The sequence below is a fragment of the Pongo abelii genome, chromosome 1 (genome assembly GCF_028885655.2).
Source record: "Pongo abelii isolate AG06213 chromosome 1, NHGRI_mPonAbe1-v2.0_pri, whole genome shotgun sequence".
NCBI lineage: Eukaryota > Metazoa > Chordata > Mammalia > Primates > Hominidae > Pongo > Pongo abelii.
In genome coordinates, this window is record NC_071985.2 from 141,094,407 (window position 1) to 141,382,764 (window position 288,358).

A 288,358-nucleotide genomic window follows, 5' to 3' on the forward strand; every position below is an offset into this window, starting at 1 on the left:
CCTTTGCCACATAAATACCCAAATGCTGCTTGATACCCCTGCAGGCTACGTTTGACAGTACAATACCTGCAAAGGCAGCGGAGCTGCAGAGTGCTGTTGAAAAGACCATTAGAATCTCCTCTGAAAGAGTCTCAAACTGAAATGCCAGTTAGTAAAACATATAGGAAGGAGAAAAACAACCAGGCAAGTATGTAAGTGTACTCAGCAGCACTCAAAATTCCAGCTGAGTTGAACCTGGAGGTATTTAAAAAAAGTTGAATGTCTGGAGAACTAGTTTGGGAAACTTAGTCTTTTTTAATTAAAAAAAAAGTTAAAAAAGATATATACACTTCACTCCCTAAAAAAGAAAAAAAGAAAAGAAAAAGTGAGTAGGAAGTAGGGGATGTGTACATTAATGAGGGCTTCCTTCCTTTTTCTCACTTGGGGAGTAGTCAAAGACCCTTTAAGACTTGTTTCCTTTTTCTTCTCTAGAAGGAGATAGCCAGCGTGTTCCAGCAATGATAATAGCAGTATGGACATCATTTTAAAAAACTCTAGCAGTATACTATTATAAGACCAAAATAAGAGCAATATGGTAAAGCATTATACATTATTTCTACTCCTGTATCTGACTCTTTCTCTTTCAGCTAGCTTTAGTCAGCAGGCTTATTTGCTCCAGCCTAGGGGGTTTGATTTATTTACTCTATGTGAACAGGTCTGACTATGGAAACCCCTTCCTCATTTCAGAACCTTTGGCTTCCAGGTGGAGATTCATTCACACCGTTTACACCACATACTTGCTCCCTGCCTGGACAAATTGGTCCCAGTTCCCTCGGGTCAGATGTATTCTGATGACTCCCAAGTCCTGAGCTGCATAACACTCAAAGCCTTTGCATCAGTCTCTCGTTGAGCCCTAGAGGTGCATCTCTCTTCATGGTTGTTGCAAACATTACTAATTGCCTCAACCTCTTAACTGTGGGTACCCATCTCTAGAATGAAACCATCCCTTAATTTGATGTTTATTGAACACCTGTTAGATGCTGCCATTCTGCTAGGAGCTAGGAGTATAGTGCTGATTAAGATAGCCATGGCCTCTGCCTTCATGGTGCTTATAGTGTACTGTGGAGCTTACACAGGGAGCCTGCTTTAAGGAAGGATCAGGTTTCTTCACTAATGAGACCTGTACATAGATGGTACTGAATGAGTGTGTGTGTATATGTTTGTTAGTGGGTGGGAAGCAAGACAGGAAGCAAGGAAACCAGAACTATCAACATTGTTTAGGTTAGAGGTGATGGTATTTTGACCAGGGTTGTAGCAGCAATGGAAATAGTGAGAAGTGATCATTTGAGGGTAAACAGGACTGACTGGCAGACTGGTTGTGGGGTTATAGAGACAGAGATAAATCAATGATGACCCATATGTGTTTGACCTGAGCTACTGGGTGAACAGCAGGGCTATTTACAGAGATGAGGATAGAGAGAATGTGTGTGCAAGAATCAGGAGTTGAGTTTTTTTCATTGTTACATTTGATTTTCCAGTTGAAAAATCAAGTGGTGATATTGAGAAGTCACAAATACATGACTTTGAAGTTCAAGGTTAGAGATAAAATTTTGAGATCATCAATGTGTAATCCATTTAAAGAAATGGGTCTTGTATTAGTCCATTCTGGACTGGCCAGGTGTGGTGGCTCACACTTTAATCCCATTACTTTGGGAGGCCAAGATGGGAGGATTCACTCAAGGCCAGGAGTTTGAGACTAGCCTGGTCAATGTAGTGAGACCCCATCTCTCTAAAAAAATAAAGAAATATGTGATACTGAGTGATTTATAAGAAAAGAGGTTTAATTGGCTCATGGTTCTATAGGCCGTATAGGAAGCATAAAGCTAGCATCTACTTCTCAGGGAGGCCTCAGGAAGCTGCCAGTCATGGCAGAAGGTGAAGGAGGAGCAGGTGTTTCACATGGTGGAAGCAGGAGCAAGAGAGTGAGTGGAGAGATGCTGCACACTTTTAGATGATTAGATCTCACAAGAACTCACTATCTTGAGGACAATACCAAGGGTGTGATACTAAACCATTCATGAGAAATTCGCGCTCATGATCCAATCACCTCCCACTAGGCTCCACTTCCAACATTGGGGATTACAATTGAACATGAGATTTGGATGAGGACGCAGATTCAAGCTAGATCAGTCTGGATGATAACACCTTCAGAGAGAACGTCTCAGCTGGGCGTGGTGGCTCACGCCTGTAATTCCAGCACTGTGGGAGGCTGAGGTGGGCAGATCACAAGGTCAGGAGATCGAGACCATTCTGGCTAACATGGTGAAACCCTTTCTCTACTAAAAAAACAAAAAATTAGCCAGGTGTGGTGGTACACGCCTGTAGTCCCAGCTACTCAGGAGGCTGAGGCAGGAGAATCTCTTAAACCCAGGAGGCGGAAGTTGCAGTGAGCCGAGATTGTGCCACTGCACTCCAGCCTGGGCGACAGAACGAGACTCCGTCTCAAAAAAAAAAAAAAAAAAAAAAAAGAGAGTGTCTCAACAGAGAAGAGGACCAAGGACACTGCCTTGGGACAAGCCAACATTTAGATCCTGGGAGCAGAAAGAAAAGCCAGCAGAGGTGACTTAGAAGGAACAGCCAGTGTGATGGGAGGGAAATCATTAGTACATGTTATCCCTGCAGCCAAATGCAGTGTCTCAAAGAGGATGAAGTAATCTCTTGCGTAAACTAAGAGCAGTTAGGTAAGATGAAAACTGAGTATCAGTCACTGGTCTTGCCACAAGGTGACCTTGACAAGTGATCTGATTGGATCTGATTGAGGAGGAGCTGTGGGTGAAGAAGTGTGGGCAACAAAGGAAGACATCTCTTTTGAGGAGTTTTAGTGCAAAGGGAGTAGAGAAATAGGGGTTAGGTGGATAGATGGGGTCAAGTAAGATTTTTAAAGACAAGAAATATTCTAGTATGTTTGTAAGCTGATGAGAATGATCCAGGAAAGAAAGAAATCTGAGGCTGCAATTGCAAGAAGGAATTACTACAGGATGAAAGTCCTTGAGTCATTGAAGGAATGACTCCAGGGCACAGATGGAGGAAGCAAGGCCAGTTCATCCAGGGTAACAAGAGAGAAAGCAGAGCAGAGAAGAGGCATAGATAAACTCGGCAGATGTGGTGGGAAGACAAAGATACTTTCTTCTGAGGGCTCTGATATTCTCAGTAAAATAAGAAACAAGGTCATCTGCTGAGTTCAAAGAGGGAGAAGAAGGTATTGAAGACTTGAGAAGAGAATAAATAAAATCAACCTCTTGTAGAGTGGCAGAGTGAGCTAATAAGGAAAATTTAGGATTGCTGAGCAGCACTGAGGGCCCACTGAGGATTATGGTCATCAACTTAAAGTGAGATTTAAAGTGTAAATGGTGAAAAAGTGGTAAGGTCAATGGATCGGAGATCCTAGTGGGTCAAATTACTCTTGGAACCAAGATACTAGAGGCAATGAGTTGGAAAGATCAAGATTGGTGGTGAGAGAGAAATGCTCGTAATGGAGATTGTGGAGGTGGAACAGTTATTACTGATGAAAGTGATCTGGACATGGTTGTGGTACCAAGAGGTGACAAGGTGGAGGCACTGAGAGATCAGGGTTTTCCAGAGGTGGAAGATACAAGAGATTTTACTGATGTTTTGCCATAAATTCCAGAGGGCAAACTGGAAGCATTTGGAAGGTTGAGGAGAGAAGAAGATTGAATCAAGTTAGGCATATGGTGATAAGATATGGTGGCAAGAATCCAGGTGACTAATATGACTTAGAAGGCTTGGATTTCTATTTTATTTATTTTTTTGAGACCAAGTCTTGCTCTGTCACCTAGGCTGGAGTGCAATGGTGTGGTCTTGGCTCACTGCAACCTCCGCTTCCCAGGTTCAAGTGATTCTCCTGCCTCAGCCTCCTGAGTAGCTGGGACTACAGGCATGTGCCACCACACCCAGCTAATTTTTGTATTTTTAGTAGAGATGGGGTTTCACCATGTTGGCCAGGCTGGTCTCAAGCTCCTGACCTCGTGATCCGCCCGCCTTGGCCTCCCAAAGTGCTGAGATTACAGGTGTGAGTCATTGCGCCCGGCCGGAAGGCTTGGATTTCTTATGGAGACTGACGTAAACAGGATTGTGATGGCCTTGTGATCTCATAGGGGGAGGTGAAGAATTCATTCTATTCTAGCTTCCTTCTTAGGACTAGTCTCTCAGACACTCCTACTGTAGAGACACAACATCCCTTGGAGGTTGTTCAGAATATTCTTTTCATTCTCTGCATCCCCTGAATCCTAAGCTCACTTCTTACCCTGCTCTGATCCTTTCAAGCCAAGGCACATCTCAATTCCTCTAGCATTTATAGTCTCATTCAACAGATGAGACTATTTAACAAATAATGCTTTCCTGTTCCTTAGATATCTTTTTTATTATATTTCCTGTTACACAGTTTTGCTCTGCACCCAGGCTGGAGTGCAGTTGCAGGATCTCGGCTCACTGCAATCTCCACCTCCTGGGTTCAAGCAATTCTTTTGCCTCAGCCTCCTGAGTAGCAGGGATTACAGGTGCCTGCCATCATGCCCAGCTAATTTTTTTTGTATTTTTTGTAGAGACGGGGTTTCACCATGTTGGCCAGGCTGGTCTTGAACTCCTGACCTCAAGTGTTCCACCCACCTCAGCCTCCCAAAGTGCTGGGATTACAGGCATGAGCAAACATGTCCAGCCCTTATATGTACTTTCACTTCTTAATATGGCTTAGCACATTTCAGTGAATATTGGTTGGTTTTGAGAACATGGAAGAAACTAACATCTTCCAGAAAGCAGCACAAATTATATGAGTAAACGGGAAATTTTAAAAGAAGTTTTTTTATTTTGGAGACGGAGTCTCGCTCTGCCACCTAGGCTGGAGTGCAGTGGTGCGATCTTGGCTCACTGTAACCTCTGCCTCCCGGGTGCAACGATTCTCCTGCCTCAGCCTCCCAAGTAGCTGGGATTACAGGAACATGCCACCACTCCGGCTAATTTTTGTAGTTTTAGTAGAGATGGGGCTTCACCATGTTGGCCAGGCTGGTTTCGAACTCCTGACCTCAGGTGATCCACCCACTTCGGCCTCCCAAAGTGCTGGGATTACAGGTGTGAACCACCGCGCCTGGCCAAAGGAAGTTTTAATTAAAAATTTTATATCATTTTCCTCAAATGTTAACAATGTACTGTAAACCAGAAATAAAATTTTAAATCCTCCAACTGACTGAACCCTTTTTGAAGAGAAACATTCTTAGAAACCTTCGGGAAAACATTTCCTACTTTGAAAAACATGGACTATAAGCAAATAATGTCTTTTATTATGAGAAAGTCTTTTGGTTTTTAATTATCCTTGTCGAAAAAAAAAACAGGATAAAAGATTGCTTTTTAAGATTATCACTAAAATAAAAAATACAAAATAAAAACAAATTTCTATTTAACTCATTCCTGAATCTTAAAGAATGTGTTACAAGTTGGGCCGGGCACAGTGGCTCACACCTGTAATCCCAGCACTTTGAGGCCGAGATGGGCAGATCACTTGAGGTCAGGAGTTCAAGACCAGCCTGGCCAACATGGTGAAACCCTGCTCTACAGAAAATACAACAATTAACCGGGCATGGTGGTACATGCCTATAATCTCAGCTACTTGAGAGCTGAGGCACAAGAATTGCTTGAACCCAGGAGGTGGAGGTTGTAGTGAGCTGAGATCATGCCACTGCACTGTAGCCTAGTGACAGAGCAAGACTCCGTCTCAAAAAAAAAAAAAAAAAAAAAAAAAATGTTACAAGTTAAGAAAATCTTCCTTCTCCTTAGACAACATGTTAAAAGAAACTCAAGAAATGTTACAGCAGGTAATTTTATGACAAATATGTGGATATGCCCATTTTCAAAATATGTTAGAAAATACATTTTATAAACCCAAACTTACAACACGGCCTTCCACAAAGTAAGTGCTCAATAAAGGGTAATAATAACAGAGCCAATAATAACAGCAATAATTTTTAAATTTAGATATTTTTAGAAGTAGACTTTCAGCATTTCTTCTACTTGTTGAAATGAAGTCAATGAGGTTGTTTTCTTTAGTGTGTTAACTGAGTATCAAGGGGCTCTAGGAAGGAAATGATTGATCAGTTGGCTTTAGGAATAAAGCATTTCCCTGAAGCTACCTTGGTTAATATTTGCAAGTATTGTGAACTTTTTGGATGAAATACCACACAGATGCAACTCAAAACGAATAGTAATGCACATATATAGTTCTTTCAGCTCTAAACTGGTATTACTTTCAAGTAAACTCTGAAATCTTGGGAATAACCATCTCATGGCTCTTGGTAAAAATGATACATGTTCATTATGAAACAATCAAGCACAGATAAGATGATGATCCGAGGATGAGATGGTGCCCTCACTCATTTCTATTCAATGTTCAAGATATAACCCTGAACAGAGAGGGTTCAGGGAGACCCTCAGTTGACTAAGGGACTCACAATGCAACTTCAGTTCAGTTTTAAAAAATAAGAAAGTTATGTTTCTGGCACATTTTAGTTTTGGGCTGAGATTCAAAACATTTACAGACATTGATATATGTCCCAGGTGCCCCTTGTCTTTTTTTGTCCCCCTGAGCACAAAATAACATTACATAATTTATGATTCTTTTTTTCTCTTCTCTAGACCAAAACCCAGTAAAAAGAAAACAGATAAACAAAAGAGGTGGGGCTAGTTCTCTGCAGAGTGTTGTGGAGGTGGGGCTGAGGATGGAGTTTTCCTTCTGGAATCCCAGCCCTGCTGTTGGGAGAGCAAGGTCCTGCCACATCCCCTAAGGAGCTAAGACCACAGGGATCTCAGAGGGTTTTGCTGTCACTTTGAAATGGTGTGAGGTTTCCTGCTTCGTCAGAATCCCTGCTGAGGGGGAAATTGAAGGTGTATTGTGGAAACCTCCATTGGGGGCTTCTGCACAGTCACAGGAAATGGTGAGTTTGCAGGAACTTGCGGTTACTGTGAGAAAATTTGCTTTGGATTTTTATGTCCAAAATCTCTGTGGAATTCCCCAGGTCTGAAGCCAGTGCCTGCTTTGGACTCTGCTCTGCATACAGGTTCATCTGATTGTATTTTTTCTCATTAATTGAAATTTGCCAGCTGCAATTTTATCAGCGAAAACCAAATTCTAATCTCGTAGATAGATATAGAAAATGTGGCTTTAAATTATGGCCTTAGGTTATGATGAAATAAAACACCAACGAGTATGAACTGGGTCTTTATGAGCGAATTTGAAAAATAAAGTAGTAAATCTGTCTATGATAATAGGTTAACAGAGCAGAAAATAAGGGCAGATGCTGTAGTTTGTAGATCAGCATCCTGTCACAACGATTTTGGAACATTTGGTTCATGTTCTGTCACACATTCTTAAGAGTAGTTATGCAATTGCCTCCAAGCTGTTGGCTGTATTAGACAAACTTTAAATTAGTGAAAGGAATCTATTTTTATGTGGTGGTGGTGGGGTAATAGTTCTTCTAAACAAACTTTCATTTTCATCTTTTGAAAGTTTTTAAAGAATCGAGTTTTTTTTTTTTTTTCCTTTGAGACAGATCTCGGTTCTGTTGCCCAGGCTGGAGTACAGTGGCACGATCACGGCTCATTGCAGCCTCAACCTACCGGGCTCAAGTGATCCTCCCACCTCAGCCTCCCAAGTAGCTGGGACTACAGGCACATACCACCATGCCTGGCTACTTTTTGTATTTTTTGTAGAGACTGGGTTTCACCACATTGCCTAGGCTGGTCTCGAAATCCTGGGCTCAAGTGATTTACCTCGGCCTCCCAGGTACTGGGATTACAGGCATGAGCCACTGTACTTGGCCTTTGAAGTAAACTTAAAAAAAAAAAAGAGAGACCAGGCTCAGTGACTCACACCTGTAATCCCAGCACTTTGGGAGGCTGAGGCAGGTGGATCACAGAGCTTGAGACCAGCCTGGCCAACATGGTGAAACCCCATCTCTACTAAAAATACAAAAATTAGCCAGGCGTGGTGGTAGGCACCTGTAATCCCAGCTACTCGGGAGGTGAAGGCAGGAGAATCGCTTGAACTCAGGAGGCAGAGATTGCAGTGAACCAAGACTGCACCACTGCACTCTAGCCTGGGTGACAGTGCAAGACTCCGTTTCAAAAAAAAAAAGAAATATGAGACTCTCTTTTTATGAGTGGAAGGTGTCTTTCACCTGTAGCACAAAGTGGAAGTTCAGAGCCTGAACGGATTCTGTAGCCAGGCCACCTGACTCTGCCTCTTGCTGGTTGTGTGACCTTGGGCAAGTTACATAACCTCTCTGTGCAGCATTTCGTAATCTGTAAAATGAGGATACTAGCCGGGCACAGTAGCTCACGCCTGTAATCCCAGCACCTTGGGAGGCTGAGGCAGGTGGATCACGAGGTCAGGAGTTTGAGACCAGACTGGCCAATATGGTGAAACCCCATCTCTACTAAAAATACAAAAATTAGCAGGGTGTGGTGGCGTGTGCCTTTAGTCCCAGCTACTCGGGAAGCTGAGGCAGAAGAATCGCTTGAACCTAGGAGGTGGAGGTTGAAGTGAGCCAAGATTATGCCACTGCACTCCAGCCTGGGCGACAAGAGGGAAACTCTGTCTCAAAAAAAAAAAAAAAAAAAAAAAAAAGATTATAGATAAACAATCAAATGATTTTTCTAATGATAAAATCTTTTAGAAAGTTGAGGTGTTTGCTTCCATAAGGAACCTGGATAAATATAATGTATGGCATTAGTGACATAAGCAGGTTACTGTGAACTGCTAATCAACAGAATCTGGAAACATGCCACTAAATCTGAGTCACTGTCAACATGTGAGTCCACACCTACAGGAGGGGTGGTTCCTTGTATGAAAAACAGCCTCAGTAAATCACTGAAACTCTGCTGGCAAACATTTTTAATGCAAGTAATGCACCTCAATTTCACCCCCCTGCTTACAATCCTGTTTGAAACAATTCCAAACAAATGACCAAGACACCACTTTGGACCAAAAGAAAGCTGGTATCTTACAGTAACAAATACTGTAGCTTGAACGCAGTTCTCCATGAGAAATTAGTGAAAGGGAGCATCCATTCCCTTAGAAATCAATTAATATTACCATTAATAAGAGGTTGGGCAACTGGGCACGGCGGCTCACGCCTGTAATCCCAACACTTTGGGAGGCCAAGGTGGGTGGATCACTTGAGGTCAGGAGTTATGGCAAAACCCTGTCTCTACTGAAAATACAAATATCAACCAGGCATGGTGGTGGGTGCTGGTAATCCCAGCTACTTGAGAGGCTGAGGCACGAGAATCACTTCAACCTGGGAGGTGGGGGTGGGGGTTGCAGTGAGCTGAGATCACGGTGCTGCACTCTAGTCTGGGCAACAAGAAGTAACCTCTGTCTCAAAAAAAAAAAAAAAAAAAAAAAAAAGAAAGAAAGAAAGAAAAGAGGTAGGGGAACCCTTTTTTATAGAGTTTTGCTCAGGAACCAAAAATTCAAGTTTATTTTAAACCTTTTGTCTATGCTTGAGGTATCTGGATTTCTGCTTTTAATATCACATTGTAAAGATTTAAAGAGAAAACATCTGTGTAGACATTGTTAATTTCGTAAATACTGATGTAATTTCTTGTGTTTTTCCATATCATCTACTGAAACTAAATAGCTCAGAATTAAAAGAAAAAGAGCCCTTTTATTTTGCCAGTCTATAAAGCTTCTGATGACAGGTAGAAGAACCTGTTGGTTAAGGACTTAGGTTTTGAGGTCGGTGGATGTGGGATTGAATTGTGGACAAGATCTCAGTTTGTATAGAGGCGTGTATATCGGCCTCATTTATACATATTCTTAGAGGGCTGTGAGAAGTAAATGTGTTTATATGTATAGAATTTAGTACCCATGGCCAGGCGCAGTGGCTCACGCCTGTAATCTCAGCAGTTTGGGAGGCCAAGGCAGGTGGATCACTTGAGGTCAGGAGTTTGAGAGCAGCCTGGCCAACATGGTATGAAACCCCGTCTCTACTAAAAATACAAAAATTAGCCAGGCATGGTGGTGCGTGCTTGTCATCCCAGCTACTCAGGAGGCTGAGGCAGAAGAATCGCTTGAGCCCAGGAGGCAGAGGTTGCAGTGAGCTGAGATCGCGCCACTGCACTGCAGCCTGGGCAGCAGAGCAAGACTCTGTCTCAAAACAAAAACAAACAAACAAAAAAGAATTTAGTACCCACGCTGGCTCAGATGTTGATGGCTACTGTTGTGAATCTGGCTCTACGGGGACCAGTCGCTTCGTCACTCTTTAAAGACAAGACACTCCTAAATTATCTACCATGCCATTTTATTTAGAAAGCCTTAACATGATTGATACATTTAATTTAATTTTATTTTTTTGAGACAGAGTGTTGCTCTTGTCCAGGCTGGAGTGCAATGGCACCATCTCAGCTCACTGCAACCTCTGCCTCCTGGGTTCAAATGATTCTCTTGCCTCAGCCTCTCAAGTAGCTGGGATTACAGGTGCCCGCCACCATGCCCAGCTAATTTTTGTATTTTAGTTGAGATGGGGTTTCACCATGTTGGTCAGGCTGGTCTAGAACTCCTGACCTCAAGTGATCCACCCACCTCGGCTTCCCAAATTGCTGAGATTATAGGCATGAGCCACCTCACCTGGCCGATGCATTTAAATGTGGGATTAAATATTCACACCTAGTTCAAGTGTTCACATCTGTACTTGAAACTAAAACTTGGTAACAAGGCATAAAATCTGTATTAGTCTGTTTTCATGCTGCTGATAAAGACATACCCGAGACTGGGCAATTTACAAAAGAAAGGTTTATTGGACTTACAGTTCCACATGGCTGGGGAGGCCTTACAATCATGGCAGAAGGTAAGGAGGAGCAAGTCACATATCACGTGGATGGCAGCAGGCAGAGAGAGCTGGTACTCGGAGACTCCTGTTTTTAAAGCCATCAGATCTCGTGAGGCTTATTCACTATCATGAGAACAGCACAGGAAAAACTCATCCCCATGATTCAATTACCTCCCATCGGGTTCCTCCTAGGACACATGGGGATTGTAGGACTTACAATTCAAGATGAGATTTGGGTGGGGACACAGCCAAACCATATCAAATACTGTTTAATTTGAGTCTAGGAGAAATCTTAAGGCCTTAAACTTAGAGAGACTTTATAAAAGCAGAGGCTAGCTCCATCTGTACTGTTTATTCCTTCAGAATATTATGCCTACTTGTATTCCCAATGCCTGACTCAGGGCTCTCCCATAGTCAGTCCTCAATGAATATTGGTAAGGAAAAAAATGGTTCATTGAGGAGATTTTTGCAGTAATTCAGGTGACTGATGACATTTGACCTTTGTGAATGAATCTCCAATTCTGCAATTGGGTGGATTCTCTACCTATAGGTACAAGAGGAAGAGGACGAGAAATATTTCCTGTTCTCTCAATAACTTTCCAAATAACATGTCATAAGAAGCCTCCTCATTCTACTCTCCAACATATTAAAAGCCTAGGATTGAGCCAGGTGCAGCATCTAACGCCTCTAATCCCAGCACTGTGGGAGGCCAAGGCAGGCAAATCTCTTGAGCTCAGGGGTTTGAGACCAGCCTGGGCAACAAAGTGAGACCCCCCGCCCTGCAAACCCCCTCTACAAAAAATACAAAAAATTAGCTGGGCGTGGTGGCATTTGTCAGTAATCTCAGCTGCTCAGGAGGCTGAGGTGGGAGAATCGCTTGAGCCTGGGAGGCGGAGGTTGTAGTGAGCTGAGATTGAGATTGTGCCACTGCACTCCAGCCTGGGCAACAGAGCGAGACTCCATCTCAAAAAAAAAAAAAAAAAAGGCATAGGTCCATAGCCCTTTAGAACTGGAAGAAGCCTTCTAGGCCAAGCCCTTCATTTGAACTAAGCCTTGACGAGTATTAGCCGTTAGCCATTTGTGGAAGGTCGCACAGTACTCATGACTGGAAGTCTTATCTTTGAAACCTCTCAGTCCACGGTCATTTCACCTGCCTGTTTGTAAAACAATGTCCTGTTACTTAAGTATACTTTTTAATGGAAAAAAGTATACTTTTTAATAGGAAAAACAAGAGTATCAAAGTGGTGTTCTGGTGCCTGCGTTCAACTTCTGCAGCGTGTACTTCACAGGCACAGGTACTTAGGACGTTGCCCCGCCGAGACTGTCGTTCATATCGCGCCCACCTCCGGGTAACGTCGGTAATGCTGACCTAGCTCCATTATTTGTATTAATTTATTTAGCTAGCAGGGGGAACGGCTGAGTAATGCAGTCTCAGCTGCTAGATAGGAAGACGCAAGACTCCGCCGGCGCCCACCATCAGAGCGTGACAACAAGCAGGACCGGAGGTTGGGGAAAAACACAGGGACAGAATGAATGTGTGCATGGGGGAGCTCTGCTGGGGAGAGGGCAAGAGGCTGTGATCAGATTATCTGAGGTTTCAGAACTTTTATATAAAGACCAAGGAACCAAATGAAAACCCAATTCTTCCAGGGAGCCCTGGAAAGTTCAAAGGACCTCGTTTGAGGGAGCGAGTCCCCGCAGCTCGCGCCCGCGTCTCCCTCGCGCTTCCCCCAGGACAGGGGCCGCCCCAACCCGGGCGCGCTGAGCCCGGCTGCGACCCTAGCCCCTTCTCTCTCTGCCTCCTCGGCCCGAAGGGAAGCACAGGCTCGAGCAGCATTCGGGGCTCATCCATCAACCGCAGAGGCAAAGGGGGAGGAGAGAGGAGAGAGGAGAGAGGAGGCGGGAGGCGGGAGGCGGGAGGAGGAGTTTCTGGGCGGCCGAGAGCCCCCGGTGGGGCCGGCGGAGGAGCGCCCTTCCCCCCGTGCGCTGATTGCTGTGGCGTCCTGCCCGTCCCCGCCCGCGTGTGTGCGAGGGAGGGCGAGTGCGCTGGGTCGGCCCGATGGGGGTAATCGAGGGTTTCGGGGACGCCAAGCGGCACTTTCCTCTTCCCAGCGAGTGAAGGAGGGCAGTCGGCGGCTCTCGCGCCCCGGCCACTTTCCCTGCGCGATTCCCGGAGCTCCCTGCAGGAGGTGAGAGTCCCCAGCGGGTCCGGATGGCGTAGTTGTGCCGCGGCGCAGCAGCTGCCGGAGCTCGCCGCCGCCGAGCGCTGGGCGGAGAAACTTTCCGCCGCTTTCCTCCAACTTGCTGCGGGTGGATCTTCGCTGGACACACCGCCTCCGAGGTACGTGCCGGCCCAGCCCCGCGGTGCTGCAGCCCGCCCGGGCTGTGGGCTCTGCAGGCTGCGCGGGTGCCCGTCGGCGCGGCGCGGGCTGCCAGTGCCTACTTACCGGCCAGGGTCGCTCCAGCCGCCGGGACCTCCGGGCTTGGAGGGGCGGCGCTGGTGGGGCGGTGTTTACGTTCCGGGGAGCAGGCACCGGTGGCCAGCGGTGCGTGGGCAGCGGCCGCACGGGGCAGGCAGTGCTTCAAGCGATGCGCAGTGCTGGGGAGGAATTCTCCACGCCCGCCCTCACTCTTCCTCTCCGCGGGTCCTTCTGACCCCTGCGGGGCGCGGCGGCCACTTCCCTCCGGGCGCGTGACAGCGTCGGTGGGAATGGTTTGTTGTGGGTTCGCAGTCAATTGCCGTGGCCCAGGCTGCGGCTCCCGGACTCGTGCACGGACGCGGTTTGCGTTCCCTGCTGGCCGCGCCCTCAGGGTGCCTTGCGGGCTGCGCCGCAAGCTGCAGCTCGGCCCCCTCCGCCCCGGTTTATTTTGAAGGCTCTCTTCGTGTATTCATTTGGTTAGGACAAACTTGGAAATCTTGGACTGTCGCTAGAAGAATCTGCTTGCAGACTTGATCTTATTAGGGCATTTGCCCCGCTTTGCAGAATTGCATAGTGTCAGGAGCGGACGTGTCAAGCGTGAATTACCTTGGCAAAGTAGAACTTAGTGGATTTGGTGTCCTCACGAAAAGCTGAAAGAAGAAAACCGTTCCATTTCCCTAGCTGTGAAGTGAGGATACTAGTACTTGCCCCGTAAAGTTGCTGTGAGCATCTAACGATTTAATGTGTGTGAGGTGCTGCAACAGTGCCTGGCACCGAGTAAGCACCGCACGGAGGTTAGCGCTGCTTGCCGCTAGCCCTGCGGTGGCAGGATAGGAGCGGCGAGGGCAGAGGATAGTAGGAGTGACAGGCTGTGCTGGGGAACCAGGCGTATTCTGAGTTTTATGGCCTTCCGAAGAAGTGAGCGGTTTGGGAGAAGTCTCCACAGGTAGTAAAAACACACGTCAAGACCGTTTCTTCTTCCTGAATGCAGAGTGCAAACAGTTACTTCAGTGTGAACTCAGTTGTTTCTTTTAGGTAATAATAACAGCTAACGTTTTCTAAGCCCATACTGTGTGCACTTAATCCTCACAGCATCTCTATGGGAAAAGCACTATTAATAACCCCATTTTACAGATAAGACACTAGAGGTTAAGTTACTTGTCCAAGATCATACACAACTTTCTGTTAGTTCTGACTCCAAAGCTAGCTTCCTCCCTCAGCGGAGAGCGGCAAGTGCAGGCCGATTTGTGTGTACATAGATTTGTGTGCATAGTCCATGCATCTTCTCCCATCTTTCAGCTTTCTATTTGAGCTGAATGCATATCTCTTGAAACACACATAAGGTATCTGTGATGAATTTAGGTGATTTTACATACTTAAGAGGGTGCCGAATTAAAGTTCCTCTGAAACTGGCCCCAAATAATTATAAATAGAACTCTGACTTATATTAATTAACATGGATTTTTTTTTTTTTTTTTTTTTTTTTTGGTGACAGAGTCTCGCTCTGTCCCCAGGCTGCAGTGCAGTGGTGCGATCTCGGCTCGCTGCAACCTCCACCTCCCGGGTTCAAGAGAGTCTCCTGACTCAGCCTCCCGAGTAGCTGGGACTACAGGCGCGCACTACCACGCCCTGCTAACTTTTGTATTTTTAGTAGAGACGGCGTTTCACCGTGTTGGCCAGGATGGTCTCTATTTCTTGACCTCGTGATCCACCTGCCTCGGCCTCCCAAAGTGCTGGGATTACAGGTGTGAGCCACCACACCCGGCCAACATGGATCTTTATTCTTAATTTCTTTTATTAATTCTCCAGACATTGTTGATCACCATTACTTGGCTTCCTTAGGAAACAGCTTGGGGTTGGCACAGGAGGCAGGGAAATAATTCTTACCCCCTTAAGGGCTATTAACATGAAATTGATTTCATGCCATTGTGTCAGTTAAAGGATGTTGCTCTATTTCTTGCTGTTCTTTGCTTTTGGCTTTATTTCTGCATTGTTTAGTGTTTCAAGGCTTGAGCATTTTTTTTTTTTTGGCCCTTCAGTTTGTCATTTGTCAACTTTAATTTTTCCTGTTTTGATGGAATCTGACCGTTACACGGCAGCTTTGTGTAACAACTGTTGATTCAGCTCATGTTTTTAAATATAAAAATCACCAACATACTTTTGAACCCCAGCACTTCAAAGGCAACCCCTGGGGAGTTCATTGTTATTTTGAATATTAGTCAATAGGGGGAGCATAACACACTGTTGATATCTATAAGGCGCATAAACCCGTTTTTAGAGTATTAAACATATAGTTTGAAAGGGGAGGGCAAAATATCTAGCAAAATAACCAAGTTGTTTTTGGAGTTTGTAGTGGAGGACTAGATTTAATTTGAACTGATTAAGAATGACCTTGAGGACAGGGCCTGTATGTTGAATATATGTCAAGAACTCCATGGTGGCTGGACAGATAATAGATAAACACACATATAGTTTTTTTTCAATTTGTTTCCTTAAGTGGTGTGTAGGCCAGGCACAGTGGCTCACATCTGTAATTCCAACACTTTGGGAGGCTGAGATAGGAGGATCACTTGAGCCAAGGAGTTCGAGACCAGCCTGGGTAATATAGTGAGACCCCATCTCTTTAAAAAGTGACGTTTGTATGTAAACTAATTTTGTGTGGTTTGAATAATATTTCAACTTATCTAGGAGAAATGGAAATCCAGAGGAATTTGTTGTGAATCCTTTTGTAATGATCCTCATTTGTCTTTTGTGGAAAACTGAATATAATGAATTTGTTCTCAGGGAGGTTGGTGTGTTCACAATCGTGTCATCATCTTTCATTAACACCTTCTAAGTGCAAGACAATAGGGGATCAGTAATCCTAAATAACAGCAGTTCTATTACTGTGCATTCCTCAGAGGCTTATGTTAATATTCAAGTATAGTACTAGTTCATATGTATCATATTTGATACTAGTATAGGTGTGATGTGTCTATGAATACTCATACTTGTAAATATAAACAATAATAAATATGCTTGAAAAAATCAAACTTGACTTTTTAAAATTAATTAATTAATTAATTAATTAATTTATTTTTTGAGATGGAGTCTCTCGCTCTGTCGCCCAGGCGGGAGTGCAGTGGCGCAATCTCAGCTCACTGCAAGCTCCGCCTCCCAGGTTCACGCCATTCTCCTGCCTCAGCCTCCCCAGCAGCTGGGACTACGGGCACCCGCCACCATGCCCGGCTAATTTTTTTGTATTTTTAGTAGAGACAGGGTTTCACCGTGTTAGCCAGGATGGTCTCGATCTCCTGACCTTGTGATCCGCCTGCCTCAGCCTCCCTAAGTGCTGGTATTACAGGCGTGAGCCACGGTGCCCGGCCAAACTTGACTTTTAAAAAAAGTTTTTGGCCAGGTGTGGTGGCTCACGCCTGTAATCCCAGCATGTTGGGAGGCCGAGGCAGGTGGATCACTTGAGGTCAGGAGTTCGAGACCAGCCTGGCCAACATGGCGAAACCTGATCTCTACAGAAAATACAACAATTTGCCGAGCGTGGTGGTACACACCTGTAATCCCAGCTACTCCAGAGGCTGAGGTGGGAGGATCCCTTGAGCCCAGGAGGTGGAGGTTTCAGTGAGCTGAGATCGTGCCACTGCACTCCAGCCTGGGAGACAGTGAGGCTGTGTCTCAAAAAAAAAAAAAAAAGGTTTTCAATTTTTGTCTGTAGTTTTGTAGGCCGGTTTCCTTTTTTGTTTCTTGCATATTATGTAGTTTTTTTTTAAATTAATTATTTATTTATTTATTTTTGAGACAAAGTTTCACTCTGTCACCCAGGCTGGAGTGCAGTGGAGCAATCATGGCTCACTGCAACATCTGCCTCCCGGGTTCAAGAGATTCTCCTGCCTCAGCCTCCCAAGTAGCTGGGACTACAGGCACGTGCCACCACGCCCAACTAATTTTTTGTATTTTTAGTAGAGACGGGGTTTCACTGTATTAGCCCGGATGGTCTTGATCTCCTGACCTCATGATCACCCGCCTCGGCCTCCCAAAGTGCTGGGATTATAGGCGTGAGCCGCTGCGCCCAGCCCCATATTATGTAGTATTGATTTACCTTTATTTCATTTACCACGTTAGGGTCCCATGGATTCTGTTTTAAAATAACTTTCAAAATTAGTCCAGTCCCTTCTTTTTAAATCTTAGCATTGCGCTTATACTACAGAGTAGCATATATTTAGGATCTCATTTAGTCTTCTATGCTTTGCTCTAGTTTACTCGCGTAATTCAACAAACACTTATAACCTCCTATTCCCTACTAGGCTATGGTTCCTGGTCTTGGAGCTTGGCAAATTAATTGTCCTTATTCAGTGCTCTCATGACTGGGGGCCAAAATGCCTTCAGGTTGCTTAGGGCTTTCTTACAGAAATCCTTTCGTTTGCTTGAAGGAAAGTGTTGTTCCATTCTTTTTAAGACTCAAAGGAATTAATTTTTCTCTCTTGCATGCAGACTTGGTTGTGACTTGTCAAAGTCAGGTGAGTGCTTGTTTTTCTGAGGGCAGAATCTGAGCCTAAGAGCCCAGGGAACTCAACTGTCCTTTGAGTTTTAAGAAGGTGATCATTGCAGCCTTCTTTAGTATATAAGTGAAGACCAGTTTCCTGGCTTCAAAAATCTGTAAAAGGTCCTGACTTTACATTTTAAGCTTAACAGACAGAACAGTTAGCGTTTAGACTGTGGCTGTGTAAGTAATAACTTTGCTGTAATATTTTGCCTGGATGATTCTGCTCTGTGGTCATTTTGAATCACCTCCGTTCTTGATAATTCATTTTGAAATGTCTTTTTGTGGTGCTTTCATTGCTGTTGGATAAAAACTGTAATTGTCAGATTTATTTTTTTATTTTTATTTATATACTTATTCATATAAAAAAGTAAATACATGTAAAATCTCACATATAATCTAAAAATATATATTGTATAATATATAATGTATATATATTTTGAGACAGAGTCTCACTATGTTGCCCAGGCTGGTCTCGAACTCCTGGGCTCAAGTGATCCTCATGCCTCATCTTCTCAAATTGTTAAGATTACAGGCATGAGCCACTGCTCCTGGCTGTCAGATTTATTAGCTACTAAAGGACAGTCTTCTTTTTCCGTCTTAACAGTTATTTAAAAGTGATTTTATTGCCATTTCCATCAGTCTGCTGGAGCATTTTTCTTACATTTTTATTTTTATGTTTTTTTTTTTTTTTTGAGACGGAGTCTTGCTCTGTCATCCAGGATGGAGTGCAGTGGCGCGATCTTGGCTCACTGCAAGCTCCGCCTCCCTGGTTCATGCCATTCTCCTGCCTCAGCCTCCCGAGTAGCTGGGACTACAGGTGCCCGCCACCACGCCCAGCTAATTTTTGTATTTTTAGTAGAGACGGGGTTTCACCATGTTAGTCAGGATGGTCTCAAATCTCCTGACCTCATGATCCGCCGTCTTGGCCTCCCAAAGTGGTGGGATTACAGGCATGAGCCACCGCACCTGGCCATATTTTAAAACTTATTTAAAACAATTGTAAATTGAAAAAATGTTAACTTTTTTGAAATTTGCATAACTTGAGTTAGATAAATGTTTTTAGGGGCCTTTAATGTAAAAGCAATCTTGTACTGCCACTAGGAATATAAACAATTTGGAATTTAAGAGTGAATCTAGGTTATATGAAAAGCTAACCTTTAACACATAATAGTGAGCCTTCAGCAGATTGAGTGAGGGCATTTCTGTAAGAAGAAAATTAAGTGTACCAAGAGCCATAGCAGTAATTTCTCTGGTTCTGCATCTTCAGAGTAACACTTGGAATGATAGCATTGTTTTTTTGCAGCATTTCATAAAACACAAGCTGTTGCTAATTTGTTCAGTTTCTAGTCAAGCTGAAATAAATCAACACAGCTTGGAAGGGCCTTACAAGAAGGATCTGGGTTCATTTCCTGGGCTCTGTCCATTTCTAGATTTCTTATTTTATATCTTTTGAAATAGCACATTTGTTTGTTAACTGACATTGAGCTTTATTTTCTCTGCTTGCAAAGTCCTTGCTTAAGAATCAGCACAAATTTCCAAGCATTCTTCCTCCCTACTTGAATAATGATTTTGATGTCTTGCTCTGTCAACCAAAATGTGTTTTTGAAACAACATTAATATAAATTCTGCATGAGGCTACTGTCATTTGGAACTTATTCTTCGTTTTTTATTCTTCAGTTTTTCAAGCCAAAGATGAAGACTTAATAGGCTGACAACTGCTTATGAGGGATAGAGACCATATTTAAAATGGCAGGTCTGGAACAAGAGCCCCAGAACCATGCCTTCAGGCCATCCTAATGTGCCCTGCTGAAGATAATTTTTTGGTGTGGGGGGGCAGGGCAGGGAGCTTAATGTCTGGTTTTTGTGGTGGTGTTTCTTTTATGTTGAAATCTTCTTCCAGCCTGGGAAGAGGATTCAGTTATATGTAGAGCCTAGCAAAGTTGATTTTTAGACTTAGATTTTAATGGTTTTTTTTTTTTTTTTTTTTTTTTTTTTGAGACAGAGTCTTGCTCTGTCGCTTAGGCTGGAGTGCAGAGGTGTGATCTTGGCTCACTGCAGCCTCTGTCTCCTGGGTTCAAGCGATTATTGTGCCTCAGCCTCCCAAGTAACTGGGATTACAGGCGGGGGCCACCACATCTGGCTAATTTTTGTATTTTTAGTAGAGACACGGTTTCGCCATGTTGTCCAGGCTGGTCTCGAACTTCTGGCCTCAAGTGATCTGTCCCCCTCGGCCTCCCAAAGTGCAGGGATTACAGGCGTGAGCCACCATGCCTACAAGCCCACTTTAATGTTAAACTGTTGCCAGGATAATAATTTAGAATTAAGTCTGAAATGTTAGCTCTATCTTTACTTAAAAAATGGTTATAAAGAAGCATATACTCTCTGGACATTGGACTCCTAGTGAAGGGGGCCTTTGGAGTTGGGTGTTGTTTGCAGGAGGGTGAAACACCTGCTTTTCTGTCCTTCCAGGCACATAATTCATTTCTCTGGTATATGCCGAAGGTCAGGTTTTTTGTGTGAAATTGATGATGGATCATTTGTAAAAACACATTTAAGTTGATTAGTCCTTGAAAAATGATCTTTAGAAAACAATCTTTACAGATACTAGTCCTTGAGCTTTCCTGTGGATCAGATTGCCTTGGGCGAAGGTCTGCAGTTTTCACGGGCATGACTCACTACCTTTTATAGGTGAGAACGTCAAATGGGCCAGGTGGAGGGTCTAGTAGAACTCTGGATTTCTTTTTAAATTTGTATCATACTATTTTGCTAATGGAAACTTGATGAATACTTAATTCCATCTGGCAAGTGAAAAGGGTCCCTTTTGGGAGTATTCGTTTTGTTAGCATTTTTAGTGATTTATTGTTTTGACAGGGTGATATTGGTCCTTGGATGCAAAAATACTCTGGAGACTATTTGGAAATTTCATTTTATAATTAACTAACTGTGTGATAATTGCTGCAGCAGAATGTGGCTTTTTTTTTCTTTTCATTCTGGAAGGTTATTTGAGGTGAAAAACTTAGATTCTAATCACAAAGGCTTGTGTTCATGTGGTACCCTGAGTACTTTTGTAAGATACTCACTGTGTTGCTGTGAGTTATCTCTTTTATGGTTTTTTCTTTAAAACAAAACTCTTCTGAGTCTCCATAAAGAATAAGTATCTCATTTTGTTATATTAGATTTTGTGCAGTTGGCTGGCAAATTAAATTTAACTTTGAGGGAAAGCACCATTGACTCATTACATACATTTTGCATCATTGCAGTGTAAGGTCTTCCCTATGTGCGTGGGAGAAGTTTCTGATCTAAATGGGCATGTTTCCTATTGCTGGTCTATCTTTTAGCCAAAGCATTTCTGAATAGACATTCCTATTCATTTTCTTATTTTCGAGACTTTAGAGAGATTGTTACTTGTTATGTATTCGTGATAAATCATCTGAATCCTGAAAAAAAATACTTATGCCAACAACCCATTTTGTAAAGACACTTGTCTTTGAGCTTTTAAGCTGTCATACTCATTATTTGTTACAATAGCTGTACAGCCATTGGATGTATCATGTTTTTGACACAGGAGCTAGGGGAAGGATGACCTACTTGTTGCATTTCACATTTTTCCATATTTATATCTTTTTTCAATTTGTGGCATCTTTATTTCATTGTTAGAGTGGTTGTTCTCTAAGACGTTCCAGGTTTTAATTTCATTCACTCTGTGGGCTAAATAAGGAGCTTTCCTGTAGAACCAATTCTACCAAATTCCTGAAAATGTCAGTTAAAAATTAGCCAGGCATGGTGGTGTGCGCCTGTAGTCCCAGCTTCTCAGGAGGCTGAGGCAGGAGGACGGCTTGAGCCAGGAGGTCGAGGCTGCAGTGAGTCATGTTCATACCACTGCACTCCAGCCTGGGTGACAGAGTGAGACCTTGTCCCCACCCCCACCACACACAAAAAAAGAAAATATGAAGAAAAAAGAAAATGCTTCCAAAAAGTATCCCATCTAGACACCATGCTGGTTAGGGCTTTTGCTCATGTTTGAATGGGAAATAGCTGAACACAGAGCAGGATTTCAATGGTTAGGGAGGCTAGGAAAAGGAGGGGAGTGTCTAATTTGTTGGGAGAAAATCCACTTTTGCATAATAATAGGGGATTTAAGTGTTTTCTTTGAAGTTAATATGTATTTCAAGTAGGTAGATAGGTAAGAGGTTTGCAAAAGAAATTTTGCTAAGGTTGAGGTTCTGTAGTTGGCAACTCTTATAACCCTGAAGATCCTGTTCTCTAAAGCCAGGAAAAAGCAGCCTGTTTCCAATTATGTATCACAAAAAATAGTGAAATTAAGCCAAGAAAAATGATCATTTGGGAGTTGGGTTGCTTTTTTTTGCAGAGGGTAAAGGAGAAAGGACTGTAGACACACATTTTAAAGAATCTGCTAGTTTTTCTGTTGGCTTTCAGATGTTTCTCAACTGCTCTGTATTGGAAATTAAGAATGATTTTAGGATTAAAGGCTTTTTCCTCCTTCGGCTTCTTTTTGTTTCTCAGAGAGCAAATAGAAGAGCATTTAGGCAGTTTTTGCTGACATGAAGGGGTTTGGGTCCAGTGTTCTGGGACCCAGCTTGTGTTTTTGGTAAAGCCTTTTCCTGCCTGAATGGTCCCAGGTTATGGGCTCACAGCATCATACCTGGTAGTGGTGCTATGGTTTTTGTTATATGAATTTTTTACCATGCTTTGAACTGAAATGTAGTCCCTGCTGCCTAGCATTATTCTGCCGGAGGAGAAAACTAGGGATGTTAGTGTGGGAAAGGTATGGAGGTGCGAAGCCTAGCCTAGCATTTGGATGATGTGTGGGTGAATATATTGTCCTCAGCACTTGTCAGAAGCAACTAGCCTTTCGGGATGCCTACTGCTAGTTTCAGGATTAGTGGTCCTGTGAGACCTAGGTGTTAACTAAGAAATCTCCTTTCCACTGCCAGAAGATCAGCCCTGGCAGGTCTTAGTTCCTGTTTCTCATACCTTACACCTCCACAGAGTGTTGAATAAGGCTTTCCTGATGCTGCATAATCTTTGATAACTCTTAGTCTTGTCACTGAGGCTAATGTGTTTTAGCTCTTGGTGCTTTTCTTCTCACCTCCCATTTACTCTCCTGCCTGCTGCTGGCTCCCACGCCCACCACACCTCCACCACACCCCCATGAGGTGCTAGAAGAGGTGCGAAGTACGGAGTGCAAAGTTGCATTTGCTGCTTTACTATCCTTTTTCCCCCATGTTTTTTTCTTGGTTTCCCTGAAACGAGTTCTCCTGGTTTTCCTCTTATGTTCTGGATGTCTCTTCAGTCTTCCATTTCGTTTCTTTTTTTTTTTTTTTTGAGACGGAGTCTCACTCTGTTGCCCAGGCTGGAGTGCATTGGCACGACGTTGGCTCACTGCAGTCTCTGCCTCCCAGGTTCAAGCAATTCTCCTGCCTCAGCTGCACACTCCCACCCCCCGAGTAGCTGGGGTTACAGGTGTGCGCCACCACGCCCAGCTAATTTTTGTATTTTTAGTAGGGACAAGCTTTTGCCATCTTGGCCAGGCTGGTCTTGAACTCCTGACCTCAGGTGATCTACCTGCCTCAGCCTCCCAAAATGCTGGGATTACAGACGTGAGCCACAGTGCCCAGCCCAGTCTTCCTTTTCAGTGCTTGATCCCTATGGGTTGACATTTTCCAAGGTTGCATTTTCCTTTCCTCCTCTCCCCTCCCCTCCTCTTTTCTTTTTCTTGTCTTTTCAGTCTACATTGAGTTGCTCATATTTCTGTGCTTCAATATCAGCAGCTCCCCGTTTTTTCACACCCATATTTCCAACAGCCTATCGGACAGTGCCATCTGGGTGTTCTGTAGATTTTTCTGTTACAGTCCAAAAGCCACCATATTACTTCTCTGTGGTCCACAGCCTCCACAGTGTCACCTTCTGTATTTCCCATGTCCCTCCTTCTCTGTGGGGGTTCCTGCTTACTCTTCCAGGCTCTCACTGCTGCCAGCTCCTCCAGTGAGGCTTCATGTGGCTCCTCCTGGCAGGTGCTTCTCTTGCTGACTCATGAGAATGTTTTTTTTTCCTTCGGCAGATTCCCCAGAGCAGGATTGAGTCTTACCATCTTGGTATCCTAGGTGTGTAGCATGGGCCTGGTTTATAGATATATTGTTAAATGGAATTCTTCATTTCAGCCCACTTCAGTTATGGCGTTGGGGAAAGATCAGGCTTACAGTTGATATAAATTATAGCTATAGAAAAGACACAGGAAATCACTCAGAATCGTAGAGTTTAGGGTTAGAGTGGGGCTTAGAATAATCTTCCTTAAGTTTCTCTAAAGATGAGAACAACCAGAGAACAGTGTTTCTCTCCTTGCCCCTCTGCAGCCTAGTTCCCACCCAATAGCCAGAATGATTGTGATAAAACCTAAGTCAGATTCCTTCACTTCCTTGCTTAAAACACTCTAGGCTGGGCGCGGTGGCTCACGCCTGTAATCCCAGCACTTTGGGAGGCTGAGGCAGGCGGATCACAAAGTCAGGAGTTTGAGACCAGCCTGGCCAGCATGGTGAAACCCCGTCTCTACTAAAAAAAAAATTAGCCTGGCATGGTGGTGGGCGCCTGTAATCCCAGCTATTCGGGAGGCTAAGGCAGGGCAGGAGAATCGCTTGAACCCAGGAGGTGGAGGTTGCAGTGAGCTGAGATTGCACCACTGCACTCCAGCCTGGTGACAGAGTGACCAAAAAACCAAAAAAATACTCTACTGTTTATTCTTGTCTTTCTCAGAATAAAAGCCAGATTCTTACAGTGATCTGTAAAGCCCTGCCCAACCAGCCCACCACTCTTATGCTGGTGAACCAGTTGACTTCCCTCTTGTGCTCTCTAGGCTGCTCACTCTGCTCCAGCTGCTGCACCTGACTGTTGGTTCCTGAGCACGCCAGATACGCTCTGTCTCAGGGCCTTTGCATGTGCTGTTTCCTTTGCTTGGAATGTTTTTCCCCAAATAGCTACAGAATTCGCTTCTGTTAGGTCCTTACTCAAAACAGACAAACCAAACCAAAACCCCACACACATACTTTGTCTCGCCCTTTTCTGCTTTGTTTTCTTAGCATTGGTCTCTATATAATATATAATTATGTATCTTGTTTATAGTCTGTCTCCTTTAGCTAGAATGAAAGCTTCATCAGGGCAGGGATTTTTATGTTTTCTTCTCTGTTGAATACCCACACCTGGAACAGTCCTGGCATGAAGCAGGCATTTGATAAACATTATTAAATGAATAAATGAATAAGAAGCATTTTATGGATTTCTTTTTTTTTTTTTTTTTTTTTTTGTGGCAGGGTCTCACTCTGTCACCCAGGCTGGAGTGCAGTGGCACAATCTTGGCTCACTGCAACCTCTGCCTCCCGGGTTCAAGCCATTCTCCTGCCTCAGCCTCCCAAGTAGCTGGGATTACAGGCACATGCCATCAGGCCCAGCCAATTTTTTTTGTATTTTTGGTAGAGACAGAGTTTCACCATGTTGGCCAGCCTGGTCTTGAATTTCTGATCTCAAGTGATCCACCCGCCTTGGCCTCCCAAAGTGCTGGGATTACAGGCATTAGCCACAGCGCTGAGCCCATTTTATGAATTTCTTGTAGCCCCAGTTATAGGTGCACTCAGGGCATTAAAAAGGGAAAATTGGGCCAGGCGTGGTGGCTCAGGCCTGTAATCCCAACACTTTTGGAGACCGAGGACAGGAGTCTCGAGGACTCCTGTCACTTGAGGACAGGAGTTCGAGACCAGCCTGGCCAACATGATAAAACTCCATCTTTACTAAAAAATATACAAAAATTAGCTGGGCGTGGTGGCAGGCACCTATAATCCCAGCTACTTGGGAGGCAGAGGCAGAAGAATTGCTTAAACCTTGGAGGCAGAGGTTGCAGTGATCTGAGATAGTGCCACTGTACTACAGCTGGGAAACAGAGTGAGACTCCATCTCAAAAAAAAAAAAAAAAAAAAAAAAGGGAAAATAGGCCAGGTGTGATGGCTTACCCCTATAATCCCAGTGCTTTAGGAGGCTGAGGCAGGAGGATTATATGAGGCTAAGAATTCAAGATTAGCCTGGATAACATAGCGAGACCCCATCTCCATAAAAAAATCTTAAAAAGTCAGCCGGGTGTGGTGGGGCACACCTCTAGTCCCTGCTTACAGGGACTGTGGTTGAGGTGGGAGAATAGCTTGAGCCAAGGAGTTCGAGGCTGCAGTGAGCTATGATCATGCCACTGCACACCAGCCTGAGTGACAGAGTGAAACCCTATCCCCCCCCCACCACCCCCTCAAAAAAAGGGAAAACCATCAATCCCGGGGAAGGAGAATCTGATTTTTAAAAAGCCTCATTTAAGACTCGTTGGACTAGAACACTGACCTCGTTTTCATGTCTGACTCGAAGCAGCACCTGTGGGTCCCCCCATCCTTACAAGTGGTTTGGGAAGACTCTCATTTTACCTCTAACAGGCATGGGCTTGCTGCAGTTTCTCTCTGCCTGTGGTTTGCCCTTTAACCCAGCAGGCTACAAGGACGAAAAGCAAACACAACGTTAAAGAAAAGAGCTAGGGAAGAGGGCAGGGGGAAGCAGGGCAGAATTTCCTTGCAGTCCTGACATCTTGCCTTGTTTCTGTGCCTATCCCCTTGTCTGGTTACACAGTCCCTTCCAGAGCTGCCTTGCTTGGGGGCTGTGCTCAGTCTTGAGACTTTTAGGCCAGATGACTCTTGAGTTTTGCTTTGATGTTGTAATTTCTTTGAAAAGAAATCTTAATTTTAGGCAAAAAGGACATTGGAGAACGGATTGTTTAAAATTAAATTACCATCTTTTGAAGTGAAGTTTTAACCCTTCTCAAGGTAAGGGGTTGTCACTGAAATTTCTGCTTGCTTCTGCTGATGATGCTAGTGGGAAGTCAGGATTGGCAGGACCCCGTCTTGTGAAACCAATACCTTAAATCCTCGGGGCAATAAATTCAGCTCTGAAGAAGTGTCAGACTCTTATGGGTAGGGATTATGTGGAATGAAGTACATAATTTGTATTAGTGTAATAGTAAAGTTAGAGGAATTTGCCTCCTGCTCTTATTGAGATAACATCAGCATGGTTCCTACAGGGATAGGAAGCCCAGCCAAGAAAGGCAAAGGCTTAGGAGGAAGCTGTTGGCCATGTACAAAGCCTGCAGTGTCATTCACCCTGGGATTCAAAGGTATCACATTGAAAATAAATTGTCTAGAATGGAGCTGAGTTATCAGTGAGTAGTTAAAAATAATCAAAGCTACCATTTCCTGAATTCTAACAACATATCAGGAAGTAATTGCTTTATTTATTAATTTAGTTAGTCATCATAACAATCCCATGAAGGAGATAGAATCATTATCTCTACTTTACAGATCAGGCATGGAGCTTTAAGTTGCCCAAAGTTATATTGCTTAGAAAAGGCAGGTGGGGGATTTGAACTCAGGTAGGCTATGGGGGCCCCACACTTGCTACTATGCTGTACTGTAGTCTGCTTCTAGGACAAACCAAGCATGCTCTTACCTCAGGACCTTTGCACTCACTATTCCTACTGCCTGGGAGGTTTTTTCCTTTAGATATTGTCATAGCTTTGTCTCTTACCTCTGTGCTTAAATGTTACCTTTTCTGGGAGGCCCTCTTTGACCACCCTGTCTAAAATAGCATCCCTCCTGTCATCACTCTCTCTCCTTAATCTGCTTTATTTTCCTTTCCTAGGTCTTATCATGCCTTGACATATTATTTATTTGTTGTCTTGTCTGTCCCCACCTTTAGAAGGTAAACTATGTGAAAACAGGAGTGTGTTTAATTTGCTGCTATGTGCCCACCTCCCTGAACAGTGCCCAGGACAGGATAGGTGCTAATAAATGTTTGTTGAGTGAATGAATGAAGTAAACTAAAACTGCTGATCAAGGCCTGCCACCCTGGTTTCAGAACAAAATAATTTGTCTCTTGTGCCAGATCTCATCAGACTACCCACCACCGGAAAGTGAGTGTCCATGCGCCTGGTTGATGTCTACAGTGGCTTAGTAATAGGCACAGTCCCTATCTTTTTTTTGAAAGTCAGCTATTTCTGGAGGATCCCCTGTTTGTAGTAGTTAAGAGCATTGGCGTGGAATTAGACAGACCTGGGCTTAAGTCCTGGTGCCAGGACTTATTTATAAGCTGGTGACTTGGGGTTGCTTAGCATCTTTTTTTTTTTTTTTTTTTTTTTGGTGACAGAGCGGAGTCTCACTCTGTTGCCCAGGCTGGAGTGCAGTGGTGCCATTGTAGCTCACTTGCAGCCTTGAACTTCTGGGCTCAAGTGATCCCCCTGCCTCAGCCTTCCAAGTAGCTAGGACTATTGGCATGCGCCACCATGCCTGGCTAATATTTGTGTTTGTATTTATTTAAATTTTTTTTTCAGAAACTCCTGATATTCAAATTATTTTTATTTTTTCTATGTTTCCCAGGCTGGTCATGAACTCCTGGCTTCAAGGGAGCCTTTGGCCTCTGCCTCCCAAAGTGCTGGGATTATAGGTGTGAGCCACTGTACCCAGCCTTACTTAGCATCTTGAAGCCTCACTTTTCTCACTACAAAATGGAGTAAAGGGCATCTGTCTCCTTGTATTGTTGAGAGGATTAAATGAGAAATTGTGATATACATGATAGGTGTTCAATAGATGATAACTGAGACATTTTGTGGGTTCAGAAGAAAGCAGAGATGTCAGCTTCTGACAGGAAGGGGAATAAGGTATAGACACTTGATCAACCACAGAATAATTACAAAGCAGTATGTGGACAAGTCTTGGCTTTGCAACTAAGTAGCTGTGTAAAGCTGGGCCAGTCGTTGAGCCTTTCTAATTTTTGGTTTGCTAATCTGTAAAGTTAAAGGGTCGGAGTGGATACTACCTGTTCTAGCATTCCAAGTTGGTTCTGACTAGAAGATAATGTGCAATGAATTATACACAAAATGTTAAGTGACAGAATGTTCACAGTAGGATGGGATTAATCAGAAGTCTCTTTTGGAATGAGGTGAGGACCATTGGTAGAGTTCTTGGACTTTGAGGAATAGCATAAAGATGGCAGATTGTGATAAAAATGGTTAGATCTGACAAAATTCAGGTTTTTTGTGTGCTTACATTGTTGGGAAGATACTGCATTTAAATAATTTTTGTTTACATAAGTTATATATTAAAATAGCTAATGTAGTATTAATAATCTATTTATTCTTATGTTGTCAAGTTGAATATTTTTCTTGGATAACACTTTCCCATTTTGTGAAGTTATTCCTGCTAGCCTTTACATAATTATGCATTTCAGATTTCCACAAGTGTGTTTGAAGTCTCATTTTCTAGAAGGGATTCAGGATTATTAGTCCATGTAATGACAATTATAGTATGATATAGAATAAAAGATTTTCTTGTTTAATTTCTTCATATTAGAAATGAAGGAAGTAGGACCCAGAAGGTCTGAGCTGGTAAAACATGCTGATGGTCGCACTCCTGCCTCCTTTTCCTTTGAGGATGCCTGAGGTTCTTATACAACTCTTATTTGTTATCGAGAAATGTTCTAAAAACTTAACATCCTGCTGTACTATTTTTTCTTTTTTCTTTTTTTTGAGATGGAGTCTCGCTGTGTTGCCCAGGCTGGAATGCAGTGGCGTGATCTCAGCTCACTGTAACCTCTGCCTGCCGAGTTCAAGCGGTTCTCCTGCCTTAGCCTCCCGAGTAGCTGAGATTACAGGCATGTGCCACTACACCTGGCTAATTCTGTATTTCTTGCAGAGATGTGATTTCACCATGTTGGCCAGGTTGGTCTGGAACTCCTGACCTCAAGTATCTGCCCACCTTGGCCTACCAAAGTGCTGGGATTACAGGTGTGAGCTACCACTCCCGGCCTGTACTATTTTTATTGTAGTATTTATACCTGTACTCCACTGTGGTACCTTCATTAGATGCCCACTGTCAGCCAAGTGTAGGTAGACTGTGATCCGCCTTGCTGGAATTAGGACAGTGGGAAAGCCATACTTGGAAGGAAATAATTACATAATAATTACAACCTGAAGGGTTGTACTGCGTTCTAGGTGTCCAAGTTTAAGTTGGTCCAAGGGAATCAGAGGAGGCTTTCTTCAAGAAGTAAGGCTTATGCTGAGACCTGAAGATGTTAGAAAGTGACCATCCTAGGGACCATGGAGGGATGTTGAGTTCCGATATAGTGAACATCACTTTTGGAAGGTGAGGACTTGGCCCTTTTGTGGGACTGAATTGACACTAGTGTGGCTGGAGTGTGCAGAAGATGAGCTTGGACTAACTAGACGGTGGTTGGTGGCCATGTGAAATTTTGCTGTTTATCTGGACAGCAGTGGGCAACCATTGAAGAGCTTTAATTCTTAGTGTTTCACGTGCCTGGGCTCTAAACCACCACACCCGGTGCACTTTTAAATTTTTTGTAGAGACAGCGTTTCACTATGTTGTCCAGGCTATCAAAAGCCAGGTGCTTGCTAGGGCCTGAGGGAGGATGACTGTTGTCCTGAGAATATTCTGATATGCTGAATTTTGCTCGAATAATTACAGCTTTATGATTTAAACCTTTTTGATGACAGCTGATTCCTCATTCTAGGTAGCTTGGTTGGTGTGGTGGCAGTGCCAGACCGAGTTCCACAGCCCCCAGCTAAACCCCTGCAGCTAATTGGGAATCATCAAATAGAATCGAGAAGGGCTCTGCAGCCAGATCCCTGTAACTTACACCAGAAATGTTGAGGCAATGGCTTCACCACCATTTGGACAGTTTTGCTACATTATGAGTATCTTTAGAACCCATACTTTGTATGGAATTTGGAATCATTATTTTTTTGTGATGGAGGGAATTTTTGAAATTCTAGATGATAAAGTCTAATTTCAAAAATAATACAAAATTTGCTATAAACAACTATTTCTGTTGCCTTGCTACTAGTCGTTTGCTTATTTTCTTTTTGAAAGTCTAGGTGTATTTTAACTATAAAAATACCAATGACTATTATTTATTTAAAATAGACAGTGTGGGGCCGAGCACAGTGGCTCACACCTGTAATCCCAGCACATTGTGAGGCTGAGGTGGGTTGATCACCTGAGGTCAGGAGTTTGAGACCAGCCGGGCCAACATGGCGAAACCCTGTCTCTACTAAAAATACAAAAATTAGCCAGGCGTGGTGGCACATGCCTGTAATCCTAGCTATTTGGGAGGCTGAGACAAGAGAATTGCTTGAACCCAAAGGCAGAGGTTGCAGTGAGCTGACATCGTGCCACTGCACTCCAGCCTCGGCGGCAGAGTGAGACTCCATCTCAAAAAAGAAAGAATAAAATAAAATAGACTGTGTGGGCCAGGTATTGTTTTAGGTACCATGCCTATATTCTGTCTCATATATTATAATCAAAATATTGCTACCATTTTACAGATGAGGGCGTGGTAGGGGCTAAATGACTTGTCCAATGTAACACAGCTGGGTAAGCCAGGTTTTGAACCCCCAAATACAGTTCCTTATTAATTCTAGCTTAAAAGTAGACATCCTTATAAATGAAAAGCTACAGAAACCTTTGGATGCAAAAATCTTAAATGTGAAAAGGTGGTTCTTAGATTATTGCAAGGGTGGGTGAAAAAGCCATCCTAGTTTGTGAGTTTGAATAAAACATGGTCTTTTCCAACTTTGTGAAATTTGTCAACACCCACCCTCCCTTTTTCCTGTATTTTGCTTGGGAGTGAGGTGTGTTGTGCTTGGGATAGATGGAAGGGCTTTTAAGGACAGACTGAAGTTCAACCCCAAGGAAACCAAGGCTGCTGGGGCCAGATTTGTTGATCATGCTCCCAACCAGGAATGAGGGTGGGCCTGCTCTGGAGGGACAGCCCACCTCGCCTCTGAAGGCAGCCGGCACAGAACAGGCAGAGTGGAGTCAGGCTTCTCTGCTCTCCTCGTACCCTCTGTGCGTACTGCTTCCCCCGTGCCTACCAGTACAGGCGGTTCCAGAGTAATCTTCCTCCTTTCTTTTCCTGCCACTGGCAGCCACAGAATGTTAGGACTAATTAATCTGACACCTCAGGATAATAAATCTCTTTGGTAGAAACAGCTTGCTAATGATAAATGATAGTTTTAATACTGTACATGCACAATCTCATTTGATTCTTGCAACAACCCTGTGATGTAGCTAAGTTTCGTCTGTTACATTCTTTACAAAGGAGGAAACTGAGGCTCCATTCTGATCTAAACCTCCATCCTTTCTTGTCTGACATGCTGTGAGAATCTCAACTGATTGTCCAGGCACTCTGGCCTCCCTTCAGTCTGTTCTCTATACAGTGTGAGGGAAATCTTTAGTAATCCCATCTGATCACGCTATTCCCTGTTTAAACCCCTCCTTGAACTTATTCCTCTTCTCTTTCCCTTTCAGCTCTGCAGCTCTCCTCCCTCCTGTAATGCTTCCTCTGCCTGCAGTGTCATTCGTCACCTGACTTTTTAAATCTTCGCTTATCCTCAGGTTGCATATACTTTTCCTTTAGAGTTCTGATTATATCATTACGTAATTACGTTTGTGTAATTACATTTGTGATTATTGTCTGTTTATCTCACCAGCTTTTAAGCCCACAAGGGCAAAAAACATGTCTCTTTGGCCACTGCTTAGCAGAGTAAGCAATAAAGATTTGTTGAAAGGAGAAACTCAGGAAATTAAATGTCTTGTGTGAAGTAGTAAATGAAATTTTTACTAGGATATAAGCTCCCTGAGGGCAGGATTTTTGGCGTCTTTTTTCATTGCTATATCCCTGGCATCTTGAACAGTGCCTGGCATATAGTAGTAATATTTATTGAATATCAATTGTGCTTGGATGTGATTCCAAATATTTCTTATCCAAATCTAGGACTTTTTCTCTCTTTGTGCCAAATCTAACTGAAGATGGGGATTAGTTTAGTTCTGATTCTGAATCAACTCATGGACGTAGCCAGGCCATGTTAGCCATCTAAGGGGAAGCTACTAATTTTTTCTTACTGGTTCTTAGCCTATTGCCAGACATCCATTTTGCCACAGTTTTTCTCTTAGATAGAGCAAGATTTCTCTCCTCACCTTAGGGAATATTGTACCCAACCAGATCCTTTTGAATATTGGTTTAGAACATGATGGTTTTAAGCACTCATTTGGATGGGATTTTTTCAGCTAATCTTGGTCTTTACCTGTGCACTCTGTTGGGTCATGAGGGCATGTGGGGCAGTATGCTCAGTTTAATGGACTCAGAAATAAACCCAGGGATCTCTGAAATTAGCAGAATTAGCAGCACATTTATTTGCTTTTTTTTTTTAAACCCATTAAGTTCTCAGAATTTTCTTGTGTTCCTTGATGAATACTAAGTGTTCATCAGTTCATCAAAGTTCACCTACCTTTTAAATGGAACATGTTGCTTTGAAATGTGGGCAAAATGACTATTATTCCAAATTGCTCTTTCATGATCTCAGAGTACCTTATTTATATTTCTACTTTTTTGTTAAAATACTTTAAGTTCTAGGGTACATGTGCACAAGTGCAGGTTTGTTACATAGGTATACATTAGGTATACATGTGCCATGTTGGTTTGCTGAACCCATTAACTCATCATTTACATTAGGTATTTCTATTTTTTTTTTTTTTAAGTGAAAGCAAGTTTATTAAGAAAGTAAAGGAATAAAGGAATGGCTACTCCATAGACAGAACCTATGTTTCTTTCTTTTTTTTTTTTTTTTTTTTGAGATGGAGTCTCACTCTGTTGCCCAGGCTGGAGTGCAGTGGCACGATCTCAGCTCATTGCAGTCTCCGTCTCCTGGGTTCAAGTGATTCTCCTGCCTCAGCCTCCCAATTAGCTGGGATTACAGGCACTTACCACCATGCCTGGCTAACTTTTGTATATTTAGTTGAGCTGGAGTTTCGCCAGGTTGGCCAGGCTGGTCTTGAACTCCTGACCTCAGGTGATCTGCCCAGTTTGGCCTCCCAAAGTGCTGGGATTACAGGCATGAGCCACTGCGCCCAGCCAGAACCCATATTTCTAAAGAAAGCATTTAGTTCATAAAGTCCAGAGATTCTTTGAGGTCAAAAAGTCAGGATTGGGAGTCCCCGATGTTTGCAGTCAGTGTGGTAGAACCTTACAGAAGAAAAAGGAGTTTGTATTTCGTTAGTTTTATCAAAGCTACAACTTTTCGGAAGCCTTCAGTCCATCCAGCATTCCAGGGAACTGATTCCTAAGTCAGGTGTTAAGGCACTGAGGTGTACAAGTTGTGGCCAAAACTGGAGTTCAGCTGAATGAGAATGACACACTTCCCTTTTGCTTCTCCTCTGCCTTGGGAGCCTTTCACCACACTGGGGAGATTAGACAAAAACCTTCTGCAGTTTATTTTCTTTTTGAACAAGTTACATTATGGAGAGACTTTTAAGCTAAAAGAAGAAAAGCTCCCTTTTTGTTACAAACAGCAGTGTGTAGTTTCAACTTGTCCAGGACTTCCTCAGAGATGTTTTAAGATCCGGTGTAAACTTGCTGTGGTTTGCCTTTGGGCATCAAACTGTTTAGCTTGGCTCTATTATATCTGTAATTGCTGCATTTTAATAATTGCCCAATATTCTTGTCAGCAATTTGCAGCCTATATTTTTAATGGAACCATTTGCCTTTCTTTTCCACAGGTTTGTTCAGACCTGGTTTAAGCCCCTGGATTAACGCAGCACAGACCCTCAGACCCACTGCAGCTGTGGGCAGGGTGATGCAAGCTCATTAAATATTCCCACAAGCCTCGTGCCGCTTACAGTTTATGTGCTTCATAAAATCCTCTGGGAAGTCATCTTCTTCTGAGATCTCCTTACAGAGATTTGCTTTATAAAAGTTGTCTTTAACATTTGCTGAAATAGCATATTCTTTCAGAGAGGTTTTTCCTTATCAAAATTATTATATAGGCAGGAGGCACTATAGTTCTTGTGAACCAATTCACTAATTTAGGGAATCTAATATTTTGAAGGGAAAAAAATAGAGACGGATACTCTTTGTGGTGGTTGAATTTTTAAGTTAACAGAGAAGATTTCCATATGATCAGAGTTGATGTGGAATTATGGTGACAGAAATGTTGGACTTTGAGGAATAATAAGTCAGTTTAATGGCTCCCAAATTATCTCTATAATTTAGTCAGCTTTTGAGACAAGACCGTTGTGTCATTGATGACTTATGCCTCAACTTGACTGGTAATTTTGTTCTTTTAGTGAGTCCACTCTTTAGCTTATCTCCTTTTGTCTGTTGTAATGTTTATTTTTCAGTAAACAAAAGACTGAACTGGATTTACAGTAGCTAAGAATTACATAAATAGCTATACCTTAATTTCTCCACTTTATTGGTATAAATACCTCAAAGAGAATGGACAAGTAGTGATACAGTACAGTAATTATAGCTAACATTTATTTGGTTGGTTGTTATGTGCTAGGGACTGTTCTAAGCATTGTGTATGTATATTAACTAACTGAATCCTCACAACAGCTTACCATACATTTCCTACCACAGGATATGTTCATTCATGAAGAGTAAGCTGCCTAACATTACCATTTGGTAAGGGGCAGAGTGGATTCACACCCAGGCAGATTTTTAATCTTTATCATAATCCATATGCTATTCATACTAGGATTTTAATCACTATCGTATATCAAGATTGAACCATAGTGCCTCCTGCCTATATAATAATTTGGTTTTAAGACATATCTAAGAAATTCTTTTTGAAATTGGAACTTTACTGTTATTATTTCTGGATAGGTAATACTTGCACATGGTATTAATACAAAACCCAGAAGGGAATTCAGTGAAAAGGCTTCTGCTCCCTCCCACCCCTGTCCTGCAGTCACCCTGTTTCCCCTGTTCTCATAGGCAATGTTACCATTGCAAAGAGCCATTTTAAGTATCTTTCTCTTTGACACTTGATGCAATAAATTAAGACCATTTAATTAAAAACTCATTTAAAATAATTTTTTTTGTACTGTATCTACAAGCGCCCACATTGGCTTTGTCTCTGAAGGTAGCTATGGGCAGCTCCTGTTGGGTGATATTTCCTGAGTGAGGATAACAAGGCCACAACCCCCAGGTGTGTGAGATGGCTCCTGGAAACTCCACCATTCTGCCTTTTCCAGGTCTTAGATCAGGGAGGGTCTTTGCACTTTTACCCATAACTTTTATTCTTGATGAGAAGGAACCATGCCTGGAGCATAGTAAATGCTCAGTACATGTTTGTTAATTGAACTTCTGTGAGTTGTGCCAGGCTCAGTGATAGAGGGCTGGAGAAATATACTTTGGAGTGTCTAAATCAGTAACCGTTAGGGCCATGTGAGGAATATTCAAGTTAGGCAAACCACCACAAAACTCTCATTCAAGACTCTGGATAGGAAAAGATTAGAAAGAACCTTCTAGATCCTCGAGTCCAGTAACCAGATAGTCTCAGATGGGCTGAGAGACAGGGAAGACTTTTTTCCTGTTAAAATGTTGGCAAACAGTTGAAATAAGAACGTTGCCTTTTTATGTTTCTTTATTTTTTTCAGATTGATTCCCAGCACAACTTAATTTGATCCTTGTGATAACCCTGTTATTATAACATTAGATTGAGTCTCTAATCAGAGCTGGTTTTGTTTTCTTGCTGGCACTAGGGTTACATGTATCAAGTGTCATTGATTACTTTGGTACCACAACTTAACTGGTGATGTTATATTTCAGGTGCACCTTGATTTTCTTCTGTAGTTCTGAAAATTCTCTATAAAACCAGATTTAAAATGTCAAAAACAGGGCCGGGCGCGGTGGCTTACGCCTGTAATCCCAGCACTTTGGGAGGCCGAGGCGGGCAGATCACGAGGTCAGTAGTTCAAGACCAGCCTGGCCAACATGGTGAAACCCCATCTCTACTAAAAATACAAAAATTAGCCAGGCGTAGTGGCGCATGTCTGTAATTCCAGCTACTTGGGAGGCTGAGGCAGGAGAATTGCTTGAACCCAGGAGGCGGAGGTTGCAGTGAGCCAAGACCGCGCCACTGCACTCCAGCTTGGCGACAGAGAGAGACTTTATCTCAAAAAAAAAAAAAGCCAATAACAAATATGTCATTTGCAAAAGTATTTGCTATAAAAATCTTTATTAGGTAGGCACTGCCCTCAGTCTAGTTTGCTTGAGTGCTATTTGGCATCTTTTAAGATAAATTTCTTATATTATGCTTTTCAGAAATTCTCCGTTTAACTTTAGTGTCTGTTTGTTTATGAAGTTTCTTCATTAAGTTTCCTTATTGAAATTTGTTTTACAGGCAGTTTGAAAATTGCAAGGAGGGACTTTAAGACTACTTCTGATTTGCAAAGATTGTCTGTGCTCTGAGCAGGCTGAAGTGACTGGATGAGACACAGTGTTGGAGAAATAAAAATGACTTCCCATTATGTGATTGCCATCTTTGCCCTGATGAGCTCCTGTTTAGCCACTGCAGGTAAGTTGCATAATATAAATTGCATGTTTGTTATATATTTTTGGATATATTTTGTCCCAGTCTCTTTAGTTGAGAAGAATTTAGGCCATGTGATGTTCATGCAGAACTTGAATATTCATGTTCTTTAGGGAAATAAAATATTTGACTACTATGTAGATACGTAATACATTGGTCTGTGCTATATTTTACTAGGCTGGTGCTGGCATTGTCACGTTAGTGACGCAGGTACCTAACTAACCTTGGTGGAGGAAGGTAGAGAACAAATACGCTAATGAATAATCCCACTTAATTTTGTTACATGCATAGATTGTTTATATATATATTTTGAGATGAAGTTTCACTCTGTTACCCAGGCTGGAGTGCAGAGGCATAATCATGGCTTACTGTAGGCTCTACCTCCTGGGCTTAAGCGATCCTCCCACCTCAGCCTCCTAACTAGTTGGGACTACAGGCGTGTGCCACCATGCCCAGCTAATGTTTTATTTTTTGTAGAGATAGGGTCTCCTATGTTGCTCAGGCTGGTTTCAAACTCCTGAGCTCAAGTGATCCTCTCTTCTTGGCCTTCTAGCATGCTGGTATTACAGGTATGTGCCACTGCGCCTGACCTGTATTTACATTTTTGTCCCTGAATAAGGATTTCAAGAAAGCATTTTTGTCCTTTTCTTTATTAGCAAATAAATAGATCTTCTAGACTGAGGTGACACTCTTGACATAGGCTGCTTGGGAGGTATTTAGTTTTGCCTATTTCACATATTTCAATATGTAACTTTTTTTTTTTATTTTTTTGAGACAGAGTCTTGCTCTGTCACCCAGGCTGGAGAGCAGTGGCCTGATCTCGGCTCACTGCAACCTCTTCCTCTTGGGTTCAAGCAATTCTCGTGCCTCAGCCTCCCAAGTAGCTGGGACTGCAGATGCCTGCCACTACATGCGGATAATATTTGTATTTTTAATAGAGACAGGGTTTCACCATTTTGGCCACGCTGGTCTCGAACTCCTGACCTCAGGTGATCCGCCTACCTTGGCCTCCCAAAATGCTGGGATTACTAACTTTTTAAAAAGTAGAGAAATACACTGAGCTTCCTGGAGGCCAAATGAGATTGGAGATGAAAAGATGCAAATGACTTGGAACATTGTTGCTTAACTAAGAGTATCGGATCTCCCACACCACCATCTTAGTGTGCTTACTGTGAGGGGTTACTCAGTAAATTTGGAAGCTTAATTTGCTCTATTTTATTATAATTTCCATTGTGTCTATTCTGTAATGAGCTACATAAAACTAATTTGTTGGACCAGTTCTGGAAACTGGCAGGTCTCAACAAGAAAAGCATTGACTCCAAAAGTGATTAGCTGCTTGGTTTTTGCTATTGAATTGCACACACAGATGAGAGTGATAGTAATGATCATCTATTGAGTGGGCACTATATCCAGGCACTGGGCTAAACAATTAAAGAATATAAAAATGAATACGGATATTCTTATTTAATGAGCTCGCTTAATCACAACTTGGAGGTAGAATTAATTTGGCATTTTATAGATGATGAAATGAGATATGGAGAGATTAGGTAGTGTCATGTAGCTGGAAAGTGGAAAAGCCAGATTTTACATTCAGATTTTACATCTATGCTCTTCACCTCTGTGTTATACTGAAGAAACCAGATCTCCCTTAAGACTCCAATAGACTCAGATCTGGGGTTGTGTGCAGACGTAGACTAAGTGAGAGTCAGCTGGCAGAAACTGGTTTATGCATTGGAAAGTAGAATGTTCCTCTCATTGCAAGTATCTTTTTTTTTTTTTGAGATGGAGTCTCCCTCTGTCGCCCAAGCTGGAGTGCACTGGCGTGATCTCGGCTCACTGCAACCTCTGTCTCCTGGGTTCAAGCAATTCTCCTGCCTCAGCCTTCCGAGTAGCTGGGACAACAGGCGTGTGCCACCATGCCTGGCTAATTTTTTGTATTTTTAGTAGAGATGAGGTTTCACCATGTTAGCCAGGCTGGTCTTGATCTCCTGGCCTCAGCCTCCCAAAGTACTGGGATTACAGGGGTGAGCCACCTCCCCTGGCTGTAAATATCTTGAAAGAAAGTTGCTAGGCCTTTTTTGTTGTTGTTTTTTGAATGCCAGTTTATGAATTTGAACTGCCCATTCTCTATTTTTGTCTATCAGCAGTTTCATTTTGTCTCATTATTGAAGTGCTGTTTGCCTTTTAGCCTGTGTATTAAAATGGAATTGACTTAAAATCTCATTGAAAAGTAGTAGAAATGCGCCCCCCCACCCCCACCTCCCAAAAAAAGAGAGAGAGAGAAAGAGGGAGAGAAGCGGCTTGATGGAAAATATGCTGTTTTGATGACAAGATGTCTAGTCTCACCTTGTGGGTTTGAGGCTGGGCTTTCTGCCTTCATTGATGCCTGGGTCAGACTGAAAAACACAACTGAAGAAGGCACTTTATGGGAAAGGAGTGGGTTCAATGGCCCTGTCCAGCCTTGATGAATTTGATAGTGAATCAGTTTTGCTTCAGATCTTACTTTCCTATTTGAAGCCTTTGGGAAAATATACACACAAGTATATATATATTTGAGTTGAATACACACTCAAAGCTTTGCTGAGGTGGAAGGGACAGTAGAGTTACAGATTTTTTTTTTTTTTTTTTTTTTTTTTTGATACAGAGTCTTGCTCTGTGTGTCACCCAGGCTGCAGTGCAGTGGTACCATCTCAGCTCACTGCAACCTCTGCCTCCTGGTTCAAGCGATTCTCCTGCCTCAGCCTCCTGAGTAGCTGGGATTACAGGCATGCACCACCACATCCAGCTGATTTTTGTATTTTTAGTAGAGATGGGGTTTTGTCATGTTGGCCAGGCTGGTCTCGAACTCCTGACCTCAAGTGATCCACCCCCTTCAGCCTCAGAAAATGCTGGGATTACAGGTGTGAGCCACCACCCCTGGATGAATTACAGATTTTATAATAGCATAGGCAACTGATAAATAGCACAGAGGTATGGATACCTTTTTGGTGTAGAAGTTTGTTGGTTGTTTCCCTTTTGCACAACATAATAGATCAAATGAATGAAGAAGAGGGAAAATTTTTTTTTTTTTTTTTGAGACAGAGTCTCACTCGCCCAGGCAATAGTGCAGTGGCACAATCTTGGCTCACTGTAACCTCCATCTCCTGGGTTCAAGCAATTCTCCTGCCTCAACCTCCCGAGTAGCTGGGACTACAGGCGCACGCCGCCACGCCCAGCTGGTTTTTTGTATTTTAGTAGAGATGAGGTTTCATCGTGTTGCCCAGGCTGGTCGTGAACTCCTGAGCTCAGGCAATCTGCCCGCCTCGGCCTCCCAAAGTGCTGGGATTACAGGCGTGAGCCACTGCGCCTGGCTGCAAAAAAATTTTTTTATATGCTAATGTCTGATATTTTTCTCTGTAGGCCCAGCATACTTTACAAAATGGTTTTTTGGGCGTTCTGGATGAGCTGAATTTAGCTCATCTGGGTAGTTATAGCAATGATGAATATTTCAAATAATTACCGTGTGTCAGGCCCCAAAGTTCTTTACATGTATTATCTCATTTCATCCTCATAAATACTCTAAGAAGTTTAGATACTTTGATAATCCATAGTGTATAAGTGAGGAAATGGAAGCACAAAGAGGTCAAATAACTTTCTTAAGGTCACACAGCTAATAAATGGCAGGTGGAACTATAAACCTACTTAGTCCAGGTCTGGAGATTGAGCCTTTAGGCCTCTATACTGTGAGGGAGGATTGATTTGAAGGGCGTTTGTTTGGAAAGAATGGTAATAGGTTTGTTTTGAGCCATTTATGTCCTCCTGAAACATTAAATCATTTATTCACTGATCCCTGCTAAGTACAAAGCACAGTAATAGTCACTTAGGGATATACATGCAAAGAAATGTAAGATTCATTCCCACCCTATTTTTTTTATTTTTGGAAAGATGGGATCTTGCTGTGTTGTCCAGGTTGACCTTGAACTCCTGACCTCAAGTGATCCTCCCACCTCAGCCTCTCAAAGCACTGGGATTAAAGGCGTGAGCCACTGTGCCCAGCCATATTCATCCCTTCTTTTGAGTTGCTCGTACTTTAGTTAGGCTTATAAAATATAACCATATAACCAAATAATGAATGTATAGTGAAAGCCAAGTAAAACCCAAAGACCTCAGAGGGGTCACGAGGGGAAGCCCTGTGGGTCAGCGTAGCCAGGGACGGCTTTGTGGAAGCTCTAGATCTTGAGCTCTGTCTTGAAGACTGGGCAGAATCTAGGAAGAAGAAGGCACTGAGTTGACCAGGTGGGAAAACCTGGCCTAGCACGGATGTGGCATTTAGGTGCTTATTTTTTTATTTTTATTTTTTAAATAAATGGATGACCTGGAGAGCTGGTGTGGAAATGTAGCAGGAGGTCTATTTGGAAAGAAGGATGGAGTAGATTATGAAAGATCTTAAATATCATAATGAGGCTTGTGGATTTTATTCTGCGGTTTGGATGCTCTCTTCTTCCATCCCTTGGAGCCAAAGGCATGCACTGTTTAATCTTGGAATTCAAACGGTGGCCTCAAACAGTGAGGCTGAGTATGTAGCCTCATTAGCTTCAGACCCAGCAGTGCTTGGCTCACAGGCTGTCATTTATCAAGGGCTTGATCTCTGCCAGCTAATTTATTTAAGACAACTCTATGAGATGGGTATTATTATTATCATCACCTCCATTTTACAAACAAGAAAATTGAGACTCAGTTTGGTTAATAATTTGTACAAAGTCCTGGAACTAATAAGTGGCAGAGTTGAGACTTGAACCTGGCAGTTTGGCTCTAGAATCCAGCCCATCAACCACTAGATCCTTCTCTAGGGAGGAGACCCTGTGTGTGGGATGAATAAACCTCTTCTTGATTGATTAAATACCAGGTGAGTAGCTACCAGTGTGACATCCTGGAACCAGATTAAACCCCTTTGGCCTCAGAAGAGACAGACATAGGTCATCAGAGCAGAAGCACCCTCAAGTAGTGGGCCTTCTTTATTTGTATTCTGACTTAACCAAAGTGGCCTTAAAGCTGTAAATCGGTGGGAAGGTGTGGGGGTCTGGCAGCAGAGGGGCGAAGGTTGTCAAAAGCCTCCTTTTGGTTATGTGGCCAGAAGAGGGGCAGAGCACAAGGGAGCACGTAAATTGAGCCCAAGTTAGAATAATAGGAGCCTGCTTGTTCCAGCTTCATGGGTTTGTCTGGGCCTTCAGTGAAAACCTTTCTTTCCTTCTCTGCCTATGGTAGAGAGTGAATGAAGGAGGTCGGGGCCGGGTGGGTCGGGGGATATCCATATCCAGGTGTTAGTGTTGTTCTGACAAAACTCATGCTTTCCGCTGGACGCGGTGACTCACACCTGTAATCCCAGCACTCTGGGAGGCCGAGGCGGGCAGATTACGAGGTCAGGAGATCCAGACCATCCTGGCTAACACGGTGAAACCCTGTCTCTACTAAAAGTACAAAAACAAAATTAGCTGCGCGTGGTGGCGGGCGCCTGTAGTCCCAGCTACTGGTGAGGCTGAGGCAGAAGAATGGCGTGAACCTGGGAGGCGGAGCTTGCAGCGAGCCGAGATCGCGCCACTGCACTCCAGCCTGGGCGACAGAGCCAAACTCCGCCTCAAAAAACAAAAAACTCGTGCTTTCCCTCCCCTCCCTTGTTCCTTCGTTATCATATAGCACTGTTGAGGGTGGAGGGTGGACTGTGCTCTTCGTGAACACGAGCTGTGTAAGGACCATAATGCCTCCTGATTAGAAATTAGCTTAGGTGATTTACTTGAGTTAAAAAATAAAAAAAGAGAATAAATACAAGAGATTTATTGGGGTTAAAAACAAAAAAGAAAAAAAAGAAATTATCTTAGGTTATTTATTGGCCTCTTAGATCCTGTAATCTACCTAATGTAAGAAAAGTGGGAAGTTTAAAAAATAAGTGCTTGATACTATGGGCTTAAGTCTAAGTTTTGCTTTAAAAACTCATCTATACTTGTGTTATAACATTAGTATTATTGAAAATATCTGCTTTCCAGGCTGAAGTGATTCATTTATTATTCTAGTTCTGCTTTTCTCCTTTGTAATTTGTGATAATTGTGCTTTTCTTTTTAATACAAAAAATGGATAAAAATAAAAACTTGAAAAGGCAAAAAAAAACAAAAAACAAAAAACAAAAAAACCTCCAAACTGTTCTACACATCTTTAAAAGATATTAGCTGCTGCCTCTGAGGCTTGCCAACATTAGGCAGGGCTATGTTTCCAGGAGTTTTAGTAATGAGAAAAAGAGGCACGCATGGAGAATTCAGGGAAATCAGTTTTATTGGAAGGGCTGGAGTTATCACTGGCCCCTTGTGCCAGGTCAGAGGGGTGCTGCTGAGGTGAGCTCTGGAGCAGTGCTGCTGGCGTTGATGCCAGTGGGCTATTGGTGGAACGGGCTAACTTCTTCATTCCACTGTCTCAATTCAGTACCCAGATGTATCCTTTTGGAAACTTGCCTGCAACCTGTGCACAGATTTCTATTGAGAAACACATTTCTTTTCCTCTCTACTGGATGTACCTGGAATTCCAGGTAGAGTCCACAGGAAAATCGAGATGCTTTTAGTCTGAGCTATTTTCCTGCTAAGAAAGCTCTGAACTCTTTGTGTCTATGGGAGAGCAAGCTGAGATACCAGCTGGTTAATACTTGGTCTGGAATGGGACAAGCTGGCAGGCTTGGGTAGAGTCTAATAATATCATATTGTATTTGTAATCTTAAAAATGTTTTTATAACAAGTATTTCATTTGATCCTCACAGCAGCCTCTGGGGGTAGGCAGGCACTATTTTCTTCATTTCTAGAATGAGAATAATGGGGCTTAGAGAAAGTAAGTGATTTAGAAAGGCAATTCAAGTCTTGGTTGGACCAGAACTTAAACATGCTTTTGCAGACAAACTGCACCAACAAATCCTATGGTCTTTTTGGTATAGTGCACCCTTAGCACCTCTTGACAAATAAAAATTGTATATATTTATGGTGTACACCATGATGTTTTTATACATGTCTACATTGTGGTGAGTAAATCAAGCTTTTTAACATATGCATAACCTCACATACTTATCGTTTTTTGTGGTGAGAACACTTAAAATATACTCTAACAATTTTCATGTGTAAAATATATTATTTTTTTCACATTTTTATAGGGGGCTGTAGGGAGGGGGCCTCCTCACTGTGAAGTGAGGTGATCACAGTTTCTTTGGCAGCTCCAAGCTGGGCACTGGGGGTCCTGGAGGTGGCTCTGCATGTTGGCATGTTCCTACCACCTTAGAGGAGCACTAGATGGTTTCAGGGCATCACCTGGTTGGTCATGATGTTGTACTTGGTAGGGGCTGAGTATTGGCCCCTATGGTGAAGGACATGACTGGCACCAGCTCCATGGCCCAGGCATTTTTGAGGAAGGCATGAGTCCTAGAGGGGTAGGTGGGGGGGGGGTCACCTCTGCAGGGGTCATGGCCATCTTAGGCTCAGTGGTGGCAGTGGCTACTATAATAACTTGTTATTAACTGTAGTCACCGTGATATACAGTCAATCTCTTGAACTTATTCCTCCTGTCTAATTGAAATTTTGTATATTTGACCAACATCTCCTCAGTCCTTCCACCCCTACTCCCCAGCCTCTGGTAACCACCATTTTACTGTTTCTGTGAGTTTGACTTTTTTTTTTGGGCGGGGGCGGTGGGATGGAGTCTCGCTGTGTCACCCAGGCTGGAGTGCAGTGGCGTGATCTCAGCTCACTGCAACCTCCGCCTCCCGGGTTCGAGTGATTCTCCTGCCTTGGCCTCCTGACTGGGACTGCAGGCACGCGCTGCCACTCCTGGCTAATTTTTGTATTTTTAGTAGAGATGGGGTTTCACCATATTGGCCACGCTGGTCTCGAACTCCTGACCTTGTGATCTGCCTACCTTGGCCTCCAAAAGTTCTGGGATTACAGGCCTGAGCCACCGCTCCCGGCCATGGGTTTGGCTTTTTGAGATTCCGCATATAAGTTTGATCATATATGATATTTGTTGTTCTGTGCCTGGCTTATTTCTCTGAGCATAGTGTCCTCCATGTTCATCTGTGTTGTTGCAAATGACAGGATTTCCTTCTTTTTTTGTTTTTGTTTTTGTTTTTGTTTTGTTTATCTTATTTTTATTTTATTATTATTTTTTGAGACAGGGTCTCACTCTGTTGCCTGGGCTGGAGTGCAGTGGCACGATCATGGCTCACTGCAGCCTCCACCTCCCAGGTTCAAGCCATTCTCCCTCCACAGCCCCCCAAGTAGCTGGGACTACGGGTGCAGGCCACCATGCCTGGCTAATTTTTGTGTTTTTTTTTCTGTAGAGATGGGGTTCCGCCATGTTGCCCAGGCTGGTTTGGAACTCTTGAGCTCAAGTGGTCCACCCATGTCGACCTCCCAAAGTGCTAGGATTACAGGTGTGAGCCACCATGCCTGGCCTTTAGCTAGTTATTTTAACCAGTTTTGTGTTTAATTCTGCTTTTTGATACACAAGGAAAGAACATTGTCAAATGTGATACCAGTTATCACCAGAGTGCCAAACTTTATTTTAAAGAGCAAATAACTGCTGTTAAAAGACCGAGAGTGGCATGGTGGCGGCTACCTGTAATCCCAGCTACTTGAGAGGCTGAGGCAGGAGAATCACTTGAACCTGGGAGGCGGAGGTTGCGGTGAGCCGAGATGGCACCACTGCACTCCAGCCTGGGCAACAAGAGTGCAACTAGGTCTCAAAAATAAAAAAAAGACCCAGAGTGGATAGGGTAGCCTGCATTTTAGAGTGTATTCCCTTTGAGGATATTGTGCACAGCCAAGTGTGATAAAGCACCTCCCCTCCTACCTTCTCCATTAGATTTTTCTACAGAAACAGCATGTGCGTGCATGTGTGTGCAAACACAACACACACACACACACACACACACACGGGAGTTGAGGCAGTAGTTGAGAGAAAGGTGAGTTCATTTCTCAAAGATTCCCTTGCCCTGTATGGACCTGTGTGTGTGGAGGTGGGGTGGATAGCCTAATGCAAGGCCTTTTACTTTTTTTTCTTCCTGAGACAGGGTCTCACTCTGTTGTCCAGGCTGGAGTGCAGTGGCACAATAGCTCACTGCAGCCTTGGCCTCCTGGGCTCAAACGATCCTCCCACCTCAGCCTCTTGAGTAGCTGGAACTACAGGCACATGCCACCACACCTGGCTAAGTTTTGTATTTTTTGTAGAGACGAGGTTTTGCCATGTTTTCCAGGCTGGTCTCAAACTCTTGAGCTAAGCAATCCACCTGCCTTGACCTCCCAAAGTGCTGGGATTACAGGTGTGAGCCACCGCACCTGGCCCTTTTTATCGTTTTCAAGGAGAGTTTACTAATAGCTAGCTGGGCAACTGAATGTGCATATAGTGGAGGGGAGGATGTTTACCAAGGATGAGTAAGATTATTGCTAGGTTTGATGTTAGCCAAGTCAAGAGAATCCAGGTTTCTCTTTGCTTTGCATCCTTATCGTAGGCTGTATAATTGCCACCCAGCTTTCTGGATTTCTGATTGATTTGGATTATTTTAGGACAGCAGTGATGGTGTGTTTTACAGTGATCAACACTTCCATCAAGACACAGCTTTATCTATATGTGCCTACACAGCTCTTTAATTGCTGAAAGCTTACCCTTGCACATGGTTGTGTATATAGGAAATTAGACTTTCTCAGCTTGTTTGCTTCGGTAATTAATCCAACTCTGGGGGTATCTTTATCACCCCATAGAGCTCCGAGCTCTGAGCACGCTGATTTTGGAAGTGATGTAGGAGCAGGGAGTGTTCTGGGAAGTGTTCCGGGAAGCGTGCCAGCAAGAGGCCTTCCTTTAGGACTGACCCTGCTCGGCACCGAGGCACATGATTGGCCCATCCCGCACCACATCCATGGGAGCCACTGACTTTCATTTTCTTTAAAACGATCTCTGCCAGAATGGCCTAAAAAACATTTATCCTGAATTTCAATCTAGTCATATTTTTGTTTTCTGAGAGGGCACTGTCAATCAGGTGGAATTCTAGAGGGCTGAAAAATGCCTTAGCTTTTGGAACGTTCCTTCCAAGGAGTAGGCAGCAGGTGCTCTGGGGACTGAAGCCCAGCTATTCCCCTGCCCTCCCTTGCCAGCTCTTAAACATCTTTAAAAAAATCTACAGTGTAATGTGGAAAATTTTACTACCTTCAAAGGGAAATGTTGATTTAAAAAATTATTTTAAAGTTACTCTGTTTGTTGGCAATGAGGGGAACCATATATGGCAAAAGGAAAAAGTCTTGATAAAATTGCTCTGTGTTCTTTGTTTTGCTTCCTTTTGTCCTCATATGCCTGAGTAACTGCGTCCTAGTCCAGAAGATTGACCAGGGCCATCTGAGTAACACCTCCCTTCCTTCCTACTCTCCTACTCCACCCACAAGGATACACAGGTAGCATAGGCCTCAAAGGAGGGCAGAGGTTCAGCCTCTGGAGGCAGCCCCTGCTCTTTTTTTTTTTTTTTTTTTTGAGACAGGGTCTTGCTCTGTCACCCAGGCTGGAGTGCAGTAGTGCAGTCTTGGCTCACTGCAGCCTCAACCTCCCAGGCTCAAGAGATCTTCCTGCCTCAGCCTCCTATGTAGGTGGGACTACAGGCACGTGGCACCACACCTGGCTAATTTTGTGATCTTTTATAGAGATAACATCTCACTGTGTTGCCTAGGCTGGTCTCAAACTCCTGGCCTCAAGTGATCTGCCCACCTTAGCCTCCCAAAGTGCCAGGATTACAGGCGTGAGCCACCGCGCCTGGCCTCCCTGCTGTGTTGTTTTCATCATTGACCCCACTGCACTGCTACAGCATTTTCCTGTGACGAACTTATCCAGTGGGATGCACCTGTGCATGACAATTATGTTGTTAAATTGCTGAAAGTTAAAGTTATAATACTACATGGTGAAGCAAAATGCTGTATAGCTCCTGCCTGCCCTTATCTTTTCCTTTTGAGTTAATTAGAGGACAGAACCACTTATTTTGCCTTTTCTTTAAACTTTTAAATAACTACTATGTTTTAGATGAAGACTTGTAGTCTGGTCAACTTTAAGTACCTCCTAATATTCAGGTACTTTGCTAGCTTCTGAGGCACAGAAAGGGGAGAGACTTTGGGGTTGGTGCAAATAATGAGTTTTTTCATTTTTTTCTTTTTCTTTTTTTTTTTTTTTTTGAGATGGAGTCTTGCTCTGTCGCCCAGGCTGGAGTGCGGTGACGTGATCTCGGCTCACTGCAAGCTCTGCCTGCCAGGTTCACGCCATTCTCCTGCCTCAGCCTCCCGAGTAGCTGGAACTACAGGCGCCCGCCACCACGCCCGGCTAACTTTTTCTATTTTTAGTAGAGACGGGGTTTCACCGTGTTAGCTAGGATGGTCTCAATCTCCTGACCTCGTGATCCGCCTGCCTTGGCCTCCCAAAGTGCTGGGATTACAGGCGTGAGCCACCGCGCCGGCCTTTTCATTTTTTTCTAATACAGTTAACTTTCCTAAAGTGTTGACTGATTGATTTAACAGGATTTATTGAGTACCTGTTGTATTTCAGACACTATTCCAAGTGTTGGAGAGATAGTAGTAAACAAAACAGATCAAAATCCTTGTCCTCATGAAGCATGTCTCTCGTGGAGAGAGACCAGAAACAAACAAAGTTCATATTTCAGCAGGTTCGTCGAATGAAAAGCAAAAGGGTTGGGGATTGTTAGCGGGGATTGCAATTTGAAGTAAGGTGATTAGGAAGGGCTTCACTAGGAACACTGAGCAAATGTTTGGAGGAGGTGAGCTAAGTGGATATCTGGGGAAAGAGCATTCCAGGCAGCAGGAAAAGCAAGTGCAGAGGCCCTGTGGTGGAAGTTTGCTTGCAGTGCTCAGGCAATAGCAGGTGGGCCAGGTGGCTGCTGGAATGGGAAGTCAGAGAGTTAACTGAGGGGTGGGAGAGGGTGCGGGTGTGTATAGCCCAAGGCATTGTAGGCCATCATAAGGTTCTCACTCTGAATGACACTGAGCCATTGGAGAGTTTGAGCAGAGGAATGATATGATCTGAAGGATGTCCTAATAGGACCACTCTGGCTGCTGGGTTGAGAATAGGCTGTTGGGCAAAGGTGGATTTAGAGATAGAGATACTGGCAAGAGATAATGGTGCCAGGACTCCTTATTAGAAGGAAGGACCCTTGGGAGTCATATGCTTAGGAAATTCAGAATGATGCTTTTGTAATTTTTTCCCCAGCCTATTCTTTTTGAGGAGGAAAGTGGATAAAGATGTATTTCTCACATCAGTGGAATACTGTGCCATAACCTAATATTAAAGATAATTACATCTATAGAACTGAAAAAGCCGAGTCTTAAAACACAAAACAACCCCCCCAAACCATCTAAAGAAAATCTCTTTGTGTTGTGAATGAATGTCCTTGAAAAATCATCGTCTTAATAGCCTAAACCCTCTTTTCCTTGCTTACTTACCCTCCTGATTTCCAAGTCTTGTTCTTTTCATTTCTCAGGGGGCCTGGTTTTCAGGATCATGAGTTTTGAGGGTCTCACCACCTTTTGCAGAAGTGCTTCTTACAGTGTTGTAAATTACAGTTTCGAAGAAATACAGTTGCATCCAGCTTTACATAGTAAATGTTTCTGAGTTGTATGTCAACCTATTTTTATAAGTTAAACTACGTATTAAATGTGAGCAAGGTGCATGATACAGCAGATTTTTTTCTATAAAGAAAATAATCACTTTTAAATATATTTTATAATAAGGATATTCATAGTGGTTTTGCCAGAGATGAGTGGTTTTGCCAGAGGTGGAATATACCATCTTGTTTAGGGAATAGGAAGTTTTGCTTTTGGAGTTTGAGGTTATAAACAAATACTAGGCTAGTGCTTTCTTATATGCATGAGAATCACCCAGGGATCTTGTTAAAATGCAGATTCTGTTTTAGTAGGCCTTGATGGGTCAAACACTGGAGTTTTTAACAGGCTCATAAGTTGCTGATGCCGCTAGTCTGAGGACCACATTTGACAGCATAGGTCCTCTGTTTTCTCAGTGCACAAATTGTAACACAGAAACTCAAACACCTAGACAATTTCTTAGCGCCATAAAAGGGAGCTTGATTTTAGCGTGCCTTTACAACAGCAACCTTGAACACCTTTGGTAAACTTGTTTGGGTCAGAGGGATCCATGTGCTGGAGAGGAAATTGGTTTGAGGCAGTGAGTTCCACAGATGCCTTTAGCTCTCTGGCTGTAAGTGTGGTGCACCTGCAGAAACCAGGTGCATCTTTATTAGCTGGGGCTACACCTTGACATAATCCTAACAGTTGTTAAAGACGGAATTCTTACCGCCCCGGCCATTTCTTCCCTTTATGTGCCTCTTTTGCCTTGTCACATTTCTTGCCTTGTGACTTAGTAGACCAAGGTAGGAGATTCGTGTTGGGCCACTGAGGGTGAGGACATTGGTCTAGGAAGCCGTGGCCAAGGGACTCTTCGGTAATGAGAGGTGATATGGGCTGAGTGGATAAAAGGGGGACTTTAGGTGGGTTAGCAAGGGTGGCTCTGGAGTTAGGGACTAAAAGTTAAAAGTTGGGTATACCTCATTTCTGCTAGAAGGGCTCTAATTTTCTAGCTCAGGTTTCCCCAATGACTTCCTACTTTATTCTTTTTTTTTTTTTTTTTTTTTTTTTGAGACAGACTTTCACTCTTGTTGCCCAGGCTGGAGTGCAATGGTGCAATCTCGGCTCACTGCAACCTCCGCCTACTGGGTTCAAGCGATTCTCCTGCCTCAGCCTCCCGAGTAGCTGGGATTACAGGCATGCACTACTATGCCTGGCTAATTTTGTATTTTTAGTAGGAATGGGGTTTCTCCATGTTGGTCAGGCTGCTCTCGAACTCCCAACCTCAGGTGATTTGCCCGCCTCAGCCTCCCAAAGTGCTGGGATTACAGGTGTGAGCCAACGCGCCCGGCCCTACTTTATTCTTATAATCAGACTCCAGGCTAGAGCTTTTAAAAAATTAACATTTTTTAGAAGGGAAAAATTTCTGTAAGTTGTAATCGATGTTTATTAAGCACCCTGACACCATATTTATTATAAGTGGGGATAAGACTGAGAATATTTAAGCTCTGTGCCTGAAAAGTTGTGTTTTAAAATAACTTTTGTTTACATTGCCATTGAGTAGTTTATAAGTTTTTCTGACTTACTTTCTCTGGCCTCATCACTGTTTTTGGAGAGGCAGCGTACAACCTACGTACAGCTCTGGAGCTCGCCGCAAGCCTCAGGTGGTGGTCATTCTGCTTTTGAAATTGAACCAGAAAAATCCTGAGGAATGTAACAATATTTTTTCTTTTTGCCCCCCTGCTAGCTTTTTTCTAGCCCTCCCAAAAATGTGTTTATGTTGCTGTCCATGCATGTGGAGCAGTCTGGAATTCTGTGTGGCATTAGATAGTGAAAAAAATAGATTTCCCACGTGACTGAGGTTATGGGAGTGAGAAATCTTGGATTATGCAAGGACTCTTTGATTGGAAGAAGGACATTTTGAGATGAGATTTATTTTAAGATATAGTAAAAAAAAAACCTAGTATACAACTTTTTGTTTTTTTCTAAACCAGTCCTTTTTGGGGGTGACAGGATGGGGTGTGGATAGAAGCAATACCAAACTTTTAAGTATCAAATCTTCACTCAGAAGAAAAAAATGTCTTCAGGATGAAAGAATAGCTCGAATGCAAAAAGCCTGATATATAATTTGAGAGTAGGGTCTGGCGTATTATAGAGGACTCCGAGAGCCTGATCCAAGCAGCCTGCCATTTTCATCACCCCAGGATTATCTGTAAGGACAACTTTACTGTCTGTCACCTGCCAGGTCTCAGCCTGGCCCTTGTGAGTGCCAGGAAGTTTGTGTCCTCTGTTTTGCCAAGCTTAATTAGCTCTAGAAATACCCTATCAAAGGCTGTCTGGCAGTGTTCCATTAATGGTATGGGGTGAATTCAAAAGCACTAATTAATTGTTAGATTATTTGCAAAGCCCATACTGAAAAACCTAATGCCTGCAGGGGAAAGTTGGCAGAGAGACGGTACAGAGATTAGCTTGGACCTTACCCGGCTCAATTACCTTTTGGAGTTGAGCCAAGAGGGGAGTTGCTTTTCTTTTTTGGAGAAGTGCTTGTGGCTATATTGTTTTCTAAATTGCCAGTGTACTGCTCTAGGCTCTCCGTGAGGGAGCTCATATGGACACTTGCAGACCTAGAGAGCCCAGAGAGCATCTTCAAGAGGTTTTGTTTATTTTTGTTTTGTGAGAGAAACACAATTGTTTAACTTTCATTAACTAAATAAATTCTTCCCAAGGGCCTCTTCTTAAATAGAGGAAAAGGAGCTCTAGTTTGTTGTGTAACAATTCAGGTTTTAAGTGTTAAATATTCAAAGGAGCCAGGATCAGGGCTTTAAATAGTTTTTTCTTCTTAAGATAAAACAAGTCAGGTTCCTCATGTCCTCTGTTTAGGTGGCCCAGGTCAGCAAAAAGTGAATTTTCCAACTGCTACTGCAGTTGGAAGATGCTGTTTAAAAAAATCTTCATTTGAAATAAAGTGCATGCCAATTTAAGGTCAGGGTATACTACATGCAGGAAAGGAAGAAACAGGTAAACAGGTTTGCATTATTTTGCTACATTTGACATATAGAATGATAACACCTATAATTAACTCAGCTTGACAAATTGTAGACAAATAATAGAAGTCCCTGTCCCTTATAGATGAGAGAGATTTGAGGCTTTTGGAGCCAAGTGCCAGTTTCTGTTGACTCTGAAGGCAACGGAGACAGCTGAAGATGAAAGTATAGAAGGATATTTCAGACTTATCTAAAAGCCAATTGAGTATTATGTAAGGGAGCTGTGTGTAGCTCTGTTTGAAAACATCCATCCAGAAATCTTCCAGTTCCTGGGCCTGGCCCTGCCTCCTATTGACAGGCCTCAGCGTCTTTTTCTTGTCCTTTTGGGCTTGAGCAACATGTGAGTAAGTACTTACGTACAAATCCCAGACCAAATCTTACTTTATTAACATGATTCAGAAGAAAAGAATTCTAATGAAAAATTTCAGAGGACTGTGCCGAAACATTTCGTGATATTGTCAGATCTCCCTGAACTCAGGAAAGGCCCCCAAAAATCTATTATTTCTGTTTATTACTCAACTTGGAAAAAGCTTACAAGAATGCCTCAGGAGAGTATGCACTGGTTGAGGAATTTATTCCTGAGTGTACAGCATCCCCTACGTTTACTCTGTGTGAGGCAGGCTATCCTGAAACCCTGGGCAACCTGCCTCCTCCTCAGCCAGCAGGCCTAGAGTAGCAGCTTAGTATTTTTAACCCTTTCTGTCATATGACTCCCAGCCAACTTTGTGAGTTGATAGAAACACAGATCTGAGAGCTATGAGGAATTATGAAAGCCTTTGTACTGACAAAAGACTATGATTTTTCTTTGCTGCTTTATTATGGTTAAAAGGTCTCATTATGCTTTTATTTTGGAGAGGTAATTCTGTATAACAAGACCTACTTGTATATCCCAGTTGGGTTGTGAGATATCATGAATAATGTTACAACTAATAGTTAAATTGAAGACTTTAAATGATTTTCCTCAAAAAGATAAAACTAAATTCAAGGTTATTCTAAAATAATTATGGTTATTTGCATTTAAAAATATTTCAAAGGGAGAAAGAGGGGTTAGGATTACAAGTGATAGAATGAAAAGTGCTCATAATTTGTTACCTGTAGTATCTGTTTTGCTATTCATGAACATGGTACACCCATTCATTTGTTTAGGTTTTCCTTAATTTCTTTCAGCACTGCTTTTATAGTTTTCACTAATTTATTTTGAAGACTCTAGTGTGTCCAAATGTGAACAAGATTCATCATGTCTGTCTTATTAGAATTATGTTTGAGAACCTCTGTTTTAGAGCTGTAATTCTATCCTCTTCAATCTACTCTTCATTAATAATGATGAAAACTGATACTCCCTCTGACTTTCCTGGAGAGTGAGCTCAGGGATGTGTAACTAAGGCCACTTGCTAAAGTGAGTTATTGGCCTGGCTACCTTTGCTCTAAGTTGTAGGAACTCAAAGCTCAGTGTGTACTGTAAGAGATATGTTCTTTAAGGCTGAAGGCTAGTGTTGCTGAGCAAGAGATGTAGTAAAAAGAATATCCTTGTTCCTTTGGACTAAATGTCAGAGTTAGAGGCAGTCTTGGAACCCAAAGATTGGATGTTGTGCCTTTTCATCAGGCTGTTGGGCTTTCCCAGCAGAGTTTCGCTGGAACAGAGTCACTCCAGTGAACTTTCATTTTGGACTTGTAACAAAAGAATTTTGTAGAGATTTTACCCTCTGAATATGGGTAATACCTGAGGGCTTTATCAAGATGAATGGTAACTTTGTTGGGTTGCTGCACCTTTATTTAGGGAAAGTAATTCTCCACCACAATGTCAAGAGTGGTCTTGACAGAGACATATGAAAGGTCAGGGAGTCAGGATCGTGCAGTAGTTGTGATCTTGGGTTTTGGATTCAGGCACACAGGTTCAGGTCCAGATCATAGGCTGTGTGACCACAGGCTCAGTGTCCTCATTTGTAAAATTGAAGTATCAGTAGTTCCTATCTCAGTTGTGTTCTTGTGAGGATTATAAATGAGATAATGCATATAAACCAGAGGATCACGTTTATTCTAAATGAAACTATTGGAAATGGTATTCTTTGAAAATGTTACCATAGTACTTACCTAGTTTGGGCTGCTATAACAAAGTCACATATAAGTCACCCATAGATTCTGTGTCTTATAAACAACAGAAATGTATTTTTCTCACAGTGCTGGAGGCTGTAAGTCTGTGATCAAGAAGCCAGCATGGTTAGGTCCTCGTGAGGGCCTCTTCCAGATTGAAGACTGTTGACTTTTCATTGTATCCTCACACGGAAGTCTGAAAAAGACAAACTAGAGAGTTCTCTGGAGTCTCTTTTAAGACACTGATACCATTCATGAGAGCGCTGTCCTCATGATCTAATTGCTCCACCTGTTAGCATGCCCCATCTCCTAATACCATCACACTGGGGTAAGGATTTTAATATACAAATTTTAGGGGGATACACATTCAGTCCGTAACACATGGTGAACATATTTAATCAGTCTTTTAAGTTGCAGTTCTGTTATTCAGGCATATTTTTGGTACAAAAATTAGATCTGATCCTGAAATATAATGTTGCTATTAAACAGACTTTATTGATGCCCAGTTTCTTTATTTTCCATATGTTTTACTTAGAGCAGTATAGTGGGAATACCACAGTGGTACAATGGGAGTGATGAAGTTGGGAGAGGGTGTGAATAAGAAGTGCTCCCTCCCACCTTTTTTTGTTTTGTTTTGTTTTGAAGATTTGAGTCCCAGTTTTGTGGTTTGCAGAGCTTTTGTTGCCTTATCTATACAATACTGCTAATTATACCTATTCCTTTGATTTGATGAGGATAAAATACTTGGAAAGCAGCCAGAAGTTTATGGCACATAGTAGTAGGTCTTCAAAAAGTTAATCTTTATTTAGACAATATATATGTGTGGGAAAAGAGGGGAAGAGAGAGCTAGAACAACCTTATGATGGGCAGAATGCATTTGCTGTTTAGCTTTGTGCTCCCAATGGAGAAAAGGCAGGTTGGGGAATTTCCTTGGGAGATGGCTGAGGAGCTGTTGGCTGAGCCAGGTGGATTTGAACTGAGGACCTGGATGGAAAAGACCTTGTTTTCTTTTGAGGCAGTAACTTGGTCTTTAACTGGAAGTTATAGGGTAAAGATGAATCCTCAAGAACGGTGGCGGTGCCGAGGATCAGGACCAGTGGGGGACAGGAGAACCCAAGTGCAGTGGATTGAGGCTGTGTATTGGTAGTTTTCCTCATCTATATGGTACCTCTAGGCTCAGTCCCAATTTAACCACCCTATTTAAAATCGTAATCCCTCTCTAACCACAGAGACACCTATTCCTTCTTATCTTGCTCTGTTTTTCCTCGTAGCACTTCTCACCTCAAAAGCTGCTTGTAATTTACTTATGTTTATTATTTATCTTCCCCCACTAAAATGTCAGCTCCGTGACAGTCAAGTAGTTTTGCTTTTGCTCTGGTGCAGCTTTTTCTTTTTTCTTTTCTTTTCTTTTTTTTTTGACGGAGTCTTGCTCTGTCACCCAGGCTGGAAAGCAGGGGCACATTCTTGGCTCACTGCAACCTTTGGCTCCCAGTCTCAAGTGATCCTCTTACCTTAGCCTCTCAAGTAGCTCGGGCCATAGGTGCACGCCACCATGCTTGGCTAATTTTTTGTATTTTTTGGTAGAGATGGGGTTTTGCTCTGTTGCCCAGGCTGGTCTCGAACTCCTGAGCTCAAGCAATCCACCTGCCTCCCAAAGTGTTGTGATTACAGGTGTGAGCCACCCCACCTGGCCTAAAACTAATTTTTTTTTTTTTTTTGAGATGGAGTCTTGCTCTGTTGCCCAGGCTGGAGTGCAGTGGCGTGATCTCGGCTCACAGCAACTTTCGCCTCCCAGGTTCAAGTGATTCTCCTGTCTCAACTTCCTGAGTAGCTGGGATTACAGGCCCACACCACCATGCCTGCCTAATTTTTGTATTTTTAGTAGAGATGGGGTTTCACCATGTTGGTCAGGCTGGTCTCGAACTCCTGACCTCGTGATCCACCCACCTTGGCCTCCCAAAGTGCTGGGATTACAGGTGTGAGCCACTGCGCCTGGCCAACTATTTTTATAATAATTCCAAGATTGGGTTAACACTGCTCTAATTGTATAAAAGCAATATTGGATAAAACTGCTGGTGACTTAGCAGGAATCAAGGCAGTACTTCACTGGCACACACTTGCAGTAAAACATCTGCCAGTTTCCTTTAAGAGTGTTATTACCCTCAGATACATGTCTTTTCCTTATTCTGTATGGTAAAATGGGAGGTACATATGTTGCATTTCTACATTCCAAAGTACAATGATTTTCTTGAGGAAAAGCACTGTGCAGTTGTTTGAGTTGTGAGCTGATCTGGTCTGTTTTTCATGGAACACCATTTGATGTGAAAGAATGACTGACAGACAATTGATGGTTATCCAGACTTCAGTATTTGGCAGACAATTTTTGAAAATGAACAAAATGAGCCAGCCACGGGGGCTCACGCCTGTAATCCCAGCACTTTGGGAGGCCAAGGTGGGCAGATCACCTGAGGTCAGGAGTTCAAGACCAGCCTGGCCAACATGGTGAAACCCAGTCTCTACTAAAAATACAAAAATTAGCTGGGTGTGGTGGCACGTGCCTGTAGCCTCAGCTACTCGGGAGGCTGAGGCAGGAGAATTGCTTGAAACTGGGAGGTGGAGGTTGCAGTGAACTGAGATGGAGCCATTGCACTCCAGCCTGGGCAACAAGAGTGAAACTCCATTTCAAAAAAAAAAAAGAAAACAAAGTGAACTTGTTAGTTCAAGGAAAACAACAGTATTTGTTGCCAATAATAAAATTTTATTTTTTAAGTAAGTTAAAATTTTGGAAAACTTACATCCATCACCATGATTGTGACAGTTTCTCAATGGTTAAATACTTTTCTGATGAAATCAATGGAGATATTAACAAATGTGATTTTTAAAATATTATATAATGAAATATGTCTTATTTGGCAGTAAACCATTATTTTCCAGATGACCAATGCATGATATTACAAAATCATACATGATATTACAAAATCATGCATTGGTAAAATATTCCGCATCTTGAGAGTACAAGATGGAACAATTGATTTTTTTTTTTTTTTTGATGGAGTCTTGCTCTGTTGCCCAGGCTGGAATGCAGTGGCATGATCTCGGCTTACTGCAAACTCTGCCTCCTGGGCTCAAGTGATTCTCCTGCCTCAGGCTCCCAAGAAGCTGGGACTTCAGGTGCACGCTACCATACCCAGTTAATTTTTGTATTTTTTTTTTAAAGTAGAGATGGGGTTTCATCATGTTGGCCAGGCTGGTCTGGAACTCCTGATCTCAGGTGATCCACCCACCTGAGCCTCCCAAAGTGCTGGGATTACAGGCGTGAGCCACTGCGCCTGGCCAGAGCAAGTGATTTTTAAAAACTTTTTATTTTGAGATAATTTTTGACTGACAGAAGGGTTGCATAAGTAGTACAGCGTTTCTTTAGACTTATCACTCAGCTTTACCTTACGAGGACATCTTACATAACCAAAGTACAATGATCAAAACTAAGAAATTAATCTTGTTACAATATTATTAACTAAAGTATAATATTTATTAGGATTTCACCAATTTTTCTACTAATGTTCTTTTTCTGGTCCAGAATCCAACCCAGGATCTTGCATTGCATTTAGTTGCCTTGTCTCCTTAGCCTCCTCCAGGCTGACAGTTCCCTGGTCTTTCAATGACCTTGATACTTTGGAAACTCCTGGAGAATGTTCCTCAATTAATTTTTTTCCTGACATTCTCTCAGGATTACATTGAGGTTATGTGTCATTTGGAAGAATACCACAGAGGTGATGTCCTCTTTTCAGGGCATCAAATCGAGGATATATTTTGTTGATAGGAATTATTACTAGTGATGTTAATCTTGGTCACTTGGCTAGAGTGATGTCTGCCAGAATTCTCTGGTGTAAAGGTACTATTTTTCACTTTGAAATTACTCAGTATTTTGGGGAAAGCAATGGGTTTTAATGTTACGGAGCATGAAAAATTTATTATGTAATTTAGATGCTACATTGCAGCTAAACTTAAGAAATGATTATCTGTTGAGTTTAGGTGTAATAGCAAAGAAGAAATAACCACAAGTATATAAAAAGATATAAGATTTGGCCGGGTGTGGTGGCTCACACCTGTAAATTCCAGTACTTTCACAGGGTGAGGTGGGAAGACTGTTTGAGCCCAGGAGTTTGAGACCAGGCTGGTCAACACAGCGAGACCGTGTCTCTACGAAAAACTAAAAAATTAGCCAGGAATGATGGTGTGTGCCTGTGGTTCCAGCTGCTCAGGAGGCTGAGGCGGGAGGATCTCTTGAGACCGGGAGGTCAGGACTGCAGTGAGCCATGTTCATGCCACTGCACTCTAGCCTGGGTGACAGACTGAGACTGTGTCTCAAAAAAAAAAAAAAACAAAACCTTAAGATTTGAAACTTCCAACTGCATATACTGTATCTGTGCGAGGCCAGATTTCTTCATATCCTTCAACCAGAACAATGTATGGCAAAAAATTGAATGCAAAAGTAGATGGGAAAACCCAGTGGTCTTGTATTAAGCCAGACATTAAAGAGATTTGCTGTGTATGCGTCTTTGAAATTTAACAAGAAAAGAGATTTGCGGCCGGGCCTGGTGGCTCACGCCTGTAATCCCAGCACTTTGGGAGGCTGAGGTGGGTGGATCATGAGATCAGGAGATCAAGACCATCCTGGCTAACATAGTGAAACCCCGTCTCTACTAAAAAATACAAAAAAAAAAAAAAATTAGCCGGGCGTGATCACGGGCCCCTGTAGTCCCAGCTACTTGGGAGGCTGAGGCAGGAGAATGGCGTGAACCCGGGAAGAAGAGCTTGCAGTGAGCCGAGTTCGCACCACTGCACTCCAGCCTGGGTAACAGAGCGAGACTCCGTCTCAAAAAAAAAAAGAGATTTCCAAAAATGTAAAACAGTGCTGCTCATCTCACATTTTGTTTCAGAAAATAGTTGTTTTCCGTGAAAGATACTGTTTATGTTACAGTTTATTGTAGTTGGTTTTTAGTGAATTAATAAATATTTAAAAATTTCCTCAGTTTTAATTTCTATTGCAGAAAATGTTAATAGACTTATATTAACAAAATCTCTTTGGAGTCCTCAGTAATTTTAAAGCATAAAGGGATCCTAACACCAAAAAGTTTCAGAATTGCTTTTTTTCTGAATAATACAGAAGAGATATCTTAGTAGGGGAATCTTTTCTTCTGGACCAAATAAAGATTTAATGAAGGACTCCACCAAGGACTCTTGGCCCTTGCAGGGAAGTCACTCAATTATCAGTGTACTCAGCTGGCAGATGAGGGGGATTGCCTTGTACTATCTCCAAGTTTCTTTAAACCCCAAACTATATGATTTCAAATCACTATCATTGTCAGCATGGGCAGTATGCAGCAATCTCCCGAGTATGCTATTTGCTAGGTTAAAGATGAAGGTTATATGTAAGGATATAACGCAGTAGTATTTGTGAAGCAGGGACTCCAGGGACTTTTCTTTTTGGGCCTGTAAAATTATTTCTTTCACTGCTCCTTTAAAACAGGAGTTTTCGTGATTATTAGATTTTACTGTAAAGAGCAAGGGAAAGATTTTTAATTATTGCTGAAAATTTTTGTCAATTTATGTATATCACAAATTTAAAAATGCATGATTTCTGAGAATTTTTCTGCTCTAATGTATGTGTATAAACTTACGTGAATATTTGTAAGTATTTACATAAATCATTTAAATTTGTTAATGGGTTCTAAATATACCACTGATGTCTCTGTTGAAGTAGACTTGGGTTGCATATCCATTATATCCTTACTTACCAGCTGGGCATGGTGGCTCACACCTGTAATCCCAGCACTTTGGGAGGCTGAGGTGGATCATGAGGTCAGGAGTTTGAGACCAGCCTGGCCAACATGGTGAAACCCCGTCTCTACTGAAAATACAAAAATTAGCCAGGCGTGGTGGTGCATGCCTGTAATCCCAGCTACTCGGGAGGCTGAGGCAGGAGAATTGCTTGAACCCACGAGGTGGAGGCTGCGGTGAGCGGAGATCATGCCACTGCACTCCAGCCTGGGCGACAGACAGAGCAAGACTCTATCTTGGAAAATTAAATAAATAAATAAATAAATAATATCCTTACTTATAGTCTTCATGAAGTTAATTTGTTATTTTGGTTCTTTGGTTTTAAAAAAAATTATTAGGTCTGTATTTACAAATATAGACTTAAAAATGTACCAGCTAGAATCTATTAAGACTCCCCAACTTTGGAACTAACACTTTTCTTTTTTAGTTTAAATGAAAGGAGATTTGATGGCTTAGCTTTTTAAAATGGGGAAACAAAAGGGAGGGGAGGCCAGTAGTATCTTGTCGTGTTAAGTATCAGTTTAAATCAAATGTTAAACAGGATCCTGCATTCTTGTAAAGTGAATTTTGTAATGGAAACTGCCACAGTGGAGGGCCAGCTCTGTCATAATCACCACCTTGAGCATCTCTGATATTTAGCAGAAATATAAATATCTAATGCAGCGTGTGTGTGTTATACTGTCATAGCAAAATGTTGTAACTGATTTTGAGCCAGATTCTTCCAGTGTTTTGAAGCTACTGCTTGGAAATAAGATTTGGAAGCTGAAGTAACTTTGTGAGAGCTTCTACAATTTGGTAAACTATAGTAAAGTTAACTCAGCATGTATTATAAATACAATAGAAATATATAATTATATATAAAAAAGTTTCATCAAATTTCAAAGGTTTAAGTACTATTTTAGGATATTCATAGAACCCATTCTAAGAGGAAAATGCTCCTCACTGCCAGCAGGAGAGCTTAATGGAGCGCAGCATTTTAGAGCATAGACATGAGAGCCAGCTGCCTGGGTGCATGTCCCACGGCTGCCACTGAGTAGCTGTGTAACCTCTGTTTGCTTCAGTGTACTCCTGTAAAATGGAGATAATATCCATCTCCCTGGGTTGTTTTGAAGATCTAATGAGATACTATGCTTCAAGTGCTCTGTTGTTCCATTATTGTTTAGTTAGCAATTGTTAAGTTTTAGGTTATTTCTTCATGACATCTGAATTTTTTAAAATTTATTTTTATTTATTTTTCCTTGAGACGGAGTTTTGCTCTTGTTGCCCAGGCTGGAGTGCAATGGTGCAGTCTCGGCTCACCGCAACCTCTGCCTCCCAGGCTCAAACGATTCTCCAGCCTCAGCCTCCCGAGTAGCTGGGATTACAGGCATCTGCCACCACGCCTGGCTAATTTTGTATTTTTAGTAGAGATGGGGTTTCTCCAAGTTGGTCAGGCTGGTCTCGAACTCCCAACCTCAGGTGATCCACCCACCTCCGCCTCCCAAAGTGCTGGGATTACAGGCTTGAACCAAGGCCGACATCTGAATTTTTATCTCATTAACAACATTATCCTCAAGTAATGTTTTAGGGTAAGTTACATCTGGGAAGATTTGGTATTCATAGGATATGGTAGAGTTCTAGTGGTATGTTGGCTTTTTTTTTTTTTTTTGAGATGGAGTCTCGCTCTGTCACCCAGGCTGGAGTACAGTGGCACAGTCTTGGCTCACTGCAAGCTCCGCCTCCCGGGTTCATGCCATTCTCCTGCCTCAGCCTCCCGAGTAGCTGGGACTACAGGCACCCGCCACCACACCCGGCTAATTTTTTGTATTTTTAGGAGAGACGGGGTTTCACCGTGTTAGCCAGGATGGTCTCGATCTCCTGACCTCGTGATCTGTCCACCTCGGCCTCCCAAAGTGCTAGGATTACAGGCGTGAGCCACCATGCCCAGCCTATGTTGGCATTTTAAGAATCCTTGGAGATTATCTGGTCCAACTCAGCCTGATATGTAAATTACCTTTCTAATATCCTGTTGACCAAGCCCCCAACCTTTACTTGAATTTAAAACATCTCTGACTCTTGGGAAATTCTTCCTTATGTTGTGCTACAGTTCACCTGGCGGTAACCTCCTTTTCCAGCCCTTACTTCTTCCTTGTAGAGCTACATAGAATTTTTGTCTAATAAATAACCCATCTGAATGGTGACAGTGAAGCAAATGAATTCTGGACAATTTAAGTGTTGTATAAAAGTGGCCGAATGGTGTGTGTCAAAGTTGAGGGAGCTCAGAGGACTTTGCTCCCTGTTGGTAAAAGAAGCAAGGCTCAGATTTGTGGTTAGAGCTGTCCTGATCTAGTTGGGAACACTTTTGTCCCATTGAGCCTGTGATGGGGCTGTGAGCCAGACAGGGAATAGGCAGTGGCTGGGTCTCTGGGCCCCCCACTTGCATAAAGCACCCCCATGCATTGCTATACTTGTCCTTTCCTGGAGGACGAGCTTCTTTATGCCTTAAAAATTACAGGCTCTTGCCTGTAATCCTAGCACTTTGGGAGGCTGAGGCAGGTGGATCACCTGAGGTCAGGAGTTCGAGACCGGCCTGGCCAACATGGCAAAACCCTGACTCTACTAAAAATACAAAAAATTAGCTGGGTGTGGTGGTGGGTGCCTGTAATCTCAGCTACTCGGGAGGCTGACGCAGGAGAATGGCTTGAACCCAGGAGGCAGAGGCTGCAGTGAGCTGAGATCACGCCATTGCACTGCAGCCTGGGCAACAGAGCGAGGCTCTGTCTCAAAAACCGAACCGAACCGAACTCCATCTCACGTATTTGTTCATTGTCTATTTCTCCTCCTACATAGAATGGAAGCTCTATGAAAGCAGAGGAGAAACTGCTTATCTTGTTCGCTGCTATTTCTTGAGTAGCCACAAGAACTTGGCACTTTAGGTAGTAGGTGTTCAGTATTCAAATGATGGAATTAAAGATCAACTCTGAACTCTCAAAGGCAAATAGATTTTCACTTTAGTGCAAGAAAGTAAACACTCATATGTCATGCCTATTCCTCAGGCCTGAACCAAAGGGCAACCTGTCAGAGGATAGGAAATGAGATCTCAGAGCAGTGTCTGTTACTATTTGCAATTTTCAAATACATAAAGAGAAAAGTATCTTTTGTCTTTTTGATATGTGAAGATTTTCTAGAAAGGAAAGGTTTCAACGCTTATTGAAGGCGGGAGTATATACCATGCTATCAGAATTGGATTTTAAAATCAGCCCAGCTGGACAGTAGCTTCAAACTGCAGCCAGGGTGATGTGTTACATGAGTTTAGCTTTACTTTCAGTGTTAAAAGAACAAGTTTGCCAGAAACATGAATTGTTAAAAAACCATCAAAACATTACAATGTAGGAGAAAAATGTAGTGAAAATTCCATTATATAATGTCCAAATAGTTCCTTTTTCTGGAGGCTTTAAACATTTTCTTAGGTAATTTGCAAAGAATATTGGACAATGTAGAAAATATGTGTAGAGTTAAAATGATATTGAGAATTCTGAGCAGATGATTAAGGAAATCTGGACCTCCTTTTTTCTTTGTTTCTTTCTTTCTTTAATATGTTAGTACTTGAGTTTTCCATAGAATTAGGACATATATTTAGGTCAGATCTCGCTGGGATATTCCTTGGGATATCTTGATTCAGGGTTTTCTTCCTTTTTTTTTTTTTTTTTTGAGACGAAGTCTCACTCTGTCACCCAGGCTGGACTGTAGTGACACCATCTCAGCTCACTGCAACCTCCGCCTCCTGGGCTCAAGCAATTCTCCTGCCTCAAGGCCTCCCAAGTAGTTGGGATTACAGGTGCGTGCCACCACACCCAGCCAATTTTTTTTTTTTTTAATTTTTAGTAGAGATGGGGTTTCACCATATTGGCCAGGCTGGTCTTGAATCCCTGATCTCAAATGACCCACCTGTCTCTGCTTCCCAAAGTGCTGGGATTATAGGCATAAGCCACCATGCCTGGCCGTTTTTTTTTTTTTGAGACAGAGCTTTGCTCTGTTGCCCAGAGTGGAGTGCAGTGGTGTGATCTTGGCTCACTGCAACCTCCACCTCCTGGGTTCAAGTGATTCTTCTGCCTCAGTCTCCCTAGTAGCTGGAATTACAGGCGTGGGCTACCAGGCCTGTTTTTTTTTTGGGTTTTTTTTTTTTTTGAGTCGGAGTCTCCTACTGTCGCCTGGGCTGGAGTGCAATGGTGTGATCTCGGCTCACTGCAACCTCTGCCTCCTGGGTTCAAGCGATTCTCCTGCCTCAGCCTCCCGAGTAGCTGGGATTACAGGTGCCCGCCACCAAGCCTGGTTAATTTTTTGTATTTTTAGTAGAGACGGGGTTTCTATATGTTGGCCAGGCCAGTCTCAAACTCCTGACCTTGTGATTTGCCCGCCTTGGCCTCCCAAAGTGCTGGGATTACAGGCCACTGCGCCTGGCTTTTTTTTTTTTTTTTTTTCAAGACAGATTCTTGCTCTGTGGCCCAGGGTGGAGTGCAGTGGTGTGATCTTGGCTCACTGCAACCTCTACCTCCCGGGTTCAAGTGATTCTCCTGCATCAGTCTCCTGAGTAGCTGGAATTACAGGCATGTACCATTTTTATATTTTTATATAATTTTTGTATTTTTAATAGAGACAGGGTTTCGCCATGTTGGCCAGGCTGGTCTTGAACTCCTGGCCTCATGTGATCCGCCTGCCTCGGCCTCCCAAAGTGCTGGGATTACAGGTGTGAGCCACCATGCCTGACCCCGATTCAGAGTTTTCTCTGAGAAGAAACTCCCTTCGATTTTGGAACCCAGGAGGCTGGACTGCCTTCTAGTCTAGGTTCTACCTTTCCCCTGCTGTCTGGTTTGGCTTAATCATTTGATTCAATAATTTTATGACTTTGAGTGAGTTACTTAATATCACTCTACCTTAGTTCTTTCATCTGTAAAGTGGGGCCAATGATAGTGTATCTCAAGGTTGTTGTGAGGAATAAACATGTTAATACATGTCAAATGCTTAGAAGAGACGCTTGCACAATAGTAAACACTCCATAGATAATAATGTTATTATTAGCCAAATGTGGTTATTTTGAGGGTCATATAATGGGAAAAAAATGCAAATTTAAAATTCCTATACAAATTCAAAGGAATATTGATTGTCTCTATATATCAAAGATGACCTTAGTATTTGCAAAGCTCTCTCTCATTTAGGGCCACTAGCTGTTCTTCCATTTACATTTCCCTATACAGGATATAGAGTTAATTTCTAGGAAATTAGCCACTAATTATCTGTTAATGATGAACTAGGAATGCTCTCAGGAGAGCTGACTAGTTAGAACACGACATAACTTTGAATTATCTAAGCTTTACCTTTACTTGGAATTTTAACTTTGTTGAATTTTTAAGTAAAGGGATAAAAAAGCCACTCTGCTCTATTATTAGATTCACTGTGTTCATAAGGCAACATGGAAAAAAATAGATAATACAGAAAGAAAAATGACAATTTTAAGGAGAAAAGTTTTTGTTTTTAAATAATTTTCTATGTTAATTAAATTCCATGGATGTTTTAATTATTACTTTGTCTCTAAAGAGAATGCGGCAGATTTTGAACATGCTTTTTTTCCCTCTGCTTAAAATGTGTTGGCTATTATATTTCACAGGACTTATGTCGTTTTCAAAAATAGAGGTAATTAATTGTTACGTGTTTTGATGTTCAGCAGGCAAAGGAAACACATTACTTTGTGTAAACAGAGGTTAATATGGAGTCTTTGAAGTCTAAATTATTGAACTGTTTGCCTAAGGACAAACTTCTTAACTGTTTAGGTTTCTTCTGGCCTGTAATAAACTACAGTGATGGGAATAACACAAAAAATCCTGTGTATAAAACATTTGGGTCCTGGTTGCATGTTTGACCCAAATCTGCAGGTTTACCTTTGAGCTACACTGCGAATTAGGGACCTTTCATTTCCATTTTCCTCTCCTTGTAGTGGTTTAGTTGGTTCATGGTTGATAAAGACAGAAACATATGTTTCTGGGAATGGTAAACCTTAATTTTGCTTAAGTTTTAAATGATCACTTATTTCTGGAACTGGCACTGGGGCCAAAGAATGTTTATTATTCCATGTTAACATGGGAATGAGTCTAAAGACTAAGTGACGTTTATGCTCACTTCTATTTTATAGCTTCCTTGGGCTGTAGCCAAGCTGACTTGGTTTTGCAAGAGCAAAGAGGACCTGCCTTATAGTGCAGTTTTTTTTTTTAATTGTTTTTATCTGAAAGGATCTACCTTGAGGACAGAAGCTGCACTTTGCAGAGTAAAAGACAAACTATTACTGGTTTTAACAAATGAACAACCCAGGCAGGTGGGCATGGCGCAGGTTGTGCCCCAGCTTGTGAGTTCTAGCAGATCTTGTGGCCTTTGGACAGGCTTGCCTTGGGGAGGTGGAAACACAATAGTGATGATTTCTAACTTGAAGAGACCTTTGGGACTCCAGTCCAGAAGTTTTTACCTGTGTGTGCTGGGTGGGAGGTGTGTTGTGCTTCCTGCTATGGGGGTGGTGAGAGCCATTTCCCACCTAAGTGGGACAGGGAGAAAGCGTCTGATTGGCACAAAGGGTGCAGAAGCGGCACTGGCCCAACTCCACACTCACTTTTCCAGGATCATTTGTTTTGCACCAAGCTGTGACTCTGCTCCCTCTCACTGCTCTGGGGACTGTTGAAGCCACAAGGGGGAAGTTGCTACTCCTTATGCCCTTCACTCTTCCTGTGCCCCAGACCGAGATCTGTCAGGGGCGGGGTCTTGGACCCCACCTGAAATCACTTGTGTATCTGGCAGCTTTGTTGGGAGTTTCTCCTCAGAGGGCAGACTCCCATATAAAGTACTGGCTGGTATGACTGCAGCTCTCGTTGACCCACTCACTGTTCACAGAAGCCTAGGAACAGACTGTAGAACCCAGAGAAAGCTCTGGGTGACCTCTGTTATTTAGCAGCTGCTCGCAGCACCAGTCACTGTGGCAACTGGGCTTTGTTTATGAAAATGAGTGAGGACCTCAAGCCTGGGGCATCCATACCGTGGACAGAGCTCCCCCTGGAAATCAACTGCCTGCCAGATTGCCAGGGCTAAACCAAAACAAAGACATACCAAACACAAGTAGCCAGGAAGTATTCTGCCCTTGGGGACAAGCACCAAGTCCCGATTGCCTGTATCCCTCTTCACCAAGCATAACCCTGCCAGGCTGAGCTGCTCTTGGTTATGCCAGAGAAAGACAGAGGCAAAGAACATGGTACTAGTATTGGCAGTTTTTGGAACATAGCCTTGCATTGCTCAGGTCTGGCCTCTAGTTCTGGTTTTAGGTGGAATGAGTGTTGAGTACCAAAGATCTCGCTTTTTGAAAATTTTATTTCAGACCCTGCCTTTATGTAAACTGTAACGATCATTTGGGTCTGTACTCGAGAGGCAGGAGAATCACTTGAGCCCAGGAGTCCCGGGCTGTTGTAGTGCACTATGCCAATCAGGTGTCTGCACTAAGTTCAGCATCAGTGTGGTGACTTCCCTGAGGTCTCCCAGGGGACTGCCAGATTGCCTAAGGAGAGATGAACTGGCCAGGTCAGAAATGGAGCAGGTCAAAACTCCCATCCGGATCAGTAGTGGGATTGTGCCTATGAATAGACACTGTACTCCAGCCTGGGCAATATAGCAAGATCCTGTCTCTAAATAAAATAAAACAAAACAAAAAAACCCCCTTGTCTGGAACAACTGAGTTTGGAGTTTGTTGTCCCCTTAGAGTCCTTGCTTTCATAGTGATTGTTTTCTTGTGTCCAAAGCATCCTTGGTAGTTTTAACTCTCTGTGGGAATTGGTGAGCCATGGACATCATCTTGGAGCACACTTTGAATCTCACAGCTTCCTTTGAGGGGACTGCTATGTTCTGGGTGCTTCTGGTATTCACAGGTTCTATGCTTCTATGGCTGGACCCTTCTAGCATATGTGCCCTTTGGTGTCACTTTGTCAGAACCACAGCCAGTGCATGGGTCTTCTGATGCCGTCCTGTGGCTCTCTTCCCCACACCATGCCTTGTTTTTTTTGTTTGTTTGTTTTTTTGAAGGCCTTCGAGTCTCGCTCTGTTGCTCAGGCTAGAGTGCAGTGGGGCAGTCTCAGCTCACTGCAACCTCTGCCTCCTGGGTTCAAGTGATTCTTGTGCCTCAGCCTTATGAGTGGCTGGGATTACAGGTGCGTGCCACCACACCCGGCTAATATTTGTATTTTTAGTAGAAACGGGGTTTCACCATGCTCTCCAGGCTGGTCTTGAACTCCTGACCTCAAGTGATCTGCCCACCTCACCCTCCCACAGTGCTGGGATTACAGGTGTGAGCCACCGTGCCCAGCCACACTGTGCCTTGTTACTGCATGTCTGCTTGGGGGTGGGGTTGGGAGGTAGAGAGTGCTGGCATTGGTGATTTGCCAGCAGGACACATGCCCAGGAAGATGGCCAGAAAAAGAGGGACTCCTTCACATACATGTAAGTCAGCTTTAGCCTTAAAGCTTAAAACACCCACTCACTGCATTGAGGAGTCCTTGAGGTCCCTCACCTGCTCTTCCTGGTCTGACTAGATGCCAGGGAATTGGGAGAGAGGGACCTGCGGTGGGAGGGTCCTGGAACTGCAGTGACAGTAATACGGGCTTAAACTAGAATTCCTTCCTGGAAGAATTTCGGTCTTCCTCTACCCCAGCAGCCTTTCACTCCTTAACTTTAGTAGTGTGCCTTGGGGCTTGAGCAGCTGCTGCTCCTGTGGCAGTGACCATCCAGAGGGATCCTTTCACAGCTAAGTTCACTTGCACCTCCATTTCTACTTAAGGCAACTACAGTTTCGGGGGTGGCTGCCCCTGTTTGCTCATGATAATTCCTTATGAACTCTCCTGTTGATAAACTGAACTGGATCAGCTTTAGTTTCCCTTTAACTAAGGATTTAAGTCAAAGCGTAACCACAAGTGTCCTGTTGGTTTTCATTCATTTCAGTGCTGAACATTTATACACTGGGCTATGGATTTGATGTTTCCTTCCTGTCTTGGCTGAGATACCTGTGTGAAATATGAGTTTGCCATTTGGCAAACTCTTTTTCCTTTGACTAGTTAATGAAGCCAAAATATTGACGGGGGTGTGGAGTTAGGGGAAGAGGAGGTGTGAATGGTTACATTTGAAAGTTCTTCATGGTGCAGGAGAATCCAGTGCTTCACCCTGAGTAATTGTAATTAGGGTAGTAAGTAAACCCTTTCAGGTTTATTCTATAGCAATCATGACGAGTTATCTGGGGGAAGGGATAAAGAAGACTGTGAGAGGTTGTACTGTTCTGATCCTGTCAGGCTTTGAGAAGCAGACCTCAGCGTGATCTGAAGAGCCGGTACCCTGGAGTAGATGATTAACCAAGATAATGTTCCGGACAGTCTGCAGCTGAACTGAACTGGTGTCTCTGCATCCATTCACAGTTACCCAGTGTGGTTAATAACAAGTCCGTTGGGAGTTATGCCTGTGCTGGCCATAACTACCTTGTATTCTGGATGGGGGTCAGAGATACTGAATGGATCGATTCATTCGCTGAGCAGTGAGTGACTGCAGCCTTACTGAAGCCAGCTCCTTTCCAGCTCTTTGATGACATGCACTATTATTGTTGTTAACAGGTTGGCTAAAAAAGTAAACCTGGGAGAGTTGAGGCTTTGTTCCTCTGTCCAGCACTCAGATATTTCCTGTAGTCATTCAGTAAACATTTATCAAGTGCTTACTGTGTGCCAGGGACTGTGTTATCATAACCAGTAACTTTTTCTTCGTTAATGAATTATCTCATGCGGCGTGAATACAAAGAAGCCTTAAGAAGGGGAGGATAATGGGGGCCTGTCTCTCTCTGCTCATCCTTTGGTGCTGTCACATCACAGAAAGGAAGTAACAGTCAGCTTAAATCAGTTTACTTTGGTAATAGCAGTTTTTGAAAAGGTTTGGAGCAGGAAATTGAAACTGTTGAGAAACAGGAGGTTTGGGGATTACTGCTGGATTTTTCTTATTCCTGCTATCCCAAGGACTTGATCTCAGTTACCACTGATAATGGACCTCTTTTATGTTTAACTGTCTTGTCAGTAAGTCAGTGACACATGCTGAGAATAGAAACCAGTACCATTCCATGTCGTAACCGCCAGCCCGTACACGCCCCGCTGGTTCTGTTGTTGTGATTGTTGCTACAGCGCTTAACATCAAACGCCAGCCTCATGCCTGGCACTTTACATCACACCTATGGCGTCCCCACCCCAGGAGCTTACCTTCCCTAGAAGTCCAGGACATTTTCTATGTTGGTACCACAGGAATAGGTAGAGGGCAAGGGACAGAAAGTTTTCCTCAGTAAAATGTGGTCTTTGCTTGAATCAATAAAGGCAACTATGTTCATCTGTTTTAATAGGAAAGGCCTGTAGGTAATTGTTTTTCTCCGTTAAAATCTGCTTTTAAAAATGCTAGGGTTGAGTGTAACAAGAACAGATTGATAACTCTCTGTTCATCGCTTTTCCGTTCTTGCAAAATATGTGACTTGCCGTGGTTGACTAAGTGCTAGGCTCTGAGGGGAGGAAATGAGACCCGTGGAACTCCTGGCCCCCTGCTCTGTAGGTGCCTCCAGACCAGTGAGGGGAGACAGGCATCAGGTGGCATGGCCAGGCCTTTTTTTTTTTTTTAATAGTGGATGGGAGAAAATGGGAATGTGACTAATTTTATTCAGTACTTAGGTTGTTTTGTCTGTTTGCTTTACTGGCATAGGGTCATCTTCAGCTGAAGAAGGATGTGCTGGTGCTTAGGAATGGCTGTCAGGAGCCGTCGGTTTGCTCCTTCAAACAGGAAGGGCGATGCTGGCTTCAGCTAAGAGCGAGAGAGCTTCTTTCCCCAGCCACCCAGTAGGTCTCTCTTTGCAATCATTGGCTGAATTGACTCAGCTTTTCCTCCCACCCTTGAATCAGTCCCTGGTAGAGTAATGGAGTTACAGTGATTGGCTTAGGACAGTCAGCTGGAGAATCAGTCACACCGCTCACCACAGGGGCCTCCTACTAAATATAAATGTGAGCGGGACTTAAAATAGAAGAAATGCACATCTAACAGGACCATAACTTAGGGATAAGGTACTGGACAAGGTAATGAAGAGGCGATCATGGCCCTTGTTTGTGTTTCCTCCGTTCCCTCGGCAGCCTTCTAGGGGACCCTCTAATGTGCTACCTCACTGTGTACCTGTCTCTCTATCCCGACTCCACCTGTCTCTCTCTCTCGACTCCAGGAGTATAGCTGCTTAAGGCCAAGGCACTCTGTCTTACTATTTGTGGCCACTGTAGCTGGCACATAGCAGGGGCTTAATATGGGTTTCAGCAAATTGAATGAAAAGGGATACTTCATATTCCTTTGTGTTTAACTTTTATCAAACATTGCTTGAAACAAGTGGAATTTTTTTTGAGACAGGGTCTCACTCTCACCCAGGCTAGAGTGCAATGGCACTATCTGGGCTCACTGCAACCTCTGCCTCCTGGGTTCAAGCAATTGTTCTGCCTCAGCCTCCCGAAGAGCTGGGACTACAGGCACCCACCACCACGCCCGGCTAATTTTTGTATTTCTAGTAGAGATGGAGCTTCACCATGTTGGCCAGGCTGGTTTCAAACTCCTGACCTCAGGTGACCCACCTGCCTTGGCCTCCCAAAGTGCTGGGATTACAGGCATGAGCCACTGAACCCAACCACAAGTGGACTATTGATAGTATATTCATTGCACATTTTATAACAAGTTTATTGAGATATAATACACATACCATACAATTCACCTCTTTAAAGTGTACAATTCAATCATTTTTAGTATGTTATCAGAATTGTGCAGCTGCCACCGCAGTCAATTTTAGAACATTTTAATCATGCTCCAAAAAACCTCTTTATCCATTGGCAATCTCTCCTTATTCTTCCCTTTCCCCAGGCCCTAGTAACTACTAATCTATTTTCTGTTTCTATGGATTTGCCTATTCTGGACATTCTGTAGAAATGGAGTCATGCCATATGTGGCCTTTTGTGACCAATTTCTTTCACTTAGCATGTTTTCAAGGTTCATCCATGTTGCAACATGTATTTGGTATTTCATTCCTTTTTATGGCCAAGTAATATTTTGTATGTATATACCACATTAAAAAATTCATCATCAGTTAATGAACATTTGCATTGTTTCCTGTCTGGGGATATTAGGAATAATGTTGTTATGGGCATTCATATACATACAAGTTTTTGTGTGGGCTTATGTTTTTTCCCTTTTTTCTGGGAAGTATGGCTTTGGCCAAGGCCAGAGTCAAGCACATCCTTATGTTTTTATTTCTCTTGGATTTATATGTGTCTGAGAGTAGAATTGCTAGGTCATATGGTTACTCTGTGTTTAACCCTTTGAGGAACTGCCAAACTCTTTTTCAAAGTGGTTGCATTATTATTGTTATTATTTTTTGAGATGGAGTCTTGCTCTGTCACCCAGGCAGGAGTGTGGTAGTGCAATCTTGGCTCACTGTAGCCTCCGCCTTCCATGTTCAAGCAATTCTCCTACCTCAGTCTCCCATGTTCAAGCGATTCTCCTACCTCAGCCTCCCAAGTAGCTGGGATTACAGGTGCCTGCCACCATGCTTGGCTAATATTTGTATTTTTAGTAGAGACGGGGTTTCATCATCTTGGCCAGGCTGGTCTCGAACTCGTGACCTCATGATCCACCCGCCTCGGCCTCTCAAAGGGCTGGGATTACAGGTGTGAGCCACTGCACCCAGCAAATTGCACACATTTAAAGGTACATTTTGATAAGTATTAATGAATACATATGCCTGTGCAATCACCACTGCAATCAAGATACAGAGAATTTTTCTGTTATCCATCTCCACCCCTTTCATTCTCTTCAGCCTCCCTGTAGTCCATATCCCCAGTCCCAGGCAATTACTAATCCGCTTTCTGTTGCTATAGATTAGTTTTGCCTGTTCTAGAAATTCATGTGCTCTTTTGTGTCTGACTTCTGTTTGCTCAGCAAAATGTTTTTGAGAATCAACAGCCAGGTTGTTGCATGTATTAGTAATTTGTTCCTTTTTGAAGCTGAATGTTTTCCGTGGTACGGATATACCCCAATTTGTTTATTCATCCACCTGTTGATGGATGTTTGGGTTGTTTCCTTTTAGTATTATGCAGTGAAGTAGCTGTGAACCTCTATAAACTTGTCTTTTTGTGGACATATGTTCTCAGTTTTCTTGAGTAAATACCTAGGACTGTAATTGCTGAGTTGTATGTAACTTTATAAGAAACTGCCACCCAGTTCTTCAAAGTATGTGTACCTATGTTGGTTTTAATACAGATTTGTCATTTCCTATCCATGTTGCTTGGGTAGATTATATTAATTCTTAAGAATCACCTCAGATATCACCTGCCCTAGGAAGCCTTTTTTTGACCCTTCTCATCTTCCCCTTCTTTGAGGTGAATTAGGGAGGCTCCCCCTCCATGCTCCCTTAACACCTTGATGATTGAGTGTTCACTGGCCTGTCTTTCCCATTAGACTGTGAGCTCCTTGAAGAAGGAAAATGTGTTATTATTTCTGTATCCCCAGGACCTTATATAGTATTTACCATCTAGATAGGTGCTTAATAAGTGCTTGTGAGTGGGTGACTAAATAGGACATTATTCATCTTTATTTTTATTTTATTTTTGAGACAGGGTCTATCTAGTTCTGTCACCGAGGCTGGAGTGCAGTGGTGTGATCTTGGCTCGCTGCAACCTCCGGCTTCTGGGGTCAAGCAGTCCTCCCACCTCAGCCTCCCAAGTAGCTGGGACTACAAGCACGTGCCACCACGCTGGCCAATTTTTGTATTTTTGTTTAGAGATGGGGTTTTGCCATGTTCCCAGGCTGGTCTCAAACTCCTAGACTCAAGTGATTCTCTTGCTTTGGTCTCTCAAAGTGCTAGGATTACAGGCATGTACCACCATGCCCAGCCCTTACTCAGCTTTATAAGGGAGTTTATGGCCCTGTAAGGGAGATAAAATAGGCATGCAAATAACTAATGTGAAGCAGAAATTGATAGAGTTGAAGAACAAAGTCTGTGAGAAGTGAAAGAGAGTGATAGCTTTTAGTGAGGAGGATTTGGGAAGGCTAATAAAGGAGATGGGGTTTCAACTGAGCCCCCAAAATAGATTGATGTGCAGAGATATTATTACCCATTGATTCTAAAGGGGATTTGACTTGATCTTCTGTTCTAAAAGATTGGTGAGGCTGGAAAATTAAGTTTATGTTTGGGAAGATCACACTAAGGTTCTTTTTTTTTTTTTTTTTTTTTTTTTAATGCTTTGCTCTTCTCAGCCTACAGCAGGCACTAGGAGATACTGGAAATGTTTTCTGTTTGGCAGTAGAAGAATATAAATGTGGCGGTTTGTCTATCATCTCTCCAGATTCTAAAGTCTTCTAGGTGGGATTGAAAAGACTTCTCTTATCCTCTTTGCCACTTACCCCATATGGTAACAGGTCACATAAGTCACACTATTGCCAAAGCTCTGCCTAGCCATTTGTCTGGTCTCTTTGTTCTCAGCCACCTGGCTTCAATATTTAGCACATATTTGTCCGTTGTCTTCTATAGCACATGTTCATAGACTATTAGGGCTGGGAACTTTCAAAATAATCAAATGATAGGCCCTCCTTTTACAGAGGAGAATTGGTACTGAAATCTAGAGACTAACCTGGTTAATAATAGTAAAGATAAAAGCTGCCATTTATTGACCATTTGATATGTATCGTATATTTGCATGCATTATGTAATCCTCACAAAGTGTAGATGTCTTCATTTTACAAATGAGAAAACTAAGGCAAAGTTTCAGATGGTATAGACAGAACCAGGATTCAAAGCCAGGTCTTTTCTCTACAGCATCCTACCCAGGCAAGGCCCCAGGTCTGTAGAGTTGCTGACCGCAGAGGAGGAGGAAGTTGGGCCACAGCTCTCAGGTCCATGAGAGGGCATTGTCACTGAAGTGGAGGAAACCAGGATTCTCTGCTTCCTGGAGAGACAACGAGATCGTTCCTTTAAACCATATGTGATTTTTAAAATAAGATACGTAGAGCAGAAAACAATCAACTAGCATTGGCTTTGATCAGAATTATTTTTATGATAAAGTAGAGCGTATTTTTAAATTTTTAATTATCTAAGTAATATTCAAAAACACATTTGCACAGTAAAAGCATTAAGAATGTATTGGTTGGTACAAAAGTAATTGTGTTTTTTGCCATTACTTTTTTTTTTTTTTTTTTTTTTGAGACAGTCTTATCTCTGTCACCCAGTCTGGAGTGCAGTGGCACGATCTCGGCTCACTACAACCTCTGTCTCCCAGGTTCAAGCAATTCTCATGCCTCAGCCTCCCGAGTAGCTGGGATTACAGGCGTGTGCCACCATACCTGGCTAATGTTTGTATTTTTAGTAGAGACAGGATTTCACCATGTTGGCCAGGTTGCTCTTGAACCCCTGACCTTGGGTGATCTGCCTGCCTCAGTCTCCCAAAGTGCTGGGATTACAGGTATGAGCCACTGTGCCCGGCCATTACTATTACTTTTAATGGCAAAAACTGCAATTACCTTTGTATCAGCCTCATAGAAGGATGGAGAGCAAAGTCAGAGTTCCTCTCATGTCTCCAACCCGTCTCTAGCATCACCCCTACCTTAGGTAAGAACCATTTATCGTTAGAGTTATCCATTTAATCCTTTTTCTATGCATGTATGTGCGTGCATATGGACAAATACACATAGTTTTAGAAGGTTAATAAATTGTATCATTCTTTACATATTCTTCTGCAATTAAAAAAGAACATGTCATAAGATTTCTGTCTGTACAAATAACACTGTTTTAAATGCAGCATATGTATTTCATGGTATAGATACACCCTTTTTGATGAACATTTAAGTTGTTATTATTATTATTTTAGACGGAGTCTCGCTGTGTCGCCCAGGCTGGAGTGCAGTGGCGCGATCTCTGCTCACTGCAAGCTCCGCCTCCTGGGTTCACGCCATTCTCCTGCCTCAGCCTCCCGAGTAGCTGGGACTACAGGCGCCCGCCACCCCGCCCAGCTAATTTTTTTGTATTTTTTTTAGTAGAGACGGGGTTTCAACGTGTTAGCCAGAATGGTCTTGATCTCCTGACCTCGTGATCCGCCCGCCTCGGCCTCCCAAAGTGCTGGATTACAGGCGTGAGCCACCATGCCCGGCCGGTTATTTTAAAGTATTTGTTTATTATAAATACCGTGGCAGTTAACACCTATGCCTGTAATACTGTATAATACCATAACAGTGATGTTGTTATGGTGTAGTACAGTTGGTGTATTTACATTGATATCAGTTACAGCCTGGTGTAATTACAGTTATGATGTAATGCCTTTAGAGAGAGGTTGGACAGTTCAGTTGCTGTCCAAACCTGGCTGAGAAGATTACAAAAGATTTAAAATATTTCTACTGGTCTTTATTATTGAATGACTACACCCTCTGAAAAGTATGAATTGAGCATTATGATTGCTCATAGGTAAAAGGTTAGCAAGCATTTAATATGTGCTAGGTATTTTCTTGTGTATTCTCTCATTTGAGTCTTATAATAATCTCATGAAGAATGTGCTGCTATTCACTGTTTATCTGGAACTAAGACTGAGAAAGACTGGCTTGCATAGAGTGACACAGCTTCTAAGAAGCCAGTTCAAGATTTGAACCCTCATCTTCTGATGATCAATTTGTTTTTTCTTTCCCCATTTTCTGAAACTGGTTCATTCTCTTAAGAACTGTAAGGAGAAAAATGATAGAAGGCAGAATATCTTTGAACTAATGAAATAGTGGCATGAGCAGAGAAGCAGAGTGGCCATCCTGTGGATTTAGGGGAGGGTGGGGGTGGTAAAGCCTCTGAACCTGTCACTGGGCTTGGAGGTATGATTCATGATTTCAGGATAGTGGCTATGCTGAGAGACCTTGGTGTCTGACAGCAACGTCCTGCTATTGTAAGCTATGGATTTACTATCATGCTAAGAAATAAATCTTGACCAGGAAAGACTGTATGTTTAGATGCTGCCGACGCCTGTAGGCCCTCTCCAAACAGGAGAATGGCTCTCAGTGGATGAATTGTCTCAGCTTCCTCTGAGTTTTAATTTCTATGTGGGTCAAAGGGTTATTTTTAGTCTGTGGGATCCCTAGCTCTTTGAGGAGTGGCCTCGCTTACAAGGTCAGTGGAGTGGGATGATGGTCAGGATTTTTTTTTTTTTCCCCAGACAGCGTCTTGCTCTGTTATCCAGGCTGGAATACAGTGGCGCGATCTCGGCTCACTGCAACCCCCGCCTCTCGAGTTCAAGGGATTCTCCTGCCTCAGCCTCCTGGGTAGCTGGGATTACAGGCGCATGCCACCACGCCTGGGTAATTTTTGTATTCTTAGTAGAGACAGGGTTTCACCATGTTGGCCAGGCTGGTCTTGACCTCTTAACCTCATGATCCACCTGCCTCGGCCTCATAAGGTGTTGGGATTACAGGCATGAGCCATTACACCCGGCGATGATCAGGATTTAAGGATTGTTTCTGAGCTCTTCCTGGACCCTGTGTTTTAGGTCCCCCAAAGAAGGTGTGAACAGACTTTTGGAATCTGTTTTACTCTGGCAAAATGATCTGTGTCCATAGATTGTAGGAGGATGCTGTTGGTGTTATAATAATACTCTCACATTTAAAAATAGGTCATCAAATGTATTTGAGGAAGAAAACTAAGAAAATCTGGGAAAAAAACCCCACCATCAACAAAAAACACACAAAACTCTAAAACTCATAATAGGATAAATGATGTTCTTATAATGAATGTGTCAGCATTTTAGCACATGTGTACTCAAGTGTGTGGTGTTGCAGGATGTGTATAACAGAAAGCACAAACGTGTTCAGTGTTTACATTAAATCTCCCACCTCCAAGACACACACACAAAAGGTCCCACTTGAGTATGTGTAATTACGTCTCTGAATACTCCCTTGATCCTATGTTTTTCCTTTTCCCTAACCACATGTTTTGGTTACTTCTCCAAAGATACATGATATATATTAGCCTCACTCAGAACCACAGGGAACATACTCAATTGAATCACACCTCTCTGAGTAGTGTATAAAGTGTAACATTTTAAAACACCAGGGACCAGGGCTGGCAAGGTCCATGGGGAATCCTGAAGGCTGGTTTCCAGCCACAACTGTGCTGGAATGAAAATAGAAAACAATGAGGCATGTGCAGAGTCAGCTTTTCTTTGTGTCACAGCTCAGCAGTTTTCCTGCTGTCCTAAACTTCCTTTAAAAAAAAAAAAAAAAAAAAAAAAAAAAAAAAAAAAAAAAAAAAAGCCGGGACTAAGGGGAAATGATGCAGTTGCAGTTGAAATTTTTTTTTTTTTTTTTAATAGTAAAGACTGAAAATATAAACTAGCAGCTGGTTCTGTGGGAACATGTGAAATGAAGAGTGAATTAATGGTGAGAAATCTCGCTGCTATTTGCTTGGCTGTGAGGACACGTGTAGGAAGGACTTGTGGAAACTTGTTTGGTAAAATAGAAAAAAAACGAAAAGAAAAAGCTAAGTAACGGTCAAGCCTTTTTCAGGAGTGGGGGAAAAATCAAAATTTACATACTCTAAACTTAAAGCTTTATTAATGATCATTATTTTAAATATCTGTAAATGCATCTGTAAAAAACTCCAGCCAAGACAGAGGGAGATGTGAATTATCAAGTATATTGACATTTTCTTTTTTTTCTGTTATCAGTAGCATCCTTCAGAAAGTACTGATTAAAAGGGAAGGCCATTCCCAGTTCTTGGTTTATTTGCCTCATAGTGCACCAAGTCAAGGTTCAGCTGGGGCCTTGTTCCAGAAATCACAGGCTTCCTTTCTGATTGGAAATAATATGTATTTTGTTTGACCTTCAGAATACTCATGGCTTTACTGGAATACATGGGCCAACATTTGTCCTGGCAAGGCCAGGGCAGTTTAAGATAGGTATCCACAGGGATTGCTTTATAGAGCAATTAAAAGTGGTGGGAGGGAGGTGACTGTAGAAATTCAGACGTTTGCATCCTTTCTGGCCTAAAAATCAAGTGAGTAGTTTCAAAAAGCCGTATTTGAAAACAAACAAACAAGCACTTCTAGAAGTTTCTGTCTGAACACTTGAGAATTTTGCCAAGGTCATAGTGTTCTTTATTTTTTCTTTTTCCTTACATGTTACTTTCTGAAATATGATCATAGTGTTCTTTTGCAACTGATCTTGGTATGAAGAGGGGGTTACATCTTATATATTACACAGTGCCAATATGTGTAATATTAACATTTTTTTGAAAGATTGTCAAATATGGACCGTGGAAAACAGTTTCCATGCCGTTTGAACGTTATGTTCTTTATGATGCTTTGTTTATAAAAATATTGTTAGATAGCTAGGGATGTTTACTGCTGCCAGCTGGAGTTAGGCCTCATGGTAGCTTTTTAAAGTCAGGCTGGAGGTGAGTTCAAAGCCTAACACAGAGTTTCAAGTTATTGTTCTTATTTGAAGTAAATGCATAATTGGAGACTGTATTCTGATTTCTTGAATTCTTAGCTATGCCAGCAATTCTTGTTTCTTAGGGCCACAGTTTGGTTCTGTCAAATGTGTAGTTGTAGAGATGATAAATGATAAAGTACTCAGAGATTAGATGAATTCATGTATGGTGACATTAAGATGTTTTCTTTGATAAGAATACCTATTATATGGGAGTAAGTGAAAATAATTATGTCTTAATGTAGTTGAAATCCTGTATTCATTTAAGGGGAAAAAAAGTAAGTACTTTGTATTCTGCTTATGTAAAGGGATATGAAAGAATGTATATAACTAAATTTCTTAATGCTTCATTTTGCTTTTGATGTGCAAAATGTAACTTTACTGCTAGGTAAAATTATACTTGAATATTAACAGTTATTGCATGAGTTTAAAGTTTCAGTTGAGCCCAATATATGGGAACCACGCAGTTTCTAGTGATTTTCAAAATATAGTCCCATAAAGATGAAAGAGACTCAATAGCTGAAATAGGGGTGGTACACTTGATTTAAGTGAACATTTGCTAACCCAGGAAGAATCAGGAGCCATTCCAACACTGTAGCTGTGTACCAGCCCATTTTGCTGGCTGTTAGTTGCATGTATGTTTGCTGTTCTCTTATAATTACAAAAGGAAAGTATCCAATTTAAAAAAAAGAACGGATACAAAATAATATGTTATCCGACTTAGTATGTATTTGCTTACTGCAGTTGAGAACACAGGGAGTGGTCAGTGAAGTGTAGGGATTAGGGAAAATAATTGAGAAAAATGAGGAGAAAGAAAGAAAAATAGATGTTTCGATAATCTTTGTCAAATGTTTTCTCAAAGACCAGGCTCAGATTTAAAATATTATGCAGATGTAGTCTTTGGCCTCTGGTAGCTTTCTGATAGGAATTCAGCCTTGAGTTGAACTTTGAGATGGGTTGTTTTCTTTTCGTTTTTTTCTTTTTTAATTACCAAGTGACCAACCTGTTGTAGTTTGTTGATCTATTTTTTCCTCTTGCCATCCTTCTGTTGCTTTCTCCATGAGCTGCTGTTTATTCTGGAATGTTGAACATTCACATTTAGAATTAGGATTTGTGTGGCTCTATCTTAACCAGGAATGGAAAAAATCCAACGCAGTCTTTCAATTCATGGGTTTAAGTGGATTCAGAGAGGTTCTGATCCACAGTGACAGGTTCAGAATTCCCATTTCTAAAGCCCCCATTTCGTTAGGTAATGAATGTACAAGCTGAGCCCTTCCAGGTTCACACTGTGGAGCCTTCTCCACTCCTCTGTCTTGGTTGGCTTTCTTCCTTGGGGTGTTTGGGAAGAGTCTGATTACAGCCAACTTCTTTCCTTGTCAGTTGATTTTATAACACAAACCATTAAAGTTCAAACTTTTTGTACAGCAGATCGATTTCATTTGTCTCTTCTATAGGGATCTCACTTTAGAGTTTATAGAATTATTTGCTATCCTTTAATTCATTTTGGCAAGGTATGTAGTATTAACTTCAGGTGAGGCAACCAACAGAGGGGCCCTAAGTCAAGGAGCTTGTTAATGGCAGAGATGAGCCTGGAACGCAGGCCTTCTAGGTCCAAATGTAGTGTTCTTTCCTCTGTGCTCCCAAGGTTCCCATTGTATCCTGTGGGCTTCTTTTTTGTAACATAAAGTGGGTAGTGAGGAGAAAGGAGGTTCTTTTCTATTGATTTTTCATATACTTATTGGTATTATCTTTATATTTTTATAGAACTTCCTGATTTAATTAAACACTTCTCAAATGCCATGATCTCATTTGTTTTCATGATGACCCTGAGGATTAGCTAGGACAGGATTATCGTTTAGTTTAGTTTAGTTTAGTTTAGTTTAGTTTAGTTTAGTTTAGTTTAGTTTAGTTTAGTTTAGTTTAGTTTAGTTTAGTTTAGTTTAGTTTAGTTTAGTTTAGTTTAGTTTAGTTTAGTTTAGTTTAGTTTAGTTTAGTTTAGTTTAGTTTAGTTTAGTTTAGTTTAGTTTAGTTTAGTTTAGTTTTAGATAGAGTCTTGCTCTCTCACCAGGCTGGAGTGCAGTGGTATAATCCCAGTTCACCGCAACCTCCGCCTCCCGGGTTCAAGTGATTCTCCTGCCTCAGCCTCCCAAGTAGCTGGGATTACAGGCCCCCACCACCATGCTCAGCTAATTTTTGTATTTTTAGTAGAGTTGGGGTTCCACCATGTTGGCCAGGCTAGTCTCGAACTCCTGGCCTCAAGTGATCCACCTGCTGGCCTCCCAAAGTGTTGGGATTACAGGCGTGAGCCACTGTGCCTGGCCTCAAAAATGCCTGCTTTTAAATTGCTCACAGTATAGTAGAGATTTTTACAGTTTGGAGGGTGTTGGAGGTTAATTTTGTTGAAGGAAATAATTTCTCTAATGTGGAGGAGGTGGTAATTTAGAAGACTATGTTGTAGAACTGCAGCTGGGTATATGTTTACTTTTGTGAGCGCCTGTTTTATTTGCCCGTTTATTCATACCTATGCATTTGGATAGAAAAATAAATATAGTTCTGTTTTGGCTCCCTGAAATAGTTGTTATATTTTCTGGAATTTCCTCACTTATTGTCTTTAATATTCCTAAGTTTTATTATGACTCATTTTGGTCATACAATAATAGAAGAAGTAGGTGTCGGCCTGTTTGAAGGGGTTTATTAAGTAATTTGGGGGAGTATATTTTTGAAGCCTATAAATATTAATTTGTCCCTGGTGTTGAGATTTGTCTTGTGGTTGTCAGTTGTGCATGTTCTTATATGTTTTGGATAGGGGAGGGTAAAAAGGGGTTGAGCATAGTTTATTTTTTTCTTTGGCTCAAATATGTAGTTTTACCATAAACCACTGAAAGTTTCCTGTTCTTGTTTGATTAAAAAAAAGTACACTTCCATTCATTGTTTCCATGTAACTTCCTATACTTTTTACTAAAAAAGTTTGAAATCTAGGATAAATTATGAGCTATCTCTCGGGCAAAGAAACGATTTCATTTCAGGAAGGAGCTTAGGAAGCGAACCTTCTTGAGTATGAGAAACAGTAATAGCCCTTGGCGTGTATGTGTGCGTGTGTATATATACATACATATACATACACATATGCCTTTCCTTACATAATAATGATTTGCAAAGAGTGAATTTGGACCCTGACTTCTAATTAACAAGGAAAGGCAGGGAAGATTCCATGTCATGGCTGGATTTTAGAAAGCTGCAAATGGTATTGTACCATAGAGCAGGGGTCCCCACCCCCAGGCCATGGATCTGTTAGGAACCAGGGCACACAGCAGGAAGTGAGCAGCGGGTGAGTGAGCATTACTGCCTAAGCTCCATCTCCTGTGAGATCAGCAGTGGCATTAGATTTTTATAGGAGCGTGAACCCTATTGTGAACTGCGCATACGAAGGATCTAGGTTGCCTGCTCCTTATGAGAATCTCACGAATGCCTGATGACCTGAGGTGGAACAGTTCTATCCCAAAACCATCCTCTCCTCCCTGGTCCGTGGAAAAACTGTCTTCCATGAAACCAGTCCCTGGTGCCAAAAAGGTTGGGGACTGCTGCCATAGAGGGGCCTTTGAGTGGCCCCGTTATGTGTTTTTTTTGTGAGGTGGTGCTTTCCAGCCTGCCCTGGACTCTATGGTTCATGGTAGATCATTTGTACTGACCTGGACCAGGGAGCACTGGTAGGAGTATCTGATTTCTATGAACAGTGCTTGCTGGCACTGACTCAAGAAAGAAGACAGGAAGGAATGGTGAATACAACTTCCATTGAGAAACTAGAGTGGAAAAAATGTGCAAATTATGCTAAAATTGTAATTAATCTGGGCTGTACAGGTTGAATATCTCTTCATCCTGAAAGAAAAGGGGAGGTCACCATGAGAAAATGGGATTGAGGGACCATAAGAACTTTGTCGTACCTAGTTATACATTTGTTTTTTTCCCTTAGAACTTCTGAAATGCTTGAAGCCCCAGAAGCAATAGAATAGAGCTTTTAGCATGGTTTTGTTGTGAACTAAATTCCCAACAGTTCACCTTTAGTGCATAAGCTTCACTTTCTTTCATGGTTTGCCATTCAAATTAGATTACTGTGGACAGTGTCCCTAATATTGTCACTAATATTATTATACAGTATCAGTTTTACAGCAGGTTTGTGCATCATGAAGGAAGTCAGAACGTTTTAGTGAGTTACAAGGAAAATAGCCGTCAAAAGTCCATATAGGTTACTCTGTGGATGGATTGGGGAGCCACCTTCTGGTCTTCATCCGGACTTGATTGACTTAAAATTGAGTGTATAAGAGTGTAAAAGATGGTAAGTGATAGGCTTGAGGCAGAGACACAGGCCTGCAGCCAGAACTGGAAAAAAACCCACAAGTATAAAAAGTATAGGCAAAACTATAAAGCAGCCAGGCGCGGTTGCTCACACCTGTAATCCCAGAACTTTGGGAAGCAGAGATGGACAAATCACCTGAGGTCAGGAGTTTGAGACCAGCCTGGCCAACATGGTGAAACCCCATCTCTACTAAAACTACAAAAATTAGCTGGGCGTGGTGGTGAGTACCTGTAATCCCAGCTACTCAGGAGGCTGAGGTAGGGAGAATTGCTTGAACCCTGGAGGCGGAGGTTGCAGTGAGCTGGGACAGTGCCATTGCACTCCAGCCTGGGCGACAGAGCGAGACTCCATCTCAAAAACGAAACCAAAAAAACTGTAAAGCACAGAAATATGGGACCACTTGGTAGATATAGTAACTGAAATCACATCAAGCTTTAATAAACTAATTAGTATTCATCATGGCAGCCCTACATCTTCAAGAAAAAAATACAATAAGCAATTTTCAGGATGCTCAAAATATTTAAGATGGCCAGGAAGAAATTATGCATGTAGTACATTTTAGGCAGATTTCCCTTAAAAATAACTAAAGACACTTACTTTTTTGAAACAAGAAAAGACTTAGTTATTTGGATAATTTGCTTATGTGGAATATCTCATTGCCAGTCAATGTTGAATAAGTGAGGCATTTATTGTGTGGCGGTAAGGTGGTTCTTTGGTCCGGATGAAGTAAGGTGGGAAAAAAGGAATATGAAATACTGAGAGAAGGAATTACTACTTTAAATAATAGATGTAGCTTTGGTATGTTTTTCTGTGCAAATCTTGAGACAAAGCCCTTTTTGTTGGAGGAAATGGCATGCAAAGGATTTTATTTTCAGTTTGACCATTTGCAAGTATTAGAGCTGTCTCCATGGGAGAAAGGTGAGGTCCCTCTGGCAGTGTGGTTTACGAAGGTTTGCTTGGGAGGAAAAGAGAGGAGCTAGTTGATCCAGAATGGAAAAACACCAAAGCAAAGTTTTCTCCAAAATAACACACACAGATTTCCTAAAAACAGCAATTGCTTTCACTGAATGTGACAAACTTCAAAAAAAAAAAAAAAATCAGCTTTGAAACATCATATGACACATCTGTTTTGAAAGGTTGCTTTGTCAGATACAGATGTATGTTTTACAGTATGTTACTGTGTAAAGTTTCGTCTTGAGCAAGCTCAATAGATGTTTTTCTGAACAGGTATCTCATTTATCCCAGTTTTAAATTTTTGAGGGAGAGTTTATTAAACAATAGTACAGTACTTTATCTTATTTTTAGGTTAAATACAATTTGATTGAATTATACCCTTCTCTCTTAGCCTTTTATTGAACTGATATCTCTGCTTAGATTTTATCCTTTCAGAAATTGCTTGTTGACCCAACACAGCAAAATCCAAACGTTTTGATATATGTCATGGCATATATCATGCCAAGATCACAAACTCCGCCACATGCTTTTAGCAAATAAATGCCAGTTTGCTTCTTGCTTTCATACCTACATTAATGCAAATTATTGGTTTAAAAAGTTAAAAATCACTGATCCTTGATTTATTACAGGCCTCTTAAATTGAGACCTTGGAAAAGTATTTTCTTGCAAGAGCTGATGTTTCCTATTATTATTATTATTAATTTATTTTTTAAGACAAGTTCTCACTGTGTCACCCAGACTGGAGTGCAGTGGCACTATCTTGGCTCATTGCAGTCTTGACCTCCCTGGGCTCAAGGGATTCTCCCACCTCAGCCTCCTGAGTAGTTGGGACTACAGATGTGCACCACCATGCCTGGCTAATTTTTTAATCTTTTGTAGAGATGAGGTCTCACTCTCTTGCCCAGGCTGGTCTCAAACTTACGGGCTCAAACAGTCCTCCCACCCTGGCCTCCCAAAGTGCTGGGATTACCGGTGTGAGCCACTGCACCTGCCTGTGATTTGTTTCCTTTTTATGATATCTATGTGAGCATCGTATTTTCTCTTTATCCTGCCTGCTAGAAAGCGCAGAGCTAGGTTTGGCACTCAAATGATGTAGTTTCCTTTAGCTAAGTGCTTTGACGAAGTTTCTCTTTTGCATTTTTTTTTTTTTCCAGAACACATCTCATAGTTGAAGAGATGGTAATAATTACAGTAATACAATAATAAAAATGAGTTGATCCTAAGAACAGTCTTATGGGGCAGATCCTGTTATTATCCCCATTGTATAGATAAAGAAACAGAGGCAGGGAATGGCTAAGTAGCTGCCCCAGGTTAAAAGACTAAAATGTGGCAGCGCTGGGATAAATGTAGGAGACTGGCTCCATAGTCCTTAGAGAATTAGCAGCTTGGGAGTTTGATTGTTTGGCACATGAATTCATCACTCAACAAATGTTTATGAACACGTGCCGCATGCCAGGCACTGTGTCAAGCACTGGGAGAGAGGAAGTAAAAGAAGCACAGTCCTTGCCCTCATGGAGTTTCTGGTAAGTAGAGGACACACAAACATATGCCCAAATAAATGAAGCAATAGATTTATAAAAGCTTATATTTGCTATAAAGGAGTAACAGGTGTAACAGTTTAAGGGACCTCTGAATTTTATCAGGTGCAATACAAAAGTGTAGTTCTGGGCCAGGCATGGTGGCTCATGCCTGTAATCTCAGCACTTTGGGAGGCCGAGGCAGGTGGATTGCTTGAGCTCATGAGTTTGAGACCAGCCTGGGCAACGTGACAAAACCCCATCTCTACAAAAAATATAAGACATGAGCTGGTGTGGTGGCACACACCTGTAGTCTCAGCTATTCGGGAGGCTGAGGTGGGAGGATGGCTTGAGCCCGGAAGGTAGAGGTTGCAGTGAGCCCAGATCGTACCATGGTACTCCAGCCTGGGCAACAAAGCCAGACCTTGTCCCCATCCACCTACCCCCAAAAAAACTGTGGTTCTGAACCGCAGCAACTGAGCCGAGCACAATCCTTCTGTCTCTCTAAGACCCAGTCTACACTAAGTAGTTCTGTTGATGGCACTGCTTGATGGGCCTGTAACTGCTACGAGCTCTGGAAAAACCAGGTCCACAGCTTCTCAGAGACTTTTAGCTTCACTGTGAAAGGAGCAAGGGCACACCAGTGACCAGGTGTTCATAATTTCTCTGCAAACTGTCAGCTCTCAGTTTCCCTCCTAACAGAAGCACCTGAAGCAGCAGGCTAGCTAGCCTGAAGAGGAAGGAATAGAGTTTAGTCTTATAATTGGGACCTATATATTAAGCTGAATAATTTGGCGTTCAGTGTTAAGCATTTGACTCATTCCTGTAACCAATTGTGAGTGCCCTGATTATGTATAAACTCCTTAAAGTAAATGTGTTTTAGTTCATGGCCCAGTGTGTACACATGGCTGTAATTAGTAATATTTTGCACAGCCAAACCAAAAGTTTGCAGATTTTCCTTTTTTAATCTACAGTCTCCTATCTGCAATCAGGACCAGTGGTTATAGGTGATGATTCAACTCCCCAGCAGTTGTGGTTTCCCCCTTCTACCCTTCCTGACACTCTTACAGTTTCTCATCTTGCCACTTGTCTCTGCTTCAGAATCTGCACCCCAGACCCTGGCCACCAGCCCTAACAGAATGCTCACCAGGCCCGGAGCATGCCACATGCAATACGTGTTATTCCTCCATGTTTTTGCACACATTCTTACCTCTCTTTCTCCCATCTTTTTCTTTCTTGCTAGACACCAGTTTGCAAAAGGTAAAAAAGAGAAAATTAGTGATCATCTTAGGTACAAATCAAGGTCTAATAGATGAACAGATTTGGTAATGTCATCCCTCAGTGTTGATAAGGAGTAGCTTTGTAGCTCTGCAAGTCTTACTTTGCCATCAGATATTGCATTAGTAGGAATTAAGTTGTAATTTTTTTATGTGATAAAGTTCAGTTTAATATTTTGAATCTAAGTCAATAAAGCATTTGCATTTTAATAAAGAAGTGTACTATCCTTCAGTTATTTTGTATCTGCCAAATTCATAAGGTAGGAGAAAAAAGATCCTATTTTCTCCCATCCTTCAAACCTTCAGATTTGTTCTTGGTCTCTGTTCTGAGCCAATTAGGCAGTAACATCCCATAAATTCTTATCCCCTCAAAAATGAATGCTGTAGCCAGTGTCTCCTTCTGTCTAAGCTTCCTTCTTGTGAGAAGAATAGGGACAGGTCCACCATATTATAGGTCAAAAGTAAATCAGGACTTGGTGTGGTGACTCACTTCCAGCACTCTGGGAGGCTGAGGCAGAGGCAGGTGGATCACCTGAGGCCAGGGGTTTGAGACCAGCCTGGCCAACATGGTGAAACCCCGTCTCTACTAAAAATACAAAAATTAGCTGGGTGTGGTGGTGCACGCCTGTAATTCCAGCTACTTGGGAGGCTGAGGGAGGAGAATCACTCGAACCCAGGAGGCGGAGTTTGCAGTGAGTTGAGATTGCACCACTGTGCTCCAGCCTGGGCAACAGAGTGAGACTGTGTCTCCAAAAACAAAACAAAACAAAATACCCAACAAAGTAAATCAGAAGAACTGTTGGCCAAGATGATGCCAACCGACTGTCTTTATGGATTGCTGGAATTCCCTGGAGGCAGAAACATGGCCTTTTCTCGCCTTTGGGAGTTGTACTTCCAGAATGTGCTCAGAGAACAGGAATTTTTACTCTAATACTGTGCATAGTTTAATTTAATGAAAAAAAAATTTTTTTTAAAGAGATGGGGGTCTGGTTATTTTGCCCAGGCTGGTCTTGAACTCCTGGCCTCAAGCAATCCTCCTGCTTTGGCCTCCCATAGTGCTGGGATTACAGGCATGATTACAGGGAGTACATGCCCAGCTGTAGTTTTATTTTAAGTCTTTCCAGTGCAATTCATAGAAATAATTTCTGGGGAGTAATGCTAGGGAGTAGTATAAGAACATCTTATCTTAGATATTTTATTAATCATTCTAAAAGTTTTTAGAGAAAACAGTTTTTGATTGGAGAAAATGTTCTCATTCATTTATTTCTCTTCCCCTCGAGGGACTTTATGTCTCTAATAGTATTTGAAGTTTGTAAAGCGTTTTCACGTATAGTGCCTCATTTGATCTGTAAGTCAAGCCTGTCATAGAATAAGAGATCATGGAATGCTTAAAACCCAGCTCCCGTATCTCCTGGTTCACTATTTCCTGGTGCTTCTATAATACAAGGATGCCTCTTGCTATGTCCAGTGGTGACTTCTTCTGAGACATGCCCCTGCTTCACTTCAGATCATAAAAACCGTGAAACATAACAGCACCACTTCCTCACAGGGCTGCAGAAATTCTCCTCTGTTGGCACGTCCAGGTTGTGTAGTGGTATCTTGCTTAGATGGAAGAGTCTGTGCCTTTTATAGCTTGGCACTTCCCAACACTTTGAGAATTTGGATTCCTAAAGAACCTGTGCCCTTTGTTTCCTTTTGAACATTTGAAAACACAATTGAATACAGGAAATTCTCCAACATGGTTGCTCCATGATTTCAACACAACGATACACAAATATGCACTGGCTTTTGGCCCAACAAGTTGGTGGTTGACTTCTTGGGAGAGGGTTAGTTTGTTAGGAGGAAGATTTGGGTGGAGATTTTGCTTGGAGGGTGAAAGAAACCATGACAAGATATGCCTAAGAGTTGTGCTGTAGAAAAATCTAGTTTTTTTCCCCCTGAGAAATCCAAATTACAAGTTTTAGGACTTGTCTACCTTTTTCTTACTAGGGATAAGCTTCAGCCTGAAGCCAGGTTTTATTGTTGAAAAACCCAGGTAGGAGCTGTGGTAGAAGGGCCCTCTTTGGAGTTTAATGGTGGTACATTCCACCGCTCCATCCCCAAGGCGCTGTAGTGCCAATGAATTGTAATTTGAGATGGTACAAACATGAGCATATGTTACGTACACGTCAGGCGTGTTTGTGAGCTCAGGGCATTCCAGGTGTTTTTTTCTTGGAGCTTTGTTTTTGCATCATATCCTGTGTTTGTAACATTCCTTCTCATGAAGCTCGATTGAAGTGAGGCGGTGCTATTGGCTGAGAAATCATCCTGGGTGCCCTTTCTTACAGATTCTTGCATCCCATGGGGGTAGAAAGGATTTTCAGCCCAAGGGCAGAATAGATCCTGTAGTACCCAGTCCCACAATCTGTGGGAGTTTGTCCCTCTTTGCAGCTGACAGCATTTCAGAATTCCCTGTGGGACAATAACAAAAACCTTATTAGCCAATGGTGTCATTAGAATAAAATCTCCCCACTGCAATGTCTTGGTCCCAGCCTATAATGTTACCCCTTAATTCCCTCTGCATCTTTACCACTTTTATTACAGCTGAACACACGCTCCTCATTAGAACCCTGGGTGATATGGGGAATCAGAGTGCTGAAAATTATGTGGAATAGGTACCAGATGTTTGTGTCAACTTGGTATGTATTAGTATTTAGAATGCCTGAGGATCACATTTATTAAATGTGAAAATTACTATGTCTTCTCCAAAACATTACCCCCCTCCGCCAGTATTTTTGTCCATGTTGCATGAGGTGTGATATTAGTAATTTCTTTTGGCACAGATTAAATTTAAAGTGTGTGCAGCAAATGCATCTGTTCCCAAATGCTTTGTCTGCATTCTGTCAAGTTTTGGAGCTGGCCTACCGCCAGCAGGGATGTGGGGGTTCTGTAACTGAGACTGGAATGCTGTGTTGCAGCTAAAGGACATAATGAAAGGGTGAGTCCATTTGATTTTTTTCTTTAAGTAGAACTGGGTATTTAGACATCGATGTTATAGCGAGATCTTAGGAACGTTTCCCATGTGTCCAGATAAGCAAGCATTAGTGAAAAGGATGGAGGAGGGCATTTGGTAAAATGAGAAACGAGTTTCATTAAGTTTATGAAGTCTTTTAAGTCAACCAAAGGTGATAAGTGTGAACCAAGCAGTTTATTTTATTTTAGTAGATATGAATGAATGTTTACATTTGGCCTATGCATCTGTTCACCCAGTCCTGAGGTGAGGAACTGGAAAGTACAAGGCAGAGGCAGGTGGTGCTCTGCCAGGGGAAAAGTCTGGAGCTGGAGTCTCAGAGACCCAGGTTCAAATCCCCTATTGCCACTTCCTGCTGATGTGTTTCTTATCCTCTCATGAGCTCCAGTTTCCCATCACTCTAAAATGAGGGCATTAACACTGTCTTCACAGTGGCATTGTGAGGATCAGAAACATGTACAAGATGTGTGGCCCCTAGTGGTGTGGTAACCATACATATGAAGAGTTAACCCCCAGCTTCTCACACAAGGCGGCGGCCCAGGGAGCCACCGTGTGCTTCGCCGTGTGGCCTCAGGTGGCCCAGCTGCTGAGCACCCGAGCGGTGAGGGTCTGCTTTGTGAAGGAGGCTGGTTTGGCAGTGGCCTTGGCAGTGTGGCCGTGGTCTGGGCCACCTAGGGAGTTTCTCACCACAGAGTTTATTTGAATTTGTGCTGTCTTCAGGTCAGTAAATATTTTTGTCAGTAGAAGTAGCATCTTGTGGGTGAAGGGGGCTGTGCCTCTGTGCTGGTGGCTGAGGAGAGTGTACCAAACAGAAGAGCAGAGCCTGAATTCAGTTCAAACAAGACACAATACCCGGCAAGATTCTGAGATCAGATTTCTCGAGTAAGCCAGCAGGGGAGGATTAAACTCAGCTCACACTTTGAGTCCAAGGAAAAGTTAGATTTCTTTGGGAGCTACCCTTAAGGAATCCTGTACTCATCACATACCAGATGCCCAGAATGAACTGAAATATCCAGATTGGGGGGCACCAGTGAGGATTGTCTCTGGAGGTGAATCCATATGTACATTACTGCCAGGAAGCACTTTTCTGAAATACACATCCTACCTCTGTGGCTCACAACAGTTTACTTATAGTGGGTTATAGAGTTTCTGTGAGGCTTTGGATGAAGTATCTGCAACATGCCTTTTCATGATAAAGTATGGTGCGAAGTGAGCATGCGTGTGTGCTTATGAGCATTGGTGCTTTCAGGCGTGTTCTTTCGTCATCGTCCACGCCCTGGTTGATCCTTACGTGGTAACCCAGCTTTTGCTGTGCTGATAAGGAGCATCATCAGAGCATGTCGCTCACTCGGCTCCTGACTGTAGGGAAGACGGGATGTGGGTTTTCAGCCGTGGCCACAGGAGACACTCCCAGCCTTTTGAGGCTGCCGGTGAGAGCCTACAGTAGCAGCTCCAGAGCTCACAGGTCACCACAAAAGTGAGCAGATGAGTCAGATGGGGTTTTGGAGCATGTTTTCCTGGTTTCCAAGCCTTCGTGGCTGGGAGGTGCTGTACTCGGGCCCCATGGTGGTGAAGTGAGAATCTGAGCCACCGTGTTAGCTCAGGCACGTGTGCTAGAGCCTGTGGGGTGGATCATGCTGTTCCCAGGTGGAAGCCTTCCTGAATGGAGCTGGTCCGGGCACTGTGCAGACAGATTGCGGAAGGAACCACTATGAGGACAAGGGGAAAGGATGGGAGACAAGTTCATGAGCTGGCTGTGGCAGAGGGAAAGGGACAGGAAGGCTAGGGCCTGACCCAGTAGTGGCAGGATGAGGCTGGGGGTGTGGTGTGCCAACGGAGAGATAGAGGATTGTCCTGCCACCTGGAGAGAGGGGATTGGCCAGAAGAGTGTTCGGGAAGAGAAGACAAAAACAGATTTGTGTTTCCTGCTTTCTGTGACAGTTGAAGGTGGGGAAGCCCCAACTGGGACTTGATTCTTAGCAACCAAAAATGCCACCTCCTTCATTTCATGGTTGGTGTTTTTTTTTTTTCTCCCCCTTTTAGTATAAGAGTCAGGCTTTGGCTCTCAGGTAAAGAGTGAAAGCAGGAAGTCTGAGACACAGTCCCTTATTGGCATGAAGCCCATGCAGCATGCATCACCCCATGGTTCTTCCCCATTTCTCAGCGATAATTGAGTGTCTGCTGTGTGCCAGATACTGTGCCGGGGTGAGGCAGGCAGCAGCAGACAGAATGGTTGGGTTCTGTTCTTTCGTGGTGTTTGCGGTCTTTGGGAGCATGTAGATGTGAAACCAATAATTGCACAAATAATTATGTACATCTCATCACAGGAAGTGCTGTGGAGAGAAACGGAGAGTACCACGAGAGTATGAAAAAATACAGATCTAACACAGCGAGGGAGGTTTGGGGAGCTTCCATGAGAGATCAGTAGAATGAGCAGGAGTTTGTCAGGCCGTGGTGGTGGGAAGGAACAGAAGCGGTGGGGAATGTGTTCCTGGAGGAAGCCTTGCTATTCAGAGGCTCCTGTGGGACAAAGGTTGGCACTTCTGATGAAATAAAAGAAGGCAAGTACATTAATTAGGGTAGGTTAAGCTACAAATGTCAGAAAACCCAAAATAACATTGGCTTATATAAAAAAAAGAGTTTACATTTGTTTCCTATTAAAAAGCAGTTCAGAGCTGATCCCGTGGCTCCATGTTCATCAAGTATCCAGGTGGCTTGTCAGTAGCTGTGCCCTCCTCAGCATGCTGCTTCTGTCTCATGGTCCCAAAGGCTTGCTCTAGTGCTGCCCGTTACATCCACGTTCCAACCAGCAGTCAGAAGGAAATGGCAGAAGAACTGACTTCCTTCCCTTCATACAGGAAGCTGCAAGCTGCTAGCGGGATTGGGAAATGTAGCTTTCGTTCTGGGTGGCTGTGTGTCCAGCTGGCACTTGGAGAAAGGAGAACGATGGCTATAGGGAGACGATGAGCACTTCTGTGCTTCACCAGAATGGCCGAAACACGGAAGCAAGTGTCCGGGGAATGAGAGACGGGGCCATGGCAGGAAGCAGGGCCAGATCTTGGAGGGCCTTGTAAGTCACGTTGAGGTTTTGGGGCTTCATCTGGACAGCAGAGATGGAGCAATAAGTCTTTTAAAGCAGAGAAAAGCAGGATCAGACTTGGGTTTTTCAGAAGATCAGTTTGGCTGCTCTATAGAAGACATTTTGGTGGAGATAAGAATTAAGAGCATCTTGCAGTAATCAGGGAACGAGAGATGATGGTGCCCCTGGAGATGGAGAGGAGGGGTCAGAGTTGAGTGGCCAGGGAGAGAATCCATTGGGTGAGGAGAGGGAAGGGGTGATGTTGGGGCACCTCCCCCAGGTTGGTGCCAGGTGTGCATAGGTAGAGGCTGGTGCCATTTGCTTAGGGAGGGAATGAAGGAGGAACAACAGGCACGATGGGTAAAGATCCTGAGTTCTGCATGTTGAGATTGGGTGTCCATGAGACAAAAGTAGATGGTGAAGGAGCTGTTGAATATTCAGGCCTGGAGCTTAGAAAAAGAAGTATGGGCCAGGCGTGGTGGCTCACACCTGTAATCCCAGCACTTCAGGAGGCCAACGCAGGTGGATCACATGAGGCCAGGAGTTCGAGACCAGCCTGGCCAATATGATGAAACCCCATCTCTACTAAAAATACAAAAATTAGCTGGATGTGGTGGCGGGCGCCTGTAATCCTAGCTACCTGGGAGGCTGAGGCCTGAGAATCACTTGAACCTGGGGAGTGGAGGCTGCAGTGAGCCGAGATCGTGCCACTGCACTCCCACCTGGATGACAGAGTGAGACTGTCTCAAAAAAAAAAAGAAAAAGAAAAAAAAGGAGAAATAAGTAAGTCTGAGATGGCCTGGAGTCGTTTCTGTAAAGAGATGGGAGTTGAACCCATGGATGTGTTTGAGAAAATCTATGGAAAAAGGATAGTGCACTCCAGGAAGGCCTGGCAGGCGGGGATGGAACAGCTGGTGGCAGAAGAGCATCTCTCCAAGATAGTCAAAGGAAAACTTCATACAATCACACTGCCTCTTTCCTTTCTTGGCCAGAGAGGCTTTCTTTTTACCCAAAGGAAACCCTCTCCCCTGACTCCTACACTGTGTCTGTTCTCTTAGGAGAGGACTGTTCTACCCCATACTTAGAGTTTAACCTATGTCCTTTAGCCTGGGTGTTTTCACAGGGACTTTTTGTCCCCTCCCTTAAGTCTTAATTTTTTTCACTTGTACATTCTGTACCCTTTGCAAACTTATCCAGTTATGTTTTTCAGGATAAAATCCTAGCGGGAAGTTGCTGGGTCAAAGGATATGTACCTTTTGTGGGGCCTTGGATACCACTGAAAAATTATACCAATTTGCTCTCTCAGCAGCAGTGTGATGCTGGCACACTTTTTGAGGAAGGTTTCTTAAGGCATTTCTGGGCTTAATTTTTTTTTTATAAGCATTGCCTCCCTCTCCCAACTTTTCTTTAATGAAAAATTTCAACATGTAGAGATGTTGAAACCATTGTACAGGGAACATTTAGATTCCACAATTAGCATTTTGCAATAGTTGCTTTATCAAATATCTCTCCATCTGTCAATCCATCTTATTTTTTGGGAGGTATTTCAAAGTAAGTTACAAAACAGTAGATCTGACCCCTAAATCTATGACCACTTTTTTATTTTCACAGAAAGTGTTGGCATAGTAGCCCAGGCATTGTGTTGGATGTTCACTGTACAATGCTTGGTCACCCTTTCCCTCTCCTCACCCAGTGGATTCTCTCCCTGGCCACTCAACTCTGTCCCCTTCTCTCCATCTCCACGGGCACCATCATCTCTCTTGCCCTGATTACTGCAAGGCCGGGCACTTCAGGACCCTGCCTCCTGAGAGAGAGAGCCCCAAGGAGGGCCAAGTCTGAGGCTTTGGGTGACTAGGGCAACCTTGAAACAGTTACTTAAGCACATTGAGCTTACTTTGCTTTCTTTAAAATGGGGTTAGTGCTGCTTCCTTGCGATGTGTCAGAAGGATGTGCAGCACCTAGCATTGCATAGTGGGCACTTAATAAATGGGAGCAGTCTCTCTCTTTCTCTCTCTCTTTTTTTTTTTTTTTTTGAGAGAGTTTTGCTCTTGTCGCCCAGGCTGGAGTGCAATGGCGCGATCTTGGCTCACTGCAACCTCCGCCTCCTGGGTTCAAGCGATTCTTCTGCCTCAGCCTCCTGAGTAGCTAGGATTACAGGCGCACGCCACCAAGCCCAGCTAATTTTTGTATTTTTAGTAGACACGGGGTTTACCATGTTGGCTAGGCTGGTCTTGAACTCCTGACCTCAGGTGATCCACCCGCTTCGGCCTCCCAAAGTGCTGGGATTACCAGCATGAGCCACCGCACCGGGCCGAGCAGTGTCTCTTATTACGTTGTATGCTGAACTGTTAAAGATACCATTTCTTATATGCCCCTGGGGATGGTGGTAGATAATTACTGATTTTTTTTTTTTTTTTTGTCTTTTTGGTGTAGGGATAGTTTAATCATATGTTGTAGCTTTTTTTCTTTTTCAATCTTGGAGGGAAAAAAAATTCTATGAGGAACTTCGAAAACCAAATACTACTCTATTTTGTCAGATGGTCAGGGACACACTGTTGAGTGATTTTAAACGTCAAGCCAAGTAAGTCTCTGTATTTTTATTTTTATTTTCTGAGACAGGGTCTCACTCTGTCACCCAGGCTGGAGTACAGTACTGTGATCACGGCTCACTGCAGCCTGGACTTCCCTGGGCTTAGGTGATTCTCCCACCTTTGCCTCCCAAGTAGCTGGGACTACGGGTGTGCACCACCACAACTGCTTTTATATATATATATATATATATATATATATATATATACACACACATACATATATATACACATATATATACACATATATACATATATACACATATATACACATATATACACACACATGCATATATATACACATATATATGCGTGTGTGTGTATGTGTATATATTTTTGTTTGTTTGTTTGTAGAGACGGGGTTTCATCATACTGCGCAGGTTGCTTTTGTACTCCTGGGCTCAAGCGATCCACCTGCCTTGGCCTTCCAAAGTGTTGGTGTTGCAGGCATGAGCCATTGCACCTGGCCTCCAGTGGGTCTCTGTAAAGAGTCGCTATCCTGGCACTTGATCAGGGTGTGCCCCATGCATTGCTTTCTCTTTTCTTTGACCTTGGACTGACTCATATAACCCATGGCTAGAGCTCCAGCCCTTAAAGAGGGTGTTTGCCCGGTTCTGGACTCTGGCAAAACAGAGCATAGACTCTAAGGCAAGAAGTGCACATCCTCAGCACTGAAGGCTTCTTGGCACTGGTTCCCTCCCTCTTTGGGAGTACCTTAGTATATGATTTGTTTCCATTGAGTTTTTCCCCTGCCCCAGTGTGGAGGTGAGCAGTATGGTGATTTAAGGAAGATCTTAATGGGTGACGGTGGCATCATGCAGAGGAGGGCAGATCAAATAGATTGCAGGCCTTTTTGCAGATGTGTTTTCAGCCTGTTCAGAGCTTTGCACACATACAAGAATGGAACTGAAAGGCATTCTTATTTGTGCTTAATTTGTGATAATTGTAAATTCATGGCAGGAGGCTCTGCAACCAGTTCAGAAGGGTTTCCCAGTGTGGGTAGCTGTAGCCAGTGTGTGTCCCCAGAATTGAGTAGGAGTAGGATAATTTCTTGAAGCTCTGGGTGTGAAGTATACCAGACATCCCACTGTGGCTGGGAAAGCCGGAGGCCAGGAGGGCAGGATGAGGGCAGCAGAGGGAGCGCCTGCCCATACGGTTTCCCTGCACCCCGCCAGGGGCTCCAGGGAATTTACAGTCAGTACCTCCTGTTGTTGCTCTCGGGACATCTTCTCCACCACCTTATGCTTTCTCAGAAAGCAGCTGGCCACAGTCCAGAGAGTGGCAGTGACTATTTGAGAAGGCACATGCTTCATTGCAGACCAGATAGCTATTATCAGCCTAGATAATTTCTGTGAGTCCTGAAATAGACTTGGCCCACAAGGCAGGGTGTCTGCTTCTGGGTGCAGACTGGCTGGTTCTGAACTATGTTTGCAACCCTGGAGAGTACCTTTATTATTCAGAAGTCAGGGAGAACAAACTGGAGTACATTCAGGCCTTTTACGTGGGTTCTATCTGGGAGGTTGTGGTGTAGTGGGCACTGTATGTTTCAGCCCAGTTTCCTGGGTGATTGAATGGAGACAATAGCACTAAGCTCACAGAAGTGTGTGAGGAGTAAGCATCCAGTTCCTTCTTCCCCTGGGTGTGTCTCTGTCAATCCAGCCAATGTGAAAGGAGGCTGCAGTGATGTCAGGGCTGTAGCAGCCTATTTCCCATATTCCCTACAGCCAAATCCAAGTCCCTAGAATGGTGCCCTACTCACTGATCTGAGAGGGGACAATTTTTTTTTAAGCTCAGTGATTCATTTATATATTTAACAAACGTTTTTTGAGCATCTCATATATGCCAGGCACTGCAGATGAATGCTGAGGATACAAAGATGGGTACTCACAGCCCTCAGAGAGGTCACATTCGACCAATAAAGATGGATGTTTACACCAGTGGCTATCATGTAAATGCAGTAGTGGAGACAGGCAGATGGATTGCGGGAGGGCAGAGAAAGAGAGCCTTCCTCAGCTTGGGATGTTTGTTGTGGGGGCGGAGTGAGAGTGGAAGAGGAATTTGGGTAAAGGAACCAGGCTTGAATGAGGACATGGAGTTGGGAAACATCCTGGTGTGTCTGGAGACCTTTAAATAAGTTGATGTGGAGTGGGGAGGGATGAGACATAGGAAGGGGCTAGATCAAGAAAGGCCTCCTGTGCTCTGTGATGGAGCTCGGGCTTTATTCTGTAGGGCAGCTGTTCTGAAGGGACAGGAACTGCCCACAGAGATGCCAGCAGCAGGCATTTGCTTTGGGAACACCCGTAGCATTGAGTGCCTCTAGGTTAGGTGGACAGTGCCTGTGTGGAAGGTGGCATGCAGAGCTTGAGTCCTCAGACTTCGTTCAGGAAGGTTTGTAATTGTCTAGGGTCGGTAAAGAAGTAGAGATGGAGAGGAGTGGATGGATTTAGGATTTAAGGCTTGACTGATTAGAGGAAGAGGGAATGAAGAAGCAGGAACCAAGTATGACCAGCGTTCTACTTTTTCTATTTGAGGCTCTGCTCAGATCCTACTTCTTTTGGGAGGATTTTTCTGACCTCTGGCCCAAATTTTGCTGTACAGCTCTGGCCCTGATCGCCTCTACATGTTACATCTTGCTCTGTATTGTTCTTAAGTTTGTTTTGCTTTCCCTAATAAAGGGAAGCTCTGAAAAGATAGGATCTGTATCTTATACTTTTGTTAAGTGCAATTTTAGTTATTTAATATTATTTATGTATAGTATTATTGGGACTTTAAGCAATTTATTTTATCTTTGATTTTCTACCAAGAGGGAAGAAGGAATTAAACACAAATGTTAAATGGAAAGTGTCTTCTACCCAGAGAAATGCATTCATGACTTGTGAGTCCAAAAGGGAATTTTAAAAATCAAATACATACCAAATTATTCAAAAGAAATTTAAGAGATTGGGGTTTTAGAAGATAGGCTAGTTTTTTGGCCACTTAGTCTTGGAACAGTTTACCTGGAAAGGCGTCTCTGGTGGATTGGCAGTGGCTTGATCACCCTTGTCCCTTTGAGGCAGAATTAATTACTGTTTCTGAGTGGCTTGTGTTTGTGATTCCCTTGGCAGGTCCAGAGCCTGGTGCACTGTGTGAACTGTCACCTGTCAGTGCCTCCCATCCTGTCCAGGCCTTGATGGAGAGCTTCACTGTTTTGTCAGGCTGTGCCAGCAGAGGCACGACTGGGCTGCCACAGGAGGTGCATGTCCTGAATCTCCGCACTGCGGACCAGGGGCCTGGCCAACTACAGAGAGAGGTAGGTGCAGGTGTCCGCTCTCAGCCCACTGCCACTGAGTCTGCAGAGATGATTTTCTGGACAGAAGTCCTTTTCTTCTCTTCTGGGGTTCAACAAAAGAAGCTCATGTGTGAACATAAGAGAGCAGATTTAAAATACCAGCTGCTGTCTGGATTGGGCAACTTTAGGATTTCTCTGTCTGGAGATTGGTTGGCTCTCCCCATGTCCTGGCCCTCGGTATTGGAAAAAAACATTCATAAGAATTTCAGCTGTTAGGCCAGGCATGGTGGTGGTGCACATCTGTAATCCCAGCACTTTGAGAGGCCAAGGTGGGAGGATCACATGAGCTCAGGAGTTCAAGACCAGCCTGGGAAACATAGCAAGACCTCATCTCTACTAAAAATAAAACTAAAAAAAAAAAAAAAAATTAGCAGGGTGTGGTGGTGAGCACATGTAGTCCCAGCTACTTGGGAGGCTGAGGCAAGAGGATCGCTTGAGCCTGGGAGATCGAGGCTGGAGTGAGCCATGATTGCCATTGCACTCCAGCCTGGGAGATAGAGCGGAACCCTGTTTCAAAAAATAATAATAATAATTTCATCTTTTAAACATGATTGTGAGAAACCAAATAAGGTACCATTTCTCTGTCGTTGTGAAATGTCTTTCCCATCTCCTCCTGTGTCCTCTCTCTTCTTTCTTTACTTTGTCATATGAACTTATTGCTTCTGCAGGATGAGTGAGGGGAAATGGGAACACTCTGGAATAAAGATGTCAGTACTTTGTACTTGCCTGAAAATCTCTGAGCATAGCTCGTTATCACTATCTAGGCAGCTTCCCAAAGGTGGTGGTGACATTAGCGGAGATGGTGATGATAAAGATATATGCTCATAGTTTCTCAGCATTTACTCTGCCAAGCACTGTTCAAAGCACTCATACAGTAACTCCATGAATCCTACAATTATACTCATTTTACAGGTGACAAAACAGGTGCAGAAAACTTATTTGCGCAAGGTCATCATCTTCAGAGAGAAATGTCCTCCTCTTTCCTGTGGCTCGAAAATGGCCTAGATTGTGGGTGAATGGTCATCATTTAAGCGTACAGATTTCCCAACAAGATAACACAGAGTGCTTTCCTTCTGTTTTTAAGCTTCTGTGTGTCAGAAATGTTATCACTTAGGTATTCGCTCTCCAGGGAGAGAGAAACCACAAAAAATCCTGATCATAGTGAAGTATAGGAAAAGTAATGCAGAATGGAATTTATCTTTGAGCTTTCTTCTGGTCAAGAAAGTTAATTTCCAGAGCCACTTGTTTATGTGCCTCAGCCACCCCATCTTTTTGGGGTGGTAGGAAGAGGAGAAGCACGAGATGTTAAGGAAAAGCAAGCTGATTTTAATCTCATGAACGTGTGCAGAGTTGGCTCATTTCAAAGACAGATCATCTGACCTTTCCAGCAACATTGGAAATTATTGTTAATACTCTTGGTTGCTTGCCATTGTTGCTGCAACTCATATTTCGGGTCAGATTTCTTTATCCCAGTAATGTGCCTTTAATTCTGAACTGATGGGGGAGAGTTTGTGGTGAGAGGGAAAGGAGGAGAGGAGGAAATGCAGCTCCTATGAAGCGTTGCTGACTCCAGCAATTCTTTAGCAGCGACAATTACTCATTTTATATATGCTTCTCTCAGAGGAACTCAGAGGGAAAAGAAAGTCCAAGCTGTTACAGAGGCAGCAACAGCAGAAAATTCTTGATGTTAAATTGTGCAGTACTGTTGTTGACTCTGAAAACAAATTCGAGTAAGACTATTGAAACAAAAGAAAAATACCTCAAGGAGTGACAGCAGAGCTCTCCTGCACTTGGTTACTATGTTATTCAAAATGGGATTCATTTTAGGACCTGGCAGTACTGAGGATACATAACATTAGCTGATGTCAGGGACATAGTGTGTTCAGTGAGGAAGAAAAGAAAGAGGGCCTACAAAGGGTAGTCTCAAACTTGTTTAGAAACCTGAACATTATTCTCCTTCAATATTTGTGTAGTATATGTATGATTTTGGGCCAGTGATTTGAAGATGTTTCTGAGAATAGATAACAGAGGGACCTTTAAGAATTAGATGGTTGTAGTTCAATACTGTTTGAAAACAAGATTTTGGGATAACTGATTTTTGGAGATTCCATCTGGCTCTGCGTTGCTCACATACGGCAGACCTCAGAGTAGTTTGCATATACAAAGTGAGCATAGAGGATGACATCAGAATGAGGGTCAGGACAACGAGAGAATGAAAGATTGTTTGTGGATAGTAAGATGGGTGTGTATAAGGATTAAATATCGCTCACTCTCTTGACATATGAGTGTGGAGAACATTACCGCAGCTGTGCAAACAGTTTTTAAAAATCATTTGAACCACATGACCCAGCAATTCCACTCTTAGGTATATACCCGAGAGAAATGAAAACACATGTCCACAGAAAGACTTGTCTGTGACTGTTCATGGCAGCATTAGTCCAAAAGTGGAAAAACCCAAATGTTCATCTTCTGAAGAATGGGTAAATAAAATGTGGTATATCCATACAATGGAATGTTATTGAGCAATAAAAAGGAAGGCGTACTGATAGGTGCTACAGCATGGATGAACCTTGAAAATCCGCTAAATGAAAGAAGACAGACACAAAGACCACATATCATATGATTCCATGTATGTGAAATGTTCAGGATACAGAAATTTATAGAGACAAAGTAAATTAGTCATTGCTTAGGGCTAGAGGGGAAAGAAGGAAATGGAGGTTGACTGCTAATGGTTACAGGTTTTTTTAAAAAAAGTGGAGGCCAGGCGAGGTGTCTCACACCTGTAATCACAACACTTTGGGAGGCCAAGGCAGGCGGATCACCTGAGGTCAGGAGTTTGAGACTAGCCTAGCCAACATGGTGAAACCCATTCTCTACTAAAAATACAAAAATTAGCTGGCATGGTGGCAGGTGCCTGTAGTCCTAGCTACTTGCGAGGCTGAGGCAGGAGAATGACTTGAACCCAGGAGGTGGAGGTTGCAGTGAGCCAAGATTGCACTGCTGCACTCCAGCCTGGGCAACAGAGCGAGACTCCATCTCAAAAAAAAAAAAAAAAAAAAAAAAAATAGTGGAGGAGATGAGAAAAATGTTCTAAAATTGTAATGGTTGCACAACTCTGTGAATATACTAAAAACTGTTGAATTGTAATTTAAGTGGGTGAATTTTATGGTATGGGAATTGTATTTCAAGAAAACTATTTAAAACATTTGACCTGCTGACTTGCTAATTAGTCCATAAAGTTTACCTTGGCTCAATTCACTTTTACCGAGATTGCTTACTCTTCAACTTAAACTCACCTAATGCTTTTTGTTATTTTCAATGGATAGCTTGGTTTTTGTAGATATGTCATGATATAGTCTATGCTAAAAATAACAGCTGATCTGTTTTGAGGGTAATAGTAGGAGGGCCAGAGGCAGCCTTTGTGCAGTCTCTACCAATTTTTTTTTTGAGACAGAGTCTTGCTGTGTCACCCAGGCTGGAGCACAGTTGTGTGATCTCGGCTCACTGCAACCTCCACCTCCACCTCCCGGGTTCAAGCAATTCTCATGCCTCAGCCACCTGAGTAGCTGGGATTACAGGTATATGCCACCGTGCCCGGCTAATTTTTTATATTTTTAGTTAGAAATGGAGTTTCATCATGTTGGCCAGTCTGGTCTCAAACTCCTGGCCTCAAGTGATCCGTCCGCCTCAGACTCCCAAAGTGCTGGGATTACAGGTGTGAGCCACCGCGCCTGGCCTATACCAAATATTAAAGGCAAATATTTTTCAAAATGAAGTAAGTGCCGTTACTTACAAATTGGCAAAACAATTACCATGCTGGCTCCAAGCCGTAATTGACTATCACTCTGAAGACTGGAGTAGTTGGTTTCATGATGTCATCCTTAAATGTGAGGGAATTACTAAATCAGCCCCATTTCCCCTTGGCTTGTTATTGGTGCAAGATCAGTATCAAGATCTATTATAAATCACCCCATCTCTAATATTTTACTGTTAATAAATTCCTACCTCCCAGGTGCCTTAAGCTTCTTCAGCTGGGGAGAGATTTTTAATTTTCCTGTGTAGAGGCAGTGACAGAGCCTACACCCAAAAGTAGTAACTGCAACAGGTTGACAAGATTTAGGGAGACAGTAACGCTTAAGTTGGGTGAACAGTTTTATAGGCCAGCAGAGAATTTGTATCAGAAACAGACTTGTTACAACAGTACATAAAAAGCCCTCAGTACCAAAGCAATGTTTTGTCATCGGCCTCCCTGCTGGGTTCTCCTCGGGTCAGAGTAGACCTATTGTATTTTTCATCTGAGAACACACCTCTCATTTGTAATCATTGGTTTCGGAAACAACAGCCTTGGAAGCGAACAGGAAACTGGAAAATGACTTTCTGGCAACAGAGGACAGCAGAAGAGCATAAACAATGCTGAGAGATCAGATTTATCTTTTAGAGCAAGTGAGGACCGGTGTCATGGTTTCCATCCCTATGAAAACCAGCTCCTAGTACCCTCTGACTTTGAAGTAAAATGCAGCCGCCCCCTTCTGTCGGACTCCCGAGTTTAATTGCTCAGGGCATTTCCTAATTCCTGAGAAGGGTTACAGCACCATCAGAGGCTTGTTTACAGTAACATACTTTCATTAGTTGCTGGAATAGCAACAATTTTGTTTCCTATCATCTATTTTTTACTTGTGACCTGCTTTTATGTGGTGGTGTGTCTTTTCTATTTCTGACCTATCTAATTGCTTGCTTATTATGAAAAGCTACTGAGGATAAGTCCCTAGTTAGCCATTACATATGTGTAGAAAAGATATGGACATTTAAATTTATGCATTTGTTTTGACATTAAAGGAGCAATGGGCGTGCCAGTGCCTGGCTGTAGGGGTGGAGTGGGGATTGGGAGGCTCCATTACCACGGGAAAGGGGCCAGGTTTAATAACTTCACCCGTCAAAAAGCTCATAACCCTATGAGCTTCTCTGCCTCATTCCAAAAGAGGATTTGGGATGAGCTTCCAGCAACAGGCATACCAACAACGTAAGCAGAAATACAGAATGAGGACCAAGGGAAAAAGAAGGGTGCAGTTTGTGAGCCATTTGGGTTAATGTGGTTGGTATGATTGTGTTTGAAATTTGGCTCCAGGCTTTTTGGCAGGCACAGCCAAATGGGATGTGTGGTTAATCACACATGTGGCTCCAAATCACTTTTACTTTGTACCTTCTCTGAGGATTGGCATAAAGCTGTCCCTTTTTTGGTTCTTTTTGAAGGCAGGAAAGACCACAGTGGGGAGAAAGAGAAGGAAGTAAACACTGTCAAGTGCTAACTGCTCGACTTACCTCTTAACAGCTCTCACATCCCCCAAATGAAAATACTAGCAGCCATAGTGGTGGAGACTGCGTGTCTCCTGCGGGCCAGCCACCTGCCAGGCACTTGTTTGGTTCTGCCAGTCTTGTCGTCAGCCTGAAAGGGAGGCTTGGTGGTCACTGTTTTTGCAGAAGAGGATGCTTGGGCTTAGGGAGGTTATACAACCAGATGGTGAGTTGTGGAGCCAGCCCCCGAGTTGTGTCTGTTGGATTCTACAGTGCAAGCTGCAAGCTTTTCCCATACTCCAGATAGTTGTCCTTTCCTTTTAGCTCTTACTTGGTTCTGGGCTACAGAACCTGCTAGTCTGCTTTGTTAGACAGACAGCAAGTAGGTCTGTTAGTGAGGGTTTGGGTTCTGTGCATAGGTTTGTAATAACTCTTTCCAGTGCTCGGAGTCCTTTTGGATTCCCTTCCTTGCAGCTTTGGGGCAGTATCAAGTTGGTCTGTGTGTGGCAGTGTCTCTTTTTTCCCTTTCATGGTTTGGGATTATCACACCACATGTCAGTAATTATAAAATGCAGGGCTGAGCTCAGGAGCCATTGTGCTCTATGTGGCTGCTAATCCCCATGCTAAATGGCACCACCAAGGGGCCTTTTATGTTCTTGTCTGTTTTCATAGTTAAACGTTCCCCCCATCCCCAGGCCTTCGGCTGCCTTCACACAAGTAGCTCACCTGTCCTCTGCTTATAATTTACTATGTGTTGTATCCAAACTTGTTTTAACTGTGTGGTAAGAGAGAACTAGCATATTAACTGACTCTTCTTGCTAAGAATGAAATGCAAGAGCTTCAGTATTCAGACTTTGCCATCTGATTTGACATCTTTTTGCTTACACTGAGGAATTTGGCAATTCAAAGATTGACCATTTTGGAGATCTTTATCTACCTACCTACCTATCTATATGTAATCCTTCCCCATTTCCACAATATTAATACACAAACACCTTTTCTCTTTTTCCCCCTCTATTATCAAGATTCAGATAAAACAGTGCTTGGGGAGGAGTGGGTGTGCCTTGCCCAACACCACTAAAAGAAATGATACAAAATCTCAAGGCTGGGTTTTGGGAGAGTACATATGTGAGAGCAAAAACATTAAACTAGCTACATTCTTTTCTCTATCTGGGGCATTTTTTACCCTGCTGCTGTTCATAAATGACTGCCTACTGCTAGTCCTGTGCATGTGCAGAAAAACAAAAAACCCAGGGCTATTTATGTTTGAGATATCTTTTATGTGGTATGTACTAAGCAAGTGTCAAAGGAAATCCCTCACACACAGACACTGTATATCGGTGAAATTTGGTTTCTAAACAAATACATTCCACATATAAGCACTGCCTGGTGTTTGTTTAAAAGGAAGCTGTTCTGGAAATCACCCAGCTTGACAGGGAAGATTACCTCTGAAATCGTCATTTAGTTTCCCACCAGTCCTATAACAGATACTGTCATGCGTTGCTTCATGACAGAGACAGTTTCAGAGAAATGTGTCGTTAGGGGATTGTGCTGTGCAAACATCATAGTGTAGGTACACAAACCTAGATGGTATGTCCTACTACGCACCTCGGCCATATGATATATATAGCCCATGGCTCCTAGGCTACAAATGTGCACAGCATGTTACTATGCTGAATATTGTAGGCAATTGTAACACAATGGTAAGAATTTGTGTACCTAAACATACCTAAATGTCAAAAAGGTACAGGAAAATTATGGTATTATAATCTTATGAGACCACCGTTGTATATGTGGTCCCTTGTTGATTGAAACATTGTTATGTGGCCCATGCCTGTACTATTTCTCTTTCTCTCTCTTTTTTCTCTGTCTCTCCCCACCTTCCCATTTCCTCTCTCCTTTCTTCCCTTCCCCATTTATTTGAGTATTACTATAGAAATCATTTCATTACCTACAAAGGCAACTGAATCTGTCTGTCCACATAGGATTGGAGGGCCTGAATGAATAGGACACTCATATTATTTAAAAAGAGTTACTCCTTTACTTGAAGACACTCAATGCAATTTAAACAATGACACCCTGCTAGGCGGTGTGAAAGTGCTAGTCCAGGCCTGGAAAGGGGAGCAGGGTTAGGGACAGCAAGGCAATGCATCTGCTAGCTGTCACAACAGAGGACAATGCAAGCGAGAGTTGGCACTGGTCACACTAGTCAAGGATGATGTCTAACACTTTGGGGCAAGATGTTCAATCTAAAATTCCAGCTAACTCTCAAATAGGAACTCTTCAAAAATGCAGTCTTGGACTTTCAGAAAAAGTGAAAGCAGAAATCAGAGAGGTTAATAGTAAACACCAGGGTTTAGGAAACAAACCACGACACAAGGCTAAGCTAAGAAGTTAAAACGTTCCTGCCAAGATGCAGGCTGGTCACGTCACTTAAATCCTATCATTCGTCACAGTAATATCCAGATGCTGTAAAGTTGCCCCAGGAAAGTACAGCCCCTGCCCCAGCAGAGGGACTGAGCCTGGTTGGACTCCGCCTTTTTAGAATGAGGTAATACCGATTTATATTCTATGCTGGCCGGACAGATTGTAAAAACCTCTCATTATTGCCTCTTCCCCCAGATAGAGACTGCTTTGACACCCCCTTTTTTTTTTTGAGACGAGTCTCACTCTGTCCCCTAGGCTGGAGTGCAGTGGCACGATGTTGGCTCACTGCAACCTCTGCCTCTTGGGTTCAAGAGATTCTCCTGCCTTAGCCTCCTGAGTAGCTGGGATTACAAGTATGTGCCACCATGCCCAGCTAATTTTTGTATTTTTAGTAGAGTTTTAGTAGAGATGGGGTTTCACCATGTTGGCCAGGATGGCCTCGATCTCTTGACCTTGTGATCTGTCAGCCTCGGCCTCCCAAAGTGCTGGGATTACAGGCGTGAGCCACCGCGCCCAGCTGACCCCTTTTAAAATTTGTCCAGCAGCAGCATTTTCCAACCAGTATGGTGTTTTGTCTTTATGGAGGTTAGGGTTAGAACCCTGACCCGTACTACTGTTGCCATGGTAACTGTCCTTGACTTTAAAAAAAAAATTATATAATTTCCTGAAAGTGTTGTTAGACAATGTTTTTACAAGAGCACTCTCTGCATTTAAAAATGTGACATTTTGCTCTTAGAACTTTTGGGAGAGTATTAAAAAAAAGCAGTAGACCCAAGTCAGGAGCAGCTCTGCAAATCTGAGATGCAGATGTGCTGATTGGGCAAAGGCCCAGTGCGTGCGTGTGCAGCGTCTCCAGTTTTCCAGCTTGAGCCTTTTCCTTGCCGTTGCTTATCTGCTTCTTGACATTCTGTTTGAGAGTAAAAGGAAACTTAACTGCTAATCGCTGATTTAAATACTTAAACTCTGCAGAAGTATTTATTGTATTGACTTCAATCACTCCTTCCACAGTATTTTCTAAATATTTCTGTGTAAACTTAGACACGTTTAATTATTTCACTTTTCTTTCTTCCACGATGAAGAGGCCATGTATGACTTGGCCCCTCTGATGCCTCAGGTCAGCTTATTTCTCTTTTCCTTCCCCTGCTCCACTGGAATGAGTGAACATCTGTATGTCCTTCTTTCCCTTCTTCCCTCCCTGTGGCCTGAGCTCATCTCTGGGAAGACCCTGATGATGCCCCTTTGAACAACTCAAGGGCTGCTAGGACTAGAGGGTCCCTGGAGTCCACCTAGCCCCAATACCTTAGGGGGACCAGGCCAGAGGGTGTAGCGGTGACATGTTCACTATTAACCAAGAACTTGGTGCTAGCACTGGACTAGCCCCTGGGGACACCAACTTCTGTTGCAGAGCTGCCTTTACACATCTCCCTGCCCCCTCTTTCTCCTCCCCAGCTTATGAAGCCTCCAGTGCTGTCAAGCACTCCCTTTCTGGCACCTCCCTCTTGGTTTCCTGGTTCTCATTCTACCATTCCATCTGTTTTTCTGTTTCTTTCTCAGCTGCTCACTCTTTCTTCTTGGATTTTTTTTTTCTTTTTTTTTTTTTTTCCATGAGACAGGGTCTGGCTCTGTTGCCCAGGCTGGAGTATAGTGGTGCGATCTCAGCTTACTGCAACCTCAAGCGATTCTCCCACCTCAGCCTCTTGAGTAGATGGGACTATAGGCGCACACCACCACGCCCGGCTAATTTTTATATTTTTTTCACCATGTTGTCCAGGTTAGTCTCAAACTCCTGAGCTCAAGTGATCCACCCGCCTTGGACTCCCAAAGTGCTGAGCTTACAGGCGTGAGCCAGTGTGCCTAACCTCAGGGGTTCTTGACTGAGGCACAGCCCTTGGCTTTCTGTTTTCCTTTGTCTCCTCTCCCTGAGGTGGCTTGTCTGTTCTTAGGATTTTGCTTGTCACTTCCTTGCTTATAACTCTGAAAACTCTGCCTGGGCTTCTCCAGTGGAGCTGCAGTCAGATGGCTGAAGCACCCCAGCTCTTGGGTCCCATCTTGAGCTGCCAGGTGCCTCAGATATGGACTGGAGGAGTGGCTGTCACTGTGGTTCACTCCCATGTTAGATACAGGGCTAGTCTCAGCTCTGCCACTCCCCATGTGTGACCGTGGGTGAGTTACTTAATTCCCTAAGCCCTGTTTCCTTATCTGTAAAATGGAGATGATAGTAGCACTTTTTTTTTTTTTTTAATTATTACTTTTTTTGAGACGGAGTCTCGCTCTGTCACCAGGCTGGAGTGCAGTGGCGCGACCTCGGCTCACTGCAACCTCCGCCTCCTGGGTTCAAGCGATTCTCTTGCCTCAGCCTCCTGAGTAGCTGGGACTATAGGCATGTGCCACCACGCCCAGCTAATTTTTGTATTTTTAGTAGAGACGGAGTTTCACCATGTTGGCCAGGATGGTCTCAATCTCTTGACCTCGTGATCCGCCTGTCTCAGCCTCCCAAAGTGCGGGGATTATAGGCATGAGCCACTGTGCCCAGCTAGTAGCACTTCTTTAGAGGGTTCACTGACCATTAAGAAATGTCTCTGTGGCACTTAGGGCTGGTATAGGTACAGTCAACTGCTAGCTAACAGTAATTTTTATTCTCTCTAAAATAGAATTTAAGAACCCTCCCAGGCCAGTTCTCCTGACCCTAGTGCTGGCTTTTCAGTCTGGCTTCCCTGACCCTTCAATGTCACCAGTACCCTCCATCTTGGAACTTTTTGAACCATCTTGTATTTATTCATTCTCTCTCTTTTTTTTTTTTTTTTTTTTTTTGGAGACACAGTCTTGCTCTGTCACCCAGGCTGGAGTGCATTGGTGTGATCTTGGTTGACTGCAACCTCTGCCTTCCGAGTTCAAGCAATTCTCCTGCCTCAGCCTCCCAGGTAGCTGGGATTACAGGCACCCGCCACTACACCTGGCTAATTTTTGTATTTTTAGTAGAGATGGGGTTTCACCATATTGGCCAGTCTGGTCTTGAACTCCTGGCCTCAAGTGATCCACCCGTCTCAGCCTCCCAAAGTGCTGGGATTAGAGGCGTGAGCCACCACACCTGGCCTGCCCATTCTCTTTAAACTCTATATTTGGCCAATCACCACGTTTTATTGACATTTCCTCTGCAATTGCCCTTGAATTTCTCTGTTTTTCTCCACTTACCCTGGAGCCTCCTTAACTGGTCTCCTGGGACTGGCCTCTTCAGCTTTAGACCCTGATTCTTTCTGTCTAGCTTGTGAACCTCTTCATAAAACCAAACTTCTCTAAATAATGCTCTCATAATGAATTTGTTTATTCATTCACAGGCTTGTTCAATGAATCACTATTAAGAACCTACTGTGTGCTAGGTAGGTGCTCTGCCAGATTCTTACTCATTTTTATGTCTTTAGCACCTATTAGAGTTGAGAGAGAATGAATTTAATGAAACATGACAAATAATGTGACTAATATATTTTTAAAATTTGCAGAAGGCCAGCTGTGGTGGCTCACGCCTATAATCTCAGCACTTTGGGAGGCTGAGGCGGGCAGATCGCTTGAGCTCAGGAGTTCAAGACCAGCCTGGGCAATATGGCAAAACCCTGTTTCTATCAAAAATACAAACAGCCAGGCATGGTAGTGTGCACCTGTGGTCCCAGCTATTTGGGAGGCTGAGGCAGGAGGATCGCTTGAGCCCCGAAGGTTGAGGCTGCAGTGAACCATGATTGCACCACTGCACTCCAACCTGGGAGACAGAGCGAGACGCTGTCTAAAAAAAAAAAAAAAAAAGTACAGAAGCCCCACAAAGGGTGTGTTCATTCTCTCTGGAAGTGAGGGAAGGATTCCCAGAAGAAAGAACATTTGATGGAGGGCTTAAAAGTCCAATCCATGTTGTTGGGCCAAGGGATGGGAGGACTCAATATACACAGAGGGGAGTGGGCACCAGGTGTGGAGGAAAGTTCTTCACCTACACAGTGTGGCTGGTGGACAGACCAGGGGTGCCAGGCAGGATTGAATTCTGCCTGCTGCCTGTTTTTGTTTTTAAAATAGCTTTAATGAGATATAATTTATGTACCATAAAGTTTACCTGTTTAAAGTGTACAAGTCAGTGGTTTTTAGTATATTTATAGAAATGTGCAACCAGTGGCCCATAATCTAATTTTACCATATTTCCATCACCCTAAGAAGAAACCTTGTATCTATTAACAGTCACTCTCCCATTCCCTGTGTGTGCCCCTCATGACCCGGCACCAGCCCAAGGTAGCCACTAATCTACTTTCTAGATTTATCTATTCTGCACATTCTTATGAATGGGATCGTGCAATATGTATCTTTTGTGTCTAGCTTCTTTCACTTAGCATAAAGCACTCGAGGTTCATCGATGTTGTAGCATGTATCAGTTGTTTCATCCCTTTTTTTTCCCTGGGTAGTTTTCATTGTGTGGCTATACCATGTTTTGTTTATGCATTCATCAGTCCGACGCCTGTTTTTAAAGTTTTATTAGGACAAAGCCACACCCATTTGATAATATGTTGTCTATGGCTGCCTTCTCACTACTGTGGCAGAGTTGAGTATTGTGTCAGAGACCTGCATGGCCTGCAAAGCTTTAAATAGTTACTATTCGGCCCTTTGCAAGAAGAGCTTGGCAATTCCTGTAATAGAGGATGAAGACAATGAAGGGGGTGGGCTGGGGCTGAGTGGAAGATGAGACTGGAAAGGCCACGTAAAGATTTGGACTTAATCCTGTGGATCGGCTTCTCAAAGTGTATGTGGTGTGTGAAGCCCCTGCATCGGATCCCTTGGTGTATAGATTCCTGAGCCTCACCTTGGGCTTACCAGCTAAAACCCTTGCCCCACACCTTTATTCTTAATACCACCTGGACTTCTTTCTTCAGTCTCTCAATTCTTGCCACTTTGGAAGCCCGTGCTTAGGTCTTAGCTCTTCACCAAACCCTTGCCTGATTCCTTTACCCTCCTCCATTTCTTTCTTTTCTAAACATCGCTCTGAATCTTCTTCCCCCTACCACAACCTGTGCCTTCCCACAGTATGGAATTATATGTTTTATTGTATTACTTGCTGCTGAATCGTGTGTGTTAATTCTGCACACTCAGCTGGTGAGTGGTCTGCTTTAGGGCAGGAACTAGGTCTTGGGTCTTTTTTGCATTATGCAAATTGGGTTATTGCATGGCACCAAGGGTGTTATTTAAAGTATAACTGAAAGTCTTCTTAAATGACTTTCCTTTTGCGTAGTGCATCTTTATTTGCTTTGCATTCTATTAGTGGACTTAGTGTTTGGTCCCCAAGCCCCTCAACACTGGAGCTAAGCAGGTGTCCTCCATTTTGTATGACTGCTTTGATTTATTTTTTTAATTAAATCTCTTTTTAATTAATCTTATTTTTTACTCTAAACTCTGCAGATCTTTGTTCAGTCTTTTCCCTAGCCCATTTCTAAATCTTTGTTACATTCTTCTTTACTCTGAGGGGTTTTAGTCATCTGCTAGTAAACTAGTTAGTCCTTTCCGTCAGCTGGGTAAAAAGCTATAAATGGTTTTCAACTCTATGCAGCTCCCTTGGGTAGCTCATTTGATCTGAGCCAGGTTTGAAGTTGGGCCGTTGAGAATGATCTGTCCTCATGATGTAGGGAGTGACTCCAGCCAATTCTTAATATTGCTGGAATTAATTAACTTTGATTCCTCTAACTGAAAGAGGGCATTTTACTCTACCTTCTATTATTAAATACCTTATAACTTGATTTTTTTAATTTTGTTTTCTTGCTCAGTGAGTACTTAAAATATCCCTGCCGATATAGTAATTTGTTCCCTGTTTAATATGGCTTTTTCCTTTGTTTACTCTGGACTCAAATCTTTGTAGCTTGTTTTCTAAGTCAGCTCAAAAGTTGCTGGTCATTGGATTTGGCAGCCTTTTCAAGCTTTACCCACCAGAATCCTACAGGAAGTTGTGTGTCGGCCAGAAGAGTCTGTTTATTTAGAGCGTGGTGTCCAGCAGAAGCAATCCATTTATGAGGGTCTGGTCTTAAAGACACAGGCATCTGAGTCCGTGTTTGGAAGACCTGCTGCTTTGGCTTCCATTGCAGCCATGCTCTCCATGCTTTCCTGTCCAGCCTGCCAGGGCACCTCAGTGGTACTGCTGGCTAATTGAAGGAGTCCTTGTCCCTGAGCTCCTTGGCCTTGTCTGAAAGGCTGAAATATCAAGGCCCAGATATTAGACAGGGTTCTAGTCCAAAGCACCCTACAATAATGCTTTGTATTTATGGCTTTTTTTTCATCTGAACCACAGAGTCCTTCAGCTGAACCTGAAATTTGTACAACTCTTGGAGGACCAGGGGCAAATTACAGGTATGACTTGGATACTTTTGAAGATAAGAGAGATAATGAGATGAGGTGTTACTGGTTCTCACTGTGAGGCAAGGACAGAGCCCAGCTTTAGGATCCAAGGTCACTACCATAGCCTAACTCTTGCCCGGAGCTGAAGTGTCCCCTTGTGCCCATTATGGCTTAACTTCTATTTGTTGATACATGTGTACACACATCTGATCCATTTTGAATTTGCTCCAGCAAGTCAGTGATGTGGCTGTCGGTTCTCTGTGCCTAGCACTGGGCTTGCCACAGGTTAGGGACTCCATGCCTGTGGACCCGTTTACGTGGAAGCTGCATCGATGTCTTCTTAAAAGGTGAGTCCCCCTCCCAGAGTGAGGTGTGGCCTCACTACCAGTGATGTGAGCACATACCGAGGTGCCTTGGGGGAGAGGGGCAAAGAGGTATAGCAACTGCTGAGAAGCCTGAGCAACAAAAGATTGAAAGCGAGCTATCATACTTCTCAGCCCTCGCCATGCCCCTGGGGTCTTTTAATGACTTACAGTTGGATTTTTTCGTGAGGTGGAAGTTATATTGAAATTTCTGCCTCAGAATAGTTCCTGAAGAGCATTGACTTTCTGGGAGTCTTAGGTAAATTTAACACTTAATGAAGGTAAAAACAATCCTTTCCACATTCCTCTGCTCCTCCTCTCAACCTCAGATCAGTCGATGTGCGAGCAGTGCTTTCCTTGGGAGGCAGCAGTTTCTGAAGGTAAAGGAGAAAGCCCTGGTCCAAGGGAGCCAAAGGTCCGTTGGGACACACATGATTCCGTGTTGGGCACGTGGGCATGTAGGTGTCTTCTAGCCTTGCCAAGCTGTCTTAAATTCGGGCATCTTCCAAAATCAAAGGCAACTGAAGAGCTTAATTTCCAATGATGATACATTTTGCCTCAGTCATCTGGCCCCAAAAGACTTCTGGGGGCCGATCACCCTCCCTTCTATTCTGAACACCCTCCTCCCCAAGATTGTCACTTGGTGCTTTTGGCCAGGGGCCTCTGCCTCTTCCTTACTGTGAGTTCTTCCTGCTGAGCCCAGCATCCCCGTGAGGGCTTTCACGCGGGCCCTTGATTGCTCTTGGTATGTTGTCAGCCCATGTGTTGCAGTTTATTTTTGATTCCTGCTTTCATAAGATTTGAAGTTTCCACTCGTTTTTCCAGTGGTTGTTAAGATAGTGAGAATCTAAATGAAATGGTAATATTACCATTGTGAACAATTATTTTTCTAAAAGAATCTTTCTTGTTCATTTTTAATGCTGTTAAGATCTAATTCCCAGTATTTTAGTTGGAAGCTCTTCAAATTTCCCAAATCATAAAATCTTTCAAAGCCTACTCCAAGTTACTTTTTCTTGATTCAGCTCTCCTCCTATTTGCATTTAAAATAAAAAGGCCAGCCTATTTCCAAATATGGAAATGATCTATGTTTATTAGAGATCAGCAAAGTGATACGGGCCCCTGACTTGCTGTGAGGTTTTTTTTTTAATGTGTTTTAGAGCAATGTACAATGGCAATTTTTCGTCCTGTTTTGTCATGTGTTCTTAAATACATTTCCTAAACACTTTCTCTGGCTTGCTGCTATTACTGTGTATACGTCCTACATATGTTTCCTATTTTTTATGACTCATACTTACGGTACTCATAAAGATTTATCCTTTATCTTGGCTCTGAGTAATGAGCCCACTTGCACATTTCCAGCAGAACTGTGGGTTAGGGATTTTGCATTTCATTCTGCTGGAGAGGCCTCTGGAAGGCATAGCACAGGCAGCGTAGTGTGTTCCTTGTAGGCAGTACTCACTTCTCCCTGAGGGAACAGTTAGCTCAGTTTTTGTGAATTTACTAATTTTTGTTCTCTAGCTTTTCGTTTCCCTTTGCCCTTTTTAGCCATTTTGCTGTTTGAGTGAGGCCACACAAGAGCATGAACAGATGAAACAAATGCTCTGCTCCTTTTTGCTGCTGAGTAACTGTGGTGGAGGAAGAAATGGAAATAATGAACTGAAACGATATTATTACATGTGGCAACAAACTCAGGCAAGGAGTCTTCTTGGGTCCAAATAAACATTCAGACCCATGAGACTATCATAGGCCATAGGTGGCTTCATTATACTTAAAAGGGTATAGGACAAGGACCACAGCTTACGGCATGGCAGCAAGGCGTTCCTCCTTGTTGTGTGTCTTGTGACTCTCCACACGTCAGTTCATCAGTTCACATAGCCATCCAGAGCTCTCCAGCTGATGGCTCAAATGCCAGGAGATGAGATCTGTGTGTGTGTGTGTGTGTGTGTGTGTGTGTGTGTGTGTGTGTGTGTGTGTAGTTCTCTAGTTTAAAAGCCTTAGGAAGGCCGGGTGCAGTGGCTCACACCTGTAATCCCAGCACTTTGGGAGGCCGAGTTGGGTGGGTTACCTGAGGTCAGGAGTTTGAGACCAGCCTAACCAAAATGGTGAAACCTGTCTCTACTAAAAATACAAAATTAGCCGGGCATGGTGACGCATGCCTGTATTCCCAGCTACTTGGGAGGCTGAGGCACGAGAATTGCTTGAGCCCGGGAGGCAGAGGTTGCAGTAAGCCAAGATCGTGCCATTGCACTCGATCCTAGGCAACAAGAATGAAACTCCATGTCAAAAAAAAAAAAAAAAAAAAAACTTAGACCCTTGCAGGAGCTAGTAGGCAACTATATAGGAATAGTTCCCACAGTGCTCTCTCTCATAAATATGCCCTATTTACAAGAATCACTGCTCTCAGGGAAGCCCCCAGATGTCACTTCTTATCAGATGTCTTAAAATTTTCCAGTCCCAATAGCAAGTTGCCTTGTATTATAATTGACATATTGTCTTACCGGATTACCAGGGGTACAGAATTGAGGGAGTTAACAGAAGATCAAATTCTCATGTAAAAGAGGGAAAAGCTTTGCTCACTGTTTATCCACACCTGTACATTTTATTGTTTTTATTTGTGGTATTCCTGACTGTGATAGGCTAAATAATGGCCCCCAAAGATATATCCACATTCTAACCCCCTAAACCTGGGAATGTTGCCTTTATATAGAAAAAGCCTTAGCAGGTGTGATTAAATTAAGAATTGTGAGAGGGAGGATTATCCTGGATTATCTGGTGGCCCCTAAATGCAGTCACATGTGTCCTTATAAGACAGGGATTTGATGACACAGACAAAAGGGAAGACTGTGTGGCCATGCAGGCAGAGATTGGTGGTCTGGAACCCACAAGCCAAAGAATGCCAGCAGCCACGAGAACCTGGAAGAGGCTGGGAACAGGTTCTCTCCTGGAGCCTCTGGAGGGCGTGTGGCTCTGCTGACACCTTGGTTTTGGCCTAGCAATACTGATTTTGGACTTCTGGCCTCCAGAACTGTGAGAGAATAGCCTTCTGTTGTTCTAAGCCACCCAGTTTATGGTAATTTGTTACAGCAGCATGGGAAATGAGCACACTCTCACATTAGTTTGAGTTCCATGCTCCCTCCTGTCTCCAGTTTGTTTACTCCTATGTTCCCCATCTCTGTAAAGGACACTACCACACAGTTGCCAGGGCCACAGTCCTTGGCATTATTATCCATGACTTCCTGTGTTTGCTCAGATGTCATATCCAATCCTATTTGTTCTACCCTAAGACCATATTCTGAATCTGTGCACTTCTGACCACCACCTTTGGTCTGACCCACCATCACATTTTTACTTGAGAGGCAGTGGGCCTCTGGCCCATCCCTCTTAGGAGTGCAAGATCTGGGGTAGAGTGCCAGTGTTGGAAGCCTGGCTACACTGCTTATGAGCCATGGGGCTTTGGGCAAGTCAGTTAATTTCTTTATGCTTCATTTTCCTCATGTGGGCATAATCATAGTATCTACTTCATAGAGTTGCTGTGACTATTAAATAATTAAAGCATGACTGGTGCTTAGAACAGTGCATGGAATATCATCAGCACTCCATAAATGTCAGCTGCTATCATTGTTAGCAAATAAGATCTGTTCTGTAAGTGGCAGCCAGCATGATCTTTTGAAAGACTTCAGTCCAGTCACGAAGTTCACCAGTTCAGCTTCCTGCCATGGTTTTTTACATTTAAACGAAAATCTCCAATCCCCACCAGAGCTCTGAATGATCTTTTCCCCATTCTCCCAGCACTCTCACCATTGCTCACTGTGCTGCAGTGGGTCCTGACATCTTGCCTCCTGTCCTTTGCGTGGGCTCTTTGTTTTGCCTGAAGCACTTCTCCCAGTTACTCATGTGGCTGTCTTCACCCAGTCCCTGCTTTGCCATTACCTCCACTGAGAGGCCTTCATTGACCACCCCATTTAAAATAGTCATAGCACCCCCCCACAGACACACTCTCTTTTACTGTTTTACTCTAAAACATAACTTATATTACCACCTGATATTCATTTATTTTTAAATATGTTCACTGTCTATCTCTTCTGCTAGTATATCATCAGTATAGATGTGTTATTTTATTAGTTGGTATTGCCAGGAATTAGAGCAGTGCCCACTACATAGTAAGCAGTCAAGAAACATTTGTGAAATAAATATTTGCATGAACAAATGAGTATGTTGATGTAGCAGTTTAGCTTTAGCAAATAGGTTAAGTCTAGAAATTCTATATATGGAAGTTTCTCATTAATTATATTTTTTGAAAATCTAGTTATTGATATTGGTATGTATGGCTTGGGCATAAAGTAATGTTTCTTAAACCAAGGCTTCAAGGTATAGAAGACAGCACTGGATTGTGAGTCTTAATAAAAAACTTGGTCTTCCCTCTGTTGTGATCTTTTTTGTTTAAACTTGGGGGCAAGTGTGTAGACCCATTTGGATCTCAGTTTCTTTTTTTCTTTTTTGTCAATATAAAGACGTTGAGAAAATTAATATTTCAAAATACCAATTGAAAATTAGCATTAAAAGCATTTCTGGAGTTGTTAAACTACAAAATATTCTTAGAGAAACCCTCAGTATTCAGTGAGTAAGGAACCACCTAAGAGCTGAAATGTAAACTAAGGGTGTCTCATGTCTTCTTATGTGTGTGTGTGTTTTTTTTTTAACCTAGATTAAGTAGGATTTACAGATCTGGGGGCAGATCTGGTCTCTGAATACTTGGGAAAATGCTTTTGAGTTTCATTGCTTATATCTTACTGTCTTGCACAGTAAAAATTTCATGATTTTCCAAAGAGCTCTACTGTTTCTCAGGACAGAGTACATGTGAATCTTTCTCTGTCTTTCTTTTATTTATTGAAATACAGAAGATTAGAAGAACTAATTATTTCAGTTTGTTGAGTGGAGGCCTCTCTCCACATAAATTAGAACCAGGCAGTTGGACAGTCAACTGCAGCTGCCTTTGTGAACTGGGCACCGGTGCAAAGCATTGCAGGAGTGAGGAAAAAGGCAGCCCTCGGAGCTCACAGTCACCGTGCATCCAGGGACAAAGAGCAACACCTGTAACAGAAAGTACGGCGACATAGAAACATCTCATTGCCCTAAATACACGAGATAGAAACTTAACCACATAGATTTAATCAACTACAGCTGGGCTGAGATAAACACATAAGTGCTAAGTAATCAGGCATGTTAGAGGGATGTAGGGCTGGGGCTAGGGCTGGGGCTAGGGCTGGGGCTAGAGCTGGGGTTGGGGCTGGGGCTGGGGGAAGGCGTTGCTGGAATAATTGGAGCCAGGTGTGCTTGCCTGGTGCTGCTTTTTGGAGGTGAGAATTTGGAAAGGTTTGAAATGGGGATGTGGTTTGGCAGAGGGCTGAAAGGAGAATTTTCCAAGACTAGGGGAGGAGACTGGTAAATAAAATAGAGCCGAGTTGAGTATGAAATATGTTGAGGACAGCAAGTACCTTGGCAGCTGTGAAAGCTTCATCTGATGGTTTTGCCTGTTGGTGTTGATGCTGGGAGAATGGTCTTATGCTGAACACCACAGGTCTTCAAAGCCAGGTGAATTGTGACAGCCTGTGACACTGGAAGGGGCAGTGTAGACAGGCCTCTGAAGATAAATGGTTGTCCCCAAATTTCCCCACTACAGATTGGGAGAAACCTCTAGCTTTACCTCACAATCTGGTGATGTCAGCTGCCTTGGAAGCAGTTCCTTGCTTTGGCACTTCCTATGTTCCTATTTTTTTGGAAGGTACCTGCCAGGGAAGAAAGGCAGCGAGCACAGGTGATTGAGTTTTTGTTCAGAGATTTGAGGTAACCTCAGAGCAGATGTGGTGTTGGGGTCAGGTGTGGAATGAGTGTGGTCTTCCCAGGACCTTTGTTTGTTAGATTCAGAAGTCTCCAGAACTACCGTGAGATTTAGGGAGCAAGACCTGAGCTTGTCCAGGTTAGTGATGCCTGAACAGGAACAACTAGCAAAGATGATGATGTTTGTGCTACCTTTCGGCCCTCGTCTTTAATGAGCTCCAAATCCCAAAGGTGAAGGAAAAGCAGACAAATGGCAGAACAACCATTAGTTCCTCATGAGGAAGCCAAGTGTTTGGAGGGTCATGTATGCAGCTGCCACCAATTTGTCACCCTGCTTGAAAATCCAGGGACCTGTAGGCAGGAGGTAATGGCACTACGTTGATCAGAGCCAAAGTCATACACTGGTAGGCTTCTTTCCAGAGAATTACAAAATCTGGCATTTTATTTGTTTTTTTCAACACCCCTGGAAGGGAGATTCTGTTAGCTCTGTTTTACAGGTGTGGAAATTGAGGCTAAGAGAGGTTAAGTATTCTACCCAAGGTCATGAGCTGGGAAGTAATTGGTAGAACCTAACCTTGAATTCACAACACACTTCCTATAGATGGAGTTGACATGCACTGTGAGTGGCTCTGGGCAATGTGGGCTTTCCCAAGGCTTAGGCATTTATTCAATAATGAAATCATTATTTATTAAGCACCTGTTTGTGATGTGTCAGGCACAGTGCCAGGCACTGGCAGTCCTGACCCCCTACCCTTGAGAATTTGCCAAAGGTAACAAAAACACAGTGGATGGTGAGTTCTCCCTTGCTCCTGCTCCCATTTAGATGATCTCAAGCTCTTTGCTTTGCTTAAATGTGGGCTTAGATGTTGCACCCAGTGTTGCATGTTGACTTAATCATATGCAGGTAAGTCTTTGAGCTGCAATAAAACAGCCATCTGGTAAGAATTAAATGTGAATAGCTGGGCTGTCATCTATAGGTGAAGAGCTTAGAAAGAGGGGCAGGTTAGGGCGCCCTGTTATTAACACCAGCTCTGTTCTATACAAACAATTCTCTTACCGGATTACCTGTGCCAAAATATTGCTGAATAGCTTGGAAACAGGTTAGTATTTTGCCCTTTAGCAAAACAGAACAAAAGAAAGACCATGGAGTTGAATTTGGAAAGGAATCTTGGAAAATGAATGTTTCAGTACAACAATGTATCATTCACATGCCCAGAAATTCAGCACTGCAGGGCTCCTGCTGGCAGAATCAGGTGAACTCTGGGATGCCTTCTGATTTGGTCTTGAATTCTTGCATGTCTTGAGTAGGTTGAAAGTTGGTTATTTTTGTTTTGCTGGCAGTGGCCTTTACTTAGAAGTACCCAGGAGATATTCTTGGGATAGATGCCAACAGGCTTTCTGTCTTTTCCCTTCAATTTTATAAAAATGTAAAGGAAAGGATTTCCCAGCACCAAGTTGTGGAGCTACCTGGGTATTCAAGTGACAGGAAGAGTTGGTTTTAGGGTGGTTAGGAAGGGCTTCTTAGAGGAAGCGCACTTGAACAGAGACCTGAATGATGAAAAGGCATGAACTATGCCGAGATCTGGGTGAAGAAGAGGTCAAATAAAGGATCTGCTGGTGTCCAGGCCCTCAGCTTGGAAGCAGCTTGTTGGAGATGAGAGAGGGGCCAGTGTGGCTGGAGTGGAGTTAGCAAGGGGAGGGGCGATTGGTCATTGAGGGGTTGGATCATGTGGGGCCCTGTGGAGTAAGAAGTTGTTTCTTGGCATTTCTTTACATTTCTGTGTTCTTATCCAGTGATTAAAAGAGCTGACCCTGAATTCTGAAGACTTGGGGAGTCCGTGTTTCCTAACAAGAGAGAATTGGTTCTATAAGGAGAAATGCGAATAGTTCCACTGGCAAGAGAAGTAGAAACTAGATTACTAGAGTGGATATTTGGGCTCTAGTCCCAACCATGCCATAACCAGCTACAGAACTTGGGCAACTCATGACCTCTTTGGGCTTCAATTTCCTTATCTATAACAAACATTTGGAGTAGAATGTCTGTAAAATCTCCTTTCTCACTAAAAGTCAATGATTTTATTATATATAAATTTCATTTTTGGTTTTATCCTTTTGTTTCTGTCAGACTTTTACCAGTGATCTTACAGTAACCAAGTCTGCTCACTAGTTCTGATTTCACTCTTTTCTCTATTCCTTTGCTTCTGGAGTAGCCAGTGAAGTACTTGGAAAAAAAAAAGTCAGGAAGGAAAGAGAGAATTTCATAACTTTGCACAGTGTACTCAACAGTGCATATTTAACACATTGCCTGTTGCCCTGAAAGAATTCCCAATCACTGCATGAATCGATTGTGATGACCAAGACTTGTTCTCAGACTAGTGATGTACGGTTTAACCAAAAAATGCCATTGTCCTTACTGAGAAGGATTTATCCCATCAAAACGGCATTTGAGAACCTGACAGTGGGATACTGTTGTTTGCATTTACTCTTTTTTAATCATATTTTGATTCATTGGAAACTTATATTTCAATTAAAAAAATCTGCTCATCTTCCTCAAATTCAGTATCAACTATACAACTCTCTCATTGAAAAGTATATCTAGGCCGGGCGCAGTGGCTTATGCCTGTAATCCCAGCACTTTGGGAGGCCGAGGCGGGTGGATCACTTGAGGCCAGGAGTTTGGGACCAGCTTGAGAACATAATGAAACCCCATCTCTACTAAAAATACAAAAATTAGCCTGGCTGGTGGCGCGCGTCTGTACTCCCAGCTATTTGGGAGGTTGAGGCGGGAGAATCACTTGAACCTGGGAAGCAGAGGTTGCAGTGAACCGAGATCGTGCCACTGCATTCCAGCCTGGGTGACAGAGTGAGACTCTCAAAAAAAAAAGAAAAGTCTATCTAAAAGAAATTAGCAAGACCAAGTATATTAACTTGTTTTTAGACTATTACCATGTCAACACTTCCTATTTTAAAATGCACTGTAAATCATGATTTACCCTTAGGATTAGCTTTGAGTATTTCATTATTTGTTTTGCTTCTGCCAAATGTAAAAGACTAAGTGGGCACACACTGACCCAGAATTAAAGTTAAGGAAAGCAAAGAAACTCTCTAGAACAAACATTATTTACTTTTTCAAACCAGCATTTCAAGACATTTTCACTTGTTGAAAGAAGAAAGCACTTCTATTTGTTCTCTAGTATTCACTTTGGCAGGCTAAACTAAACTTTTTAAAATTGTTCCTTTTAATTGAGTACACAAATCATTTTAGTGGGACACGGCATTTATGAAATTGATAATTCAGTCATATCAACTCATTTATTGAGATACATTCATTTCTAGAGATCTTTTGTTTTTTGAGATGGAGTCTTGCTCTGTTGCCGAGACTGGAGTGCAGTGGCGTGATCTCGGCTCACTGCAACCTCTGCCTCCTGCATTCATGCAATTCTCCCTGCCTCAGCCTTCTGATTAGCTGGGATTACAGGTGCCTGCCACCAAGCCCAGCTAATTTTTGTATGTTTTAGTAGAGATGGGGTTTCACCATATTGGCCAGGCTGGTCTTGAACTCCTGACTTCAGGTGATCTGCCCGCCTTGGCCTCCCAAATTGCTGGGATTATGCTCATGAGCCACCGTGCCTGGCCTAGAGATCTGTCTTGAAGACTTTTACTGACTCTATTAGTTGCTGAAAGAACCATAGGTGCTAGATTTATAGGTGGCCATAGAGATAGAGTCTAACCTTTTCATTTATGGGGAGACTGAAGCCCAAAGTAAGATACTTAAGCAAAAAAAAAAAAAAAATCATTTATTTATTTATTTTTATTATTTTTAGAGACAAAGTTTCACTATGTTGGCCAGGCTGGTCTCAAACTCTTGTCCTCAAGTGATCTGTCCACCTCAGCCTCCCAAAGTGCTGGGATTACAGGCCTGAGCTACTGTGCCTGACCCCCTTTTTAAAATGAATGATATGTCAGGATCTTAATTAGGAGGAAGGCAAAATTGGGGAGCACCGGGGTTTGTGGTTTATAGTGAAAGTTAATTTCCTCTGTTTCTCAGGCAAGGACAATTAACTTTTTTTCTCCTTGAGGGCAAACAACAAATGATTATTTTTTAGAAATCAGACAATCCTATTTTTGTTCTAAAATTTCATGCCAACAGTTTACTTACTTTCTTCTTTGGAAAGAATGAGAGAGATTCTGACCTAAAATTGTCTCAAATGTGTACTGAAGATGCTAATATTGTATTGGTAGGTCTTGCCAAGATTTAAGAGGGCATCTCAGAAAGACATTGTACAACATTCTACAATGGTGACTTGTTTTCACCTTAGAGATGATAAAGTAGAGGGATAGATAAGAGGCTTAATCCAGCTCATTTCTTACACAGTAGAGAATTATGGATAGGACTTACAGTCTTTTGCATAAAATAATGTAACCAGGACCAGAATTACCAGGCCCTATAAGTTGTTCCTTGTAGAAATGCTCAAGGCTCCTAGTTCACTTGCTTAATTCATTGATAGTTTATGGTTATACCCCAAACTCAACAAGTGTTTATTGAGGGACTATGACCTGGGGACAAAGCCAGGGAACAAACTCCTCAAGTCTAGGAGATTTAGGGTTGACGGCTAAAGTTTGATTTTTCTCACCATGCAAGATATTCCTTGGTAATTCAGCAACAATCTAAAGGTACCCTATAGAAGACTTGGAATGGGATCCTAAACAAAAATGGGATTTTAAATTGTTATTAGGTTTATGAATGATATGTCTTCTTTTGGGCAAGTAAGTCAGGTAATGGAAATTCACTTAGTGAATCAGTGCAGTAATGTGGTTAACTAAGTGACACTTACTAAGCCAGAAGTTAATGTACTCATTATCTATCAGGAAGCAAATCATGGTCCATGTCTCTGAAAAGCAAATGATTGTCTTTCATTAACTGGTTAAGCTTGGCTTTCAAGGCTCATTGTGATCTGGCTCCAGTACCCTTTCAACGACATTTTTCTTTATTCTTTTTTATATTTCCTTAGCTCCGTCTGAATTAAGTATTCCTCAGACCCACTCATGCTGCCTCCACTGCCCTCTTCCTTGCCTGGACCCCTTAGATCCACCTTTCCCCATTCACCCTCTGGCCTAGCTGAAGTGCCGCCTTCCTGCTGCCCACAGATGTGTTTGTATCTGTCTGTGTTTGTCCCTCTGCCCCATCAAACTGTGAACTTCTTGAGAGCAGGTATTGTGTCTGACTCACATTTGAAGTCCTTTCATTACTTAGTGGTGCTTCCCAAATATAAGTTTATATGTGCTATTAGTCTTCACAGTTTGTGTAGTATTCATATATTATTTGCATTATTTATCTAATTTTTTTTTTTTTTTTTGAGACGGAATCTTGCTGTGTCGCCCAGGCTGGAGTGCAGTGGCGCGATCTCAGCTCACTGCAAGGTCAGCCTCCCGAGTAGCTGGGACTACAGGTGCCTGCCACCACGCCCAACTAATTTTTTTGTATTTTTTAGTAGAGACGGGGTTTCACCGTGTTAGCCAAGATAGTCTTGACCTCCTGACCTCGTGATCCATCCACCTCGGCCTCCCAAAGTGCTGGGATTACAGGCGTGAGCCACCATGTCCAGCCCATAATATTTTTCTTAAATCTACTCACTTAAAAAATGACTTTAGCTTCATCCTCAACTTCCTAAACATGAAATCATGTTTTTAATTCCTGTAAAAAATATATATATATAAAGTATATCTTAAAACATTCTTAGTATCTTCACACTTTGGGAAGGATTGACTGAGTAAAGTGCTTTACACATAGTAGCCATTCAGTTTCTGAGGAATGAATAGTAAATGCGCAAAACATAACATGAGAACCTCTTTTCCCTGTTAGTTTAGTAACTTCACGCTTATTAACCTAGAGATAAAATGAGGAGGGTGCGGCTAGAAAAGACTGAGCAAGCCCGTAAGCCAAGCCATTCATTCCTGTCTGTGAAGCATTTAGGTGTTAGATATTACTAATTACCTCTTATGCATTGCAAACTGCTGGGCTAAGAGGGGCCTATGGAACAATAAATTTTGTGGACTGCAGAGTCCCTGCTGACTTACTGAGCATCTGCTGAAACTCCAGAAATTGTGTAAGTGGACCCCCTTCCCCACAAAAGATTCAGAAAGCAGTGCAGTATACATGGGACACATCCTAGAGAAAAGGGGTGTGATAAGTATGTGTACACATCACATGGTTGTTGTTGTATTTCTCAGTGTTCCTGTTTGCGGCAGTTTAAGTTACAGATTTCTCACTACCATTAAGTGTTTTTTAGGAATGCATTGTGTACTGCCAACATAACAGAGGTCTGAAGGATTTTTCTATAAATTTGCTAATGGGAATTTTATATTTTTTAACCTAATTTTTTAGGATATTGTAAGATTACTCAGGTAGACCAATTTGAGTATCTTTAAAAAGAACAAGTTCTATATATTAAAGCTGTAGTTAACATAGTTAATAATTAAATTAATCATACTAACAAATATTGAAGGCTTTTATAAATCCATGAAGAGATTTCTGTTTTAGTTACTATACTCTATAGTTGCTGCTTCTATAGAGTGTAGAAATAATATGCTGTAGTTTCTTATTTATCATGTAAACTGCAGTATAGATTTAGGGTAGCAGATCAGAGACTAGAACAGGTGATTTTTTTCATTTGGTGTTTAATAAAGTTTAGATAATTTTTTCTTAAATCTGTAGGAATCAGTCTATGTAAGTTCAGCATGGGATAAAGTCTGTTTAGGGTTTTATGAGAAAAATCACCCACTCTTTTTTTTTTTAAATCCAGGGTTGGGATCAACAGTTGTTCTAGCATGGGCAGGGTAACTTGATATAATGGCATACATTTTTACCCTGGTCTGCTCTTAGAGCAAATTTGAAATGGTTGTTTTGGAAAATGTGCTATGAATTTCTCTCCAGACCTTTGCACCGGGGCAGGCAGTCCAGCCTAGCAAATCTTTGGCACTTGATGCGCATCTTTCATAACAGAACTTTGATGCTGAGACTCAGTGTCTTGAAATCAGCACAACAAAATGGTGCCTGAGGAGCAGTGTTTACTTTGATCATTCTTCAACTTCTGTGCCCCAGCCTTTCACAGAGCACAAATTGCTTTACCAGAGTTACGGTGCTGAAGCCCACGACTGTTTTTGTAGTCTGGTTGCTGTGGTGATCCTTAGCCTTCCATGAAACTCCCATCTCTAGGGAAATAGAAACCTTTGCAGCTGTCTCGGCCTTTTTGGTTTTGTATCTGGTGGAGGTCTTCACCAAGCTTGTTCAAGCCTGAGAGTGATCGGTTTGTGTCAGAGTAAAATACACACATGGAAACAGGGCATCCCCTTCAGGATGTGTTGTGTTAAAAAAACAAAACAAAACAAAACAAAAAACAGCTCCCTTATCCTTCTCTCCAATCATGTGGGGCCTTTGAAGTATCTCCAAGTCTGGCTAGAGTGAAGTGAGCCTTGGAGATGTTGTTGGTCATGATAGTGCTATGAGTGAGCTTTGGGAGCGTGACTCAGGAAGTGGTGTTGCCAGGTGGGGAAGAAAGAGAGTGGGGGCAAAGAGGAAGCTTAACAGGGCCTGTGTGTGCCCAGAGAGAAGTTGGTTTAGGAAGAGAATGTGGGCCGAGTCCAAGGATGCCAGCAGCTTGATGTTTAGAGGACTATGAGGAAACCCGTTTTGACTTGAAGCCTCAATGGAGGATGGTATAGACAAGAGCTTCTTTCCATAGGAACCAAGGGAATGGAGAATAGCAGCTGTGGTTTTAGTGGGTAGAAGTAATAATAGCTAACACTTAGAGAGTGCTTAACAGATGCCAGTCACTGTTCTAAGTGCTTTCGACAAATGACAGATTTAACCCTTTGACATCTGATGGAATAGATACAATTATTATCACCATGTTACAATTGATGAAACTGATGCGAGTAGAGTCTTAACATCCTCAAGGCCCTAGGGTGGGTAGGTGGAGAGCTGAGATTCCAACCTAATGCCTGGCTCTGAGTCACTGTTCTTAACCACCAGGTCAAACTGCCTGTAATTTAGAAAGGAAGGCAGAGTGACCCAAAGGATTGGGTTACGGGAGATGTGGCCAACTTAGAAGAAAATGTAGATCTTGGAAGAGATGAAATAATGCTTTAAAATGTGTGTGTTGATTCATGTATTAGTCCGTTCTCACATTGCCATAAAGAAATACCCGAGACTGGGTAATTTATAAAGAAAAGAGGTTTAATTGGCTCATAATTCTCCAGGCAGTACAGGAAACATAGCAGCTTCTGGGGAGGCCTCAGGAAACTTTCAATCATGGCAGAAGGCGAAGGGAAAGCAGGCATGTCTTATGTGGATGGAGCAGGAGGAACAGAGAGTGAAGGGCAAGGTGCTACACATTTTTAAACAGCCAGATCTTGTGAGAACTCTATCATGAGAACAGCACTAGGGAGATGGTGCTAAACCATTCACGAGAAACTTCCCCCATAATCCAGTCACCTCCCATCAGGCCCCACCTCCAACATTGGGGATTACAGTTCGACATGAGATTTGGGTGGGGACACAGATCCAAAACATATCAGTTGCTTCCTTCATTCATTCATTCATCACCAAATATTAATGTAATTCCTGTAAGTGCCAGATATTGGACGAGGTTCTAAGGTGATAAAAATACAAGTCCCACCTCATGCTCTGAGATAGTTTATGTGTACAAAGTTAGTACAAGGCAGCAGATTCTGGATGCTGTAAGAGATGGATCAACAGGACATAGGTCAGTAACATCCTCTGGACACAAAGTCTTCTATTTTTTTTTTCGAGATGGAGTTTCACTCTTGTTGCCCAGGCTGGAGTGCAATGGCATGATCTTGGCTCAACTCAACTTCCGCCTCCTGGGTTCAAGGGATTCTCCTGCCTCAGCCTCCTGAGTAGCTGGGACTACAGGCATGTGCCACCACACCCGGCTAATTTTGTATTTTTAATAGACACGGGGTTTCTCCATGTTGGCCAGGCTGGTCTTGAACTCCCGACCTCAGGTGATCCTCCTGCCTTGGACTCCCAAAGTGCTGGGATTACAGGCATGAGCCACTGCACCCAGCCGACACAAAGTCGTCTTAAAGAGCATGGCATTTTTTTTTTTTTTCTGTGATCCAATGTGAAAATACAAAACAGTAATTAATGCATTTATCCCTCCTTCCAGAAAGAATTGAGAAGTTACTTTGCTGAGTTTGTATATAGTTTCCAGCAGTAAAATAGTTCCTGCCTCTTCCTACTATAGAGCAGCTTCCTATTCTCCTCTATGCCCCAAGACTAACACCCAAGATTAAAGATGGGGGTGGGTAGGTAGGGGGAGAGACAGACAGACAGAGAGACAGGGAGAGACATTCGTTCTACTTCCAGCACTGTCATTTTCTAGCCATATGACTTTGGCAAGAACACCAATTTCTTTGCCTTTAAGATGGGAGTAATTAGATATTATGCAGAGCATTTCCTTTTGATGACAGCAGCAAATCTCAACAGGAGCCATGGATCTACCTATTGTCTTTCCTTAGGAGATGATGATGATGAAGGTTATTACTACTGCTGCCACCACAATTTTTAACAATAATCCAAGTGTGGTGTTTTTGAATGTTCATATCTTAGTAATTACTCCTCTCTAGATTTCTGATTTCTGCTAGCAAGGTAACACTGTACTCCTAAAGAATTCCTTACCAGCTTCAGGTTAATATACTTTCTAAGATTGTACTTCAGCCCAGGGGAATCCAAATGCCATCCTTTGATGCTGAGAGCATCTTAAATTGCTACCTGAATACAACTGCATTTTGTGGGGTTTTTTTGTTTGTTTGTTTTTGCTATTACAATTTAACTAACTTTAAGATGCTGCTTAAACAGAAATCCTTATTGAGATCTTACAGCCATAATAGGTTCATTGCCCAACGTGAGTGGCAAGTGAATACACTGAGACACCAGGTTGCAGCAGAGACAGAGGTTTAATTGTACAGCTGCTGAACTGGGAGAAGACTCAAATCCATCTCCCACAGGAGTTTGGGGTTGGAGTTTTTAAGGGTTTTGGGTGGGCTGAAGTGTGGAGATTGTTGACGGGTCGAAGAGTGCAGGGTAAAGTCATGGGACAGGGAGATGAAGAAACTGTGTCCTCATGCTGATTTGGTGGTTCCTTTGTGGGAGTCTTTAAACTGGTTGGTGTCAGCTGTCCCATTGGAATTCAGGATCTGCTCATGCAACTCTCAAACAAAACCCTTAGGATTCTAACATCAGACATCCTATCTATCTATAGGAGCAATGGGGATGCAAATGGTGAGAATCTAGTGCTATGTGACTTGGTTACAAGAAAGTAGGTCAAAGAGCAGCATGTTAATACTTAATTATAACTATATTTTCTGTCCAGAATTCTTGTTAACCCAGTGAGGACAGCTTTAATCTCTGACTGCACGTAGCAGGTGGAATGATTACTCCAGTACTCAGATTTTGTAGGAATTGAGTTCCTGCTATGCTTATTTTGTAAATCAGCTTCTAATGTCACTCCAGTGATTCTCTTTATTATGCAGTTTGATATACCACAGTACTGACGCACAGGCCATTCTAACAATCTGTTGTTGGTAAAAACATACACATGTCAGAATACTGGCTTACTAAACAGGTGTGTAGCAAAGCTAATTTGAAGCCCATTATAAAATGTAGAAATTAGGCCAGGTACTGTGTGGCTCACACCTGTAATCCCAGCATTTTGAGAGGCTGAGGTGGGAGGATTGTTTGAGACCAGGATTTGAGATCAGCTTGGGCAACATAGCAAGACCCTGTCTCTACCAAAAAAAAAAAAAAAAAAAAAAAAAAAAAAAGAAAAGAAAATTAGCTGGTTATGGTGGTTTATGCCTGTGGCCATAGCTACTTGGGAGGCCAAGACAGGAGATTGCTTGAGGAGTTGAAGGTTACGGTGAGCTCTGATTGTGCCACTGCACTCCAGCCTGAGCGACAGAGTGAGATCTTGTCTCAAAAAAAAGGAGAACTTGAGAGGAAATACATTTGTATAGCACATAGTTATATGGGGCTTTGGTTACATATTAGTGTTAAAAACAAGAATAAAGTGATCTGAATGGATGCATTTATTAAATATGACAGGGAATGTATATATAAAAAGCAAACTTCCCCCCATTTTAATCAATGTGCGAATATTGAGTTTCTTCAGTTTGTCTAAAATTTTAATTTCTAACCACTCTAACACACTTAATTGCCTACACGCAAACCCATGTAAAATTCTATGCCTCTAAAAGATAGTGGAATATTTGCCCAAAGTATTTTATCTTTGTTATCTATCCCTAAGGAAGAAACACGCTCCAAACGTTTTTTACATTTTACATGTTTTTATTTGTGTAACTGTTTAAGATAACAAATATTTTCTATTTTCTTTTCTTTGCCTTGTATGGTTCCTATGGATGGCCCAAGTGCCATTCTACGCTGTCTTACACACGGAGAGGATGACTATCAGGGTGGCTTGTCCCACAAAGCCTGGGAGTGGCCTTGGCATCCTGTCCAGCATACCTTCCAGGAAGCATCCCCGTCATTTGTTTCGGTACCTGGAATCTGCTTTTCTTGACCGTGTGTTAATGTTCTGTTTACTATGTACACCCCGACCCCTTTTTCTGGCCAGAAAAACAGGACAATATGACTCTGTAATTATTATTCTAGTCACATTTCATTAATAACTTTTGTTCATTCCTTCTTTTATTCCTTCTTACAGAGAACTTGTTGAGTGCCTACTAGATGTCCGGCCCTGTGCTAGGCCTAAGGATGCAGAAATGAGTGTGACTCAGTTTCTGCCCTTGAAGAATGACCTGAGGAATTTATACTGTGACAGGGGAGACAAACATCCAAACCAGGGTGTCCGATCTTTTGGCTTCCCTGGGCCACATTGGAAGAATTGTCTCGGGCCACACATGAAGTACACGAACGCTAATGAAAACTCATGAATGAAAAAGAAAAAAAAAATCACAAAAGAAATCTCTTAATGTTTTGAGAAAGTTTACAAATTTGTGTTGGGCCTCATTCAAAGCCATCCTGGGCAGCATGTGGCCGTGGGTTGGACAAGCTTGATCTAAACAGATCATTATAGTGCCAGGCAGAGGCAGAGGTAGAAACGCCAGTGCTGTCTGAGAGAACTCTGGCTCTGTCTGAGGGAGGGGGAAAGATTTTACTGGAGATGGCATTGTGAGCTGGACCCACGAGTCCATCCGGAGCACTGTGGTGCACTTCAGACCAGACTCCTGCAAGGCTGCGGTGTGTTAGTGGTGTATACAGTACCCTATTCACACAACCTATCTTAATGCCAAAGAATGATACAAAAGCGCCTGTCTGTGTCCTCAGACTTGCATCAGTAGTGGCCTGCTGAGGGCACTAGCAGCATTCCTCCACCCGAACCACCCACACATCAGGGTCTCCACTCTGCCTGCCTCTCTTCCCCGCAGCCGGGGGAGCTGTGGCTGCTCTGGGAAGCAAGGGCCTGGGTCTCTGGAATCTCCTTGCAACGGCTCCCAGGACCCCTTTAGAAGGTCATGACCTGTAGTTTCATAAATACTCTTCTGTTTATATGAGCTCTTGCCCCTCAACCCCCAACCCAAATTTAGTTCCCAGTATTTTTCCAGGGCATACAAAATATGGAGCAGAGCTTATTTCTGCATCCCATTTCAGACTTTCGTTTTAGGTTTTTTTTTTTTTTTTTTGTCTCTTTTATGGTTATATTAGTTGATTTTCAGAGCCTCTCAGGGAATCCTGAATCATGTCCTTGTTGGGGGGAGGGGAGATTAGTTTTGAAATGGACTGACAGTGTCCCTCTCAGCACATGAAGTGGTTTCAAGACAAAACCACTGGGAAAGAGCTTGATACCGTTTGACCAAGGAGAATGGTTAGTTGAGTGCCCCAGGTCAGGATGAGGACCCTGGGTGTGTGTGGGGGGGAATGTGTGTGTATGTCAAGATTTCTTGAATTCAGCACCAACTGATTAATATTCCTCTAGAAATTCAGAGAAATATAAAAAGGAAAAATTTAAAAGCTCCAAACCCAGTTCTCTAAAAATATTTTGAGGGAATCTTTTTATACCATTTCCCAAATAGTGAAGGACAAGCAATGGTGAATAAAATATCAGCTGTAGGGGTTCCTTAGACCAGAATATACTTTAAATACTGCAGCAGCAACTAAGTAAATACTGTTCCCACCAGTAGCAGTCAGTTGCACACTTTAGATCCGTCTGGGGTCAGGTTTGAGTTCCTAAAAGTCATATTGCCCAAATGTCAGTGAAATTTGAGTTCAGTGGTGGGACCCTAGTGTCCTGAAATAGGTTTGTGCCTTTCCATTTGTGCGTGCAAAGTGTGGGTGCTGGGAGACCCAGATTCAGGATGTTTTCAGTTACTACTAACATTGTTGCCAAGTGGGATGTCTCCTTACCCCTGAAGAGGGGACAGATGATGGCTATATACAGACCAGCATGTAATTTTATGGGTCTTGGTTGTAGGCACGCTGTTGGAGTTCTTTTCTTATCTTAGTGTAAACTGATTATTGAATCATCCATTTCAGAGAATTATTTGGTCTGGTTTTAGATAATAAGAGTCTCCCTGGTAGTGTTTTGGATGACTTCATTGCTTCACAGGTCCACAGGGGCTGTTCTAAGAATCAGAAATGTTGAAATGGACCTCACTGACACGTTAGCAAAATTGGACAGCTGTTAGACTAGCATATCAGTTGCCTTGCTCACTTTGCTTTTTCGTTTGTTTTAATGAACCCCAGAAGTAGGGGGTCTAACTAATTCATATTCTGAAATCTCTATGGTAGAAATGGCTTGCATCTATATTATGAATCTTGGGAAATTCAAAACAATTTTCGTAAGGAATCTTTCCATAAAGCAAGTAGGGTTTCCCCCTCTTCCTGTAATTCATTTTCATGAAGTAATTTACAGAGTTTGAGACAATAGATAGTTTTTGCTTATCAACGATAATCTTTGGAGAACCGAGAAACCTTCACTATAACAAGGTCCAGAAAAGATTGTCCTTGTTATTTTCTGCTGATAATGTGAGCAAGGACATGCTTCCCAAGTGAGAGATAGGGAGGTGGCCTTTCCACTCAGAGGCTTTGTGCTCCTTAGAGTTGTCCATGACTTTGGGCAAAGTTGTGTTCAGATTCCCCAGAAAAACACTCAGAAGATCTGCTTTGAATTTCTTTATAAAATTATGTTTGTTGCATTGCACAGGTAACTGCAGAAGACCTAGTATGAATAGGTGTTGTAGAACAGGTTAAACCAATTAACTCTTTTCCATTTAGGGGAAGAATCAGCAATGTATGAGGGATGGTGTTACATAAGGGATGTGGCAGATCAGATTTGCTTGCATTTTCTCACACCATCAGGAATACCGAATATCCAGCACTGTTTGAGACCAGCGTGGTTAGAACAGGAACTCTTGGATTAGGCTTCATGGACCAGTTTGTGGTCAAAGTATGGGTTTCACAAGAAACTACATGTGAAAGTTTTTTTAGTTCTGAGTCTTCATCTATTAAGTTCTTCTGCTGAAAGGATGACATCTTAAGACCAGTGGTGTAATTTGTAGTTTAATTAGATGGAGCCATTTTGTTACCATTGTTGCTGTTAGAACTTTCTTACTCTTTTACAATGGGGTTCTTAATCTGGGTTAATGGGTGCTTAACGGGGAGTTCATGGGCCCTGCAGTGAATGTAATTCCCTGACATTGTCTGCAAAAGTTTATGTGATATGGATGTTTTTTGTTTGGTTTGGTTTGGTAAAGAGAGGGTTCATACATGCATTAAGTTCTCAAATGTTCCACGACTCCCAAAGATTTACAAAGAAGCCAGTGGTTTCGAGACTGGTCATTGCTGCTCCTCTGAGCTGCATCCCCTTTGGCTCTACCAGCCTTCACAGCTTGCATGGTCCCAGCGTTCGATTCCTTATTACTTATGAGCCCATAGACAAAGCTGTTAACCTGTATTTTTATGTGTAAATTTGACATAGGATTGATGGTCAACTCTTTAAACTACTGTTTGGATTTCCAAGCTGGAGATTTCTGGATACTCTTTGTATCATTTCTTCATGGGATATTTATTTGCTGTAGTCTGCCTCAGCTCGGCCTTTAGACCATGAGCGCTGGACAGTGTAACCACAAAAAGCTTCAGGATATTCTTATATTTGTAACTGTAGTCTACCCTGAGCTATAATTGATCCTAAGGAGGATTTTCTTTTTCTTTCTTTTCTCTTTTTTTTTTTTTTTCCCCAGCCTGGGAGAAATTGGGCAACTTAGCCAGGAATTCTTTGAGATATTGCCGTGTGTTCTCTCTACATTTCTGGAAGCTTTTATACCATGGTTCTTTTGTTAGTTGTTTTGGTTGTCCTTTATCTTCCCTTCAGCAAGATTTACTCAAGCCGGGGAAGCATAAAAAAGACAGGTTGCTGAGGGATTAGGTGAGCAGGCGCTTGCAGGACTCATTGTCCCTGCCAAATGATCTTTTAAAGAAACTATTGGGTATTTTTCTTTGAATTTCCCAATTGTAGTGTGAATTCTTCTGTGCCAAATGGCTTTTGGGGCTCTGCCTGGACCCTGTATGCCAGAGTCAGAGATTCATCTTGGCCAGACACTGCCACATATTGAAGAGGGAGCTGTTTCCAGGAAAGCTCAGAGAGCTGTGGCTCCTAGAAATCTTTCCTTGATTGTATGAGCCAGGCCTCAGCACTTTTGACCATCTGGAAAATTTTGGACCTGAGCACCGATATCTGTCTCATAGATCTTTTTCTTCTCATTTCATGAGCTTTTATAAAAAATTCTTGTTCATTTGAAATACGTACTTACTAGTATTTTGTAGTATATATTTTGACTGAAACTTCTGCGTGTCTATGAGCTCTAAGAAGAATTGCATGCCTGAGGACTGCAAAGAAAATCTTCAGAAGGGTTGATGCAGCCCCTGCAGATATACATTACTATTCTTTGCATCATTATGGTACTCAGTAAATAGTCTTGGAATAAATAAATAGAGAAACCTTTTACTGATACATGTTATTAGTGAAAGTCAAAGTGTTGCTTTGCAGTTTTCAGGTACTCTGGAAGAAATGATGATTTCATCCTTCCTTCAGTCTCCATAGTGTGTGTGTGTCTCTTTGTTCAGTACAGTTTGAATCTTTGCTTCTGCTATTTCTATAGCATCTCCTCTTCTCAGTGGCTATCAATCTGTTTATTTCTAGATGTGGACAGCATCTCCAAAGTGTGCTGTGAGGTAGAGTCTTTACAACCAAGGAGCACATTACTTTGCTGTAGCTGTACTTGACGTCACTGTTCATCTAGTACTTTGATTTAGCGCTATGCTTATGCCAAATTTAAAAATGATCCTAGCTGTGTGCAGAAATAGCTCATGACAGTTGGAGTGTTGCTTATATTTGTATTTTTTTGCAAATTAGCCAGCTAAATTCCTTTGAACCTTTTTTCCCCCTTTAGGTAACATATAAATATATGAATTTGCTGTGATAAGTCAATATTTATTGTGTATGTTTACTTCCTGGCCTTTTGGCTAAGATCAAGTGTATTATCGTGTCTATGTTAAGCACAGTTTTTTGTTTGTTTGTTTTTGAAACAGAGTCTCACTCTGTAGCCCAGGCTGGAGTGCAGTGGCACAATCTGGGCTCACTGCAACCTCCACTTCCTGGGTTTAAGCGATTCTTGTGTCTCAGCCACCTGAGTATCAGGTGCCTGCTACCACGCCCGGCTAATTTATTTTTTTATTTTTAGTAGAGACGGGGTTTTTCCATGTTGGCCAGGCTGGTCTCAAACTCCTGGCCTACAGTCCATTTTGGAAATTAAGACATGCATTCTCAAGCTAGTGAACAAGATGATGCAAGTTATTCATAGAATATTTTTGTGGCATTGAAAAGCAGAGAATTAAAACATTATTTTGACATTTGCTGAATGCTTACCCTGTGCTAAAGCCTGGGTTTTGAAAGATAATGAAAGTTTACTGTCTTATTTATCAATGACCTGAGAGCATACTATGATAAGTGACATTGGTCATAAGTGATCCCTACAAAAAAAGGTAGAGGTATGTTGAGATCACAGTGGGCTGGCAGCCATTGGGAAAATGTGAAATAGTCCAGCATTTAGTGCTGTATCCCTGATGGTTATATAGACTCAGATCGTGGATCTAGACCATGTCATCCTCATGAGGATGCTAGCTGAGATGTACTGTTATTCCCGATACATCATTCAGTCTGTGTCTTTCTAGCCTAAGTCCTTTTTTGTCCTGTCCCTCCCTTATTACTTTATGGTTATCTTTGATGAGTTCACTCTGTTTAAATATGTGATTCTTGGGTCTTGCCTTCCCATTCTGTATGGAAAGCCAGTATGAGACAGACTGTATGAAAGTATCTAGTAAATATTTCCTTATATATCCCTTTGTTCTCCTATGTTCATGTTGCCCTGGGCTCATGTGTGCCAAGAGGACTTTGTTGAGTCCATGGTTTGCAGCTCCATTCACAGGTGCTTTTTAGTGATGTTAATGACAACAGTGGTGACCTGCAGTGGTCCTTGATCTGCTGTCAAAATTGGCTACAGTTTTTGTATCCATCCCATGGTTTTCTTCTGTTTTTTTTTTTTTTTTTTTTTTTTTTGACAGGGGCTGTATACAATCACTCTTTATTCTGTGTGTCCTCTGTGCTTCATTTCTTTGGAAAAGCCCTTCAAGCTGAAAGCTGAGACAACGAAAGCCCTGGCAGCCTCCCTTGGCAGCCGCTTTCTCTCAGCTTTTGGCACTTTTCTTTGGCAGAACCCATTTCACTTTATAGAGAGGTTGGAGCTTACCTGGAGGAGAAGAAAGTCATTTCTCTGGAGATCCAGAGGGATGACCCCACCCCCAGGGGATTTTGTTTTCCAATTTTCACCTTAGTCATTTGACCTAAAGCTTAAAGCATGCCTAAGGGAAGGTAACTTTTATTCCACCTTTGCTGACTTTTTGAAAGAAAAAAATGTGTTCTGTTTATTTGTTCTTTGACAGGGAGCTAAATCATGCTTTGGTTGAGATTAGTGTGGTTGACCCATGTGAAATAGCCACTTTGTAGTAAAAAATGGTCAAATATTGGCAATATCATCTGGTTCAACTTAATGTATCTTATTCATAGAATCTGAGCTAGATTATAGCTTGTTTCTATTGATAGTGAGTTGCAAAAAAGTATTCCAGAGGCTGCTCTGAGTGATTTTCGTGGAAAGCCAGGGCTAAGATTTCTACCCTCTTTCTGTTGCTTCCTAGGTCACACTTCACCTGAATCCCATCTCCTCAGTCCACATCCACCACAAGCCTGTCGTGTTCCTGCTCAACTCCCCACACCCCCTGGTGTGGCATCTGAAGACAGAGAGACTTGCCACTGGGGTCTCCAGACTGTTTTTGGTAAGTGCTTAAACCTCCCCCAAACTGATCCTTAGCACAAGGATATAATGATCCTTAAACTTTGCCAAACTTTTAATAAAGGCTTACTTTCATTGAAATAATGCCAGAGTCCAAAGAGTGTTAAATTTGGAGGATGCACTTAGTGATATTTGGATGATGACATAGATAAGCATTCACAGAAAGCAGACACACCCGCCCATCTTCTGTGGGCAGAGGCTGGGGTCTAGTGCGCACGTTAGAGCAGGACCTGTCGTCATACTCTGTGTGGCCTGAGCTTTGGTTTCAGCTCTGAAACCCCCCTTGTGGCATCAGGAGCCCTGTAAATATTGTAACTGGCTACCGGCTGTGTGGTCCCTGACCACAAAATAAATATGCACGGATCCATACTATTTGTATATAACACAGGCCTAATTCCTGATATGAGGATCTGTTTGTTGAGAAAGTGACACAGTGAGCTCCAAAATGAAGTCATTTGTATTTTATTAAAAAAACAAGCTGGAACCCAGCTCTTGTGGAAAGATCCAAATATTACCTACTATTTGTAAATCATGTCCCTTTGAGTTTGCCAGAACATTCAAGTGTGCTAGTTGTGGAGAAATAGATGGATTGTTTGGATGGAATTTTTTTGGTATGATATCATGTCTGATGATGAGCAACACTGCAACTTGGTAGTGGTAATTCACGTTGTCTATTGCGAGAGCTGCAGGCTAATGTCCTAACTGCAGCGCCTGAGGCCTTAAACCTCTCTTGCCCACAAGCATCCAAAACAAGTGGAGTCCCCAGTTAATAGTTTTCCTCTTGCCTCATGAATAAACTTTGCCCAGTTAATGACTCTCAATCCAGATCTGTAGTTTCTTTCCCCTGGGTTTGAAGAGTATTTCTAAAAACTCAAAGGTTCTTGTTGAATAATGTAAGAATCCATAGTCAATACAATTATTACAATAAGTACATAAATGAATAAAAGGGAGAAAAGGAAAAGCTCATCTTTATAGTAAAATGCCGACTAGTAAATATAGAAGGAGCAAAGGAGTTAGAAAATGATCATTTTGCAACCATCATAATAAAAGTTGACTAGGCAAGAGTTATCAACAGACGCTAAATCTAGCAGAGATGGAGGGAGTTCGGGAAATAGTATATTTAGATATTCTTAAAATATCTTTTATACAAATTACTTATTAATTACACATAAAAAATAGTGACTATATGCCTTGGGGATATCCCATGATACCTTAACCAAGTGATTAAAATTCATATCAGCAACATGGGTATCCCATGATACCTTAACCAAGTGATTAAAATTTATATCAGCAACGATGGATGCTGTGTGCCTATAAATGAGAGAGAACACAGCATCACTTTCGTAGTATTTTTTGCCAGAAATGCATATAACCTGAATCTAATCATGAAGAAACGCTGACAAAACCAAATTGAATGACATTCTATAAGATAACTGGCCTGTAATCTTCAAAAGTGTCAGTCATGAAAGACAGAGAAAGGCTGGGGAGCCATTCCAGATTAAGGGACACAAAAAGACAAGACACATGTGATCCTGAGCTGGATCCTGTTGGGTAGGGAGTGGGGCAGCTGCTATAAAAGACATTAGGGAGACAGTGGATTGTATTTTATATAAATAAATTATAATTGAGCCTATAGATTAAAATATTATATCAATGTTATATTCCTTGAATTTGATAATTATATTGTTTTTATGTAAGAGAATATCCTTAGGAAACATACTTAATATTCTTTAAGGTTAAGGGCTAAAAGGTCAGATCATTCAGGAAAAAAACATGTTGTATAGAGAGAAGAATAAAGCAAATGTGGCAAGGTTTTAAAAACTGATGAATCTAGTTAAAGGGTCTACTAGAGTCCTTTGTACTAGCAACTTTGCTGTAAATTTAAATTAATTTCAAAAGAAAACATTTAAACTCAAAAGGTACATTTACAAGGTGGGTATTACAATAACTTTATTGTAGCCTTTTCTGGGAATTGCAGCTCTTATTCTATATTAAAAAGGCCAAAAATCAAAAATTAGTAATTATTTAGTTGTTATTACTAGCACATTTATTTAGCACTTAGGATATTTCAGGTCACTAAATGCTCTAATACTTTATCTAATTCTCACAATAACCTTCTACGGTACGATAGTGTAGATCCCTTCTTATAGATGAAGAACTAAGAGTTAGAGAAGTTAAGTAGTGGCCCAAATCACATGGCTAGTTACTTGCAGAGTTGGTACTCAAACCTAGATGGGACCTATTCTACAAGGTGTTATGCTAAACTGTCTGCCTTCGTACTCATAATCACTGTCAGTCTCCTCTAATTAAAGTTACTTGTGATAGTAATAATGGCTCTGATCATAAAGTCATATGCACATTTAGCCCTCATACTGTAGAGCTATACTGTCCAATACTGTAGGAAATAGCTGTGCATGGCTACTTAAATTACAGTTCTTCAGTCCTGCTTAGCCACATTTCAGGTGCTTAGTAGCTATGTGAGGCTAGTGGCTACCACAGTGGGCAGGTTATAGAGACATTATGAGCAAAGGCAGTTCATGTCCTGGTTTGGGTCCAAGCAGTGACGTTGGGCAAATTAATTTCTCTAAGCTGGATTTTTCTCAGGCCCTCCATCATAGGGCTGTTATCTTGAGTAAGTGAGATCACATATAAAATATTTGTAGACATCACCTGCCGTTGCTGCTCTTATTTATTTCTAGTCACAGTAAAGAGCATGTGGGACGGGTGTTGAATTTGCATCTGTAATTATGAAATATCTTGTTTGGCTGGCCCCAGATTGAAAGGGGTTCTGTTTCTCTGGGCTATAGTTCCAGATGAAAGTGTGGGCTACGTATGTCATAGTTGTACTTACTGCTGCCTGGATTCTTTCTTCAGTCTGCCAGTCCATGGGTTTTGAGGGAAAATGTCTTACTCTTAGTTATTAATTTGGTTTAATTTTGCTTAAAATCTGGAAAAACTGCTTCTTGGTCATCAGTTTAGACACTAACAATGAAAGAAGGTGGCCGCTTTAGTAAACAATTGAACATCAACCCCATTTGGATCAGTCCCATGTAAGGAGATTGCAGATCAAGTAATGAGCCTAAAATTACCAACACGTGGGAGGCAGCATCAGGCGAAGTCAAGGATTTAAATTCCAGGACACCTGAACTCTGCTTTGTTGTCCAGCAGGCTTCCTTTAGGGAAAATGGTTTTTTTCCCGTCTGCACATTTCTTCATGGCCTGGAAGAGACGATGGAACATCTGTTGTTCATTCACGTTCTCACATCAGCAGACGACGAGTGATGCAAGTCCTTGCACAAGCTGGGCCACTCTCCTTGGGCAGGCTTTTCCCTTCCTCTCTGTGGCCTGAAATGAATTTTAGTGTCTGCTCATCTCCTTGACAGCCTTTGCCACAGAGGGTCTGGTGATCGATAGAAATCCAGTAGTGTGTTCTCTTTATCCGTTTATATAGTTAAGAGTTAAAGTTTGGGGATAAGATAACTAAATTATTTTACATAAAGTGTTCATCAAACACTTCAGAGGGCCCACGGGATCTCTGGAAACTCAGGCTTCACCGTTTTCATCACTGTCTTCTCCGAGGTTATCCAGGAGCTTAAGGAGCTGTGGAAAGCGAATGGGACTCTTCACTCTCAGTCCATGATGCATGTATCCTTGCCTGTTTCCTGATATGCTGCTGGAGGGTTTGCATTTCTGTCTCAGAGCTGTCTGCTGTGTACGTAGAGTTACAAAACTTTTAACTTTTTTTTTTTAATAGGGCTATGAGAAAAGTTCAAGTAATAGCATCTACTCATTTATCAGGGTGACCTTTTTATTTAAATGGACATGTCTGTGTTGTTATGACTGCCCAAATTAAAAAAGGAAAACTTTCATAATTAATTAGGAGGGCCTTATGTTACCCAGAACATCGCAGCCACCCATGAGGGTGACTAAAAACATACTTTAATACTGGTAATAAAGGCATCTGTCTTTTTCTGTCAAATCATTTCAGTCCTTCTCACCCCCTCACAGCACAGGCAAGAAGGGAGCATGTCAGGCAGGGAGAAAGTGGGATTTAGTTTTCTTTGCAGGTGCAGCTCCTTTATCTGGTTATTCTGGTTACCTAGGAAATATGAGTGGGATGAAGAGTGACGCTTCCAGGCTGAGTTTCAAGTAGCGAATCTTTGAGTGTGAGTCACACACACACACGTGATGAAGTTGTCATGATCTTATAGTTTTCCTTTTGCAGGGTGTATGGGTGGCCCAGAGAACAATCAGAAATAAAAATCATCTTACCCTCTCAGTGTGCCATGTTGAAACTGCAAATAATCTCTTAGAAGGATCACATAAGCCTGTTTTTATTTATGCATTCATTTCTACACTGAAAAAAAAAGTAAGATAACTTAACTGGGTGATGAGGCGTGAACCTTCAACCTGAATTTGCTAAAATGATTGAGGAGAGCCACAATCTGAAGCTGTCTTTAAGGACATACTACAATTTAAATACATGGTTTCCAGAGAAAAGACAAATGGCCAAAAAACACATGAAAAGATGCTCAATATCATGAGTCATTAGGGACATGCTAATGAAAACCACAGTGAGATGCCACTTCACACTAGGATGGCTATAATAAAAAAGGTGATAACAAGGGTTGTGAAAGCTGTAGGGAAATTGGAACACATATACATTGCTGGTGGGAATGTGAAATAGTTCTGTGGAAAACAATTGAGCAAAACACATGTCCCCAAGAACTTGTCCACAAATGTCCAAAGCATCATTATTCACAGTAACCAGAAAGTGGAAACAACCCAAATGTCTATCAACAGATGAATGGATGAAAACAGTGCTATATCCATACAATGCAATATTATTTAGCCATAAAAAGGATTGAAGTTCTGATACATTCCACAACATAGATGGGTCTTGAAAACCTTATACTAAGTGAAAGAAGCCAGATGCTAATGGTCACAAATTGTATGATTCCAATTTATATAAAATGTCCAGAATGGGCAAATCTATAGAAACAGAAAGATTAGTAATTGCCAGGGGCTGATGGGAGGGGAAAATGGGGAATGACTACTAATGATATGAGATTTCTTTTGGGAGGTGATAAAAATGTTGCGTAATTACATAGTGGTGAATATACCACACCTTGTAAATGTACACAGAAACACTGAATTGTACAGTTTAAAAGGCTGAATATAATGGTATGTGAACTGTATTTCATAAAACTAGTAAGAAAACCTTGCTGCAGCACTTTTTTTTTTTTTTTTTTTTTTTTTTTTAGTCTCACTCCATTACTCAGGCTGGAGTGCAGTGGTGCAAACATGCCTCACTGTAGCCTCAATCTTCTGGGCTCAAGCGATCCTCCTGCCTCAGCCTCTCGAGTAGCTGGTACTACAGGTGTATGCCAACATGACCAGCTGATTTTTTTTGGTATTTTTTGTAGAGATAGGATTTTGCCATATTGTCCAGGGTAATCTCAAACTCCTGGTCTCAAGTGATGCACCCACTTTGGCCTCCCAAAGTGCTGGGTTTATAGGCGTGAGCCACAGTGCTGGGCATGAACTAGATTTTTAAATGTATCTTTTTACTTTATTCCATGTACCTGATTTTTTTTTTCTTTTTTTTTTTCGAGAGAGGGTCTGGCTCTGTAGCCCAAGCTAGAGTTCAGTGGCATGATCTCAGCTGACTGTAACCTCTGCTGCCTGGGCTCAAGCCATCCTCTCACCTCAGCCTCCCGAGTAGCTGGGACTACAGGCATGCACCCCCACACCCAGCTAATTTTTGCCTCTTTTTTTGTAAAGATGGGGTTTCATTTTGTTGCCCAGGCTGGTCTCAAACTCCTGGGCTGAAGCTGTCCACCTGCCTTGGCCTCCCAAAGTACTGGGATTACAGGTGTGAGCCACTGTGCTCGGCCTCTAATTTTTTTTTTTTAATCTTGCTTTATTTGTATTCCAAACTTGAGCATTCTCTCCTGCAAGGTCTGTAGACTTGGAGCCCTAGGACAAGCAGACATTTTCAAGATGAGACCCTAGTGCCTGGCTTTTAATAACCTAAAATACCTAGTCCAGAGGCCATGGCCAGCTTACTTATGTCAGGCTTAGTCACTTTGCATGCTTATAAGGAAAAAAGGGTATCTAAGATTAGAAGTTTCAAGAAATAAGCAGCTTCTTCCAACCTCATTCACTCTCGATATTACTGTGCTGTGATCTGTTTTTTTCTAGCCATTTATCATTAAAATCAGAGAGCAAATGTATATGAATGTGTGTATGTTTGAGTGGGGGATGGGGCATAGAAGGGATTTTGGTCTTTGAGGTACAATTGCTGGAGCTGGCATATAAAAATAGAGGATTAAATTAAATTAATCCTCAATTAAAGTTGAGTTTCAGATAAATAACAAATCATTTTGTTAGTGTGCCCGTGCAGTATTTGGGACATAACATATACTAAAAAAGTATTCATTGTTTACCTGAAATTCAACTTTAACTGGGTGTCCTGTACTTTATCGGGCAGCTCTACTCGGAGGTAATTCAGGTTTTTGTTTCCAGTTAACACCCTGGCCTGGGTGTTAGGAGTCCTGAGTACTAGTCTTGGCTCTGCCACTAACTAGTTATACATCATCGGGAAAAAAATCGCTTAACTACTCTCAGGCCTTGTTTCCTCATTTCTAAAATGAGGGGATTGTACTAGCTCATCTCTAAAGTTCCTCCCAGCTTTTAAACTCTGTGATTCTTTGATAGTACGACTGCTAGATATTATATCCCAATTTAATTTGGAACAGAAACTGGCAAATTGAGCTTTGCCTATTCAGCAAATCCAAGTAAATATCAAGGCAGGGCAGTTGCAATAAATGACAGAAACTAAACTCTATACTATTAGCTTTGGGTTAAAAACAAATCAAAACTTAATCCTAATGAAAAATATAAATTAATAAATTTAAAACCAGTTTTGTATTTTCAAGAAGTAGGGAGGGATGGGTGAAGAAGCTGGAGCTGCCAACATCTAGTTTATTCCTTTTACTTAAACTAGAGGCATTAAAAAAAAAAAAAGAGTCCAAATATTTTGGGCCTCTGCCACCAAACCACAGGCAGTTCTCTGGTCTGCACCGAAGTTTGGATGACTGACAAGACTCAGTGAAAAACAAGTGCTATTTGTTTTCCTGTGCCTAGTATTTAACTGGAAATCAGAAGGCTAAATTTCCAATCAGTTGCTAAATAGCCCCAGATGTGTGCTCATTGGAGCACTAGGAAGGGACATGCACAGCCCATACCACCGTGCGTGTCCAGCTGTTACCTTTTCATGAAGCCGAGTGATGTGTAACTGAGGGTTGTAGTGTCTGTCCAAAAATGCCCTAAGAATAACTCAGACATTCAAGTTTGCCTGTGGAGATGGGAACTTTTTTTTAAAAAAAATTCTGTATTCTATTGTGTTACATTAAAAAATCTGGAAATAATTTTTTTCTTTGCTAATTTCCTTCTTTCCCTTCTTTGGCAGTTCCCCCACCCCCATGTTTAGAAAAAAACACAGAATTAGCATACCGGGTATGATGGTTTATGTATGTACTTGTTCATTCATCCAACACACAGTTTTTAGTGCCTGACTGTGAACTGTGCTAGCTGTGGAGGATCTAGGGAAAACTGGGATGAATTGCCTGTCCTCAGGGAGCTTCCCATTATGTGGGAGAGCTGGTTGAAAAATTGGGAGTTGCACTTTAGTGTGCTAAGTACTATTACACTAAATAATAGTGAAAATTGGAGAAGCTGAGAATAGTAGAAATTGGAGAAAATGAGAATTCTCTTCTTCCAAATGCAATCAAGGCAGCTTCCTGCATGAGTCTGGCTCTGGAGAACAGCATGTGGCAAATGGGTCAAGGTTGCAGACACAAACACAGCTCTTGGCTCGGCCAGAAGCATTACTCCTGTATTCCAGGGACCCGGATATACCAGTTTGTGTTTTGCAGTGAGGTCTTTCCCCAAATAAATTCTCTCTTGAAGGCAGATTAAATAACTAAATGTTTCAAGATTGCTGGTGGTTCTTCTTCTTTTTTTAAATGTCTCTTGTGGAATGACTCATTGTGTCCTGTGGGATATTCCAAGTGGTTGTGTACCACGCATTTTTATTCCAGAGTCTGCTCATCTGTTGGTTTTGTGGCTTGTCCTTAAGAGCCTTAATTATATGGGTCTTGATCCTCTCATGAACTAGGGTCAGTCAACTACCCTAGTTCAAACAACTCATTCCTGTTTCCTAGGAATAGGAGTTTTTGGCCCTATTGTGGCCATTGAGCTCTTCCTAAATGTCACTATGGCAATTAGAACATTGGAAGGAGCCCAGTTTCAACTGGTAAACCTGGTCCAGAAGGGGTTTTTGAAAGACTCCCTGGGATTTATTCTAACTTGCTAGGTTAAGGCTGGTGAATGTTGTGAGTGAGTGAATGGCCTGTGGCCCCTGGGAGATTTGCCTGGGTGTATTTTTCCTGAGGAAGACATACTGTCCAGGAGGGTTCACGCAAGTGTAGACTTTTCCTGGCTCTGGCTGGACTTGTGTCATGTCTGTGTGCAGGCATAGGTCGCAGCCCTGTGAAGGCTTTGCTTTCATTCAACAAATTGAGGTCAAATAAACTCACTTTCACTGAGGAGGCAAGGTTGGTGTTTCTTCGTGTGGAGTCCCATGATGTCTTTTAAGGCTTTATTGTCTAAGGCTAATCTGGTAATCGGATGCATCTGCCCTTCCCAAGTGTTGGGCAATTGTATCAAATGTCACATCTCTGGTGCCCTTTGTTGATGTGGTGGCCAGCCTCCAGAGAGCTGTTTGGTAGAAAAAGTGACTGTTTTGTTAAGGGAGGTTGCAGAATATTTTATTTCCATGTAATAGGAGGGGAAAAAAAACCCAACTGTCTACCAGGAGACTCTGGGAGGCTGACTTGACGGCTGTGGCTGTGCCTTGTTCCTCTCACAAATTATAGACAGTGATGCCCTTGGTAAGGGTTCTCCACAGGTGGCCCACACTCCCCATCTCAGAAAGCAACTCCAGGATGGTCCAACTCCTTCCTGGACACAGGTTGTTGGGTTTATTTGAGGCAATTTTGTTCTTGCACCTCGAGTCCACATTATCTAACTCTAGCTTGGAAGCTACTTCTGATTTCTGCAGGGGAGGAAAGAGTCCCTTTAGCCTTCTAATTTCTCTGTCTAGGATAGACTTTGCTTTTCTCAAGATCTGCTTTTGCCTTTTGTTCCTAATACTGTATCCTTAGATGGCCCAGGGTCTTTGTTGCAACTGTGGGTCCTTAGTGCCACTGTGCTAGGGAGTCACCATTGGTTTGCCTCTGCCTTGTCTCACTGAGGTGGTGAATGACACAGTGTATACCTGGAAGTCAGGGGGTCATCCATCTGCCACCTCTAGCAAAAGTCTCACAGTCCATTTGATTTCTGGCCTTTCCATCTTTATCATGGAGAGCCTGTTCTTGAGATTCTGTTGGTTCTGGGTGATACAGATGGCAGGGTGATGTTCAGAGCTGCTGTTTGGAGCCAAGCCTGCCCCAATCCATCAAAACAGGGTTTTTATATCCTTTTCTTGCAGTTTGTATAAGAAAGCTATGGTCCTGCCATAGTGAGGAATGACTCGTGGCCTGTCAACCTCAGCATCTGTCAGACAAATCTCATGGCCCGATGTGAGGATACATACACATATGTGTATGTTTAACAAGCACTTCTAGTGTGTGCCATGTGTGAGGTACTCTTCTGAGTACTTACATGTATGACCTTAGTCTTCATAATAAGCCTGTGAAGTAGGTGCTTTTGTTGTTTTTGTTTTAAGATGAGGAAACTGAGACAAAGAGGTTAACATGTACCTGGTCCCATAGCTAGTAAGTGGGGGCTCTAACCCAGGGACAGTGCTTAGTAAGTACTCAGTAAATGTTAGCAATAATAATAATAATAATAATACTTTCCAGAATGGTAAATGGGGACCTCATTGGGAACAGTCACACTGCTGACTCGAGGGCATGACTATGATTTTATCTCTAACTCTGGCCTCCAGTCTGGAGCCACTCATGACTGTCCCAAGAACAGGGCTTCAGAATTGAACCCATAGAGCCAAATCAGGGCATCGCATCAGGTGAGCAAACCTCTTGTTTCAGCAAAGTGTTTTATGCATGACTTATTTCAGTACTGGGATCTAGATCATATCAGTATTTCACTTGGATAAGGATTTTAAAACTGTTTCTTGACCCCTTTCCCAAGAGCACTTTCCTTCTGGGGTCTCAGTTGGAGTGTTTCTGGATCAGCTCCACCAGGATGCCCTAATATCTACATCTGTCCTGAACCCTGTGGGGACCATTTGTTAATTGATGCTAAATATGTTCAGTTCAACCTTCTTTGCTTTGACCTAGGAGACCACCTTGATCATCTTCAGAGACTTCAATGTAGACTGCAAAATGGGTGTGGCCTGCTTAAGAGGGCTCTGCCTTTGCTTCAGAGCTAATTTTAGGAAGCTCAAAGGAGGCTCCAACCACAGTTATTTTGGGCTAGAGGCCTCACCTCCATTCTTGCCCTCCAAGGAAATCCCCTTTAGAACCTTTTTTCCCAAACTGTTGTTAGGTCTGTGGTTCCTGGGCCAGAATATGCGGCTCTATTTCTCCTAGGGCTTGCACCAGCCATTCCCAGGAGCTATCAGTCAGCATTTATCTAGAGAAACAGAACCAGTCGGGGACATATATGAAGAGATTTATTACAAAGAATTGGCATATGCTATTGTGGGGACAGGCAGGGCAATCAAAGTCTGTAGGGAGGCCTTCAGGAAGGGTAACTCAGGCATGAGCAGAAGCCGCTGTCCACAGGTGGAATTTTTTCTTCCTCAGGGAAGCCTTGGGTGTGCTCTTGATGGCTTTCAATGGATTGAATCAGGCCCACCCAGATTATCTGATACAATCTCCCTTCCTTAGTGCCACCTGATTATGGAGTTTAATTGCATCTACAAAATACCCTCACAGCAACGTGTAGATGAGTGTTTGATTGTATAGCTGGGGAAGATGGCCTAGACACGTTGACATATAAAACTGACCATCACAGAAATTTTTAAGATCCTTGAGCAATTTGTTGTTGTTTACTCTAACTTGATTTCTAGCCAAGTAATTATTTCGTTTCTTTAACTGTTGCATTCCTATTTCTATCTGTCCCTTCCATTCCGTTCCTCTCCACTCTGACCAGCACAGCTCCTGAGATTGCTGGGGAAGAGGGGACAGAGAGGGAAATAACCCACCAGGAGAATCTCTGCAAGTGGCGGTGAAGGGTGGGAGCCCCCTGCTTTGCCTCACTGCTTTTCCTTTTCACTCTCCTCTAAGCCTGGTGAGTGTTCCTCTGTATTTGCCTACCCAGCCTTGGTAGAAAGCTTGCCCTAAGACACCCAGGTCTTTGCTGACCTGTGAGCCAGTCAGTTCCCTCACCAACGGGAGATGACCTTTCCAGGCAGAGTGTCCACCTTCCCCCAGTGGAAAGAGCATCATTTTTAGAGTCCAGCAGACAGTTTGAATCTGCACTCATTTCTTGCTAAAGGTGTGTAATCTGGCACTTTATCTAATTGCTCAGAGCCCCAGTTTTTTCCATCAGATATGAGGATTCAGAATCCATGTGACATGCACTTAGGAAGTGTGCAGCCTGAGCTTTTGTGATTAATATCATATTTCCTAGTGTTTTATTAACATGAGGCTGAGGGAAGTGCGTGTCTACCCTGCACTACTGATTTCTGAGCCTGTTAGCTGACTCTTCCACAGCGATGGAATAGAGAGAGCTCTAGAGTGAGAAACCAGGTCTTTGGTTCTATTGTCAACCCTGTTGTCTGCCAGCTGTGTGCCTTGGGTAGATCCTTTGGCTTCTGTGAGCTTCAATTTCCTTCTCTGTAAAATGGAATTGAGATTATCAGCCTTGATGAAGAAAAACTCTACAAAGAGAATTCTAGGAACATATTTGGAGCCAGGCATTTGTAAAAATCAGTTTTTGCTCTTGAACTTGACTTGGCAGATTGGATGTAACTTAGAAGAAAAAAAGAGTCTTCCCTCCTGTGGGGTTCTCCAGGAGCACATTTGGAGGACAAAATGAGATAAAGGAATATGGCAAGTAATAGTAATGATACCAACATTTTATTTTTTTCCTGAAAAACATCATTTAGATTGAAATGCACTTTGAATTTGGGGGTAAGCTCTTCCATCAGGCTAACATTGGCAGATGAGGAAGGGTAAAGTTAGGAGTCTGAAGAATTTTTTGTAAAGCTGGACAGGATTCCTGTGTGGCCTTGGGATTCTACTTTGGAAAACTATATTAGAAAGCAGCTTGTGCTTCATCAGTTTGGTAACTTGTGGGGTCTTAGTTTGTTTTTCAGATGGAATGACATCTTTTGCTTCTCTTTGTGTATATACACACTCACATGTACTGTTGTTCTGATAACGTTTCCATGGGAGATGAGAGTATTGCTTTTGTACTGGCTCATGTTCAAGTTTGTGCATGTTTGTGTTTGGAGGGCAGCATCTCAGAACTTTCCTCTTGGACGTGTGTAAACATGCAGGGTGTTAAGAACATGGGGCGGTTTCAGTCATTTAGGTTTTTTTAAATATTTCAGCAAAAATTAAGAACAGGATGATCATCATGAATGTTTTGAGAAAAAGTAATAGTCAAATATGTTTTAAGTCATTTTATTGGAAGAAAGTAATCTGGTTTGGGGTACTAAATAAAATCACCCAAGAATTTTTAAATGGCTGCATGGATTTGTGTTTCATGAATGCATGATTGGCAGATACTGTCGTCACATGGCTCATGAATATGTAGTTTTGCAAATTATGAACCTAGGTTCACAGGCATGGAAATTATTATTTCTTTGAAACGAAGCTTTTTTAAAAGGCATTGAGTCATGATATATGTTAATAGAAAACATGTTTCAGATTGCATTTCACATCACATGGCTTCAGAGGAAATAGGCAAGTGGGGTCCTCCCAGGAATTGGGTAGAGAGAACGTGTGATTTTCCTCTTTTAGAATGCTGGGTTCAGTCTTCATTTGGAAGGTAAATATTTCAATACTGTTCCAGTATGTTTTTTTGTGTGTCCAAAATACATAAAAGCATAATCTTCGTAATGCCTTTCTGTATGGGGGCTGTGATGAGTTCTAGGGCCAATCTGTAGATCCCACTTAAACCTAAACTGAGATTCTTGAGGAATACCTATTCTCCTTTACCATGTGTCTTTTCCCCCGGAATTGAGCCAGCAAGTTCTTGGCATGGCAGGTGTTTCTGAAATATCAGTATGTTTTTCTTTGCTTTCTTTGTTTTCCTTGTTTTGCTCTTTCTATTTTCCTAAGCAGGCAACTCCAAAAAGAGATTTGTTTGTGCAGGAGTCAGGAAAAGGGAAGAGGAATACTGAAAGCTGGGAGTAGGGCAGGAGAGAAGAGGGGGAGGAGTCTATTTTCATTGTGTAAGTGTTGAACTTCCACCAATGCCAAAGTCACGGACATGTGTGCAGTTGGATGTGTGAGTTAGAGCAGCCCCAAGGGCCTGTAACCTGAATAGCAGGCACTCACCCAGCTGATAACTCAAGTTCCAAGTAGACCACAGCTGAGTTGTAGGGGATGTGTGTGTGTGTGTGTGTACGCGTGCGTTTGAGATTCCTGGAACAGATTTCCTCTGAGATCTCAATAGGCTTTTTCATTATCATTGGGGAGCTATGGTTTCTCTTATTTCACAAGGCCCATTTCTTCCTTTTGAGATGTGCAAGGAGATGACTCCATCCATGACTTGGCTTTACACTCTCCCTCTTGGCTTTTTATCATCAGTGCAGAGGAGAGATTCTTGCTTGTTCTTCAAACAGTCTCATTCGAGCTTTATAAAGGTTATTGAAGTTTACATAATATTCATATCTATGGCCTAGAACAATGTTCCTCAAGTATGCGTCAGAATCATGAGTGGTAGAGGGAGGATTATAATGTAGTTTCCTACATTCCTACCTCCCACCACCCTGGAGTCTGCATTTTAATGTACTTCTGTCTGAGGATCACACTTTGGGAAGCGTTGGGCTTGAGATGTTTTCTTGAGATTGATTTATGTTGAGACCAGACCAAGAAGCAGATGGATGGATGGACATGATCAGTTCATAAACATGTTCCTTTCTTAGGGTCATATTGGAGGAGGCTCTAGAGAAGCACTGTCCAATAGAAATATAATGTGAACAATATATGTAATTTTAAGTCTTCTATTGGTGCATTTAAAAAGTAAAAGAAGGCTGGGCATGGTTCCTTATGCCTGTAATCCCAGCACTTTGGGAGGCCGAGGTGGGCAGATCACCTGAGGTCAGGAGTTCGAGACCAGGCTGCCTAACATGGTGAAACCCCATCTCTACTAAAAATACAAAAAATTAGCCGGGCATGGTGGCAGGTGCCTGTAATCCCAGCTACTCGGGAGGCTGAGGCAGGAGAATCGCTTGAACCCGGGAGGCAGAGATCGCAGTGAGCTGAGATTGCGCCACTGCACTCCAGCCAGGGTGATGAACGAAACTCCGTCTCAAAAAAAAAAAAAATAAGTAAAATTAATATTAATGACACTTTGTTTAACCCAGTAGATCCAAAATAATATCACTTAAACATGTAATCAATCAATGAAAATTAATGAGATAGTTCACTTTTTTCTTGTGCTAAGTGGTATGCATTTTACATTTATAACACAGGTCAGTTTAACTAGCAACATTTCAGGTTCAGGTACTTGATGGTGCCATGTGGCCAGTGGACACTACATTGGATAACACAGCTGTGGAGCAATGATGCTTTCGCTAACCCCCTGGCAGACACGTGGTTGCTCATGGCACTTGTTCCCATTTCTCCACTGCTGCTGAATATGACCTCAGAATCCTTCTCGGCACAGAACCTTAGGCAGGCACTGCCAGTTAATTGGACATCAAGATTTATTTTATTTATCAAACAAATACTTAACAAGTATCTTTTTTGTACCCAACACTTGGGATATACCCATGGACAATGCACACTAAGATCCCAGCCTCTGAAGGAACTTTCTAGTGGAAGGAGTTGGGCAATAAGCATATTATATGGCATTTTAGAAGGTGACAAGTACTGTAGAAGTAACATGTAAAGTGGGTTTGGGAGAATCAGAATTCCTAGAGGGGCTGGGTGGTGGGGTTGTAAATTTAAATGGGCCCATTGAGAAGGTAACATTTGAATAGACTTGAAGGAGGTTGAGGTGAAACTTAAGATGAGACTTAATATCTACTTTTGATCTAGGGTGGCCTGAAGTTTCCTCAAGACTTCATCTGGGAGCATTCTTTTTGGGGTAGGGGTCAAGGAGGCAGGAGGATGGGGATAGGGCAGTGTGGCACCATCCACAGCAAGTTCCTCTCCTCACCACTGAAGACTAAACCAATGTCGGGGAGGCCCAGAGAGAGGCTGCAATGCAACCTGCCAGGCAGTGAGTCAGCAGATGTGCTAAGTGCTAAAGCAAAGAACCTCAGTGCCAGGAAAATGGTGTCTGTGCCCATTAGCTGGGACTTGTGCACTTCACTCAGGCTTGGGAGATCAACCTTGAGGCTTCCGTGGATCCGCTGAGGACTTTAAGAGTTAAAGCTTAAAGACAGGTGTGGAAACAAAGGGCTGGTTGCCTCTTTGGCTTGGCTTTTTTCATGTAGTTTTGGATGAGGTTGTTGAACCTGATCCAGAAAAAATAATAAACTTGGCTGTGGTTGCCTAGCCGTAAGTTCTTGTAATAAAACTCCCAGCAATTGGCAGATAGAGTAATGTTCTGCTCTTTAAAAAAGTCTGGTAGGATAACCTGAATTTCAAATACAAATGTTGTGCATGGTTCAAGTAGGGAGGAGCATTCAGGAGAGTCCAGGGTGCATCTCAGCATCCCAGGATTTGTTAGACTGGAAAGTGCTCCACGGTTCCCCTTCAACAAACCTTTACTAGGGATTGGGACCCTTGGAGCCCAGTGCTCTGCTCATTCCCACAGGAAGACATTTGTCATGTCAGGGAATGTTAGAGGATTGGGTTTTAATTAGCAAGCAGGAGGAAAGTTCATTGGGTTGTGGGGAAGACATAGAATTACTAAATATGCTTTAATAATTGGTTTTTAGGTGGAGTTATTAGGTGAAAAATCAAATCATTAGCTTTAAAGCTTGGCCAAAAGCTCATTTCCTGGGCAGTAAGGGAAGCAATGAGTTTGGGTAATGGGAATGAATAAATTATGGTGTATCCTTTCCTATAGGTAACAACATTGAGCTTTCATTCAACAAGCAATTATTGGGTCCTTGCTTCCTGCCCAGCACTATGCCAGGCCCAAGGGATTCAGAATGAACAAGGTTTTTTCTTGGCCCTCGAGGTGTTGCTCTTTGTCAAATGAGGGTGGCAGGTATGCTGACAAATAGTTGCAGTCCATGTGAGAGAGGGATGGACTAAAGGTCTGTACAAGTCACTTGTGGGCAGCTCGTTGTGAGGAGAGTAGGGAGCCTGGGAGGCTTCACAGAGCAGGTGATACTCCTGGACACAGAACGGTTTGCCATGGGCGCAATGTAGGATAGAGGGGTTCAGGCAGGGTGCAGGGTGTAAAAAGACCCAGGAGTGTGTGGCAGCATGACGTGTTCTACAACTGTCAGTAGTTCTTGGGTATGTGGGAGAGTGGCGTGAGATGAGGGTGGGCAGAGGCACTTCAGTCATGCGCCATGTTAAGATGCTTAGGTGCCATTCCACTTTATCATGTGTTTACTTTTTAGAAGGATTACCCAGGTGACAGTGTGGAGGAGGGGTAGAAGGAACAGGAATAGCGGCTGGGAGGGTAGGAAGTTATTGCAACAGTTCGGTTGAGATTATAAGGACCCGAAATGGGACACTGTTGTGGCAAGCCTCCAGGGATAAGGTGGAAGATGGGGCATGGAATAAATAGTCTCCTCCTCTGGCACATAGCTCCTCCAACCCTCATCATCTCTGAAGTGCTAAGTACCTTTTTGTATGCTGGTGAGATGACTGGTGGCTGGGGCTCCTGGATAGCCTCTGGATGGGGGCTGGTTGCCAAGGGAACCAACCATGTGATTAGAGGTTGGAACTTTCAGCCCACCCTTCTGAAGGAGGGGAGAAGGGCTGGAGATTGACTTAATCATCCATGGCCAACAGTTTTATCAGTCATGCCTGTGGAATGAAGGCTCCCCAGAAATCCCTGATCTGTGGGGTAGGGTTTGGAGAGCTGCTGGTTGGTGAGCATGTGGAGGTGCCGGGGCGTGGGAGAGTGGCACTCTCCGAGAGGGCACAGAAGCTCTTCACCCCTTCCCCATACCTTGCCCTATGCATCTCTTCCATCTGGCTGCTATTCCTGAGTTTGTGTCCTTTATCATAAATGAATAAACTTAAAAGTATTTCCTTGAGTTCTGTGAGCCATTCTAGAAAATAATTGAACCTCAGGGTCATGGGAACCTATGATTTATAGCCCGAATGTCAGAAGCATCTGAAGAGGGGCAGTCTTGTGGGACTGAGCCCTTAATCTGTGCGGTCTGACCTATCTCCAGGTAGATGGTATCAGAATTACATCGAAATACACAGCATCAATTGGTGTTCTGAGTTGGAGAATTGATTGGTGTGGGAAAAACACCCAGACATCCGATGTCAGAAGTAAACTATTGAGAGTGGTGTGAGCACAGAGAAAAATAGATTGTTTTTCTCCTATACACTCTTGCAGTTATTTTCCTTGCAATGATGATTGCAACCCTTTCTCATATTAGATAAAACTATTTTCCCTACATTTCTTATGTGTTTTGCTATTCTCTTTATATCCTACATTCTTCTACAAGCCAGACTCTGATAAGGGTGCTACACCATGAAAATTAATGCAGTGTCTGGAGCATGGACTGGTAGACTAGAGGAATGACCTGGAAATATCTTGTCTTCATTTCAGCAAATGATATGATTTGGGTCTATGTCCCTGCCCAAATCTCATGTTAAATAGTAATCCTGTGGCCGGGCATGGTGGCTCAGGCCTATAATCCCAGCACTTTGGAAGGCCGAGGCAGGTGGATCACCTGAGGTCAGGAGTTTGAGACCAGCCTGGACAACCTGGTGAAACCCTGTCTCTACTAAAAATACAAAAATTAGCCGGTCCTGGTGGTGGACGCCTGTAATCTCAGCTACTCGGGAGGCTGAGGCAGAAGAATCAATTGAACCTGTGAGGTGGAGGTTGCAGTGAGCCAAGATCATGCCATTGCATTCCAGCCTGGGCGACAGAGCGAGACTCCATCTAAAAAAGAAAAAAAAATTGTAATCCCAGCTGGGTGTGGTGGCTCACGCCTGTAATCCCAGCACTTTGGGAGGCCGAGGTGGGTGGATCACCTGAGGCAGGAGTTTGAGACCAGCCTTGCCAACATGGTGAAACCCGTCTTTACTAATAATACAAAAATTAGCCAGATGTGGTGGCATACGCCTGTAATCCCAGCTACTCGGGAGGCTGAGGCAGGATAATCTCTTGAACCTGGGAGGTGGAGGTTGCAGTGAGCCGAGATCACGCCATTGCACTTCAGCCTGGGTGACAAGAGCAAGACTCCATCTCAAGAAAGAATAAAGAAAATAAAGTAAATTGTTATCCCCAGTGTTGGAGGTGGGGCCTGGTAGTAGGAGGTGATTAGATCATGGGGGTGGGAGGGTTTCCTCTTTTGTGCTGTTCTCGTGATAGTGAGTGAGTTACCGTGAGATCTGGTTATTTAAAAGTATGTAGCACCTACCCACTCCCTCTCTTCCTCCTGCTCCTGCCATGTAAGTCATGCCTGCTTCCTCTTCACCTTCCACCATGATTGTAAGTTTCCTGAGGCCTCCCCAGCCATGTTTCCTGTACAGCCTGTGGAACCATGAGCCAATTAAACCTCTTTTCTTTGTAAATTACCCAGTCCCAGGTATTTTTTTATAGCAGTGCGAGAATGGACTAATACAGCAGAGTTCTTGGCAGGTTGTAGCATGATGCCCTTACAAAGATGAGGAAGGTTCTGTGAGGTTCCTTCGTAGCTGGTTGAACAACCTGGAACCCCAGCAAGGACTGCTAATGGCTCAGGTTAGTGTGGGAGTGTACGTATGAGTCACAGACTTCAGCCTTGTCTTGGTCAACTTCTCAGGGATTTAGATGAAAGTGCAGAAGGTGTGCTATAAAATTTAGTTATTTATAGCTAATAAAATAAGGATTTTTACGTGGTCTCTTCAGACTTGAAATATGGGTCTAAAGAATAATTATAAGACTTTGCATTTATTTTGGGAGAATTATGGGTGTGAGGGTACGATAGAAAAGCCTCAAACTGGTGAAAAGACCTGGGGGTTAGGTACCGTCATCTCTACCATCCTTCTTGGTGTGAGTGACCACTGTTTCTCACCTGAATTATCCCGGAAGTCTACTAATGATCTTCTGCTTTTTGTCTCCCCTTAGACTCAACATAGCAGCCAGAGCCATCCTGTGAAAACATTTGGTAGATGTTTCAATAGTCCTTACAACAGTCTACAAGGTCCTGTTGGGCCTACTGGTCTCCTCTGGGACCTGTGTCCTACCAACCTCCCCTCAGCCCTGTGTCCTACCAGCCTCCCCTCAGCCTTGTGTCCAGCCACACTGACCTCCTTGGTCTTCCTTCACCATGTCAGACCTTACACTTGCTGCGTCTCAACTGTGAATGCTTCTTGCCCTGATGTTTGTGTGGTTTGTTCTTTCGTCTCCTTTAGGTCTTTAACTTCTCAGTGACTTTATTTTGCTCCTCTGGCTGTCTTATTAGACTTTAATCTCCATAAAGGCAGGGAATTTTGTCTGTCATGTTCTCCACTGTGTCTCCAGCGTGGAGAACAATGGAGTAGGCAGGCACTCCATAAATCTTTGTTGGCTCTATGTTTAAAGCATATATTAGTGTATTAGGCTGTTCTTGCATTGCTAAAACTAAATACTTGAGACTGGGCAATTTATAAGAAAAGAGGTTTAATTGGCTCATGGTTCTGCAAGCTGTACAGGAAGCATAGCATCAACATCTGCTTCTGGGGAGACCTCAGGATGCTTTTACTTATGGAGGAAGATGAAGCAGGTGCAGGCAACTTACACATGACAAAAGCAGGAGCAAGAGAGAGAATGTGTGTCGGAGGAGGTGCCACACACTTTTAAATGAGCAGATCTCACGTGAACTCAAAACGAGAGTTCACTTATTACCAAGGGGATGGCCCAAGCCATTCATGAGGGATCTGCCTGCATGATCCAAACACCTCCCACCAGGCCCCATGTGAAATGTTGGGGGTTACCATTCAACATGAGATTTAGGTGGGGACAAATATGCAAACCATATCAATTAGTAAATATGAGATCATAGCAGGGTTCAGCTGATGCCAAAGCTAATGCGGATGCTTCATGCAGTGTTCATATATATAGAGAAAGAGATTTATTATAGGAATTGTCTCATGCAATTATGGAGGCTAACAAGTCCAAAATCTGCAGAGCCAATTCCCCAGTTCCAGTTCGAAGGCCTGCAGGCCGCTGTAGCACCGGGAAGAGCTGATGTTCCAGTTTGAAAGCCATCAGGTAGAATTCTTACTTGTGAGAGGGTCAGCTTTTTGTTCTATTCAGGCCTTCAACTGATTGGATGAGCCCATACACATCAGGGAGAGAAATCTGCCCTACTCAATGTACTAACATTTAAATCTCATCCAAATGCATCCTCACCAAAATACCCAGAATAATGTTTGGCCAAATATCTGGGCACCTGTGGCCCAGTCAAGTTGACACATAAAGTGAACCATCACAGTATGCTTCTCAGACCATACTTGGAGACCTTGAATCTTGTCCCGACACCATCTTTCAGAGACTATCCTGTTGACGCTCTGACAACCAGGGTGTCTGGGGCAGAGTTGAAGAAGCTGGGGTTGTTGTACTGGACAAGCAACCTGAAGTCTTGTCTCATGGAAGAAAGACGAAGGAATTCTTTGTTCTGGTAGGCATGGCTCAGACTACTGTATTAAAAGTGAATCTGACAGAACAGAAATCTGCTGTCTTGGGAGCTAGTGAGGTCTTCTTTCTGGAAGGGTGCAAGCAGAGGCCAGCTGTGACCAGGAGTCAGAAGTCTTAAGTTCTGGTCTGGGCCCGGTGCTGACTTTCTGGCCTTGGGTAGGCCATTAGACTCTCTGAGGTTTCCGCTTTTCTGCTGTAGAGGTCACGGTAGCCTGCCTCACAGTTCCGTAGATCAGATGGAAATAACATCTGAACAATACCTTCTAAAACAACACCTTCTAAAACTCAGCTCTAGCCTTGTCAGGTTCAGGAGAGCTGGCAGTCAGGAGGAGAGTGCTAGCTCACTCCTTGCTGAAGCTGAAAATTTCCACTGACCTGCAGTCGGGGACACCTCACTGCAGCTTTGCTTTCTTCTTATTGGAATGTGCCTGAGGAGTGGCAGTTAACTCCAGTTCCAAATTCCTCAGCCTTGAGTGTATGAAGCTTATTGCTGCTGGCCGTGAGGACGACGATGCCTGGAGGGAGCAGAGGGAGTTGTTCCTCCTCCACGAATCAGCCCCATCACCAGCTTCATCAGGGCATCGCTCTTTAATTACTTCAGGACACAATTCGGAGTTGCCGTTGATATCTTCTGTATTTGTGCTGTTTGCTTTCCTGCCTCTGGAATACACCAGTGTGACATCCCGCTTTCCACTCTGAAAAATGTACTCTATGTATAATGTATTTAAAGCCCAGTTGCTGTAGTTTATGGCCACAACATGAATGAGAAACAAGAAGCAGAACATCCAGGGTTTCTCGTCTAAACATTCAGAACTGTGCTGGCAGTGGGACAAAGGCCTCTGGACTGTTGTGGGTTTTGGTGACAGCCTTGATAAAAATGCCTTTTTAGTACAAGCGAAAAGAAGATTTTACTACAGTGCAAAAGTCAAAAAATTAGATAAACATTGTTGGAAGTTCAGTGTTGATGAGTAGCTAAGCCTCAGAGAAGTTACGCTTAGGTGGGCATGGTTATTTTTTTGGCAGGAAAATGACCTAGGATTTTTTTCTTATTCAGGCAACGTCAAAGCAAGGTTAGAGCTACATGTTCCACTCTGGTTTTGTTTATAACTGGCATCAGGACATTCAGAAATGATCATGACTACACTTGACAGCACTGATACGTAGTAAGTGTGCAGACAGTGGTAGCTGTTGTGAGTAGCTATGGTTTACACCCAGTTTATTAGTGATTAATTCAGGGCTTCCACAGAGCCCTGTGTAGTTCTACACAGCTACCACTGACTGCGCACTTACTACGTATCAGTGCTGTCAAGTGTAGTCATGATCATTTCTGAATGTCCTGATGCCAGTTATAAACAAAAGCAGTGTGGAACATGTAGCTCTGTACCATCTGTGTGGCCCGGGCATCAGGAGATCTAGAAACTCTTCAGGTGATTCTAGTTTTCAGCTTGCAACATTAGTAGGTCATGGAATCAATTAAGTGAAGTACTTGTTTTTTGCCAGCATTTTTAGAAGATACGTTTATATGATTGTATAGAAAATATTAATGCCTAGCACAGTAGCTGGATAAATATAATTTTGTGTGTGTTAAAAACGCTGCTGTGAAAAACCATTAGTAAAATCCCTGCCCTCGACTTGCTTCTTAGTCTTACTTCAGAAACTGCATGCTTTTCGTTATGAATAAATGGTTCATGTGAAATTTAATACAAGACATTTATAGTTCTATGACTTGGGAATTTGTGAGCCTTCTTGCCCACATTTTGAGGTTTCACTCTGACACTGAAAAAATCAGTTATTTTATAAATGCTAGCCAACAAAAATGGCATGCATATTTTCACCAGCAACTAAATTTGATTATAGCACAGCAACAAGATGATGATTTTCCTCCTTTGGATGTGTTAATTACACATATACCATGATATGCTAGGTCAGCAGTGGTCTAAATACATTCAGCAAGAAGGAAGTACTTGCATAAGTCATCCTGAAAGTTTTATTAGATCAGTTTAACAGCCTCTTGACTTCATTATCTATGGGAATTTGGGGGTCTTACACAATAAACTGTTACAAACATTCGTCTCACTCCTATGAAATAGAGCAATGTGATAGAAAGGCTGGCAACCTTTGGCCATTTTTATCTCAGTGCTGAGGTGAACATAAACCAACAGGACTCTCGCTGTGTCCCTATTGTGATGACTCTGTCGCAGATGCTGCAGCTGTGGAAGACCTGAAAGTCGTGATCAGTTGCTAGCAGGACTTTGGGATCACTTGTCTTGATCCTGAAGCTTTTTATAAGCCCACGAGAACATTCATCAAGGCTTCCCACTTGATTTGAAATACATTCGTTGTAAGATTGGTCTTCAATTTAGATTTCTTGGAAATAGCAGTGATAATTCTTACGATTACTCAATGTGCAATGCAGTCCATCATCACAAGGTTCTTTCAGATTTCAGAGGGACATCCTGCATTGGTAGTTTTGCCTTTGTCTGGGAGGACTAGGCTTGGGATTATTTCTTCAATCCGCTGCTTAAAAATGCTAATCTGCCTGTATAACAAAGGGAAGAGGTTCGATTTACAAGCACTTCGATTTGAGAAGTGTTTTCTCTAATTATGATTCAGCTCCGGTGACTGCATCATGTTAAATATGCAATTCTCTTTCCTCTAGGTGTCTAAGGGTTCTGTGGTCCAATTTTCATCAGCAAACTTCTCCTTGACAGCAGAAACAGAAGAAAGGAACTTCCCCCATGGAAATGAACATCTGTTAAATTGGGCCCGAAAAGAGTATGGAGCAGTTACTTCATTCACCGAACTCAAGATAGCAAGAAACATTTATATTAAAGTGGGGGAAGGTAAATTTGATGTGGCTTCAGTTAATGACTGATTTATGACAGGCAATTGTTTTCTTTTCTGAAACCAGGTGGTTAGGGCAAGGAATCACAGAATTACAGAATGTTGGAGCTGGCAGGGACTTGAGGGGTCATTTGGCCCCAGGCCTCTCCACCGCCCCCCATATTCCCTCCCTTCTTTTTTCCTCCTGGGGAAGCAGGCCTGGTTATGGCCAAGTGAAAAATAGGGAGGAGCATGGGGAGAGAGGAGAAGGTGGTTGTGTGGGATTTAGAAGACACCCACGCACAGAAGTCAAAAAAAGTAAGTGGAGGTGAGAAGCTGAGGGTGTGGGAAGGAGGTGATGACTGATGGAGTGGAAGAGCTGGCAGAATGAATGGGTCAGCAGATGGCTTCCTCTTACCTGTGTTCTGCAAACGTTTGAAGCCTGTGTCAGTTTGTGGTACTGAGACATAGGTTACATTTTGGACAATAGCAAAGGAAAAGTATTTAAATATATTTTTAGTACAAATGACTATTACAAGGACAAATTATTGGAGAAAAGAAGTGTAGGGTCTTGATAAGAGATTGCCTATTTAAATTTCCTTGCATTGCAGAGGGATAGAAATATCCAGAAACCCAGTTTTGAAAGCCTTTTTTAAAACAAAAACAAAAACAAAAAAGCTTCTCTTTCTTTCTCATTCTTTCATTCTTTCATTCTTTTCCTCCCTCCCTCCCTCCCTTCCTCCCTTCCTTCCTCCCTTCCTTCCTTCAACAGGGTCTTACTCTGTTGCCCAGGCTGGAGTGCAGTGGTGCGATCAGTGCTCACTGCAGCCTCAACCTCCAGGGCCCAAGTGATTCTCCTGCTTCAGTCTCCCAAGAAGCTGGGACTACAGGCATATGCCATCACACCTGGCTAATTTTTACAATTTTTTGTAGACACAGGTCTTGCTGTGTTGCCCAGGTTGGTTTTGAACTGCTGGTTAAGAGATCCTCCTCCCTTGTTCTCTTAAAGTGCTGGGATTACAGGCATGAGCCACCCCACCTGGCCAGACCTTTTTTTTAAAATCATTATTTTCAGTTGAGTATATTTGGAACCCCCATAAGTTACTAGGAAATAACTCTTGTGAATGGGTCCTTGTTATAGCCGGCTGATTGTGTGAACACTGCGTTTAAGGTCTTCAGCATCCACCTGCTTTCTGTTAAATTCTACAGTAGCTGTCACCTCCTCATAGACAAGACAGGGAAGGGTGGGTTAGTGAACACTTGATCCCAACTCTTGTTTGGATCTGGGCTGCTTTAAAGTGTGTGAGAGACAGAGGCAGGAAAGGTGGACACGGACGTCGGAGAGGATGCTACGTGCAGAAGCCATTTCAGGGGCCTTCACATGCACCCCACTTAACTCCACAGTAATCCCAGGAGGAAGATGTCATTTCCACCATTTTACAGAGGGCTTAGTGGAGGGCTAAGTGAACCTGCTCACATCCAAGTTACTAACAAGTGACAAAGCCAGAACACAAACCCAGGCTTCCTGACTCTTGAGTTTAACGCTTGTTGCCTGAGCTGTACTTTAAGTCCTAGCCAAATAAGCATAACTCAGAAAGGGAAGTGGTCCACCTGGATGAACATCCTTGTTTAGTTGAGGCAGAGAGGAGGGGGCTTAGATGAGGGTTGGGCTCAAAAAGTCTAAGTTTGTTTCTGTACTCTCATGATAGGTAGCTAATAACAGAGGTCAAATCCCATTGAGACAAAATGAAAAATCTCTTTTAATAAAGACTCTAAGCCCTGGCCAGCGGGCCGCGTTTCTGAAGCAGAATTCTAGTAGCATGAAAGAATGTTGATTACTCCTTGGAATTTGTTAGAATAAGAAAATTTGTTATAATAACATTAGAATGTTGGACTGTGTTCTCTCGGCAGTGCATGAGCTTCTTTCTAAGCACAGCAGTCACTTACCCTGAGAGCCACGGGTTGTCACTTAACTGGTTAAGCCTGTGCACACTGGGTAGGGGAAGCCAACTTAATGGACCTGGTGTCTGGTGCAGTAAAAACTGGTTAACTCCTTGGTAACACCTTCAGAACCCCTGAAACTTGACTCCAGCCACCAGTTGAGTATGAGTCACTGGGCCATGCCATGGAGAGAGGAGCAGTAGGGAAAGGAGGTTCCTTGGTGAGGTCAGTGGACCATAAAGTGGTGTTTATCACCACGGCTCAGACTGCACTGAGCAAGCTTCAACCCCCACTTCCCAGAATCCGACCTGGCTCTACCTTTCTTGTACCCAGGATCGCAGGCCACAAGGCCTGGTTGCTCTAACCCGAGCAGTTCTCAGAGTGTGGTTTTTGCCCCAGCAGCATCCGCATCACTTGGGGACTTGATAGAAATGCCAGTTCTCGGGCCCAACCCAGACCAACTGAATCAGAAACTCTGGGGGTGGGACCCAGCAGTCAGTGTTTCAATCAGCCCTTTAGGAGATCTGATGCTTGCTGACATTTAGGAACTGCTCTCATCTATATACCCAGAATGGAAGAATTTAAGAGTTTTGCTCTTATCCCAGCTGGTCTTGCTGCGAGGCTTCAAGCAACATTGAACAACATGGACTTACCACCAGAGCCTCAGTTTCCACAGCAGGAAAATGAGGTGTTTGCTTTACTCCCCAGGTTCATTCCTGCTCTCAGAGTATATCCTTCTGTGTCTCAAAGTCATTTGTCAATCTTTCCCTAAAATACAAATAAGCACGTGACTCCCCCTGCCCCCAAACTTGCCAGGTTTCTACCCGGGAATTCCCCTTTGTGGATTCCTTTCTACTTGGCACTCGATATAAGTTTTGATGCCAGGCATTCGGAAAGTCATTGGGGAGCGGGGGAGAAACCACACACAACAAAAGTGGTCAGCTTATTCAACTTAGTGACAATGGCATCTGGGACTAGAGCCCTTAATAACATCAACTTTTGAACAATTAGACCTTTCCTAGTGGCTTCACATGAGTGAATATTTTGTTATTTGTCTCAAATCTCACATCATTCTTTGTTAATTCAGGAAACCTATACCATATGCCCACTATGTGCCAGATACAAGCCAGGCACACCTATGAACTGGATATGCCGGCCACAGTCCCAGGAGGGCCCTAGTCTCTTGAGTTCCAGACTGGCCTGTCCCTAGCCCGTAGACGCTCTTTCTTAATTAAATTTCAACCTTGCCATTCCAATATCATTTTCCATCCTGAGATGTGGGGGAGGCATCCGCAGGGCTGCAGCTGCACAGTGTGCATACCTCATTTGCTCATCTGGCAAAACCCTCAGCAGATGTGGAGGGAGGCTGCTCTAGCGGCCTGAGTCAGTGGAGCCTTGAGCTTTTCTCTCTGAGGGGGAGGGGAATTAGAGGAGGCTGCAGAGTGCAAACCCAGTGCTCTCTTGCAACGAGCCCACAAGCAGAGGCTTTGGTCCCCTTTGTTCTGGGGTGGCGCTGGGGGTGCTGTGGTGGCCAGAGTCATGATGCCCCAGTGTGTGCTGCGGACCTCAGCACAAGGGAGATTGCACAAGTGGGGAGGGGGAGGGACGGTATCAACCCAGTCTTGGGACCCACTGGGTGGATTCCTGACTCCAAAGTGAGACTTCCATGTGGATTTGAACCCTGGCATCCTGTCCTCAAAATGGAAAAGGCAGAAGTCTGTTTTATAGTAGTGCCAGGCCTCTGATTAATTATCCCTTCTGAAAAAAGCATGCTACACCTAGAACTTCCTTGACACTGGTCCCAGCTGTCACACTGCCAGCAGTTTCTTTCAAGTTCTGTTGAAACATTTAAGCCCGTGGATGGAAATCCCATCAGCCGCCGTGCTGTGTAAATGGCATGTGCCGTTGGGGGAGTGTCTTCAGATTCTGGTACTTGCATCACTTTCCCGGGTGGAGGTGGTGAGCAACTCTCAGCACAGTGAGATAATGTTTGCGAAAGCACTTTGTAAACTGTAAAGTGCCATATAAACTTGAGTTGTCTGTGTTCAGATTGTGAGAAAGAGTGAAAGTCTGCCTTCTTTGTTTCCCCCAAACTCCTACCTTTCATCTTCAGAGTATAAAGTGCTGTGAGGAATACATATGAGGGAAAGATTAATTCTACATGGGGTGTCGGAGGATTAATTAGGTGGCTGCTTCTCCTGATAGTTGAAATAACAAATATCCAAGGAGGAGTGTATTTGGGGATAGAATGGATTGAATGTTAAATACGCTGACCATGAAATACCTGAGTATTGGATTTTTAGATAGGAGGTGCTTGGTAGACAGATGACAGTGTAAGTCGACTGCTCAGAAAAGGAGTCATGATCTAGGTACAGGTTGAAACCATGGGAGTGATTGAGATCACCTAGAAAAAGAATGAGATAGAAAGGGGATTGAGGAAGGAGCTGAGAAGTTCTTAGCATTGGTTTATGTTGGGATCAACTACAGAGCTTTTCAAAAAAGCAAGCTCCCTAGGCCCCGCCTGGGTGTTCTGAATCAGATTCTCTGGGTTGGGGTCTAAACAGATTCTGAGCAGAGGAGGAGCCAGTGGAAGAGATGTGAAAGATAGGTCAGAGGAAACAGACGAGGACAGGAAGTATCACAGAGAACAAGCAAGGAGAAGATTTAGCCAAAAGAGGCCCCTAGTTGGGGGCTAGTCAATAGGAGGTCACTGGTGACCATAACAGGATGCATTTCAGGGCAGTGGTTGCGGAGTTCACAGACGAAGAACCATCCTTTGAGCTGGTGGTTCCCTGTGTCTGCCATTTGCTCAGTTTCACTGTCACCCTCCTTCCTTTGAATCTGGTTACCAAGTACCTCAGTGGTTTGACAGATTGTCCTGTGCCTCTTTCAGATCAAGTGTTCCCTCCAAAGTGCAACATAGGGAAGAATTTTCTCTCACTCAATTACCTTGCTGAGTACCTTCAACCCAAAGCAGCAGAAGGGTGTGTGATGTCCAGCGATCCCCAGAATGAGGAAGTCCACATCATCGAGCTAATCACCCCCAACTCTAACCCTTACAGGTAAGTGAGTCTAAGTGTGTGAGTGTGACAAGAGATGAAAGTAAAGATCTTCCTTGACTTGAGGCAGGGAGAGGTGTAGCCCGTCCTACACCCTCCCCTATGCAGGAGAGAAGGGAGCCATTGATGCTTCACGCAGGAGGGAAGGTAGCCACTGATGCTTCAGGTGTGTTTCATCAGATGTGTTTCACAGAAGCTTTGAAGAAGAGAGTAAAGGCACCAGTGGTATATTTTATATTCTCCATCTGTCCCTAGATCCCAGATATTTCAGATGAATTCCTGAAGCCTGTTCCGAACTTCTGGGTGTTAATTACAGGACACAGTCACTCTTGCTCCATCTTTATCACCTCTGACTAAGGTTATCCCTGATAGGAAAATTACAAAATATGCCCTATTAATATAATTATCATCTTAGTAACCTTCTGTTTTTAATAAATCTCTGTTTATGGTGTCCTTAGAGCACTTAAGCACTCAGAGCTGTTTGCTTTAAATCTGTGTGTGTGTGTGTGTGTGTGTATGCGCATGCACGTGTGTGGTGGAGTGGCTCTTCATGGTGCCATACCAAAGAGCCATTCGATAGAACTTGCCTCTCCCTTGTGTGCTTGGTGTGTGTGTGTGTGTGTGTGTGTGTGTGTGTGTGTGTATGCTGGAGTGGCCCTCCATGGTGACATACCAAAGAGCCATTCGATAGAGCTTGCCTCTCCCTTGTGTGCTTGGTGTGTGTATGTGTGTGTGTGTGTGTATGTTGGAGTGGCCCTTCATGGTGACATACCAAAAAGCCATTCAGTAGAACTTGCCTCTCCCTTGTGCGCTTGTTCTCCCTCTCAGCTTCCTACCCCTGGACCGGAAATTTGACCCTCCCTATCAAGAATAATTAGGAAATTAAAAAAAAGAAAAAGGAGAAAAAGTAGGTTCTTTTCCCACATTAGCCTGCATTTCACCCTCCTTCCTTTGCATTTGGACTAGTGACTTAAAAATTTAAATTTATATTGTAGAGGGATTTCGAGGTTAAAATTCTAATCAGGATTTGACTTTAAAAGTGTGTAAACTACAGATCAGTTTTGGTAAGATTCCACTCTGTCCACTTGAAGAATTTTGTAGAAAGTGAAAAGGGAATGGGAATAGGAGCAGTCTGGTGAATGTGCTTCAGTGTTAGGCCTGAGGCTTCATTGGAGTATACCATGCATTTTATGCTTTACAAGTGTGTAAAGCTGAGATGGAAAGAAAGACTGTTCCCTTAAATTCAGAATGACAGGGATGTTATTGTTTAGTAAAAAATTCTCTTTTTTACGAATTCTTAGAAGTTTGGGTTGTGTTCATCAATTTTCCAGTAATCACTTGGTTGACCATCTGTTTTCTTTATTTTAATAACCTTATATCCAGAAGTTTGGGAAAGTAAATGCAGATACGATTCTGTAGCAATTGTTAATGACTTAAGCAAACCTTATATAAATCAAGAAATTCTTTAGCCTTTTGTCTCTCATTTTACTCTGAAGTTTCCTAATTTTTTTTTTTACCACCATGCTTCCCTTCTCCCCACACCCCGCCCCCAGCTCACCAAACTGCCACCTACTTCAGTTTTGAAGGAATTTGAGCATATTAGCCAAATGGGAATCCTGTACATCGAAGGTGTTAAAGGTTGAAAAAGCAACAATACTGCTTCAAAAGTAAACTCTTCTCGTTCGTTCAAGTCCACTTCAAACAGTGGCTGCATTAAGTAACCACCTCTTTTCCATCAAAGAAGAGAAAAACTTTAGTGACTAATTATCAGCAAGCATATGTTTCTATTGTTATGTAAAACAATTTTGTTATGTGTGCAGTAACAATCTGTTTTGCACATGTCATTGGCCTGGGATCAACTCCAGCTTTTTAATCAACTGGCCAGACACTAGAAACATGAAGACTTGGAAGAGGGGAGATAGTTGCAACTTTCTGGCATGTAGGTCTTAACTTTGCCTTTGTTTTCCATTCACAGTGCTTTCCAGGTGGATATAACAATTGATATAAGACCTTCTCAAGAGGATCTTGAGGTGGTCAAAAATCTCATCCTGATCTTGAAGTGCAAAAAGTCTGTCAACTGGGTGATCAAATCTTTTGATGTTAAGGGAAGCCTGAAAATTATTGTAAGTTGGTGGAGCATGTCTTTTGTTTTGTTTAGATGAATGACAACAATTTAAGCTGTGCTTATATGTGTTATTTTTAAAGTTTCTGCCTCTTTGGACTCTCTAAGCTCTATCAATTATTTTTCACTTTGCAAAATAAGATGCTCCTATAAAATAGGTGCGGTTGTTCAAACATGGCCTTGGATTAAGACAGACCCAGGTCTGAGTCCAGGTAATCCCACTGTGACCTTTGGCAAGTCCCCTAACCTCTCTGAACCCCAGCTCCCTCATTTGTGAAATTCCTGACATACATTAGTATGCTTTCTACTAATAGTAAGTGTAAAATAATGAACACAATTAAGCCTTCATATTGAGCATCCCACAAGGACCTCAGTGTCACAGTACCGAATATCAGCTTTTATTTTGGAGTTAGGTACTTAGAGAAAGTATGGACTATTAGGCTGACCCCAGCTCACATTGTTGACTTTTCTTTTTGAGTTAAATACGAAATATTGGCGTGTCTTTTTGCTTGCTTACAACTCCTAAGTGTGAAACACTGATAGAAGAATCACAGCAAGTGCAAAGTCAGTGAAATGATGCTGGACAAGTCTACTCCAGCTTGTTCCCAAGGCCCTCTATTTAATAGAGATGTACACACAAGGCTTAGCCCATTGGCATGATGGGCAAACAGCAGCTGGTTTCCTCAAAAGTTGAATGTTGAAACTTGGTAAAGTAAATCTTATCTCAAATATGCTTAGGCAATAACTATTTGACTGAATTATATTGAAAGTTAAAACAAAAATCCTCCTCCCTATTTTTTAAGAAGATAATTATCTCTTTAGTATCTCTTTTGTGGGCTCAAATTTTTTTTTTTTTTTTTTTGGCCAATTTCTCTTTTAGTACCTGCACTGAATAAGCTGAAGTGGGTTTTATGTTTTCAGTATTTTGGGAGAGGGATGCCCTTGGTTTTGGTATTATTCATTCATTCATGGCACCTTCCATGTGATACCACAGTGAGCAAAGCCAACAGTTCCCTTGGCAACATCACGTAAAAGCACTCACCAGAGGCAGCAGGCAAAACCACTAGCACACATATTTTAATTTTAAAGTAATCGTTTCTGGTTCCCGTGGGTTGTTTTTTTTTTTTATATAGAACTTTGCTAGGATCCCAGTGAGCCATCATATGTAATGGTGATACATTAATTTGTTGTCAAGCCCAAAGCCTAGCCATGATCTGAAGTCAGAGATGTTTTGATTGCCTTCTCTGGCATGGCATGAGGGGTGTTGGTGACCTAGGCTGTCTGCTGCTTTTGCTGCCTGGCACACCGGCCAAATGTTTTTAATTTCAGAATAACAAAAACAGGAAAGGGAATCATGCTTTGAAAGGCAAAAACATACGGTACATTTTAATTCCCTGCTGGAGTTCTTGTGTAAATATTCTTTCAGCCTTGACCCTTCGATGGCTCTTTCTCTCCCTGAGTATGTGTGCCTGGTCCATGGCAGTCCTGGAGTTCACTTTGAATGTCCCCATCTCTCATATGAATCAGAAAGGCTAGAAATGAGATTGCTCATCCCAGTGCAAGATCTGTTTATGTTCCTCTCCTTGGCTGTACTCTTGTTCCAGGCCAATTTTGGACAATGCATGACAACATTACTAAACAATTAGGTAATGTTTCATGATGTTCTTTTTTATTCTCCCAACCAGTTTATGCTTTGTGATTTTCTAATTCCCTGTTTCAGATGTGAATTCTGGCTGTGCTGTGAGGGAAAGGTACCTGCTCCTACAAAAGTTTAAATTACTGTTTAGAAAGGGGGCAATGGTTTATAGAAACCTTGTTTCTAGTATTTCCTTTAGAGACAGCATAGTGAAATGGAAAGGATCTTGACTTTGTGCCAGACAGGGCTAGATTTAAATCCCATCTCCAATTACTCCTCCTAGTAGATGTTGTGCAATCTGACTGATGAACACTGATCTGTTTGGTCACCTGTGAAATGGATATGATGATAGTACTCACCTTGAGTTTGTGGTTCATTAGCTGAGTTCATTTGTTTGTTCATTTATTTGCCAAGTATTTGTTAAGGGCCTATAGGATATTTCATCTAAAGCACTGGACACAGGGTCTGCACATGTAAGTTCTCAGCTACATGTGTTGCTTCTGTGAGTCTTAGGTTCTCCTTCTCTAATGGGAATGGTAATGCCTATCTCCTTATATTTTGGAAGAGAAATAAGATAATATATGCCTAGCAGAGTGCCTGCCATAAAAAGGGGGTTCATCTTCCTTCCATAAATAACTGTTTCAGAGTGTCTACAGGAACAATTAGGGCACTTCTCTAAACAAGGTGAAAAGAAAGAAAAATGTCTACTAAGGGAATTTTAAGGAGCCTGGTGGAGTAATTTAAAGAAGAGCACCATTAAATATGGATGTCTTACGCATGTGTGTGTTGGGGATGGGGCATGGGCAGAATGTGCCCTCCAGATGACAAAATGGTCAAAAGAGGTGCAAAGAGCCAGGCAGTGGGCAAGAATGGGAACATTGGAGGTGTCTACATTGCCTTGTCCAGCTCTGGCTCTTTTCTCAGGTCCTGTGTGGACCATGCATAATCACTTTTATGGTAGGAAGAACCTCTAAAACATAAAAGAATGGGTGGAGGAAACTTGTTAGAGGTTTCCTCTTATATTATTTCATGTGGCCTCAGGACTTCAGGGTTGATGATGGGCAGCTTGTTCTTAGAGAAGACATTTTTTAAAATCTCAGTGGGCATATGCACTACGTTCTCTGGCCATTCCCTTCCCCAGTCCTCCCTCCCCTATACCATCAGTTCAGATGTAAATATGGGGGAGTGTGGAGGCACTTAGACTTAACTCCTTATCTTTCATGAAGATATGGCTGGGAAAGATGGTGGTGGTTTTTGGAGACCTCCTTGTACACCTGCATTTGGAGTAGCTCCACTAAAGCTGGAAAAAGCCTAGGGACTTCCAGAAGTACAGTGTGAGAATTTGCTCAAAGCTGGGAACCAACTTGTCTGCCATTGTCCCAAGCCTTGCTGCTTTACAAATGTGTAGATAGATGTCGAGTCTTTTAAGTTCCCAGACATAATGAAAATGAGATGTATTGACAGCTCCTAGATTTAATGTGGAAAGGTGCAAACAGCTCATTCCACATTGGTGCAAAAGGACAGGTGGCAGTTATGATGATAGTGTTCTGGAGATACGATATTTTCTCAGCTGTCCAACAACATGAAAGACTAGGGCAGATGAGGGCAAGCAGTATTGTTTAGGCCAATTGTTGTGATTCCAGCCAGTCAAAATGACATGTAGCTCTGAAAGGCTGGAAGAAGCTGTACCTAAGAAACTACTGTTGACTAAATGAATAAAAAGTTCTAAGAATAAATTGGATCTTTCATTATCTCATTTTAGCCTCTTTCCTTCCTTCCTTCCTCTTTGTTTCTTTCCTCCCTAGCCCTTCTTTACCCTAAGGAGTTTTTTTCTGAATTGGAGTAAGAGCTAAAATATTCTGAATCTATTAAACTGAGTTTACAAATGGCCGCAGAAGTTGGTTAAAGTTCTGTCTGGTTCCTTTGCATATAGTATTTGTGACTGGTGAGTCTGGCAGTATTCCCACACATAAGCGCTTTAGGTAATAGAAAAATATACTGAATGAGATCCTTTAAGCTTTGAGTTGGAATATATGTGGCTTCAGCCAATATCCCACAACCACATAGGCCAAGAGAACTTAGAGCCTGTGAATCTTTTAGGGTTTTACAGTGGGAAAGGATTAATATTTAGTCATGTTAGGGGCAAACAGAATGGGAAACAAATGAGGAATTTAGGAAAAATGCTGCATGCATGCAGGAGAAAATCACTGGGCATGGAAATTAAAGTGATTTTTATACAGCATGAAAATGGTGTAATCTGCATGCTGGAAGGGCTTTCCAGCCCTGTTGGTGCAGTTGTTGAAAATATGGTGCCTTCCCTTTGGGGTCCCCTCTGCAGCACTCAGCTGTCTCACCCTCTGACAAGAGCACTGCCACAGGAGTCAGCAGTTGATGTATAAATTTACCTTCCATGTCCTTGTTGAATAACCTCGTTGAGTAGAGTCCATTTATATCCTTTCCCAAAAATATTTCTATCATTTTTATTTTGTAATTGATTATCCAGTGAAAGCTAGTCCTTTTTTTTTTTTTTTTTTAAAGGCAGGGTCTCCCTCTGTCACCCAGGCTAGAGTGCAGTGGCATGACCATAGCTCACTGCAACCTCTAACTTGCGGGCCCAGGTGATCCTCCCACCTCAGCCTCCTGAGTAGCTGGGACTGCAGGCAAATGCCACCATGCCTGGCTAATTTTAAAATTTTTGTAGAGATGGGATCTTCCTGTGTTACCCAAGCTCGTCTCAAACTCTTGGGCTCAAGCAGTGCTTCTGCCTCAGCCTCACCAAATGCTAGGATTATAGATGTGAGCCATTGCACCCATCCCTGAAAGCTAATCTTAAGACCTACTTGTATTACTGGATAAAACAGTGATACTTAAGGGGAGAGTAACCTAAATTAATTAATTAATATTTAGAATAGAAGATATAAGTATAGGCGGTTAGTAGAATTGGCAAATGAATACAATTATAGAATTGCTAATTGATCATACATTTTAGATGAAATATGAACATTGGTTGTTTTACCGTGTGGAATTTAATAGTTTATATAGATGGGATAGTCTCCACACTGAAGTACAGTCTTGAGCGTATAATATGATTCAGTCAGTGAGGGACCACATATATGACAGTGGTCTTATCAGATTGTAATACCATATTTTTACTATACCTTTTCTATGTTTAGATGCACAAATACCGACCATTGTGTTACTACTGCCTACAGTATTCAGTGCAGTAACGTGCTGTGCAGGTTTGTAGCCTAGGAGCAAATAGGCTGTACCATATAGCCTAGGTGTGTAGTAGGCTCTACCATGTAGGTTTGTGTAAGTGCACTCTATGATGCTCACACAATGACTAAATCACCTAATGATGCATTTCTCAGAACATATCTCCATTGTTAAGTGGGTGTAAGTGATTGTGCTATCTTTCATTGAAATCTAGGGAAATAGGAAGTGGAGGCATGGGAATTTGAGGGCAATATAACATGTCTGTCTGTATATTTTATATGTCATTTTAAGTAAAAATAAGGGAAAGTTTATTATACATATGTACTGTGTGTGTTAATAATTTAAACATTAGACTAACTGTATAGTTATAGGCTAGGTATACTTAGTATGTAACTACTTACATGTCATTCGATGATTTTTTTAATCAGCATAGGCAATACGAATAGTATGATCAAGCAGCATGCGTAGATGTCTTTTAGTCTGCTATTAAAGGTTTTTCACATCATCGTCCTTAGCCCAAGGAAAATAGGGGTCAAAAGAATAAATAATTCCCTCATATACAATATAGAATCTACTTATTTAAGATATTTAATTTTTATTATCTAAAGTACTGTTTAATTTTAGACTCATGAGTGTTTTTTTTTTGCTATATCTTCAGGCTCCTAACAGTATTGGCTTTGGAAAAGAGAGTGAAAGATCTATGACAATGACCAAATCAATAAGAGATGACATTCCTTCGACCCAAGGGAATCTGGTGAAGTGGGCTTTGAACAATGGCTATAGTCCAATAACTTCATACACAATGGCTCCTGTGGCTAATAGATTTCATCTTCGGCTTGAAAATAATGGTAAGTTAGAAGTTTTTTAAGTTATGTAAAAAATATCCCCCAAATGAAGCTTTTCCAGTGAGGAACTGTCATTTCGGCTTATATGTTGCTGTTTTTCTCTTGCACATTTTAATAATTTGACTACTTTTTATCAGAAGGCTTAAAATTACCTAGACAGAGATTTTGAGGAAACTGTAATACAGATTTTCAGTGACATAGAGTTGAATGCATATTCAGAGAACTTTGTTATAGGTTATCTTTAGTGTGATTACATTAGGTTCTTCTCTCCGAGACACCTAATGACCACTTATGGCTGAGAATACAGAAGAGTTAAGACTGCAGGAAAGAAGTTCATGGTCAAAGGCTGTATCTTTTAGGAAAATAGTCACGAGGACTCATACTTGGGTGTTCATACCCAGAGGGATGGCAGGAGTTACTACCCCAGCTGAATGGGGTAGAAAGCAGAGGGTCAACAAATTCTTGAGGTTTTCTGGAGTCTTCTAGCTAGCATGACTTGAAACCCTAGTTTTCTGATCCCTAGATAGACCTGTTCCTCAGCTCATGGTACCGCCACTGAGTGAAATGCCAATAGAATAAAGATTAGGAGTACAGGTTCAAGCCCCAGCTCTACCATTTAGTCACTGTTTGGGGAGAAGTCGCTTCACCTCTGAGCCACAGATTTTTCTTCAGTAATAAGGGGAAAATAATAGGACTGACCTTACAGGGTTGTTGTGAAGGTTTTTGTGAAAGTACAAATTAAAAACCCTACAAAGCTATGACTTATTTTGGACCCTTACAGCTCTAGCGTCCTTTCCAAAGAATACTATTAAAGGAGAGATAATGTCCAACTGTCATCTTCACTTCCAGCTTCCACTGAGATGGATTTGACCTCAAGTATACATCAGTTGGCCTTAGATAGTAGATATAAAGAATACTGGGGAAATTATTTTTTTTTAGTTGTTAGAAATACGACAAAATATTGAGTATTGATTGTATGGAAATACGTCTCTCCCTTTGAAGGAATAAATGTGTCTATGCAGCTATTTCTTATCTTTCAAGGGAATACGTTCTAAAAGGCCAAGGTGCCCAGATACCTGTTAAAACTTAGCTGTCAAAAAGAAGGTGGCAAAGTAATTTTAACATACCAATATTGTTTCAAGACATCCTTAGAGAAATTATTCAAAAGACTCTCTTGATTCAAGGAAAGTATTTTAGTGGCATTTGAATGGAATAATATTGCATCATGTAACTTAAAAAATCACAGATTTTTCTAGCTTGGACAGCCTTAGAAACTGTCTACTCCATTGGTTCTCAGTCTTAGGTGCACATTGCAGTTACACATGGGGAGACTAAAACATATTAATGATTGGGTACCACCCCAGAGAGTCTGAGTTTAAATTGTTTGGGGTACAACCTGGGCGTAGGAATATTTTTTAAAGCTCCCAAGTGATTTTCATGTGTAGCCAAAGTTAAGAACCACTGATCATTTCCAATCGCTTAATTTAAAAAATTGGAAAAGCAAATTTGAGGCATAGAGAAGCAAGCCGCTTGCCCAAAGCCACTGAGCTAGTTAGAGAGAACACCAGGACTAGAATTCAGGCTTCTAGACTTCTAATGACCTTTATATATTGCTTATTAAAAGTCATTTTACACCTGCCTATTCTATGCTAATTCCTCCTGTTCTGCCTGTAATGATGTTGGTTGTGGCCTGGCATCAAACACTGATGATGTTTTGCCTTCTTCTTTCACCAGCAGAGGAGATGGGAGATGAGGAAGTCCACACTATTCCTCCTGAGCTACGGATCCTGCTGGACCCTGGTGCCCTGCCTGCCCTGCAGAACCCGCCCATCCGGGGAGGAGAAGGCCAAAATGGAGGCCTTCCCTTTCCTTTCCCAGATATTTCCAGGAGAGTCTGGAATGAAGAGGGAGAAGATGGGCTCCCTCGGCCAAAGGACCCTGTCATTCCCAGCATACAACTGTTTCCTGGTCTCAGAGAGCCAGAAGAGGTGCAAGGGAGCGTGGATATTGCCCTGTCTGTCAAATGTGACAATGAGAAGATGATCGTGGCTGTAGAAAAAGATTCTTTTCAGGTCGGTGCAGCTGATTACAGGAGGGAAGAAAGGCTACCTCCTTTCCCATCTGGCCCTAGTCTGCGTCTGTAATTTCTCTCTATCTCTTTCAGTTTTGAACTCCGGAGGCTTGATACTGTTTTCTCAGTTGGATGGGCCTACTTCCCCTTGGCTGTGATTCTCACCCGGTTCCTGTTGTTCTCAATGACGGGGGGTGGGGGTTCCAGATCCTCATGTGTCAATATTTTGCTATTGAATTTCCAAGGCCAACAGATACTACCCTTGGGCTGTTGAGAGGTGGGCAGCTGGGAAGAGATACGTGGGGAAGGGGCATGATGCAGGCCTCTCGTCGCCTGTCTTTGGAAGACCAGGCAATTGTCAGTTGTGTCAATTATACAACAGAACTGCCTGTGGGCCTCCAACCATGTCTTTGGTGGTTGTTGTTTTAGGCCAGTGGCTACTCGGGGATGGACATCACCCTGTTGGATCCTACCTGCAAGGCCAAGATGAATGGCACACACTTTGTTTTGGAGTCTCCCCTGAATGGCTGCGGTACTCGGCCCCGGTGGTCAGCCCTTGATGGTGTGGTCTACTATAACTCCGTGAGTGTTTTCCAGAACAAAGCTTTGCTCTTTGCCAGAGCCTGGCTGTGTGCTCCCTTAAAACTAGTCTTAACATTTCTTTGAAGATGAAGAGGGTTTTTATCCCAGGCCTGAACAAAGCCAAGTGTCAGTTCTCAACAAAATGGATGTACTTTGACCCTGAACTCTTTGGTTTTATTTGTTTTATTGGTGAGTCTTTGGGAATTGGAAGGCCTGTTTTCTCACCCCCCGTTTCCGTCTCCTGATGACAAAGGCTGCACTGTCAAGGTGATTATGACTTCTCTCAGTGGCCAAGCTCTACTGGCCCTTATAAGGATAAAATTTAAGGCCCTGGGCTATGTGAATGAGCAGCACCTCTACACAGCTGGGTTAACCAGATGTGTGGTCTCTCTGGCCTCATTTGAGTCTCGTAGAGAAGTAGGAGAACTTCTCCCTCCTTCATGAATAAAAATCCAAAAAGAATTTAAAACTCAAAAAGGACCTTTAAGAAATTATTAAGTCTCTCTCCACCTCTAAGAAAGACCATACATTGAAGAAACTCTCCTACTTTTGAAGTTACTTGGAGAAAGATTCCACAGATTTCCCCCAATGATAAACCATTGCAATAGCTAACCTGCATTTTCCAGAAATCTGTCTTCTCAGTTGGTCAAAATCTTTTCAGATTAAACCCATTCTCTTGGAGACAGAGACTAGGCAGTGAATATTAAAATAATTTAAAATGTGAAGTTCCAAAAGACCTTTAAAGTGCTGATTTTGCATTTTGGGTTTTACTTTTAATGGTAAAAATAAGCCTCCGAGATCCCTATGTCCACCTTTGACACAGGGTGGGTTGGGGTGGGGGTGTGTCTTCTTAGTGCCATATCCAGCTTTGACATGGGGTGGCTGAGTCGTGGCTGCTAGTTCGACCCCATCCAGAGAAGAGAGGCTAGCAATCAGGTGCTCTGGTCAGCGTGGTTCCTGTGAGAAGTGACTCTCCCATGAACCCAAGCGTATTGTTCCTCAGAGAATCTTAGATTGTTGGAGCCACAAAGAACCCTAAGATGAGCTTATTCAGCTTCTTCATTTCACAGGTGAGGAAACTGAACTCCAAGAAGTTAAAAAAAAACTTGCTTTTTTAAACTGCAGGGATGGGCTAATGGCAGAGCCAGGATGACTGAATCCAACTTCCTGACCTCTTGTCCACTAATCTTTCCTAGACACCAGGCTAGGCCCTGCTAATCTCCTTTTGTTCTCAAATAATTAATTTATTAACCTTTGACCTCCTGATAATTGCAGCATGAATTTTCTTTCAATTATCCAGTGTCTACAGATATAATGAATGTCATATATTACTGAAATACTTGATTATGGCATTTTAAAACTGGGGTCCAAGTTAACACCAACAAGTGGCTACAGTAATATGTCTGTTAAGAAGAAAAAAAAAAAGTCAGTTGCTTCAGGAGAGAAAGGCATGTAATGATCCCTTAAAGTTCCTTTTTTTCTCACATATTTTTCTTTTCTTTATTATGATCTTTGAGTTTAGCAATATCCTAGATGCTTCCTTTAATTGGTGTCAGTACTTTCTTTAGAGGACCTGGTACAGAGAGAAAGGCAGTTTTTTTGTTTTTTTTTTAATTTTCTTCCCATCCTACTCCCTTTGGGGACTATTTTAGCTGTTCTCACCAATTGTAATTGTTTGTAGTAATTTTCAGACTTACTATATATTTCTATTTTGCATCATGTTCAGAATCCAAGCATGTGAAGCAAGAGAAATGAGGATTTCATTTATGGAGTCACGACCCTTGGGTGAATTTTCTCATCCTATTTAGAAATAATCCAGGAATCATAATTTCAACCTGTGTCAAGATAGATTCCTGGAATATATCTGCAGGTGGATAGCGCAAAAGGCGGAAAAAAAAGATTCCTGGAATAAAACATATTCTTTTCCACATCCATACACCATAGAGAAAGATTTCTTAGGGAAGAAATGAGCAAAAGTTAGAGGGGTACAAGAGCAGCAATGAAGAGATGTGCTCCATAGTAAACATTAGGTCCTTCGCTGCTGACTCCAACCAAACTTTCTACAACTCTTAAAGGATATATATAACGAAAGTTCCTTGTATTCGCCAACTGCTAGTACTTCTTAGAGTTTTTAATATAAAGACTCTTAAGGGGAAGCCCCTTCTCACGGTATAGGCAAGTCTCTTGACAACTCCATTCAACTCCATTCTAGTATCTAGTGTTTTCCCACCATTTGAAATCATTTGTAATTATTCAGTATGGTTACAACATAAATATTTATTTTTCACAAGAGAAGATACAAATATTAGTTTAGCTTTTAACTTGAACCTGCATTGGGCTTCTCCTTATTCTTCATCACTTTGAAGATAAAATTCGAAAAAGCCTGGATGTTATTTTATTTTTTTGTCTTAAAGTCAGATTTTCAATTTGCATCAGAATGATTACATGAGTGTTTGTGTGAGGCAGAACCAAACGCACATGGTTTGGTGTTTTTATAACATTGGCTGTGCTTTCTTTGCCTTTTAGATTGTGATACAGGTTCCAGCCCTTGGGGACAGTAGTGGTTGGCCAGATGGTTATGAAGATCTGGAGTCAGGTGATAATGGATTTCCGGGAGATATGGATGAAGGAGATGCTTCCCTGTTCACCCGACCTGAAATCGTGGTGGTATGTGTTTGTTATCAGTAGGGGGATTGTGGAAAATGCTGTCTATTTGTTGGCTTTAGTTAGGGACTATCTGAAAATAAAATCAGATGTTAAAGGCCAAAGCTCATGAAGCTACAGGGCCTTCATCCTTCATATGACTGTCATTAATCTTCCTGTGGGTTGTTTTTTCCAGTTTAATTGCAGCCTGCAGCAGGTGAGGAACCCCAGCAGCTTCCAGGAACAGCCCCACGGAAACATCACCTTCAACATGGAGCTATATAACACTGACCTCTTTTTGGTGCCCTCCCAGGGGGTCTTCTCTGTGCCAGAGAATGGACACGTTTATGTTGAGGTGAGACCTGAAAGTTAGCCTTGACCTTTTAGGTTAGTGCTGGGCTATAGTTCCTTAGACATCAGCTAAAATACCCTGTACAGACCTCTTCCTGTCCTACCTCACAGACCTTCACCAGGTCTGATGAGGGATTGGCTCAGAGAACGCTTCCAGACTGACTTCTGACCAAAGCAGGAAATTTCAAGATTTAATACATTATGCTAAGTGAAGACAGTATTTTGTAGATGAATGTTAAAAAAAAAAAAAAAAATTGGCAAGTGTGAATTCTACTGGTAAAGCCCTGTCCTTTGCTTTTGGAACAGTAGTTCAGTAGTTGCAGTGTTAGAGTTAACCATGGAATATTTCAAAACCACCTCATATGTTATCTTTTATTTCTTTTTTTTCCCTGCACAGTCCCCTTAGCCCCCGGCATGGTAGCCAAATCTCTGTGGGTCCGTGCCGCCACTGAAACTGACTTGTTATCTTTTAAATTGCACTCACTTTTAAGTGAAATGCTATGTGCTGTTATAACTCATGACATTTTTTTTCTAGATCATGCTCTAAGTATCTGTATAAACTTATTAAAACTATTTCCTATGTATAATGTTAATAATCATGTGCAGCCTAAATCTGGAATCTGGAGTGACTACAAAATATTAGGCAGTGGCGGTAATAATGAAATAACAACATCTAACATTTGCTGCAGATTTATTATGTGCCAAACATAGTTGTAAGTATTGCAGCAGTTAGTTAACTCTTTAGAGCCATCCTATAAGGGAGGCTAATAATATCTTCATTTTATGGATGAGAAAATTGGGCACAAATTTGTCTGAGGCCACACAGCTGGTACTAGTGGAGTTCAGATTCAGTGCTCGTAGGCCGTGTGACTCCAGAGCTCTGACTGTTCTTCGCTGGATACGACTATCACTTATCTCCAAAGTGCCATTTGAAAGGGGAGAAAACATAACGTCTTATCAATGCAAACATCCAGGTTCAGAGAGTGGATTCTAGAAAAGATAAAAGTCCTTATGGCACCAGGATGTCTGCTGTTTCTTGTGCCCTGGGTACAACCTTTCATGTTTCAACCTTAGTGTTTCAAGTGGGCATATCATCTGTTGGTCTTATGGGAAGGTCCTCATCTAATGAGCTGGTTTTGGTGCTGAGCTGCAAGCTCAGCTTCATAGTGGGAGGGGTGAGAAGCTTAAAGGGTCAAAGTGGGATACTTCCATATGTTAAAAGTGACTTTGGTGCACGTGTTTCTGTTTTGGAAAGACAAATAACTCTCCCATTTGCACTGACTCTGGGACAGAGCCCACTGGCGCTAGATGTTTTCCTTGATCATATGGATTCTGCCCCACCCCCATTATGAGAGTTCTCTTTCTTTGAGCACACCTTCTTTCTCCATTGGGGAAAATATACTGCCTTCTACATGCTTTTCCTAAGCCAAGACGGCTGTTTTTCTCTTGCTTTTCTGGCTGTACAGTTCACATGGGCAGTTGGTCAACAGCTCCCTATTGCGCTGTGGATTTCAGGGGTGCTGCATAATTGCAGATGGTTCTTTTCCAAATCTATGCCTGGCTTTGCTGATTTATGCTAATCAGTGGTCAATCGTCCTCCTGTACCTTACCCTGGATATTTTGGGTTTTTCCCCCATCCCTCAAATGCTGGCTTACTTGAAACGTGTTATTGGTAGTTTTTTTTTTTCCATTCTTGTTTTCCCATTTATACCTTTTCATATATCACCTATATTTCTCATAGTTTATCCTCTGTTCCCTCTACACCATACAGTCCCTTTCATAATCCAAGTTAACAGTGTTGCCACCTGTTCATTGGTCATCTCCAGGTGACTATTGGTCACATAATGGCAGTTTTCTTTTGGTTCATTTGTCTTGGGGAATTTACAAACCCAGTTGTTAATAACCCAAAATTTTAAATCTAGAATACTACTACTACTAATAGGTAGCATTTATTGACACTCTGGGAACTGTGTTGTTTGCATGTAACTTTTACTTTGCTAATTTTCACAATTATGATATCTTGTGGATATTCATGTTCTCATTCTGTAGGTGAGTAAACTGAGTCTTGGTGCCCAGCACGTGAGCAGGAGAGCATGTGATTTTTATGAGCTCGTCTCACTGCAAAGCCTGTAGTCCTTCTACTCATTTCTGGTCTAAAAGTAAAATCTTTTTTAGTAAAAGATTTGCTGATAGTTTATATATATAAACTATATATACATACAATATATTAAAAAATAATGTATATTTTTTCCCTCTGCTACAAAGGTATCCCTTTTTGGGATACCTTAGACATTCTGTCACTACATACCTTCTTTTGAGATTAGAGAAGAGATTTGCAGTCCCTCTGTTACACATTTTGGCATGTGGTTTCTGAGTTCATGTTAAACGGCAGTTTTTGGTAATAGCACATATGTAATTTGCCACCTTTCCAAGATAGAATATCTTGTTTTTCAGAAGTATTGCAAAAATACTGAAGTGTTAGTATTTACAGAATGTCACATTATTAGAATCCTCTTCATTAGCATCTTCATTGTTGAGCGTCCTGCAGTTAACCACCGTGTAGGAATCTTTCACGACAGTGCTGCGGATTCAAAGCCCCATGTGATGTCAGGGGTTTCCCTTGGGTATCTCAGCGTGGAAAGTCTGTTTCTATCTCCATGTCTTTTGAAATGATTCTGCGGCTGTTGGTCTATGGGTAAGGACTAGCTGTTTCTACAAGTGTTTAAGTTTATTTTGATCCTAAATTTAGTCAAAGAATGAGGCATAGCAGGGAGGGGCAGTTCATGCAGTGATCCACGTGTCACCAAATGGAGAATCTACTCTGGTCTGGGGATTTTAGCTAAGTTCAGGATAGTTGAAGTTTGAATTCTGTTTACACTTGGCTAAACATTACTTCCTGTTTCTAAAGAAAAGAACCTTAACAAAATTTGGACGTAGCCCATACAAATGTTTTCAAAGGGGGAAGTATAAATGAGTCGGAAACGTTTCCCGATTAGATTTCCCCTAAACTACCCCTGGGCTTATGGAGTGAAGGGGGAGGACTTGGCAAGGCTGATTTGGATCTGTGAGCAGCTGGGACACTTTACCAGGCCCATGATGGCCTCCAGGTTGCACCGTCACTGACACCCAGCACCGGGGCCAGCTCTGCCTTCTCGCCGATGAAGCAGGACTCTCATCAGGCTTACTCTGACTATTTGCAGTTTAGAAGCTCAGTCTTCCTGTCTAGGTTAAATAGATTTTGCCACTGAACTCTATTTTTTGGTCAATTTTTAAAAAGAGCTTAGCTTATAAGTGTTGTACTATTAAAACATTGGGGACTTTGCCTATTGGTGTTTTATTTGCTTTGGAAAATCCACTTTAAATGCAAAATATGTTTTTATTTTTAGCTCTCAGAGGACTTATTGGGATGTGGAAGAGACTTACTTATCTTGTATTTGAATCTAAGGGACTAACATTTGAAATAAATAATTCACTGTTACCATCTATATCAAATTGAAATGGAAAATGTCTTTTTCAACGTGTGTGTGTTACTTTTGTAATTAGAAAGAAGGCTGTAACTATGTTATGAAGATAAAGCAGCGTGTCATCTGAAGGGCTGTCTTGGCATATGGTCCTTGTGCCTAAAGTGAAAGTGAGATGCTAACTCATTTCCTAATTCATCTTTCTGTTCTTTCGTAGGTATCTGTTACTAAGGCTGAACAAGAACTGGGATTTGCCATCCAAACATGCTTTATCTCTCCATATTCGAACCCTGATAGGATGTCTCATTACACCATTATTGAGAATATTTGTCCTAAAGATGAATCTGTGAAATTCTACAGTCCCAAGAGAGTGCACTTTCCTGTCCCGCAAGCCGACATGGATAAGAAGCGATTCAGCTTTGTCTTCAAGCCCGTCTTCAACACCTCACTGCTCTTTCTACAGTGTGAGCTGACGCTATGCACCAAGATGGAGAAGCACCCCCAGAAGTTGCCTAAGGTTTGTGGGCCTTCATCCATTCGGATGGTTATTTTGGCATTTTTAGGTGAGGCAGAAAAGTTTAATCCCAAGGTCTTGCAGGTTGAGGTTTTTTGTTTTGGAACTGCCCAACTGAAGTATTAAAGTCAGTATTAGCAGGGAACTGTGAGTTGTATGGAGTCTTAGATAATAAATCCTGACAGCATGATTTTCTTTTTTCCATGCGTGCTACTTAGTAGTACCTTACGAGTGATAAATCAGGACACTTTTCCATGGAGGGAGATTTCTGGCTTTATCTTTGCTTTTCAGATAGTTTGCAGTGCCAAAAATACAGCAAGCCGAAAGGACAAGTTCATTGTGAGAATTAATTTTTCCAGGTCCTGCTGGGACTGGCATTGTCATTGTTTTTTAACCTTTTCTGTGTGAATTATAAAGTTGACTTGTCTCAAGGAGACTTCTAGGGGAAACTAACAAATATTTTAGCTTTCCTCAGTTTCATATCAGTTCATCATATTTGCTTCCTGTCACTCTCCAGATTGAATGTTCTGTTGCCATAACAAAAAGCAGAACCATTTGACCTTGGTGGAATGCATTTGATAGGGGTAATCTGCAAGGTTAACTATGATACCCACTAGGTTGGTCTTGTATATGAAAGGCATCTTCTACCGTAGTTTTGTTTCTGTGATCTGCCATAATTATGTATAATTTCATACGTGCATTTATTCTGTGGCTATCTCACACAGAGTAAACTGATTTCCAGTCCTTTCATAGTCATATATCAATGTCTGAAAGGCTAAGAATCAAGCAGTATTATTAATAATGTATGTATGGAATTTTCTCATTTAACTCACAGATTTTAAGTCTTAGGTATGGAGGTAGGAGGAAAAACCATCATTTCCAAATAGATTACAATTGATCTGAATTCCTTGCATCATTATATTCCCCTGGGCATCCTTTGGGCATCCTTTTCTCTGATAACACCCAAGAGAATTTTGTTTGCATATGAAAATAGAGCAGATATGATCATAATCATTGGGGAGCACATATACAGTGATTTAGACTATATTCCTAGGTTTGCTGTTGTGGCAGTGATGCCTTAGCCTTGTGGGCATTCACCATCAGGGCTGGGGCTTAGTGGACAGTGGTAGAGAACCGTGAGGAGCTTCATGTGTGGCTGTGGGACCAGCTGCTTCCTGTGGGCAGAAGGGTAACATTTAAGGGTTAGAGGTCTTGGAGGGGAGGGCTAGCAGTTACCAGGGATCTTTGCTGTGGCTTTGGCTGTTGCTTCTCTCTGACCTGGCCTGGAACAGCCCAGCTTCATGTGTGTTAATCTGGGAAAATTAATCGTAAAGAGAGTTCTAAGCCTCAGGGGATGACACGATGGGATATAACCCTAAACCTCAAGTCGCCCTTTACCCCCAAGGTAAGATAACATGGAAAGAGCCTGGGACTGAGAAGGAAGCTCTGCTGCCACCAGTGGGACTTGAAGTCAGTCTCTGGACCCCTTAGAGCCTGTATTTCCTCATAAACTGTTATAATCATACCTGGCTTCCCTCCTGGGTAGAGGAGCAAATAGGACAGTAGGTACAGTGACAGCCCACCCTTTATCCAGCAGAGGCTTGGATGAGCTGTTACCACTGTCTTCCTGTTTGCTGCTTATAGGTAGTATTTTCACATTTCTATTATTTTCTGAGTGCTTTCTGTGACAATAGAGAGCGCCAAAGAATCTTCTAGGAAGAGGTCTCAGAGATTGTTGAGATCAACCCTGCCCTTTGCTGATGAAACCGAGACCCAGAGAGCAGAGTGTCTTGCCCAGGGTCACACTCCACTGAGTTAAATGCAGAATCATAGACTCTTGCTTAACTGAAGAGCTCAACAGGAAAGTAACAGTAAACTAAAACAGGAAAGCAAAATGCAAATCTTTTCAGTCACCATGCCTCTCCACAGAAAATTTGTTGTTTTTCTTTACAAGAGGGCTCTTGTTAAAAGCTTTTCTCTTTTTGAGGGGGTAAGAGTGGGGCAGTGAGGGTTGTCTTATAAGAAGCGTCTGACTGGCATGTTGCTCAGAGCAGCAATGACAGCAAGGCCTAAAGTCTTTGCTCTTTTGTGTTTGGAGAAGATGAAACTCGATTAGCTTTTTGGGATACCTGCTATAGACTTTTAAAATGATGGCTGTATTAATATGTCTTCTTACCATAGAAGCTGTCATTTACTTTAGAGTTATACCTATTAGGCTGGGCGTGGGTTCATGCCTGTCATCCTAGCACTTTGGGAGGCTGAGGTTGGCAGATTGCTGGGAGTTCGAGACCAGCCTGGTCAGCATAGTGAGACCCCTGTCACTACTATATATATGTTAGCTGGGTGTAGTGGTGCACACCTGTAGTCCCAGCTACTGGGGAGGCTGAGGCAGGAGTATGACTTGAGCCCATGAGGCCAAGGCTGCAGTGAGCCATGATTGTACCACTGTACTCCAGCCTGGGTAACACAGCAAGACCCTGTCTCAAGAAAAATAAAAAAGAATTATACCTATTGATAAGTATAGACAAGAACACAAGGTTATTTTAAAGAAAAAGTGTGGAGTGTGATCATATTTTTTCAAAACTGATGTAGTGGGCCTGAGCATGCTCATTAATAGGTTTGAAGCAGCTGATCTCATGGCTTCCACAACCTGGGCACAGCTCCCCAGGATCTGCATTTTGAAACATTAAAAGCGGATGACCCCGGAAAGTTTAGTTTTACATGAGCCTATACCAGGATTAAAAATGAAACAAACTCAACAACATGATTATCTTATTGGACAAAAATGTAAAATCTGTCACCTTCATAATGCAACATAGACAGTCCCCATACAACCATTCTGTTTTTCAATCTAAGTATTCAATAAATTATGTGAGCTATTCAACACTTTGTTATGAAATAAGCTTTGCGTTACATGATTTATCCAGCTGTAGGTTAATGTAAGTGTTCTGAGCATGTTTAAAGTAGGCTGGACTAAGCTGTGTTGTTCGGTACTTTAGGTGTATTAAACGCATTTTCAACTTAGTGATATTTTCAGTTTACAGTGGGTTTGTCAAGATGTAACCTCATCATAAGTTGAGGAGCATCTTTATGGGAAATTTCCCACAATCACCAATCACAAACATGAACCGTGTATATGAAGCCCAGCTTGGTGAGGACCAACACTAGGCATATAGTTTTTCTGTTTTTCAAACTAACGCTAAAATGTTTAGTTTTGTGAGAAGAAGGGGAGGGGGAGGACAATATTGAGACACTATCCAGTGATATTTGCATCTTCAGGTACAACCAAAAATCCACTGGGCCTGCTGTGATATCTCCCAGGTTATTTGGTGTTCTCTGAAAAACACCCACCTTCTTGCTTTTCTGTAGTGAACAGCTGTGTGCTGTCTGATAAAAGGCCACAGGACAGCTGTGCAGGTAGAGCTGGTGAAGGCACTTTTGAGCGGCCCCTGATAATGTGCTTTGTTCTGCCTCTCTGCAGTGTGTGCCTCCTGACGAAGCCTGCACCTCGTTGGACGCCTCGATAATCTGGGCCATGATGCAGAATAAGAAGACGTTCACCAAGCCCCTTGCTGTGATCCACCATGAAGCAGAATCTAAAGGTGTGCTTTGGGAGGCACGATCAGAGCATGGGGCCTGAGCTCTGCTTGTTAAGAAGACCCAATATTGTAAATCAAAGTCCAGCTTTATTCACAAGATAACTAAAGGGCCAGTTAGTTACTTTAGAAGACCATTCTTTGCCCGAAGAGTCTTTTCTTTAGCTGGTTCTCTTACAGCCATTATGGCTTAGTTGTAAGTAATCTATTTGAAAATGATTTCCTCTGTAAAAAGAATCAGGTCTAGGTTATTCCTGTCATAAGGTCACTCTCCCTTGCATTCAGATATGCTTCCTTGAGTATGCAAAAAAGGGTTCTAATTAGTCCCATGTCCCGGAAATTGCACACAATCCACAATTCATCTTTCTGTGATCTACTACTAAAGGTTATGCTGGCTATAACCTATTGTATTGCTTTATCAAAATTGCAGATGCCTTTGAGAATATGTGAACATTATTCATCTTAGGTGTAACAGATGAGAACCACTGCCCAAATGCATCTTAAAATTCAGTTTTCAGAATTTTGCACAATCACATTTGTTGCTTGGAGCCAAGCATGCCTCTTTCTCCACAAGCAGGAACATTCAGCAAGCTGTATCTTCTGTGAGAAAAGGAAGGATGTGCCCTAAGGGGTGTGGCGTCAGTACCTGAGAGGACAGGCAGGGCAGAGCCAGACCTGGCATGGGCCTGGCCAGCCAGAGCAGCAGAGAGGCAGAACTGGGCCCTAACAAATGTTAGGAGTGGATATGAGGCCCTGTGGGCGGTGAGAAGAGCATCTGACAAGGACCCGCATCACAGCTCCAAGGGGTATAAACAAGCAAGGACGTACCAGGCAGCTGTCAGCATCTGAGGGGTGGAACCAAATGTCACATGGGATATCTAGGCAATTACAGTTGTCACCATCTAGAAACACTGATATCTAAGGGTGTCAAACTGAGAGAAGGCTGGGAGAGTGAAAGTGGATTCCAAGCGGGGTTAGATATTTCAGGGTTAGAGCTACAGGCTGGCTCTCGCCACTCTGAGGGGCACAGAGGAGCCTGGGCACCAAGGGCCTTGACAAAAGCCAGCACACTGTCTGGCTCCAGTTTCAGGGCATTAGCTGGAAGACCTGCTGGGTGGTGCTGACACCAGATCTAGGGTTTGGGGTGGCCCTGGGATGGCATTCCTGATCTGAGTGTGTTGGATTGGGATTTGGCAAGACTAGGCAGCAGGGGTGACCCCTGGACAGTGGGCAGAACCTACCAGAACAGAGGCATGCAGGTACTGTCTAGTGTCTTATTGGTTGACTAACCTTTGTGAAAACAGCTGTGCCACTCCAATTGTGATATCTGGTGGTGGCATCTGCCCCCTTCCTATGAATGAATGTGCTCCCTCAAAATGGCGGAAGAGTATAGGTGGCAGGCACACTGGATTGGAGCTGGGAGCCTAAGGCACTGCTTTTAGCTTTCTCTGCTAACTGGCTGTGGGACATTGGAGAACCCGCCCTACCACCAGCTCTTTGGGTTTCATTTTCTCTATCTGGAAAGGAGAGGTTTGGACTGGGTGACTTCCAAAAGGTCCTTTCAGTTGTAATACTCAACTATGCTGTTTGAAGAAGCAAAATAATCTTTAATTCATTTTCCTGGCCGTCCTAAAGTTGATGTGAAGTGTACATGAGATGTTCTCGGCAACATTTTTGTTGTTGTTTGTTTTACTTTTATTGATTGGTTTTCAACCATTTGAAAGTTATAACAGACGCAGTCTTTATATAAATGGATGGTCCAAATAGTTCCTTTTTATTGGGTTCAGGAGAAAGAAATAAGAATATAAATTGTGTTGCAGAGTAATCACAATTGGGCAGCAGCTGGCTCCGTTTTGTACTATGAAAGTGGTTTTGTTACCAGAAAGGAGTCCCAATTCAGACTCTGATAGAGGGTTCTTAGATTTCACCCAAGAAAGAATTTGGGGATGGGTCCACAGAGTAAAGTGAAAGCAAGTTTATTAGAGACGTAAAGAAACAAAAGAATCGCTACTCCATAGGCAGAGCAGCCCCGGAGGCTGCTGGTTGCTATTTTTATGGTTATTTGTTGATCATATGCTAAACAAGGGGTGGGTAATTCATGAGTTGTCCTAGAAAGGAGCAGGCAATTCCCAGAACTAGGGTTCCTCCCCTTTTTAGACCATATAGGGTAACCTCTAGGCTTTGCTATGACATTTGTAAACCGTCATGGTGCTGGTGAGAGTGTCTTTTAGCATGCTAACCTACTATAATTAGTGTATAATGAGCAGTGAGGACAACCAGAGTCACTGTCATTGCCGTCTCGGTTTTGGCGGTTTTTGGCCAGTTTCGGCCGGCTTCTTTACTGCATCCTGCTTTATCAGCGGGGTCTTTATGACCTGTATCTTGTGACCTTCTCTCTCATCCTGTGCCTGAGACTGCCTAACCTCCTGGGAATGCAGCCCAACAGGCCTCGGCCTCATTTTACCCAGCCCTATTCAAGGTAGAGTCGCTCTGGTTCAAATGTCTCTGATAATTTAACAATAAGAGCAGCTACCTCGGATTCCATCTGTTACTCGTAACTATTTTGAGAGAGGTAATTCTGCTAGTAATTGAAGGCAGCAGCTAGCTTTTTCCCATGCCAGACGATAATTAGGCATTAATATTGCCGCAGTATAACTTCCAGCAATTCATCCATTCTTCTTCTGAGCCTGGTGACATTTTTCTAAGTAATTTCTCTTGCAAATTAGGTAATTACTTTTATTTAAGCTTAGTATAATTGTACTGAAAGTTCAATGTTTTCTTGTATAAAAGTTCAAGAGGAAAGTTTTACCAAATATCAAAGCAATTTTATGAGATTTGCTAATTGAGACTAGATTTTAGTTGAGAAGCATGTGGGTGAAGAAAGTTTATTACTTAGGTTTGTTAAATAAATTGAGGCGGTTAAACTGTAGGCCAGCTTCCCAAGGGCTGTATGCAAATTCGCTTTCTAACTTTGCGCTGACTGGGGTAAGTTTTCTGGCAGGTTTCAGCTGTGTGTGACTCCTCTCACCTTTTACGTTTATTTTCTTTTGACTCTAAATCATTTATCCTCAATGCAGACCACTGGAGTCTCTGCTTTCTGCCGCAAGGTGAATTGGAATAGTCATTTGAAAAGAGACTGTGAGCTGGGCGCAGTGGCTCACGCCTGTAATCCCAGCACTTTGGGAGGCCGAGGCGAGTGGATCACAAGGTCAGGAGTTCAAGACCAGCCTGGCCAACATGGTGAAACCCTGTCTCTACCTTAAAAAAAAAAAAAAAAAAAAAAAAAAAATTAGCCAGGCATTGTGGCACACGCCTGTAATCCCAGCTACTCTTTAGGCTGAGGCAGAGAATTGCCTAAACCTGGGAGGCAGAGGTTGCAGTGAGCCAAGATCGTGCCACTGTACTCCAGCCTGGGGGACAGAGCAAAACTCTGTCTCAAAAAGAAAAGAAAAGAGACTGTGACCATTTGCCTAATCGCTTTGGTTCATTTGAATAATAACAGGTCACGAATGTCCTTCCTGCCAGACAGCTTTATGTCCCTTTATTGTAGAATCTGTGACTTTTTGGGTAAAAATTTCCTAACCAATGGGACGCTTCACTGTGCTTTTACTACATAGGTGCTCTTTGAAGGCCATGCCAAAACTCCAGCTCTCCCTGGTCATTTGGTTCATCTTATTTTTCAACACTTGGATTTTCTGGGACAGCAGATAAAGGTTCTGGTTGGTAACTTCACAGCCAGGCAGAGAGCTGCTCTGTGGCCACCACTGCCAATAGCATTGACATACTTCAGTGTTTCTTCTGTGGACAGGAAAGTAGGCAATCAAGACTATAAAAATGTTTCTGGATTCCTCCTCTGGGCTACTGTTTTTAATGGAACCTTCCTGAGCACATCTTTGCCACTTTTGATCTCTAAGTCCCTTGGGAATCAGTGTTGGGTTAGCATTCTTTTACCATTGAAATTTTAACAATAGATGAAAATTTAAAGCTGATGGTAATGATAGTAATGGAGATGAGGATGATGATCTAACATTTGCTGAGCATTTACTTTGTGCAAGGCTGTGTGCTAAATGCTTTATGTGGATTATTATATTTTATCCTCATAGCACCTCTGTATAGAGATAACTTGGCCAAGGGCACACAACATATAAATGGTGGATCTGGGATTCAAATTCAGGCACTGTGATTCCAGAGCCTGTGCTCTTAAACCCTATGCCTTATTGCAGATAGAGGTTGATTCTAGTTTTTACTGAAAACTAGAATCATGTGCATCTATGTCTTCACACCCCTCTTCCTGCCCCACTTCCTTTTCTTTCTTTCTTTCTTTTTTTTCTTTTCTTTACCTTCTTTTTTTTTTTTTTTTTTTGAGACAAAGTCTCACGCTGTTGCCCAGACTGGAGTGCAGTGGTGCAATCTCGGCTCACTGCAACCTCCACCTCCCAGGTTCAAGTGCTTCTCCTGCCTCAGCCTCCTGAGTAGCTAGGATTACAGGCACCTGCCACCACACCCGGCCAATTTTTGTATTTTTAGTAGAGACGGGGTTTCACCATGTTGCCCAGGCTGATCTCGACCTCCTGACCTCAGGTGATCCACCCACCTCGGCCTCCCAAAGTGCTGGGATTATAGGCATGAGCCACCACGCCTGGCCCACTTCTCCCTTTTCATACCATATCACATTAGTATTCAAGGTAACACCCCAAATACCCTAACGATTATGAACTAAAAGGAAGATGAAGGATTTTAGGAAAAATGTCTGTTCGCCCAAAGGATTAAGATGTTGGGAAATGTGTAACCTGTTTAGCAGAGTATTAAAATTCAGAAGTTCTGTGATTTTCAGTAGTAACTCAGAAAGCCCAGAAAACATAAATAGTTTATGCATATTATGGTTTATGACAAAACATTTAAAATAGTTGAGGTGGTGCCATCCTACCCTATTTTCTGAAATTTTGAAGTATAGGCATATTAGTGCTGTTTGCCTTGGATGCTGTGACCACTTTTTACAGCATTTGAGAACACTTGGGCTTATACAGTAAAAATGATTACACCACGTCGGTGATGATTTTTTTTAAATTGTGAAAGGGAGGAGTAACCATTTCTCTGAAACAGTGCACATACACAGAAGAGCGTGGATGTGGATGTCAGGAGCAATAAATATCATTCCAAAATTTGCCATGATTTACATACCTATAGATGTGTTTAATTCTTAGCAAGTTAAATGTTTGAGATACTGAATTTTCTCCGTATTTTCACCACCTAACTTTAAAAAATAAAAATGCCTGCATATCTTGGATACTCAGTAAATGTTAATTTCCTCCCCTTCCTCTCAACCCCTCAGCAAACTAGAGGTTTTTTGGGAAGGGAGGGTTGAGGAAGGGAAAGTTGTGAACGTCAGTTGGAAGTTGATCCAAGAGAGGCATTACTTTTTGGAACACATTTGATCTTTCCAGAATAAAAATACTCTAAAGGACCAGCCAGGTTTTGTCCTCAAGCTGAGGTCGAGGTGAGGGGAAACTGAGTGGAAAGATGGTAGAAATGCTTAATTGACAGACCAGGGCATTCAGTCTCTATCCAAGAAGGGAAGGAGGGATATCATAGAGATTTTTTTTTTTAACATCGTGTATTTTACTTTATTTATTTATTTATTTATTTATTTATTTATTTATTTTTGAGAAGGAGTTTCACTCTGTCACCCAGGCTGGAGTGCAGTGGCGCAATCTCGGCTCACTGCAACCTCCACCTCCCGGGTTCAAGTGATTCTCCTGCCTCAGCCTCACAAGTAGCTGGGATTATAGGTGCCTGCCACCACGCCCAGCTAATTTTTGTATTTTTAATAGATACAGGGTTTCACCATGTTGGCCAGGCTTGTCTCAAACTCCTGACCTTAGGTGATCCACCTGCGTCGGCCTCCCAAAGTGCTGGGATTACACGCGTGAGCCACCGCTCCCGGCCAGTATTTTACATTTTAAAACCTTTTTATTTTGAAAAATTTCAAATATGTACAAAAATAGAATAAGTCTCAACAATTGCCAATTTATGGTGAATCTTGTTTTATCACTTTCTGTCATCCACTGGATTGTTTTGAAGGAAACCCAGACATTTAATTTAATTTCCTCCATACATATTCCAGTGTGTACCTCTAAAATTTAAGAACCATCAGAAGATCTCAAGCAGGAAACTGATGATTAGGTCATTTTCTTTTTCTAATTTTTTTTTTTTTGTATTTTTAGTAGAGATGGGGTTTCACAGTGTTAGCCAGGATGGTCTTGATCTCCTGACCTTGTGATCCGCCCGTCTCGGCTTCCCAAGGTGCTGGGATTACAGGCGTGAGCCACCGTGCCCGGCGATTAGGTCATTTAGGAAGGCTACTCTGAAAATGGTGTGAAGGTTGCATTGCTGGGGAAAGTACCCAAGAATAAAATATACATGATATTTGTGGTTATTTATTCAAAAAAACATGGTAGGTATATAGTGGACAAATTATCTTGTCTTTAAGGCCTTTGCAGCCTAGTGCAAAGTTTCTCAATCTCAGTACAATCAGTGTTTGGGCTGGAATACCCTTTGTAGTTGGGGGGCTGCCTGTGTGTTACAGGATGTTAAACAGCATCCCTGGTCTCTACCCACCACATGCTAGTAGCAACACCCTCCCACCACCAGCCCAGTTGTAACCATTCAAAATGTCTCTAGACGTTTCCAAATGTCCCCTGGAATAAAAATCACCCACCACGTGAGACACACTGGTCTAGTGGCAGGATACAGATAAGTGAACAGGTAATTGCAATGAATATCATAAATATTGAAAGAATCCAGAGAAAGGGTTCAGTTACAGTGATGTCAAGTTAGTAAAAACTCTAACTTAAATGGGGCCTACACAAAGACCTCCTGAGTCTCCAGGAGGAATCTTCCTCTCCCCATTCTTCTCTTTGCCAAATGCCAATAGATGTGGGTACCAGTTGGACGTCTTGTTTCACTGTGGGCCCACTCCGTCCTATAGTGCCTAGTACCAAATTGAACACTAAAGGCCAAAAGCTGTGGTCAGTTACTCATGCATAACCCCAGAAATATCCCGTTTATGAAAACCATGCTGAACAATCTGAAGAGGGGAATTTTGGTTCTAGAGGTATACCAAAATTTGCTCAGCGTATATGAAAAGATTTAATTCAGAACATTGATTATAGTTTGTCCTTTCTGTAAAGAAATCTTTATTGTTACAGTTCTCTTTACAGCAATAGCTAAGATTCCTTTCTTATAATCTTAATCTTATCCTTAAACCAAAAGTAAATATTGTTACGTCCACTCTTTTCCTCTCAGCATGCCAACTCGATGATAGGGTTCCAGTGGAGATCAAGCCATTTTAGGTATACTCAGGGGTTCCTAGGGATTCGGGAAGAGAAAAGTTCAAGGATAGAATCCTTTAACCTCAGTTCTGCAGCCTCTGCTTGTTATTGTTTGTGCACAGAAATCACAAAGAGACTTCACCCAGGGGAAATGAACAACAACTGTTTCTGTTTAGCTCTGTGAGAAGGCTCCTATCTGGGGTGGGGGTAAAGGATTAGATCATAACAGAAATCCATTAAGAATTTTAAAACAATGCCATCCATCACACAGGCCTTACTATAAAACTTAAACTCTTACATGGGAGGTCTCCTTAGGAGAGAGTCATAATTTTTCAACCGCTTGGGGATTCTGAGTGAGAAAGTTTAACCATGGGTGGTTGATTAGATGGAATTATTCCCAGAAGTGTGTATATTTCTTACATGATGCATCTTGTAGCAACCTTTAAATGCCTTTGAACTTAGTTCAGTAATCAAATACTACGTCTTGAAAGGAGGAGAAGTTTTGTGGCTAGATACCCGTCCTTCATAGAGTTCTTGGGAGTTTAAAATGAGACAATATAAGTGAAGGCCAAAGGCTTTTTGTCTATTGCAAAACACCATACAAATGTACAAATGTAAGGCATCGTTGTTATTGGTGCCAGTGAGGCTGATGGGACCCAGCTCCCAGGGTAGTGCATTCTGTAGTTATCATAATTAGTGTGTGTTCTGCATACTGAATTAGATTTTCTTAAAAACATGCAATCATTTTTATTTTCTTAGTAATTGTATTTAAGTATAACTTTTGCGTATATCCTCATTCCAGGGCCACTGTGTTGCACAACTCCAGGGGGCACCATTCAATTGTGGTGGCTCTGATTCATCCAGTAGCATTCCTTCCCCTAGAGCCAGACATTGATAACTCATGTGGCCAGAATGTTGACCCACCCGTCGGAGATGGTTAATCCTGAGAATTTACAATTCGGTTTTCTTTTACCCTGTCTAGCTTCTTTATTATTATAGACATCAATTCAGATGCTGCTTGTTTGGGTCACATTTTCCCAAGTTCTTTTTGCCTCCCTGTGAATTCAGACACAAGGTGTGTGTTCCTTTTGTAGTGAATGAAAATGGAGATGAAAAGAGAGGTGCTAAACATGTATCACTTTTAATCTCCAAAGAGTAGGGTCAAGGTCTGCAGCAGGACTCAGCACACTTTTTCTGTAAGGGACCAGATAGTGATTATTTTTTATTTGTGGCTCATACAATCCCTGTCTCAATGACTCAACGCTGCTGTTACAGCATGAAAGCAGCCATAGACAGTATGTAAATGAGCATAGCTGTATCCATATAAAACTTCATTTATGGAGTCAATTTGAATTTCATATAATTTTTACATGTCATGAAATATCCTTTTTTGATTTTTAAAAAAATCATTTCAAAATATAAAATTCATTCTTAGCTCATGGGCCATACAAAAATAGGTGGTGGACCATAATATCCCAACCGCTGGTCTCAGCCTCACTGCTGAGGATAATGAGTAGCTGTGCACAAATAGTTACTTCATCAGTGCTTCCCCAGCTAGGGACAGAGTACGCTCACCAGTCATTTAGCCTGCTAGGCAGAACTCTGGAATTCTGATTCAACTTCTGCCCTGATGCTTTCCAGCTGTGACCTTGGGCTCTAGTCACACGATATCAGAGTCTCAGGCTGCTCATTTCCAAAACAGTGATACAAAATTTTTTTCTGCCTTCTTCATGGTACTGGTGCAAACCGCATATTAACATCTTCTTAGTCTGATTGTTGGTTTCCTCTCTGGCCTCCATTTGCAAAAAGTACATTCACATTTTAATCATCCTTCACCAAACATTTCTGGAAGACCCATTCTATGCCAGTCTGAGCCCTTGGGGATATACAGATGACTGAGAACTAGACCTTGCCCTCACAGCAAAAAAAAAAAAAAAAAAGAGAGCAAGTGAAAGAGAAAAAGAGAGAGAGAGAGAGAGAACTAGGAGGTATTGTGGCCCAAGTGTAACAGAGGAGGGATGGAATGAGCAAGAGTGGGAGAGACTAGCTCTGCTGGGATGGAGATGGGGCACAGGGAGACTCAGCAAAGGTCCCCCAGAGAAAATGGCAACAAAGCAGGTCTGGGGAGGAGGGTGTCTTGGGATAGCTTGCAAAGCATGATGACACGGAGCAGCATAGAGAATTTAGGAAGCTTAAATTACTAAGTATGGGGAGCCCGCCATGGGCAAAGGACTCCATCAGGAAAGGAGGCTGGAGAGAGAGAGTAGAGAAGGGAAGGAGAAGTTTGTGTGCCATGTTAAAGAGTGTGAAGTTTTTTCCCTATAAAGGAAGGAGAGTCATCAAGGGGTTTAGTCAGGGTTATAACATGATCAGCTCTGGGCTCTGGAATATTCACTATGGGGGCAAATGTGGAGGAGGAAATAATTTGGGGGAGGGTAGTGGTGGAGATAAGGGGGCCTCTGTGATAATCCTGATGAGCAATGAAGAGGAGTTAAACTATAGGATAATAGCATTAAGGATAGAAGAACAAAGATACTTTTACAAAATGTGTATATTAAATTAAAAGAATATTTTGAAGGCTGGGCGCAGTGGCTCACGCCTGTAATCCCTCGGACTTTGGGAGGTCGAGGAAGGTGGATTGCTTGAGCCCAGGAATTAGAGACCAACCAGGACAACGTGGTGAAATCCTGTCTTTACAAGAAATATAAAAATTAGCTGGCGTGTTGGCACACGCGTGTAGTTCCAGTTACTCGGGAGGCTAAAATGGAAGGATTGCCTGGGGGGGCGGAGGCTGCAGTGAGCTGAGGGCGCCACTGCCCTCCAGCCTGAGCAACAAAGTGAGACCCTCAAAAAAAAAAAAGAATATTTTGAAAGCAGGATAATATTACAGACTACACTGGAAAAGCATGGTATTTAAAGGTATTGAATTTTTTTGTAAGTAAATAAAAAGATATACACAAACACACACACAAATTGTCAGACCCAAATTCCCTAAGTTTAGGTGTTTGCCTTCAAATTTTCTTCAAATTGGAGAGCCTATACAACTGATTGTCAACAAAGTGCAGTGCTTAAAATTTCTGGGTAACTCATTATAGTTTTGATATCTAAAGAGGATCATTGACAGAGCTTTCTCAAAGTATTTATTAACAAATGGAAAAGTGTCAGTTTCTGCTGAGACTTTGATGACCCTTTGCTTAAATCTTGGTTCTCCATAGAATACATTGTGATTTTTTTTTTTGTTTCAGAAAAAGGTCCAAGCATGAAGGAACCAAATCCAATTTCTCCACGTAAGTCTTTATGCAACTATTTCGAAATAAAACCTCCTGGGCTTTCCTAAGAATGAGTTGGTTAGTGAACATTTGCCAAACTTTGAGTTTTGATAAGGAGACTTCTGCTCTCATTCTCCCTTCCCCCTTCCCCTTTCCCCTTTTTGCTCATATTTTTTCCTTTCCTCTGTCCTTTGTTTATCCCTGCTTTCTTTTTCCCTTTCCACCTTTACCCTTTAAAATATTAATTTGTTGATCCATTGGCATGTATGGCTTGAATGGGAAGGTAGTAACTTATTTAGAGAGATAAGTGAATGACTTGCATGCTTAAGTCTGTTCTAACCTGCAAGAATTCACATACAGCCATGGAAGCGGTTTGCTTTAAGTCTTATCAACAATATTTATCTGCTCAGAGGCGTAATGCTAAGGGAACTCATTGCTATACTTTTAAGACAATCCATAGTGCAAGGGCTGGGGGTACCAGGAAGAGCATGTAAGAATGAAAGAGAAAGCAACACCAATTGCTACAGAATGAGGACTTGGAAATTGTCTAGGCCAATTTCATTGTTTTATGCAGAAGAAAATGCTGACCCAGAAATATTCCTGCCTCATTGGCATTGAGGCAGGGCTTGAACCTGGGCTTCCCAGCTGTCCACCCAGAACTCTTCTAGATAATGTTGTCTCATGAGGGGAATTTGTGAATCTGTGCTTTTTTTCCTTTCCTAAGATGCCCAGGATTAGTCTCCACGGCTGATTCTTCACTACATTTAACAATCAGTCTGGAAAATTCCTTTCACAAAGCGCTTCATAAACCATTGTCTTAAGTGGATTATTATTTTTTTTAAATTATGGAACAATATGAACTCAAAGAGAGGCACATATGGACACATATCCATCTTTGGAAATTTAGAATAATTTCACTAAAAGCTTGTAATCATGTTCAATTTTTGCATCTGTGGGTATAAAAAGGCAAATCATCTTCTAATATCAGTTCTAAGGACTAGATTAAATAGGTTGATGGCTTGGTTCAACTTCACCTCTAGGGAGCTCTTCCCACCTCTTCCTCCATCTAGTGGATCTTCATCCATTTTACAAACTCAGGTGTTGACCCCGACTTAAGCAAGTGACTAAAGCTATCCGCATTTTTCAGAAGTTAAATGAACACACCAAAAAGCACAGGTCTAGAAGAGTGGGGACCAGAACTTGGGAGTTTGGATCCTTCCAGACTCGTTCTACCACGGCATACTTTCCCCGAGCCTTTGGAGTGCTGGGCTGCTCAAAGGTCACAGGAGTGTATGGCAATCTTCAATGTAAAAAAATAGCTTTCTTTACATTGAAGTGAGTTGAAAGGCAGGGATTTAATTTATATAGCGATCACTGGAGTTGCTTCTGACTGGAGCAGAAAGTAGGAATAGTATGATAATAGTGGGGAGATCCTGTATTTCCCACTTATATTCAAAACCCAGAGACCTTAGAAATTGTATTCTACCAAAAACTTCTCTCCCTTGGAAACCAATTTTAACTTTTTATAAGGTGACTCAAAGAAGGTAGTTCTCTTAAATGAAAGGAAATGTTCTATTTCTGGGGCCTGGAATTAATTTCAAATATAAAAACCTTTGCCAAATGGAGAAACAATTGGTTCTATTTATATGTTTTGCTGACCATAAAACTGACATCACTCCCCACTGGGAAGTATTTCCGTTCCCCTCATAGAAAGATCACGGTTGGAAAAGTGTTAAAAAGTAGGTTGTTTTAAATGACACAATATGAAGCTGTTAAGATTAAGAGCTTAATGTGAGGAGATCGGTGAAATGTTATAATCCACAGGAATAGTTTATTTTTATTCTGTATTCTCCTTTCTTTCTGTTATCTTTCATACTTGTAAGTGTTCACAAAAATATGTGTATAAAGTATTCTAAGGTGTGTATTTTCTGTGCAGTGTGTCATTTTTGGAGGTGTTCAGTGAATAAGCAGCAATAAGCCAGATTTTGATCATGGAAGTTCACTTTATTTTCCAAAGCATCTTAACCTGTGAATTTTCAAGCCACCCTGCATTCAAATAGCAGGTCCTCAGAGTGAGACAATGAGATGACAGACTTAAGATTTTACAGAGTTTGCAAATCTGATGTTTTAGTTAGTTTGTTGATCAAAATAAATTGCAAGCTGAGAATACTTTGGAAACCTGATAATTTCATTTCTCCTTTGAAAAAAAATTTGCAAGTTACAAAATACGGTGTATTTTATTGGAATCGTCATTGCATTCTCGGATTTTATTAGTGCTTAACCTTTATGACAGTGCTTGTGAAACAAATATAAAATTGCAATGTATGATACAGACTAACTGAAAAGTTGTGTGTGTCGGTTTCTCTCCTTTATAGCAATTTTCCATGGTCTGGACACCCTAACGGTGATGGGCATTGCGTTTGCAGCCTTTGTGATCGGAGCACTCCTGACGGGGGCCTTGTGGTACATCTATTCTCACACAGGTTAGTGTGACTGTTGAGTATGAGTTGGTGAACAGCTTGTGTTCCTGCCACACAATAGACACTCAGTGTTTTGTTGGATGAAATAACGAATGAAAGAGAAAGTTCATTCCTGCTATTTATACATTTACATATTTGGTATAAATTGGGTTTTACAAAAGTATAATTTGCCATAAACGGTGGAAAGAAAAGGAATGTTTAAACTATTTGTGCTAATTGCAATTGTGATGTTGGTGAAATTTAGCTGCTAATAAAGCTACTTTGTTGTTAGAGTTTAAAGTTAATGCAGACAGTGTACAGAAATACAAACCATTCCGTCAAAACCAAAGACTTAAGGATAGGCATATAAATGAGAGGAAGTGAAAAAGAAAGCCAAGATTTTATTACCACACCTGCCAAGGTATTGAGCACTGTCCATCAGAGTCCTTAATCAATGACTTAAACTAGATTTTCTCGACCTTTTTTTAACCCATGCTGTGTCTTCTTTGATAAAACATAAAATTTTCATGTTTTTCTATAAAGTTAAATTTTCTAAATAGATTTCCATGAACTGAAAAAAAAATAAAATAAAAGTGATGAAACAGAGCACTTCATTTTCAAGCTATTATCCCTCAATCTTCAAAATTCAGATGTGCTCCTCCCTACCACTCCCAAGGTTGAAACATACTAGCCTGATGAGAGAACCTGTTCTGACCCCAATGCAGAATGCAGGCCAGCAAAGGGAGTCTTTAGTGCAATGGAGAAAGAACAAATGGATTGCCCTGCTATTGATTCTTAGTTTCCTTACAACTATGGGAAAGAGTGACATGCATTTTGTGGCATTCTAGAGAACTAGTTAGTCTTGTTCTTGTTTGTTCTTGGATCCTTGTAGTTTTACGCTGTGAACCTAGGTAAACTGTGCTAGATTGATCCGTCAGAGGCAAGTGGCAGGCCCAGCTTCTCTATTTAGAATTTCATTAATTGTCCATTAAACCAATGAATGCCATGATCTTTGGCTTCCCCTTGGGCCAGGCTGAAAGGATGGCTGATTTAAAGAGGAAGGAAGTACTGAAGGATATTTTGGAGAGTCATATCTTTACCCTCGTGATTGCTAGACAAAACGTCAAGCTGTTGAGAATAAAAGCTTGACACAGTGATCCTCTGATAGTTAAAAGTGTCAGATTCAAATCAGAATTTTCACTTTAAATACTACATCTCCTGCCTGAGGTATTTTAGATTATGCCAGAAGGAGAGGAATGAACTCTTTCATGCCTAGCATGGGACATTCACCCAAAAGGCAACCTCTTGGCAAAAATGTAGACTTGAATAGAGAGACTTTGAGTCCTCAAATGCTTGTTCCTAGTCAGGATACTTTGAGTGAAGTATGTTTACGTGAAAGATTAAAAAATGACTTCTCATAATCCTAGCATTTTGGGAGGCTGGGGCGGGAGGATCGCTTGAGCCCAGGAGTTCAAGACCAGCCTGGGCAACATAGTGAAACCCTGTCTCTACAAAAAAACACAAAAACTAGCATGGCATGGTGGTGTGCATCTCTTGTCCCAGCTGGCTGAGGTGGGGATCGCTTGAACCTGGGAGGTTGAGGCTGAAGTGAGCTGTGATGGTGCCACTGCACTCCAGCCTGGGCGACAGAGAGAGAAGTTGTCTCAAAATAAATAAGACTCCAGTGTCATGATTCTGAGTATTATATAACCATCTGTGAATCAGTTTAAGAGGATTCTCCCTCATGAACAGTTTATAAAAGGACCAGAAAGACAGAATTTAGCAGAGCAGCATTTTAAAGTAAGTAATTTTGTCGCAGGAATACTGACATGTTCAGATCTCAAGCTAACAGTTCTTTGCAACTTTTCCAACCTCCTGCCTGGCTGAGAGGTTCTAGGGGTGTTGGCAGCCTGTGTTGGCTGTTGGGAATGAGTTTGAAAGTACTCCAAGAAGACTGGGTCACCCACAGATGTTTACCATGTGCCTGCTCAGCCACTGACTGGCCTTGGTCACACAGCTGCACTCTCAAAGCTAATCTTGGGCCAGGAAGCCAGGTCCAGGCAGAATATAGGGCAACCAGATAATACTCACTACTGGAACACGCCCCACTGAAATCCCCCCAATAATCCAGACTGTTACCCACAGCCAAGCACACAAACCTGATAAAAAGCAAAGCTTGGTTGTATGGCATGTATTCATGCTCATTGAATTTGGAAGTCTGTTGTTACTGATCCTTTTTCCCCCAAGCCAGAGACTTCAGGAGGGCCTTTAAAGTACTGTTAATGTAGAAATAGGTTGTAAGTAAATTTAAGAAAAATGAAACCAAAGACCTCCCTCCTGCGATGCTTTCCAGCAAAATGAATTACACTGATTCAGAAGGTAAAAGGTTTATAGACACTGTCATTTGGGCTTAAAATCCATTGGCATGACTTATGAAACAGCTTCAAAATTACTTTTTATTAAAAACTGTAGCCTCTGGTTCATTTTATAGATTACTCTTGAGGAATACCAGCATCATACAAGCATGAAGAAGACTCACTTCAGGACCACATGATAGTTCTTTTCCAGAACCCCTTCAGTTTCTTACCTGGGTCAGCTAGCAGCAATTTAGATTAATAAGGAAGATTATAATGCAGTGGGCAATGGGGAGAGCTAGGATACAAATACTAGCTCAGTCCATTCAATTTCAACAGTAATTGAAGCTGTGGAACTCACAGATAGTATATGCTGTATTTGGGGGTTCAGATAGCATCTGCCTCTGTGTGAAAAACAATCCTTAATTTGAATAACTTTCCCTTTGTTTACGCTTTCCATTTCATATGCAGCACAGAGCACAAAACCAAGTCACAAATTTGGATTGTGGATATCTACTTACATACCTGGAATGTGTGTTAGTCTACAAAGACTGGGTTCCCACTTTATCATATGACAACTCTGGGCACAATAAGAGATATTCCCTTAAGGCTGGATTAATTCTGTTTGGAAAACTCCATTCCTAAAACTTACATTCTCTCCTAAGATGCTGTAGAGAGGAGGGGTGCTTGGGGGCTGAAATGGTGCTGGAACCATAGAATGTTCATGCTCCTAGGAACCCTACATAGTTCAGGGGTCCCTAACTTCTAGTCCATGCAGGTCCCTAAAGTCACATGCAAAATCTTATCTGTTTTTTTCTTGAAGGGAGGAACAAATGCTTTTATTTTTATTTTCTAGTAAAACTTTTTAGCTTTATCAAAGTAGTACATGCAAATAGTTTAAAGGTTGAAATAATCCTACAAGACTCGTTATGAAAAAAAATCAAACCCCTACTGTCCTTACCTTCTTTTCTCACTCCCCAGAGCATTTATTTTTGGCGCTTAGCTCATCCTTTTGGACGTTAATCCATACTTCTAAATAACCTGAGTCTATTGCTGCTTTTTGACTTTGCAGGTTTACACCTTTGCTCTAGACCTCCTGTTATGGAAAACGTCCCCTTCCCCCACCATCCTCTTAATAGAAATGTACTGACATTTTGGTTAGAGCAGCATTTACTGTTTACATTATTATGACTACCTAAATGCTAATCACAGTTAACTCATGTAGTATAATACCTTGCATGACTTTTAATTTTCCCTAGAATGTATTACTATCTTTCCCCACCCTACCCCATTAGCTTAATTTTCTTTTCTGTTTTTTCTTTTTTTCTTTTTTTTTTTTTTTGAGACAGAGTCTTGCTGTGTCACCCAGGCTGGAGTGCAATGGCGCAATCTTGGCTCACTGCAAGCTCCGCCTCCCAGGTTCCTGCCATTCTCCTGCCTCAGTCATCAGCTTAATTTTCTATGTATTTATCATTAATTCTTCTGCAGACCCTACCAGCTGTCTCAATCTCCTTTTAATACATTGAGACATATGGAATGTTCTACTGATTCCTTTTCTTCAGCTCTTTCCTGGAGCCTCTGACCTGCTCCTGTCTGAAACGGTTCGCTCCATTTCTGGACGCTGCCGTCTTCCTCTGATCTTCTTCGCTACCATTGTGTGCCTTCCCTTCACTTCTCTTTTGAGTTGTGGATGTCCTGCGTCATGTATCTCCTGCCTTTCTTCTTCCTGGTTTAAAGCGTACATAGGACGCAAATGTTTTTCACACCTTGCATGTCTGAAAATATCCTCATTTAACAGAAACACCTGGTAGACAGTTTGGCAAGGTATAGAATGTTAGATTATAGACGCTTTTTCCTTCAGACTTTTGAAAGCCCTCCTCATTGTCTTCTAGCTCTGAGGATTGCTGTTGAGAAGTTCAGAGCTGTGCAGATTCCTGATCCCTTTTGTATATAACCTGTTTTTTCTTTCTGGAAGAAATTTTACAATGATATCTCTTGAGTTAGGTGTATGTTTATACATTATGCTGGTCACTAATTGGGCCCTTTCAGTTTAGAAACTCATATCTTTCAGTAGTACTGAGATTTTTAAGAATGATTTATTTTTTTCTCACCCCCTTTTTTCTGTTTTCTCTCATTTTAGAAATCATTTTATTTGAAAGTTGAACCTCTTGTCCTTTAATTTTCCTTTCTTTCCTGTTTTCCATGTTTCTGCTTTCTTTATTTTCTGGGAGATTTTCTCATCTTTATCTTTCAGTTTTCTACTGAGTTTTTAATACTGGCTTCAAATTTTTTAATTCCAGTAACTTTTTTAATTCTAATAACTTTTTTCCTGTGAATTTCTTTTCTTTTAAGAAAAGTTCTATTCTTGTTTCATGGGTGCAATATCATCTGAGAATATTAATATAGGATTATTTAAGAATAAGAAAAAAAAAGAATGAGGAAATTCTAAGCTGTGGGTAGGATGTATTGATTGTGAACTTCTTTAGGGTGATCTGACTGGGCCATTTTATTGATGAACCCCTGATACCTCATCATTGGATCTTTCCTCTTTAGCTCTTCAGGCTTCCATAAAATATGTTTTTCTGTCTCCTGCTTGAAAGGTATAGGACTGGCTGTTGAAAGACCTTTATAATGGGCACTGATTAAAATAAACTGACATGGCAACAAATTATATTTGGCAAATAGACACCGGAAAGCAAATATCCAGACTTCCCGGCCAGGGTATAGTCCTGGCACTTTTCCCAAATGCAAATAGTGAAGCGCATGGCAAATTCTGCAGGAGACAAATTTGTTACAAAGTAGGAGTGGAACCCTACTTTCTTGATTCAGAGTCTCACTGTTGCTAGATGAGGCAAGGCCATCTGGCTTTATCTCCTTTTAGGCTGAGCAAAAGATGCCCAGGTGAGCCAAAATACGTATTAATATATGTTTGCTGAATCCCCCCTTTTGAATGTGGTACTCTTGCCCTCAAATGTGCCTGGTGTTGATCATTCCTGGAACCTTCAGTTTCCTCCTCTTAAGAGAGTAAATTTCTCGACTTCTTCCTGAATTAGGAAGGGCAGATCTCAGCCCAGTGGAGTGAGGGAAGAAATTTAGAGAACTATTCTGCTTCTCACATAGTTCAGCCAACCCCTCTTGCTTATAGCCACATGTTCAACGGAGGTTTCCAGAGGTGCCTGATGCCACCATTCCCTGAGTTTTTTAAGGGTTTGGTGACATAAATTGCTTGTTTCTCAGTTTTTCCCACTGTTGGCTTAGGTTTCGGCTCTCTTGAGTCTGCCAAGTCAGTTGCCACTCACCCATTTCCTCACCAGCTTCCAATATTTTATTGCTGTTATCTTTACTTTTGTTATCTTTGTTTTCATGTGTTTATGCCTTTAAAAGACCATTTACTGTCATTCTGGTAAGATTTGGGAAAGGAATGCAAGTCAGTGCCTTTAAGTTCACTATCTCTATGCAAAGTCGTACCCTTGCTTTTTTTTTTTTTTTTTTTTAAATCAGTTTCTTAAAGGGAGTCCTTGGAAAATTACTAGTCTGCATCAGCATTTCCTTTTTACATAGCGAGAAAACTGAGCCCAGAGAACTGATGTGACCAGCTCAAAGTTACACAGGCACAGCGGTCAGGACTGGAGGCTTGCTTTCTTGATTCAGAGTTCACTCTTCTCTTCTTGTTCTGTTATTACAAATTCAAAGGTCACGTAGCCATAATCTTTTTATCTTCCTTCTGCTTATCAGATAATAAACATTAATTAACATGTATTTTGGTTTTTCTTTTTGCCTCTGTTTAGTATCAGCTAAATTTTTTTGGTTTATTCACTCATGTATTCGTTCTTTCACTCACTTATTCAATGGATTTTTTAAGCTATTGTTAAATGCCAACGCTATTCTAGGCACTGGTAAAATAGCCATGAGCAACACAAAGTCCTTGCTGTTATGGAGTTCCCGTATATTCAGAGGAAGAGAATAACCAAACAGACTGATTATAAACAGATTGGCTCAGGCAGAAACCCAGCTACAGGCACACATGCCAACCTTTAGGAAAGCAATGACCTGATGAACTGTGTGAGAAAAATGGAGAACTGACAAGGGAAGTCTCACTGGAGAAAGAAGAAGTGTTTCTAATCTGAAGAATTAAGTTTTCTATTAACCTTTCATGGAAACTGAGGGGAGGGTGAGAAGAAGGGGGAAGGGTATGAATGGCCAGATGCTCCGGGAGGTGCTTTGTTTTTTGAGAGAAAAAGACACACCAGTAGACACCAGGAAAGCTGAAGGCATTCATCTTAACCTCTGTGTTTAATGGTTTTATAAAATAATGATATGGGCATTTGAGTGAAAAGAGAGTGGAGCCTGCCTTCTTTACAGTCACATTGGGGTTTCCATCTGTTCCAGCTGCATCTGTCTGATCCCTGGGACTTGGTCTCTTGCCTCCTACCTTATCACACCTTAGTCTGTCTTCTTGCTGTTTCTCTTTTCATCGGGCTACACTTGGGAACCTGGAGAAACCTCAGGCCTCTGAACACATTGGCACCTCCAGAGCTGCTTCTAATGAAAACCTCTTACCTGACTCGGGTGGACTTTTGGGTATGCGCTTAACTTTTGCTTTAAGAACACATGGTGTGTTACATGGAGGGTTGTTGAAAACTGCCCGATGAGTTGGGATGGGCACACCTAATTCAAAACTTCAGCATTTTATTATGCTCTGTGAAACAGTGTTCCTTACATGCTTAGATTTTTTTTCTGCTTACACATCAAAGCAGCCTTAAAGTTGAAAAAGCTTTTATTACGCATTTCTTGTTTTAAGTACGCTCACCCTAATAACCCTGTGAAGTAGCGATTATCTCTGTGTTGACTAAAGGGAAACACAACGAGTACACCTACTAAGGTAGCAAGTCTAGCCATTGAACAAACCAGAGCTTCAAGTCCAGTTTCTGACTCAGGGTTGTAGCGATAGCTGTGGAGGACAGCCTTCCTCCTCCACCTGATTTCTCTTTCCCTCTTGCTTTTCTTCTTCTTCTTAGTTATTATCAGACTTTGCATCCTATTCAGGGGCCACAAAGGCAGGGAAGATACCACAGAAAACCAAAGTCCATATACAAACAGGTTGGCCACACTGCAGGAATATAGAAAGAAAGTAGTAGGCAGGACATTGTGAAAAACTTTAATTCTTGATATAGTCTTTTCCCCGTGACTTCTAACAACATCTAACTCACCCCTCCTGGAGAATTTTGCTGCAAAAGAAGAGTCTTTCATGTGGAGGCTGGAGAGGAATGAAATTTGAAAATGATAAAAAGTGATTGAAGACTTCTCTAAGTTAAAGGTAGTATCGTTCACTCTGCTTAAAGAGTGAGCTTGTGAATTAAGTACAGTTAGGAGATCAAGAAACTGAGACATTAACTGATACAAAATCGCATCCAACACATAGACCTAGAAGAAAATATCTTTATTTTCTTTCTAGCATCAAAGAATATTAAATCTAAAGTGCCCCCAGGTATATGGTTTTCAATCCTATGCTTAAATATCTCCTGAGAAGGAGATTCCATGAATTCCCTCTATAACTAACCAATCCTCATAATCAGCAAGTTCTTTTCTATCTGACCTAAATCCCTATTCCTGCCATTTAAACTCATTTCCTCATGTTCTGCCCTCTAGGGAGATAAAGAACAGCTGTCTGCTCCTCTTTGTAATAATCCTCGTGGAGAGTATTTGCAGTAGTCTCCTTTGGCCTAAATACCAAGCTTCCCCTCACCTTTCTTTTTAACTCTTCTATTGTTTCCCCACAGAGTCCTCCCATGCTATTCACATCTTTCTTGAATTGTTTCTTCCCCAGGACCTGCCATGGTGAAAGACTTAGAAATAAGAATCCAGTTGTAATATAGACGCCAAAGAGGTAGCAGGAAGTCAGATCTGGACAACTCCATGCCATGCTAAAGAAATAAAACATTCTCCATTAAGAAATGTTTTTTGTTTGTTTGTTTGTTTGTTTTTTTCTCCCCCCCCCCCCCCCCCCCGTAGAGACAGGGTCTCTCTATGTTGCCCAGGTTGGAGTGCAGAGGCTCTTCACAGGTGAGATCATAGCTCACTGCAGTCTCTAACTCCTGGCCTCAGGAGATCCTCCCCCTTCAGCCTCCTAAGTAGCTGGCTCTATAAGTGACCGCACCTGGCTTTGTTTTTCTATTTCTTAAGGCATCTCTGGCAGTATCTAGGCCCAGCCATAGGCTAACTGTGAGATGGGTGGAATTAATCCTTAGTGTCCGTATCCTCAGTGTACCCTACTCCTCCAGAGTATGTCACGCACCAAATTCCTCTCTCCCCTACTCACTCTCCCTCCTTTCAAATCTCTGTTCCCTCAATGTGGTTTGATATTTTAGGAGGAAAGCATGAAGACTGAGTACATTTCCTCTGCTGGCCAAGTTTGCTATTTATTTACGAGCAAGGCGCCCTCCTTGAATTTCTTAGATGTGTTAATTGGGCCTAGTCTGCTTAGCCACGAGGTCCTCCCTGCCCATCTCCTTCAGGAGCAGCCTTGTTATATTTGTCACCCAAGGGACGTTTTAGAGAAAGTTGGTGCTCCACGAAATCAGAGACCACTGCAGTCGAGAGCAGACAGCCAAAGACCCATCTCAGAAAACCCAGGGATCTCTGTTGGCCCATTAAGTAGAAGCATCTGTACATTCAACTTTCTTCCTCATGGTGAATTTTTCTGTGGCATCACTTCCATTTGACAGTGAAAAAACTTTTTCTTAATTCTGTCAAAAGGGAAGAGTTATTTTTAAAACATGGTTGTATTGAGAAACCTTGCATCTTACATGTGAAAATAGCCACAGAACTGGAAAGGATAGTCTAAAGAGGGGACTTTCAATATTTCCCAGCAGATTCTCAGATAGAGACTCACCTTGGCCCATTATTGGATCAAAATCAATATAATATTAGGTTAACTTGACTTATCCAGCTGGTGAGATGCATCCTGCAGTCTTGAGTGCGGAGGCTTCTTTGTTTTGTTTGGGGTTTTGTTTTGAAGTGTTTTGCATTACCAGAACAAGAGTTCCCAAAACTCGGGAAGTTGAAAGGTCTCTTTAATGGGCACTGATGAAAATAAACTGACATGGCAACAAATTATATTTGGCAAATAGACATCGGAAAGCAGATATTCAGGCTTCCTGGGCAGGGCATAGTCCTGGCACTTTTCCTGAATGTGAATAATCAAGCACAGGGCAAATCCTAGAGGAGCACACTTGCTCCCTATTGCTAGATGAAGCAAGGCCTTCTCTTTTACCTGCTGTTGGGCTGAGCAAACAAAGCCCAGGTGAGCCAAAAAAGAAAAAGGTGGAGTTGCCGCCTGCTTTTCAGATGTATCCTTATTTAAATAGGAAAAAATATTTTTAAAATATGGTTCATGCATAGCCACATTAGTCCTTCTAATTGATTATGTGAGGATCCAGCCGGGTATGGACCAACGTGGTTTGTAAGGGAGTCGAATTCTTAAAGTATATCTAGAGTTTTTTGGGTCTCTGGAGGTTGTTTTTGTTTTGACATCTGAATAGTTAAGAGATTTGATTTCCTTCTAGAAATAAAGCTACTACTCTGGGGAAAGTGAATTTTTGGCAGAAAGTTATTGCCACGGAGGCAAATTTCCCCACCCTTAGTTATACACACGCATGAAGAGTAGAGGGCAGTGCTGGGGAGGGTCCAAAACATAGGTTTCCAAAAAAGTCAAAAGCAGTGTTTCAGCCGGGCGTGGTGGCTCACGCCTGTAATCCCAGCACTATGGAAGGCCAAGGTGGGCCGATCATGAGGTCAGGAGATCAATACCATCCTGGCTAACACAGTGAAATCCTGTGTAATATAAAAAACTAGCCAGGCGTAGTGGCACATGCCTGTAGTCCCAGCTACTCGGGAGGCTGAGACAGGAGAATTGCTTGAACCCGGGAGGTGGAGGTTGCAGTGAGCCAAGATCACGCCACTGCAGTCCAGCTTAGGGGACAGAGCGAGACTCCGTCTCAAAAAAAAAAAAAAAAAAAGCCGTGTTTCTCCGCTTCTCAGGAATATTGACCCCAGTCCCCTATCCATCCCGCCAATCCCAGAAGAAAAGATAATTAGAGGAAGTACAACAAGGGCCAAACTTACAACAAGCACATAAATACTTTGAGGTTGATGCAAAAGTGTGTATAGCTGTGTGGTTCGTGAAAGGGGTGACAGGAAAAGCTGTAACCAGACCCAGGGACATGAGCCAGTTCTACATTTCGCAGAACTGCTTTTTTCACAGAGGCTTTTGAGGGGCCCCAGAAAGAGAATGGAAGTAATGGGGCCAAGTTCCTGCACTGGAGGGCAGAGCCTTTCCTTGAGTGTTTTGTTTTAATGAAGCAGCTGGGAGGGTTGCTTATCTCCAGCTGATAGATGTGTATTTCAGCATGACAGGAAAGAGGAGGCTCATTCATAAACAGGCCTGGCCCTCTGGGGTTTCCCACATTGAAGGAGGGGATGCTGCTTACAAGAAGTTTATGAAGTTTATGCTCTGACTTTTCAAAGTAAATGCAGTGTTTTTTATTGGAGAGCCCTGATCACTTTTCCCTACCTAGAGCCATTTTCTGAGGGTTGCACTGAGGCCGGTTTTGCCGAAGAGAAGACTAACTCTAGGGCCTTTTGCACTGTTAAATGCAAACCATGTGTGTGACTTGAGGTTTCCTTCCTCTCCAAAGCACTGCACATTTGGCACGATGAATGGCTTTAGCTAAAATGCAGTGGGGTGTGTAATGAAAAGTGGAATGCTTAAAGTGTTAGGAGATACTCACACTGCACCCCACAGGGAACCTCAGCGGGGAAGAGAGGCCATTCGCTGGCAACTGCAGTCCCCATGTGCAAACAGCTAAACCCCTTCCCCAAAAGGTTTTTCCAATAGCAGCTATCCCCCACCCCAATTTCTCAGGTAATTTATCTGTTTGGCACACAAGGCTCTCTCTACTGTAGCTAGGAAAAAGTCTATATTTCACTCCTGTTTTTAACAAGTGCATTCAGATCAAGGCTCCCAAACTTCCAGGGTTCTCTTAACTACAATTTAAAGGTCACACCCTCCAAATCCTACAATATCTTTATGAGAGAAGATGGACGGTGTTTCCTGAATACAGGTGCTGGTCAGCTGCCAGCTCATACAGACCAAGTGGTGGTGATTTCATCAAAGGTTGTAGACCCTGAAATCCAGGGACTTTGTCATCAACTCTCAGAGGTCTTAGCCACTAGAGCTGCCTGTCAGTCAGCTGTCTTCTTTTTCCCATTCATGATGCTTTAAAAATAAAACAACAAATAGCAAAACCTTATTTTATAAGGTATTCCAGCCATCTGGGACCTAGTCTAGTTGCTTCTGCCCTGGTTGAGAAAAACGTTGGTTAAAATGGCAAATGCGGAATAAATGATCTTTTCAGGAATGCACATACATAATATGCGTCTTTCTCTGACTCTGCCTTTTCTTTATTAACTGCAGGGGAGACAGCAGGAAGGCAGCAAGTCCCCACCTCCCCGCCAGCCTCGGAAAACAGCAGTGCTGCCCACAGCATCGGCAGCACGCAGAGCACGCCTTGCTCCAGCAGCAGCACGGCCTAGCCCAACCCAGCCCAGCCCAGCCCACCCAGCCCAGCTCAGCTACTGCCAAGGGCAGGACCAATGGCTGAGCCTCGTGTCCAGACTCAGAGGGCTGGATTTTGGTTCCCTTGTAAAGACAGAGTGAATTTCAGTATAAAGATCACCCATTGTATTCACCCCACACCCAGGGCTAGTATAAACATGACCCTGGGCTTCTGTACCACACTAGAATTCATGTGAGAAAGCTAAAATGGTGGTCTTCTCCACCAGCCCCTCACAGGTTTGGGGGTTTTCAATGTGAAACACATGCCAGTTTTTAAAATGCTGCTTTGTCCAGGTGAGAACATCCATAATTTGGGGCCCTGAGTTTTACCCAGACTCAAGGAGTTGATAAAGGGTTAATAGCCAGATAGTACAACCAGTGAGGAGATGCGGCCAAAGATTCTTTATATCTGAACCAAGATGTAAAACAAGAAATGCTTTGAGGCTTTCTAAGCGTTCCTCCTGTCTAATTTGCACCTTCGTCTGGATGCACACTTCTGACCTTGCTGCCACAACCTGTGGGGTCTGATGTGTCCCTTGATGGGTGCTGCCCTCAGGGACTGCACCCTGACAAGTGTCAAGGCAACATTCCTTTCTTGTGTCCTGGGCCAAAACCAAAGCTGATGACCTTATCAGCTTCCTGTTTCTTCCCATACTTGCATACACCACTGCAAAATGTCTTAATGCAAATTTTGTATTTCTTACAGGCCTACAGAAATTGAAAATGACCAAAATCAGGAGCCACAGATTTGTGCCCATTCCTAATATTTTGTTCTGACAAATTAATGTATAATTTGAGGTGAAATTCAGTTATAAAGTCAAGGATGAATTTGCACAGTGATATATTTCTATGTGTATGCAAGTACAAGTATATAATATGTCATCAGGCACATTTTTCTCAGTTGAAGAAGAGAAAATTTGAAAATGTCCTTACACTTTTAGAGTTGCAACTTAAGTATATTTGGTAGGGTGAGTGTTTCCACTCAAAACATGTCAACTTAAAAAAAAATAGGCCCTTTCATAAAAACCAAACTCTAGCGAGATGTAAATGCATGGCAAATCCTGTTGGTCTCCAGTTGGTTATCTGAATAGTGTCTCCAGTTCCACCAAGACAGTGCTGAGATTGGAAAAGGACACTCATTTGGATTACCTTACTTCTCTTGCCTTAAATATATCCCATATATTTAATATATCAAAAAGGGCTTGAGGTGAATTTCATTAAATGGAATAATATGAAGCCACTTTGCAGGTAAAATAAGCTCAGTGATACCTCTATGTTAAAAAAAAAAAAAAAAAAGAATGCCAGAGGGGAATTATCATGCTAAATTATTTTACTGCTGAAGATAGCTTCATTGCAAATTATTCTTTTTCCAGAATTTCCCCAAACAACTTAGAATTCCATAAGTAGAACAAGATAGACTCTACCCCCAAAATATTCATAAGCAAATCCCACTGCCCTTAAAATAAGGAAGTTATGCCTAGTTGTCTGTGAATGGAACCTCAGTAGGTAATGCCGATGAAGCTTAAAACCTCAGGGCAGTGTCTATATGGGAAACAAGTATGTGGAAATTGACAATCATTTTTACCAAATTATTGAGTAATAATCTGACTTACCTGATAGATACACACATTCAATAAGGAACATTTTTTTTTTCAATAAGGAACATTTTAACCAAAACAGATTACTTTAGGGCTGAGATTTCCAGGCTGTCTACATTGATCTACTGAAAAATTTCCAGATTTCCATATACAAACGAAGAAGACATGAGTTTAGAGAATTTTTTTTTCTTTAATTTTTTTTTTAACAGAAGGGTATCTGAGTGGAGGACCTAGATTACGCTACCTGTGTTTGAAAATATTGCGCTTTGCCTAACCTTCGGTGGAATGTATTGTTTCAGCATATTCTATGTATAAAAAAGTTTAAAGATGTCTTCAAAGAAGACTAGAGTCTTTAAGTCACTTATAGCTATATTTTACTACAAAATTTGTGTATAAAGATATATTTAAGTGTTTTAGATAAATTTAAGTTACTCCATATGAAATGTTTAATTTCAGCTACTGTGAATTCTTTTGATCAGTCCTTTGCTTTTTTAAAAAATCTTTTCCATCGTGTTAAAAAGAAAATTAGCTATTAGGAGATATTAAAAGATTGATGTCTTAGAAGGACAGGGTTAAAACCTTCTGTAATATATTTAAATATATATTTTTAAGAGAGATGCTACATTGCCAATGATTTTATAAATAATTTAAAATTAATTTACAAATTTATAGATGCAAACCAAAAGATCTTTTTAAAAGAGAGAGAGAGGAAAAAATCACCTTTTATTTGTTTGGGTCTCATTGTCAGAATTATTATTCAGATCAAGAAATCTGTGTCGATAAAACCTAATCTCATAATGGAGAGTGAATGTTGTTAAGTATTGCTGAAGTGTTTCTAAAAAATGAACATGAAAAAAATAAGGTATTTTCTCCCTAGCTTCTCATTACAGTATTTCTAATTGCTTCACACTTTACAGTTTTAATACAAAGTACAAGCTCTACTTTTATAACGTGTACTACAAGTTTCTTCAAAAGTATTGTTGTATTTCAGCTGAACTCTTCTATCTGCAGTCTTTTGTTATTTCTGCAGGCTACACCCTTAATTTCCAGAGGCCATTTTGTTGTTTGTTTGATGCCGAAGCTGTTGTTAAAATGCCCTAAACTCCAAGGCAGATTGTCTGTATAATACGCTATAGCTTTTCACCATGTGGTGTTTACCAGCTGTTACTCTGTATTTTAAAAAGCCAGAGATTTCTTCTGTCTAAACTGTTTCTATAGCATTTTCTAAACAAAAAAATGGTTTTTTCCTTGCCTTGTAATAAGATTGTAAATCCATTTCCTGCTTGTGTTCTTAGTGGGCATGATTGTGAGTGTGTGTGGGGTGCTCACACGCGTGCCAGTCTTTTTGTACTGTAACTACCTCATGGTTTGAATGATGATTGTACTGCTGGTTATGTTAACAGAGCACATTTTGTTGGGTGAGTCCTATGTGATTTTTTTCATGTTTGTTTTATCTGGGGGTTGTTCATGAAACTGACAGATGTTTTTCTAAAAAGGACTATTATCAGTTTCCAAATACAATACTTCTCTCTTCTGGTTTTTCCTGAATGAGCCTGATTTTGTTGCTGGTTTTCATCATCTATGAGGGTAAAAAGAGTACCCTTAAAATCCCTGTGGCCAGTTTGAACACCCCTGTTGTATTCTTTTCTCTGTTCAGTGTGTCAGCTATTTTGTGAAGATGCTTAGATGTATAGTTTTGATAACCACAGTTTTAAGTCTTTTATCTGTGCATAATAAGATATATATCAATTATTAATATGTGTCTTGTTATCATTAAATTCCACCCTCAGGCTCGTGTAACTTTTTTCACTGTGACTTTCTCCTGAATGGATCGTCTGCTCTGTGTTGATGAGGAAGTGGGAGGAGAAAGGCTAAGAGGTCCAGAGCAGAGGGAAGGGTGGACGGACTAGAAGAAGAGTGCAGCAGGAGCTGTCGCTCTTCTCAGAAAAACATGGCAGGAGACTTGGAAGTGGGTGTCTCGCCCTGGAAACCATTCCTGGGCCTTCTGTCAATCTCCCAGAGTCAAAGAAAGAAACATAATACACATTTAAGCTCTACTATTTTCAGCCCCTTCAAATATCCCAGTGCTGCTTCCAGCATTCCGTATCTCCATGTGGTACCACCGTCTTCCAGTTGTCCAAGCCAGAAACCTGGGAATCTAACTACAGCCTCTTTGGCTCCCCTCTTCCCAAATCAGTAAGTCCAAGTGTTATTCTACCTCTAAAATGTCTCTTTCTTCAAACCTCTGACTTATTCCTACTCTGGCTGTTGTTGCACACTGCTCAAGAGCCATTGTCTCTTGAGTTGAGTCACTGTAGCAGCCTCCTAACTAGTATGCCGACTTTCCATTTTGCTGCCTTCAATTCTTTCTCCACCACGCAGCCAAAGTAATCCTAAAAAGACTCCATTTTGAGGCCTTTAAGTCATTCCCCCATTTGCCTTCAGGATAAAGTTCAGATTCCTGAGCATGGTTCTGAGGAGGCTAATCTGCCTGCCTTTCCAGCTACTTCTCTCACCTCTCCGGAGCTCAGTTCTATTTGGCATCCTCACCCCCAGACAAATTTGTAATGAAAAAAGTTCTCGTTCAGTATCAAATATTACATTATAGCATTGAAGATGCATTTACAGACCACACTCCCTTTTGAGATTTTTAGTGACTTAGATGATTTGGCATCAAGGCCAGCAGCCCATCCCTCACATTTTACACAAGTGGGTACCCACAGAGCAGGAACAGTGTTAAGCTGCATTTGACAGCTACGGTGCCCCCTGCAACCAGCTTGTCTTAGGATATGTGGGAGTAATTGGCAGGTCAATGAATTTTTTTTGCCGTTAAACTCTCCTTGTGTCTACTGGAGGAAAAACCTGGGTGATTAATAAATGGGCTTCAGAGAGTCTGTGAAGTGGCTGGAATTGTATGTAGGATTTTATTGCAGATGTGTCTCGGCTGTTGTTTTTGGTGAGAGTCCATAGGCTTTTTGTAAGAAAAAATTATCTTTCTTGTTCACACAATATATATGTATAAAATGAATGCAAAGAATACAGACATGCAGCAATGAAAAGGCCTCCATAATCCTCCAACTTGAATATAAGAATACTGATTTAGTGTATGTGTTCCCAGATGTTTCCTTAATTCATATCAACATGTCCATGTCATTAAATAAGATTGGATTATGGCCCGGCGCAGTGGCTCACGCCTGTAATCCCAGTACTTTGGGAGGCCAAGGTGGGTGGATCACTTGGGGTAAGGAGTTTGAGACCAGCCTGGCCAACATAGTGAAACCCTGTCTCTACTAAAAATACAAAAATTAGCAGGGCGGGATGGCATGTGTCTGTAATCCCAGCTACTCAGAAGGCTGAGGCACGAGAATCTTTGAACCCAGGAGGTGGAGGTTCCAGTGAGTTGAGATCGTGTCACCGCACTCCAGCCTGGGTGACAGAGGAAGGCCCTGTCTCAAAAAAAAAAAAAAAAAAAAAATTGGATTATAACAGCTGTGACTTGCTTTTTTCTTTCCTTTTTTTTTTTTTTTTTTGAGACATGGTCTCCCTGTGTCACCCAAAGCTAATTTTTATATTTTCAGTAGAGATGGTTTTTCTACTAAACCCAAGGCTAATTTTTATATTTTTAGTGGAGAAAAGGTTTCACCATGTTGGCCAGGCTGGTCTCGAACTCCTAACTTCAAGTGATCCACCCATCTCGGCCTCCCAAAGTGCTGGGATTACAGGCGTGAGTCACCACGCCCAGCCTGTGACTTGCTTTTTTCATGTGGCATATCTTTCTCAGGCCTCCTGAGATGAATGCTAATCATCATCATTTTCTTATTAGGCTTACCTTAAATTGCCCAGATAAAAACATGGTTCTCATAGGAAGTGAAATACAAAGATATTTGTTAACGCTACCCTTCCTACTCCCTCCAGTCACTTACCTAGAGAAGCTGATGTTAACAGCCTTTTTTCAAACTCAAACATATTGAAACGTGTTCATGAATATAGAAGTTTTTGTTTCGTTTACTAAAAATGGGATCACAATATACATACTCTGCAACTTGCCTTTTTCACTTAACATGGACCTCCTGTAGATTATTAGATATGGAACAAATTTCATGTTTTTTGGTGGCTGCATAATATTTTTTACAATGAATTCAGCCAATTCACTAGTAATGACAGTTTTTTGCCAAGATATTCTGCTGCAGTTAATATCCCTATATATTATGTTCTCACACTCCAATGCTTTAAAGCAAAAAAAAAAAAGTGACAGAATTATAAAGAGAAAAAAGAGGAACTGACAAATTCATCATCACAGTAGGATATTTTAACATAATCACTCTCAGAAGTTGACAAGTCAAAAATATTTGGATATGGAAGATTTGAACAATGTAATTAAGCTTGATTTAAGATCCGTACATAGAATCCTGTGTTCCCCGATTTGAGAATTTTGTATATACCACTCCTGGAACTATAATGGCATTCTCAGCAAATATCACAAAATTTAATCACACTGGTCAGGTTACCTAATCACAATGCAAATAGTTTAAAAATGAATAGGAAAATAATTTTTAAATACTCAATACATTTAGGAATTTAAAAATATTTTATGGCCAGGCGCAGTGGCTAACACCTGTAATCCCAGCACTTTGGGAGGCCAAGGTGGGCGGAGCATGAGGTCAGGAGATTGAGACCATCCTGGCCAACATGGTGAAACCCTGTCTCTACTAAAATACAAAAAAATTAGCCGGGCGTGGTGGCAGGCACCTGTAGTCCCAGCTACTCGGGAGGCTGAGGCAGGCGAATCACTTGAACTTGGGAGGCAGAGGTTGCAGCGAGCCAAGATTGCACCACTGCACTCCAGCCTGGTGACAGAGCACAACTCTGTCTCAAAAAAAAAAAAAAAAAAAAAACCACTTTATATGTTCTGACAATCAGTTAAATGGAAAAAAAACAAAAACAAAAACACTTCTAAATAATTCATGGCTCAAAGAAGAAGTCATAATGAAAATTGGATTGGGAGGCTGAGGCGGGTGGATCACCTGAGGCCAGGAGTTGGAGGCCAGCCTGGCCAACACAGTGAAACCCCATCTCTACCAAAAATACAAAAATTAGCTGGGGATGGTGGCATGCGCCTGTAGTCCCAGCTACTCAGTAGGCTGAGGCAGGGGAATCGCTTCAACCCGGGAGGCAGAGGTTGCAGTGAGCCGAGATCGCGCCACTGCACTCCAGCTTGGGTGACAGAGCAAGACTCCACCTCAAGAAAAAAAAAAGAAAAAGAAAAAAGAAAATTAGAAGATTAGACTTGAACAGTGAAAATACTACATTCAAACATGCAGCTAAAGCAGATAACTTATGAGAAACTTAAATTGCTCTAAGTTGTACATTGGAAAAAAAAAGATTGAAAATGTAACAGTATCCAACATGGCAAGTTAATTATTACTTTAAAAGACTATTGAAGATAGATAAAAATTAAGTAAAAGTAAACACATGCATTAGAAGATAAAAAAAGACACAACAGATATAGCAGAAATTTTAATCAATAAGGGATCATCATAAACCTTATTTTAATAAATTAGAAAACACAATGTGGGTGATGTGTCAGGGACAGTCAGAGTTCTGTTGGGTAAACAAAAACCACTCTGATTATTTCAACAGAAAGAAATGAACATGAGGGCTTGGTGTAGCAGATGTTGAAGGGCTGGAAAGGTGAACAGAGATTGCTGAGGGCCCAGGGCAGGGATTATCAGAGCGGGAAGTTGAGCGTGGCTTGCCCAGTCCCACTACCAGCATCATCAGGCAGAGAGGGAGCTAGGAGACAAAAACTTAGTGGATGGCACTGATGACTTCCTAGTAAAAATGCAATTTTGCAAAACTATTTCAAGAAGCAATAAAAATTGAAAATAAATCTTTAATAAATCTTTACATTTAAGAAAAGTAATATCTAGGAGTACAAGAGGCTTATGGGAAAAATAAAATAAAAAATAAAAAGTGAAAACTAAATTAAAATCTACTCACAACAAAATAGAATACAAAATTTAAAACAAACAAACAAACAAAAAACACTGCCAAGCCCAGCTGGTTTTACAGGTAAATTCTACCAAGTAGTCAAAGAACAGATAATGCCAAGATCCTGGTGTTTCTTTTATTCCTGGGATGGCAGGTCAAAGAGAATGAGTTTTTTATATTAATCTTAATATTTATTGCCACATGACTTTCTCTAAGGGTTTTTGAAAATCACACCATCACTACAGGCAATGTATGAGTGCCCATTCCCTGACTTCCTCATCAACATTGCCTACGTTGAAACAGAAGTTTGGGCTCTAGGCATCAGATTTAAATCTTGGTGCTACCATTTGCTAGGTGAACTGTTTCCGTGATATTAAAAAAAAATCTACACTTTAGCATTGTTGTGAGTATTAAATGAGCTAGTCCACATAAAGTTCTTAGCCTATACTAATCACTTAATAAATATTACCTACTATCATTGTTACGAGTGTTATGTGTTTTAAATTTTGCCAGTCTGATGGTTGAAAATTGTATCTCATTTGGATTTGTATTATCTGCAATGACTAAGTTTTAAATTATCATATCAGTCTTTCCCAGGTTCTCCTGTAAATTTCTGTTTTCTTTGCCCATTTTTCTAATGAATTGTCTTTCTCTTAATGATCGTACATTAGTGAAATTCTGTGTCACATGTCGTGTATGAGAAATATTTTCCCAGTCTATCATGGTCTTTTCATTTTGTTTCTAATTGATATTGCCAAGACAAAATGTTTAATTCTTATGTAGTTGAAGATACATATCTTTTCCTTTTGGCCTCTGGGTTCCCTGTCTTGCTTAGGGTTTCTCTGACTCTAGATATATACTAATACTTTTAAAATTTTATTTTTAAAATGTAGGTCTTTATCCATACTTTTGTGTATGATATGAAGGTAGGGGTCTATTTTTGCTTCTTTCCAGGTGATTATTCAATTCTACTGGAAGCATTTATTAAAAAGTTCATTCACTTCCCGTTGAATTAATACTTTTAAAAAGAATTGTGAGGTAGTCTGGCCTTAGCACATATAGTATAAAATCATGTAATAAAAATAATATGATATTAGCATAGGAATAGTTCAATGGATTACTCAGACAAGTAAAACAATCAGAAATTGATCTAATTCATTAGGCCCTTACATATGACAATAAGTCATAGTTTTCATTAGATTCTTACAAGAGTCTGTGATCCAAAAATGTTATAATTTCATGACCTATGTAAGAGTTGTGAGTTGTCTGATTTTTATTGTAAAAAAAAAAACACACACAGTTGTAATTTCTTTCCCTGTTATTTCAAAAAAAAAAAAAAAAAGAGAGAGAGAGAGAGAGAAAATTGTCTAGTAAATAAAAAGCAAATCAATGTTAGGTCTATCCCAAACTTTTCATGGTTCCACACAGTATTCTTGATAATTTGCTGCTCTTCCTCCTCTTCCTCCCTCCCCATGTTTATGGAAAAATTAATATTCCCTAATCAAACATTATTTATAAAGTGTTGGTTTCATCTAGCCACTTGTGAACGTTATAATAATTCTGTAAAGTGAAGAAATGTTACCAAATGCCAAATATAGGCGTCTTTTTTGTTTCAAAGCAAGCCAAACCTATAGCATTACTCTTCCCTAATGCAACATGTTTGAAAACGGGCAAATGGCCGGATTAATTTTTATAGATGTCATTGATAATCAAAAGTTTGAGTTTTGGCATATTTGCTGCCCTTGTTCTTAGATTTCCATCTCAGCTTTTTCAGAGGAACTCAACACTGTACTTTATGTAGATCTGATTTCACACTTAAAATAAAGGTCATCATATGACATCACCTCCCCTTACTCAGAAGGTCACAGCTTGAATTAATTTTTAAAGACTTTCTGCATTTACTGCCTCTGAGAATTCATTAAAAAGAAAAAAAAGCTTTAAATGTAGAACCACATGACTGAAGTGAACTCTACCTTGACTTAGAAATGAGGGGTGGGAGTGTGAGTGTGCACACACACACACACACACACAACCCTTAGCCATTTTCCTTTCTATTTTATTAACATATTGTCAATATTTTCTTTCTGCTCAGAAGCCCCAGAACTGATTATCCTTTTATCAACCAAAGCATACCACCTGTGCAAGAAAAGAGGGAATGGACAGGGAGAACAAGAATTTCTCAGCTTTAAAACCCAACTTGGTTCTTTCCACTTGACCAATCAAAGACTCAAAGCTGAAAGTCTTCATAAGTGATTTGGGTGGAGCAGCTTTTGCTGGTCTGTTATTTGTCCCGGTTCATAAACTGCCTATGACATAGTTTCTGCAAAGAACACAGTGTGCTTGACAACAGTGTTGACATAATGCTGAATTTTTAAAAGGGAAAATCACGTGGAGTCTGTATGGTGCTGGGGTGGTGTAGGAAGGGAGAAAACTAATTTTTTTTTTTTTTTTTTTCCCGTGAGATAGGATCTCGCTCTGTCACCCAGGCTGGAGTGCAATGGCAGAATTTCGGCTCATTGCAGCCTTGACTTTCTGGTGATTCTCCTTCCTCAGCCCCTCAAGTAGCTGGGACTATAGGCGCCTGCCACCATGCCCAGCTAATTTTTGTATTTTTAGTAGAGATGGGGTCTCACCATGTTGGCCAGGCTGTTCTTGAACTCCTGGCCTCAAGTGATCCACCTGCTTCGGCCTCCCAAAATGCTGGGATTACAGGCATGAACCACTGTGCCTGGCCAATTTTTGTTATTTAAACCCAAAACCGTACAGCATACCCCAAAAGTGGAAACTAGAGCTTCAAGAATCTTCATCTGAAACACAAACTTCTTCTGGAGCACCACTTTTTGATAAGTACAGCAACTGCAGAAGAGACTTTCCATTGAGGATTCCAGTTATCAAATCTTTTTCTTGAGAGGAGAGGTGAAAATAAAAAGCTTCTTAGCCCACCAGTTAGCCTTAAAAGTGGAAGCACCTGGAGGAGCATCCAACCTGCATTCCAGGGAAATCCACCACGCTTTACCTTTCCACCCCAGTGAGTGATCCAAGAGAAGGTAATTACGTTATTGCGCCAGCAAAGGAAAAAGCGACAAATCTTTAACCCAGCCAGCCAGACAGTCCTCATTTTGACTGGTTGATTTTTTTCACTTTTAGTGTATTTCTCAGAATGCCAATGCATGTGATAGAAACTCTAGTTACTGCAAGGAAACAGTCACAGGAAGTGTAGGAAGCAGTTAAAAGAAGCATATGATGGGAAATAGAGGATTTGGTTTCAAGTTGTTTCATGGCCCTGGGGCTGAGCTGAGTTGCAATGGAGAAAAACTGAAACAACTGTGAGCAGAGAGACCCAACCAGTTCGCAGAGCAGAGCCCCCCACTGTCTCCTGGCCCCTGGCCCTGCCTGCTCCGTTCCTTCCTCTCCATCTCCAAGGCCTTCTCATCACCTCCTCAGATCCTAGAGTCCTTCACAGCTCTGCTAACAGGCAGCCTTTTCCATAAAACCTTATGAACTGCCCCAGCTGTTATTTTATCAATCTCTGGGGTCTGGTAGCACCATGCCACCTCATGACTCAAGACACAAAACTGTTATTTCTCTCTAACTTCCTGTAGCCAATCCATCAGTGAGTCCTGATGGCTTCCAAACATATCTGCTGCTCTCCATCTGCACCACCACCACCCGAGTCTACGCCATCCTTACCTCCAACATAAACCAGCACATCCAGCAGACTCCCTGCGGCCTCCTTGTCTCTCTGTGATTATTCCCCATGTGGCTGCTAGAACACACTCTTTAAAAGACGTTAGATCTTGTCAGTCCCCTGTTTAATACTCCAAATGGCTCCCCATCACACTTAGAATAAATTCCAAAAAAACAAAACAAAAGTATACTTTTAAAAATCTGGCTCCTATTCCTGTGTGTACCCTTCTGTTCCCCTGTAGGTAGCCACTTTCACTAGCTTGTGAGGCTTCTTAAAGCAAATGTGAGCAAATAAGAATCTCCTCTCTTTCCTCCTTTATTACACAGTGGAAACATATTAATACTGTACATGTTGCTCTGCATTTTGCTTGTCTCACCTAACATATTTTGTTTCCATATCAGAATATAAATCAGTATCTCATTTCTTTTCTATAGCCATATAGAATTCTACTTTGGGGATATACCATAATTTATTTAACCTATCCCCTTTTTTTCTTCTTCTTTATTTTATTTTATTTTTGAGATGGAGTCTCGCTCTGTTGCCCAGGCTGGAGTTCAACGGCACAATCTTGGCTACCTATAACTTCTGCCTCCCAGGTTCAGGTGATTCTCCTGCCTCACCCTCCTGATTAGCTGGGATTACAGGCACGTGCCACCATGCCTGGCTAATTTTTGTATTTTTAGTACAGATGGAGTTTCACCATGTTGATCAGGCTGGTCTCAAACTCCTGACCTCATGATCCACCTGCCTCGGCTTCCCAAAGTGCTGGGATTACAGGCATGAGCCCCCGCACGTGGCCTAACCTACCCCTTTCAATGCACACTTGGCTTGTTTCCATCTCTTGCTATTAAAAACCACACTGCAGTGAGTAGCCTCATATGAAGGTTCTTTGGTTTGTGTGCAGGTGTATCTCAAGGAAAAATTCCCAGAAGTAGGATTGCCAGGGCAAAGAGTAAGTGCATTTTTATTCCTAATAGATATTACCAAATTGTATCCCATTGAAGTTGCACCATTTTAAACTACTATCAACAATACCTGTTTTCTCATAGCTGTACCAATTGAGTGCATTATCCAACTTTGGTATTTTTGCCAATTTGATGGATGAAAAAATGATATCTCAAAGTAATTTTAATTTGCATTTTTCTTACAATGAATGAAGTTGTGCATCTTTTTATATGTGTAAGGATTATTTGTTGTTATGCTGTGTACTGTCTGTTTTATCCTTTGCCTCTTTTTCTATCGGGTTGTTGTCCTTTATTTTCTCAATTTCTAGGAATTCTTTATATATTACAAAGATTAGCTCTTTGTCTGTGATTATCTTGGCACTCAGAGCCCTAAGGGATCTGACTCCTGCTCAGCTCATACGACTCTCCTGCCTCCCTGTTTTGCTCCAACCATCATGTTCTGTGACATCTTTGTTACCTCAACGCCTTCACATTGACAATTCCTTTGCCTGGAATGCTACTCCCTGTATCATCCCACAGCTGGTTCCTCCTTACTTTTCAGATCTCAGCTTAATTATCACACAGGAAAGGCTTTCCCCCATCACCCAGTCTATGGTAGATACCCAATTTCCCTCCATTACATCATTCAGTTTTAATTCTTTGCATGGCACTTATTCCTTGATAATATTTTTCTTAATTGTTTTAGTTTGTACATTGCCCGTCTCTCCCTAAGGGAGACCACCCCTCATATTGTCTTATGCCCAATTTCCGCCTCCAAAGAAAGAAAAAGAAAAAACTAAAAGGCAGAAATGAAATCCACAAGCAGACAGCCCGGCGCCACACCCTGGGCCTGGTAGTTAAAGATTGACCCCTGACCTAATTGGTTGTTATCTATAGATTACAGACATTGTATAGAAAAGCACTGTGAAAATCTCGATCCTGTTTTGTTCCGATCTATTTACTGGTGCATGCAGCCCCCAGTCACTTACCCACTGCTTGCTCAATTGATCAGGACCCTCTCACGCGCACCCCCTTAGAGCTGTGAGCCCTTAAAAGGGACAGGAATCGCTCACTCAGGGGGCTCAGCTCTTGAGACAGGAGTCTTGCCGATGCCCCCGGCTGAATAAACCCCTTCCTTCTTTAACTCGGTGTCTGAGGAGTTTTGCCTGTGGCTCGTCCTGCTACATTTCTTGGTTCCCTGACCGGGAAGCGAGGTGAATGGTGGATGGTGGAGGCAGCTCCTTAGGTGGCTTAAGCCTGCCCTGTGGAACATCCCTGTGGGGGACTCTGACCAGCCCGAGCGAGGCGGATCCTGAGAGCGCTCCTGGCTAGGCATTTGCCCCGGTGGGATGCCTCGCCAGAGCAGTGTGTTGCAGGCCCTCGTGGAGGATCAACGCAGTGGCTGAACACCGGGAAGGAATGGGCACTTGGAGTCTGGATATCTAAAACTTGGTAAGACTAGTCTTTGGAACTTGCCCACTCCATTTGAGTGGAAGCATGGCCTGATCACCCACGGCGTGCCTTTATCGGCACTTTGGTTTGGTTTTGGTTTTGGTTTTGACTTGGTTTGAATTGCCTGACAGGAACTTGCCCGCTCCATTTGAGTGGAAGCGTGGCCTGATCACCCACGGCGTCCCTTTATCAGCACTTTGGTTTTGGTTTTGACTTGGTTTGAATAGCTTGACAGGACCGGTCTTGGGAACTTGCCCACTCCATTTGAGTGGAAGCGTGGCCTGATCACCCACGGTGTGTCTGTACCAGCACTTTGGTTTTTGTTTTTGACTTGACTTGGGTTGCTTGATACTTTGGTTTTGGTTTTGACCTGGCTTAGATTTCTGGATACTCTGATTTTGGTTTTGATTTGGTTTGGTGCAAACTGCAAAAGTGTGTGTGAGTACTCTTTTTACCTGTTCTTTGTTTTGTGGTGTGCTTGTGTAGTGAGTGTGGTGTTTTGTCTCAAAGAAGCGTAGGTCAGGCACAAATAAGCCCACCCTACTAGGAACTATGTAGAAAAATTTCAAAAAATAATTTAAGGGAGACTGTGGAGTACTATGACACCAGGAAAACTTAAAACTTTGTATAAGATAGACTGGCCAGCACTAGAGGTAGGTTGGCCATTAGAAGGAAGCCTGGACAGGTCCCTTGTTTCAAAGGTATGACACAAGGTAACCTGTAAGCCAGGGAATCCAGACCAGTTCCCGTACATAGACACTCGGTTACAGCTGGTTTTAGGCCCCCCGCCCCCAACACACAGTGGTTGAGAGAACAGCAGCAGAAGTGGCTGGCAAAGGCAAGGAAAGACCAGCAGAGAGAGAGAAAGGAAAGAGACAGAGAGGAAAAGAGGCAAAGAGAGAGAGGAAGAGACAGAGAGGAAGAGACAGACAAAGAGGAAGTCAAGGAGAGAGAGAGAGGGAAAGAGAGAGGCAGACAGAGAGAGGAAGAGACAGAGGCAAAAGGAAAGTCAAAAAGAGAGAGACAAAGTCAAAGAGGGAAATAAAGAAAGAAAGAGATATACAAGTAGTTAAAAAAAAAAGTGTACCCTATTCCTTTAAAAGCCAAGGTAAATTTAAAACCTATAATTGATAATTGAAGGTATTCTCCATAACACTATAACACTCCAATACCACTTTGTCAGTGTAAACAAGGGCGTATCCCGAAAGCACTGAGGCCTTCCTATCAAAAATCCTTAACCCAGTAACCCGCGGATGGCCCAAATGCATTCAATCTGTAGCGGCAACTGTTTTGCTAATAACAACAACAACAAAAAGTAAAAAACAATAACTTTTAGAGAAAACCTCACTGTGAGCACACCTCACCAGTTCAGAAGTATCCTAAGGAAAAAAAAGGGAAGGTGGAATTTATATAAAAAGAGTATTATATGGTAAATTCTTGTTCTGAAATAAATTAACTGGTTGTTTAAAGAGAGAAATATTTGTAATAAGTCAGAAAGTTGAGGCATGTCGAAGAATTGTCTGCGAAAGTCATGAAAGAGAAAAAATGTTATAAAAAAGAATTTATGCAAAAAATGTATAATTTAAAAGTAACTAGGCCTCCTGAATGTAAAACTATTAAAAAAAAAAAGTTTATGTGCAAGGTGTATAAAAAAAGTAAAATATACCTTTGGTAAAATAATTATAAGGAGGCATAAGAATGTAAATTTTTACCTACATTAAAAAGTTAAAAAAATTACTGTTTTGAATGTTTAAACAAGTGTTAAAACATTAATTGTAAAAAAAATTCTCTGTGTGCACATATTAGCTAAAGTTAAAGAAGTATCATCCAGTTTTTCTGTAAACTGGACATTAAAGTAAAAGCATAACAGGTTTTTCTTAAAGCACCAGCCTTCTCTTTAGCAAAAATTATAAAAGGTTAAAAAGAGTCTATAAAATCTTACCTTATGGTCAAACATTAAAAATTAGATAAATATGTCTACAAGGTTTTATTAAAATTAGGTTTAACATTAATAGCACACTAATATAAGATAAAATTTAGCTTATCTGGTATAAAAATCATACGAGAAGCATTGCTAAATGTAAAATGGTATTTGGCTTTCTTTGGTTTAAAAACTAATCAAAATAGGTGCTAAAGGAAATTTCTCAGTAAAAAGGCACTAAGGACTATAAAGTCCACTGCCAAGGTCCCCACATTTAAAACAAAAGGTCAATTTCTTAAAAATTATATACTTGGTTTATCTTCCGCTTTCCTTTCTCTCAAAAACTAAAAGTCTTTTAGCACATGTACCACCCCTAAAATTTCTGGTAAACGAGCACCAGCCTGAAGATCACGTTCTCGTCAAAGGGTGAAAAGAAGAAAAACTTGAGCCAGCCTGGGAAGGACTCTACCTTGTGCTGCTAACCACCAAGACTGCTGTTCGTACAGCAAAAAAAAAAAAAAAAGGATGGACTCATCACACCTGAGTCAAGAAAGTGCCACCCCCTCCAGAATCATGGGCCATAGTCCCAGGGGAAAACCCTACTAAACTAAAGCTAAGAAAAATTTAACTCTTTTTATCTATTCTGTTACTCTTTCTTCTTTCGTCATTCTATTGCTGACCATCAAGTTATTAACATAACCAAGTCAATTTCGCCTCAAACTATTGCATTTAGTGCTTGCCTTGTTATACCCTGTGGGGACTTGCCAAGTCAAAGACAGCTTTCTACTTCAGAAAAGTACTTCTGTCCCTCCTGACTCTCCTCAGACTGGGCACTAGTAAACTAGGACCATTTAATCCGGGGAGATTTTGATAAAGACCCCAGTGCCAACCAGGAGTCTTGCCCCTGATGTAGAGCTTTCATGCCATAGTTGGTCCAACATTCTGTAGACCACTAAAGAGCAAGGATGGACTGCCCCAACCGGTTTTTGTAATTTCCTAAAACCATACATTCATTTTACTAGAGGATCATAGAAGTTAAAGACTTAAAACAAACTTTAGCAATTAAGACAGGATACCAAGATGCAAATGCCTGGTTAAAATGGATCAAATATTCCATCTGCATGTTAAACAAAAGCAATTGTTATGCTTGTGCACAAGGCAGGCCAGAGGCCCAGATTGTCCCCTTTCCACTAAGGTGGTCCTCCAGTCGACCAGGTGTAGGCTGCATGGTAGCTCTTTTCCAGGATTCTACAGCCTGGAGTAATAAGTCATGCCAAGCTCTCTCTGCTATATTCCAAAGTCCGGCACCCTACAAGTCAGCCCCCCAGGGCCATCCAGCCTCCGTCTTCGAACACTAAGTTCACTTTGTGTCTCTCACGACAAGGAGGAAACTTAGCGTTCCTTGGAGACCTGAAAGGATGCAGTGAGCTTAAGAATTTTCAAGGGCTTATCAATCAGTCAGCCCTTGTTCATCCCCGAGTGGATGTGTGGTGGTATTGTGGTGGACCTTTACTGGGCATTCTGCCGAATAACTGGAGTGGCACTTGTACTTTAGTCCAATTGGCTATCCCTTTCACCCTGGCATTTCATCAACCAGAAGAAAAAAAAATAAGACATCGTAAAGCAAGAGAAGCCCCTTATGGGTCTTTCGACTCTCATGTCTATTTAGACACAATTGGAGTCCCATGAGGAATACCAGATCAATTTAAAGCTTGAAATCAAATAGCTGCAGGATTGGAGTCAATATTTTGATAGGTGACAGTTAATAAAAATGTAGATTAGATAAACTACATCTATTACAACCAACAGCAATGAGGTTTTCATGAGTTAAAAGAAAAACTCATGTCTGCCCCAGCCCTGAGGCTACCTAACCTGACAAAACTCTTTACATTCTATGTGTGAGAAAGAGAAAAAATGGTAGTTAGAGTTGTAACCCAGACTGTGGGGCCCTGGCCGAGGCCAGTGGCCTATCTCTCAAAACAACTAGATGGGGTTTCCAAAGGCTGGCCCCCAGGTCTAAGGGCCCTAGCAGCAAAGGCCCTGTTAGCACAAGAAGCAGATAAACTAACCCTTAGGCAAAACCTGAATATAAATGCCCCCCATGCTGTGGTAACTTTAATGACTACCAAAGGACATCATTGGTTAACAAATGCTAGATTAACCAAGCACCAAAGCTTGCTATGTGAAAATCCCCACATAACCATTGAAGTTTGCAACACCCTAAACCCCACCACCTTGCTCCCGGTATCAGAGAGCCCAGTTGAACATAACTGTGTAGAGGTGTTGGACTCAGTTTATTCTAGCAGCCCAACCTCCGAGACCATCCTTAAACATCAGTAGACGGTGAGCAGTATATGGACGGGAGCAGCTTCGCCAACCCCTGCAAAGTGACTCTGAAGAAGACGACAAGCCCTACTCCAGTCACACCCAGAAGCTGACTGGTCCACCCACGGCCGAAGCATGAGAAAACTAGTCGCCGGATTCATTTTCCTTAAAATTTGGACTTTTACAGTAAGGACTTCAACTGACCTTCCTCAGACTGAGGACTGTTCGCAGTGTATACATCAAGTCACTGAGGCAGGACAAAAGGTTGCTACGGTCCTATTATTTTATGATTATTATAAGTGTACTGGAACTCTAGAAAGAACTTGTTTGTATAATGTTCTTCTATACAAGGTATGTAGCCCAGTAAATGACCAACCTAATGTGTGTTATGACCCATCTGAGCCTCCCATAACCACAATTTTTAAAATAAGATTAAGGACTGAGGACTGGTGGAGGCTCATAAACGATATGAGTAAATTGTTAGCCAAACAGAAGAAAAAGGGGTGCCCAAACAAGTCACCTTAAAATTTGATGCCTGTGCTGTCATTAATGGTAATAAGTTAGAAATAAGGTGTGTTCTCTTAATTAGAAAAGAGGCTATATGGCAGAAAATAAGTACATCCGTCATAAATTAGGACTGTGTGGAAACAAATGTAAATACTGGTCTTGTGTCATTTAGGCCACTTGGATTAAAAAAAATAAAAAAGATCCAGTCCACCTTCAGAAAGGAAAAAATGGCCCTTCCTGTACTAAAGGACAGTGTAACCCCTTTGAGCTAGCAATAACCAATCCCCTTGAGCCTTGCTAGAAAAAAAGAGGAACATGTGACCTTAAGAATCGATGGGGCCAGACTGGATCCTCGAGTAAATATCTTGGTTCGAGGAGAGGTTTACAAACGCTCTCCTGAGCCAGTGTTTCAAAATTTCTATAATGAACTAATGTGCCAGTACCAGAAATTCCGGGAAAAACAAGAAATTTGTTTTTGCAATTAGCCGAGCATATAGCCCAGTCTCTCAATGTCAGTTCATGGTATGTATGTGGAGGAACTGTAATAGGAGATCAATGGCCATGGGAAGCCTGATAATTAGTACCTACAGACCCAGTTCCTGATGAATTCCCGGCTCAAAAGAATCACCCTGATAATTTCAAGGTCCTAAAAGCCTCAATTATTAGACAATATTGCATAGCTAGAGAAGGAAAAGAATTCACTCACCCCGTAGGATGACTTAGTTGTCTGAGACAGAAACTGTAGAATGGTACCACAAAAACAGTCACTTGGTGAGTTCAAATCACACAGAGAGAAATCCATTTAGTAAATTCCCAAAGTTGCAAACCATGTGGACCCATCTGGAGTCCCACTGGGACTGGACAGCCCCCACTGGATTATACTGGATATGTGGGCATAGAGCTTACCCCAAATTACCTGACCAGTGGGGAGGTAGTTGTGTTATTGGCACTATTAAACCATCTTTCTTCCTACTGCCCATAAAAACAGGTGAACTCCTGGGCTTCCCTGTCTATGCTTCCCATGAAAAAAGAAGCATAGCTATAGAAAATTTTAAAAATAATAAATGGCCCCCTGAGAGAATCATACAATATTATAGGCCTGCTACTTAAGCACAAGACGGCTCGTGGGGATACCGGACCCCCATTTACATGATCAACCGAATCATACGGTTACAAGCTATCTTAAAAATAATCACTAATAAAACCGGCAGAGCCTTGACTATTCTGGACCGGCAAGAAACTCAGAAGAGAAATGCTATCTATCAAAATAGATTAACTCTTGACTACTTGCTAGCAGCTGAAAGAGACGTCTGTAGGAAATTTAACCTTACTAATTGCTGCCTACACATAGATAATCAAGGGCAAGTAGTTAAAGACATAGTTAGAGATATGACAAAACTAGCACATATGCCCATGCAAGTGTGGCATGGATTTGATCCTGGGGCCATGTTTAGAAAATGGTTCCCAGCACTAGAAAGATTTAAAACTCTTATAATAAGAGTTATAATAGTAATAGGAACCTGCTTACTGCTCCCTTGTTTGCTACCTGTACTTCTTCAAATGATAAAAAGCTTCATCGCTACCTTAGTTCACCAAAATGCTTCAGCACAAGTGTACTATATAAATCACTATCGATCTGTCTTGCAAGAAAACATGAGTAGTAAAAATAAAAGTGAGAACTCCCACTATTGAGTGAGAGTCTCAAAGTGGGGAAATAAGGGAGGAGACCACCCCTCATACTGTCTTATGCCCAATTTCTGCCTCCAAAGAAAGAAGAAGTAAAAACTAAAAGGCAGAAATGAAATCCACAAGCAGACAGCCTGGCGCCACACCCTGGGCCTGGTAGTTAAAGATCGACCCCTGACCTAATCGGTTATGTTATCCATAGATTACAGACATTGTATAGAAAAGCACTGTGAAAATCCCTATCCTGTTTTGTTCCGATCTAATTACCGGTGCATGCAGCCCCCAGTCACATACCCCTGCTTGCTCAATTGATCACAACCCTCTCACGTGCACCCCCTTAGAGTTGTGAGCCCTTAAAAGGGACAGGAATTGCTCACTCGGGGGGCTCGGCTCCTGAGACAGGAGTCTTGCCGATGACCCTGGCCGAATAAACTCCTTACTTCTTTAACTCAGTGTCTGAGGAGTTTTGTCTGCAGCTCATCCTGCTACATCCCTATCCAGAATGCAAGCTCCAAAAGAAACAGGGTGTGTGTCATGCTCATCAGTCCATCCCCAGCACTTAGAACAGTGCCTGGCACTTAGTAGGTATGTCACACAGATCTGTGATTAACGAACCCTTTCATCCTCTCCTTAGATGTTTTCACCTGCCTTTATAGTATTATCAGTCATGTTCCCCAGACAGAAGATTTAAAATAACATTTTTTTGAGCTGCTAATAAGTGCCAAACACTGGGCTTGGTTTTATTACACATCTCAGTCAATTTTTCTGGTCACTCTGTGCTACTTAGCATTATACCTATTTTTATCAATAAAGAAGCCGAGACTCTAATAAGGCCTTAAAGAAGTTATCTAAGAATACGTGGTTAATACATGTGGATCCAAATGAGTTAAGCTGATTTCAAAGCCCATTCTTTTTGCACCATACCTAGGACATTATCTTGTTTCTTTATTCTCTGCATGGTACTTCTTGTTATTATCACATTGAATATGCTCCATAAATTACAGAACCATAATATGTCAGAGCCTTAGTGATCACTTAGACTTAACTAAGCAATATAGAAAATTAGCAATAGGTCCAGGATGCAAGTCTGCAATCCTTAACTCTTTATCACCATTCCCCTCTCCATTCCTTGTTACCATGGTCATGCCAAACTCATTCCCACCTTAGAGACTTTGTACTTGCTATCCCTCATCCTGGAATTATTTTCCTGCCGATTTTCATATGGCTGGCTCTTTATCATCATTGAGGCCTCAGGGCAGATGTCACCTTCTTAGAGAAGACTTCTCTCACCACACAAACCAAATTTGGCACCTCTCTCACCCCCCAGTCATTCTCTATCCCATTTTTCTGTCTTTATTTTCTTCTGAGTACTTCTCCCAATCTAGAATTTATAGAAATTTGTTTTCTTGCTTATTACATGCCTTTTGCCCTAGAATGTGAGCTCCATGAAGAGGGGTCATATCCAACTTGTTCATGGCTCTATGTCCAATGCCTAGGATGGTGCCCTCCTTAGCAGGTCTGCAATAAATACTGTGGAATTTAAAAATTAACAATACGGCTCTAGAAGCAGCATGGAAAAAGCCTAGGCTTCAGAATTAACCTGGCTCAATGATTACCCAGCTGCTTCTTACCATAACAAGCCACTGGGTTTTGGTTTTCTCATCTCTCAAATGAGGGAATAGATTATCTCCATGGCCACTTACAGTGTGATAATTCTATGAAGTTGTAAATTATTCATATGATTCAAGAGTTATAGTCAAAGAGGTGAAACTAACCCCAAGTTTCTATTTATTCTATTTGGGACATAAATCCTTAAAAATATTATATACTTTTCTGCCTTTTAAACAAAATAACCAGAATATCATTTACCTTCTTACTGAATCAGAGTTCTAATTCTGAAAAGAAAATACTGTACCACATTGCAAGGAAAACATTAGAAGCATTGATTTCTGTTGGCTGATATTTCTTCTCACTATAGGTCACTTTTTTCTACTTCTTCAGATGTTTAGTAATCTTTGATAGGATGCTGGACATTGTCAGCACTACACTGTTGAATTCTGGATTTTGTTGTCTTCTTTAATTATGTTGAGTTTTGTTCTAGTTGCTAGTTAATTTACTTGCGGTTTTTACAGGAGTTGTTTTGCCCCCATCCTTCTCCTCTCCTTTTCCCTTCCCTTAGCCTCTTTAACTAAATAAATAAATAAAATAAGAGCTGTTTTCAAGCCTTATTAGAGTAGTCTTTACTAGAGTAGCCTTTACTGTAAGGTTAAATTAGCCCTGTCCTAAGATACGGCCTTCCTGGGGTCTCTATTGACTGCTTGGAGTGTTCAGTGAGATCTCTCCATCCGGCTGGTCAAAACTTTAATGTCTCCTAGGGCTGTGTGACTTTTAATGGTTGTTTAGTTCACATCATCCCAGTGGTTGTTTTTTTCCCTGATAGTTAGTCTTTGCCCCAACTCATGGAGTCTTGTCCCACAAAAGTACAGCTTAATATCAGCTAAAGACTCATGGGAACCTCCAGGCAGATGTATAGAGTCCTTTCTCTGCAAAGTTCCCTTTTCTCCAGTGCCTTGCCCACAAGTTCCAACCATTTCAGTTGTGCTGAGCTCTGATGTCTGCCATCTTGGCTCAGCAAGAAGACCATCCACTATCAGAGCACCCCCTCCTTGTACCACAGTGGGCAAAGTGCTCCAGACAAAAAGCCAGGGCAATTGACAAGTTCATCTCATTTGTTTTCCTCCTCTCAGGAATCTCAATCCTGTCTAAAGTCTGAAAACAATTATTTCATACATTTTTTCCAGTTTAAGAGTTGTTTAAAACAGGAAGACTAGTCTGTTGCTAGTTATTCCATAATGGCTAGAAATGGAAGTTGCCTTCTTAAGTGTTTTTGAGGTGTATAAAATCTATTTGTTCCAAAACTAAATGACCCCAGCATGCTATGTATTTTTATATTTTTCCTTGGATAAAATATAATCATTTGTGAAATTCAAAGAAACTCAAAAGATACAATAAATGGATGTAATAATGAGATAGACCCCTGGTATAACTCACTAAATCACAGAGTATTAGAATTAAATAAAGTAATAGCCAATAGTATAGGCCCAGTGACGTGAACATATGGGTATTCGGTAAATACAGGCTTCTTTCTTTTCTTCTAGGAGAGACACTTGAAGTCAAGTCCTATTTAAAATGATTTGGTGAACTAGTTATGGAAAGGATTCCTGTGGTGAATCCTTTTCCAAAGCAAAGGATCCTCCTGTGAAATGGATAAACATTTCCTAAAATCTTTTTGTAAATATATATTTTTATATATTTGGTTAGCTTAATGTGTTCTGTGAAGATTTGTTTGCTAAAGCTAAGTGCGGATGTAGATGTAGATGTGGATGTGGATTTGTGTTTGGGAAATGGATAAGGAAGAAGGGGTTTGGTTGTGCCATGTCATAAACCCTGTTGGTCTGGGTAGAAGCCATGAGGTTTTAGAACTCTATTTTGAATGGGGTGATAAGACAACAACAAATACAGGATAAGAAATCCCTAGACTGAAAAAAAGAGGCAGCCAGTATACCAGTTTCTGCTGTTACCTTCTGCTCTCCGAGCTTTCACAGAACATTTTCCAAAAACCTCACAAGAAACCTGCCAGGCCATGTCTCTGCCATGGCAGTTTACTCACTCATTCACTTATTCTTGCAACAAACACTGATTGAGCACTCAATGTGTGCCAGGTACTGTTCTAGATGCTGGAGACACATCAGTGAACAGCAGACTTGCCTTCGTGGAGCTTACATTCTAGGTGGAGAGGCTATCAAACAAACACACAATATTGCAGAAAAATAGAGCAGAATAAGAGTATTAGAGAATGACGGGGTGAGGACAGCATCTGTTTTAAGCTAGGCTAGTAAGAAATGCCTCTTTGATATAGGGAGAGGCACCCAAACAGAGCGCATTGGAGCAGAGACCAAAAGAAAGAGTATTGCAGGGAGTGATATAAATCTCTATAAGGAAACAAGGACTGCAATGGGCTGTGATAAGAGCAACATTTTGGGAGTATTGAGGACTGGCAATGAGGCCATACTGGTTAGAGTGAAATAAAGAAAGGGTGAGATGTAGGAGCAAGAGATGAGTAAGAAATGAGGACAGAGGGGTTGAGGGGGTGCCAGATCAGGTAGTCTTGTACGCCATGGCAAGGACTTTGGATTTTATTCTGGATGAAATAGGAAGCTAGTGGAAAGTGTTGAATTGAAGGAGGACATGATCTTACATTTCATTTCATTTATTTATTTATTTTTGAGACAGGATCTTGCTCTGTTGCCCAGGCTAGAGTGCAGTGGTATGATCATAGCTCACTGCAACCTCAAACTCTGGGCTCAAGCGATCCTCCTGCCTCTGTCTCTCCAGTAGCTAGGACTACCAGTGTGTGCCACTGTGCTCAGCTGATTTTTAAACTTGAGACGAAGTCTTTCTAAGTTACCTAGGCTGGTCTCAAACTTCTGGCCTCAAACAATCCTCCCACCTTGGCCTCCCAAATGATCTTACAGTTGGAAAAGATCACTCTGGCTACTATGTAGAGAAGACACTGAGGAGTGAAGACAAAGGAAGTAGCTCTTGCAATAGTACTGATGGGAGATGACAGTGGTTTAGGCTAGTATGGTGGCCGCAGAGTTAGTAAGAAAGGGTCAGATTGAAAGGAAAATCTGACAATATATGCAAGTAGATTGGACATGAGGTGTGAGAGAAAAAGCAATGTCAAGGACACCAGGTGTTTGGCCTGAGCAACTGGAAGAATGACAGTACCATTCTGAGTAGGAATGGAAACTAAGGTGGTAGAAATGCGGATGTTGAGATTTGGCAGAGAAAACCAAGAATTCTGTTTTGAACTATCAGGTTCATTCTTTGATATCCAAGAAAAGATGCTGAGAAGGCAAATGAATATCCAGGCTAGGAGTTCTGGGGAGCAGTCTGAGCTGAAGATACAAATGTAGAATCATCAGTGCAAAGATGGTACTTAAAGCCATAGAGTGGGGTGAGACTCCCTCATAAGTGAGTGATTCCAGTACTTAGGGGCAGGATGAGGAAGGAGCAGCAAAGAAGACAGACAGAGCAGCTGCTACAGAGAGACTGGCACCCACATTACTGAATCCCTCTGATGCTCAGATTCTTCACTGGGAAAGCAGAGAGAACAATTTTCAGCTCACGGTTGCTGTGATGGTTAAGTGAGATCATATACTGACCTGGCATTGCGCAGCCCACTGAGCAGAAGGGAAAGGACCTGTTTCTTTCCCAGGGGCTTCTTCTCCTGTGTTCTCTTCACTGAACATCGTAGGGCCACATAGGATCATATCTCAAGCTGCTCTGGGATGGTGAGGATGAGACCGAGGCCCCTGGAGCCTGTTGTTTTGCCAGCTCCTGGGGACAGGACACTCCCAGCCTGATTTTACAGGTCCAATAACCGGTCTTTCTTGAAGGTAAGAGAGGCTGGTATCTGGATGGGGTGGCTGAAGAAGTGTGAGATGGGGTGGAAATAGGTGGAGGAGGACCTCTAGGGAAAATGTAGTGGGTGTTCGGTGTGCTTAGGATCCGGGTACTTATCCCCCGTCACTGCTGGGAGTGTTGGCAATTAACTGTTCTCAGCTGACTTTCTCTTGGGCAATTTCCCCCAGTGAAGATTTGCCTGCCAAGATCATGCCCCCTTTGCTGCAAGCAGCCTGCCTTCAACAATTTTGGATGATGAGAAAGTTTTAAGTCCCAGCCCTCTTGCCTCAAAGCAGAACAGCACTGAAGGCCATTTGGGTGCTATGGCAACTTATAGGAGCAGCTAAAACCTTTGTTGCAACTGCAGCGCAGGTCAATTTCTTCCCCTGCTCAATCCTGCTTCCCTCACTCCTTAAAGATGTTTGTCCCAAGAGTGCACCCCAAAAAACCTCCTGCACGCACATCTCAGAATATTCCAATCTGTTTCTCTGTGTACCTCAGCTATGACAGTTGATATGAGAAGTGGTCTTAGGATGCAGGCTCTAAAATGGGATTTTTGGACGGAGTTGCTCACTGGCAGGCTGGCTATGAGGACCCCATCACCACTGGCAAAATGTATCTGTCAATTGCTAAAACCAATAACTAGGGTCAAGTCACAATGTATCACAGCTGGGGAAGTGCCAGACCTGCTAAGAGAAGAAAGGAGCTCCAGACCTGGCCAGTATGGACTGGTCAAACCTGGGACAATGCTTATGGGACTAGATTCTAAGACTGTTCGATCAAGGCAGGGGATGGACAGAACATAAGTGTATTAGTTATCTATTTCTGTATTACAGTACCCCACAAACTTTGTGGCTTAAAAGAACACACATTTATTTTCTCATAGTTTCTCTGGGTCAAGAGTTCCAGCACAGATTTCCTGGGTCCTCTGCAAGGCTGCAATCAAGTTGTCAGCCTAAGCTGAGATCTTACCTGAAAGCTCAAGTGAAGAAGGACCCACTTCTAAGTTTACACAGTTGTTGGCAGGATTCAGGGCCTTGCAGACTATCAGACTGAAGGCCTGTTTCTCGCTGGCTGTCTGCCAGAGGCCACCTTCAGTGCCTTGCCACATGGCCCTCTCCTTAAGGCAACTCATGACATGGCATCTTCCTCCTTGGAAGCCAGCAAGAGAGAGTCCTCCTAGCAAGACAAATGTTACTCACATACAAGTAACCACATAGAACTCAGCATGTGTCTGGATTGCACTCTATGGGGGGGATTACACAAGAATGTCAACACTAGAAGGTGGGATCATGGGGCCAACCTAGAGTCTCCTGCCATGGAGAGCATACTGATATGGTAGTATTCTCCTATGATGCAGGATTTAACTCCCTCGTATGCACCCGGGGAAGTAGTGCTAACTTGCTGCTCCGGGAAAGGGATGGCTCTGGTAGAACTATGACAACTTCTATGGCAATGGTGAAAGAAGGGACGAAAAGCCTCAGAGTAGTAGGCTTACAAGACTAGCTACCTAATGTAGGGCTGGGAAACCCAACAGTTCTATTCTGCAGGAGGGCCCGGGAACATGCTATTTGCCTAAGCAATACTTAATACACCGGGGAGAGGGATGCTGAGTATCTGCTATGGAGGCTGTGACATGAATCCAGGCACAATGAGACTGTGGCTTGGAGAAGGGAGGTTGCTGTGGAAGTGATGAGAAGTGGATGGATTCTAGAATGACAAGATTTGCTGACAGGTTGAATGTGGGATGTAAGAGAAAGAGGAGTCAGGGATGATGCTAAGGTTTTGGGGCTGAGCAACGAGAAGAGTGGAGGTACATTTACTGAGAGGGGGAGAACTATAAGGAAGGCAGGTTTGTGGGGAAAATCAAGAGTTCTGTTGTTGAGAGTGAGATGTCTGTTAGACATTTGAATAGAGACAGGAATAGACTACTGGATATATGAGTCTGAAGTTCAGAGGAGTCCAGACAAGAGAGATAAACATGGGGATTATTAGCCTATGGATGTGTAGACCATCCACATGGTTGAAAGACATCACCTAGGGAGTAAGCATGGAAGGGGTCAGAGAAACTAAGCCCCAGAACATTCCAACCTTTGACGATGGAGGAGATGAGAAAGCCAGAGTCTATCGCAGTAATAATGAGTGAGAGGGACCCACAAGGAATGAGGGGTGAAGGGGTGGGACCAGGCTGTAACAAGGCGGACTAGTTGGTGTATCATCTGATATGATGGGCTTCAGAGCTGGAGGTGTTACAGCCTCATGAGGAACAGTGCTCTGTGGTAGAGGGTGTGGCAGGACCAACAACCCCAAGAGCAGCTGAGTGTCAGGACACAGCCCAGGAGCAGGCAGAGCAGCAATGGAGACAGGTCAGAGAAGAGGTTGGGGATGCAGGGATTTTACTGATGAGAGATAGTGAGATGCCTCTTCTCTCCCCCTTTCCCACACCCCAGACCACCAAAGAGATTTCAAGAATTTCCAGATCACTTTTCTCCTACTCCCACCCCCATCTTCCCAGAGAATGTCTCAGTCAGACTTACTCCCGGACTTTGGTAAAGACTACTGGGTTCTGAAGTTCTGAAGACACAAGAGACTCAGATCAGATGGTGGGGGGAAGAAAAGGGTTTAGAAAGGGATCAAGTCCTAGTGAATAGCCAGGGAGCAAGAAAGGACAAGGAACAATGTTACAGGTGGGGTTGGGAATGGGGGTGTTGGGTGAGAAGGGGATGGGAAAATTGGTAAATAAAAATCTAGATGAGTCTAGATTCTTGTGGGGTGGGCAAGGGATTGGGGTAGAGAAGGGAGGATATGAAAAGTCCCACAGGGGTTATAAATTAGACTCCCTTGAATGTCAAGAGACACAAGGAACAAGTGAAAGTCCTTGTCAATAATTTATTTGTTGAATTGCGCTTCCTTGTTTCGGTGGTCCCCTGTGTTCTGGAGCTGGGCTTTGGGTATTGACTAGGGCAGGGTTTCAGTTAGATAATGACAGCCGGATTCAAGACACTGACAGTCCCCAACTTATGAATTTTCTACCATACAATGATACAAAAGCAATACACATTCAGTAAAAACTATACTTCGAATTTTGAATTTTGATTCAAAATTATTTATGGTAATGTTACTATAAAATAGGTTCTGTGTTAGATGATTTTGCCCAACTGTAGGCTGATGTGCATGTTCTGATTGTGTTTAAGGTAAGCAAGGCTAAGCTATGATGTTCAGTAGGTTGGGTGTATTAAATGTATGTTCAATTTATGATCTTTTAAAATGTACAATGAGTTTATTGGGACATAATCCCATCATAAGCTGAGGAACATCTGTACTTGATTGAAGTTAGGTAAAGTTTAAGTTTGACAAAGACTCTTGATTCAAGTCAAGGTTCTGGTCTTTAGCAGAGACAAAACAGAATACTGTCATGAGAGGCTTATCCAACTCTGTTCATTAATTCATCTATTCATTCTTTCAAGCAACCAATCCTTCAGGAGGGGAGGGGCTCTGTTTCATTTTCTCTTACTCTTCCAACACCAGATGAGTGCCTATTCATTGTCCCACAAATGAGTGTTGCCTGGCTGACCTGTGCCAGCTATACTCTACTCTACCAAGTACTGCTCTATGCCTGTGAATAGGCAGGAGCCTTCCTGAGGGCCCTTATGGCCTTATTCTCTTTCAGAGGAGGCCTAGTCACAAATGAACAAATACGTTTATATTTCAAGGTGTGGTTTTGATAAACACTATAAAGAAAATGCATATATTGGTGGCATAAAGAGTAAGGAATGTCTTGAGTTAGACTGGTTAAAGTAAGCCTCTCTGAGAAGGCATCATTTATGCCCAAGTCTGAAGCATGAGACATGGCTGCCCATGGGGTGAGAAAGGACATATTTACTTTTTAAGCAAAGATACCAGCAAGTGTAGAGGATGTCAGAACCAAAAGACCTTGGTAGTTCTTGAGGAACTGGAAGAAGGCCCACAGAATTATGTGCTGTTGTGAATTAAGAACTGAAACCACATCTTACTGACACTTTCCCCAAGAATGCTGCTTTAGAATAGATGTTAATGAATGTTCCATAACAAAATGCAACGCCAGTAACATGTTTTCTGTTAACATTGAGAAAATTTCTTAATACTTATAAGTTTGTTATTTGCCTTTTAACTTGGTTTATGCTGTTCATCAACATATTTTTAAAAAATTTTATATAGGTCATATTTATCCAACTTTTCTCTAATGGTTTCTGCTTTTGGGGTCATCCACAGAAAGTCTCCCCATCTCAGAATTACATAATTACCTAGCTTTTCCTCTAGGACTTTTACAATTTCATATTTTACATTGAAATCTTTAACTCATCTGGATATTTTTAGGTGTGCCTCTCTTTTGATGTCCTTGTCTCTCAGTAAGGCAGAATGCTTTCTTTATCTAGGTTCCTCATTTCTTGTTATATTAATTTATTAATTCCTGGGCATTTAAAATTTTGTTGTTGTTGTTGCTACCGTGAAAGGAATTTTTTTCCCATTGTATTTTCTAACTGGTTATTGTAGGCATTTGGGGAGAACTCTGTCTCTCTACGCTTTTTATATGAGAATATGGTGACCAGTCATCGGACTGAGGCCTCAGGCCTAGTGGTTTTCCAGTTGACTCGCTGGTCTTCCAAGAGTTAAAACTGACAAATGATATTATTTCTTTCTAGTCCTTTTAATCTGAAAGACACAAAATAGTACCTTGTTGTTATGATTGCATTTCTTTGGTGACTGTTGGGGATGAACATCTTTGCACACATTCATTTGGCATTTGTTTTCCTATTGTGAACTGTCCATTCATATACTTCGTTAATTCCTCTATTTGGTATTTGTCATGCATTTTTCAATCTGATAAAATTATTTTAATTCATTTCCACTTGAAAAGTATACACTAACCTATTATTTCTGCCCAGAGAGGAAGAGTCACCAAATATCAGATGCAAATGTGAGCATGGGAGCACTCTAGAAAGGCTAGGAATCACTGCTGGAGGCTGCACGCCTGTACATTGACTTTTTGTCCCTTGGTCCTTAAAATCCTATAGGAAGCAGCCAGGTGACCAGTAAAATAGTCTTCCTGCATGGAGAAGGTGCTATTCCAAATCAAGCAGCCCCAGAGCCTCCTTGGCCCCGGCCCTCCCCAAGTTTTCACCTACTGGGCCCCCACCTCACTTCACACCGGGTGGTCCCCCTGACAGGTTTGAAGGGATTATCCAGGATCAATATTTGAAATAGTTGTATTTTTTTCTAACTGGAGTTAAGTTTATAAGCTTTTTTTATGTAACCACCAAACACCAGAAATAAAAATCTGGATGAGAGCCAGTTTGACTTGGAGCCAGCACACTTTCCCATAGCCAGGGAGCTCGCCCTTCATCCCAGATGTTTTTCCCCTAGTTACTGACATTTCCTCCCAAAAGCTGAATCAACTTCTCAAATTCTTCATCTGAGTAATTCAGGCCCCCAGTGATTCCTAGAAATCTTGCCCTCCCAGTCCAGCCCCCACCCCCAGCCCAGCCTCTGACACCTGAGCTGCAACTGGGGCCAGAGGAGGCCCAGGCTCCATGCGGTGGCCCAAGCCATGTGACCTGGAGCTCTGGCTCTAAGAAAGCTCCTGGGGGAGTTTTAATTGCCGGCTCTGCAAATGCAAGATGAGGCCCTGGTGGACGGAGGAGAGGGGAGCAAGAGCATCTGCAGGCTGATCCGGTAAAGAAGGGCGGGAAGAGGTCTTGTTCATACGAATTCCTAACTAAGGGCTAGAAGAAGACCAGCATCCATGCACAGTTTATCACCCAACACATATGTGTTGAGCACCAGCTGTGTACCGGGTACTCTCCTAGGCACAAGTGAACAAGACCAGCCTGGTCCCTTCTCTGGTAACAGTTACTGCCCAGTGGGAAAGACAGACATGGAACAAGTAATTTCACATCACAAGCTCAATGGTCACAAGTGTGAGAATTCTGCTTATACAAGTGGGAACAATTTCATGGCCTTGCTTATGAGCTCTTTTCCTTTGAAAGGATTCAGAGGAGTGGCAACAAGACTGCCCCAGGGATTTTTGATGGCCCTCCTTTCTTTTGCCTCCTACATTTCAGGGTGGGCCATCCTGGGAAAACAGTCCTCCCTGGCCTGAGTGAGACCAGAAAGGGACGGCATGGGAGAGGCTAGGCAGTGTTGGAGTCACCCTCTCCTCCCTGCTTGGGAAACTGGTCTTGAGGTTCGGCCTTGCCACTCTCATGAGCTTCCACAGCACTTGGGACTGGTCTGAGACTCAGCCAGATCACCCCAGGTTGGCCTTGGAAGTCACCTCTGAGTCAGTTCTCACTGACTAGCACATCCAGGGCTCCTCCCCTCATCTCCCTGCTCTTTTCTGCTCAGAACTCATGTTCCAGATGGACTCAGCTGGCAAGTGTTTGAGACGTGTCTCAGCATCTTGTGATGTGTTACTGAACCTCTGGGCCTTGTGTGGGCTGAGTCACTGACTCTGAGTTGATCCCTGATGCATATTGGCCCCTTCTTCCTGGGTCCAGAAACCAAAGCCCATCTTTGGAATGCAGGCCACAGAGTCCCTGTGACCAGGCCTGGAGGGGACCACTCTCCAGGGAGGGACAGTCAGTTGGACCTGTCCTGCAGTTTTTCTGTTCTCTCCCTTTTTCCTCTATACTGATTCTTTCTGGGAATGTGTTTGTCAAGGGAAGGGGATATAAGGACCATCCCAGACACTGGGCCTTTCTCCCTCCCAGCTGTCTTCCTCACCTCACTTTTCTTCTACCTGAGCTATGAGACCAAATACAGCTGGGAATCCTGCCTTGACAGGAATATTCTTCTATCAAAAACGATGAATTGTTTTTCTAGCAACTTGGGGTAGGTGGTGAATCGGTGAGACCAGGAAATGAGAGGGGAGGCAGCTTTTCTCTTGTCATGGTTAAGAGCATGGATGCCAAATTTAGACTGTCTGGATTTAGACTCCGGCATTGCCACTTCCTAGCTGAATCGACTTGGGTAAGTTTCCTGTGCCTCAGTTTCCTCATCTATAAAATATGAATAAGCACCCAACTCATAAGACTGTTGTAAAGATAAAATGAGCTACAACATGCACAGAACTGTAAAAAGTCCCTAAGATATAAGCATTAGTAGTAGTGCTTCTTGTTGTTGGTATGATAAGCTCTTAGGTTCTTGTTTGTAGCTTTTTGCACCTTCAGGCTGGTATTTTTACATACGGCTTCCCTTCTCTGCCTTTTCTGGATCAATACTCCATTGCTACTCCGGCATCTTTTCTTCCATTTCTGCCAATCCAGATCAGTAACAACTGGCTGGACCACCTCCTTTACTCTACTATTTCTGGGAACTGGTTCACCAAGGTTTAGGTGAGAGCTGGACAGGAGAAACTCATTCCTAACTTGAACTCCTCTTTTTTCCCCAAGCCTGAGGCCTTGCTCTTCTATGGCAGTCTTTCCAAGGAGAGCCTGTTTGAAGCATCCATACATCTATTCATTGATCCATTTATTCCATTTGTTCTACAGCCACTTTCTTTTTTTTTTTTTTTTTTTTGAGACAGAGTCTCACTCTGTCACCCAGGCTGGAGTGCAGTGGCATGATCTCGGCTCACTGCAAGCTCTGCCTCCCAGATTCACGCCATTCTCCTGCCTCAGCCTCCCGAGTAGCTGGGACTACAGGCACCTGCCACCATGCCCAGCTAATTTTTTTGTATTTTTAGTAGAGACGGGGTTTCACCGCATTAGCCAGGACGGTCTCAATCTCCTGACCTCATGATCCACCCACCTCAGCCTCCCAAAGTGCTGAGATTACAGGTGTGAGCCACCACGCCTGGCCTCTATAGCCACTTTTAAACATCTGTCAAGTACTATGAGAAGTACTAGCTCTAAAAAGAAAGATTTTCAGTTCTTGTGCTCAAGGAGGTCAAAGTCACAGGCAGTGACAATTCTGGTATATTAAGTGTTGTTATGAATGCAGGTGTGGGGTACTTTAAATGCACAAGGGAGGTACCTGACCCAGTGCTGAGTGTGAGGGGTTAATGATGCTCTGTGCTGGGTTCTGGAAGGTTAAAAGGACTTGGTCAGGTGAAATGAAGAAAGGACATTCCAGGCTGTGAAAGCAGCATCTGCGAAGGCCTGGAGAGGAAGAGAGCAGGCTCAGAGCTTGGTGGGGATTCAGTGCCCTCCCCCCCGCCACCCCCAGGAAGGAGAGGGAGCATAGCTTGGGGTAGGGGAGGGGGTAATCCAGGAAAGTATGGGGGCTGCTCTCTAGCTTTTCCATTGGCGGTCTGCATCTGGCATATTTACCCTATAGTCTCTTACTCTCTAATACTTCATCTCAAATAGTGTCCATAAAAGGGAGTTAGTTTTAGTAATTTTCACATGACCTATATGAAGCTGGAAGGATTCGTTATGTGTTCCATGGTGTTATTAATATGTTTCCAGACTCCTGGTCAAACAACAGATTGAACACACATGTTTAAGCTAGATGCCTTGTAGAAATATCAATAAAATGAGAACAGAAGAGGGAAAATAGGTATATACTCGTAAAGTCAATCAATATAGGAGAGGAGATAATAGCAGATGAAAAATACCAATATATTTTTGGAATATTAAAATGAGATGAAACAGCTAGAGACTGAAAGGTGTCTTTGATTCGGTTCCCAGTGAAACAGACCCGGAGATGGAAATCTGGTGCTGGAAGTTTACTGGGCAGAGCTCTTGGGTACAACACCTGTTGGGGAGTGAAAGAAGCAGGACTGAGTAGAGACAGATGGGGCTGAGTTGGAGTCACAGCACAGTCGCAGAAGACCTCATAGGAAGCCCTTCAGAGTGGTCCCAAATTGAGGCAAGGGGCTCAGGCCTTGGGATAACTTTAGATGTGGCAGTTCCCATCATCCATGGTCAACTCCTAGGAATGTCATCAGCCAATACTCCTAGCAGCTGGGAAATGAGACCTCCATCAAAAGGGGCCATCTGAGTTGTGCACCCCAACATTCTTAAAAGAGAATTCAAAGGAGAAGCAAGCCCATTCACACCACAGAACACTGGAAAGGCTCAGGAATTGGGGATGTGCTCTAAGGACAAAAGGAGACATGGGTCTGAAACAGGAACATTGAGAGGTACCCATCTCTCCCCAACCCTGCCAGGGGACAGAAGATTTACTGTGGAGTAAACTTTAACCAGAGAGGTTTCAGACCCAAAACACCAGATGTAGCAAAGAGGTCCAGGGCAGGCAACTGAAAACAGAAAAACAGTGGAAAGAGTCTTCCAAAAACAGGCAATTCCACGTTCTGAATGGGGAGAACATCAACCATTTTCCTGATCAGCTCAAAGAACGCAGCAGTCAGGCCTACAGAGCCTGGGCAGAAGACTGAAGAATCCTTCTCTAAGAAGACTGGCCAGTGGAGTAGAAAAGCCCTGATGATACTGAGATGATACTCTCAATTGGAAAAACCCAGCCAGCCACTTTATCTCTGTAATGAAGATTAACTAGGCAACAAACCCCACCCATGGTCACATAGCTTTTAATCAGCTTTTCAATACCTCACTCTCAAATATGGTCAGAGGTCAATGATGATACTCATATACTTGAGGAAAAACTCAATGTGAAAGAGTGATCAAAACAGGTAGGTGTCAAAAAGAACTCAGAGGAAACAGACACAATGCAGGAAGCAAAACAAACAAACAACAACAACAAAAACTCCACAACAATCTTCAGTGTCCTCAAAGAGGTAACAAATGTTGTTACATTATTGAAATAAGAACTGGATGCTATAAAAAGGAACCATTACAGAATAGAAAGCTAGCAAATTATTTCTCATTCATTTAAGTCCAATCAGTGGAAAAAGACAGTAGAGTGGGGTAGGACTCCACAAAGTTGTTAGGAGCTCCACTGACAAAGACCCTGCCATCTTTAACATGTAGCTTCCAAGATCACCCTGGACATCTCAACAGGAGAAGACAAAGTGAATCTTCCTGGGAGGCTTTTATGGACCAGGCCTATAAGTGACAGGAATCATTTCTGCTCACATTCCATCAGCTAAAACTGACATAGTCTAGCTTTGTACTCAGGAAGAAGGATCTGTTTTGATTAACACAGTAGCATCAACCACAAGAATGGCTGGAAGATAAAATCAAGGAAATCTTGCAGCAGGCCTAGAAGTCAGCTAGTCTGATTGAAGCAGGAAGATGAAAAGCTTCAGGAGAGAATGTCCCTAGTGTAAAAAAAAAAAAAAAAAAAAAAAAAAAAAGGAACTGAAAGAATATCAGACCAGGCATGGTGGCTCACACCTGTAATCCCAGCACTTTGGGTGGCCCAGGTGGGAGGACTGCTTGAGCCCAGGAATTTGAGACCAGCCTGGGCAACATGGCAAGACCCTGTCTCTACAAAGAATACAAAAATTAGCCAAGTAGTACCAGCTACTTGGGAGGCTGATCTCTTGAGCCCAGGAGGTCGAGGCTGCAGTGAGCCATGATCACACCACTGCACTCCAGCCTGGCTGACAGAGTGAGACCGTTTCTAAGGAAAAAAACAAGAATATCAGATGTTTAACTAAAAAAGGAAGTCGATTCAGAGTTTTAGAAGGCTTTTGTGAGTGTAGAAAGAAATCATGACAGTCAATAAAAAATGAGCAAAGGGAGGCAATTATTACTTACAGAAAGAATAGCAGTAATAGAAGAAAATGTAATCACCTAACACCTCATAATAAGATGAAAACTAAATAGTAATGTAACAAAAAATTGTAAAATATCTATTTTGGAAAGATGAAGTTGGGTGAGGGATAGGTAGTGAGAAAATAGCGCTAAATCCTTTTCTTCCACAAAGAAATTCATGAGGGAACATATGAGAAGTATTGATCTGAGAAATAGCAGGATAGCCCTATTGGTTAGATATATGGAGAGAAACACAATATAAAGTAGCAGAAAACACTAAAGAGGAAGACAAAAAAGGGGGGAAGGAATAGGCAGGAGACTTCTGTTGTTGCAGTTTGTAGATGTTGTAATATTATTTGGCTTTTAATACTCTGTATATTATATTACTTCAAAAATAATGACATAAAATGTCTATGGATAGGACCATCTTCAGGCATGACTGGATCCAAGAACTCATACGAAGTCATCAGGACTTGACACTCTAGGCTTTGCTTTTGTGATATTGTGAAATATATTTTTGTTCATTGTCCTGTTTCCTGACATAAAGCTCCCCAAATCCTTGAAAGCTCCTGAGTGATGAGTGTCTTTTGTATATTAATGGGATGACTGGTAGCTGGGGCTCCCAGGTAGCCTCAGAATGGGGACTGGTTGCCAGAGAAACCAGCCATGTAATTAGGGGGTGGAACTTTCTACCCCACACCTCCCGACCTCTGGGGAGTGGGGAAGGACTGAAGGTTGGGTTGATAAACCAGTGACCAATAATTTAATCACGATTGAATCATTATATGTAATGAAGCTTACATATAAACCCCAAAGGACTGAGTTCTGGGAACTTGCAGATAGCTGAACACATGGAGGTGCCTGGAGGGTAAGGCACCCGGAGAAGACATGAAAGCTCCAGGCTCCCTCCCACTTTCCTTGCCCTGTGCATCTCTTCACCTGGCTGTTCATCTGTATCCTTTGTAATATCCTATATAATAAATGGCTCAATGTAAGTAAAATGTTTCCCTGAGTTCTGTGAGCCACTTGGCAAATTAATGGATCCCAAGGAAGGGGTTGGGAAAACCCCAGTTTATAGCTGTGGTCAGAAACACTGATCACATCCTACACTTGCAACTGGCATTCTGAAGTGGGGGCAGTGTCATGGGACTGAGCCCTCAATCTGTGGGATCTCTTGCTATCTTCAGGAAGACAGTGTGAGAATAGAATAGAATTTGATTTGAAGACACTCAACTTGTGTCCACCAGAGAATCATCTGCAGGATTGCTTGGTGTGTAGGGGAAGACCACCCCCACATCTGGTGTCTGAAGTGTTACACTGAGTGACTGTGTGAGAGTAGAGGGTAGGAAAAACACTTTGGTTTGTCCTGTATCCCTACAGCTTTCCTTGTGTTGGTTTTCTTTTCAATCAGTCCCTCTCATCGCAGCACAGCAGCTCCTGGCCTATGCATTCTTAAAGCTATTAGTGCTAGCAGAAAGGAATGTCGCTTTCCTGATCATTCTGACCAAAGCCCAAGAATTTAATTCTACTGGAGTTGGCGGGGGTGGTGGGGGCAGTGTTGCCCAGCATCCACAAAACAAATGGCCTGAGAGTCAGGGATGAATGGCTACCTGGGGAGTGCTGACAGTAGAAGAAAAGGACCCAGAAGGCAGGCAGACAAAACTAACCGAGTCCATCATAAAAGTGAATGGGTGGAGCAGGCTGCAAAAAATCAAGTCCCCATCCTGCTTAGACCCTGCTGGATTTAGAGGTTTGTCTGCATAACCATGATCTTCCAAGTAAACAAGGTTATCTCAACACTCTCCATATGACTCTTTAGTGTGAACTGTTTTTAAAAAATATATACTCTTGGGATAAGTAGAAAATTGTGATTATTAGTACAAGTGACCTTTGGAAATGTTCATTAATTATGTGTATTTTTTCTTATGAATCATCTGTCTATGATCTTTGCCTATACCATTTTATTAATAAATATATTTATCAGGTATCTCAATACATTTAATAATTCTGCAAAGTCTAAAAATATTTCAACATCTAAAAAAAATTTCATAGACTCTTATACAGGTCTTTGGAGATTATCTAGCAGTGTGACTCTCATTTTACAAAAAATGAAATGAAAGCACTGAGAAGGGAAGTGTCAAGCCAGCTCAATGAATGAAGGAACAGAAAATCCAGCTGGATCCTCCACCAGTTAGATGGTGCTGCCTCTTCAATTACTTCTAAATTTGGTCCCCTCAAAGCCACATTTCCTACTCAATTGCCATATCCAGGAATTACAGAGAGCCACTTTCGTTTTCCCACAGTCTGAAGCATTTTTTAAAGACGGGGTAAATAGTGGAGAGGATTTTAAACTATCTTGAAGCCCCTTGCGATTTCATGCTGTAATTTTTTTTAGAGGGGGGAATCTTTTTTATTTTTATACACATGACAAGATTTTACATCAAGAATGGTCAGTTTAATAGTACAAATTTAACATACATGAGAAATGTTAAAGAAATTCAACTGAAAAACCCACTTCTTCCTGTGACCCATAATCCCACATTTTACAGTGCAGGGGAGAAAGGGACTGTGGGGAGCATCCAAAACAAGTCTCTCCCAAAAGAAATGACTTAAATTCCACATTCCCTCTCCACACAAGATCCAAACAGTGAGAGTATAATTTACAATTTATCTTTTTCAGTTGTAGATTCCTTTGCTGTTTCTTGTTCTTCTTCAACTGTTCCTACATCCATTTCTTCATCTTCATCTTGCTCTGTGTCTTCTGTTGTGTCTTCAGGTTCTTCTTTGGGTTCTCCTTCCACCTTTGCATCAGGGTCAATGTTCAAACTGAGTGAAGGATTCTTTCTATTCTATCTCCATATGCTTTAGTGTCTGGTAAAAGATATCCTGACCGAAGCGTTGCTATTTCACACAAAACCACAGCAAGAACCAAAACTATTTTATCATCTTCACCTTCCTTAATTCATCAAAGCATGTTTCTGATCAGTGGGTGTCTGGGATTAATTTCAAATGTTTTCTTCTGACTTGCATAGTAATTTGTAGAGCTGTCCTTGCTCGTTTGGTATGCTTGTGCTTTCATGATTCTCTCCATGTTGCCAGACTGTCCGTACTGGCTGGCCACCAAAGTACACAGAGATTCTGTCAGGTGCTGAGACACCACAGCCTTCTCAATTTTGTCCTTAAGGGCTTTATCTTTCATCCAATTGAGCAGAGGCTCAAATTCTTTCTAAACTACTTCATGACTCTCCTTAGTTTTCTCACTTTCATCAAACTTCATTCCTTCCTTGACAACATTCTGGAACCTCTTCCCATCAAATTTGGGAAGGGCCTGAATGCAGTGTTCATCCACAGGTTCTGTGAGGTAAATAACTTCATAGCCCTTTTTCAGAAGTCTTTCAACAAATGGAGAAGATTCAGCCTCTTTTCTGCTGGACCCAGCCATGAAGTAGATTTTGTCTTGTTTTCCCTTCATTCTTTCCACATACTGGTCTAGGGTAGTAATGTCAGTTGGATGATGAGAAGACTGGAACATAAGAAGTTTAGCAAGACATGTTTGATTGCAGTGGTCTTCAATCACACCAAGCTTGATGTTGGTACCAAATTCTTTCCAAAAATTATTATTGTATTTCTCACCAGCAATCTTCTTGATCACGTCCAGAGTTTTACAAACAAGCTTCTTCCTAATCACCTTAAGCAGTTTATGTTGCTGAAGAGTCTCAAGGGAAACATTCAAGGGGAGATCATCTGAGTCTACCACACCCTTGACAAAATTAAGGTACTTAGGCATCATATCATGGAAGTCGTCTGTGATGAATACACAGAGCACATAGAGCTTAATGTAATCACTCTTTTTAGATCCATATTCATCAAATAGACCATGTGGATCAGATGTGGGTACAAATAAAATTGATTTGAAGGTAACTTCCCCTTCAGCGGTAAAGTGAATATAAGCCATGGGGTCATCACTTTCCTTTGAAAATGATTTGTAAAAAGCTTTGTATTCATCTTCTACTTTTTTTTTTTTTTTTTTTTTTGTTTACTTCTTTTGATGGTCTCTGCCATATTGGTTTGATATCATTCATAAGTTCCCAGTCCCAGACAGGTTTTTCAACTTTTTTATTCTTTGATTTCTTTTCTTCTTTTTCTTCCTCTACTGCAGCTTCATCATCAGATTCTTCTTTGTCTTCTTTTGCTGCTTCTTCTTCCTCCCTGGGCTCCTCAACAGTTTCAGCCTTGCTCCAGCCGCACGGTCTGCCCACCTCAGGCTGTAATTTTAATTTCCCCATTAGCACCTTGCAAATCTCCATTCCAGGTAGCACAGTGTTCAGCTGCATTTTGCCATTTACATGACACAAGTTATAGCCAAAAAAGGTTAGTGTAGTGTTGTATCCCTGTCAAGGAATAAGAATGAAATGTGGAGACCCAGCTGTGGAATTTTGTAGAAGGAGGAGTGGAAAGGGTGGAGCAACCATTTCAATGTTGGCCTCAGCACCTCTTTGCTTTGAAATCCTGGATTCTCAAAAAGGTTCTGACCACAGAGGAGACTGAAAATACCCTGATTGGGAGGAGGCATTCTGTGCTCCTCCCACCATTCCTACTCAGCATCAGTGATGCAGTGAGCATGTGGGTCAGTATTAGACCATTTTCACGCTGCTGGTAAAGACATACCTGAGACTAGGAAGAAAAAGAGAGTTTTGTCTGTTTGTTTGTTTTTGAGATGGAGTCTCACTCTGTTGCCAGGCTGGAGTGCAGTGGTGTGATCTCGGCTCACTGCAACCTCTACCTCCTGGGTTCAAGCAATTCTCCTGCCTTAGCCTCCTGAGTCGTTAGGATTACAGGCACCCACCACCACGCCCAGCTAATTTCTGTATTTTTAGTAGAGACGGGGTTTCACCATGTTGGCCAGAATGGTCTTGATCTCTTGACCTTGTGATCCGCCTGTCTCGGCCTCTCAAAGTGCTGGGATTATAGGGGTAAGCCACCATGCCTGGCCGAAAAAGAGGTTTTATTGGACTTACAGTTCCACATAGCTGGGGAGGCCTCAGAATCATGGCGGGAGGTGAAAGGCACTTCTTACAGGGCAGTGGCAAGAGAAAATGAGGAAGATGCAAAAGCAGAAACCCCTGATAAAACCATCAGATCTCATGAGACTGATTCACTACCAGAAGAACAGTATGGAGGTAACTGCCTCCATGATTAAAATTATCTCCCACACGTGGGAATTCCCACGTGTAATTCCCACAACACGTAGGAATTATGGGAGTACAATTCGAGATGAGATTTGGGTGGGGACACAGAGCCAAACCATCTCATTTCGCCCCTGGCCCCTCCAAATCTCATGTCCTCACATTTCAAAACCAATCATGCTTTCCCGACAGTCCTCCAAAGTCTTAACCAATTCAGCATTAACCCAAAAGTCCACAGTCCAAAGTCTTATCTGAGACAAGGCCAGTCCCTTCCACCTATGAGCCTGTAAAAAAATATGGGAGTACAATTCAAGATGAGATTTGGGTGGGGACACAGAGCCAAACCATATCAGGGTCCCAGCAGATGTGATTTGTAGAAGACTAACTGGAGGGTTTAGAGTTTCCAAATGTCAGTAGAACCTAGGGAACATGATTTTTCCTCGCTGAGGAAACTCTTTGTCCAGAGTGAACTTAAGCAATTGTGTTTTGTTGACTCCAAGTTTCAAGACTAATCAAGTATCTCCTGTAGTGTGGAAGGCTAACTGCTGAACTCCGTATTTTTATCTGTTAACTGAGTGTTTCCTTTTTCCTTGACAGTGTGTACCACTCAAGTGATTATAGATCAGACAGTTGTCTCAATTAAGCTGCTGGCAAGACAAGAGTAGAATGATTTGAAGTGTAGGCAATAAAGAGGTTTAGCATTATTGAGAGATGGCTCTAGAGCTTCAGATGAACAAAACTTCAATAATAACAGCAGGAGGGCAGTATTAAAGCTAATAATAATAGCTAGAGCACTTAGTATGCACCAGACATTGTATGAAAGCTTTGTAAGCATTATCTCACTTAATTTCCACAACAATCCATGAGGTAGGTACCATTATGCTCACATCACAGATGAAGAGAATGAGGCTCAGAGTGGTACAGTTACTTGCCCAAAGTCATATGGTAAATTTCTTGGGACCACAGCAAGCAATCTGATTCCAGGATCCTAGGATCCTAAGCTCTCTCTATACAAACTTCATGAATACTCTGGAGGTTGTAGCCTCTGCTCCTGAAATAGTAGCTGCTCAAAAAATATGAGCCAATTGAATGAATAAATGCTCTGTAGTAGGCTGTTCTTGCAGTGCTATAAAGAAACACCTGGCCAGGCGTGGTGGCTCACGCCTGTAATCCCAGCACTTTGGGAGACTGAGGCAGGCAGATCATGAGGTCAAGAGATCAAGATCATCCTGGCCAACATGATGAAACCCTGTCTTTACTAAAAATACAAAAATTAGCTAGGCATGGTGGCACATGCTTGTAGTCCCAGCTACTCAGGAGGCTGAGGCAGGAGAATCGCTTGAACCAGGGAGTCAGAAGTTGCAGTGAGCCGAGATCACGCCACCGCACTCCAGCCTGGCGACAGAGTGAGACTCCGTCTCAAACAAACAAACACAAACAAAAACACTTGAGACTGGATAATTTATAAAGAAAAGAGGTTTAACTGGCTCACGACTCTGTATGCTTTACAGGAAGCATGGTGCTGGCATCTGCTCAGCTTCTGGGGAGTCCTCTAGAAGCATGCAATCATGGAAGAAGGTGAAGAGGAGGCAGGCACATCACATGGCCAGAGCAGGAGCAAGAGAGTGAGGTGCCACACACTTTTAAACAGCCAGATCTCACAAGAAGTAACTCACTATTTCAAGGACAGCACCAAAGGGATGGTGCTAAAATATTCATGAGAAATCCACCCCCCAGGATCCAATCACCTCCCACCAGGCCCCACCTCCAATACTGGGGATTACAATTCAACATGAGATTTGGGTAGAGACAAACATACAAACGATATCATGCTCCATGGTGCTGAGTCCTGGGTCAGAGTCAGGTGGCTGCGTCCTCTGCAAGCCTGAAGGGAGGCCTGAGAGCTACATTAAGATGGCCTTTCAAACTCCTCAGAATTTTGTTTGAATTTAGAATCTTTTGAATAATTGTCACAGTAATGCCTCATCTTTGTTTTAGCAGTGTTTAAGAGGCCGAGGCGGGCAGATCACAAGGTCAGGAGTTCGAGACCAGCCTGGCCAATATGGTGAAACCCCGTCTCTACTAAAAATACAAAAAAAATTAGCCAGGCGTGGTGGTGCACACTTGTAATCCCAGCTACTCAGGAGGCTGAGGCAGGAGAATTGCTTGAACCCAGGAGGTGGAGGTTGCGGTGAGCTGAGATCACGCTACTGCACTCCAGCCTGGGTGACAGAGGGAGACTCCGTCTCAAAAAAAAAAAAAAAAAAAAAAAGTGGTAATTATTATGTTTACCACAGTTATTTTTTAAGAGGGGAAAAATGGTAATTCCTGAGTATGCAGTGAAAGGGGTTGGTTAAATAAATTATGAAAATACATATGACAGAATACTTAGCCATTAAAAATCCAGTTGTGTAAGAATACCACAGGACAGAAAAACACATTTTTGATATATTGTCCAGGGGAAAAGGCTGGTTACAAAATAGAGCATTATCCCAATAATGTACATACATTTATGCATACAAAAATATCTGGAAGAAGATACATTAACACATTAACCATAGTTATTTCCATGTGGTAAGAGTGTAGGTAGTTTTAATTTTCTTCTTTGTGATTAAATTTTTTTTTCAAATTTTCTTCAATAGCTATATACACATTTTCTAATCAGAAAAAGCAATAATGTGATTTTTCTTTCTTTTTTTTTTTTTTTGAGACAGAGTTTCACTCTTGTTGCCCAGGCTGAAGTGCAATGGTGCGATTTCGGCTCACCGCAACCTCTGCCTCCTGGGTTCAAGCGATTCTCCTGCCTCAGCCTCCAGAGTACCTGGGATGATAGGCATGCACCACCATGCCTGGGTAATTTTGTATTTTTAGTAGAGACAGGGTTTCTCCATGTTGGTCAGGCTGGTCTCGAACTCCCGACCTCAGGTGATCTGCCCGCCTTGACCTCCCAAAGTGCTGAGATACAGGCAGGAGCCACTGTGCCCGGCCTTATAATGTGATTTTTTAAAAGGAGTTATAATCAAATTTTGATCTTCACTTTAAAATTAAGATATGTGTCCAGGCACAGTGGCTCATGCCTGTAATCCCAGCACTTGGGGAGGCCGAGGCAGGAGGATCACCTGAGGTCAGGACTTCGAGACCAGCCTGGCCAACATGGTGAAACCCTGTCTGTACTAAAAATACAAAAATTAGCTGGACATGGTGGTGCACACCTATAATCCCAGCTACTTGGAAAGCTGAGGCAGGTGAATCGCTTGAACCCAGGAGGTGGAGGCTGTTGTGAGCTGAGATCAGGCCACTGCATTCCAGCCTGGGCAACAGAGTGAGACTCCGTCTCAAAAAAAAAAAAAAAAATTAAATAAAATTAAGATATGAAGTTGCAACTTAATGAAAGACGCAATATAGCTGCTAAAAACATGCCTAGCCAAAATGTAAAGTTAAATCAGAAAAAAATTACAATACAGGGAAGAGAGAGTTTTCCTAGCCCAACACTCAAATCCCTTTCTGTGCTGACCCTTGACATCACTATGTCACCCTAACATAAGCCACCTTATGAATCTTCCAATTCTTATCTTCTTTTCCCTCACCCCTCCTCCCTCAACCTCCTCATATCCCTCCCCTCATGGGCCACCTCACCCCAATCCCTAGGCCTGGCTTTAAGGGCTGACCTCCACACAGAAGAGGCCCGATTCTACAGCAGCCCACATCAGCCTGGACCTCTCAGAACTCTCAGGTCCTGGGAAAGGGAGCCTGACCCCGACCCTCCTTGAGAGAAGGAAGTGGCAGTGAGATGCCCTCACCAGGCCTGCTCCCAGCCTGCCTTATCCCTGGTACAGAGGCTGGGGTTTCCTGCCCGGAAGCACTAGGCCCGAACACAATGGGGGTTATCAGTCACCATCGGGGGATTAGGACCACGGGAGCCCTCCACTTAACAGTCAGGTTTCCAGGCCTTTCCTGCATGAATGTTTACTTCCGTGGAAGCTCTTGTTTTGGTCTTTTCCAAGATGGAAACCCTTCCCCCAGCTTCCCACCCCTCTTTAACCCTGGGTCAGCGCCCTTTCACTTCCCAGCCTTTCCTTCTTTGGGTCTAAGTCTACTTAAATTGATAATGATAAAAGCCTGGGTAAGGAAAGTGTTTCTGCTCTTTCTAGACCTTTTTTTCTTTTAAAATTATAGGTAAAATAGATGCACTAATTTAATTGGCTTCCGTGATGAGACGAATAATTTCATCAACTGAACAAATTAACAAATGATACCTGAATTGAGATTTAAGTTCTTAATCTAACAGTTGGCTTATTTAGACGCCCTTAATAGAGGGTCTTTCCATATTAAAAAGCAGAGATATTAATAATTAGTTTATTTATAAGAAAAAAGTTTTTTTAAAAGCGTAACTTATCATGTTGTAAGCTTTTATAATAAAAATGGCAGAGTTGCTTTTAAAACCTATCTCGGAAAATAATAACTACCATTTACTGAATGCTTATATGTATTAAGTAGCTTACTCATATTAGCTCATTCAGCCCTAAGGATCACTTATTTTATGAATGACAAAACTGGCCCTCCGAGAGGTTGAATAACTCACTGAGATCACCCAGTATATAAATGTCAGGGCTGAGTTTTGAACCCAGCCTGTGTGACCTCACAGTCTTTAGACCTTACATTGTACTACTGCCTCTCAAAGTAGCTGAAACAACTCACATCTACCAACATTCTCCAGTATTAGTTAGGTATTAGACATGGGTTTACATTTGAAAGCTTGTCTCCCTCCCTAACTCCAAGCACAACTTCTCAAAACTCACCACTGTTACCCAAGGACTTTAGCAGCTGTAAGCTCAGAAAACATGAAAAGATAATGGTGTTGGTTTTCACAACCCCCATGTAATTCAAAAGAAAAACTACACTAAGCCACAAAGTGTTAACAAGGTAAACAAAGGTATGATTTTTCTAATACATGTGTCTGTGTATGTGATGATAAATATGATATGAGATACTTTTCAAACAATTTTGGGGGTATTCCTGCCTTCCTGGACCTTAAGCGCATGTTTATCTGCCTATTAGGTAATTGTATGCCAACTCTCACTTCCCGAATTGGATGTGGGAAAAGAGAAAGCAAAGAAAAGGAAAAGAAAGGATGAAGGGACCAGGAGTGGTGGCATATGCCTATAGTCCTAGCTACTCAGGAGGCTGAGATGGGAGGATCCCTTGAGGCCAGGAGTTCAAGGCTGCAGTTAGCTATGATCACACCACTGTACTCCAGCCTGGGCAACAGAACAAGACCCCATCTCTATTAAAAAAAAAAAAAGAAGCGGGGGGGAAGAAGAAAGAAAAGGACATCTGCTCAGAAGTGGAGGTGGTGGTGGTGGGGATTAACATTTGTGAACTCCTGCAGGCTTCGCTCTGACCTTTCCTGCAGGAGGGTGAGATCCTGAAGGGAGAGAGCCCCTGATTGGGGGTAAAGGGCATTCAGGGTCTGGGGGCACAGCCCTGCCTCCTAGTGCGAGGCCTGCTCTGACTTAGCCCGGGAGGGCAGCCAGACCTGCGCCTCCCTGTTTCCACTGATTCCACTGGGACCCATTGCAGAATGACTCAGATGAGCTCTGTTGCCCTGCAAAGCCTGAGGGATGTCAGTGCCTGCTCTGAGCAAACACCCCAACAGTCAATTTAAGTTATTTAATTAATTTTTATGACATCCAGTCAGCCTGCCTGAGGGGTGAACCTCTGAGATCATGATGACACATGTGGCTGTGGCTCCTGGGATCTCTGCAGTTTCTGTGGTTTCCATGGGGCTTCAGTCCCATGCAGGGCCACTGGCTGTGCTTTGAGGAATGTCATCCAGAACGTGGTCCATGTGAGAACATGTGAGGGACGATGGTGGGCACTTTTCAGGGAAGGATGGAGGCTCTGCAGTCAGAGGAGCCACCTTGCCACGCCCCTTGGGTGAGGTGACTTCATGCAGTGGATGCCTCTGTAGCCTCCATATGAAAGATGCAACTATGGGTTCCTTTGGGGTGCTGGGAGAGCCATTTACCTTGGGGGAGCTTGGAGGTTTTCTACAAATTTGTAGATAAATTCTACAAATTTATCTACTAAGAGCACTGAAATTTCCTGGAGGGTTCTGATGTTGGTTGGGGAGTCTTCTTCCCATGCCTTGGATAATCTGTTCAGGGGTTTGTGAAGTTTGTGGCGTAGAAGCCCTAGGGTGATTCTCTGTGTATTGGGAAGGTGCTGCTATTCAGTGAGCCCTCAAAGGTCTTATAACCTGGACAAGGGAAAGAACCATGATGAGGAAATTTGGCTTTCTCTGCTGGGACTGCTCCAACAGCGAGGAGCAGAAAGGTGGGGTTGGGATGCTTAACGGTATTGACTCACTCAGGCCTAAGGCCCACGGGTGGCTGGGAAGTGAGATCTGTGGAAGGGGCTTTTCCACAGTTACTGACACCACCAAAACTCATGCTTTCCTCCTTTATTGCAACCAGTCCTCTCTCCTAGCACCCCTTTGGGAGGCAGTTCAACACCAACTTCCCCTACCTGGGGTGAGAGGAGAGCATATCCTCCCTGGGTCCGCAGGCTCAGCCCAGCCACCATCTCAAAGTTCAACCCATCCAACATTGAATACTAGGCCAAGTTCTTCCTGCTGAGAAGGAAGTCACCTCTGCTGCATCCTATGGCCTTCCTGCTGGAATGCCCACTTGCTCTAGGCAGCAAGTACAGGCTGCTGTTTCTGACAATCAGTTATTGAGTTCTTGGTTTCTTGTTCCCAGATCTCAATTCAGTAAGTTTCCAGATGTGACTTACAATATAACAGGAAAAAATGGCAAGACAAAGGAGGTCCAGGTCCATTCCCTCTTCTCTAGGATAAAGGATGATTTTAAGGACAGGGCCTGGTCTTTAAAGATTCTTTGATTTAAGTAATATGTGCTTTGGGAATTCATAATCTTTTCAAGGGGCTTTTTCATTGCATTGAGGAAAGTACTGTAGCTTCATTTGACAAATGAAGGCATTGAAAAACAGAGAGGTGAAGTTATTTCACATTCAAATAGGATATAAGGACTGAACTTGAAGTTCTTCGTAGTTTAAAATTCTGTCCTACCACTTTCCTCTGGGAGAAAGCATAGGGAATCTAAGGAGTCTTCAGTCATAAAAATGGGTGGCTTAGATGAATCAATATCAGGTTGGTGGTAACATGTATCAAAAGCACTGTGATTAGCCAGGTGTGGTGGGGCAAACCTGTAGTCCCAGCTACTTGGGAGGTTGAGGCAGGTGGATCACTTGAGCCCAGGAGTTCAAGTCTGCTGCAGTGAGCTTTGATTGTGTCATGGCACTCCAGCCTCAGTGACAGAGTGAAACCCTGTCTCTAAAAAAATTAAAAATAAAAAAAGCATTATGAATGCTCTTGGACTCAGCAGCTCCACTTCTAGATCTCTGCTGGGAAATTAATCAGAGTGCTGCAAAGATTTTGTTAAATAAAGTTTATGAGAGGCCATTGGTTTGGACTCAGTTCCCGCAGTTGGCTGAACAGACCAGACCAAACCAGAATGGACTCACTTGTGATAGGTGCTTCATAATCAAGCTGTACTTAGAAACAGATCAGTTTTCCAGAAAACAGGAGATCATAGCAACCTATCCAAAAAGGCCTGGTCATCTGGGCACAGTGGCTCACGCCTGTAATCCCAGCACTTTGGGAGGCTGAGGTGGGCAAATCACTTGAGGCTAGGAGTTTGAAACCAGCCTAGCCAACATAGTGAAACCCCGTCTCCACTAAAAAGACAAAAAAATTAGCCTGGTGTGGTGGTGCACGCCTGTGGTCCCAGCTACTTGGGAGGCTGAGGCATGAGAATCGTTTGAATCCAGTAGGTGGAAGTTGCAGTGAGCCATGATCCTGCCACTGCACTCCAGCCCGGGCCACAGAGCAAGGCTCTGTCTCAAACAGTAACAACAATAACAACAAAAACCCAAAAAAGCCTTGACAAACTGAATCAGCATAAGGAAGCCCCCTCTACTTTAGCCATATGAGGAAAGTAACCTGAAGTAACCTGCTGTTAACCAATCCACTTTTTGCACTCTGCTGTTCCCTTGTTGCTGCTCAAGCTACCTTACAAAAAGCAACTGTTCTGCCATGCCCAGGAGAACACCTTTCTATTCTGTACATGAGATGCTGCCTGATTAATGAATCACTAAGAAAGCCAATTAGATCTTTAAACTCAGTTTGTTGAAATTTTTTCCTTGACAAAATATAGGTAATGACACTCATTGATAGGACTGCTTCTAATGCCAAAAAGTTATAAATACCTTAAGCATTGAACAATAGGGAATATATAATTTGGTTCTCCATTATGTACCATTGGAAATGATGTTATAGAAGAGTATTTATTGTTAAGAAACAATGTATTGTTAAATGAATAAAGAGGGCTTCAAAACAGTATGTGTAGTATAATCCCATTTTTAATTTAAAAAGTATCCATCTGAGAAAAATATTAGAGTGATATTATTTCTGAATAGTTTTACTTTTTTCTTAATGTTTTATAAATTCTCTGAATTGAATATGCATGCCTTTTTAGTAAAAACACACTAATATTGTTTAAAAAACAATACTGAAGATGGTAACTAAGAGAAAACATTCTCTACAATGCTCAAAAGAAGGCAATGAAGGTTCTGAGTACAGGGAGAGAGAGGTGGGAATATGGGCACTTAGCGATCTTACCCAACAGCCTTAGCAAGGACCTCAGGTTCAAGTAGGATTTAAGGACTGAACTTGAAGTTCTTATTTCATTCATCTTGAGCCTCGATGCTTTTTCAGCTGCCTATCACCCAGCCTTGCAGAGAGGACACAAACTCCTGTTAAGGCTTCTCTCTGGGATTTAATAAGAATAGCTTAAGTTAAGTAATATTTATAGGTTCTATACATTACCTCTCAAAACAGGAATTAGTAATAATAATAACAGCTGAAAAGTAGTCAATGGTTTCTGTTTACCAATGCTTAGGCATTTAACATCTATTAACTAATTTTCTTTTTTTTGAGACAAAGTTTCCCTCTTCTTGCCCAAGCTGGAGTGCAGTGACGTGATCTTGAGTCACTGCAACTTCCGCCTCCTGGGTTCAAGTGATTCTCCTGCCTCAGCCTCCTGAGTAGCTGGAATTACAGATGCCCGCCACCATGCCTGGCTAATTTTTTGTATTTTCAGTAGAGACCGGGTTTCACCATGTTGGCCAGGCTGGTTTTGAACTCCTGGCCTCAAGCTGTCCTCCCGTCTCGGCCTCCCAAAGTGCTAAGATTACAGGTGTGAGCCACCGTGCCCGGCCCTATTAACTCATCTATATTTCTCTTTCATTTAAGTCTCTCTCCCACACTTCCCAATTGATCTGTCCATAAATCCTGTTGGTTCCTCATTCAAAATATATACAGATGCTAATCCTTCCTAATCACCTTCTCCACTAGCACCCTAAGCCATCTTCCTGTCCCACTGAGGCAGTCTTCCATTGGTCTTCCTGATGCTGCAGCCCTGCGGTCTGTTTTCAACAGAGCAGCTGTAGGTATTTACATGTAAATCAGATCAGTGTGATAATCTGCTCAAAATCCTTTGATGGCTCTTCTGGCTCAGAGAAAAAAGACAGATTTCTTACAACAATCTATAGTAAGGCTCTACTTGATCTGGTCCCGTCTTCCCTTGTACCTCCCCCGACGCCCACCCAACACACCTTACACCCCATCATCTTTTCTCTCCCCTCTCTGTCACTCAGCTGTCACTGAGCTGGCTTTCTTACTGCTTCTAGAACACCCAGAGGCAGACTGCTGCCTCAAGGCCTTTTTTTACCAGAGTGCTTTACCCCCAGATTAACCACAGGACTTGCTCCCTCAGGACTTCCCTAAAATGTCACCTTCTCAGTGAAGCCTTTCCTGATCAACTTAAAATGAAACATTCCATCCATCACCTTATTCACCTCTCCCCATTCCTCATATATGTATATATGAAATTTACATATATTTGTATATATACTTTTTCTGTAACACAAATTCTCACCTAACACATGCGTCATTTGATTGTCTCCTCTTACTGGAACGTTAGCGTCACAAGGGCTAGGTTATGTTCTTTGCTCTATCCCCTACACCTAGAATAGTACTTGCACCTAGGGTGCACTCAACAAATATTTTTGTTGAATAAATGAATGAAGGAATCAATAATTTCTTCTTAATAACTTTTGAAGGCATCTGAATTTTACAGTTTAATAAACTGAGAGTCAGGAGGTTAAAAATTAACATATTATTTTAATTAATTTTGTATCCAACACGAATCCCTGCAATTGCATTTTTAACAGTTTTATTGAGATATAATTCGCATACCATACAATTTACCCATACAATTCAATGGTTTTTAGTATATTCACAGTTGTGTAACTGTCGCCACAATCTAATTTTAAAACAGGGAAACGCTGTTCCCATCAGCAGTTGCTCCCCTCCTTCTCCGCAATCCCCCAGCCCTAGGTAACCACTAAACTACTTTCTGTCTCTATAGATTTGCCTATTCTAGACATTTCATAGAAACAGAATCGTACAATGTGTGTCTTTTGTGACTTCCTTCTTTCACTTAGCATAATGTTCAAGTTTCATTCATGCTGTAGTATGTATTAAAACTTCATTTCTTTTCATGGCTGTATAATATTCCATTGTGTGGCTATATGACATTTTATCTATTCATCAGTTTGTAGTTTATAGACATTTGGTTTTACCTATTATTAATAATGCTTTTATGAGCATTCATGTACAAGTTTTTGTGTGGATGTATGTTTTCACTTCTTTTGGGTACATACCTAGAACTGAAATTGCTGGGTCACATGGTAATTCTATATTTGGCCTTCATGAGGAACTTCTAGATTGTTTTTCAAATTAGCTATACCAGTTTGCATTTCCACCAGCAGTGTATAAGAGTTCCAATTTGTCTATGTTCTCACCAACACTTGTTATTACCTTAAAAAAATTTTTTTTAGCCATCTTAGTGGGCATAAAGTAATATCTCATTGTGGTTTTTCTTTACATTTACCTAATAACTAATGATATGAAACATCTTTTCATATGCCAATTGGTTGTTCATATATCTTTGGAGAAAATATTCTGACCTTTTACCCTGTTTTATAATTGTTATTGAATTGTAAGAGTTCTTCATATATTCTAGAGTTCCTTATCATACATATATTTTGCAGATATACTCTCCTATTCGATGGCTTGTTTTTCTACTTTTTTGACAGTATCAGTGGGAAGAAAGTTTTAATTTTAATGGTGTCCAATTTATCTTAGTTTTTTTCACTTGTGCTGTTGCTGTTGAATCTAAGAAGACTCTTAACCTAAGGTCACAAAGATTTATTTTTATGTTTTTTTCTTTTCTTTTCTTTTTTGAAGAAGGGTCTTGCTCTGTTGCCCAAGCTTGGGTGTAGTGGCAATCATGGCTCACCACAGCCTCAGCCTCCCAGGCTCAAACAATTTATCCTCCCACCTCAGTCTCCAGAGTAGCTGGAACTACAGGCACATGCCACCATACCTGGCTAGTTTTTGTTTTTTTTTTAAATTTCTTGTAGCAACAGGGTCTCACTCTGTTGCCTAGGCTGGTCTCAAACTTCTGGTCTCAAGCAATCCTCTTGCCCTTGCCTCCCAAAGTGCTGGGATTGCACCTGGCCCTTTTTATTCTAAGTGTTACATAGTATAGGTTTATCTCTTTCACTTAGTTCTATAATCCATTTTGAGCTAATTCTTGTGTATGGTGTAAGGAAGAGATTCACCTTCATTCTTTTGCATGTGGATGTCCAGTTTTCACAGAACCATTTGTGGAAGACTATTTCTTCCCCATTGGAGAAAAAAGTCTTGGTACACTTGTCAAAAATCAATCGATCATAAATATAAGGATCTATTTCTCTACTCTTAATTCTATTTCATTAATCTATATGTCTATCTTTATGCCCCAGTAAAATGCTGTCTTTACTGCTGTAGTTTTGAAGTACTTTGAAATCAGAAAATATGAGTCCTCCAACCTTGTTCTTCTTTTTTCAAGATTTTTTTTTTTTTAGCTATTCTGGGTCCCTTGCATCTCTATGTAAATTTTAGGATCAACTTACTAATTTCTGCAAAAAAGACAGCTAGGATTTTAATAGGGACTGTGCTGAATCTATAGATCAATTTAAGGAGTATTGGCATTTTAATAACATTAAGCCTGCCAATCCTTGAACATGAAATTCCTTTCATTTATTTAAGTATTTAATTTCTTTCACTGATGTTTTGTTTTCAATGTATATATCTTACACTTATTTTATTACATTTATTCCTAAGTATTTTGTTCTTTTTGATGCTATTGTAAATAAAATTGCTTTTTTCATTTCTTTTTTAGGTTATTAATGGATAGTGTATAGAAATACTGTTACATAGAAATAATGATATCTGTATATTGATCTTATATTTTACAGCCTTGCTGAAATAGTGAGTTTTACTTCTTCTTTTCCAACTGGGATGCCTTTTATACCCTTTTCTTGCCTTACTGCACTGACTAGAACTTCCAGTACAATATTGAATAAAAGTGGCAAGAGCAGATATCTTTGTTTGTTTCCTAATCTTTAGAGGAAAACATTCAGTCTTTTATTCAAAGTGTGATGTTAGCTGTCAGTCTTTTGTGGATAGTCTTTAGCAGGTTGAGGAAGTTACCTTCTATTTCTAAACTGTTAAATATTTTTATCATGAGTGGGTGTTGGATCTTGTCAAATGCTTTTTCTGCATCTGTTGGGATGATCTAATTTGTTTAAAAATTTTTTTTCTGGTTGTTGTTTTAGAGATGGGATATCATAACTCACTGCAGCCTCTACCTTCTGGGCTCAAGCAATCCTCCTGTCTTGGCCTCCCAAAGTGCTGAGATTACAGGCATGAACCACCACACCAGGACTAACTTTTGTTTTTATTTTGTTGATATGGTATTTTACATAAATTGATTCTGTGATGTTAGACCAACCTTGCATTTCTAGGATGAATCCCACTTGGTCATGGTATATAATCTTCTTTATAAATTGCTGGATTTGATTTGTTAGTGTTTTACTCAGGATTTTTGTGTCTATATTCATAAGAGATATTGGTCTGTAGTTTTCTTGTGATATCTTTGTCTGGTGTGGTATCAGGGTAATGCTGGCTTTACATAATATATTCGGGAGTATTCTCTCCTATTTTCTTTCTTTCTTTTTTTTTTTTGAGATAGAGTCTCGCTCTGTTGCCTGGGCTGGAGTGCAGTGGCGCGATCTCGGCTCACTGCAAGCTCCACTTCCCGGGTTCACGCCATTCTCCTGCCTCAGCCTCCTGAGTCCCTGGGACTACAGGCGCCCGCCGCCACGCCCGGCTAATTTTTTGTATTTTTAGTAGAGACGGGGTTTCACCGTGTTAGCCAGGATGGTCTCCATCTCCTGACCTCGTGATCTGCCCGCCTAGGCCTCCCAAAGTGCTGGGATTACAGGCGTGAGCCACCGCGCCTGGACGCTTCTCTCCTATTTTCTAAAAAAGTTTGTGAAGGATTGGTTTTAATTATTCTTCAAACGGTTGGTAGAATTCATCAGTTTAAAGGCATCAGAACCCGGAATTTTTTTTTTTTTTTGAGACAGAGTCTGGCTCTGTCGCCTAGGCTGGTGGCACGATATTGGTTCACTGCAAGCTCCGCCTCCCCGGTTCACGCCATTCTCCTGCCTCAGGCTCCTGAGTAGCTGGGACTACAGGCACCCGCCACCTCGCCCGGCTAACTTTTTGTATTTTTAGTAGAGACGGGGTTTCACCGTGTTAGCCAGTATGGTCTCGATCTCCTGACCTTGTGATCCGCCCGCCTCGGCCTCCCAAAGTGCTGGGATTACAGGCGTGAGCTACCGCGCCCAGCCTGAAAACCCGGAAATGTTTTAGGAGAAGTTTTAAAATTACGAATTTAGTCTCTTTACTTGTTATAGGTCTTGTCTCACGTGTCCCTGTGAAGAGACCCCCAAACAGGCTTTGTGTGAGCAACATGGCTGTTTATTTCACCTGGGTGCAGGCGGGCTGAGTCCGAAAAGAGAGTCAGCAAGGGTGGTGGGATTATCACCAGTTCTTACGGGTTTTGGGATAGGCGGTGGAGTTAGGAGCAATGTCTTATGGGCAGGGGGTGGATCACACAAAGTACATTCTCAGGGGTGGGGAGAATTACAAAGAACCTTCTTAAGGGTTGGGGAGATTACAAAGAATCTTCTTAAGGATGGGGGAGATTACAAAGTACATTGATCACTTAGGGTGGGACAGAAACAAATCACAATGGTGGAATGTCATCAGTTAAGGCTATTTTCACTTCTTCTGTGGATCTTCAGTTGCTTCAGGCCATCTGGATGTATACCTGCAGGTCACAGGGGATGTGATGGCTTAGCTTGGGCTCGGAGGCATGACAGGTCTATTTAGATTTTCTACTTCTTCCTGAGTCCGTTTCTGTAGTATGTATCTTTCTGGAAATTTGTCCATTTCATCTAAGTTGTCTATTTTGTTGACATACAGTTTTTTATAATATTATGTTATAATCCCTTTTGTTTCTCTAAGATCAGTAGTGATGTCCTGCTTTCATTCCTGATTTTAGCTGCAATTGCATTTTAATGCAAAGGTAGTATGTGACTATGGAGCCTTGAGACATTTTTATTCAGGAAAACAAGTGTCTGGAAATTAGTGAGATTTTAAAGGGAGTAATATAAACTATGGAACCAGTAGTATTTTAATGAAAGGTAGTTCCAGCAGTGCTGGGCCCAGCTCCTAAGAACTGTCTTGAAGATCTGGAAAGTCAGAGAGAGTATCTCTGTGTATTGTGATTGTACCACTGGAGTCCTATGGTATTACCAGAAAAGGCGTGTCTCAGCACATAGAGCAGCTGGGAGTTATCTGGTACCATATGAAAACATTTTTACGGGCAGAAATAATTTGAAAAGGAGGTTAAAGTTGTCATTAAATTAGCCACCCTTATTCATTTCTATGATAAGATCATAAAGGGCAGAGTTCACCTAACTCCTTATTGGTTTCTTGAATGGTTTTTGGAAAGGCAGTTTAGAAGAAAGGGAAAAATCATAGGATTTTTAAATTCACACAAACCATGTGGCACAAGCAAATTTGTTAGTTATTAAATGTTTAGCTAGGGGATTAATAAGCCATTAATGGGCTAGAATGTTTAGGAGAATGGTGACATAGGTCTAAGGATTGTTACTGATTTGGGGATATTCTAGTGCATTCAGACTTTAGTTGAGGTTGAATGTATTTCCCATTTTCCTTATAATTGCACAAATTAACATTTTTTTAATATGAGAAAATTAGGTCCTAAATGCAACATGCCGTGCTAAACCCTATCATAATACTAAAAAATCAAAGATCATTCTTCCCACTGAGTTTAAGGAAAAAAAAAGTAAAAAACAAAACAATACAAAACCAAATGTGAGTCCCACGAAAACAGGGACTTTGGTTATCTTATTTCATAGTTGTGTCCCAAGCATAGTGCTGTAAACCATGAGGACCCCAATAGTGAATAAGTGAATGATTAATAGTAGCTGCCTGTCACTAGGTTTCACTGTAAATAATAATAATGAAAACCTCCTTTTTGTTGAAGAGATATCACAGTTCAAAGGCAAAAAACCCTCCCCCTGCAACTTTCAAAGTGCAGCTATAAAATTCCCCTGAAGAAGTGGTCCCCTGAGTGATAAAGCGTCCCAACTCGAAGTTTCAAAACTCAGCCTGTTGGGCATATCAGAATCTTAAAACAATCACGTTTAAAAGCACTGCTGTTGTAAGGATTTTCTTTGATTTAAATGTTGTTTCTCTTGGAAAAGTCTTGTTTTTCTAAGCAAGTTAGATGGTTGAACTGGGCATACTGGGGAAAGAGAAAATTAAAGACGTTTTAAAAAAGGAGAATATGGTTACTTTTTTGTAGGAGTCTCTGCTGAGTTTCTGATACCTTACATTTAACTTCACCAATAAATGCTTTTTTTATCCAAGAATAGATTGAAATACAATTTTATGTCAAGAATTTTCCTAAGACTAGCTAATCATAACCTTTCTTATGGGGTTATGAGGAGTTAATGCTCTAATGTATGTGAAGTACCTGAATACACAAGACAGTCATTCACTGCAGCAAGCTTATTACTTTTGTGGACAGCTTCTGTCCTTATTTAACAATTTGATATTTTCTTCACTGTGGATTTTCTAAAAGTAATTTTGATTCATTAAAGGATTGCATTAAAATGTTATTTATCTTGATTACTGAATGTTTTGGCTCCCCCTAAATTTTGTGCCTGAAGCAAGTCCCCCCTTTCCCTCACCTTAGCCCCAGCCCTGGTGGATAACTCAGTGATCTGGGGATGATTTAACAAGGTTGTGCAGTGTGTACCAGGCCTATTCCTCCTTATACTGAAAACTGTTGGCCTTGTGGAGAAGCAGTGTCATCACAGTTATTTGGTGTTAACGAACACAGTTTCGCCTAGCCACTCTTGATTGAACTGGGTTGATCACCTGATCCGAAGACATCCAGTCCATGGACTGCTCAGTGATCATTTGTATGCCTGGGCTTACAATGGTGAGGCAGGCTAATCAGATTCCTTTCTGATGGAAAGGGTCTAATGACTTTAAATATGGAAATTGAATAGAAGTATTTACAAGTGAAATGAAATGATTTCTGGGATTTGCTTTAAAATACTAAAAAAAAAAAAAAAAAAGAGAGAGGTAAACAGAAGTTTATTTTTATTTAAAAAAACCTTTTATTTTAGATTCAGGGGTACATGTGCAGGTTTGTTATACGGGTAAACTTCTGTCATGGGCATTTGTTTGTTGCACAGATTATTTAGTCACCCAGGCACTAAACCTAGTACTCAATAGTTATTTTTTCCTGCTCCTCTCCCTCCTCCCACCCTTCATTCTTAGGTAGGCCCTAGTGTGTGTTGTTCCACATGTCCATGTGTTCTCATCATTTAGCTCCCACTTATAAGTGAAAACACACAGTATTTGGTTTTCTTTTCCTGCATTAGTTTGCTAAGGATAATGGCCTCCAGCTCCGTCCGTGTTCCTGCAAACGATATGATCTTTTTCTTTTTTATGGCTGCATGATATTCCATGATGTATATATACCACATTTTCTTTATCCAGCCCACATTGGTGGGCATTTAGGTTGATTCCACATCTTGGCTATTGTGAATAGTGCTGCAATGAACATGCACATGCGTGTGTCTTTATGATAGAACGACTTATATTCCTTTGTGTATATATCCAGCAACGGGATCGCTGGGTTGAATGGTAGTTCTGTTTTTAGCTGTATGAGGAATCACCACACTGCTTTCCACAATAGTTGAACTAATTTACACTCCTAACAGTGTATATAAGTCTTCCCTTTTCTCCACAACCTCGCCAGCATCTATTATTCTTTGACTTTTTACTAATAGCCATTCTGATTGGTGTGAGATGGTATCTCATTGCGGTTTTGATTTGCATTTCTCTAATGGTCAGTGATATTGAGCTTTTCTTCATATGCTTTTTGGCCTTATGTATGTCTTCTTCTGTTCATGTCCTTTGCTAACTTTTTAGTGTTTTTTTTTCTTGTAAATTTGCACAGGCTTTTTATAGATGCTGGATATTAGACTTTTGTCAGATGCATAGTTTGACAGAAGTTTAGAAGAAAAGTATTAGTAATTGGAAGTCGGGTGATGGGTATGTGGGGCTTTAGTATTCTACTGTAATGTGTATGTGTTGTGTGTTAAATTCTATAATTGAAACATTTATTTTTAAATTGCAGCTTTTCTAAAACTAGACCAATGAACACTGAAGGCAAAAGCCAAATCTCTATATCAAGAGTTGCCATTAGGCTGGGGCCTGAGTGGCCCTCACAAGCCACAGGCTTATGAGCCAAAGTTAGTGGAATTTGAAAGAATGGGTAAGCAGAGAAAGCTGGTCAGTTAGGGAGGAGAACGGAACGGTCATTGCCAGAGATAGGTAGATGCCCAGAGAGAGTTGCCTCTGCTAGTTGCAGATTTCCCATGGGGCCCAGCCATACTATGGTACCTGTCCTTGAATTCTTATGCCATTTCTGATCCCCCTTTGCCTCATGTTTATCTTTAAAAATTGATTCCCCTTTTCTTTAGCTAATTTGAGTCAAGCCTCTGTTCCTCTACATCAGAACAGCCATCTTCAAAACAAAGGATTATTTGTATCTGTTACAGTTGGGATCTGCCCAGGTAGAGTGGTCCTACCAATCTTGGAATCAAATGATGATTAGTGTCTTGTGGAGGATAAGGAGAGAGAGACTCTTGTAAGGAGCCAGAATGTCAAGTGATCAAAGTCAATTCAATCTGCCCTCCAGGTACAAATGTACCAGGAGAGAGTTAAGAGCACTTTTCCTGAGAGATCTTGACAGTGAACAGGCAGAACTAATAGGCAGTTTGCCATGGTAGTTTCCTGGGACCACATGGATCTAAGAAGTACACATGGTCACTGAACTGTCAAGTTGAACTACAGGCCCTGTGTGCTAGGCCAATCTTCTCGCCTGAGGGGTCTTACATTTTGAATGCTATGAATGCAAGGTAATCTCCCATTTGGATAAGGATGAAAGGCTTAGAGGATGTCCCCTTTGCCCTTCAATTGACCACAAAGAATAAAGGGTTTCTAGGCAGGATGAAAGAAGTAATCCAGGAAAGAAGCCAGGAAAATGATTCCAAAGAGGAGTATCAAGAAACTAGTTATTGGAGGGAATTAGCTCAGAGGTGAAATAGGCAGAACTTGGTGCCCATGGTAGGACAGTCTCTGTAGAATAAGTCTGGATCATGTGAATGCATCAATGGTGCCAAAGGGAGGGGTGCCAACTCTGCAGCCTTGGTGTGGGAGATCTTGCTAGAAATAGAATTTGTAAATCTAATTCAGGGAAATCTGAATTGGGAAAGAAAATATACTTGCCCTGAAGAGCTGAGAGGAGGGGAAATGGTCCACTTTGCTCTTTTAGGAAAATGAGGTGGTGCCATGTACTTCCTGGGTCAAGGAAGGTCATGCACTCATAAAACAACAAAGAGAAGACAGACAAAAGTGAATACAGTGTTTGTAAGTTTAAAGAAGAAAATAATAATCACCATGCCCCAACATGCAAAATCACCAGAAACAATTTAGTGAATTTTTTTTAGTTTTTTTCCTATGCATTTACATAGTTGAGATAATATATGCTGATTTTTAAGTGCCATTTATATTCATAGGTCAAATAATTTAGGAAGAGGCACTTAATGATATGTAATGTCAGTCCCTAAGTGATTTATTGTCTTTCATCATTAAAAAAATATTTCAGTGAGTTAGGTCATTTAACATGAGACTTAAAGATGCATAAAAGTCATTTCTCAAGTTCTTTAGCAATAAAAAAGTTCATTTATGTCATTCTATGCAATACTCCTTTTGTGGAGAGGGAGAGAAAAGAACAGTTGTTTAGTAATTTTCTTGGCACAGGATCTTCACTATGTAATAAGCTTAGCCATTGTTAGAAAAATCTGGACAAGAACAGCACCAGTTATTGTTATAAGTGACCATCAAATCAGGCAAGAGATTCCATATGAACTGTGGGTTAAAGGATATGGCTCAAGAAATGTTTCTTGGCACTGAAAGAGAGGTGGAAACAGTAGACTCTACTGCTTAGACTCTAGCGAGTGGAGGAATAGCTAAGTTAACACTGCAGCACTGTGTCACTTAGGATGCTTTTGGCTGTAAATGACAGAAAATTTGGACTCATTTGTATTAAATAATAAATACATCTAGTGTCACACTGAAGATCCAGGTTTAGTTAATTTAGCTAATCAACAATTCCAGCAAGGACCCAGGTTCTTTTCGTCTTCTGGCTTTGCCATCCTAGATATATTGGGGTGATCCTCAAGCCAGCTCCCTTCATGGCTGTGAGATGATTGCAGCAGTTCCTGGACTTGGCAGTGACAAGAGAAAGTGAGCCTGTCTTCTGCTAGGTGTCTCTTAATTAAGAGTGACAAAAATTTTCCCATAAGTCTCCCCTACAGGCTTTCCTCATGTCTTATTGGCTGGGGTTATGTCACATGTGCATACCTAAACCAATCACAGACCAGGAGGTAGACGGGTCACAGTCCACTTGGTGTCTGGGTATGAGGCTACCTTCCTTTGAAGCCCATGGTTATGTAAGGCGATGGAGATGAACGAAATTGGGGTTGTGGTGGAAAGGAGGAAGGAGGGAAACATGTTAGCAAGCAACAATGTTTCTCACAAGGGGTAAGCTTAGTCTCTGAGTATACAGTGTCCCAGATATCACAGTCTACTGAATTCCAGAACATGGTTCCAAACTGAAGGAATTCCTGCTCTTCTGCATGAAGGTGTATGTTGTGCGTGCACCTGTGTGTGTGTTGTTGATTTTGATTATTTTATCAGTTAGTTATTGTATGTCTTCAAATAATGTTTTCGAGAAGAGACCATAGACCAATCTATGCCTATACCAGTCCTTGCCTATCTGAGCATGTCTTTCTCTTGCCTTCGTTAATCAGTGACAACGTGGTTAGATAGAAAATTGAGATTCACCATCGTTTTCCATCAAAAGTTTGTAGATTTGGCTCCATTGTTTTCTGGCACTTAGCACTGCAGAGAAATCAGAGATTAGATTACTTTCTGCTCCTTTGTAAATAGCTTATTATTAACTTTTCAACCTGAGTACATGAAGGATTCTTTTCTTCTTTCAATTTAAAAACGTGCTCAGGTTGGGAAGTTGAGGCGGGCAGACTACCTGAGATCAGGAGTTCAAGACTAGCCGGGCCAACATGGCGAAACCCCATCTCTACTAAAAATACAAAAATTAGCCGGGTGTGATGGCTGGCACCTGTAATCCCAGCTACTCGAGAGGCTGAGGCAGGGAGAATTGCTTGAACCCGGGAGGCAGAGGTTGCAGTGAGCCCTGATCTCACCATTGCACTCTAGCCTGGGTGACAGAGCGATACTCTGTCTCAAAAAAAAAGGTCATTTTGAATCATGTTCTCTGTCTTTTGTGTCTACCATCTTCTCACACACCATTTACATTTCCTTGTTCTTTTCCTCTACACTATAGAACATCTCAAGTGTGATCTCCAGAATACTAATTTACTTTTCTGAAAGGCTAATGCCACTCTTTCTTCATCTGAATGTGTAATTTATATTATTTATAAATGTATTATATTTTAGTTAATATTTATTAATATTCTTATTAACCTCACCTGTCTCTTGTTGCTCTTCATCTTACTTCATGTCTTTGCAACCGATTCTTTTCTTTCTTTGTGACTATTTGTACCCCTTTCACAGAAGTTTCTTCCATGCTTCTGAGGATATCACACAGTTTTCTAAAATGTGTTCTGGTTCCCCTGCAGGAGATCATTTTCAGAGGAATGTTTTTCTTCTTGTCTTCTGCATAATTGCATTTGTGCTCCCAATGCCAGCTTTCTTTTTCTTTTTTTTTTTTCTGATTACTCATGTTTGAACGAGAAGAGAATGAGCTAGTCTCGGATTCACCCACAGACAGGGTGTGTAGATTTTATTTGGTTCTGTTGATTGGACACTTGGGTAATGATTGAATTTTCTCAGCTCTACAGCTGGAGAGCAGATTGATGATAATGGATCTTGGCCCAATTTCGAGAATTTAGCTAACATTCCTATAATATGGCTCTGCTGTGCTGAATTCCTACCCCAGTGTCTGATTCTGTGATACCCTTCTATCCCCAGCTGTAGCATTTTATTTCTGGTGATTATTCCTAACAGAGCACAATGTATCCAGCACTCCCAGTCTGATACACTTCCAAGAATGGGTCTCCAAGTGGATGGCAAAAGATGGAGCTGATGAAAAATATTTATATGAACTCAAAATGTAACACCATTATGGCAAAGGGATGGCCACCAGGTTTCTTGTGGTATAGACTCTAGCTCTCTATGTAGGGGAGTAGAGCAGCTAGGAGGAGCAAAACCTCTTCCCACCTTCTTTTCCATGGTTAGAGAGCCTCTGTTTCTTGAGAAAAAGGCCAGGCTGATAGCCAGTTGTTTTTTTTTCCCACCCTTCTAGATTTTGCCAAGTGGCTTTCTGTTGGTCTTAGCTTTTGATGGTAGATGAGATTTTAATCTTTCTGTGCTTCATAGGTACTTCAAAAGAAATTTAGGCATGTTTCTACCTGGGCAGTTAACCAAGTCCCATTTAAAATCAGAAATGGGCTGGGCATGGTGGCTCACGCCTGTAATCCCAGAAGGTGGGTGAATTGCTTGAGCCCAGGAGTTCGAGACCGGCCTGGGCAACATGGCGAAACCCTAGCTCCACAAAAAAATGAAAATAAAAATTGCTGGGTGTAGTGGTGGATGTGTGTAGTCCCAGCTATTCAGGAGGCTGAGGTGGGAGGACCACTTGAGCCTGGGAGTTCGAGGCTGCAGTGAGCCATGATCATGCCACTGCACTCCAGCCTAGGTGACAGAATGAGACCCTGTCTCAAAAAAAAAAAAAAATCAAAAATGAAAATCAATAGTTTTATAGATGGTCCAAACTGGATACACATCAATAATGTATCTGGCTGCTTAAAAAGAAAATGTCTATCTGGATATACAAGGTGGGCAATATTCTCATTGCCTTCTGAGTGGCAATGAGTTACAAGGCACTTTGGATCCATTTATGGCCGTTATTATTAACAGAAATTTCAAAAGGGTCTTATTTGATGAATAAGAGCAAATTCAAAGATGGGTAAACAGGATACGAACAGTGTGTATATCGTATTGAGGCAGTGAAGTTATTTAATTTTGAAAAAGGTGGTTGTATGGAAAAGGGATTATATTTATTCTGATTTGTTCCAGAGAGCAGAGCAAGGATCACTTGGAGTAAGTTATAAAAGGGTAGGTTTGGCTTAACATTGGGTGATTGGCAGTGGAGTGGACACCTCAGAGAAGGCAGTGAGTGATCTGTCTGGCTCCAGAAAAGACCGTGAAGATCCTGGCTGATAACCCATCAAGGAGGCTCTGGGAGAAATTCTGATACAGGGCGGAAAGTGGGTAATCCTGTGATCCATATTTTAATGAGCTTAGTTTCGGAGTTTTGCCCTTGGGGTTTCTGCCTCTTAGGTCAGATGAGTGACTTCCCTTTCAAGGAAAGCACAGAGCTGTGAGAACTCAGCTGCTCCAAATATTGGGCTAGATTCAGACAAACAAGGACCTAGGCAAAGCAAGTTCCACTTTCCCCTTTGCTCTGTAGTTCCCAACTCACAGTAGCAAAGGCTACTTTCCGCTAGACCATGACCAAGTTTCTGTCAGGAAAAGTGGGGAGTGGGCACAAACAGATGGTTTGTATGTCATCTCACTATAGTCCCCACTATAGCCCTGGGAGGTTGCTTTCCAGCCAAAGAATCTGAGACTAAATGTGGCCAGACAACTTGCCCAGAACAAGAAGACATTCATTTGTGGAGCCAGTGAAGGTTCCAGAATTTTGATGTAAGAAGAGCTTAGGGGCAACACATGGGTTGTATGAGTACCTGGAGATGGATGATGAAGCTGTATTTGCAGAGTATTTTCTAAAGATGCACTTATTCACATTTTATATTGTTGACAAATACAATGCAATTTTTATTTTGTATTTGGGGTGGCTTGCAGGGCGGACAGAGATGGGGACAGAGCCCCTCCATACCACCTCCAGCCACTCCTTGGCGTCATAAGGTTGAGTCAAAATTTGGACCCTGTTCTGATTTCAAATCTCAGTCTGACCTCATAATGAGCAGAAAGACCTCTGAAAATGTTACTGGGGATTTTGTTTTGTTTTGTTTTGTTTTCTTTTTGTGCTTCATTTAAACTAATGTAACTAAATTAGACAGGAGAAAGCAGACTGCATGGTTTAGCCTATTTTCCTGAAGACTTCCCCAAATACAGAAAATCTGCTTGGAGGCTGGCCCGTCTTCACTCGTGCTCTGAGCTGGCTCTAGCCCTCTGCTGGCCCCTTCCCCCGACCTGCAGGTGCTGCTGCTTATTGCAACACAGGCAGGAGGGACACCTGCTGCTTCCCAGTGGGGACGCCGCAGTCAGTCTGGTTCAAGGCTGGAACTCTTTTATTCTTTCTTCTTACAAATAAAAATACCTCTTCTGTTTGTCCTATTGGACTTTACCGTCCCAGATGTGTCAGAAATTGGTTCTTGCAAAGCAGCCCAACCAAGGGGCTCTTCCACTATATTACATAATGGCAGGGTTCACGTCACTTTTCCATTGGTTTTGGACTGTGCTGCATAGTCCTTTGGGGGATGTTCTGAAGTTCAGGCTCCTTCAGAGCCAGGAGGGGAAAGCCCAACAGCAAAACAAGTGGAAAGAAAGACAATATTGGTCACATGGCCTTGGGTGTTTGAAATGCCTGCCCATAGTTGTCTCTTGTTTCTGGAAGGTTGTGAATGATCTTACTAATGCTAGGTCTAATGTTTTTTTCCTCTGTATCAATCCTTCTTGCCCCATCTTTGATAGTTAATTTCTACTCAAGGCTACTCCTCCCTTGACTTCCAGAACAGTGCACCTTTGGCGTTCTTCTATTTCTCTAATTGCCCCCTCTTATTTCCTTAGCTGAATATCTTGCTTGTCTATCCTCTTTGCCATACCATTCACCTTCAACCTGGCATTCTTCAAGAGTTCTTGTTGTAGGCTGACCTTCAGTCACAAGTAGATTCAAAAATGATAATGGCCCAACCACAAAAGAAGTCTATTTCTCAATCATGTATTAGTCCACAGTGGTTTTCCCATTTGCAGGTGGCTTTCTTACTCAGGTAAGGTTCCTTACTCAGAATCCATAACTTAGAATCCATTCTATGGCTCCACCATCCGCCTAGACTCTAAGGCCTCCTTGTTACCTGCATCCAGGAGAAAAAGAGAATAGGGAAAGCACATCTGCTTTAAGACCCTGGCCTGGAAGTGACACACATCACTTCTGCTCATTCTCCATAGGAAAGAACTAGTCGCATGGTCACTTCTAGATGCCAGAGGAGCTGGAAAATATAGTTTATGGCTGGGTACCCCCTTCCCTAGTAACAACTCTATTTTATTGTAAGGGAAATGGATTTGGAAGCCAGCTCTGCCATGGCCCTTGAGTTTTCTCACAAGACTATGGCTCTTGGTGAGCTCATCCATTCTCGTAGTTTTTATCTTTACCTCAGCATTAATGACTCCTAAATTTCTGTTTCTAGTATCAACATCACACTGATGTCTAGTCTTGTATCTCCAGCTGCCTCCTAAACAGCAACTTCTCTCTCTTCAAACTCAACATCTTTCCTCATCCAGAATGGGCTCTTAGACAATTGTCTTCCCCATTTCTGGCAGTGAATCACTATTCATCTGACATCATCTAGAATTCTCCCCATGCTGGGTGCGGTGGCTGATGCCTGTAATCCTAGCACTTTGGGAGGCTGAGGCGAGAGGATCACTTGAGCCCAGGAATTTGAGATCAGCCTGGGCAACAGAGTGAGATCTGGTCTCTACAAATAATTTAAAAATTAGTTGGGTGTGGTGGTGCACACTTGTGGTCCCAGCTACTCAGGAGGCTGAGGTGGGAGGATCACCTGAGCCCAGGAGGCAGAGGTTGCAGTGAGCAGTGATCACACCACTGCACTCCAGCCTGGGCGACAGAGAGAGACCCTGTCTCAAAAAAAAAGAAAAAAATAATTGGCCAGGTGTGTTGGCTCACGCCTATAACCCCAGCACTTTGGGAGGCCGAGGCAGGAGAATTGCTTGAGCCCAGGATTCAGAGAGCAGCCCTGGGCAACAGCGAGATCTCGTCTGTACAAATAATTTAGAAATTAGCCAGGTGTGTGGTGCGTGCCTGTGGTCCCAGCTATTCAGGTGGCTGAGGTGGGAGGATCACCTAAGCTCAGAAAGTTGAGGCTGCAGTAAGTTATTATCACACCACTGCACTCCAGCCTGGGTGACAGAGTGAGGCCCTGGGTGACAGAGTTAGGCCCTGTCTCAAAAATAAAAAATAAAAAAAAAAAAATAGAGAGAAATTGCTTCTAGGCCACATATCCAGTGCATTTCTGGAGCCTCACTAATTTATTTATTTTCCTGACTCCACTCTCCCTCTTCTCTGATCTATATGAATGCTTTTGACAGACTAATCTTTCTAGAACACTTGTATTATATCACTGCCAAGAAATTCTCCTTAAGAACCTACAATCTTTGTTGCCACTTTGGAAATGTGAAATAGTTTTAAATAGTAACAGCCTATACATAAGACAGCTTGTTAGGCAAAACAGTAACTTTTTAATCTTAAGAGTAAGTCTAGGTCAATGTGATGAGCTATAATAAGCAACAGACAGGCCAGGCACAGTGGCTCACACCTGTAATCCCAGCACTTTGGGAGGCCGAGGCGGGCGGATCATGAGGTCAGGAGATTGAGACCAGCCTGACCAACATGGTGAAACCCCGCCTCTACTAAAAATACAAAAATTAGCTAGATGTGGTGGCACATGCCTGAAATCCCAGCTACTCAGGAAGCTGAGGCAGGAGAATCACTTGAACCAGGGAGTCGGAGGTTGCAGTGAGCCAAGATTGCACCACAGCACTCCAGCCTGACGATAGAGTGAGATTCCCTCTCAAAAAAAAAAAAAAAAAAAAAAAAGTAACAGACAAGGGAGTGAGGAATCATCATTCTAGCCTACCCTCTACATCTAACCAAATCTGTGAGCCTCAGTTGTTTATTTTGTAAAATGAAGAAGGTAGCATCTTTCCTGTGTGAAATCTGTGGGCTAGAACAGGACATCTCTTTTAGTTCCTTCCAGTTCTAAGGACGATGACTTTAAAATGGAAACTCTAAGACGGGAGGATTGCTTGAGGACAGGAGTTGGAGACTCCATCTCCACAAAACATAAAAAAAAAATTAGTCAGATGTGGTGGCATGTGCCTGTAGTCCCAGCTTCTCAGGAAGCTGAAGCGGTAGGATCGCTTGAGCCCTGGAGTTTGAAGTTACAGTGAGCTATGTTGGTGCCACTGCACTCCAGCCTGGGCAACAGAGTAAGATCCTGTCTTAAAAAAAAAAAAAAAAGAAAGAAAAACCTCCCCTGCCTATTTTTTAAGACCATATATAATTTAATCCCCCCCCACCAACCTGGTCATTTAACCCCGCTAATGCTTGCTTCTCTCCATCAAGTTATTTTCTCTCTGCATCCTCGATGAGGCTGAGTGTCATCTGACCCTGTGCTTATGCTGCTCCCTTCCTCTCTGCCTTCTAAGCCCCATGGCGACTGGTAAGGGGCAGCCTGAGCTGCCTTGGAGAATTTGAAGTATTTTGAAGGACATTGCCACTCACCTGGTTCTGCCACATAGAAGCCCAGTGACCTCAGTAATGTGGAGATGACACAGAGCTCCTCAGTGGGGCAGACATGAAGATTAAGCAAGAATAACACTTGTAAATATTGCTTTGTAAAATGCCATCACCACATCATTTAGTCCTATAATTACTTCATGAGTTATAATAGTTTTGTTTCCCCAGTTAGCTGGCTGGCTGGATTAATTGGTAATTGATTTGGTCAGTCAACAATCTTCAAATAAGGTAAAGAATCATATGAAATTGCTGATGTTTGATGGCTTTTGATCTATTAAAAAAACCCCAGCAATTTGCATGCAAAGCCATGTAAAGTACTGTAAAAATACTTGCTATTCTTTCCACTCAACTTGATCAAATCCTCCAAGGCAGAGGAAGCTAAGGTCTGAGAATGAGAGTTTAAATCACTTCACTGATGGGAGTTAATGGCCACATTTTCTTTCAGCAGTATTTGCAGTGATTTGAGGGGAAAAGCTACACCCAGAGGAGTGGCACATTCTAAATAATGACCACACCCTTTGGGAAGGCTGGTCCCTGGGGGATGGGAGTGACAGAGCAGCATGTGGCTCCAAGCTGGTATGAGGCACTGAAGAGTTGGAATTCTATCTGTATCTGAGCCTGTGATTTCATCTGCATCACCCAGAAGACTCCTAGTACTTAGAAGGATAGATCTGAGACTAAGGTTTTGGGCCTCCTTACTTCAACTTTCTTTTTTTTTTCTTTGGAAATGGAGTTTCACTCTTGTCGCCCAGGCTGGAGTGCAGTGGTGCCATCTTGGCTCATTGCAACCTCCGCCTCACAGGTTCAAGTGATTCTTCTGCCTCAGCCTCCCGAGTACCTGGGACTACAGGTGCATGCCACCATACTGGGCTAATTTTTTTGTATTTTTAGTAGAGATGTGGTTTCACCACATTGGCCAGGCTGGTCTCAAACTCCTGACCTCAAGTGATCCTCCTGCCTTGGCCTCCCAAAGTGCAGGGATTACAGGTGTGAGCCACCATGCCTGGCCTCTTTTTTTGTCTGTTTTTTTTTTTTTTAGAAGATCTTGCTCTGTTGTCCAGGCTGGAGTGCAGTGGCATCATCATGGCTCACTGCAAACTTGATCTTCCATGCTTAAGTGATCCTCCTACCTCAGCCTTCTGAGTAGCTGGGACTACCAGTGTGTGCCACCAGGCCCAGCTAATTTTTTATTTTTTGCAGAGGCAGGGTCTCACTACGTTGCTCAGGCTGGTCTTAAACTCCTGGGCTCAAGCCATCTGCCTGCCTCCCCCTCCCAAAATGCTGGGATTACAGGTGTGAGCCATTGTGCCTGGCCTCAACTTTTCACAAGGGAACTAGAGACAAGCCCTTTATTTAGCCAAGAGTTTAGAAATCCAGGTATTTTCACTATTTCCATAGAATTTAGTCCTTGTCTGAACTGTGCCACTGTGCAGCACGTGGAGGGTTTTGTGGGGAGAGAGAATGTGAGTTTTGACATGAAACAGATCTGGTTTAAAATCCTATCTCTGCCCTTTACCAGATATGTAATCTTGGGGAAATTACTTAGTTTCTTCAATTCTCAATTTTACCATCTGAACAATGGGATTAAAAAAATGCTAGAATTTGCATGAATACTAAATGAGATAATATTGGAAAAATGGCTGGTATGTTATCTGACACATAGTAAGCCCCCAAGTGGTAGCTATTATTGTTATTCTAATATTATTCTAAAATATGAGGGTGAGCAGACTAGGTCATAATATTTATATGTGAGTTTTTCAGTTAAGGGAAGCTTTACTTGATGATCCTGGTGACTTTGCTCTAGGCCAGGCTGTTCAACACAGTTGCACACCAGGGCGGTGGTGCTTGTCGGAGTTCAGCTCCCCTTGTGAGGTGCTGCATGGCTCCAGTGTAGCCTGATTCGGCAACACAGGGCTTCTATTAAGCACACAGCCCCCTTATTACTGAATCATGTCTTCTGTTAAGCACACAGCCCCCTTATTACTCAGTCATGTCCTTCATTCCGGACTGGGTCTGGGATGCCATCCCCAGACAGGGTTTAACTCTTGGAAAAGTCAACCGATGTCTCTATAGTGTGCTGCATGGACCACGGATCACAAGGTTGGGACATCCTAGTTTCTACTGACCAACTCCATCAAGCCAGAGGAGCACCACCTTGGCCCCTTTATGCACACTGTGGAACAGTTACTTGGGCTCCAGAGGGAGTCTGGCGGTTCCGTGTTCCCTGTTTCCTTCCATCTTCATTTCTGCATTGTGAGAGGGCAGTGGGTCCGGCTGGGAGTGCAAAGCTGGGAGGGTGGGTGGGGAGCTTGGCCCAGGCCGACCTCCATTGCCTTTATAAGGGCTCTGGGAGGAAGGTGTTCTGTTGGGCCCCAGTTGCCCTCCTCCCTCCTTTCCCTCATCCACACTGGAAGGTGCCTTTCGGAGGAGCTTAGTTTAATGAGTTCCTGGGCTGAACCTCTCCGGACTGCCCCGACTCCGGTGGTCACTAACAACAGCACACTGGGGAGTGGGCAGAACTCCGAAACCAAGCCCATCTGTTTTGTCTCTTTAGATTCAAGACAGATGTTCCCACAATCTGGCGACAAAACTGCAGTCCTTGGAGAGACTGTGGGTGCCCTGAGTGTGGGGGTGGGGATAGGGGTCTTGTGATGTGCAGTGACAGCGTGGTGGTGGACTTCTCCAGCTTCCTTGCAAAGCCCTGGGGAGCCAGGGCAGGCCCTGCTGGAATCCTGCAACAGGCGCCGCACCCTGCCATACACCTTCAGCAAATACGACAGGAATGTAAAACTTCCTGCCCTAATCCATTTAAACTTAAAGCCTAGTAGGAGGTCACTATAGTGTTAGATTTTTGGGTCTTTTTTTTTTTTTTTTTTTTCTATTTCAGAAAGATTTGTTTGTTTGTGAAGATCTTAAGGCCCAAATGCCGAGAGCTGGAGTCTGTGCTGGTAAAACGAAGGCTGAAAATGACAAATGTTAGAAGTGAGCAAACAAGTTTATTATATGTATCAGAAAAAAGCAAAATGTTAAATTTGACCTTGCGATGCATGGAATAATCTGCTAATGTTGGATGATGATGCCACCTCCTTGAAAACTCCCTTTCTAGGGAACAATAATTGCTAACATTATTGGGCACATACGATGTGGCAGGCTCTGTTCTATTATAAACACTTTTCATGTATTAAATCGTTTATTCCCCGCGACAGCGTAATGAAACAATGACTATTGTTATCTCTACTTTCTAAGTGAGGAAACTGAAGCACAGCATGATTAAGCAACTTGCCCGAGGTTGCAGAGCTCATAAATGGCAGATCTGGGCCCAGGCAGCCTGGCTGTGTGCGCTACCCTAGCAGGCTGCATTATCTCTCCAATATAAGGCCTGTAAGATCATGGCCAAGTCCTTCAAACTCCCTTTCTAGGGTACTTTCAAAGTACAGCTTTGTACTTCTCCTCTCCCAGCCCCTGAGCAAGAGTAGTGGGGTGGGTATGTTAAATACTTACGAGTAAGTGAATGCATTAATGCAAGGTTTATATTATGGCCAGCTGGTAGCAGCAAACCTTTTCTGTTAAGAAGCCCTTCCATGTTTTATCCAAAATACTTGCCCTTCTTACCGCAGTAGCCCATGGCTAGTTACTCATTAGCTTCCTAGTACCTATGGGCCTTTTCCTGTTCCAAGACCCCTTTGCTCTCATTAGCACAGTCCTCTCCTCACGTGTCCCACTTTGAGTTCTTCCTGAGATCCAGCACAAAAATACTCGGATGGGATTTCCATTTAACATGGCTTTTCATTACATGGTTTTGCTTATTACACGGATCAAATCAAGTTCTGAAACCATAATTACATTGGGAAAGGCTGCTCGCCAGCCCCAGAGTCAGCAGGGCGGGTGGAGTTGTGGGTGCACTGACAACTTTTCAGTGAAAACAGTTAAGACTGTGTTATCTCACAGATGAAGCAGGGAAGCTGTGACTATTCTTCCCATATTAGAGAAGTGGAAAGTGAGGAACAGAGACGTGGCTTGTCCAAGCTTCCATGGGTGGAGCTCAGGGATCTCCTGAATCGTGGTTGGAGCCGCAGATGGAAGGCCTTCCTCTTCCTACTGTGTGGCAGCCTCACGACTTCCTGGACATCTCTGCCTCTCCCCTAACCCTCTCAGGCCATTCCTTGCCCTGGCAGATGGCTACTGCCAAGATTCTACCTTTGCGGAGGAAGGAAGGCTATGATGTATTTGTTCATGCACTGGTTCATTCATCCTGACTTTTTTTGCTCTTTCACAGAACCAGACAATGGGGCAAAATCCAAGGTGGTGCTGGAGCGTCTCAAGTCTATGGGATTCTCCTTTCAGCTCAGGATCAGAGTCATCTCATAACGAAAAGCTTTCCTACCATTTGCCTGGAACTGGGGCCTAGATCGGATGACATGGGTCTCTTCCAGGTCCCCCAGATGCTTAGGTTGGGTCCAAGTTACACTGAACAGGATCCAGTGAATTTCCAGTCTGGTCCACACCCATCATTCCTGGAGCTGAGTGACTCAGGGCTCCAGAAGATACCTCAGTGCTAACTCATCATCCCTGAGGGAAGAATGTTTCACATTCAGGCATTCTGTCACCTGTGCTCTGGAAGCAAGTTCTAGGCCTTTTCACCCCAGCTTTCACTTTCATCCTGGGGTTTGCTATGGGAGCTGGCATTCTGCTACCCCATTTCCAGCTCGAGTGTAGTGACATTGCCGCGTTCTGTGAAGACTGTTTTGTGGGTCATGGCATCCTTGACCACCTCCTCCCTTTAGCCAATTTTTGATTTATTAAACAAAGTAGAGAGAAGAAGCGTAGATGGTGTACATGGGATTTAGAGTATGGGACTGTCTGCATGGCCTGGAGGCTGACCTACAGGAGATTGTGGGCGCAGCTGTCAGTCACATGTTGTGGGTGTGTACACACACACATGGTTCACCCCTCATTGATGGATCCTTCAGGTCTCAGTCCCTTGTGCTTTGATACTACTGAGCTCTGGAACTTTAAGCCAGTAGCTGAGTTCTGTTCTGCCCACAGGTGACGCAGCCTCTGAATCTGAAATGCTGCTCTGGGTGATTTAGCACTGAGGTATCTTCTGAAGCCCTTAGTCAAAAATCTATTCAGTGACTCAGCCATAGGCATCTAGGAAGACAAGCTTCCAGATTCACTGAGAACAGACTGTATGTACTGACATGCTGACATTAACTCCCATTCCCTGTAGAGACTTTCTCATGTGGAAGAGCAAATGCTGAGTGCCGGCAGGACCCTGGCAGTTTGATGATTTCCAGTGTTACCATTAGTCACTATGTGTACATTCTGCAGGTCCTCATGTGGCCACTGCAGGGCACCAGCCTTTGGAAACAAATACACAGCTTTTGAGAAGCTGCTCATCTTTCATATATATGTGTCTAACTTTGACACACAATACATGTATATTTTTATTATATTAATAAATCATAA

General features: G+C 42.2%; 1 protein-coding gene and 2 pseudogenes across 10 annotated transcripts; 2 read left to right on the forward strand and 1 right to left on the reverse strand.

Moving 5' to 3' along the window:
* The first annotated feature begins 12,799 nt into the window (after positions 1 to 12,799).
* TGFBR3 (transforming growth factor beta receptor 3) lies at positions 12,800 to 215,446 on the forward strand. Of its 10 annotated transcripts, none has more exons than XM_063723499.1 (17): positions 12,800 to 13,218; positions 37,129 to 37,302; positions 100,354 to 100,538; positions 139,140 to 139,277; positions 162,918 to 163,101; positions 167,916 to 168,084; positions 170,057 to 170,204; positions 175,714 to 175,903; positions 177,638 to 177,972; positions 178,401 to 178,553; positions 181,080 to 181,220; positions 181,393 to 181,551; positions 185,226 to 185,525; positions 189,004 to 189,124; positions 199,695 to 199,736; positions 202,094 to 202,201; positions 210,359 to 210,486. In XM_063723499.1, exons 2-17 carry the CDS (start codon positions 37,215 to 37,217, stop codon positions 210,400 to 210,402), a joined length of 2,505 nt encoding a protein of 834 aa, XP_063579569.1. In that variant the 5' UTR covers positions 12,800 to 13,218; positions 37,129 to 37,214; the 3' UTR covers positions 210,403 to 210,486.
* On the forward strand, positions 137,392 to 137,538 carry LOC112130852 (U2 spliceosomal RNA; annotated as a pseudogene).
* Positions 215,447 to 253,041: 37,595 nt separating the features above from the next.
* Positions 253,042 to 254,720, reverse strand: LOC100445253 (endoplasmin-like; annotated as a pseudogene).
* Positions 254,721 to 288,358: the final 33,638 nt, after the last annotated feature.

Excerpts from the sequence above, each read along its gene's own strand:
- TGFBR3 (XM_054547784.2), top strand. The coding sequence starts at position 37,215 with ATGAGACACAGTGTTGGAGAAATAAAAATGACTTCCCATTATGTGATT. Across the intron at positions 163,102-167,915 it reads TTATATTAAAGTGGGGGAAG|ATCAAGTGTTCCCTCCAAAG; the intron begins GTAAATTTGATG and ends TGCCTCTTTCAG. Across the intron at positions 168,085-170,056 it reads CCCAACTCTAACCCTTACAG|TGCTTTCCAGGTGGATATAA; the intron begins GTAAGTGAGTCT and ends TTCCATTCACAG.